The sequence below is a fragment of the Pituophis catenifer genome, unplaced genomic scaffold (genome assembly GCF_029215685.1).
Source record: "Pituophis catenifer annectens isolate HBS135680 unplaced genomic scaffold, rPitCat1.0.hap2 SCAF_7, whole genome shotgun sequence".
Classification (NCBI taxonomy): domain Eukaryota; kingdom Metazoa; phylum Chordata; class Lepidosauria; order Squamata; family Colubridae; genus Pituophis; species Pituophis catenifer.
Genome location: NW_027256887.1, coordinates 60,031,537 through 60,316,652, shown reverse-complemented (window position 1 = coordinate 60,316,652; position 285,116 = coordinate 60,031,537). Strand labels below are relative to the sequence as shown.

The 285,116-nt window shown below is 39.7% G+C and overlaps 4 protein-coding genes across 5 annotated transcripts; 2 read left to right on the top strand and 2 right to left on the bottom strand.

The window, feature by feature from the left end:
- The first annotated feature begins 97,303 nt into the window (after positions 1–97,303).
- On the top strand, positions 97,304–180,029 carry EP300 (E1A binding protein p300). Its single transcript, XM_070947817.1, has 31 exons — positions 97,304–98,360; positions 104,419–105,071; positions 119,004–119,180; positions 135,467–135,722; positions 136,727–136,840; positions 139,275–139,511; positions 140,013–140,106; positions 142,082–142,219; positions 146,632–146,749; positions 147,405–147,576; positions 149,698–149,775; positions 150,804–150,913; positions 151,233–151,388; positions 151,773–152,297; positions 152,729–152,935; positions 153,533–153,689; positions 154,050–154,168; positions 157,456–157,695; positions 158,215–158,303; positions 160,003–160,083; positions 162,011–162,067; positions 162,970–163,047; positions 164,858–164,925; positions 167,250–167,400; positions 168,013–168,159; positions 170,220–170,333; positions 171,930–172,095; positions 173,873–174,037; positions 174,417–174,578; positions 175,497–175,778; positions 176,616–180,029. Exons 1-31 carry the CDS (start codon positions 98,267–98,269, stop codon positions 178,887–178,889), a joined length of 7,479 nt encoding a protein of 2,492 aa, XP_070803918.1. The 5' UTR covers positions 97,304–98,266; the 3' UTR covers positions 178,890–180,029.
- An 8,474-nt stretch (positions 180,030–188,503) lies between these two features.
- On the top strand, positions 188,504–238,144 carry L3MBTL2 (L3MBTL histone methyl-lysine binding protein 2). Its single transcript, XM_070947049.1, has 17 exons — positions 188,504–188,610; positions 198,112–198,364; positions 206,373–206,506; positions 208,008–208,131; positions 208,958–209,037; positions 209,406–209,523; positions 212,189–212,323; positions 214,295–214,383; positions 216,560–216,791; positions 221,906–221,982; positions 225,228–225,332; positions 226,801–226,948; positions 228,506–228,588; positions 229,092–229,326; positions 232,345–232,410; positions 235,269–235,460; positions 236,421–238,144. The coding sequence occupies exons 1-17, from the start codon at positions 188,590–188,592 to the stop codon at positions 236,798–236,800; spliced, it is 2,472 nt and encodes an 823-aa protein (XP_070803150.1). The 5' UTR covers positions 188,504–188,589; the 3' UTR covers positions 236,801–238,144.
- Positions 238,145–239,141: 997 nt separating this feature from the next.
- CHADL (chondroadherin like) lies at positions 239,142–248,194 on the bottom strand. The gene is made up of 4 exons (XM_070947890.1): positions 248,039–248,194; positions 245,196–246,854; positions 240,620–240,786; positions 239,142–239,400 (listed from the first exon to the last, which is right to left on the bottom strand). The coding sequence occupies exons 1-4, from the start codon at positions 248,192–248,194 to the stop codon at positions 239,262–239,264; spliced, it is 2,121 nt and encodes a 706-aa protein (XP_070803991.1). The 3' UTR covers positions 239,142–239,261.
- Positions 248,195–256,826: 8,632 nt separating this feature from the next.
- On the bottom strand, positions 256,827–277,076 carry RANGAP1 (Ran GTPase activating protein 1). Of its 2 annotated transcripts, none has more exons than XM_070946979.1 (16): positions 276,964–277,076; positions 274,508–274,663; positions 273,278–273,405; positions 272,359–272,418; positions 270,951–271,130; positions 270,360–270,494; positions 268,529–268,687; positions 267,913–268,026; positions 266,002–266,101; positions 265,312–265,396; positions 264,109–264,277; positions 262,887–263,006; positions 262,612–262,714; positions 262,009–262,097; positions 258,830–258,951; positions 256,827–257,572 (listed from the first exon to the last, which is right to left on the bottom strand). In XM_070946979.1, the coding sequence occupies exons 2-16, from the start codon at positions 274,617–274,619 to the stop codon at positions 257,503–257,505; spliced, it is 1,746 nt and encodes a 581-aa protein (XP_070803080.1). In that variant the 5' UTR covers positions 274,620–274,663; positions 276,964–277,076; the 3' UTR covers positions 256,827–257,502. The 2 variants fall into 2 exon arrangements, with proteins under 2 accessions (XP_070803080.1, XP_070803082.1); XM_070946981.1 differs by lacking the exon at positions 276,964–277,076 and adding an exon at positions 276,130–276,197.
- Positions 277,077–285,116: the final 8,040 nt, after the last annotated feature.

Genomic DNA, 285,116 nt, shown 5'->3' with positions numbered 1-285,116 from the left:
ATCACATGATGTATCGATGTTTTTCCCCTTTGCGGAGCTGGGGTGGACGTGGCATGTGCGTGATGCATCCGGCCCGCAGGCCACCAGTTTGATAGCCCTGCTTTACATAGTTCTTTTTAAAAGGAGACATTCTATAGCTGGTGCCACATTAAAAATACCCTCTTGTTAATATTCATGCAAATGAACTGGATATCTAAAATTGTGAGGCTTGAATGGGTAGCTATGGTAGAGGAAGACCTGTGAGGTAAGCTGATCCCAGGTTTTAAATACAAGTAGAAGCATTTTAAATTGAGTCTACAAATAGATTGGAGTCCTATAAATTAATGAAATACTACAATAATGTTCAAGCTTTGTTTTTAACAAGCTGCAATTTATGAACTATTTTTAAAGACAATTCAGAGCACATCTTGTAATAGTTTAAATGGAAGATTATTAGAGTTACAAATATATTAGGCTCTAATTATGTTACATTCAAAAGGATGTGAAATCCTTAGTGCTTCCTGAGCTTGCTTGTAGATGTTTCATTACCCAAATAAGTAACTATTGATTTATTGATTTGATTTGATTTGATTTGATTTTTATACCGCCCTTCTCCAGCAGGACTCAAGGTGGTGAAGATAAAACATAGCATACAAAATTTAAAACAATTTAAAAAGATATTAAATAATTTTGGCCCACAATTTAAAAACACCCCAATAAAATCAATTACAAATTAAAACCGAAAGATGGGATCAAACCAGCCCGGCTAGATTAAATAAGTGAGTTTAAAGGCCCGACGAAAAGTCTGGAGGTCCGGGATCATACGTATCTCTGGGGGTAGGTCGTTCCCTCTGGGGGTCGCCAGCCGACATTGTCTGGCCGACGGCACCCTGAAGAGCCCCTCTCTGTGCGAGCGTACTGGCCGATGGGAGGCTATTGGCGGCAGAAGGCGGTCTCGTAGATACCCAGGCCCTAAACCATGGAGCGCTTTAAAGGTAGTCACCAACACCTTGAAACACACCCGGAAGACTACCAGAAGCCAGTGCAGCTCGCGCAGGAGGGGTGTCACATGGGAGCGCCCTATTGCTCCCATAATCCCCCGCGCGGCTGCATTCTGGACCAGTTAGAGCCTCCGGGTGCACCTCAAGGGGAGCCCCATGTAGAGAGCATTGCAGTAGTCCAGGTGGGACATCATCAGTGCTAGTGAGTGTGGGATTTACTCCCTGTTCATATACGGTATCTTACCCTGCCAGTGTTGGTTAGGGTGATGATGTTTTTTCTTAGTGGCGCCTATCTCAGTTTTGGCTGCTGGAGGGGGTTTTCTAGTTTTCTTTTTAGCTTTTTATTGTCTTTTGAATGGTGTATAAATGTGGTTTATTACTCTGTGTCAGTGGTGAAATCTAAAATTTGTTACTACCGGTTCTGTGGGCGTGGCTTGGTGGAGGGGGTAATGTGACTGGGTAGGCGTGGCCTTTTTTAAAAAAACTTTTAAAACCATTTTTTCTACAACCTCTTCGGCGAAGAGGTTGTAAAAAAATGCTTTCAAAAGGCTCTGACAATCCCAGCTGAGTTGCCTGATCATCAGAGGCTTTTTTTTTCTTTTAAATGCCTCTGCCGATCAGGCAACTCAGCTTGGATCATCAGAGGTTTTTAAAAGAAAAAAAGCCTCTGACGATTAGGCAACTCAGCTTGGATCGTCAAGGACCATCTTGGACCGTCAGCTTGGATTGTCAAACTCAGCTTGACGATCCAAGCTGAGTTGCCTGATTGGCAGAGGCTTTTTTAAAAAGCCTCTGCTGATCAGGCAACCCAGCTTGGATTGTCAGAGGCATTTAAAAGAAAAAAAGCCTCTGATGATTGCGCGGCTCAGCTGGGCATGGGGGGGCAGGGATTTTTGCTACCGGTTCTCCGAACCACCCGCCTCCATTGCTACCAGATCAGGCAATCCGGTCCGAACCGGGAGCATTTCACCCCTGCTCTGTGTCTGCTGAGGGCTGATTAATCTGAATGTCAAGCTTCCAGCCTTTTTGGATTTGGCTTGGTATAGGATGCTTTCAGTTTATTATCTGAAATTGTGGTTGAGTCTATATGTTATGAGATTAAGAAGATTTCATTGTGTCTTCTTACTGCTGGTTGGTATTCATGGATGTGCTTTGCTAGTCTTCTGCCTATTTGTCCTACCGGGCAGCTGTTACGGTCCTTACACTGCACAGTATCTTGTAGATGACTCCCGTTTTTTGTTCTTGGGCTTCTGGGTCTTGGTTTATTTTGGAGATCTTTAATTGGTTTGTGCACTATGGTGAAGCTGCATGGTTGTAGTAGTCTCTTGATTGTTTCTGAGATGTTTTTGATGTATCCCAGTGGTGCCATTTTCATAGCTTTTGCTGGTTGTACTTGTAGTGAGTTGTGATCAGGCACTTTTTGATCAAGTTAAACCTGTCTTTCTCATACTGTACTAACTTTCAGGTATGGGACAGAATTCTTGAGGGTTTTTTAAAAAATTAAGTTGTAAATGGCAACAACCAATCACATTAAGACACTGGCTAAGCTTGACTCATCACTTTAAAATTTTTCATTCACAAAACTGTTTCCTGTGTCCTAATATAATCAATAATTGATCATTTTTCATAAAATTAAATCAATTTTATGAATACATTATTCGCCTGCACAGTCTAACATTTGCAGTACATAATAGAAGGTGCATTTGTGGGGTTAGGGTGGGGTGGAATTATTGCAATTGAAGATCCCTTCATAGGATCTCCACCCTCTTAATCTCTACTTCATTCCTAGGGTGTTTAAGTTTAGTAATATCTAAGTAATAAAGCTCCACCTAGCCGGATAGTTTTTGTTTAGAAATGAAATATGCCTCATCTGGAATTTGGATGGAGTGCAATAGCAGATTCCCCAGTTTGATGATGCATAAACATAACTGGCTTAGACTTTTTTGGAGTGTTTGATTATTGCTAAAGCAAATGTAACAATGGGATAACAAAAATGAAATGTTTTTATTTTATTAAAAAATAAACTACGTAAGGCATGGATATGTAGACCAAAACTAATAAACAAGCAGTTGTAAACAGATATAAAAGTAAAAATACCTACAGCTGAGCAAAATAGCACCAAAAAGAAATAAAATAACCCTGACATTTTTTCTGTCCCCTTTACCTTATCGGTTCCATTTCTGTCATGGCTTTTAAAAGCCTGTATCTTAGGTCCAATAAGGAAAAATGTGTTTACACATCCTTTGAGACATGCCACATACTTTGAATTGCTTTCAAGAATTTAATAAAACACCTGTTAAAAATACTATAAAACATAAAGTGCAGTAAAGAAACAATACCAACCATCTTTTCAATAATATTTGTTTGTACTTCTATTTACTATTTATATTATTACTTGTGTCTCACTTTGAAATATGGTTATCATAAAAAGTGAGGGAAATAATTGTAATAAAAGAATATATTTTAAAACTGTTTGCTAAAAAACCCCATCTGTTTTGTGTAGAATTAAATGGTTAACTAATCCAACAAAAACATTAAATATAAATGGATTGAATAATATCACTGTTTCCCATTTTTAATCCCAAACTGATTAACAATTTTGGAGTTGCTGGCCTTGGATGGTTGCCAGATTATGGCCATTCTTCCTCATGGGCTGGGAACCTTCTATTCAGGTAACAGTCTCTCAGCAGGTAATGGGCCTTTCCTTCAGTACCTCTGTGCTTCTAATGATCTTTCTGTTCTTTCTCTTCTACACATGCAAAGGAATGAAGAAATTGGCCTTCAACAGAAGAGAATGTTTGTAGCTCAGGTTTGAACTGTGGGGTCCTTGGTGCTGTCATAGCGTGATTGTTTTCTTGAGATGCTTCATTACCAAACCAGATAAGTTGTTACCTAGTTTGGTAATGAAACATCTGCAAGAAAACAACCTCAGAGAGTATCAAGGACCCCACTGATTGGTCTTTGTTCAGCAGTCATCTTTGAAGACCTTGTATGGATGTGTTCACATGGTACACTTTACCTAGTTAATTATCTTTTACTAATAATTTTCTGAATTAGCATGATACACTGAACCATATTATTTAGCAGAGTGACTTAAAAAAAGGCTAGTTTTTGCTAGTTCAGTGTGCTACATAAATAGCATACCTGCATAATTCATCAAGCCGAAAGAAAGTGGTGTTTCCTTCTACCTCTCATTACCCAAATGTTTAGATCAAATTTTTAGACTGTCATCCAACTACAAAATGTCATCATCTTCCATTTACAGAAGTAGAATTAGTACCGTATATCAAATCTTGATTTCAAATTGATTTTCCAAAGAAATAACTATTGCCGATTTTGTGAAAGTAGTAAACCTAATGATTTTCTGCATTTATTGGGGGAAATAAGATGGCGGGAGGTACATATTCCTTAGCCAGACTATTTGAATTGACATGTCATGCACCCACAGCAGATATGTTCAAACAACATATTGAGCCACATTTCAGCCAAACATGTTGCATGAGCACAGGCAGTACCGTATTGCTTCTGCATGGTTCAGTGTGCCAAGCAAACCCAGACAATTGGAATAACCAATCAAGCTAAATTTATATTAACCAGAGGTAAGCATTCCATGAGAATTAATCATATAGAAATTCCTATTTAGCATTAACTTAATCATCCATCTGTCTTTTAGTAAGGGTTATTTTTTAAGCAGCATTCACACAACTTGCAATATCATCAATCACTGTTAACAAACAATCTGTTCTAGGATATAGTGTGAATGGGGTTATCAAGCTAAAGCATAATATTATATATTTTTAACATAGCTATTACAAAAATTAAATGTGATTTTGGTTTTTGGCACTTGAATAAGCTTTATAGGTAAAGCCTTGATTAGCCAAATTCAAAAGGAGGGAGTCATCAGTTAGATAAATACACACAACTTTCAGAAATCTTGATTTTACATTTACATTAAAGTGCAACAATACTGACATCAGTAGATGATTTTGTAACATTCCATGATTGTTACTGCTCTAACTCTTGCAACTAATTTGCTCTGTTGCTATGGAGTAAAGGATATTTATTCAGTCTATCCCTGTCTGCATTGCTGCAACATTTTATTACTTGCTGGTTCTTTCTTTACAAAAGTAGATGGTTTATTCCGTCTCCACAGGCTTAAAAATTAACTCATGCTGATAAATATATATTGGCTTCCATACACATATGGGTGTACACATTTAACATTTCACTTTTCTATTTTTTATATATAAAATAAAATATAATGGGACAAAGGAGGGGAAAAAATTACGATCCAAATTAAATTACAGTTTTTAAAGAAAATAACTATATGTATGATAACATAAATGAAAATTACAAACATTAAATAAAATTCCTCACACAATTTCAAATTGTGAAATATGGAAACAATGGGGGGAAAAGCTAGGTTAACCTTTTTAAAAGAGGGTTTGACCAGAAAATTCTAAAGCTTGAGAACCGTCCACCTGCCCAGACAAGAGACATACTTTACACTGTGACATGGTTTGCTTACCTATGGTTTATTGAACAAGTTGATTTGGCTGTGTATTAGCCAAAGAAAGGAATAGATCATGCCCTGACACATAAGAAGGCCATACCAAATAATATAAAGTAGTGTGTAAACCTATATCAGTACATTTGAAACCAACACTAGCCTAACTTTCTATTTCCTGTTTCAGCAAATTAGAGAGGTAGCAGCTTGCGTGTACACAATAAGGGAGGTTTCATGTAAGATTTGAGCCTTAATTAACAAGTTATATGACATAGAATAAGATTTACACTTCTTTATTCTAATTACTGTAACCCTTTTCTTTGGTTTTGAGTATTGTGTGAATACAGCCAAATAGTAAAAGCCCTTTGTTCCAGTTATGGTGTTTTATCATTTGTAGCATATTCTGAGTCCTATTGTATTCAGTGGAGTTTATTGCCAGGTAAATAAACCTCAACTGAATTGGGGAAAAGGGACAAAATTGAAACTACACAAGAGTTTTTCTCTTAAATCAGGATTCTGTCAACTAAACAATCGCTTGTCAATTGATAACATAGTTCATATTGATAATATATTTCAAAATAGGAAAAGCTGTGTGTTTATAAAAATATGAATATGAAATATGAATAGAATATGAACATTTTTGGAGACAAATCTATACTTAACCAACATATTGGAATATGTAGTGCTCTTTTTAAATATTACATCATTTATTCTAGATACATACCCACTGATGGATATTTGATGCTTCTCTATGTACAGTATATGAATTTTGTATATTTTAGTGTGCTTCAAAACCAAAAATAATACAGAACAAATAACCCAAGAGTTCTTATTAAATGTATTCAGTTTTGGGGTTTTGTTTCCAGGGATTTTGTTATTTTTGTTGTTTTATGTGGTGAGAAATAAATAAAATATAGTCAGCACTCATTTCAGAAAGTAATATGGCTAAATAACCAAAGAAAATGTTCTCGGCATGAAGTACCACATTGTTTTGACAACTACTAACACAGTGTTCCTCAAACATGGCAACTGGGATTTGAAGTCCCCACATCTTAAAGATGCCAAATTTGAGAAACATTGTACTAGCCATTAACAAGGTTTCCTATGAGAGTTGGTATTGCAGAACTTAATCTGATTGGCTCAGATAGCCCTTGTCAGCATTTAGTCCATCTGGCTAAAATGTGACAGTAGCTTGATTGGCTACTGTCAGAAATTGAAAATTGCATCATTTCTTTCTTCAGAAAAAAAGTCACTACTAACTGAATGGTAATCATATCTGATTCCCTATTGTAGCCTGTAAAAGCTAAAGAAAGATAGGGATATAACAATCTGTTTCACTTTCTGACCTTACCCCAGCCTTTAATTATTACATACTGTGCTATAATTTTTTTTTTTTATTTAGTAAAAAGCATTAGGAGCCGTGGTGGTGCAGTGGTGCAGTACTGCAGGCTACTTCTGCTGATCACTGGCTGCCAGCAGTTTGGCAGATCGAATCTTACCAGGCTCAAGGTTGACTCAGCCTTCCATCCTTCCGAGGTTGGTAAAATGAGGACCCAGATTGTTGGAGGCAATATGCTGACTCTGTAAAACCGCTTAGAGAAGGCTGTAAAGCACTATGAAGCAGTATACAAGTCTTAGCGCTATTGCTATTGCTATTGCTATTGCTATTGCTATTGCTATTGCTATTGCTATTGCTATTGCTATTACAGTGGTACCTCGGTACTCAATGTTACTTGGTTCTGGGAGAGACAATGAGGACCAAAAATGATGAGTACCAAACAAATTTTTCCCATAAGGAATAATCTAGTGAGTCACAAGGCAGCTGACTCTGCCAAACAAAGGATAAGTACCAGGACAAAATTTTCACATCAAAATGTGTTGAGTACCAAATTTGATGCTTTCCAAAGCAGTTGAGTGCCAAGGTACCACTATGCCCACTATTCAAAATACACACACTGAACACAAAAAGTAGTTTTCCTGCTTTAAAATAGTCTGCACGAAGATCAAGAGATTTAAGTTTTATTGTCAGTGTGCTGAAACAAGTAACAGAACAACTGATGGGAAAATGTTTAGAAAATGAAGCTGCATACAAAATGGATAACTATAAAATATATCCATATTCTCCATTCTCCATAACCCATATCCATATTCTCTGTTCTAAATAAAACCAGATTATTAAGAAATGCAGCTATTTTTTAATATCTAAAAAATAAGGGTTAGAAGGCAACCCATGCTGGATTTATTATTTGCCCTGCCTTAAACCAGCAGGCTTGATGGGTTGGTGGTAGTTTGCTCAAAAGCGAGAAAATGCATTTTGTTTATGCTTATGCTTGTAGAAGCATATGCTTATAAAATCTGCTTACATGCTTATAAACTATACGCTTATAAAATGATCCATTATTACTTCACTTGTCTCCTGGTTGTGATTTGCTAATGAATAGGCTTAAAGACTCAACCTATTAAACTTTGGCCCATGTTCTTCCACAACATGGAGCCCTTGAAATAAGTTGGACTACAACACTTAGAATTCTCTTCTAAGAATTGTCCAACACATCTTGAAGGCACCATTAGAATAAAAAGTATGTGGTGCTGGTGAGAACAGTAGTATAATTGCAAAACAATACAAAAAGCATTAGATTTAAGATGCAGGTTTTGGAGGATGTTTTCCTACCTCTTGGGTATTCGCTATCTATTTTCTTTTGTAAAAAAAACAAAACTAGATAATTTTGCTGCTTGGCCTGTATGGTTGTACCATGCTGTGTACTGCTACAGTTAGGATGCAAATCACAAATGTAGGAATAAACATCATTTAATTGAAGGGGAAGATAGTACAATTAAAAATATTAATAAAATTAGTATCAATAAATATTGATGTGGCATTGTATATTTTAAAAAGCTATAGCTCAGGTATTAATACTAGCCATGTTTGCTGCTGCTGCATTTTTGCTGTTCTCTAATTATTTGATAATTTTTAGACCCTGGCCCTTTGTTTTAGCTCTAGCTAGACCAGGGGTCTGCAACCTTAAACACTCAAAGAGCCATTTGGACCTGTTTCCCACAGAAAAGAAAACACCAGGAGCCACAAAACCCTTCCCATGCCTGACTATTTCCTGAGCAGCCATAAAACTAGCATATGTAGTTGAATTAAACATTCTGTTTTCTTCTGAAACTTTTCTTTTCTTGGATTTATCCATGGTTGGCTTATTGGGGGTTGAAAAGCTCAATAATTCTCATGCCGCACATTGGCAGTTGTGACGCATATTTTGAGTGACAGGGAGCCACAGCAGAGGGGTGAAAGAGCCACATGCAGCTCCAGAGCCGCAGGTTGCTGACCTCTGAGCTAGACATTAGGTACCTTGCCATGTTTAATTTTTTTAAGAGCTCCAGTGTCCCCTGGACAGCATTTAGAAACTTTAGCTTATACCTAAATGGGCAAAAGGGCCAATGCACTGTTTATTTATTTTTTCTTCCATTTAATCATGTCCAATTATTGGCGATTGCATGGACAAGTCCTTGCAATTTTCTTGGCAAGGTTTTTCAGAACTAGGTTGACATTGCCTCCTTCCTAGGGCTGAGAAAAAGTTACTGGCCTAAAGTCTCACAGCTGGCTTTATTCCAGGATTTAGGATCTTTAATTATAGCCAAATTGGTTAAAGGACCAATGTACTGCTTATACAGCATACTAATAATACCTTTCTTTCTCATGTGATTTAAGGTTGGCTTTGTTATAACCCTGGTGACCAGCTATCATATTCATATTTATTAAGTCATAAATCCTACTATGTTCTCTAGCACTTATTCCTAAGTAAATAAATATAAGATTGTTGACTAAGTGGTGCCCATCAACTGTATCTCTGATTCAGTAACAATGTATCAAATTTATTTAATTATTTTAAACTGTTTTTAAATTTTGTATCTTCTGTTTTTTACTTTAGCTGTTCACCGCCCTGAGTCCTATTTGGAGAAGGGTGGTATAGAAATGGAAACAAACAAATAAATAAATAAATAAAATAACACTGTCATGGCTTGTTTAACTATGATTTATTCATAATTCATAATGACAAGATATACAAAACAGCCAATTGTGGCTTATTCATAGACCACAGTTGGCAAGGTTGGCTTCATGTTATAAACCTCAACAGCAGCATTCATGCATCATGCTAAATCAAAATCAAATAAGTAGAGAACATATAATAGCTGATCACAGAATATGCTGTGCTAATGTGCTATAGAACGAAGTATTTTAATCTCCCTTGCTCATCAGGACAACATTCTTGTTCATCAGAATATAAACAAGAATTGGTTTCAAATTCTGGTTTCTTCATGTCTAAAATATGATTTGGGCAATATGCTAAACCAATCAAATTTGTAAATGCTGTATGCACAAAAGGGTAAGATAACTTTTATTTTCTAGTGCCTGCAGCCTCAGCCATTCTGCATCAGTGCTGTTTCTCTCTAGTTTCTCCCTACTTTATTCATTCTAAAACAGTGACAGAGAACTGCCAAAGATAACATACCACAATATTTTGGATGGCAAGCCAGTATTCACCAAAAACCAAAAACCATGCTCAAGGTTGACTCAGCCTTCCATCCTTCCGAGGTAGGTAAAATGAGGACCCAGATTGTGGGGGCAATAAGCTGACTTTGTATAAAAAAGAACATCGCTTGGGGGGGGGGCAAAAGCCCTACTAAGCAGGTATATACAAAAGTATGAAGGCTATTGCTTAAAAGCATTGTAAGCCGCCCTGAGTCTCCGGAGAAGGGCGGCATATAAATCGAACCAATAAAAGCATGCCCTATTCTTGCACAATTTTTGAAGGCAACAAAGACCACATGGTATGCTCTTGCAAAGTCTTCCAAAGTCTCTGGAGCATTCGAAATTATGCAAGAATGGGATGTGCTTTTGCATGTTTTGGGGAGAATGCAGAGGCCACAGAAAAGTATTCTCCAAAGCAGTTTAAAGAATGAAGGCTTTATGTGACCCGGAGCTCCCTCAAGTAGACCGCAGGGGCCTGGCAAAGAGAGGTCATAGCCTGAAGGTAAGCAGTGAGTGGTAGATTCTGAGGATCATGCATATGATTGCACTATTTTTTCTAAAATAAATGAATATGTAAAGAATTGCTTCTCTTTTGTTTGGTAAAGGGTGATGACAGCAAAGTCAGGTTAGGCATTTTCCAAATTTTTGACACACAAGCCCAAAAGCTTCACCACTACTGCCCTAAAATCAGGGAGAAATGAAGACTCTTCCTAAGGTCTGGTCTTCATGCAGGGCAAAATTAAAGAAGAAACTCATCTGGATAATACTGATTATTAGGGCCCATATTAATTTGCTTTCCAGTATCATATCATAATTGCTTGATTATCTTGACGATTTTCATGCCAGAAATTAGAAGTAGGGAGTATGGCTTCCCTCATTCTCCTGAACCTCTCAGGAGGTTCTGTACCCTTGACAACAGCATAATTCTCATTTAACTAGCAGGGCTGGGCTTTGAAGTTATGGTTCTTGTTCTGGGATTATATCTAAAAGGTGGTACTGTTTAATATCTACATTAAATTGCAAAGGGAGGTGATTGTGACTTGGAAGTGGATACCATCATTAAATTGATGACATCTAGCTCTACTGCTCCTTCCCATTTAATTTAAAAAAAATAATAATTACCTTAAATGTTGCCTATTAATTAACTTTGTGTTCTCTGGTTCTCTAAAATATCTGCATGAAGCAATGGCGGAGGTGATAGCTGGATAGCTGAGTTGGATATCCAAATATGAGGCCACTGCCATACCATACCCCCATAGAAATTTTACTTACAGTACAATCACTTGGATTGTGCATACATGTTTACTTCTCTTCTGTCAAGTTCTCATCATATGCTCAATAATAATAATTATCTTTAAATTACTAATGATTCTTAAAATTAATTAACTTATTTTTTAATTATTTTTGTACTCTACATTTAGTCATTATTAGCCACCCTGAATACATGTTAAATGGAAAGGCTGGTTATAGATCAAACAATTATGTTAAAAGAGAAGGCAGCTTCAAAATTTGTATGATTTTCTTCCTTGTGCTTAAGCATAATCTATGCTTCACATGGATATGCTCACTTTATGCTAATTATGCTAATTCACTATTATGCAAATGATAGTTTTAGTCCAAGAATTTGTTTCATGCAAAAAAAAGAAGTGACTATTGTTCTAACTGTGCCAGCATAGTTAATTTGGGCCAACAATCTAAGCATATGACAAAACTTCCTCCTACCAAAACACATTTCTGCACTCACTCGTGCATTTACAGTAGTATAATATTGAGCAGTTGTTTTAGTTACATTTTTACAGTACATCAAGTGCAACTTCCGGGTACTTTTCAAGGGTAGGGTAGCCCTATTCAGAATGCATTGCAAGAATCAAGTTGGATGTCAACAAGGGGTTACACTATATCTGAATGGTTAAGGAAGTGACACAACTGATGTAAATATAATTGTATAAAGACAATTCTCATAGTAGCTGCCATTTGCAAATCAAAGTACAACTGAGGACTAAAAAGCTGTGCCAGAGTGAAAAATTACTTTTCCAGGAGGAGCCAAACAGGCTGAACTTCAATCTCCAAGTCCAGTTTCCTATTTATTTATAACACTTTCATCTTGTCTGGATGTTATTTCAGCATTTTCTGTCATCCAGCCCGTTATTAAATTAAATTGAGGTACCATGCTCAAGGTTTACAAGTGAGTTTTGTAAAGAAAGAATAAATGAGAGTGTCTAACTAAGTGAATAAGTGCACCATGCATGAAGCATTCCTCTCTATGTGCATTATTTATATCCTGTATATAGTATTCAAAACATGGCTGAAATGTCATATCATTAGGGCAAAGTGGATGTTGCTGAGACTATGGATCGTACATAAATTTCTTTCCTTGCTCCTTCAGAGAGGAAAACATACATTTGTCCCCATTTAGGGCTCTCCCCAGGTAACATGTCCACTGGGACGCTGATCTATTTAATTCCTTTTCTTCAGCTGCTGGTACTCAGAATTACAGTATGATGAAATTTATCACCAGTCCTTTAGAAAGGAATTGGGAATCATGCTTAACATTTACATGGTAATGCAGTAAACCTCACTGAATGTATTCACTTTTCCATAGATACAACATAGCTGTCTTGCTCCAGCCAGATTCACGGTTTAAACTGATGATTACCCAAATACTCCAATTTCAGTTTTGGACTGACTGCTGTTGATGGCTGCAAATTCAGACAATGCAGTTCTCTTTTCTGCAGCGAGAAAACTCCCCACTAGGCTGGCTTGCTTTCCCTCTGACTTTGTCATATATACTTAGCAATGCTGTTTGATGCTATTTCTTCATTGCATCACTTTGGAAGTCTGGTTGCTATGGCAACTGAGCATAGCCTTAATAATCTGTAGTCCCCCTTTTACATGTAGATGTTATTCTGGATAACTCATATGTCCATTGTGATATTCATTTCATTAATTAGCATAAAATATTTATTAAAAAATATTGATTTGGAGTGGCCATCTAATTCAGGAAAGTATCTGATAGTACTAGCTTAACATAAAAGGGCTCATAATTAGTTATTAAATTAGAAATGAATGAAAACAGTTTAACATTGGTCTAACCCTGGGTCCAGCCCTGGATCTATTTAGCAGATCATGGTTAAGCAAACCATGTACATGTGTACATATATGTGCAATTGTGTTGTATGTTTGGATTTACACATATTACTTTAAATAATATTCCTGTCCACTGCAGGAATCCAAGTTAAAATAATCCTGGTAGATGGCTACAATAGTGTATGCTTGAAAAAGAGTCTATGATCCACCAATGAATCATTCTGTGAGGATTTTTCACAGCATTCACACTGCATTTCATGCATTGCATTCAGTTTAAATTTGCTGCCCTATAAGTTAGGTTCACAATTCCATAAAATGCACTCTTGAACGAAGGGGGTGGTGGGGGTGGAAATCTTAACCTTTTTTTGTCTATCATCATTTCAGATATTTGAAATGTACTATTATAATCTCTTTTTTTCTGTCTGATCACGCCTGTTGTTCTTCAGCAAATCTGTTTCACAGTTTAAGAAAGATTGGTTCTTAAAATGTGTTTCCCAAAAGTGAATTTTACACTTAAGGTGGAATATAATCAATTCAAAATAATTTGATTATATTATTTCCCATTCTTTAAAACAGTATTTCTGTTGATGCAAGCTAGAACTATTATTTTCTGTTTCTACTATTACATCACCACTGCTGATTGATACTCATTTTGTAATAAATTACTGTATTTATTATCAAGCCAGGGCTTCCCTATCCTACACCTGTGCATTTAATTAACATTTTTAAAATCTCTGTACATTTAGCTGTAATTTTCAGCCCATAACATAATTCAATAAGATTATTTTGCATTTTATTTCTCTTTTAAGTATTAACCATCTCACCCAATCTGTGGCACCTATATATTTGATTAACATTCCTTCTTCATTCAATTCATTATCTAAAGTGTTGATAGTACAGGACCCAGAACTGAACTTTGTGGCACCCTACAAATAATTCAGCCCAGTTTAATGAGTTCTACTAATGAGCATTAGTTATGATTTTTGAGCCAAATTTTTACCTATCCTGCCACCCCTTAACCAGCTTGCTTAAGTAGATGTGTCAAATGTTATGCTGAAATCAAACTATATTATGTCTGCTAAAGAAGTTACTACATTTAAAAATCAGATTAGTCTGACAAAACTTTTTGACAAATCCATGCCATGCCAATCTGTGATCATTACTGCATTGTAATTAAAATGCTTACAGATCAATCTCTCATTCTCCTTGTCTGGTACTTAATCGATGTATTTTCAAAGATAATTCATAAGTTTTTTCTTTGATCTTCTATTTATTTTAAATGCTCTTGACAGTATCATCAAATTTATTCTCTTATTCTCTTGGCTTTCTCAGCATTATGGGGATACTTTCAACATATTTCTCCCCCCCCTTATGGTTTTTGTTAATGTTGAGCAAACTCAGGGGTGAAATGCTACCAGTTCAGACTGGTTCAGGTGAACCAGTAGTAATAAAAGCTACTGGTTCGGGTGAACCAATAGTAAAAAAAATGCTACTGGTTCAGATGAACCAGTATTTCTGACGATCAGCTGCGCCGTGCAATTTATATTCGCTAGAAAACAGGAAATCCTGCTTTCTAGTGAATCTAAATTGCGCGGCACAACTGTTTCCCCCCCCCCCCGCTGTTCTACTTACCTTAGAAAAGGCTTCTTAATCCTCCTTTTTCAGCACTGCGCAGTAGCACCTGCGGTGTGCATGTGTGTGAAGCGCACGTTTTGCACGCACTGCACATGTGCGCACACAGCAAACCGGTAGCAAAGCGAACTGATAGCAGACTTCAGAGCATTTCACCGCTGAGCAAACTATATACTGTAGTTCAAGTGTAGTTCAAGTAGTTCAAATACCAATACTTTCTCTTTCTCCTACAATGTACGAGATTTCATTTTAGGTCCTTATTTCCTTTTTTTGCTCTAGATCTTACAGGATTTTGTTTAAAACGTTCCTAATCAATATCTTGCTTCAGCCAAACATATTTTTAACCAGTCCTTTTGAGGTGCAACCTATTTTCTTCCTGTGACCTATCATCCAGATAATTCACAACATAGTCCCTTGAATGAAATCCCTGTCATTCTGCCCATTTGTATAGCCAGTCATTCAGAGGGAGTAGATTTAAGGGTCCAGTTGCCATACATTTATCTCAGATCCTTGTAGCAGGAAAGTCACTAATTAATTATCAAGCCCTTTTTCTCTTGTAGGGTCCAGCACCATGTCCTTTACCATTCTGGAATCAGTTTGCCCATTTTTTGTTTTCAGTACCTTCCCTTCCTAGAAGGCACTGGGCTTGTTTCTATGAGGGCCAGAATATTCTTGTGTTCCTTATAGAGGCTGTTTTTGTTCATCGTGTTAGCACCTTTCTTTGAGTGTCTTCCTTAAATAGACTAACTTCCTCTAGTCTTCTCACTGTTGAGTTAAACTGCTACCACCATCTTTTGATCACTAGAAAAGTATTCTGGCCTAAAATAGCAAATCCCCATTCTGCCTCTATTGTGTATGTTCTTATTCCCTGCCAAATGGTATCCTGATTTTGCATGTGCAATGTGTGACAAATACAATGCTTTGTTTTGTTGTCTTACACTTTCCTATGTCACCAGCCAACAGGAGAAGCCTTCACCCAAGCAGTGCAGTACAGAGGTGGGTTTCAGCAGGCTCTGACCAGTTCTGGAAAACCAGTAGTGGAAATTTTGAGTAGTTCGGAGAACCGGTAAATACCACCTCTGACTGGCCCCATCCCCATCTATTCTATGCCTCCCAAGTCCCAGCTGATGGGGAGGAAATGGGGATTTTGCAGTAACCTTCCCCTGGAGTGTGGGGGGGGGGAAATGGAGATTTTACAGTATCCTTCCCCTGCCATGCCCACCAAGCCACACCCAGCAAGCCACACTCACAGAACCGTTAGTAAAAAAAATTGAAACCCACCACTGGTGCAGTAGGAATGGGGAGGGTTCAGCTGAGAGATTCCACTTTCACTTTTAGGCTGTTATTTGTACTCCTCCTTTGCTCCATTCGGTTACAACCTACACTGAATTTAAAAAAAAAAATCCAAGTCACAAAAGGAGCTAAGTCACAAAAAGCAATTTTAGAATTTCTTTCCCATTCTTTTCCTTTCTTCATACAACAAATGCTGGCTACTAGAGTCCTCTATGTTCTGTTTGAGAGGCAATGTGCTAGTTAGCCCTGTCATTTCACTATTTTGCTATTTTAGCTTTGTGCTAATCTGGTAAGGACCAAAGCATTAAAGTACCTGGAGTAGTGTTGACAGACCAGTCTGTTATTATTGTGCAATTTTGCTGTGTCTCCTTTTGTACGGAGGAAAAAAACAACAAAATTTTAGCAGGTGAAAAGTCTGACCAGGGATCAGAAGACGGGAAATGTGCCTATAACAGCCTCTAACAGTCAGTAGGTACTGCTCTGATTCCACTGGCTGCCTGACTTTTCCTAAAATGTTATGGCCAGGGAAGTATGACTAAGTTTACCAGTCTCTAGACAAAGGCATCTTAAGGGGGATACAAATACTTTAACATTGATATACCTAAGGACAGCTTAAGGCTGACACAGTCATCAGCTGCTGGGGACAAAGATAAAGCCAGTATCTTGCATAGCCATCAGAAAGAAAAACTTGCCAGATATGTTTATACTATGGTTAAATATGGGTGGAGAAAAATCCAGAGCTCCTCTTGTAGTGCCTTGTTTAATCTGTTAAACCTGCACCTTTTCTCATCAGTTGAAGCATGCCATTCACTGTTCCAGTCCTTTAGCTTTTTGTTTAAGAACCACACGTTGGCACTTCCTGCAAATATATCTGAGTTTGTTCTCATGCAAAAACACAAATCTGCATAAACATTGCAAGTCACAATTGCGGAGTCCATTCTTTATGTTCAATGCCCCAGCAGTAAAAATACTTTTAATGGTTATTCCAATCGTCCCAGTTTTCTGAATTCATAAAGTGCTCTAGCTGCATTTAAAGAACACATATAACCTTTTCTTTATTCATTTATTGTACTTATTTACATTTCACATTTCTGAACCGCCCATCTCCCTCAAAGAGGGCTCTTTTACTGAATCAACCCATCTCTTAGGTTTGTACATAGCATATTGAATTCAAGTGAGCTTTTTAGAACTATTATTCTAGTTTTATATATAACTCATCTCGCCATTTACAACCAGGTATACTGACTTTTACAAAATACACTAAAGTAGAAAAAAAAATCTGAGATGAAAACTCAGTATGATATACAAATGCAGTTGATAGTTTAGTTTAGTATATGGGGTTTTTATATGTGATTCCAAAAGTATTTTCATATATGTTTTTAATCATGAATTCCCCTGTCTAATTCATAGCATTTTATAGAGAATCCAAATATAGCTTTTCCTTCCTGTGTTGTGCCATTGGTTCTGATTTATTTTTCATAGTGGGAAAAATGGCTAAGGGGCATTTCTACACTGCTTATTTAAAACAAACCTCTCCCCTCTTTGTGTCCCACAAAAACTTGCCATCACGAATTTGCTTGGCTCATCCATTCAGGCTCAATACTTTCTGTAGAGGATCAGTGTGGAAATGTGTTGTCCTCTGTTGCAATATTTTCAGGATCAGACTCAATAAAGATAATAGAAGTTAGAGATTTAAATATATCTCTCTTTAATCATAATAGGCATTCTATATTCGCTGAATATTCAAGATAGAAGCAAGGAAAATGGGGAGGATGGCTCCTTATATATACAAGGGGTAGAGCCAGGAATGGGAGTGGTAAATTATGAATACATTAAAGTCCAAAGAATAAGTTAACCCCTGATGTTCCATATATACATTATTTACACATTAGAGAATAAGGCATTTACATCTGACAAATCCCCCTCTAAATGCCGGTTCGTTATACAACACCAGTTACATTCAGATTCAGGACAATATAATACATATAATTTAGAAGTTAAATATTTGTGTTGTTTAGAAGGTAAGGGTTTTGTTAATATATCAGCTAATTGTTCAGAAGTATCACAATGTATTGCTTTGATGAATCCGTCTTGAGATAGTTGTCTCACGTGCTTAAATTTTATATCAATATGCCTGGACCTTTGTCCAATTGCATCGGATCTAGATATTTCAATGGCCGCTTTATTGTCTTCATGCATAATAAATGGTAAAGTAGGTTTCTTCCAAACATCTGTGATCAAATCATTGAACCATACAAGGTTATTTGCAGCTTTAGACAAGCAAACATATTCCGCTTCTGTGGTAGAAGTGGCTACCAGTTCTTGTTTACCAGTATACCAGTAAACTGGACAATCGTTCAATAGAAAAACATAACCAGAGGTACTCTTTCTGCATGATGTATCACCAGCCCAATCAGCATCAGCATAACAAGTAATTTTTGGTTCTTTGTCATTATTTGGTTCCAATATTAAACAAAAATCTAATGTACTTTTCAGATATCTTAAAATTCTTTTGACAGCTTCCCAATGATACAAGGTTGGTTTGCTAACATATCTTGACAATAAATTGAGAGGTAATGCAATATCTGGTCTAGTCCAATTAGATATATAAAGGAGTGAACCTATAACTGATCTGTAAAATGTGTTGTCTTTAAACTCAGGGGAAGATTCATCAATGTTTCTAAGAAAATCAGTTTGCATAGGTGTGTCACATGTTTTGGCATTATTTAAGTTACATTTGTTTAGGAGTTCAATAATTTTATCTTTCTGAGTAAGTTTGAATCCCCTTTTAGTTTTGTTAATTTGTACACCAAGGTATTTATTCACTCTACCTAGTGATTTCAATGAGAAATGTTCGTTTAACTTATTTACAAAGATTTCCCTGCTCTCTTTATGCTTTCCAATATATAAAATATCATCCACATAAATTAATACAAATTCAATATGATCATTACTCTTTTTTACAAAGAAACAGTTATCAGCAGTGGTGGCGTTGAAATCCATGGTCTTAAGTACTTTTACCAAACAATCGTACCATCTTTTGCCAGATTGCTTCAATCCGTACAGACTCTTATTTAATAACCAAATTTCGTTCTTATTAGTGTATTGACTGTGTGGTGCTCTTACATATATTTCCTTATCTAATTTTGCGTGTAAGTATGCAGTCTGTATGTCATATTGAAACACGTCCAGATTGAGTGCAGATGCTACTACAAGAGCTGTTTTGACACTCTCTGTTCTCACTGTTGGTGAATAAGTGTCAGTATAGTCTTCTGGATATTTTTGTGCATAACCTTGTGCAACTAGTCTGGCCTTGTATAAGATATTACCTCCTTCCAAATTCTTAATTTTATAAATCCACCTGGTACCTATAATTGTTTTATCCTTAGGTGCGATCGCAGGTGTGAATACATTTAATTCTTGTAAACTTTCCATCTCTTTTTCCATAGCTAGTTCCCATTTTTCTCTTTCTTCACGGGGAAGTTTCAATACTTCCTCATATGTATTAGGTGTTATTTGTTCTCCATCCATATGCATTATGTAATCTTTGTATTTATTTGGTATTTGGTTTCTATTGTTTCTAATATTTCTTTCAGGTTTGCTATGGTTGTCATGCAAATATCTGGCTTCCTTTTTTGTTAATGTGTCTGTCTTTATTTTATGCTGACTATTTGTCCAAGTTTTGGTTTTGTTCTTACTTTTGTTAATATTTTGATTTTTTGTTGTTCCTTCCTCGCAAGATATATTATCTTTGCTTTTATTAGGAAATATTTCATTAAGGTGCAATTTAGACCAATTGGCCTGCTCATGGAACACAGCTGTTCTGGATACTATAAATTTGTTATTATTATCAATGAATCTGTACCCTTTGGTTCCAGTTTCGTATCCCATGAATCTTAATCTCCTGGATACGTTTTCTCCCTTTCTTCTCAATTGTTTAGGTATGTGTACGTCTGCAGTAACTCCAAATATGTGCATGTGTGCTAATTTGGGTTTTCTATTGTACATCACCTCATATGGTGTCTTATTCACAATACTGGACCATGTTCTATTTTGAGTGTAATTTGAATAATGTAAGGCTTCTGACCAAAATTGTTTGCCTAAACCAGCATCCTCTAATGTGCATCTAATCATGGTTTGTAGTGTGGAATTCTTTCTCTCTGCAATCCCATTTTGAAATGCAGAAAATGGATTGGACGTGAAATGTAGCATCCCTCTATCCTTTAACCATTGGGAGAATTCTTTAGACATGAATTCACATCCCCTATCTGTCATAATTTGTTTTATTCTGATATTATGCTGTGTTTCTATGCGTTTGTAGAATTCCTTAAATTTCTGAAAGGTTTCATCCTTGTGCTTTAATGTGTAAACAAAACCATAGCGACTGTAATCATCCACTATAGTTAGGAAGTAACGTTTTCTATAGGTAATTGATGGAGTTAATGGACCAACTAAGTCCATATGTACCAAATCAAAAATATTGTTAGTTGATCTGTTAGATTTTTTTGGTCTGGGACTGGTTTTTAGTTTGGTGGATTTACATACTGAGCATTCCAAATAATTTTCACAATTTTTTATTTTGACACCTTCTGCGTGTTCAGTCATTTTTTGTACTACGGGAAAGCTTGCATGTCCTAACTTCCTATGTAAGATGTGAGCACACTCATCATGAATTGGTTTACCTATTTTTGGTTTCTTCTCATTGTGTGTATTTTTGTTATCATGAGTTATTTTACATTCATCATTGTCACTGTTACTGACATTTTCATCATCTGCTTCAATACAATCTTCCATATTTGAATCAATGTTATGTAACCATCTTTCTTTGGTTATCAGATAGGGTAGACCCCCTTTTATCATCACAGTACCTACATTTGTTTTGTTCTTTTCTATAGTTGCTTTCCCCTTTGAGAAAACTATATTGATGTCAGATTCTCTGCTTAGTTTTATAGCACTCAGTATGTTGTGAGGTATTTCTGGGATTAATAATACCCCCTCTATTTTCCCTAAACCAGGCAAGGTCACATTTCCTCTGCCTAATACTTGAACCTTTTCTTGATTAGCTACCTTTATCACAAACTTATCTTCTGTAAATGAGGTTAATATACTTTTGTTGTTAGTGGTGTGATTTGTTGCACCAGAATCAATAAGCCAATTATTGTTCTCATCTTGTTGTGTTCTGGTGCTGTCTTGTTTATTTAGCCCATTTAGTGACCCAGATTTTCTCTCTTTTGAATTTTCTCTACCCCCTCTACTTTCTCTGTAATTTGGTGGACTTCTATATTTGTGTCTATCTGTGGAAGATTGTCTGTAATTGTATTTGCTCCTATATTCTGGCCTATGTCTCTCCCTTGGGACTTTGGGACAGTCTCTTCTACTGTGTTCCCTGGATCCACAATTGTGGCATCTAAAGGCCTCATTATATTTATCTTGAAAGACTACTTTCCTAAAAGATTTGTGTTCTGTTTGGTTACTGGAACGATTTTTTCTTGAATTGTCTTCTGCTATCAATTTGTTAGATAGACTTTCTATTGATAAATATCCCAAATTAATGGTATCTAAGTGTGACATAAAGCTATCCCATGATGGATCAAGTGAATTGATAATAACACTTTTCATTGTTTGATCTGAAATCACTTCCCCCCTCAATTGCAGCTCAGCTCTTATTTTGTTTAGATTTATCAAATGCTCACTTATAGAAACCCCTGGTTTCACTCTAGAAGAAAAGAAATCCTTAGACATTCTTGTGGTTGTGGCTACGCTATCGCTGTGAAATAGATTAAACATGCATTGAATTATTTCTGATACAGTTAGGTTTGGTTTGATGCTATGATACATTGCAGGAGACACGCTAGAAATTATTATGAAAAATGCTCTATGATGTAAACAATCTATTTTTAAAGTCCAAGGTCTTCTTGGAGGACTAGTTATAAAGAATAGTAAATTTTCTTTCATGAAAATAACCTGAAGCTGTTGGTACCACTCTTGTAAATTAATGCCATCAACTCTAAGTTTTGGGAAGTCACTGGGTAAGTTCCCCACATTATTTTGTCCATTACTTACAACCTGAGGCAGTCCGTGGTCTCTCAAGTGCAGGAAATTACAGAACGGCATTGGGATGCTTGTAACGAGTCTGCGCGGTTCTCTGGCCAGTTCAAGTCTTTCGGGGCCGTCTACGTAGTTTTGCACATGCGCGTTGCTCATTTCTTCTTTGGCGTCGTTGTGGAAGGTTCTCTCCATTTCAGCTCTCTCGATCCGCTCCTCTTCAGATGAGTCGGTCTCTGGCTCGGTTTTTGGGGCTTTGGTGATGGCGACGGTTCTTCTCTTTCTCTTGTGTGCGCTGGCACTCGATTCTGTCTGCGGTGTAGGACGGAATCGGCATGGCTCTCTGGGCTCGGGTGTCGTCGTTTTCGAAATCAGGATGGGAGCGTGCAGGTCTTGAGTTGTCGGTTTGATTTCTTGCTTCTTCGTTGATGTCTTGGAGATTTTCAATCTTGGCCCAAAAGCAGCAAAAAGCGTTTTCATTGCTGACTTTACTTGAGACTTTGTTAAATCGTCTTCACTTTCTGATTTTGGTTCATCTGAAGAGTTTGAGACTTCTTTTTCACTTTCTTCGTCTGATAGCGTTTTTCGCGCCAGAAATTTTGAACTGAGCGTTTTGATTGGCTCTGCTTCACTCTCTTTTGAAGTTCGTTGAAACCAAGATGGCTGCCATTCAAAATTTCGCGCGAGGTCACATCTTTTCTTTTTTACAACTATTTTCTCAGTAGTCATTTCACTCACAGTTTTTTGATCTTTGGGTTTTTCTTTAATGACGTTTTTCTCTCTCGCTGCTCCGCTGTTCCTCAGCATCTCCTGGAGGTCCGCGATGAGGCTTTCATCATTCTTTTGGCTTTTTAGTATCTTTAATATCTCTGACCTGAGTTCGTTATTTTCTATCTCAATTTCTTCCTGGTCGTTGTTTTCACTCATCAGTTCTTCTTCTTCAGTGGTGTATTCTTCGGATTCTCTCGAAATCGCATTAGTGGATTCGTTGATCATCTCTTGATCAGTTTCTATTTCTTTGCTGTAGGCCCTGGTGTTGGGCCTATCTTTCTTGGACATTTTTAATTACTTATTGAGTCAATTAACCATCCTCTGCTACCAGCTTGTTGCAATATTTTCAGGATCAGACTCAATAAAGATAATAGAAGTTAGAGATTTAAATATATCTCTCTTTAATCATAATAGGCATTCTATATTCTCTGAATATTCAAGATAGAAGCAAGGAAAATGGGGAGGATGGCTCCTTATATATACAAGGGGTGGAGCCAGGAATGGGAGTGGTAAATTATGAATACATTAAAGTCCAAAGAATAAGTTAACCCCTGATGTTCCATATATACATTATTTACACATTAGAGAATAAGGCATTTACATCTGACATCCTCACTGGTGGCTGTGTTGGTATCATTACTACCCCATTCTTGCCTATTTCTGGTGTTGTCAGCCTTCTCATTTGTCAGTTTAACTTCCTGGCATGCACAAATCAAGGATATGTAACAAGAAAGAGAATGGCTGCTGTCTTTATCCTAAAATCATTTCAGTTTTATTTTTGGTGCATCTAGTACCAGTTGTTTATGAGCAACCAGAAAATTTGAACATCTGTCTGGAAGGTAAAAGTGATTAGAGCTTGTTAACAATAATCATACTAGTGGACAGGAATCTTTAGGCATTTAAAAATATTTCACTTCCCGAACACTATTGCTCCTCATTCTGTAAAACCATTTCTTTTCTGAGGTGTGTTTCAATACAATGATGGGTTTGAGAAAGAAAGGTGTTTCTGCAGAAAGAAAGGGGTTTATGTACTCCATATCTGATTTAAAAGGAAACAGAATTCTACTTGAGAAGGAAAAAGAGAAATGCACTGAAGGAATGGATGATGACTAGATATATGGATCATGAGAGTGGGCAAATTCTGCTTTGGGGAGATCCCTCTTGTGGACTGGCTGGTATAGGATCCTGTTCCTCTGGTGGAGTCCAGCATGGAGCTGGAAATGACAACGAGAAGCAACAGAAAACTTTTGTGAGTGTGATCAGAGTCCTGACCTTGAAGGCATGCTGGACTTGGTGGACTGGCATAGGCATAACATTTTTCCATACTTGGCTGGGGTCTTGGGACTTGGGCCTCCTTTGCAGACTATAATAGCCATGAGCTTAGCGTACCAGAAACATATCAACAGGATCAGGGAGCTACTGTATTTTTCAGAGTATAAGACGCACCTTCTCCCCCCCTAAAAGGGGGTTAAAATTTAGGTGTGTCTTATACACTGAATGTAGCCCCACCCACCCACTGGCCTCTGCTTCGCAGCAGTTACTTCCTTGCAAGCAAACAGCAAGAAAAAACAGCTCCGCTCAGCTTCAGCACAGCCTAATTAGCACAAGTTGATTAGATCGGCCTCCTGACTCTCAGCTGATTTGCTCTCAGCTGTTTTGCGCAGGGCTCTGCTGCTTGCTGCAAAGAGGTAAATTGCTGGAGCAGATTTTTTTTCCCTTGTACTAATCAAGCTATGCTGAAAACAAAAATGAAAGTAAAGCAGTCTGTTTACTGTTTGCTGCAACAAGGCAAAATTGCTCAGAGGCAGAGACAGAGGCAGATTTCTTTTTCTTCTTTTCCTCACCAAAAAAGGTAGGTGCGTTTTATACTCTGAAAAATACGGTATTTTAGCACAGCCCAGGCTCTGCCATTACATTATTATTCAGCATCTGGCTTGATCTCAGTTTGGATGTGATTTTCCTGCTGGCCTTTTTAAGCTAATGTAGATGAATTCCTGGCTGGTCAGTTGGCCTGATATTGAACTGGCTGTACCCAGACTACAGGTATTCCTCGATTTATAGCAGTTCATACATATACAGAAGCACTGAAAAAAGTTACTTATGACAGTTTTTCACTTACAACTATTGTGGCATCCCCATGGTCATGTGATCAAAATTCAGATGCTTGCATCTGTCTCATATTTATGACGGTTGCAGTGTCCTGGGGTCATGTCTTGTGAGAAGGTCGTTTGTGACCTTCTGACAAGCAAAATCAATGCAGAAGCCAGATTCACTTAAACACTATGTTACTAACTTAACAACTGCAGTGATTCGCTTAACAAATGTGGCAAGAAAGGTTATAAAATGGGGAAAATTTCACTTAACAAATGTCTCACTTAGGAACAGAAATGTTGGGCTCAATCGTGGTTATAAATTGAGAATTACCTGTATATAAAGGCCTGGGAGACTACCAGCAGGGTGAAATGATTGAGATCTTCTTCACCTGGTATCATAGTTGCTACTGGCAAGGACAGTAACAGTTGAGGATCTTGTGGATTTGAAGAGAATCACAGAAGTATAGGTAGGATTGGCTATCTTCTAGCATCCTAAAAATGTTTCTAGCATTTTTTGCAGACCTTGGATTAGATAGATGAATGGATTCCAGGAGTTGTGAAGAATTGGACAGGGAGTTTCCTTCCCTGAATGGATGGTGTTTTTATCATTGGAATCATTTTATATTTATTACTGTTTTAATTTTATAAACCCACCCAGAGTCACCTGGACTGAGGCAGCTTACAAATTGAATAAGCAAGTAAACAAATACCTGTGGCAACACTCTAAGACTATTCACCCAGTTTGGTTAACCTGAAAAAAGGCTGCATATATTCTACACAACAGTGCAATCCTGATGATTTAATCAAGAAAGCTGACTTTTAGCCTGAGATGCAAAATCTAGTTAAATTCTATCCGAAAACCAGACAGAAATATTGAGGGGGACTATTGGAGTCACAAATACATCTAGTACTGATATTTATGTTGCAATATAAATTGTTTATTATATTAAAGATATAACAAATATATAATACATTAATTACAACATAATGGCCAGAGTTGTTCAGTGAGGGAGATGAGCCTCTAAATATTTATATGTATGGCTAGGAGGGATGTAAGGAGTATACCTAATGAGGCACTGTTGAGGCAGCATCCTAGATCCTAATTGGGTGCTGCCCAGAGTTGGTTGCAGCTCTGCTACATAAATGCTTTAATAAATGAACAAACAAATGCTTGATTCCTGGGATAGAGAAAATTATTTTGTAACCGAAGTTAAATTTCTCCCAATATCATCAAGAGAAAAGCCAAGCATTTATGAAAAGGCGAAAGAGAAACACTAGAATGTAAATTCTGGAGCACAGATTTATATAAATCTGGGCTTGTTTGCATTGCAGAGGGAAAATTGTTTATTTTGTTTAGGGCTTCATTGTTTGCAATAAAGACTCTAATATACCATTTCTGATAATCTTCTGCCATACTAAACCAATTGCTGAATAGGGCTTAAATGTTTGGAGAGCTGATATTTACTTCTATGTCCCCATGTGAAACTTGATAATGCATCTTCAAAGGTCTTCTCTTGCTGGCTAAATATTGCATGTTCATTATGGGAAAAACCAGTCCCTTAGAAAATCTGGACATAAACCACGTAGATCAGCACCAAAACATTAAAACTATTCTTAGCAGACAACCGGCAACAGTGCAGATCTTTCAATACAATCATCATGTAATTTCTGTTCCTTGTAACCTACCTATCTTACTTATTGCAAGTTCTAGACATTTTTCAAGCATAGCTCCATATGATAAAGATCTGAGTAGTCAAGACAGAATGCTACAAGGAGTTAAACAGCTGGTGCTGTGTCTATTCCTAGGCTTAGGAAAGATCATAGCTGCCACACTAGTAGCAACTGTGCCAAATTTTACATTTCTTATGTCATGTTTATATTTTAACTCTTTTACTGTAAGAAGGGAATGTAACTTGTTAAGAGTCCTATTGGACTGGAATGACATATGCATGGAAGGAAGGAAGGGGAAGGCAGGAAAGCAGGAAGGAAGGAAGGAAGGAGGGAGGGAGGGAGGGAGGGAGGGAGGGAGGGAGGGAGGAAGGAAGGAAGAAAGGGATCATCGTCACTACTACCTGTCAATCAACTTATAGCTGAAGTCCATTCCTCTTTTGTAGACCTGCTCTTTCATGATGGGTGCAGTCTTACCAAAACCAACTTTCTCATTGACTTCCCATATTTAGCCCATTATTGGAGTTAAATGGTAAAGAGCAGTAGAGTTGTATGTTATCAGTGCACAGGTGGCACCCAGGATCTCGCTTAGTAGCATGTAAACCTAAGAATAAAGAAAGTCTTCACTGTGAGATTTCATAGGTCACTGGTGTAAGTGCTGAACAGTATTCTCTTAGTACTAAATTGTGATTGCAGCTCAGCAATGAAGATGAGACCTACTGCAAAATGCTGCCCCCAAAATCCAAACCCATCAGACAGCTCAGGAGGGCCCTATGGTCAATGGTATTGAAAGCTGTCAGAGTTTTGCAGAGTGACTAGTATTATTAGATAAACCCAGGAGCAAAACACAGCACACAGTACACAGAGACTTTAGATAATTAACAGTGGTTTTATATACAACTAAATATATACAGATACAGTCAGGTCCAGAAATATTGGGACATCGACACAATTCTAACATCTTTGGCTCTATACACCACCACAATGGAGTTGGAATGAAACAAACACAATGTGCGTTAACTGCAGACTGTCAGCTTTAATTTGAGGGTATGTACATCCAACTCAGGTGAATGGTGTAGGACTTACAGCAGTTTGCATATGTGCCTCCCACTTGTTAAGGGACCAAAAGTAATGGGACAGAATAATAATCATAAATCAAACTTTCCCTTCTTAATACTTGGTTGCAAATCCTTTGCAGTCAATCACAGCCTGAAGTCTGGAATGCATAGACATCACCAGACGCTGGGTTCCATCCCTGGTGATGCTCTGCCAGGCCTCTACTGCAACTGTCTTCAGTTCCTGCTTGTTCTTGGGGCATTTTCCCTTCAGTTTTGTCTTCAGCAAGTGAAATGCATGTTCAATGGGATTCAGGTCAGGTGATTGACTTGGCCATTGCATAACATTCCACTTCTGTCCCTTCAAAAACTCTTTGGTTGCTTTTGCAGTATGCTTTGGGTCATTGTCCATCTGCACTGTGAAGTGCCGTCCAATGAGTCCTGCAGCATTTGGCTGAATGTGAGCCGATAATATTGCCCAAAACACTTCAGAATTCATCCTGCTGCTTTTGTCAGCAGTCACATCATCAATAAATACAAGAGAACCAGTTCCATTAGCAGCCATACATGCCCACGCCATGACACTACCACCACCATGCTTCACTGATGTGGTGGTATGCTTAGGATCATGAGCAATTCCTTTCCTTCTCCATACTCTTCTCTTCCCATCACTCTGGTACAAGTTGATCTTGGTCTCATCTGTCCATAAGATCTTGTTCCAGAACTGTGAAGGCTTTGTTAGATGTTGTTTGGCAAACTCTAATCTGGCCTTCCTGTTTTTGAAGCTCACCAATGGTTTACATCTTGTGGTGAACCCTCTGTATTCACTCTGGTGAAGTCTTCTCTTGATTGTTGACTTTGACACACATACACCTACCTCCTGGAGAGTGTTCTTGATCTGGCCAACTGTTGTGAAGGGTGTTTTCTTCACCAGGGAAAGAATTCTTCGGTCATCCACCACACTTGTTTATCATGGTCTCCCAGGTCTTTTGGTGTTGCTGAGCTCACCAGTGCATTCCTTCTTTTTGAGAATGTTTCAAACAGTTGTTTTGGCCATGCCTAATGTTCTTGCTATCTCTCTGATGGGTTTGTTTTGTTTCTTCAGCCTAATGATGGCTTGCTTCACTGATAGTGACAGCTCTTTGGATCTCATCATGAGAGTTGACAGCAACAGATTCCAAATGCAAATAGCACACTTGAAATGAACTCTGGGCCTTTTATCTGCACATTGTAATTGGGGTAATGAGGGAATATCACACACCTGGCCATGGAACAGCTGAGAAGCCAATTGTCCCATTACTTTTGGTCCCTTAACAAGTGGGAGGCACATATACAAACTGCTGTAAGTCCTACACCGTTCACCTGAGTTGGATGTACATACCCTCAAATTAAAGCTGACAGTCTGCAGTTAACGCACATTGTGTTTGTTTCATTCCAACTCCATTGTGGTGGTGTATAGAGCCAAAGATGTTAGAATTGTGTCGATGTCCCAATATTTCTGGACCTGACTGTATATACGTGGTAGATACCTTATCATACAGTTAAAGCCACAAAGAGAGCAATGAGATACACGATGAGAGAGGGATACGCCCTTTATTGGTCACCTATATAAAGACACCTCTTAAAGGGTAGCAGCCTTTTGTGGACCCCACCAGAGTCTTAACCCATTGATGCCAGATGCTGAATCATTCCCATTGCATCAGCTTTCAGTTTCCTCTACTTATAACCTTCTATCAGCTTACAGCAGTGATGGGTTGCCCCCGGTTCACACCGGTTCTATAGAACCAGCAGTAATACCGGTGGGAGGCTCCGCCCACTGACCCTGATGTCATCAAAATGTTTTTGCACGTGTGCAAGCAAAGTGTGTGCATGCGCATGCGTGGCCCCGTTGCAAACCAGTAGTAAAGGTAAGTAGAACCCACCCCTGGCTTACACCTATTAAATCTACATTCCCTGAAAAAAGCCAGTCGGATATGTTGTAGATTTAGCAGGATTACATTCCTTTAGCTTAATTTCCAGCAAAAATTATCTATCAAGGCAATGAAAGCAATTACATTAGAATAATCCATCCCTGACCAAAATAGGTCCAGAAAATCTGTTTCACCTCAGAACCTCTGGAACTGTTTCTTTTACAACTGCAGGGATGATGTTATCTCCTGGAGAGTGGCTTCATAGATCCAGGAGAAATTTAGGCAGTCTGCAAAAAGGCTATGTTACCCAAGCAGCGGTTGGTAAAGAGACTCTCAGGTAGTTATATTATAAAACCTCTTCATTCTGTCTCATGATGCCTGCCTAGCATTTTCTCCCATAGCTTCTTTTATAGTGAACACTGTAAATCCCAGAAGACTATTATGCTTTAAGGCAGTGTTTCTCTGTTGCAATATTTTCAGGATCAGACTCAATAAAGATAATAGAAGTTATAGGTTTAAATATAATTCTCTTTAATCATAATAGGCATTCTATATTCTCTGAATATTCAAGATAGAAGCAAGGAAAATGGGGAGGATGGCTCCTTTTATATACAAGGGGCGGAGCCAGGAATGGGAGTGGTAAAATATGAATACATTGAAGCTCAAGTAATAAGTTAACCCCTGATGTTCCATATATACATTATTTACACATTAGAGAATAAGGCATTTACATCTGACAAATCCCCCTCTAAATGCCGGTTCGTTATACAACACCAGTTACATTCAGATTCAGGACAATATAATACATATAATTTAGAAGTTAAATATTTGTGTTGTTTAGAAGGTAAGGGTTTTGTTAATATGTCAGCTAATTGTTCAGAAGTATCACAATGTATTGCTTTGATGAATCCGTCTTGAGATAGTTGTCTCACGTGCTTAAATTTTATATCAATATGCCTGGACCTTTGTCCAATTGCATCGGATCTAGAAATTTCAATGGCCGCTTTATTATCTTCATGCATAATAAATGGTAAAGTAGGTTTCTTCCAAACATCTGTGATCAAATCATTGAACCATACAAGGTTATTTGCAGCTTTAGACAAGCAAACATATTCTGCTTCTGTGGTAGAGGTGGCTACCAGTTCTTGTTTACCAGTATACCAGTAAACTGGACAATCGTTCAATAGAAAAACATAACCAGAGGTACTCTTTCTGCATGATGTATCACCAGCCCAATCTGCATCAGCATAACAAGTAATTTTTGGTTCTTTGTCATTATTGGGTTCCAATATTAAACAAAAATCTAATGTACTTTTCAGATATCTTAAAATTCTTTTGACAGCTTCCCAATGATACAAGGTTGGTTTGCTAACATATCTTGACAATAAATTGAGAGGTAATGCAATATCTGGCCTAGTCCAATTAGATATATAAAGGAGTGAACCTATAACTGATCTGTAAAATGTGTTGTCTTTAAACTCAGGGGAAGATTCATCATTGTTTCTAAGAAAATCAGTTTGCATAGGTGTGTCACATGTTTTGGCATTATTTAAGTTACATTTGTTTAGGAGTTCAATGATTTTATCTTTTTGAGTAAGTTTGAATCCCCTTTTTGTTTTGTTAATTTGTACACCAAGGTATTTATTCACTCTACCTAGTGATTTCAATGAGAAGTGTTCGTTTAACTTATTTACAAAGATTTCCCTGCTCTCTTTATGCTTTCCAATATATAAAATATCATCCACATAAATTAATACAAATTCAATATGATCATTACTCTTTTTTACAAAGAAACAGTTATCAGCAGTGGTGGCGTTGAAATCCATGGTCTTTAGTACTTTTACCAAACAATCGTACCATCTTTTGCCAGATTGCTTCAATCCGTACAGACTCTTATTTAGTAACCAAATTTCGTTCTTATTAGTGTATTGACTGTGTGGTGCTCTTACATATATTTCCTTATCTAATTTTGCATGTAAGTATGCAGTCTGTATGTCATATTGAAACACGTCTAGATTGAGTGCAGATGCTACTACAAGAGCTGTTTTGACACTCTCTGTTCTCACTGTGGGTGAATATGTGTCAGTATAGTCTTCTGGATATTTTTGTGCATAACCTTGTGCAACTAGTCTGGCCTTGTATAAGGTATTACCTCCTTCTAAATTCTTAATTTTATAAATCCACCTGGTACCTATAATTGTTTTATCCTTAGGTGCGATCGCAGGTGTGAATACATTTAATCCTTGTAAACTTTTCATTTCTTTTTCCATAGCTAGTTCCCATTTTTCTCTTTCTTCACGGGGAAGTTTCAATACTTCCTCATATGTATTAGGTGTTATTTGTTCTCCATCCATATGCATAATATAATCTTTGTATTTATTTGGTATTTGGTTTCTATTATTTCTAATATTTCTTTCAGGTTTGCTATGGTTGTCATGCAAATATCTGGCTTCCTTTTTTGTTAATGTGTCTGTCTTTATTTTATGCTGACTATTTGTCCAAGTTTTGGTTTTGTTCTTACTTTTGTTAATATTTTGATTTTCTGTTGTTCCTTCCTCGCAAGATATATTATCTTTGCTTTTATTAGGAAAAATTTCATTAAGGTGCAACTTAGACCAATTGGCCTGCTCATGAAACACAGCTGTTCTGGATACTATAAATTTGTTATTATTATCGATGAATCTGTACCCTTTGGTTCCAGTTTCGTATCCCATGAATCTTAATCTCCTGGATACGTTTTCTCCCTTTCTCCTCAATTGTTTAGGTATGTGCACGTCTGCAGTAACTCCAAATATGTGCATGTGTGCTAATTTAGGTTTTCTATTGTACATCACCTCATATGGTGTCTTATTCACAATACTGGACCATGTTCTATTTTGAGTGTAATTTGAATAATGTAAGGCTTCTGACCAAAATTGTTTGCCTAAACCAGCATCCTCTAATGTGCATCTAATCATGGTTTGTAGTGTGGAGTTCTTTCTCTCTGCAATCCCATTTTGAAAGGCAGAAAATGGATTGGACGTGAAATGTAGCATCCCTCTATCCTTTAACCATTGGGAGAATTCTTTAGACATGAATTCACATCCCCTATCTGTCATAATTTGTTTTATTCTGATATTATGTTGTGTTTCTATGCGTTTGTAGAATTCCTTAAATTTCTGAAAGGTTTCATCCTTGTGCTTTAATGTGTAAACAAAACCATAGCGACTGTAATCATCCACTATTGTTAGGAAGTAACGTTTTCTATAGGTAATTGATGGAGTTAATGGACCAACTAAGTCCATATGTACCAAATCAAAAATATTGTTAGTTGATCTGTTAGATTTTTTTGGTCTAGGACTGGTTTTTAGTTTGGTGGATTTACATACTGAGCATTCTAAATAATTTTCACAATTTTTTATTTTTACACCTTCTGCGTGTTCAGTCATTTTTTGTACTACAGGAAAGCTTGCATGTCCTAACTTCCTATGTAATATATGAGCACACTCATCATGAATTGGTTTACCTATTTTTGGTTTCTTCTCATTGTGTGTATTTTTGTTATCATGAGTTATTTTACATTCATCATTGTCACTGTTACTGACATTTTCATCATCTGCTTCAATACAATCTTCCATATTTGAATCAATGTTATGTAACCATCTTTCTTTGGTTATCAGATAGGGTAGACCCCCTTTTATCATCACGGTGCCTACATTTGTTTTGTTCTTTTCTATAGTTGCTTTCCCCTTTGAGAAAACTATATTGATGTCAGATTCTCTGCTTAGTTTTATAGCACTTAGTATGTTGTGAGGTATTTCTGGGATTAATAATACCCCCTCTATTTTCCCTAAACCAGGCAAGGTCACATTTCCTCTGCCTAATACTTGAACCTTTTCTTGATTAGCTACCTTTATCACAAACTTATCTTCTGTAAATGAAGATAATATACTTTTGTTATTAGTGGTGTGATTTGTTGCACCAGAATCAATAAGCCAATTATTGTTCTCATCTTGTTGTGTTTTGGTGCTGTCTTGTTTATTTAGCCCATTTAGTGACCCAGATTTTCTCTCTTTTGAATTTTCTCTACCCCCTCTACTTTCTCTGTAGTTTGGTGGACTTCTATATTTGTGTCTATCTGTGGAAGATTGTCTGTAATTGTATTTGCTCCTATATTCTGGCCTATGTCTCTCCCTTGGGACTTTGGGACAGTCTCTTCTACTGTGTTCCCTGGATCCACAATTGTGGCATCTAAAGGCTTCATTATATTTATCTTGAAAGACTACTTTCCTAAAAGATTTGTGTTCTGTTTGGTTACTGGAACGATTTTTTCTTGAATTGTCTTCTGCTATCAATTTGTTAGATAGACTTTCTATTGATAAATATCCCAAATTAATGGTATCTAAGTGTGACATAAAGCTATCCCATGATGGATCAAGTGAATTGATAATAACACTTTTCATAGTTTGATCTGAAATCACTTCCCCCCTCAATTGCAGCTCAGCTCTTATTTTGTTTAGATTTATCAAATGTTCACTTATAGAAACCCCTGGTTTCACTCTAGAAGAAAAGAAATCCTTAGACATTCTTGTGGTTGTGGCTACGCTATCGCTGTGAAATAGATTAAACATGCATTGAATTATTTCTGATACAGTTAGGTTTGGTTTGATGCTATGATACATTGCAGGAGACACGCTAGAAATTATTATGAAAAATGCTCTATGATGTAAACAGTCTATTTTTAAAGTCCAAGGTCTTCTTGGAGGACTAGTTATAAAGAATAGTAAATTTTCTTTCATAAAAATAACCTGAAGCTGTTGGTACCACTCTTGTAAATTAATGCCATCAACTCTAAGTTTTGGGAAGTCACTGGGTAAGTTCCCCACATTATTTTGTCCATTACTTACAACCTGAGGCAGTCCGTGGTCTCTCAAGTGCAGGAAATTACAGAACGGCATTGGGATGCTTGTAACGAGTCTGCGCGGTTCTCTGGCCAGTTCAAGTCTTTCGGGGCCGTCTACGTAGTTTTGCACATGCGCGTTGCTCATTTCTTCTTTGGCGCCGTTGTGGAAGGTTCTCTCCATTTCAGCTCTCTCGATCCGCTCCTCTTCAGATGAGTCGGTCTCTGGCTCGGTTTTTGGGGCTTTGGTGATGGCGGCGGTTCTTCTCTTTCTCTTGTGTGTGCTGGCACTCGATTCTGTCTGCGGTGTAGGACGGAATCGGCATGGCTCTCTGGGCTCGGGTGTCGTCGTTTTCGAAGTCAGGATGGGAGCGTGCAGGTCTTGAGTTGTCGGTTTGATTGCTTGCTTCTTCGTTGATGTCTTAGAAATTTTCAATCTTGGCCCAAAAGCAGCAAAAAGTGTTTTCATTGCTGACTCTACTTGAGACTTTGTTAAATCGTCTTCACTTTCTGATTTTGGTTCATCTGAAGAGTTTGAGACTTCTTTTTCACTTTCTTCGTCTGATAGCGTTTTTCGCGCCAGAAATTTTGAACTGAGCGTTTTGATTGGCTCTGCTTCACTCTCTTTTGAAGTTCGTTGAAACCAAGATGGCTGCCGTTCAAAATTTCGCGCGGGGTCACATCTTTTCTTTTTTACAACTATTTTCTCAGTAGTCATTTCACTCACAGTTTTTTGATCTTTGGGTTTTTCTTTAATGATGTTTTTCTCTCTCGCTGCTCCGCTGTTCCTCAGCATCTCCTGGAGGTCCGCGATGAGGCTTTCATCATTCTTTTGGCTTTTTAGTATTTTTAATATTTCTGACCTGAGTTCGTTATTTTCTATCTCGATTTCTTCCTGGTCGTTATTTTCACTCATCAGTTCTTCTTCTTCAGTGGTGTATTCTTCGGATTCTCTCGAAATCGCATTAGTGGATTCGTTGATCATCTCTTGATCAGTTTCTATTTCTTTGCTGTAGGCCCTGGTGTTGGGCCTATCTTTCTTGGACATTTTTAATTACTTATTGAGTCAATTAACCATCCTCTGCTACCAGCTTGTTGCAATATTTTCAGGATCAGACTCAATAAAGATAATAGAAGTTATAGGTTTAAATATAATTCTCTTTAATCATAATAGGCATTCTATATTCTCTGAATATTCAAGATAGAAGCAAGGAAAATGGGGAGGATGGCTCCTTTTATATACAAGGGGCGGAGCCAGGAATGGGAGTGGTAAAATATGAATACATTGAAGCTCAAGTAATAAGTTAACCCCTGATGTTCCATATATACATTATTTACACATTAGAGAATAAGGCATTTACATCTGACATTCTCAACCTTAGCAACTCTAAAATGTGTGGACATTCTCCCAGAATTCCCCGGGCAATATTTTGAGAATTCTGAGAGTTAAAATCCACATATCTTAGCGTTGCTAAGGTTGATAGAAATATTGCTTTAAGAGATAAACTTAGCTGGCTTTATTTTTTAAAAAAACTACATATAAGAAACACAATACTTTTAATTCTTTTGCTTACTTCTTTGTCTTTTTTGTTTCATATGTGACAAACACTTGCCTTTCATTTCTACAAAACTATTTACAACATCTAGAAAAAAGGCAATACAAATGATATAATTAAAAACAAAATAAAACTGAAAAATTAATATTGACTCATTTCCTATATGTAGCTCAGTGGTCCCAACTCTTCTGACACTAGGGACCGGTTTCGGAAGAAAAATTGTCTTCCGTAGACGGGAGGGAATGGTTTCGTACACCAGCTAGATCCCATATATGTGCAGTTGAAGCTTCGCTCACTTGCCCGCCACTTACAAGGTCACGTTCCAGAAGTTGGGGATTCCTGCTGTAGTTAGATGTAAGTTTTGCTATAAGTAACTGAATAACATCTCCTACTGATTCCACAGTTTTTGAAATGTAGGAAATTGCTTTGGTTAAAAAATGCAAAAATAAAATTTTTAAAAACTTACAACAAAGGATACAGTACATTCATTTAAATCTGGTCATTATTCATTAGCTTTATTAACAAAAAAATTTCCTATAGTATTACTCTTGGCTGAACTTGTTATTTTGAACATAATTATTAAATGTAGATTTTAATGCTCCTATTTTTTTAAGAACACCTATTTATTTATGTATTTGAGTTCTATAGCCGCCCATCTCAACAAGTGATTCTGGGCAGCGTACATTGCAAAATTTAAAAACAATTAAAATAACATGTATTTAAATGAAAATATACTGTTAATTTTAATTCTCTTTTTCCATTGCCATTGATTCATTTCCTTTAACTCTCAGATTTCTTTTCCCTTCTGTTTTGTTTTTCTTCTTCAATAATATTAATATAATGTAATGTAATATGACATAATGTAGTATAAAATAACACAATAAAATATAATGTATAATATAAAGAAGAAGAATATAAGGAATAATAGAAGGATAATTTCTTATTTGAAATGCTGTTATAACTTACTCTAATTTGCTCAACATTGTTCAGATTATACTGAATCCACTCTATTACATAATAAAGTAAATCTTGTAGGAAGAAAATCTACAAGAAGGTCAATGACTTCCTTCCTTTTTTAAAATTAAAATGGTATTACATGTATATCACTTTGTGTATGTATTTGTAGACATTCCAATTTGTAGAGAAAACTGATGCAATGTTTATTTATCAAAAAGAACACATCCATCACTTAAGCTTACTGCTTTCTGCTAACTGAAGAACATAATTGCTTGAATATAAACACAATGGACAAGGATGACATGTGGAAAAAATAAGCACCTCTAATATTGACGGAGTGGTAAAGGCTTAGATGAGAAGAACTAGCCGAATAAAGAAAAGTAATTAGTATGGAAAATTAACTGTTAATGCTATTACTTGTTCAAAGTACCCTGTTCAAATTACTTGTTACCCTGTTCAAAAACACTGGGCTTTGGGAATAGGTTAATTATTGACTTTTGTTTGTGCAAATACTGAGCAGTTATGAAGGCATGTGATTCTCTTCTTAACAAGGTAAAGAGATGAAACAAGCATGAGCAACTTCAGATAGCTGGAAAAGCAGAAGGGCAGGCCAGCCTATAGAGAATTTTCTTTTGCTTTGAGTGAATCACAGCCTGCTATACAACACCTTTGCTTTGCTTTGCTTTACTTTACTGCTGTGTTGCCCCATATATAGGAGGATCGATTTGTTTTTTCAGATAAATAATTGTCAGGCACCAGACTATGTAAACACTGTGAATTATTTTCTTAGGAAGTGGCAGCATGCAAGCTATGTGGTATTAGGTATGAGCAATTAACAATTAAATGGTTTGCTTAAATGGTGATTAAAAATATTGATTAGGAGTATAATTGCTATTACAGGCTTAAAGACTGAGTTAACATAGTTTAGGGACAAAACTTTACTTGAGGTCATGTTTGTAATGGAATACAAAACAACTACTGTACTAGTGTAAGTTTGTAGAAACAGAGTTTGAAACCTGTAAGTGATTTGAAATGCTTATTTCTGAAAATCTACAGTAATAAAAAAATTCATACATTTAGGCAATGCATTCATTTCTGTAAGCTTAACATGTTGTTATTGAGTTTATTAAGCAGAATTTTCTATGGGGAGGAAAAGGGGAGACAAATCATAAACATAGCATTGTGTCCTCATGATACAAGTTTGCCCCTTTTGTGCACACACACACGCGCATACTGTATGCACACACATATACATATACTCATGCATTCAGTGCATACAGACAACAGGATCGAGCTAGCATTGTAATGGCACAACACTGCTTTCCCCATTCTGACAAAATCTTGCAATCTTGGAAACATTTTTTTTTTTAATTTGATTTATATGCCGCCCTTCTCTGGAGACTCAGGGCGGCTTACAATGCGTTAAGCAATAGCCTTCATACTTTTGTATATTTATACAAAGTCAGCTTATTGCCCCCACAAACTGGGTCCTCATTTTACCTACCTTAGAAAGGATGGAAGGCTGAGTCAACCTTGAGCCTGGTGAGATTCGAACTTACAGTAATTGCAGACAGCTGGTGTTAATCATAATGCTCTTTTAGTCTGCTAGGCCACCAGGCCTTTTGTTCTCAAAAGCCACCAGGCCTTTTGTTCTCAATAATAATTTAGTTGTGGCTATTTCTACTTCCATACTCTAATGCAGGGGTGTCAAACTCTATTTCATTGAGGGACGCATCAGGGTTGTGTTTGATCTCGGGGGACTGGGGTGGGTGCGGCGAGGATGGGCATGGCTAGCTCGACGTCACTTGTGTTAGGGGGTACCTGTAGTGGCCTGAGGGCTCTATGAGCAAAAATGGGCTCCCGAGCTCCGTTTTCGGCTGCAATGTCCTCCTGCAACCCTCTGCCAGTGAAAATAGAGCTTGGGAGGGCCGTGCAGGCCAATCCTATGCTGTTTCCAGGTCGGCCCCATGGGCCAGATCTAAGCACCCTGTGGGCCGGATCCACCCCCCGGGCCTTGAGTTTGACATCCCTGCTCTAATGTCTATGGCTCACATTTATTCTGAATTGCTATTGGATTGTATGCGATTCAGCCATATCAGTGGTGTATCTTCAGTAGGCCAGATAGTGTGTTAATGGAAGAGCTACATATTTTGTTATGATTTACTTTTAAAGTTAGCATTATTAATATGTAGGGTGAATTTACAAGGAAACAGTTATCCCACCTCTTCTAATAAGTTATCAATCAATTTTTAGAGACAGTCCTACTAATATGAACTGTGGTGTCAAAAACGCACCTACAAAACCAGTCAGTTTTCATCCAGCCATCAAATCTACTTCTTGATTTTTGAGGAGATAGTTCAGTATAAGTTCCAAAGGATCCTGGAGTCATTGGAAATAGGCAGCATGCAAATTTTAACAAAAATAACAACAATTATAAATCACGTTGACCTCTCCTAGGTAGCTTTCAGACCAAGATAGATTTGCTTTTGCTTGAAAAGGACCTGTTGCAGGCACAGTGCATCTAACCTGATCTTCCTTGATCTTTCAGAAGCATTTAGTATTGATCACAATATCCTTTTGGGAGGTTTAAGAGTGGAAGGCATTGTTTTGCATTTTTCCCTTCCTGTAGGGTCAATTCCAATTAGAGATGATGATGGGTTAGCGGTCTAGTCCTAGACCCCTGCTTTACAGAGTACCTTAGTGTTCTTCACTCTTTCCTTTCTTTTTTACATCTAAATTGTTTTTATTCAATGTTTACATACTTAAATCTTAGTTACACTTTTACAGCTTTCCAATACCGGCATTTTTAGTAATATCCAATTTATCGTTCAACCAACTATATACATATACATTTTGTTTGTTACATACTTAATTCATATAATCAATACATTTTATATACATACCTACTACACATTAAATATAACATTCCATTATAATATCTTCTCTTTTGCTAAACATTATCCATTAATTTTAGATTCCTTTTCCAGCCAATTATACCATCTGTTCCATGTTTCATAATTCGTTTCCTCTCTGTCCTTAAATTCCATCATTAACTTATCTGATTCTGCACACTCCAGCACCTTTTTTATAATCATCGTGTTTGTTGGAGCATGTTGTTGTTTCCAGTTTTGGGCAAATGAGATTCTGGCAGCTATAATTATGTGGGGCATGAGGTATTGAATTTCTTTACTCAGTTTTTCTTTTATAATCCCTAACAAAAATAGTTCAGATTTCATATCAATTTTTTTCCCAGTCATTTCCTCCAACCATTTTTTAATTTTTAACCAATAGTCTCTTGCTTTGGGACATGTCCACCACATGTAGTAGTATGTCCCTTGTGAATGATTACATTTCCAACAGTGGTGGATTGTTTGGAGACATCTTGGCCAATCTCACCGGGGATAAATGCCACCTATAAAACATTTTATAAATATTTTCTTTTTAGGCAGCCGACAACGTCATTTTATAATTTGTTCCCCATATTTTTTCCCAATGCTCCAATTCTATGTTGTATCCAAAATTTTTCATCCAAATTATAATTGTTTCCTTCACCGTTTCCTCTTCCATTTTAAATTTGAGGAGACAAATTTATATGTTTTGGTAATTATCTTTTCATCTGTCCCTGTTAATATTTTATCCATTTCTTGTTGTCCATTTTGAAATCCATATAATTCTAAGTCTTTTTTTTATTTTGTTTAGATCTGTAAATAAGGCCACCAATCTATTTTAATTCCTTCTTCTTCTTCTTTTTTAATTTTTTTATTAAACATTTTTTTAAAACAAAAAGAAAGCTTTAACACTTTTTCTGTTTCAACAGTTTCGCATCAGTTAAAAATTTCATACTTATACATTTTTTCCTCCCTTATTTCTACTATATCTTTTATACATACACTTCTAATATTTATTTATTTATTTACATCTATACATAAAAATATCCTTACACACTTTCATTTCTACAAGTTTTGTTTCCTCATATTTACAATTATACTTCTACTTTATTTCGACCATTATTTAATTTTTCCTTGCCTTTTATCTCTCTCCTCCAACCATTCATACCATTTCTCCCCCACTAAGTAATATTCTGTTTCCTCATTTTCTTGTATCTCCTTTGTTAATTTGTCCATCTCCGCACATTCTAAAATTTTTCTAATCAGATTATCTTCGGATGGTATTGTTATGTATTGATACATTTCAGCAGGAGTTTCAAACCTGCCTTAGTTGCTGATTGGCTGACAGCCTCTCCAGGATTGTATATAAGGAGGGCTGCAGCCTCAGAGTTTTTGCTGAAGTCTCACTGTATATTAAAGAGCTGTTGTCACTTGCTTGCTTGTGCCTCTCGTTATTCCCGAACCACTTCATTGGCGACGAAAGTGGGATCGAGGCCACAAGAAGCGAACCAGTGAGACCCGAGCTTCAGCTAGGCGACGAGGCGAACTACAGGAGGCATACCGAACATGTCTGCCTACGTTCCGCCCAAGCCTTTTGATCCGGCCCGCGAAAAATGGGTCTCGTACCTAATGAGGTTTGAGTGCTCAGTTGAAGCCAGCGTCATGCAGGGACTCTCCGCTAATCGAAAGAGAGCCCTCTTCCTAAGCCACTGCGGACCGGACGTGTTCGAGATGGCGGAGTCACTTTGTGAGCCAACACCGGTCCAGACTGTTTCCTGGGATACCCTGATGGCAACTCTTCGGGCTCACTACGCTCCCGTGCCCTCCAAATTCGTGCAACGATACCAACTAAGACAACGCGTGCAACGAGAGGGAGAGCCGGTCAGCGCTTACATGGCGAGCCTGCGTAAAGCCGCAACACATTGCGACTATAGAGACTTGGATGATGCGCTGCTTGAGCAGCTAATCTGTGGCGTTTGAGATATAAGACTGCAAAGGCGACTACTCGCTAAGCCTGATCTAACACTTGCTGGAGCCCTAGACGAGGCCAGGGCTCACGAAGCCTCCACAAAAGCCGCAGAAACGCTGCAGCGCCCACTGACCAGCAAGGACAACCCCAAGTCTATACCAGTGCACAGGGAAGACGCTGGATCCAGCTCGGAGTCCGAGTCTGATGAGGATGTTTTCCGCACCGAGCACCAAAGAAAAGACGCAGGCAGCCCCCGGCGTAATTGCCCCAGCTGTGGCGGGAATCATGATAGACTGTCCTGCAAATACAGAGAGGCTATTTGCAGGCGCTGCGAGAAAAAAGGGCACTTGGCGCGAATCTGCAGAGCCATACTGCCCAGAAAACACCAACCACGTGAGCGCCGCAGCCAACCAGAATCAACGCGCCAGAAGCACCCAATGAGAGAAGTCGGTGCTAGAAAACGGCGCGAATTTGAACCACGAGATGGCCGCAGCATACACATCGACCAGGCCAGCACGGCAATCGAAGACAAGGTCAGCACGGTGGTCGAAATCAACGGCAAACCATGCACGATGGAGATCGACACCGGATCAGCTCTCTCCATAATGTCGTGGACGACCCTGAAGACCATCCTGCCGTCATTCCGGAAGGACCAGCTATCCAAACAGAGACTGCACATCCTAGACTACCAGGGGAACCGGGTCCCCCTCGAAGGAATAGGCACATTCCAAATCACCTACGGAGACTTCGAAAAAGACCTGCCGCTAACAATCATCACAAAGCAGCTGCCCAGCCTTCTGGGCATGGGATGGTTCCAAGCCCTTGGCATGGGTTTCATCGGCGTCCACCAAATGTCCGAGCCGTCACTGAAGGACAGCCTCCTGACCGAGTTCCAGGACGTCTTCGGGGACACGTTGGGCAAGTATGTGGGGACCCCTATCTCCCTAAACTTAGACCCCAACGTAGCCCAAATAAGACTTAAAGCCAGACGGGTGCCTTTCGCATTGAAACCAAAGATCGATGCAGAACTGGACAAATTAATTAAACAAGGGGTGTTGATCCCCGTTGACCATGCGAAATGAGAGACCCCCATAGTGACCCCAGTTAAATCTGATGGCTCAATCAGAATTTGTGCCGACTACAAGTGCACGATCAACAAGGCTTTGCAGCCGAGCGCCTATCCGGTGCCGATCGTGCATCATCTACTACACTCCCTGGGGCCAGGAAAATTTTTTGCCAAATTAGACCTAGCACAGGCCTATCAACAATTACCCGTTGACTACGCCACGGCAGAGGCGCAAACAATTGTGACTCACAGGGGTGCATTCAAATGCACCAGGCTCCAGTTTGGGGTGAGTGTCGCACCTGGCCTATTTCAAAGCACCATGGAGCGCCTTTTGCAAGGTCTCCCGGGGGTGGTGCCCTATTTTGACGACGTTTTAATCAGCGCCCAGGATGAACGTCAATTAGGGGACAGAGTGAGGAACGTCCTAACCAGATTTAGGGAAGCGGGACTCAAAACTTAAAAAGAACAAGTGCATGATCGCTGTCCCCTCTGTCGATTTTTTGGGGTACAGGGTGGATGGCACAGGCATCCACCCCACCGAAAGCAAGGTTAGAGCTATCAAGAGCACACCTGCCCCCAAATCCAAATCGGAGCTCCAAGCCTTCTTTGGACTGCTCAACTTTTACTCAATGTTCCTAAAAAACAAGGCTACCGTCGCAGATCCCCTGCACACACTGTTAGGGAAGAATGTTCTGTGGGTTTGGGGCAAAGCAGAGGCAGCCGCATTTGAAGCTGTAAAGAAACTTTTATCTGAGGACAGCTTCCTCATTCAATACAACTCAGTGCTACCGCTTGTATTGGTTTGTGACGCCTCCCCCTTTGGAGTTGGTGCCGTCCTAGGCCATAGACTGCCAAACGGCCTAGAGGCGCCTATTGCGTTTTACTCTCGCACTCTGTCCAGCGCAGAGCACAACTATAGTCAATTGGACAGAGAGGCTCTGGCTGCAATTGCGGGGGTTAAAAAATTCCATGAATATCTCTATGGCCATCAATTCAAACTTGTGACAGACCACTGGCCCTTGCTAGGACTTTTGGCTGATGACAAGCCCACCCACACTGCCCTGTCCCCACGTTTGACCAGGTGGGCCATCTTCCTGTCGGCCTATTCGTACCAGCTCGTCCATCGACCCGGACGGACTTTGGGCCACACGGACGCCCTCAGCTGCTGCCCCCTTCCTGAACTGCTTGTCAACCCCACGCTGGAAACCCCCGTCCTGTTGATCGACGCTATGACTTTGGGACCTATCTCCTCTTGCGAGGTGGCTAAAGCCTCTGCTAGGGACCCTGTAATTCGCACTGTGATGGGGTGGGTCCTTAAGGGATGGCCTGTCAAGGCGGACAGTGGGGAATACCAGGGTTATGTTAACAAACGTAACGAATTGTTTATGCAAGGGGGTTGCTTGTTGTGGGGTGATAGGGTGGTGGTACCGACAAAACTGCTAACAAGGGTCTTGGAGTTACTGCACGAAGGGCACCCAGGAATAGTCCGAATGAAAAGTTTAGCCCACAGTTAAGTTTGGTGGCCCAACATGGACCAAGTCATCTCCAAGTGGGTGGGGAAGTGCAGGCTCTGCCAGGAATCTCGCCCCGATCCCCCGATAGTGCCTATCCAAGAGTGGGAGAAACCAAAGGGGCCATGGGGGAGGATCCACATTGATTTTGCCGGGCCCTTCCACGGGCAAACATTTTTAATCGTAGTCGATGCCTTTTCAAAATGGCTCGAAATCATACTCATGTCTTCAACCACAGCCGAAGCAGTCATTAAGACTCTTCGGAAACTATTCGCCACCCACGGCCTACCGGATACCCTTGTATCTGATAACAGGCCTCAATTTACAGCGACTGTTTGAGAGCTACCTGGCCGGACTGGGCATTCGCCATGCCCTGTCGGCCCCGTTCCATCCGGCTTCTAATGGCTTGGCTGAACATTTCGTAAGAACGGCCAAAGAAGCATTGTCCAGGCTAGACGACGGGGACTGGCAGGCCAGGATTGACCAATTTTTAGCAGTCCAGCATGCCACACCATGCACGGCCACAGGGAGAAGCCCAGCCGAACTCCTCATGGGCAGGAAGCTTCGGTGCATGTTAGACAGGCTTCACCCTAACTATTCACATGAGAATTTTAAGGGGGAGACCACCGGACTAAGGCAGTTCCAGGTTGGGTCCCCAGTGTTCGCTCGCAATTATGCTAGCGAACCTCTATGGGTTGCAGGAACCATAGTGGGCATAACGGGCCCAAAATCTTACATGGTAGACGTAGGGGTAGACAGAATCTGGAAACGCCACATAGACCAACTAAGAAAGAGAATAGTCAGCGAGGCAAACATCAACTTAGAAATCTCCGAACCTAACTACAACAACTTTCCCAAAACAGCTAACTCAAGCCCGGGTTCGAGGGAATACTTAGCTGACAAGCCCTGGTTCCAGCGCTGCCCCAGCGAGTTGCCACTTCCAGCCGGGGATAACCACACCCCGGATAAAATCAAGGAGGTTCCATTGGCAGAGCTGGGAGAGACAGAGAGTCCCTCCGACCAGCTCGATGCCCCACCAAACACTGAACTGCGCAGGTCAACCAGAACGAGAACTCGCCCAGGTCACCTGCGAGATTTTGTGTGTACTTATGTAAATTTTTGAATGTTAGTGCCTTCTGGGAAGGGAGGGGTGTTATGTATTGATACATTTCAGCGGGAGTTTCAAACCTGCCTTAGTTGCTGATTGGCTGACAGCCTCTCCAGGATTGTATATAAGGAGGGCTGCAGCCTCAGAGTTTTTGCTGAAGTCTCACTGTATATTAAAGAGCTGTTGTCACTTGCTTGCTTGTGCCTCTCGTTATTCCCGAACCACTTCAGGTATATTATCATTTTTCCAATTCTGAGAGTAGATTATTCTTGCTGCTGTGGTAATTAAATAAATGGATAATTAAATATTGTATTTCTTTTTCGTATGACCCTGGGAGTATTCCTAATAAAAATGTTTCTGGCCTCATCTCTATCTGTTGTTTGGTTATTTTTTCTAATTGTGATCTGATTCTACTCCAATATTGTTTCGCTTTGTGGCAGGACCACCACATGTGGTAATACGTTCCCTTTTGCAGTTTGCATTTCCAACACGTTGGTGAAGTATTGGGAAACATCCTTGCCAATCTGGCTGGTGGCAAGTGCCACCTGTAAAACATTTTATACAGATTTTCTTTAAAGGATACAGACATTATCAGTTTATAATTTTTGTTCCATAATTTCTCCCATTTATCTAATTCAATGTTGCATCAGAACTTTTTCACCCAAATTATCATATTTTCTTTAACTACTTCCTCTTCCAATTTGCATCTTAATAAATAATTGTAAATTCTTTTGATCAATTTATCTTCTGTACCTTGGAGGATTTTGTTTAATTCATACACTTCTCTTTGGAATCCATATTGTGTGTCAGGTATGCTTCCTTCAGTATCCAGGAAAGAAAACCCCAAACTCAAGCATTTTGAAGAATTTGGTACTTTTACTGAATATGAAAAGATTAACATCCCAGTGAAAAGCTGGAAGTGACCAAAACGCGCGAAATGCATCTACTAAGCTTCTTCCCCCCGTCATGTTTATATTTTCTCAGCCAATCTAAAGGTCTTCCAAAGGTCAGGTGGCAACACGTCTGGCAGCGTCATCCATCAGGAATGTCGAGACAGTTGGTCGCTCATCCCCTTCTGAAATCCAGTTTCGATTCCCACGAAGTTCCCTCCTACAAAGACAAACCCCCTCCTGCTCTCTTCCCCCCCTTTGCTCCATACCTAATCCCTCCCCGTTTCTTATGGCAGCTAAAGCAGGAAAGCTGATGCTGACATTCGGCCCCTCTTGCAGAAGAGACGTTAGTCCTAATTAAAAGGAAAAAGAGAAAGAGAAACAGAATATATACAATGATCAAGGTTTATCAGGGTATTTGGCATAGAACTGTTGTACTTTCTTGGGAGCTCGGACATCTCGTTTATTCACCCATTCAGCCTGAGATAGTGGAAAATGTTTCCAGGCAATCAGATATTGGACTTTACCATGGTGTTTTCTAGAGTCCAAGATTTCCTTAACCTCAAAATGTTGCTCCCCTTCTATGAGGATGGGAATTGGGGGTTTGCTATGATCAACCCTTAGGGGAGATGAGTGTTCAGGTTTCAATAAACTAACATGAAATACAGGATGTATCCGTCTCAAGGTTTTTGGTAATTCTAATTCAACTGTCACTGGATTTATCAGTCTAATCACCCGGAATGGTCCTACATACTTAGGCCCCAGCTTTTTTGACTTCTGAGTGGTTTGTAAGTATTTGGTAGACAAATAGACTTTATCCCCCACTTTGTAAATGTGAGTTGGGGACCTTTTCTTATCGGCTTGTGCCTTATGGGCTCGGTGTGCCTCATCTAATGCCTTCCGAGTCACTGTCCAGGTGCTCCTTAATTGTTCCATCCAATCTATCAAAGAGGGATTTTGGGGATCATCTTGAGGTAACTCGGGAATGGGTACAAAATCCTGGCCCGATGCAACCTTAAAAGGGGTGAATCCGGTGCTACTATGCACAGAATTGTTATACGCCACTTCTGCAAATGGCAACAAGTCTACCCAATTGTCCTGCTGGTAATTCACGTAACACCTAAGGTATTGTTCGAGCACCCCATTGGTTCTTTCACAAGCACCATTTGTCTGAGGGTGGTGACTGGAACTCAACCCCTGTGCGGAGCCTATCAATCTTAAAAATTCTCTCCAGAACCTGGAAGTAAATTGCACACCCCTATCAGAAATTATTCTTTTCGGAGACCCATGTAGTCGGTAAATCTGCCGAATAAATAATTTTGCGAGGGTTTTTGCTGAAGGGATCTTTGAGCAAGGTATGAAATGTGCTTGTTTGGAAAACAAATCAGTTACTACCCAAATGACAGTGCAGCCCTCACTGTCGGGCAAGTCCACCACAAAATCCATAGATATTTCCTTCCATGGGGCGTTCGGTCTAGCCACACTTTGCAGTAATCCAGGGGATTTTCCTGGAGGTCTTTTAGCCGAGGCACATACTGGACAGCTAGCCACATATGCCTGTATGTCCTTTTTTAGTGCAGGCCACCAAAACTGTCTCTTAACAAGATGTAAAGTTTTGACAAACGCAAAGTGTCCTGCGGCTTTGGCATCATGCGCATATTGCAATACGGTTGGTCTTAATGTGGCCGGAACATACAATTTTGATCCAACCCAAGCTAGTTCATCGCGAAGTGTGCATTCATTCGAGTGGATTTTAAACCACTCGTCAGCTTTTAGTGCTTCTCGTAACTTTTTGAGTAAATCCCCTGAGAGTTCTGGATCGGTTTTACTCTGCGCTCTGGTAGTGACAGGTGTTGCCAATTGCGTTAAGGGGAGCATTGGTTGAACCAGTTCCTTCTTTATGCTGTTGTACTGTGGTAATCTGGAAAGTGCGTCTGCCATGAAATTTTTTCCCCCAGGAAGGTAATGTAAAGTGAAATTGAAACACTTGAAATGTTGGGCCCAGCGTGCCTGTTTGGGTGACAATTTGCGTGGTGTTTTTAATGCTTCTAGATTCTTATGGTCAGTCCACACCTCGAAAGGATGTTTTGCCCCTTCTAAAAATTGTCTCCATGTTAACAGCGCCCATCTAACTGCAAACGCTTCCTTCTCCCATATGGCCCATCTCCTTTCTGTTTCAGATAGTTTACGGGATGTGTAAGCACAAGGTTGTAATATTCCATTCTCATTCTTTTGCAAGAGTATCGCTCCTACGGCAACGTCGCTAGCATCCGCTTGTATTACAAAAGGTTGTTCTATGTCGGGGTGTTTGAGCACAGGTTCAGCTGCAAACAACCGTTTCAGTTTTTCGAAAGCGGCCTGACAGTCCATAGTCCATTCTAGTGGTTTCGAGGGTTTGGGTTTTATTTCCCCTTTGGTTTTGAGCAAGTTTGTAATTGGCAGTGCGATTTTTGCGAAAGAGGGGATAAATTGTCTATAAAAGTTAGCAAACCCTAAGAAACTCTGTAACTGTTTACGGGTGCGTGGTGCGGCCCATTCCATTACTGCCCGGACCTTTTCCGGGTCCATCTCTATTCCCTCATGCGATATACGATATCCAAGATAGTCGATTTTGTCTTGATGGAATTCACATTTAGAAAGTTTAGCATAGAGTTCAGCTGCTCTGAGTTTATTCAAGACCGCTCGAACCAATCTTATATGGTCGGCCATGTTGTCAGAATAAATTAGAATATCGTCCAAATAGACCAACACCCCCTTATATAGATGCTCATGCAACACTTCGTTGATCAACTGCATGAATACGGCCGGGGCCCCCTGTAGTCCAAAAGGGAGTACTCTAAATTGGAAACACCCCAGTGGGCAATTAAATGCTGTCTTCCATTCATCTCCCTCTTTTATTCTCACTCGGTAGTATGCCTCTCTTAAATCAAGTTTGGTAAAAAATTTTCCCTTTCCTAAATGGGCCAACATGTCCTTCATAAGTGGGAGGGGATAGACATTTTCCACGCAAATGGCGTTCATGTTTCTATAATCAACAACTAATCTGAAGGATCCATCTTTCTTTTCGCGGAACATTACTGGCGCTGCTACCTTGGGTTTGGCTCGTTCGATAAATCCCCGTTCTAAGTTTTTGTCAATAAAATTCCGCAATTCCTCCAATTCTCGAGGTGTCATGGGGTATATTTTTGGTTTGGGAAGCTTCACCCCTGGGAGTATTTCAATGGTGCAGTCAGTGGCCCTGTGGGGAGGCAGATTATCAGACGCTTTTTCACTAAACACTTCCTTGAGGTCCCAATATTCCTTTGGAATTTTCTCTTCTCCCTCAATATAGTTAATGGCTACTGCGGCCCCTTCTGGTCTTACGTCGTCCCTTAGGGAGGGGCCTTCCTTTTCCGGAGGTGGTTCTGCCGTACGGATGCGCAGGACCCCCGTTTTCCAATTTACTCGTGGGTTCCATTTACGAAGCCAAGGCAGTCCTAGAATTAGGGGCCTTTCCATGCCAGGTGCTACGATAAAGCTGAGCTTTTCTATATGATTCCCCAACTGTAGTTCAAGGGGTTCGGTCATAAAACTAGCTGGGCCCCCCCCCTGCAATCGACCCATCTAATTGACAAAATGCAATGGGTCTTTTTAAAGTTTTCAGTCTCAGTCCCATTTCCTCCACTACTTTGGGGCTAATTATGCACCTAGTGCATCCCGAGTCCAACAGGGCTAACAATTGCGCTTGAGTTCCTGTGGAGGGCACCCTTACTTCTACGGGGATGAGTAAGGGTTCTTCCGTGTGACTCACCCGTTCATCGGTGTCCGAATCGGAGTCTGTTTCGCTGTCGTCATCGTTGGTCGGAGTTCCCAACTCACGCTGGTTCCGGGGAGTGAACTCAACGACTTCTCCTTTCAGGGCGGTGCCGCGGGTTTTGGCGGGTATTTTATCGCTTTTCTTTTGGCTGGCCCCAGTGGCTTTTGGCGGTGGTTTGGAGAAACATTCAGCCGCCCGGTGACCCTCCTTCCCACATTTGAAACAGGTGAAGGGCTTTGACTTGGGTTTGAATTCGGTCTTCCCGCCAGTCATCTTGGCCGCCCCCTTACGGTAGAGAGAGGATGACTGGTCCCCCATCCGCCTTCCTCGGAGTTCGCTCCGTTTCAGCTCGATCTCCACATCCTCAGCTACTATGTACCATCTATCCAAATCATCGGGGTCCCCCATGCTCCTGCAATCTCGATATATCTCATCATTCAATCCATCCTTGAAACTCTCCAAAAGCGCCATTTCTGACCAGCCTGTCATATAAGGTGCCAGTTCACGAAACTCTTGGATATACTCTGCCACCGGCCTCCGGCCCTGCTGAATGCTCTTCATTCTGAGTCTCGCCTTTCGTTCAGCTAAATGGTCTTCAAAACGTCTTCTAAGGGCCCTCATGAACTGGTTGTAATTTCTCAGCAGGAGGGAGTTGTTATTGTGGAGAACTACCATCCACTCAGCCGCCACTCCCTCTAGGGCATTCGCAACGCTTCTGACTTTAGCCGCATCTGTTTCGTAGTCCTCCCCCCAATCCTGCATGTGGTTCCACACTTGGGTCAGGAAAAATCCTAAGGTTTTAGGATTTCCATCAAATTTTCCAGGAAGGGGGGGGATTTTTGGCTTTTTACGTCTGCGGGGGGGGGCCTGCAGGGCTGGGGTTCTCTGGCCGGCTGCATCTCTTCCTCGAGCTGCCGAAGCCTGGGATGTTCCCTCCTCAAACTCTTCCTCTCCCCCGCAGGCTGTCTCTTCGGCCTCCCCCCTGGGGTCTGCTTCCCCCTTCTCCACAGGAGTTTCAAAAGACTCACGGTTTTTTCTGCTTTCTTCCACATCACGGATAAGCTGCAAGGCTTGATCTATCATGAGACGTTCCTTCTGCTGTTGCATCCACACTGCCTCCCTTTTTCGGGGTCTGGAAGTCGTCACTCCCCGGGGATTCTCCCCCCAGTCCGGCAGTCTGCCCACACCTTTGGACCATCTAGCTTCCTCTGGTTCCAAACGGAGTTTTTCCAGCCATTCTGTAGTTTCTCTTTCCGACTGGAGGGCGGTTGAACTCGCTGCCCCCATCTTCCCTTCGTCATCACTCCCTCGATCTGACATACTTTGGATTTTCAGTCCCCTCGGGTTTTGTCCGGGATGACTGAGATGACTTCCAGCTTAATGTCAGGTATGCTTCCTTCAGTATCCAGGAAAGAAAACCCCAAACTCAAGCATTTTGAAGAATTTGGTACTTTTACTGAATATGAAAAGATTAACATCCCAGTGAAAAGCTGGAAGTGACCAAAATGCGCGAAATGCATCTACTAAGCTTCTTCCCCCCGTCATGTTTATATTTTCTCAGCCAATCTAAAGGTCTTCCAAAGGTCAGGTGGCAACACGTCTGGCAGCGTCATCCATCAGGAATGTCGAGACAGTTGGTCGCTCATCCCCTTCTGAAATCCAGTTTCGATTCCCACGAAGTTCCCTCCTACAAAGACAAACCCCCTCCTGCTCTCTTCCCCCCCTTTGCTCCATACCTAATCCCTCCCCGTTTCTTATGGCAGCTAAAGCAGGAAAGCTGATGCTGACATTGTGTCAAATCTGTCTTATATCTAGATTTTATTTGCATGTAAGGCCACAAATCAATGTCTGTACCCTGTTCTTTTAATTCCTGCCTTGTTTTCAGTTTCCCCTTGATTATTTAAGAAATCTTTATATCTTTTCATTTTGTCAATGTCTAATGCATTTGGGTAGATTTGGCCTCCATTGAGGATAACCATTCTGGAATTTTATCATAATGATTCTTTTTTATCCCTTGTCATGTTTGTAGTAGTGCATCTCTGATTAAGTGTCGTTGAAAATAGTTATGTTGTCTATTTTTTCCTTCCCATAAAAAGGCGTGCCACCCTCTCTGCAAATCCTCTAATGTTAAAATTCTTTTATTTCATAATTCTATCCAGTCTTTGATCCATATAAGTGATGGATGGATTTATACTATGTTTCCCAATCTTGGGGTCCAAAATCTTTCTCTTGCAATGGTTGTATTTTAATTCTTGATCTTTTTCCCTCCCAGATATAGTTTGCTATTAATTTATTTAGATCTTTAAAAAAGTTTTTTCCTAATTTTATGGGAATTACTTGAAATAAAAATAGTAATTGTGGTAGCACGTTCATTTAAATTGAAGCAATTTTTCCTAAAAAGGATAATTGTAATTTGCTCCAAATCTCCAAGTCTTTCTTTATCTGTAATATTAATTTATTATAATTGTCTTCTTTGATCGATGAACCTTTATTTGTTAACCATATTCCTAATTTTTTTTTGTCATTTGGATACCCATTTTGTCTTCTAATTCTTTCTCCTGCTGCTTGGTAAGGTTTTTTGTTAGTGCCTTTGTTTTGAGTTTATTAATTTTAAGTCCTGCTACTTTTCCATATTCCTCTATTTGCATAATTAATTTGGGTCCTGACAGTATTGGTTGTTTTAAGATGAAGACCAGGTCATCAGCAAAGGCTTGGACTTTACATTCCTCTTTTTTTATTTTCAATTTTTTTATTTCATTTTCACTTTTAATTTTGTTTAACAGTCTCTCTAGTGTTAAGATAAATAGTAATGGGGATAGAGGACAACCCGGTCTCACTTCTTTTGCTATTGTGAATTGTTCAGTAATGTCTCCATTTATTGCTATCCTTGCCGTTTGAGTTGAATATATTTTTTCTACCTGTCAGATGTAAATGCCTTATTCTATAATGTGTAAATAATATATGAACGGGGTATCAGGGGTTAACTTATTCTTCACTTCTTAATGTATTCATGATTCACCACTCCCACATCTAGCTCCACCCATTGTATATATAAGGAGCTGTTTGCCCCCATTTACTAGCTTCTACCTATGAATATTCAGTGAATATAGAATGCCTATTGTAAATAAAAGGAGATATATTTAAACCTTTAACTCTTACTAAATTTATTGAGTCTGATCCTGAAAAATATTGCAACAAGCTGGTAGCAGAGGATGGTTAATTGACTCAATAAATATTAAAAATGTCTAAGAAAGATAGGCCCAACACCAGGGCATACAGCAAAGAAATAGAAACAGAACAAGAAATAATCAACGAATCCACAAATGCGATTTCGAGAGAATCTGAAGAATACACCACTGAAGACGAAGAAATAATAGATGAAAATGATGATGAGGAGGAAATCGAAATAGAGAATAACGAACTCAGGTCAGAAATATTAAAACTATTGAAAAGCCAGAAGAATGATGAAAGCCTCATCGCGAACCTCCAAGATATGCTGAAGAACAGCGGAGCAGCGAGAGAGAAGCACATCACTAATGAAAAATCAAAAGACACCAAAATAGTGAGTGATATGACTACAGAAAATATTGTCGTGAAGAAGAAAACCGGTGATCCCGCGCGAAATTTTGAATGGCAGCCATCTTGGTTTCAACAGACCTCCAGGGTGAGCGAAGCAGAGCCAATCAGAAAGCTCAATTCAAAATTTCTGGCGCGAAAAACATCAGACAACGAAAATGAAAAAGAAGACTCTAACACCTCTGAAGAATCAGAATCGGAAAGTGAAGAGGATTCAACAAACAATCAAATAAAATCAGCAATGAAAACGCTTTTTGCTGCCTTTGGACCAAAACTAAAAATAACAAAAAAACTAACGAAGAAGCAAGCGGGCAAGCCAATGCCTCAAGACCTGCCTGCTCCCATTCTGACTACGAGAGCGACGACGCCCGAACCCAGAGAGCCCTGCCGATACCGCCCCACGCCACAGACCGAAGCAAGCACCAACGCCGTCAAAGGAAGAAGAAGAGCAGCCGCCATCGTCAAGACTCCCAAAATCGAGCCAGAGACCAATTCGTCTGAGGAGGAGCAGAACGAGCGAGCCGCAACGAGGAGAACCTCTCACGACGACTCCGTGGAAGAAATGAACAACGCGCATGCGCAAGACTACGCAGATGGTCCGGGAAGACATGAACTGGCGAGGAGACCGTGCAGGCTCGTTGCGAGCATCCCCACGCCGTTTTGTAACTTTCTGCATTTGCGAGACCACGGACTACCTCAGGTTGTAAGTAATGGACCTAATAATGTCGGAAATTTACCCAGTGACTTCCCAAAGCTAAGGGTAGATGGCATTAATTTGCAAGAATGGTATCAGCAGCTCCAGGTTGTCTTTATGAAGGAAAACTTACTGTTTTTTATCACTAGTCCCCCAAAAAGACCTTGGACTCTAAAAATAGACTGCTTACACCATAGAGCATTTTTCTTATTAATATCTAGCGTGTCTCCTGCAATGTATCATAGCATTAAGCAAAATATGACCGTGTCAGAAATTATTCAATGCATGTTCAATTTGTTTTACAGTGACAGTGTAGCTACCACCACAAGGATGTCTAAAGATTTCTTTTCATCTAGGATAAAACCAGGGGTTTCCATAAGTGAGCATTTAATATCTTTAAACAAAATAAGAGCTGAGCTGCATTTAAGGGGGGAGGTGATTTCAGATCAAACAATGAAAAGTGTTATTATCAACTCACTTGATCCATCATGGGACAATTATATGTCACATTTAGACACAATCAATCTAGGATACTTATCCATAGAAAGTCTATCCAATAAATTAATAGCAGAAGACAATTCAAGAAGGAATCGTTCTAACAATCACATAGAACACAAAACATATAGGAAAGTAGCTTTCCAAGAAAAATATAATGAAACATTTAAATGTCATAACTGTGGATCCAGGGAACACAATAGAAGGGATTGCCCCAAAATTTCAAAAGAAAGACATAGGTCAGAATATAGAAACAAATACAATTATAGACAGTCTTCCATGGATAGACATAGATACAGAAGCCCACCAAATTACAAGGACAATAGAGGGGGCAGAGATAATTCAAAGGATAGAAAATCTGGTTCATTGAATGGATTAAATAAACAAGACAACACTAACACACAGCAGAATGAAAATAGTAATTGGCTTATTGATTCTGGAGCAACTAATCACACCACTAATAACAAAGATATATTGTCTTCATTTGTAGAAGATAAATTTGTAATAAAGGTAGCTAACCAAGAAAAGGTTCAAGTATTAGGCAGAGGGAATGTAATACTGCCAGGTCTAGGAAAAATAGAGGGGGTATTGCTAATACCTGAAATACCTCATAACATACTAAGTGCCATAAAACTAAGTAGAGATTCTGATATTAACATAGTTTTTTCTAAAGGAAAGGCGACTTTAGAGAAAAATAAAATAGATATAGGCACTGTAATAATTAAAGGAGGCCTACCTTATCTGATAACAAAGGAAAAATGGTTACACAACATTGATTCAAATATGGAAGATTGTATTGAAGTAGATGATGAAAACATTAGCAACAGTGACAATGATGAATGTAAAATATCTCATGATCACAAAGATGTACACAATGAAAAAAAACCAAAAATAGGTAAGCCAATTCATGATGAGTGTGCTCACATCTTACATAGGAAGTTAGGACATGCCAGTTTTCCTGTAGTACAAAAAATGACTGAACACGCAGAAGGTGTCAAAATAAAAAATTGTGAAAACTATTTGGAATGCTCAGTATGTAAATCTACAAAACTAAAGACTAGCCCCAGACCAAGAAAATCCACCAGATCAACCAACCAAATTTTTGATTTAGTACACATGGACTTAGTTGGTCCACTAACTCAATCAATCACTTATAGAAAACGTTACTTCTTAACCATAGTAGACGATTATAGCCGTTATGGATTTGTCTATACATTAAAACACAAAGACGAAACCTTCCAAAAATTTAAAGAATTTTATAAACGCATAGAAACACAACACAATATCAGAATAAAACAAATTATGACAGATAGGGGATGTGAATTCATGTCTAAAGAATTCTCCCAATGGTTAAAGGACAGAGGAATGCTACATTACACGTCTAGTCCATTTTCTGCGTTCCAGAACGGGATTGCAGAGAGGAAGAACTCAACATTACAAACCATGATTAGATGCACATTGGAAGATGCTGGCTTAAGCAAACAATTCTGGTCAGAAGCCTTACATTATTCCAATTACACACAGAATAGAACCTGGTCCAGCATTGTAAATAAGACACCATATGAAGTAATGTATAATAGAAAACCAAAATTGGCACACATGCACATATTTGGGGTCACTGCAGACGTACACATACCTAAGCAACTGAGAAGAAAGGGAGAAAACGTGTCCAGAAGACTCAGATTTATGGGATATGAGACAGGTACTAAAGGGTACAGATTCATTGATAGTAATAACAAATTTATAGTCTCCAGAACAGCTGTATTCCATGAACAGGCCAACTGGTCTAAAATACATCTTAATGAAATATTTCCAAGTGACAACAAAGATACAAAATCTCAAGAGAAAGGGACCATAGAAAAGCAAAACATCAACAAATATAAAAACAAAACCAAAACATGGACAAATAGCCAACATAAAATAAAGACAGACACACTAACTAAAAAGGAAGCAAGATATTTACATGATAACAATAGTAAACCTGAAAAAACAATTAGAAACACCAGAAATCAGATGCCAAATAAATATAAAGACTATATAATGCATATGGATGATGAGCCAAAGACACCTAATACATATGAGGAAGTGTTAAAACTCCCTCGTGAAGAAAAAGAAAAATGGGAATTAGCAATGGAAAAAGAAATGGAAAGCTTACAAGGACTAAATGTATTTACACCTGCAATCGCACCAAAGGATAAAACAATTATTGGTACCAGGTGGATATATAAAATTAAGAACTTAGAGGGAGGCAATACCCTATACAAAGCTAGACTAGTTGCACAAGGTTATGCACAGAAATATCTGGAGGATTACACTGACACGTATTCCCCCACAGTAAGAACCGAGAGTGTCAAAACAGCTCTAGTGGTAGCATCAGCACTTAATCTCGATGTATTCCAATATGACATACAGACAGCGTACCTACACGCAAAACTAGATAAGGAAATATATGTAAGAGCACCCCACAGTCAATACACAAACAGAAATGAGACTTGGTTGTTAAACAAGAGTTTATACGGGTTAAAACAATCTGGTAAACGATGGTATGATTGCTTAGTAAAAGTACTTAAAACCATGGACTTCAATGCCACCACTGCTGATAACTGTTTTTTCGTTAAAAAGGGTGATGATTACATGGAATTTGTATTGATCTATGTGGATGACATTTTATACATAGGAAAACATAAAGAGAGAAGAGAAACCTTTGTAACTAAGCTAAATGAACATTTCTCATTGAAATCTTTAGGCAAAGTAAACAAATATCTTGGTGTTCAAATTAATAAAACAAAAAGAGGATTCAAACTTACTCAGAGAGATAAGATCATAGAGCTTTTAAATAAATGCAATCTAAGTAATGCCAAATCTTGTGATACTCCTATGCAAACTGACTTTCTAAGAAATACTGATAAATCATCCCCTGAATTCAAAGATAACACATTTTATAGATCAGTCATAGGTTCACTTCTTTATATATCTAATTGGACAAGACCAGATATCGCTTTACCCCTCAATTTATTATCCAGACATGTCAGCAAACCAACAATGTACCACTGGGAAGCTGTTAAAAGAATATTAAGATATCTGAAAAGTACACTAGACTTTTGTTTAATGTTGGAACCTAACGATAATAAAGAACCAAAGCTTACATGTTATGCAGATGCAGACTGGGCTGGAGACACATCATGGAGAAAAAGTACATCTGGTTATATATTCCTCTTAAATGACTGTCCAGTTTACTGGTACACTGGTAAACAAGAATTAGTGGCCACTTCAACGACAGAAGCAGAATATGTTTGTTTATCTAAAGCTGCAAATAACCTTGTATGGTTTAATGATTTGATTTCAGATGTTTGGAAAAAACCTGCTTTACCTTTTATTATGCATGAAGATAATAAAGCAGCTATTGAAATATCCAGATCTGACGCCATTGGACAAAGGTCCAGACACATAGATATAAAATTTAAACATGTGAGACAATTATCTCAGGATGGATTTATTAAAGCTATGCATTGTGAAACTTCAGAACAATTAGCTGACATATTGACAAAGCCTTTACCTGCCAAGCAGCATAAATACTTAACTTCTAAATTGTATGTTTTGTACTGCCCTGAATCTGAATGTAATTGGTGTTGTGTAACGAATCGGCATTTAGAGGGGGATTTGTCAGATGTAAATGCCTTATTCTATAATGTGTAAATAATATATGAACGGGGTATCAGGGGTTAACTTATTCTTCACTTCTTAATGTATTCATGATTCACCACTCCCACATCTAGCTCCACCCATTGTATATATAAGGAGCTGTTTGCCCCCATTTACTAGCTTCTACCTATGAATATTCAGTGAATATAGAATGCCTATTGTAAATAAAAGGAGATATATTTAAACCTTTAACTCTTACTAAATTTATTGAGTCTGATCCTGAAAAATATTGCAACACTACCATCTTTACAAATTTATCTCCGGATTTCATATTTTCTAATTGTAAAATAAGGAATCTCCAATTTAAGTTACCGAAGGCTTTTTGTGCATCCAAAAATATTAATGCCAATTGTTTATCTGGATTTGTTTCATAATATTCTAATATATCAATTATAATTCTCATATTGTTTTTTATTTGCCTTTTTGGCATAAAGCTGTTTTGATCAGGATGGATGTATTTAAATCCTTCCAAAATTATCAATGTAAATAGTTTGTAGTCTGTGTTTAAGAATGAAATGGGTCTATAGTTTTTGATTTGTTGTTTGTCTGTATCTTCTTTTGGGATAAGCGTTATGGTGGCTTCCATCCATGAGTTAGGTATTCTAGCCTTCAAGAACACTTCATTAAAAGTTTCTAGCAGTATTTCATCTAATGGTTGTTGACATGTCTTACATAATTCTGCTGGAAGTCCGTCTAGACCTGGAGTTTTGTTGTTCTTCTATTTTTTCTTGTCTCCATTAATTCTGTCATACTAATTGTCCCGTTTAATATCTCCCTTTGTGTCTCCTCCAATTTGACTAAATTCATCTTTTCTAAATATTGTTTAATATCTTCTTCTAAAATATTCTCTTGTGTATAAAGGTTTTGAAAATAGTTTTTCGCTATAATTTCCCCCCCTCTTTTTTGAAGTGTATCTCCCCTTTCTCATCCTGTAACTGGTGTATCGTTTTTTTCTCTTTCTCTTTTTTCAATTTGTATGCAAGCCATCGTCCTATTTTATTAGCATGTTCAAAGTAATTTTGTTTTGCTGATTTAATTTTCCGTGTCATCTCTGATTGTGTAGTCAAATTAATCTTATGTTTTATCAAATCTATTTTTCTTTAGTTCTTTTGTTCTGGGGTTCCTTCTGTAAATCTAGCTCCCATTTTTTAAGTTCTTTTAACAAATTATCTCATTCTTGTTTTTTGTTTTTGTTTTTCTTCGCTGTATAGGCAATTATTAGGCCTCTTATATATGCTTTTGCAATATCCCACAGGTTTTGAAGAGATGTTTCTTCTTTTGTATTTATCCTAAAAAATATGTTCATTTGTTTTTCAATCATTTGAATATATTCTTTATCTTTTAATATTTCTGTTATGTATGTATCTATTTTGTGCAGGAAATTCAAATGTTCTGTGAATTGTGATTGGTTAACGGTTGCTCCTGAAAAGTATATAAAGAGGGCTGTTGCCTGTGTTCCTTGCTGAAGTCTCACCCTGAATTAAAGAGCTGTTGTCACTAGCTTGCTTGTGCGTCTTGTTATTCCCGCACTACAACATTGGCGACGAAGGTGGGATTGAGGCCACAAGAAGCAAATCAAAAAGAGCTCTGAGTTTCAGCCAGGGTGATGAGCGAACACGGAGACACGGCAATGTCTGCGTACGTTCCGTCAAAACCCTTCGACCCGACCCGAGAGAAGTGGGGATCGTATCTAACCAGGTTTGAGTGTTCCCTGGAAGCAAGCAAGATGCAAGGGCTCTCCGCGAACCGGAAAAGAGCCCTATTCTTAAGCCACTGCGGGCCAGACGTCTTCGAGATGGCCGAGTCCCTCTGCAAGCCAACCCCAGTCCAGACGGTCACGTCCTTCAAGCAAACCTGAGAGCCCACTACGCTCCAGTTCCTTCGAAATTTGTACAGCGCTACGAGCTCCGCCAACGTGTACAAAGAGAAGGAGAACCGGCCAGCGCATATGTGGCCGCACTTCGAAAAGCCGCAACACATTGCGACTACCGAGATCTTGATGATGCGTTACTTGAGCAATTGATTTGTGGCGTTAGAGACTCTCGTCTACAGAGGGGCCTTCTGGCGAAGCCAGATTTAACGTTAGCCGGCGCGCTCAATGAAGCCAGAGCACATGAAGCATCCACGAAGGCTTCTGAAGCACTACAACGGCCACTACCAAGCAAAGACAGTCCGAAACAGCCCCCGTTCACAGAGAGGAGGCGCGAACCAGCACGGAGGAAGAGTCGGACGAGGACATCTTCCACATGGAAAAGAAAAAGAGTGAGCAAAGCTGCCGCTACGAGAACTGTTCTAGCTGTGGCGGGGATCACGAGAGACAATCTTGCAAATACAGAGACGCCATTTGCAGGTGTTGCGAGAAGAAAGGCCACCTAGCACGAGTTTGTAGAGCTCAATTTCCGCGTAGTCGCAAGCCACGTGACTACCGCGACCAACCAGAACCGGCACGTTCAAAACAGCCAATCAAAGACGACGGCGCAAGAAAACGGCACGAGATTCAAAAGCGGGAGACCTACAGCATGAGAATTGGCCAAGCCAGCTCAACCGACGACGAGAAAGTCTACACGAAAGTAGAAATCGAAGGGAGACCATGCGAAATGGAAATTGACACCGGGTCTACCCTGTCCATCATGTCCTGCACTACACTCAAAGCGCTCCTGCCAAAGATACAGAAAATCCAGCTTTCACGACAAAGAGTTCGCCTCCTCGACTACCAAGGAAACCGAGTTCCTGTGGAAGGCGTGGGCACGTTCTGGGTCACCTACGGCGAGTTCCAGAAAGAGCTTCCCCTGACCATCGTCAGCAAGCCGCTACCAAGTCTCCTGGGCATGGTGTGGTTCCGAGCCCTTGGCATGGACTTCACGGGCATCCACAGCATCGGTGGGCCATCGCTCAAAGGAACTATCCTACACGAATTCTGGGACGTTTTTGAGGAGACTCTAAGCAAGTACGTGGGGACCCCTATCTCTTTTAATTTAGACCCCAACGTGGCCCAAATCAGACTAAAAGCAAGACGGGTTCCATTTGCTTTAAAGCCCAAAATTGACGCAGAGCTCGACAAGCTAATCAAACAAGGGGTGTTAGTTCCCGTAGATCATGCTAAGTGGGAAACCCCAATAGTCACGCCAGTTAAATCGGATGGATCAATTAGAATCTGCGCTGACTATAAATGTATGATCAATAAGGCGTTGCAGCAGAGCGCCTATCCTATTCCAATCGTCCACCATCTACTACACTCCCTGGGGCCTGGCAAGCTATTCGCCAAATTAGACCTTGCGCAGGCGTACCAGCAGCTGCCAGTAGATGACGCTACGGCAGAATTGCAGACCATAGTAACTCACAGAGGTGCGTTTAAATGCACTAGACTACAGTTTGGGGTTAGCATCGCCCCAGGGCTCTTCCAGAGCACCATGGAGCGCCTTCTACAAGACCTCCCAGGAGTCGTCCCTTATTTTGACGACGTCCTCATTAGTGGCCAGGACGAAACACAGCTTGGGGATAGAGTTAGACAAGTCCTAACCAGATTCAGAGAAGCGGGACTTAAACTTAAAAAGTCCAAATGCAAAATAGCGGTTCCTTCCGTGGAATTCTTAGGCTACCGAATCGACGGCACAGGCATTCACCCCACGGAAACCAAAGTCAGGGCCATTCAGAATGCGCCCACCCCTAAATCAAAGCCCGAACTGCAGGCTTTCTTGGGGCTTCTTAACTTCTACACCATGTTTTTAAAAGACAAAGCCACCATTGCGGAGCCATTGCACAGGCTCCTAGGAAAAAACGTTCCCTGGGTGTGGGGCAAACCAGAAGCGGCTGCATTTAAAGCAGTAAAAAAACTTTTGTCCGAGGACAGTTTCCTCATATAATACAACTCAGAACTGCCTCTAGTACTTGTGTGTGATGCTTCCCCCTTTGGCGTAGGTGTTGTGTTGAGCCATAGACTGCCGAATGGGTTAGAGGCGCCCATCGCCTATTACTCTCGCACTTTATCTAGTGCCGAAAGAAACTACAGCCAGCTGGACAGGGAGGCATTAGCGGCTGTAGCTGGGGTCAAAAAATTTCACGAGTATTTGTTTGGCCGAACTTTTGAACTTGTCACGGACCACCAGCCTCTTTTGGGACTTTTGGCTGGAGACAAACCGACCCCTGCTGCTCTCTCCCCCTGGATGACCAGATGGTCCATTTTCTTGGCTGCCTATTCCTACAGACTGCTCCACCAGCCGGGCAGAACTCTGGGCCATGCTGACGCCCTCAGCCGATGCCCCTTGCCCGAATTGTTAGAAAACCCGACTCCGGAAGCCCCTGTATTACTCATTGACGTTGTGTCCCTGGGCCCCATTTCTTCCAGCGAGGTGGCGAAGGCTTCTGCCAGGGACTCTGTTTTGCGCACTGTAATGGGCTGGGTAATGCGGGGTTGGCCTACCAAGGTGGACAGTGGGGATTTCCAATTGTATTTCAACAAAAAAAATTAACTGTTGATGTTGGTGGGTTGCTTGTTGTGGGGAGACAGGGTGGTCATTCCTTCTCGGTTAAGGCATAGAGTTTTGGAAATGCTGCATGAGGGACACCTTGGTATTGTTCGCATGAAAGGCCTAGCTCGAAGCTATGTATGGTGGCCACACCTCGACCAAGACGTCACTGAGTGGGTGGGGAAGTGCAGGCCCTGCCAGGAATCCCACCCAGATTCCCCTATAGCTCCCGTTAGGGAATGAGAAAAACCAAAGGGACCGTGAGGGAGGATTCACATCGATTTCGCTGGCCCGTTCCACGGCCAGAATTTTCTTATCATTGTAGATGCCTTTTCTAAATGGCTAGAGATTGCCTTGATGCCATCGACAACTTCTGAGGCTGTAATTAAAGTCCTCAGGAAACTTTTTGTAACTCACGGGTTGCCGGACACCTTGGTATCTGACAATGGGCCCCAATTCACGGCAACTCAATTCGAGGGCTACTTGGCCGAGTTAGGCATATGACATGCATTATCTGCCCCTTTTCATCCGGCTTCGAATGGCCTTGCAGAGAGATTTGTAAGAACGGCCAAGGAAGCACTATCCTGGCTCGATGCAGGGGATTGGCAAGCTAGGATAGACCAATTCTTAGCAATTCAGCATGCAACCCCGTGCCCCACCTCGGGCCGCAGCCCAGCTGAGCTCTTAATGGGCCGAAAGCTAAGGTGCATTCTCGATCGCTTACACCCCAATTACTCCTCCGATAACTTCAAGGGGGAAGGGGGAGGATTAAGACAATTCCAAATCGGAACCCCAGTATTCGCCAGAAACTATACCAACGGGCCATTGTGGGTAGAGGGAACCATCGTAGGAATCACCGGTCCAAAATCATACACGGTCGATATAGGGTATGGTAAAATTTGGAGGAGACACATAGACCAATTGCGTAGACGTTTACAGCACGAAAACTCAAACATAGTGAGTCCTAACTTCCAAAGTTTTCCTGACACAGCTACCTCAAGCCCGAGTAAGCCGGAATACTTATCTGGCAAAAAAGAGTTCCAGCGCCGCCCCAGCGAGTCGACACTCCCAGCCGGGGATAACCACGCCTCTGGAGAAATCCAGGAGGTTCCATTGGCGGAGCCAGGAGAGACGGGAGGTCCCTCTGACCGGCTCGATGCCTCGCCAACAACTGAACTGCGCAGGTCAACCAGAATTAAGACACGCCCTGGTCACCTACGTGATTTTGTATGTAAATATGTAAATAGATAGGATAAGTGCCTTCTGGGAGTGGAGGGGTGTTATGTATGTATCTATTTTGTGCGGGAAATTCAAATGTTCTGTGAATTGTGATTGGTTAACGGTTGCTCCTGAAAAGTATATAAAGAGGGCTGTTGCCTGTGTTCCTTGCTGAAGTCTCACCCTGAATTAAAGAGCTGTTGTCACTAGCTTGCTTGTGCCTCTTGTTATTCCCACGCTACAACAATTTCTTTGTTCAACATCCATCTTTTTCTTTTCTTCTGGCCTTTCCAAATTAATCTTACTGGATTATGATCCGCCCACATATTGGTCATTATTTCCACTTCTATTTCCTTTCTAAATTCTGTCATCATCCATACCATATCTATCCTAGACCACAATTGACGTGGACTAGAATAGAATGTATATTGTTTTTTTTTTCTTTATTTATTTCCCTCCAAGTGTCTTGTGGACATAGTTCGTGCATCATCTCGTGAAATGTGTCCGGTAATGTCTTTTTCTTTGTTTTATTTTTCTTATTGCTTCAATAATCTTTTTTCACATCTATAATCGCGTTAAAGTCTCCAATTAGGCAAATATGTTCATATTCTAATTCTTTTACTTTATTGTGTATCTTTCTATAGTATTCATTTTGGTTGTTATTTGGTGCATAGATTGAAATCAATAATATTATTTTTTGTTCTGTTTTTATTTCAATCATTAAAATTCTTCCCTCCTCATCTGTGTATATTTGATTTTATTCTAATTGTTTTTTAATGTACATTGCTACTCCTTGTTTTTTTTTTGTTCTGCTAATGATATTTATAGTTCACCTAATCTTGGATATTCTAGTAGGTTTCTGTGCTTTTTCTTAATATGTACTTCCTGCAAATTTATAATATCCATATCTAATCTTTGTAGCTTCGTGAATATCTGCGTTCTTTTAGCTGGTAAGTTTAGACCATTTATATTTATTGAGATCATTTTTATTTCTTCCTCCATATCCGTTCTTATTTATTAATTGTTCTTAATCTTCTTGTATTTCTTGTTTCTCTTTGTGTTTTTTTCCCTTGCTCCTTCTCTCTCTGTTTGTTCCCTTTCCAATCTTCTTTTTTCTTCTTGTTTTTCTTCGTTTTCTTCCATTAGATATTCTTTCTGACTTTTACTCTCGGCTTCCTCCCTACTTTCTTGATCTTCCTCTAGGGCAAAATGGTGTTCAAAAAACTCCTGCGCCTTATCCAGTGTGTCTATCTTAAATTTTTTTCTCTTGCCAGGAGATTAAGATGCCTTCCGGTATCAACCATCGGAACATGACTTTGTATTTATTTAATTGTGATGTAAGGAAGTTATAATTTCTTCTCTGGTCTCTTACTCATCTTGGGATTTGTTTGAGGGTTATTATTTCTTTTCCTTTATATAGTATTGATCAGGGGTAAAATCTAAATTTTTTTGCTACCGGTTCTGTGGGTGTGGTTGGGTGTGGTATGGCATGGTGGTCATGTGACTGGGTAGCCTTGGCCAGTTTGACGTCATTCATGTCACTCTGCTTTGCATGGGGCGCTTGGAGAGAGAGAGAGCAAGACAGCTTTCCAACCTCTGTTTGTGTGTGTGTGTGTGTGTGTGAGAGAGAGAGAGAGAGAGAGAGAGAGGGAGGGAGCGATCTGAAGCTGAGGCACCCAAATTTCTGGCAGCAGCAGGGCAATTTCTGAGCAGCCAGCTCCACCTGACCTACTCCCTGAGTCTCGCCATTCTCCTGCCCCACCCCAGCTCAAGCAGCAGCTTCCCTGCTCAGCCCCAACAAGCTATGCATCCATGGTGCCCACACCAGCATCCCGAGAGAAGCAGAGAAGATCATTGCTTGCAAGCAGACAAGCAGAGGTAGCAAGCATACGCCGTGCTGTGGGGAAAATGAGAGGTCCTGTTGTCCCGCAGAGCCTGCCGCTGGTTGAGCTGGGGGAAGGCAGGAGAAAGGCGAGACTCAGGGAGTAGGTCAGGTGGAGCTGGCTGCTCAGAAGCTGCCCCGCCACTGCCAGAAGTTTGGATGCCTCAGCTTCAGATCGCTCCCTCCCTCACACACACACACACAAAAACAGAGGTTGGAGAGCTCTCTTGCTCGCTCGCTCACTCTCCGAGTGCCCCATGCACAGCCCATTTGAGGAAAGGGCACGGACGGCTAGGCGCGTTTGGCTGCAGAAGGAGGCACAGCGCAATGGGATTGTTTTGTTCACTGAGGTGGTACTTTGGGAGGGCAGACGGATGTCTGCAGCTGACAACTATAATGAATATGTCCACCTGCCCTCCCGAAGCACCACCGCGGCGAACAAAACAACCCCATTGCTATGGATGCATAGCTTGTCGGGGCTGAGCAGGGAAGCCACTGCTTGAGTGGGGGGGGCAGTAAGCTGCTAGCTCCTTCCCTGCAGCCCTACCATGCTTGCCTGCCTTCCATGTGGACTTCTGCTTGCCTGCCTTCGCAAGCTGGCCACCGGGACACCAGGAAGACAGCATGGAAGGCAGGCAAGCATGGCAGGACTGCGGGCCGTGAATCGGTTCGGGGGCGTGGCCAGCCAGCCATTGCTCCCGGTTCAGCGAATTAGCCTCAATCTCCACTACCTACTCGCCCGAGCCAGTCCAAACCGAGAGCATTTCACCCCTGGTATTGATTCATCTCTCATCTTTTTATAGATTTCATCATTTTTTTGGTGAATCTAACATGAACTTCCTTTGGCAATTAGTGCCTGCGGGCATAGTTCATGTGAACTCTGTAGACCTCATCCATATCTCTTCGTATATCATCTTTATCTCTTTATTTCTTTATTTATTTATTGGTTCGATTTATAAGCCACCCTTCTCTGGAGACTCAGGGCGGCTTACAATGCGTTAAGCAATAGCCTTCATACTTTTGTATATATCTGCTTAATAGGGCTTTTGGCCCCCCCAAGTGGTGTTCTTTTTTATACAAAGTCAGTTTATTGCCCCCACAATCCAGGTCCTCATTTTACCTACCTCGAAAGGATGGAAGGTTGAGTCAACCTTGAGCCTGGTGAGATTTGAACTTGCAGTAATTGCAGGCAGCTGGTGCTACTTAACAGCACTTTAGTCTGCTACGCCATCAAGGCTTTTGGTTTGCCTCTGCTAAAATTTCCACCATTAGATAAGGACCATTAGATAAGGTCCTAGGTCTTCATCTTTATTTTCTATGATATTCTGGAACCTAAGATAGAATGATGCTTTTTCCATTTCCAAATACACAATTGATTCTTCTAATTTCCTATTGATTTACACCTTTTTTGTTCCATTGTCTCTATTTTCTTATATGTTTGTTCCATTTTTGATTCCACTGTTTGGATCCTTTGTTCGTTTCTGGAAATATTCTGTTGGATTTTTTCTATTTTATCATCCATTTTTTAAATATTTTCCTTCATTTCTCCCATATCAGATTTGAAATCATCATGGTTTCTTTTTGTTTCCTCGTGATTGTTTGCAATGGCTTCTTGTGTCTTAGTCATTGCCTCCTGAATAATTAACAACGTTGATTGAATACTTTGTATATTGGACATAGAACCTGCTTTATCTGCTTCCCGCAAAAACATACAATAAATAGAAAACAATAGAAAACATACTTTCTATTGATCACTGCTGTGCTGGTGAAGATGTATGGGATGCAGGGTTTGAAGCTGTTTACTTATTTTAGTTATCATTGTTGTACCTGTACTTGTCATTTTTCCTATCTGCTGTAGAGTCTTCCAAATTTTCATACAATAGATTAATTCTAGTGATCTTAAACATGTTAACTATAAGAGTGGTCTATTCTCTTCCCTTATATAGTTTCTAAATTTGTTCTAAACAATCTAGTTCCTTAGATATAGATATAAATATAAATATATAAAACTATCACTACAATTATATTAATAAGTTTAGAGGTACAAATATATATATTTTACTATATTTCTCAAATCCTTATTTTCTGTATTCTATATACTTCTATATACTTATTTAAGACTATGTAAATTTTTACTTATATATGGAATTATAAGAAAAATATAAATTTTAACACTTATTAATAATAAAGCTACATATATATATACATTTATAAAGATAAGCAGATATAAATATAGATTACTCAAAATTAATTGAGTAATTCTATCTAATAAAATTAACATATCAATAATTAATTAACAATTATTAATAATTAATTTTCTAATAACAATAATCAGGTGTTTATCAATAATCACTTAATATTCCAAAGGGTGGTAGTCCCTTTTGTGTGTGTGTGTGTGTGTGTGTGTGTGTGTGTGTGTGTATTCCTTAATTCCATATGGTCTTTTCCCAGTCTTGCATCATTCTCTGTCCAGTCCCTTTTTTTCCTTGTCTGTCCTTTATCCTCCAACTGAGTTCTCTTCAATTGTAAAGTTTATTGTCAATCTCTAAAAGTGTCCAAAATATCCAATTTCAACAATCTTAATTAGAAATCCCCGACCATATTGTTTTAATAATAATTAATAATAATAATAATTTTATTTCTATACCGCCCTTCTCCCGAAGGACTCAGGGCGGTGTACAGCCTATTTAAAAACACAAACAAAACAATGATATAAAATTTAAAATAATTAAATAAATGGCTCAAATTTAAAACCCCAATAAATTTAAATACCCCAATTTAAAACTATTGTATTGATAGTCCGGCCTGGCGGAACAACAGGGTCTTCAATGCGCAGCGAAACACCCGGAGGTCAGATATCTTACGAATTTCCGGGGGCAGTTCATTCCACAGGGCTGGGGCTCCCACAGAGAAGGCCCTCCCCCTGGGCGTCGCCAGCCGACATAACTTGGCTGACGGCACCCTGAGGAGACCCTCTCTGTGGGAACGAACTGGTCGGTGGGAGGCTATTGGTGGCAGAAGACGGTCTCGGAGGTAGACCGTCTCCAGATCTATTCCATCCAAGCCTCTATTAAATCCACAATGTCTCGAAATGCCACTCCAGTTCCGCCTTTAATTAAGTCTTTTTCGTTCTTTAAAGCCTTCCATAGATTTCACAGTCCTAATAACATGCACAATATTGGAATAAATATATTTAGTTTATAATCACCACCTCACTCAATCCTCAAGATAAATCCAGCCGGAGTTTTCTTTCCTCTTATCACCTGATGTCTCGCCTTTTGCGTAGTCAATGCTTGTCAAATTGTTTCTTCTGCTCCTCTTCCTCTTAGTCGCCGCGTTTATTTGGCAGTATTTTTGCCTCACATTTTGGCGTCTCGGTACGCTGTTCTCCTGTTCAACAATATAATTGTACCTCCTTTTTGGGATCTTTTCTCCTACCGATGCGTTTCTGTTGATTTCGATCTTTGCTTCCTACTCCTCGGCTGTCAGGAGTTAACTATATGTTACCATCAGGAGTTGATGGTAACATATAGTTGAAAAAGTAATAAAAATTAGAAGGTTAAAATATTATGGAGTTTCAAAATACAAACTGAAAAAATCTTGGCACATAAACACCAGTTTTAACTGTTGTTCAAAAAAAGAAAGTGTGGATAATTTAGGAGGAAATACCAGGAGTTAGTAGAATAGGGTAGTCCTTGACCACAACTAGGGCTGGAATTTCGGTTTGCTAAGCAATGTCATAAAATGAGACTTTGTGTAACCATGTTGCTTAGTGAGAGCAATACCACAATCCCTGTTGCAATTGTTAAGCAAATTTAAAAGTTGTTAGCCATGAATCCACCCTAATCCAAGCCATTCTGGGATTGTTTTCTCCCATCCTCAAGTCTCAGTAAGGAAAGGGACTGTCTCCAAATCACCCTATCCACCTATTGTTATGTATTGAATACATATAGTTGCATTAAGCCCTGCTAAAGTGAAACTAACCTTTAGATGACTCTAACTGTTAACATCAACTGTTTTAGAGGGAAACTTAGAATATTCATATTTGGGTGGGCTTTTTCAAGTATTATGATTGGTTGGGGCCCAGAGTATAAATTATAGGAATTTGCCTGTTGTCAGCAGTAGTTCTAGTTGAGTCAATAAATGCTGTTGTATCTACGCTGTCTGTTTTTGCCTACCGCAGCCCACAACATAATAGTGGTGACGAAGATGGGCTGCAGAGGAGAGAGCTGCTGCTAACCAAGAGACTGAACAGACCGGGTAAACAGCCCTGGTGGGACTACGCTCCCCACCCTGCCTGCCAATAAGACACACTGGAGGCAGAGACGTACCTGAGGGATCCATCTCCAGGACTCCTAAGTGCAGCTCAGTTCCAACTGCAGTAGTATAGGCCCATGATGGCGAACCTATGGCACACGTGCCACAGGTGGCACATGGAGCCACCCGCGGTTCCCCCGCTTTTGGCACATGATGGCTAAAAGGTTAGCCATCACTGGTATAGGCATTACCAGAACCACAGGGGACTTCTCAAAATGGCTAAACTGGGAAGACTCAACGAGTTTAATATTACTCACCTGGAACAGTAGAGCTCATATGTCTCCCGAGTAGACAACTATCTCAGGGCTAACCAGGTCACGGACGATGGCCTGAAGGTGGTAACCCTACTATGTGTCTGTGGACAAGCCACATTTGATTTAGCTAAAAATGTGATAGCATGGGCAAGCATAGAGACAGTGGCCTATGCAGACCTCAAGAAAAAGTTAAGTTAACATTTTGAGCCTAAACTCTCGGTCATCGCCCGGCGCCATTCATTCGAGCAACATGAACAGAGATCTAGAGAATCTGTAGAAGAGTTTGTGGCATCCCTTCGCCAAGCGTCGTGCCAATGTGAGTTTCCTGATCTGGAAGACCGTCTCAGAAACAGGCTTGTTTGTGCCTGCATAATAGTGAATTACAGCACGCCTATTCACCAAGGAGAAACTGACCTTCCAAAACACAAAGTGATGGTGAATGAGGCTGCCGGAGGGGCCATGAAGACTCTCCGGCCACAAAAGACACATACCTGCCCCCCCAGCAATTGACCAAGAGACCACCAAAGGCTCAGAAAAGGTCAGTGAGATCAAAGAAATTGATAGATTGCGGAGAGAGCCACCCAGAAGGCCACACTCCACAGAACAAGCAACTCCCCCACAGAGCTGCGCAAGCTGCGGGGGACAGCATGAAAGAGCAGAGTGTAGATTCTGCACAGCAGTATGCTGTGCCTGTAAAAAGCAAGGGCACATTGCTAGAGTTTGCAGAGGTCATCAGTGGGAAACAAAACTGTGACACAGCAGCACAATGGGAAAAGGCCCACAGGACAGAACAGCTTTGAATACTGTTCGCATCCAACACACAGGGGCCCAACGCTCCATCAAAGAAAAGACTCCAACTAAAACTTCAAGGGGTCCCATGCTCCATGGAGCTAGATACTGGATCGGTTCTGTCCATTATCTCCTCCACGACTTTCAACCACATTTGCAAACATAGCCGACAGCAGATCCCGCTCAAATCATTGATCTTAGTGCTAACAGATTTCCAGAATCGTGTTCCCATAAGGGGCAAAGCTATCATTAGGATACAATTCAGAGAGCCTGAGGGTTCCCTCAGCACAGTGGTCATAGAGGGGCCATGCACCAGCCTCATAGGAATGGAGTGGTTCAAGGCCCTGGGCATCAGGGTAACGGGTGTCATGGTCTGCCAGCAGCCTGCAGAGCTGGCAGCGGACAGTGATGAGGCTGAGGAAGAACATGGACCAGTTCTGGAGGCTGAGGAAGGCCTGGATTAGGGCTCTGCATCAGAAGCAGAGATGGGGCCAGGGCCATCAGGGAGTGATGTACGGACTTTGGAGCCTCCAGAGGCTGACAGTAGAGAGGCAGAGGAACAGGAGGAACCTATTCCTAGAGCACGTATGAGAAGAGCTGCTAGAAGGCAGGAGCAGCTAAAGCAGAGAGGACGACTCAGGAGTAGGGTCAAGAGATGATTGGCCCCTCCCATAACACTTAAAATTGCTTAGCGCATTGTAAGCCGCCCTGAGTCTCCGGAGAAGGGCGGCATATAAATCAAATAAAAAAAATAAAAAATAAAAAAGACCAGCAACGGCTCTTGGCCTCTTTGCCGGAAAACAACCATTGAGAGAATTGCTTCTTGTTTGGCTGTAGTTATTTCTTCAGTTCCTGAACTGTTGCCAAGAAAAGCCTTTGGTAGTTTGCCTAATTATCCCAAGGTCAGACATAAACTAAAGACTGGTGTTTTGAGGACTTTGCTTTCATTTAATTTAGAATACGGTGAGAATGAGTTAATTCTCAGCTGTTTTAATAAAATCTGTTTGGTTTTTGAAACTGTATTGCATTTAATATCAACTACATGGGCCTAGGTCACTACAACGGGCATCCATCGAACCCAAATAGCCAATCTAGAAGCGACATGCCAACAATATGCTGATGTATTCAGCACTGAACTGGGACAATACAATGGGGCACCCGTTGCACTCAACCTTGATCCAGCAGTAATCCCAATCCGATTAAAACTGTGCAGGGTTCCCTTTGCATTGAAGCCTAAAATTGATGCAGAACTGGACAAGCTAGTACAGCAGGGAGTACTCCAACCCATGGACTGTAGCCATTGGGAGACTCCCATAGTGACCCTAGTTAAACCTAACGGGGACATTCACATTTGCACAGACTACAAGTGTGCCATAAATAAGGCACTACAGCAGCATGCTTACCCTGTACCAGTGATCAGCCTTCCTCACCTCGCTCCAGGAAGGCAGAATTTTCACTAAGCTAGACCTCACCCAGGCCTATCAGCAGCTACCAGTAGATGATGCTACCACAGAAGCACAAACAATAGTCACACACAGAGGTTCATTCCAAGTGCGCCGATTGCAGTTTGGGGTAAGTGTAGCACCAGGGTTGTTCCAAAATATTATGGAATGAACACTGAAGAACATTCCCGGTGTCTGCCCATACTTTGATGACATCCTGATCGTGGGGAAATCAGCAGCAGTCCTGGTAGAACATCTCCGCGCAGCACTCCAATGCTTCCGCGAGGCAGGCCTAAAACTCAAGAGGGAAAAGTGCTAGATCAGTGTGGAATCCACAGAATTCCTGGGTTTCCGCATTGACACTGCCAGAATCCACCCATCTGAAGCAAAGCTAAAGGCAATTCAGCAAGCCCCCACTCCAAAATCCAAGGGGCAGCTCCAAGCATTCCTGGGCTTGCTTTTTACCACTCCTTCTTACCGCATAAGGCTCCCTTGGCAGAACCGCTATACCACCTACTGGACAAACAAGCACTCTGGGTCTGGTCAAGCACTCAAGACAAAGTGTTCAAGGCGGTAAAATAATTGCTACCCTCGGACTCTGTCCTAGCTCATTTCAACGAGATCCACCAGTAACACTAGCTTGTGAGGCTTCGCCATACGGCATTGGGGCAGTACTAAGCCACAGGATGCCAGATTGTAGAGAGGCTCCCATCGCATACTATTCTAGAATGTTATCACCAGCTGAAAGGAACTATAGACAAGGATATAGACAAGGAAGCTGTCGCCATAGCAGCTGGCATTAAGAAGTTCCACAACTTTTTACATGGACGAACCTTCACCATCTTTACAGACCATAAACCTCTGATTGCTCTCTTCACAGCTGAGAAACAGACACTGCAGATCCTGTTGCCACGAATGCTACAATGGTCCATTTTCATGGCCGCATACTCGTACTGACTAGTCCACAAGCTGGGCAAGGAAATGGGCCACACCGACGCTCTCAGCTGAATGCCTCTACCACAGACTAAGTTGGATCTGGCCCCAGCTTGTTGTATTCTGGTGATCCAGGACCTGCCTGATGCACCCCGACAACAGGGGACTTCATACAGCAGGAACCACCACGGACAAAACGCTTAGCTGCGTTCTCAACTGGGTGTTAAGGGGATGGCCAGAAGTTCTGCCAGGTTCTGAGTTCCAACACTATGCTTCTCGAAAAAATGAACTGTCAGCTCATCATTCCACCCAGTCTTCGCTCCAAGGTGCTGGATTCCCTACATTAGGAGCATTCATATGAATGTTCTAGCCAGGAGCTACTTGTAGTGGCCAGGCCTGGACAAAGACATAGAGAAGCAAGTAAGGAGTTGCCAGGTCTGCCAAGAAACCTGACCGGAGATGCCACAAGCACCAGTGCACCGCTGGGAGACCACGCACACCCTATGGTCTCATGTGCACATTGACTTTGTGGGCCCCTTCCAGGGGCAGGTGTTCCTGATAGTAGTGGACAGTTATTCCAAGTGGTTGGAAGTGGTACCGGTCTCATCGATGACAACGACCAGGGTCATCCGAGAGTTGCGCCAGCTGTTTGCCACAGTCTGCTAGATGTAATCATGTCTGACAATGGGGCAGAATTCACAGCAGCAGAGTTTCAGTCATTCCTCAATGCCAACATGATTCGGCACATAACATCCGTTCCATTCCACCTCGCAACTAACTGTCAGGCCAAATGAATGATCAGGACCACAAAGGAGGCACTCAAGTGGATAACGAATGAGGACTGGAGTCACTGGCTGGCAAACTTCCTCCTATGTTAACACACAACACCCAGTACAGCAACAGGTCGCAGCCAGCGGAACTGAGGTGGGGCCTCCACCTCACAACAAAGCTCAAGCGACTTCACCCAGACTGAATAGCGGCAGAGACGGCTCAGCCAACCCCACCCCCCAGGAATTTACAGCCAGGTGAATTGGTCTGAGCAAGGAACTATGGAAGTGGGGCACTTTAGGTGGCAGCCAGGATAACTAAGGTAACAGGCCCTTTATCACATGAGAGTACTCTGGGGGATGATTGTACAATCAGATGTCACATTGATAAGTTACAGTGTCGGCAGGCTGGGCCAGTGCCAGTTGAGGATACCAAGGCTTTATCAGACCCACTAGAGAACTGTTTTCCTCCATGTTTGCCTACACCACCTGTGGCCACCTCAGGAGAAACGGAGGTACCAAGGGCCATAGGGCCACTGCCACTCAAGGGTGACCAAAATGGCCATCAAGAGTCTGTCCAAATGAAGATGGACAATATTCCACTTAAACAGGCTCTTCAGTAACCTTACGGCGGTCCACCAGAATCCGTAGGCCCCTAGCCTATCTTAAACATTATGAATATTGAACAGACTGAGGGTAAGAACTACCATAGGGGGAGGGGTGTTATGTATTGAATACATATAGTTGCGTTAAGCCCTGCTAAAGTGAAACTAACCTTTAGGTGACCCTAACTGTTAACGTCAATTGTTTTGGAGGAAAACTTAGAACATTCATATTTGGCCGGGCTTTTTCAAGTATTGTGATTGGTTGAGACCCTGTGGGCCCAGAGTATAAATTACAGGAATTTGCCTGTTGTTCAGCAGTAGTTCTAGTTGAGTCAATAAATGCTGTTGTATATATGCTGTCTGTTCTTGCCTACTGCAGCCCAAAGCATTCTTATCGCTCCCTATCTTTGGCCTTTTGGTCTCCCAGTACCCTGCCTTGTGGGTGCAGCCCCAAAACCATGCAGCTCTGGGACTGTTTGCCATATCTCAGAAGTTGAAACTACCCAGCCCAGTCCCAGTCACCCTCGCCACTCAGAAACTCACCACTGCCCCAAAGTGTCATTTGTCACCATCTTCTTGCTCCAGCTATTGACAAGGTAAGGTATCTGTTAAGGAATTTACAGAGCAACCCTTAAGTAGCAAGATTGTGCACATGAAAAGTGATTGAGAGTAGTTAGAAAATAACACAGCCAACACACAGATACACTGAGTTGTGTTTACTTTCAAGAAATAGTAATAAGGCACAGTCCAAATAACAGTCCAGGTCATACACATATAAAGCAGTAGATGGTTAAACAATAGTCCAGGGATAATCCAATAACAAAGTCTTCTTACCAGTTGTTGTAACAGTTCTTCTGGATTGGCAAACAGTAGCAAACAGAGATATCAGAGAGCACAAACAGCAAAGATATCAGCAAAAAGAAGCAAAGAGATCAAACCAGGTTTCTAGCTCCCGTTTAAGGATATTGGCTAAAGAGCTAACCAATTAGGACACAGTATGATGCAATACAGCAGTCTTATGGTTTATATATTGCCAACCCAACAAGTTAGGTAAAATAATTTCCTAACAGTATCAGCAAAAAAAGGGGGGAAAAGCATGCAGCTTAAAGAGGATGGCATGCACTACAACATCACTTTACACTTTGCTCCTAGGGCATTGGTAATTGATTTGCACTACAAAAAAGGAGGAAAAGTACAAAGCAGCCGATCTCTGAGTCAAGGTATGCCAAAACACCCCTTTTTGTCATACCTGTGGGTCAGATAGGCTGTCTATGTGCTGTAAAAAAAATGGGAGGGGTAGCCAAAAGCAACCCTTCCCTGAGCCAGACTGTGCCCAAACACCTTTTTCTCATTGTGTTCCTGGGCCATAGAAGGCTGGCTTTGTGCTGTGAAAAATGGGGGGGAAAGCAAAAAGCAGTCTTTCTTCTCTTTTTCACAGAGCAAAGCCAGAGCTGTTCCTGTTCAGGAGCTCTTTGCAAACTTTGGCCATGACTTGCAGGCTCTCAAGACCTTTTTATCCCATCAGGCTGGCCTGGCCTAACTGTTTCCCTTTTTTCCCTTTTTAAAACGTAAATTTTAATTTGTTTTTAATTTATTGGGGTGTTTTAAATCTGTCTTCGGCCAAATTGTTTAATTCGATTTTATTCAGTTTTAAATTTTGTATTTATGTTTTTTATCCTGTGGCTGTTCACCGCCCTGAGTCCTTCGGGAGTAGGGCGGTATACAAATCAAATAAAACTAAACTAAACTAAACTTTACAACAGTGGTTAAACTTGTCATTTTTCCTGGACATTTATAAATAGTTATCTTTTAGTCTTGGTTGTCATTTGTTTTAGTTTGCTTTAGTAGTGTATGTCATTCTTCTTGTGTATTTTTGTTTAATGATTTTTGTACACTGCCCAATGCAGCATAGTTTGAGTTGGATGGCCAAATAAATGTTCTAAATAAATAAATGAAGAAATAACTATTTCTGCCGGGAAATGTTTCTCTTTTATAAGGTCAACAAGACCTTTCAAACTTTTTCTATTTCTCCTGTAATTACAAAACCATGTGTGTATTTGTTGGTGCAATGCTTCAAGCCATTTTGTAAAGAATTATTAAGCATGCATATGCTGCCATCTTACTCTTTCTGTCATACATGCTAAGAAGGGGCAAATCAGGTATATTAGGCAACTCAGATCATATGCAGAGATTGCTTTAGAAATGGACAAACGTCTTTTGCCCAGGGTCCCATACCGGATAGTGCCTCCAATTTTGGCACACTATCAGCAAATGAAAAAAGGCAGTTGAAGGATCCTCTTCCCCTTAGCTAGGCAGCCAGCTGCACCAATATATTTGCATGATAACAGTATGTACAACCTATTTTTAGTAAGTAAATTTTCAATCAGTAGACTAGTGATGATCTCAATTGATAATAAAATTGAAAAAGACCAACATTATGATGGTTTTATTGAGGACTTTTCATCCAAAAGGTTTAACTTCAATAAATTCTAGCTATGTCATGAAGTCACCAATTTGTATTTCTGATATCAGAGGAAGGTATATGAAGATAGAATGAATTCATCATATATACATACAGGTAATCCTTGACTTACAACTATTCGTTAAGTGACCATGTGAAGTTATGACAGCATTGAAAAGAGTGTTCTCCGCATAGGAGGGAAACGGCAGTCAGATTGGGGAATGACACCTCAATGCAGCATAGGACCGAGTCTGCTAAATTTGCCTGGCTCCGCCCTCTTGGCCCAGTGTTTCGACTCGGTCTATGCTGGACAGATGTGTCTTCCCAGCTTAGCCGTGTCAATCTCGGAATTTTCTGGCTTAACTAGAAAGTTCTCTGCTCTTAGGAGTTTTTTTGCTTTGAATCTATTTTTGCTGACAGCTGAATTTTACGAGCTGCGAGCTCTGCCATCTGTGCTCCCCGACCATTGGGGGAGCCGAGCTGCGTTTTGACGGCCTTGTCCTAGAAGCTTTACAGACCTGCAGTCAGATTGCCAGGTCCCAGTGATCGCATTCACAGCTGACGGCTGGCGATCCAGTGCCTTTGCGGACAGGACTGGTGGCGTATTTTTCTGCAGTCCTTGTTGCCGCAGTAACAGCTGAATGGCTGGCGGCTTGATTCTTTGCTTGGGAGGTGGCTCAGCTGTCAACGGCTCTCCCGTCAGCGGCGATCGCAGTAATAGTCCCTTGGCTAGCGATCTGAGCTCTCCTGCACTCGCCCGTCGTCACAATCCTTGGAGCGGCGCCTTCTGGGCGATTTGTCTGGCTGCAGCAATCCTGTGAGGTGAGCCTCCTCCGATCCCTTTCATGCCCTTTTTCGTGCTCCGGGTGGCCATTTTACGCTCCAACGAGCCTATCCAAAATGGCGGACGCCAGGCAGCCCAAAGCCTCATCCAGCGCTGGCTCCTCTGGGAAGCAGCAAGCACGGGATGATCCAATGGAGGATTCCTCTGGCCTTCAACCACGACCTAAACGCACCAAGACTACTAAGGCTTCCTCATCCTCGTTAGCTTTTTCCTCCAAGGTGGATCAGCGATGCCATAAGGCTTTAGAAAAGGCCTTTAGCAGGGCCCAATCCCAGGTGGCTCTTGTCATTCCATCCACACCTCAGGATGTTCCTCCCAGGGCCAGGTCTCCTGTTCAATCCCAGGCTGGCAGCTCAGCTAGGGAGCACTCTCCTGATGTACCGGCAGCCAATGGCCCTAACCCTTGCCCAGGGATGGAGCCCCTTTTTCAAACCTTGCCTGCTCCTGAGGGGCCTCACGGAGTACAGGGGGAGGCCCTGGCTCCTGCACCTGCTCCACCTGTTCCTCAACCTCAGCTACCTGAGGCCTTTGAGATCATCCTGGATAGGGCCATCAGACTAGACCTGGCCCAATGCAAGCAGCAGGGCAATTTGCTGACTGACTCAACAGCTGTCTCTCATACACAGCAACCTGCACAAATAGAGGATTCCATATCTGAGCAGGACCTTGCGGATTCCCCAGTTTCTGCTGATCAGGCCTCTGTTTCCAAGGCTGATGATGTGCCAGACTCTGCTCTCTCTGACGATCTGGTCCCTGACCAACCTCCATTTATTGGCCTTTTTCGGCCTCAAATCTTTTGTTCCTTACTGCATAAAGCTATAGCTACTACTCGTTTAGGAACTGTTGCCACTGATCCTGCATTGACTACCTCTTTGAATCTTGCTTCTGCCATGTTTGCAGAGCCCACTGTTGACCCAGAGACCATTCCTGCTCCAAAGCTATTTCTGGATGTGCTTCACCGTCAGTGGGCTATCCTGGGGGCAGGTCCCAGCCCCAACAGGCTTGACAAACGCCTTTACAATTCCGCACATGCTCTTTCAGACATCTTCCAACCTCCATCTGTGGATCCTCCCATTGTGGCCCTTTGCAACGCTCCCCATCCTACTGGTCCTCCGGAGGACTCTCTCTGCCTGGAGGATAGACGAGCTGAGAAAGTGTTGCTCAAGGGTCATCAAGCGGCTGTGTGGGCCATCAGGTCATCGACTTCGGCCTCCTTCTTCAATAGGGCCGCTCTCCTCTGGATCAAATAACTTCAGGACTGTATCTATCCTTCTGATTCTCGATCTCGTCAGGACTTGAACAAAATTTCTGCAGCCCTTGAATACTCGGCGGACGCGACATTGAATGCCACTAGGTTTGCAGCTAAGGCCCTTGGATCCAGTGTGACCTCTCGCCACCTCCTCTGGCTCAGGAACTGGAATGCTGATCTGCGCAGCAAATGGCAACTGGCATCTACTCCTTATACCTCCGGACGTCTCTTTGGTCCTTCCCTGGAACCTCTACTCGTTGAGATGAGAGACCGTCGCAAGGTTCTTCCCTCCGTCACCAGGCAATCCAATTCCCGCTTTTCCGCTCTTCCTCGGTTCCAGTCCTTTCGAGCTCCCAAGCCTGGTACTTACCAGCCACGATACCAACGTCCCTTTCCATCCAGGCCCCAGCAACCGGATTCCCAGGTCAGACAGGGGGGCAAGTTCCTCTCCAAATGCTCCTTCTGGGGAGGGAGGGGTCATTTCCCAAGGAGATCCCGCTAGTCCCCACATGGACCCTCCCATTGGGGCCACCTTTCCCTCTTCTTCCACCAGTGGGAGGCATCTAATTCTGATGCCTGGGTTTTGTCCACCATCAAATCAGGGCTTTACTTAGAATTCCACTCCCTCCCCCCACCCATTTTCCTCGCTTGTCCGGTCTCCCGGGACAGGGTCAAGAGGGAACTGATAGTTTCGGCCATCTCTCACCTGTTGGATATCAGGGCAATCCAACGGGTGCCTCAGGGGCAATGGGGCCTGGGGTTCTATTCCTGTCTATTCGTTGTCAGGAAAGCCTCGGGGGGATGGCGGGCCATTCTTGACTTAAAAGCCTTGAACCATTACATAACATATTGACGGTTCAAGATGCACACTCTGTTCACCATCCTCGAGTGTGTCCATCCGGGGGATTTTCTATCCTCCATAGATCTAACAGAGGCTTATCTCCACATTCCCATAGCCCGCCCCCACCGCCAGTACCTCTGATTTAGTTTCCTAGGCGAGCATTACCAATACCGGGCTTTGCCCTTCGGCCTCTCCTCAGCCCCTAGGGTATTTACCAAGGTTATGGCCACCCTAATTGGACGTATCCGGACTCTTCCCGTCCGTCTACAATTCTATTTAGATTATATTTTGGTCCTCTCACCTTCCCTCCCGGATGCTCACTGGGACTTGTCTACAGTTCTCTCCCTTTTGCAGAGTCGTGGTTTTTCTATAAATAGGGCTAAGAACCACCTTGCCCCGGCTCCCTGCATTGTGCATTTGGGGGCAGCCATTGACACTATCTCTTCGATGGTATCCCTCTCTCTTGATCGTCAGGATAGCATTAGGGTTCTGGCCTCTCAGTATAGGTCAGAAGGTTCAGTCTCTACCCTGAAATTATCCCGTCTGTTGGGGAAGATGGTGTCCACTTTCGGCATAGTACCTTGGTGTTGCTTGCATAGCAGGCAGCTCCAGTGGTTTCTGCTCCTGCATCAGCAGGCTGGTCAGGGTTCATCGCTGGTTCACCTTCGGCTGACGCCCCAAGTCCTTTCGTCTCTCCAGTGGTGGACATCGCATGCCATAACTCAGGGCACCTGTTTTTGGCAGCCTCCCCGCCTGTTCCTGGTCACAGATGCCAGCCTGTCCGACTGGGGGGCACACCTCAACCATCATATGGCTCAGGGCCTGTGGTCGACTCAGGAACGTCAGAACAACATCAATTTCCTGGAGCTGCAAGCCGTCAGGTTGGCCCTCCTTCAGTTCCAGGCTCTGGTGGAGGGGAAGGATATCCTTGTCCTCACGGACGTGTCCATAAAGGCCCACATCAACAAATTCGGGGGTACCCACTCGCGGCTGCTTCTCTCGGAGTCACTGCATCTGGGCCTATGAGCCGAGCAACATCTGCACTCCATCAAAGCGGACTACATTTCCGGGGCCTCGAACATCCAGGCGGATGCCCCCAGCTGTCACTGGGTGGACCAAGGCTAATGGAGCATCCACCAGCCTCTCTTTCAGGCAATTGCGGAACGCTTCAGGACTCCCTTGGTCGACTTATTCGCCTCTTCGTCCAATCACCGTGTACCCTGGTACTTCTCCAGGTACCCAGATCCCAGGGCAGAAGCCACGAATTCCTTGCGCAGCCCCTGGCCCCTGGCCTCCTCTACGCCTTCCCTCACCTTCCTCTGATTGCCAAATGCATTCGGAAGATGCTGGACGAGAGGGCGGAACTAATTCTTCTGGCCCCTCACTGGCCCCGGCAGCCATGGTACGCGGACCTGAAGATCCTGTCAGTGGCAGCCCATTGGCACATTCCGCTCTCCAACCTGGTTCTTACTCAGGGCGCCCTTCGCCATCCAGACCCCTCAAGCCTCCAATTAACCACTTGGAGGCTGAGCGGACCCTCCTAACAGCGGCCTGTATCCCAGCCCGGGTCCTTTCAACTATGCAAGCGGCTCGCTGTCCCTCGATTCGATGGATCTACAAGGCCACTTGGGCTTCCTTCTCAGCCTGGTGCAGCTGGGCCAATATTGATCCGGTCGCTGCTTCGGTAGCTAATGTACTTACCTTCCTTCAGGAAGGTTTTGATGCGGGCCTGGCCCCTAACACTCTGCATCGCCAGTTGGCAGCTATCTCAATGGTCTTGTCCTGCGGCTCCATGGACTCGCTCGCCCGACATCCCTTCCTCTGCAATTTCCTGCGAGGGGCGACAAATCTGAGACCGCTGGTTGTACACCGGTTTCCAACTTGGAACTTGAACAAAGTCCTACGGGCCCTTACAGCGGCACCTTTCGAACCTCTTCGCCAGGTTTCCCTGTGCTTCATGTCCTTCAAGATGTCTTTCCTAATCACAATCACCTCGGCTCGTCGTATATCGGAGTTGGTGGCTCTCTCCATCCGCCAGGATCTGTGTATCTTCCATACTGACAGGGTCGTCCTCTGCCTCGATCTGGCCTTTTTACCTAAGGTGAACTCGATCTTCCACCGGGCGCAGGAGCTGGTTCTTCTGAATTTTTGCCCTCGCCCCATTCATAGACTGGAGCGCTCCTGGCACACTCTCGATGTACGTAGAGCCATTAGGATTTACATTTCCAGGACGAGTCCCTTCTGTAAAATGGAAGCTCTCTTTGTATCTTTCCAAGTGGATTCTATCGGCACACGGGTCACAGGCCCTACCCTGGGACACTGGGTTAGGGCCACTATTGCTACAGCGTACCAACAACTTTGTCTCCCGATGCCTCCACAAATAACGGTGCACTCAACTCGGAGTGCAGCCACGTCTGCGGCCTGGGCCACTCGGCCTCCCTTGGAAGAGGTCTGCCGGGTGGCCACTTGGACGACCCTCACTCCCTTCATCCGCCACTACCGGGTGGACTCATTCGCATCGGCGGATGCGGCCTTCGGCCATCGAGTTTTGCAGGTGGTACACCAACCTTGACTATTCCGGGCCGGAGCTCTCCCGCCCTGGTATGTCCCCAATCTGACTGCCGTTTCCCTCCTATGTGGAGAATGGACATTGGTCTTACCTGATACATCCGTTCTCGCTATGGAGGAAATGGCAGTCAGCCCCACCCTTCTGGGTCCGGCCCGGATGGGTCGACGGGGTAGGTGGCTATTAATTCTCTCTTGTTACAGGAAGACACGTCGGTCTGCGACAGCGCCCTCGCCAAAACACTGGGCCAGGAGGGCGGAACCAGGCAAATTTAGCAGATTCAGTCCTATGCTGTATAGAGGTGTCATTCCCCAATCTGACTGCCGTTTCTTCCATAGCGAGAACGGATGTATCAGGTAAGACCAACGTCCAATTTAAGATTATTTTTCACATTTATGACCATCGCAGCATGGTCAAATGATCAAAATTTGGACACTTGGCAACTGGCATGTATTTATGATGGCTACAATGTCCCAGGATCATGTGATCCTTTTGTGACCTTCTAACAAGCAAAGTCAATGGGGAAGCCAGATACACTTAACAATCGTGTTAGTAATTTAACAACTGCAGTGATTCACAGTTGTTACTGTGGCAAGAAAGGTCATAAAATGGAACAGAATTCACTTAGCATTTGTCTTGCTTAGCAGTGAAATTTTGGGCTCAATTGTATTCATAAGTCAAGGACTACCTGTAATAAAGAACATAATTTAGGTGGTTTGGTTAATTTATGAATTTGTTTGGTTAATTTATGAATTAAAATAACTATATTTTTACAGTTTCATCAAAGTTGATAAAACACCATTGATAAGCTGTTGAAGTGTTATAGAAACCATTGGGGAGTTGGAAGGAGTTACATTCTCAGCTAGAATTCCAGAAATTCAATGGCCATCACTGAGTACGTACAGTTTTGAATTGGTGGAAATGAAACTTAAATTGTATTTGGCATAGCACAATTTGTAGAAATATATGTGATATAGAAATCTTAGAGAAATCTTAGAGAAACTTGTTTTGAAAGTAAAAATAGAAATTGTGCTAATAGTAAATACTAAAAGATAATGTTAATCTATATGTCAACAAACATACAAATGAAATTCAAGAAAGCACAGGCAGTAGATAGTTCCATTTTCTTTGGCTTGAGAGCAAATCTCTTATATCTCTTATATTTAGTATTAGACATATTGGCCTTGTCAATTGCTTTCATGTCATATAAGCAGTTGGAAGCTGAACACAAATTGCAATTAATATAGCTACCTTATTGATAAATTATGAACATTTACATAAAAATATGTATTGTATTATCAATACAAAAGTTTAATAAATTGTCAGCTTATTCAACTAACTGTGGTAAACTTCATAGGCTTCTTATAGGCTCTAATGTTTCTTTGGATATCTGTAAAATGTAAGACTTGGTGTTTGAATTCTTTTGGCTTGGAAAAATGATCCCAAGAATAACTTCTTTATTTTTAAGTGTAAATATTTTAAATTATTTACCTCAGATTAATATTGCTATAAATATATGATGATTAACATGTCTAGGAAAACAAAATTTTTGAAAAATGAATATTACTTCATGTCTGTGTATACATAGATGAAGGACAGACCGACCGACCGACCGACAGACAGACAGACAATTTATGGGAGGGATTCCTATGCTAATGCCTTTAAGGCATTTTTTAAATTATTAAAATCAATGGGAATAGTTCAGTGGTGAAATCTAAAATTTGTTACTACCGGTTCTGTGGGCGTGGCTTGGTGGGGAGGGATAATGTGACTGGGTGGGCGTGGCCATTTTTTTTTTTACTTTTAAAACCATTTTTTCTACAACTTCTTCGGCGAAGAGGTTGTAAAAAAAATGCTTTCAAAAGGCTCTGACGATCCCAGCTGAGTTGCCTGATCATCAGAGGCTTTTTAAAAAACCTCTGCGGATCGGGCAACTCAGCTTTGATTGTCAGAGGCATTTAAAAGAAAAAAAGGGTTTTTTTCTTTTAAAAGCCTTTGATGATCCCAGCTGAGGCACGCAATCATCAGAGCCTTTTTTTTTTTTACCTTTAAAAGCATATTTTGGCCGAAGAAGTTGTAGAAAAAATGCTTTTAAAAGTAAAAAAAAAAAGCCTCTGATGATTGTGCGGCTCAGCTGGGCATGGTGGTGGGGGGGGGGGGCAGGGATTTTTGCTACCGGTTCTCCGAACCACCAGCCTCCATCACTACTGGATTGGGTGATCCGGTCCGAACCGAGAGCATTTCACCCCTGGAATAGTTACCATACACTCACAGGATTTTAAATCTTTCCTGACTCACCTGCATGTAGACTTTATTTCTACAGTATATAATTCTAAATAATCAAACCCTATTATGCATACAGTTTACAATTATTATGTGATCTCTCTGTTATCATGGCAGGGGCATAGTTGTTTTTTCAGACATAATTTCACATATTTCTAGAATTAAAGGTTGCAAGATATATTTGAAAGATTTTAAAAGGAAATGAAATTTTAATCCTTATTTATATGATAAATTTAGACATTATTTCAATTTGAAAATAATATGTAAAACATTTGGTTTTTTTTTAAATTTGGGGCTAATAGGATATTAATATTTTAAATCAACCAATTGCCAATCAAGTTTTTGAAACATATTGGGATTTTGGATTGTCTAAAACTGTGGAATGGCAGTATTATACGTCCAAGTAAAACATATTTTCATTTTAGAATCTGGCCTAGACCCATCTAAATTAAAGAAAGGCCTGTTGGGCTTTAGAATCCCACTTAAAGGGAATCACAATGTAACCAATGCAATTAAATTAGGAATATATGACACAGCTTCCAAACCTTTGGGAGTAGTATCGGGACTTCCAGGTCAGTTTATAGTCCACTTTAGCTGGATCCATCTGAAATTCTTTTAAGGAAATATGATACCTAATTAGTCCAACCCAAGTAGGTCAAAATCACCATTTTCTAGCCTATCTTGATGAAGAATTGATTGAATCTAATAGTCATGAAGAACAGGATCACTACAAGAAATCAGTATCAAGAAATCATCTTTCAGGTATCAAAAACCTGTTCAGAACATTATGAAAATATTATTCAAAATCTTTTTAAAAGTCACGGGGCTGTTCTCAAATACAAGTAGTACCAGACTTTCCATAGAGAGAATCAAAGCAATTAAACATTCATGTCCTTCTGTCCATCAGTGTTCTCACCAAGCATAGCAATAAACTCAGCCCTCCAGATATTTAACTTTGTATTTAAGAACTTGCTTACAAAAGAAGCTTACAGACTTTACATGGCTAGATTAGTTATTTTTTGCAGATGAGAAGGAAGCGATAGACCACTTTTTCATAGTTTTGATATTGGAAGACACACCTGATCATTGTTTATACCCTGTTTCTGTTTTGTCTGGGAAATTTAACATCCAGCTGCCTGCAATTACTGCGAGTTCAATTCTCACCAGGCTCAAGGTCGACTCAGCCTTCCATCCTTTCTAAGGTGGGTAAATTGAGGACCCAGTTTGTGGGGGCAATAAGCTGACTTTGTATAAATATACAAAAGTATGAAGGCTATTGCTTAACGCATTGTAAGCCGCCCTGAGTCTCCGGAGAAGGGCGGCATATAAATCAAAATTAAAAAAAAAATGCTAGTTACTGTCTTGCCATATTAATTCCTTAAATGGTACCTCTAGTCAGGGATGGGATTCTGCCGGTTTGGACTGGTTCGGGCGTACCGGTAGTTCCGACGATCAGCTGAGAGACGATCAGCTGAGCCCGCCTGCCCACCCCTGCACTATACCTGTCTTTATTTCCTTTGTTTGAAGCCCAGCTGATCGGTGTGGCAGCGCAGATTGCTGCGCCTCAGCTGTTTTATTCACCGGAGCTGCAGTAGAAGGTGCTGTTTTCAAATTGTACTGCGTGCACACAGATTGCTCGTTTAGCGTTCATGAACCGTACGCGAAGCGAACCGGTTGTTACACTGGTTGAATCCCACCACTGTCTCTAGCAGATATCATGTTCCTCCATTTTAAACCTTCAACATTAGTTACCACTTGCTTTCCAAGTCCAATTCAAAATGTTCACTTTGGTATATAAAACTTTACATGGCTTAGGTACAATTTACGGTACTTGAATCCAGCAGAGCTGTCTCACATTGTTAGGTCCTGAATGGGGTACCTTTTCTAGGTTCATTGATAGAATAATTGGCTTAGGAAGCATAACAATGTATAAATAAATAAACAAGTGGAAAGAAAAGAAAACAGGTAAGTTGAATATCTCTGTTATTCAGAGAAAAGGGAAGAATCTAATAGAACTACAAATAGATCTACTATTTGCTTCTTCCGGCTTGTCCCAAGATGGCGGCGGTCGGCTGAGCTCCGCGAGGAGATGGAGAGGTCGCTGGTGTCAGGGGTCTTCGGGAGCCGCTTTAACAATCTCCGGCTCCAGTCCCAATGAGGAGAATGCCCACCCTGCCTGCTGAGGGCTTTTTCGCCCTCCGGAATATCAGGGCAGGGCGGGACGCGCTGTTTGAAGCCGCCGCGGGAGACGGGGCGGCGGCCTGCTAAAAACAGCTGTTTCCGGCTTGTCAGTGCCGGGAGGAGTGGAAGCCGGAGCGTTTCGGCGGCGGGCGGCGTTACTATGCGGCGGCGGCGGCTTGGAGGTGCCCTTTATCCCCTCGCCCCTCACGGATCTCTGGGACACTCTTTGGACGTTTTTCGGGGGTCCTGGAGGCGCCATGGGGAGCTCAGGGTGCCGGTTACGAGCCGGCCGCGGCGGTGGTGGCGGCGGCGCCGGCGGAAGGCAATGGCAGCCACGGATCATCCAGCTGTGGAAAGAACTTGTAGCAGGTGGATGGGGGAATACGGACAGCCTTGCCTTGCCCTCAGGATTACCATCTGCTCTTTTTTGAGCCTTGACCCCTGTTATCCGGGGTTTGTTTGTCATCAGAGCTGAGACTGGGGATTTGGGGAGTTTTGGGACAGGAGAGGCGGGAGGCTGACCAGGGCTCTATTGGTCGCCTCGGGTGGCTTCTCTCCCCCCCCTTCTTCCCTCAGGTATGTGTGGGTGTTGGCCTTTGATGGCCACCCACCCTGGACTTGGACTGGGTTTTTTTGTCTGCTATCCCTACTTTCGCCCCAGAGAAGAACTTGTGCCTGTGGGATTATCATCATTGTTTTTAATAACTTTACAAATTGCTGGCTTCTTGTGCGACCCCAAACTGGAGGAGAACTGGGCAAAATGGTGTGCAGGTGCTGAGGGGGCTGTTTGTCATCCGCCAGATGAAAGGATGGACTATTGTGACTTTATTGTCGGTGTCATCTGCCCCAGTCACTGTGAGAGGGTGACTGGGATAATTATCCTCCAGACGTTGGGGGATGTCACTGGCCCCTTTCACTGTCGTGAGAGGGCAGTGAACCAGCTCCTGATATGAAGATCTACTTTGACCCAGTATTATTGGACGATCTGGTGAAGCCCTGACCAGTTGACTCTCCATCTCTGTTTTTGTGCGATGTTTACGGCTGCTGACCTGCTTGCGCTGCGAGACTCCCCCCTCTCGCAGGTTTGGCCCTCCTCACTATCGAGGGCCTACCTTGATGACGGATTTTGGAATCCCGAGAGGTGGCATGCGGCGAGGAGGGGGTTGTGGGGTTTTTTGGGGAAATTTTTAGATAAGGTTTGAAAGGTTTCTGAGAGGGGGGTGGGTTCGGTGGGTTTGGGGGAGAACCTGTCGGGGAGGAGGCCAGAGCCGGCTGAAGAGCACGGCACTAGAGATGCGGGAACCGGGGTCAAGGTGGGGGTTAGAGCTTGTGTTATGGATGGTCATTACATCAGTACTGTGGGTGGGAGGGGCAGATATGGCGGGAGCAGGGGGCCACATCAGGTTGTGGGAGCACGCGCCCGCTGGCTCCAAGCGGTGGCGCGCTCCGGCCTCCAATGCTCCTCTCGTTCCCCAGGTTGCACAGACCCTCAGGCCCTGGGCCTTCGGCTGATGCTGTGCAACGCCCGGTCCGTGGTAAATAAAGCCCCCCTCATTTGTGATCTTGTTCAGGAGGGGGGAGCGGACCTGGCGGGTATTACGGAGACCTGGTTGGGCCAGGAGGGGGGGGGTTCCCCTCGTTGAGATGTGCCCACCCAGTTTCTGCGCATTCCATCAGCCGAGGACACAGGGGAGGGGCGGGGGGGTGGCGGTTGTCATTAGAGAAGGTCTTGGTCCGAGGGAGGTCACTGTTCCTCAGACGGCTGGTTGTGAGTCCCTCCTTGTGAAGTGGGGTCATGGGGTGCAGATGGGTGTGCTGGTTACGTACCTGGCTCCCTGCCACATGACGGCAGCCCTGCCCGAGCTGCTCAACGTTATAGCCGCGGTGGCGGTTGACACCCCCAGGCTTATGGTCATGGGGGATTTTAACCTGCCATCCGTCGGTGAGGCGTCTGAGGTGGCTCGGGAGTTCATGGCTTCCATGACGGCCATGGACCTGACCCAGTTAGTTCATGGCCCTACTCACACGGGGGGAAACACGCTAGACCTGGTTTTTGTCTCTGGTCAATGGTTGAGTGATCTTGAGATAGGGGATATAGTGATCGAGCCCTTGTCATGGTCAGATCACTCCCTCCTTCGCTTTGACCTTCGAACCGCCGCACCCCGCCGCAGGGAGGCGGAACCATTGAGGTGGTACCGCCCCAGATGCCTGATGGATCCTGATAGGTTCCAGACGGAGCTTGGGCAATTTCCTGAGGCTCTGGCACACGACTCGACTGAGGAGCTGGTGGCCGCCTGGGATAGGGTGGCCGCTGGAGCTTTGGATCGGGTCGTGCCTTTGCGGCCTCTGACCCGGCGTCGATCTCGCCTGGCTCCTTGGTTCACCGAGGAGCTGAGGGAGATGAAGCGCCGGAAAAGACGCCTGGAGAGTGGTTGGAGGGCCAGCCATTCTGAATCTGACTGAACACTGGTAAGGTCTCATATTAGGACCTACCTGGTGGCGATAAAAGTGGCGAAGTATAACTATTTTGCCACTCTTATTGCGTCATCAGATAATTGCCCGGCTGCCCTGTTTAGGGTGACCCACTCCCTGCTCCACCAGGAAGCGCGGGAGGACCCCTTGGAGGGTAGAGCCGAGGATTTTGTACAGTATCTGTATGACAAAATCGCTCAGATTCGGGAACATCTGGACTCTGACTGGGTAGATTCAGCGGGGAGGACAGAGGCAGGTCTTGTGAGTATTATCTGGGAAGAGTTTGATTCTGTGACGCCCGAAGACGTGGACAGGATACTGGGCAGACTGAGCGCAGCCACATGTTTACTGGACCCGTGTCCCTCCTGGTTGGTGCTGGCCTCTCAGGAGGTTACACGAGGCTGGCTCCAGGGGATTATAAATGCTTCCTTGAGTGAGGGTGTCTTCCCTGCCGCCTTGAAAGAGGCGGTGGTGAGGCCTCTCCTCAAGAAACCTTCCCTGGACCCGGCAGTGTTGGCAAATTATCGTCCAGTCTCCAACCTTCGCTTCATTGCGAAGGTTGTTGAGAGTGTGGTAGCGCGACAGCTCCCCCAGTACCTGGATGAATCGTCGTATCTGGATCCGTTCCAGTCGGGCTTCAGGCCTGGGTACAGCACGGAAACGGCATTGGTCGCGTTGGTTGATGATCTCTGGAGGGCTCGGGACAGGGGTTGTTCCTCTGTCCTGGTCCTATTAGACCTCTCAGCGGCTTTTGATACCATCGACCATGGTATCATGCTGCACCGGCTAGAGGAGTTAGGGGTGGGGGGCACCGTCCTACGGTGGTTCTCCTCCTTTCTCTCTGACCGGTCGCAGTCTGTGTTGACAGGGGGGCAGAGGTCGACCCCGAGGCCCCTTGTATGTGGGGTGCCACAAGGGTCGGTCCTCTCGCCCCTTCTGTTCAACATTTATGTGAAGCCGCTGGGTGAGATCATCCGTGGTTTCGGGGTGAAGTACCACCAGTACGCTGACGATACTCAGCTGTACATCTCCACCCCGGACCACCCCAATGATGCCCTTGAAGTGATGTCCCAGTGCCTGGAGGCCGTGCGGATCTGGATGGGGAGAAACAGACTCAGACTCAACCCATCCAAGACCGAGTGGCTGTGGTTTCCGACATCCCGATATAGTCAGTTGGCGCCATCACTGACTATTGGGGGCGAGTCATTGGCCCCCACGGAGAGGGTTCGCAACTTGGGTGTCCTCCTGGACTCACGGCTGTCTTTAGAAGAGCACATGACGGCCGTGGCCAGGGGGACTTTTTATCAGGTCCGCCTGATTCGCCAGTTGCGTCCCTTTCTGGATCGGGACTCGTTAAATACGGTCACTCATGCTCTTGTTACTTCCCGCTTGGACTACTGCAATGCTCTCTACATGGGGCTCCCCTTGAGGAGCACCCGGAGGCTCCAGCTGGTCCAGAATGCGGCCGCGCGGGTGGTTATGGGAGCGACGTGGCGCTCCCATGTGACCCCCCTCCTGCGCGAGCTGCACTGGCTCCCGGTGGTCTTCCGGGTGCGCTTCAAGGTTTTGGTTACCACCTTTAGAGCGCTCCATGGCATCGGACCGGGGTATCTACGAGACCGCCTTCTGCTACCAATAGCCTCTCACCGACCAGTACGCTCCCATAGAGAGGGGCTCCTCAGGGTGCTGTCGGCCAAACAGTGTCGACTGGTGGCCCCCAGGGGGAGAGCCTTCTCTGTGGGGGCACCTACCATCTGGAACGAGCTCCCCCCAGAGATACGGAAGATCCCGGACCTGCGCACGTTTCGCCGTGCTCTCAAAACTTTTCTATTTCAGCAAGCTGGCCTGGCCTAACTCCCCTCTTTTAAATTCTTAAATTTTAAATTTTTTAATTCGTGATTTTATAAATTGGGTGTTTTAATCTGTGTTTCGGCCAAAATATTTAATAATTTTAAGGGATTTTTAATATTTGTATTGTCTGTATTTTATCTTGGCTGTTCACCGCCCTGAGTCCTTCGGGAGTAGGGCGGTATAGAAATTTGATTAATAAATAAATAAATAAATAAATAAACTGAATTAAGGTTGTGTGGGTTTTCTGAAGAAACAGTGATAAATATAAGCATGGCACTAAAAGTATGTGTTTTGCTATGAATTAAATGGTAAAATGTATATCAGAAAGTGTTGTCTTCTGAATTGTGGTAGATGCATATGAACATGAGAATTTTAGGTTAGTGATAGTTAGATATGATGCTCTAGCAAATGATGATAATGAAAGACCATGGTTTAGGGGAAATTATGTAACATTCTAAATGAATTTGACCTGGGGGAAAATAGTTTGTTAGGTGGCATGAATATGGGAACAAAGAGACCCAAGGATGAATGAAAATGGTTATTTGATCAATATCTGATTAGAAAAATGATGGTTTGTTTTTGAACCTGAGATTTAAAAATAAGGCTATCCATATTTACAAAGACAAAGTAATTAAAAGCATAACTGTTTTGATTATAAGTGATGAAAGACTAACAAAAGATACAAGTGTGAGGAACAGACCGTTACTTGACCATTAAGTATAAATCATGGGGGGAAAGAACTTGAAAATAGCAAAAATAGAACAACTGCAGAAATAAAAAATATTAATCTATACAAAAAAAAACATGTCATCTCACCACAGAATGACTAGAAAGTGGACATAAGAAAGCAGATATGGAACCATCCTGGATCAGAGTAACAACAATTATTTTTCAGTATGTGAAATAGAAATGTGTGAAGTTATACTACTGTAGTGGAAAGTATGAAAAATAATACTAGGCAGAATTAAGTGAAAAAAGTTATGGGTTAGAAAACAACCTGTACACACAAAACAATGGTTTATGGAAAAAATGTGGACAAGAGAAATATATTGTATAACTTTAGAGAAAAAAGAGTTGAATGTATTCCAAAGCAGTAATTAAGATTAGGTAGAGGCAGAGAAATGGCAGAATGTTGATGGAAATATAATAAAATAAATGCCTTTGGAAGTGTGCAAAACCTGCTGAAGAAGGGCCTCCAACAGAATGAATGGAATTAAAAATAATCAAATTATTTGTGATGAGAGAATACTGGAAGGAATATTTTAAAGGTTTGTATGGGAATCATAGGGGTTTATTGAAGAGAGGAACTGAAATTAATGAAAGCTATAAACATCAATGTCTAGGAAAAGAAAGGATGAAAACGTTAATACTATGAGCAGATCAAAATGGTTAGCCTGAAAGCATGCATGTGATGAGATATATGTTAATATATAGATATGAAATAATTTAACATGTGCTTTGAGATGGAGATGGGTGGTTTCTAATTTGATAAATAAATGTGCATAAAGACTATAAAGATGATTAAGAATGACTTACAAAGGAAAAAATAAGGAAGATGAATGCAAACATTACAGTGAAAATTTGTTGAAAACCCTTGAGATAGTATTCTGCAGAATTCTGACTCAAAGGGTAAAAGAGGTAGTAATAAATAAAACTTAGGATATGTGGTGCAGCATTATCCTGAATAACAAATTGTGTATATTTTTGTTTTTAGTAGGTTATTGAAAAAGTTATGTGTGAGAAAGCAAAGTATTTTATATTGTTGATTTAGATAAGGCACATAATAAAATAAATTGACCAATTATGGAAAATGTTGCACAAACATGGAAGTTGGTTACAGAGTATGATAAGGGAGATATATGATGTAAATACAGCATGAAAGAGAAAATGGAATACTTGGCAAATAATCATTAAGCAGGGAGGAAGCTGAAGATGTATCACCCCTCTATGATTACTTCCTGATTATGTTACAGATTTATACGATCTGAAGAGAAACCCAAATCATACAAATCTATAACATCTCAACCTTTTGCCTAAGATCAAGTGCAGATATTATGAATATTTTGACTGGAGATATGAATGTGTATATTTTTATATGCAGCAAACTCATTTTATTGGTTGAGAAGCCAAATATTTTATACTGAATGTTAAATATAATTTATGATATAAAAAGGTAGGTAAATTAATATATTGATAATCAATATAACTTAGTTGGACAGAGAAGATAGAGAAAACAATTGTAAACTGTACATAAATTATGAAACACTAGAGCATATAGATGAATTTGTCTAGCGTAGTGGAATGTGTATTAAAAATAAAAAATGGAGAAATGTTAAAACAATCAAATACTCTTCAAAAGTTGGAAGGTTTGCAAAATAAGACTATGTTGAGAGAAATACAAATGGCTAAACAGAAATGTGCTTCTGCTCATTTTGTTACCTGGATGTGAGAACTAGATATGCCAGGAGAAATATAAGAGTAAGCTGGATTTAGAGGGAATAATCTTTAGAAGAGTACATGGTAAAACTAAAATAGGATAAAAATGAGTAGGTGCTGAATGAATGTGAGTTGAAATCAGATTTGAATGAATAGTATGAAAGTAAATTGAGGTAGTTTGGTGACAGAAAGAATCAAATTGTAAAAATATATATGAAGGAATGCTGAGTAGGAGAAGAAAAAAAAGAGTGAAAACAAAGACTGAGAAAATTGGAATTGGGTGGAATTCATGAGATCTTCCAAAAGAGAATTTAAAGAACAAAAGGCAATGTATGAAGTAATAAATTGTCCTAATGAAAGGAAGGATTGACAAATATGAAGATGTATAGTGTTGGCCTAAACTACATTTAGCTTTCATTTTCTGGTTTAATCTCAGGCTTTTAATTTATTTTGCATTAAAGTGCTTACCCTGAAAGGGAATAATAACATGATGTTAGAATGTAAAATTAATACAGTAATGTATCTGGATACCCTGTATCCATTGTATGATGTACAAGTCAAAACATTGTAATGCAACCAGAAAAGTATTCTTAAAAGGTGTTTGGTTAAAAACAAGAATATGAAAAAGTAATAAATGCCAAATGAATGTGAACACAATGAGTGAATGAGCAACGAGAAAGACTTTTATATAGTTTAGTCATAGAGAATGAGAAACAAATCACAAAATGAAAATATGTAGGAAGAATGGAGAAGACTGAGAAAACTGTGATTGGATGGAGTTGAAAAGATCCTCAAAAGAAAGAAATGAGAAGTTTAAAGAACAAAAGGTAATGAAGAATCAGTGAATAATATACGTAATGGAAGCAAGGATGATTGGAAAAGGAAATTTACATAAATATTATTTACACAAATTACTAGATGTCTCTGTACAGGAGAGATATATTGAATTTCATTTGTACAAACTAGTTTTTTGTAGATTTCTTTTATTCCCTTTTATTTCTTTTATTTATTCTCCTCAGCATTTTATACCTTTTCTAGTCTTTGCCCAACTTTGCTTAGCCTGAAAGTGAATATCAATGAAGGGTAATAGGTACGTTCAAATGACCAGGCAGTTTTAATTACTGACTAGAAAGAGGCCACGTAGCCTATAGTTTAATGAACTGGTTCCTCATCTCCCATGATAAGGATCTAGGAGAGAAAGAGTGGAATCCTCACGTTTCACAAATACAAATATACGACAGGAGAAAGGGCTGTTATTTATGCTTAGGGGCTTCTCAAGAGAATGATCCGTTCACAGAGAACCGAAGGGCAAGTGGCAAGCATGGTTATCTATATACATCCCGCCAATCCGCGTTCCTTTAACCTCCACAGAGCCCGATTTTTGTAGGAAGTCGCGGGCACCGAGAGCAGTTCGGCTCGCGGTACTACACATCAATCCAGGCACAACCAAGTCCCCACGTCCTCCTGCGTAATAAAAACCTCTTCTTCGCTCAGCTGAGTTTCCTTTTCCTTTGGGAGCGTCAGACATTGATTCTGACAGGAAAGCGACAATTCCGTGTTGGGCAACACGGATTGTTCGATAAAAGTCCTTCCCAACCCCGCCTTGTGCCTGTATTTTAATTGGGGTCTCTCGGCCATACTATCATACGGAACGGCTAACAGTCATGATTTATACGTTGGTGGACACAGGCGCACAGCGTCGTCGTCCTCTTTACATTTGTGTATACGTGAGAAAGTGTTTCGCTGACCAAATCTTTTGGCCGCTACGTCTAGGCTGAGGTGTTAAGGCAAGTGGGTAAAGGAGAGAAGGAGGCCCCGCTTCACACAAATAGCTTCTGATGCGCATTTCGGCCACGGTCGGTTCCAGGATTCACAACCTCTCCCCCCCACCTCTGGGTTATAATAGGACCGGCCTAAGGAAAAACCTCGCGGCACATTTCGGCCGACTGAAAAACAGTAAGGAGAGGAGGAAAAAAAAAAAGATAAGTTATCCTGCCCCTTTAAGAAATTTAGGCGAGAGAGTTTGCGGAAGGGATCACTTAAGGATCGCAAGCCGAATGGGTGAACTAGTCTCGTGACCGGAGCTGGCCCCGCCCCGGGATCTCCCCCCTCCTAGCCCTCCGCGTTCCATTGTGTGTGCGAGCTGCGTGCGTCCCCGCCTCTCCTTTTCTGGACACGCCCTTTTTTCTCTTGGCTCATTTCCGGCGCGGCCGCTCGCTTCCCTCTGAGGAATCGGGAGAGTGAAGAAACAACAGCCGCCATTTTGTTGGTGTGTGAGCGATTGAGGGGAGGGAGAGAACGAAAAGCACCGAGCTAGGCGGGTACAGCCTTGGAGGTGGAAAACAGCGGCAGAGACCTTCGGCAACTCAGGGCCCCCGGCCGGCCAGACCCGAGACAACCTGAAACCTCCGTGATATACCCACTGTACTAGCCTCGTAGCCAGTAGGGGAGTACGCACTCCCGGTTTCGGCTAGAAACTCGGGACCCCGGGTGGACTCCACCCCAATTCCTTCTGGCAATTGAGCACGTTCGCGGGTCTAGGAGACCGCTTCGCCTCGATTTGGAGAGCTGCTTCTTCTTCTTCTCTGAACATCTCCTTTCCTGTGGTTCTATATGGTGGAGAGGAGACGGGGCCGCTGCTGAAACGCCTGAGGCACGGCGTCTCCAGTGCCGAGGAGAGCCTTATCCTTTCCATAGATCAAGCGCTCGTAGCCATCCGTATCCTCCGGGGAGGGGGAAGAGGCTGAGAGAAGGGGGGAGGGGCCGCTCCTGCCGCCGCTTCCTCCTCCTCCTCCTCCTCTCCTTGCTTTGGGATCGATCCCGTCGTCTCACCAGAAAGGGGTACCCTGCCGGAGAGAGAGAAAGAAAGGAAAGAAAAGGAGGGGTGGCAGGCGCGCGTCCTGAAGCCCACCCTCTCCAGCTCCCATCCCGGGATCTCTGCTGCCTCCATCGGGACAACAAATCTCTCCTCCGCCTCCTTGTTCCTGCACAACAAGATGTGAAGCGGAGACTCCTGGGACTTAGCTTCATCCTCCTCCTCCTCCTCCTCACGGCTCCCTTTTCTGCAGCCATTAGTGATTAGCAGGGACGGCGCAGGGGGAGTTGGGGGGACCCTCGGTACGTTCCGTCTGCGATCCCCTTCCCCAGCCCCCTTGTTCACCAGCGTAGGCATTTTCCTCCGTTGCAGGCTGGGTTTGGAAGGAGTAGGAAAGAACTGCAAGCAAAGAAAAACGATTCTTTCTCTCTTCGCCTCTCCTCCTTCGCCCGCCTCCTTGTGGCGATGAGGAGGAGGAGGACGACGCCGAGGAGGAAGAGGTTGATGGCGGCGAAGAGGCAGCAGCAGGAGGAAAAGACGACGACCCCCCGGAGGATGAAGATGGTGGTATTGGCGGCGGTGGCGAGGAAGCACCAACTGTTCTACGGCCGGATTTAATTCGATTTGTACATTTACCGAGCCCTTTTAATTGATTTTAGGAAGGGCTTGTTCTGTTCTTTTCATCCTTGTTTTTCTCTGTGGCCCGGAGAAAAGACTGCTTCCACACCCTGTTTCCCATCTCTGTTCCCCCTTACTCACTGCTATCCAACAGAAATCGATCTCGAGGAGCGGAAAAAGAGGAACTTTGTCTATTTCTTCAGTCCATTTCCATACTGCTCTTCGGTTGATTTTGGATCACAGAAAACGGCTGAAGGCATTGGGGATCCCCATCTTCAATTTGGGCTCTGTTTGTCTAAAAAGAATTAAAAATGGCCGAGAATGTGGTGGAGTCGGGCCCGCCTTCAGCCAAGAGGCCTAAACTCTCTTCACCGGCGCTCTCTGTCTCTGCAAGCGATGGCACAGGTCAGTCTTGGGCATAGATCCCTTAATTTTACCTTATCACAAATGGACTCTCTTTTTGGACAGTCTTTTTGCCAGTCGGATATATTTCTTTCCTCTGTCTATCTACTTGTTTTAGCCTATATTTTGAAATATTACTTTGGATATTTAATTGACATTAAGCTTTATTTCTTTTGAAGAGGCTGTAAATGAGTTGATGCTTACCTCTGAGTGCTTGCAGCGCTTGAAATCTTGTGAAAAGTGTTCTTTATTGCATAGTTATTATCTGTGTGTTGATATAGTGTTTTTTCTTCAAATCTTAAACTCATTTAATCTGAAGAGTAGTTATTTTTCATCTTTCCACTGTTCTGATGGCTAAGTTTTAATTGCCTTTGTTTCCATCAATTATTTAGTACTAATATTGTTTCATAAAGAAGTGATTACAGTTGCTGATAGAATTCATTTTGATGCTTTTGTTAAGACAGCTTCATTAGATCAATACTGAATATAGACTTGGTCATCTGCTTTTGTTCAGAGACTAAAATGTCTGAATTTCCCCTGAAGTCATGCCTTATTTGTAAAGATGAGTACAGTAACACTTGTTTACATATTTATTTATTTATTGAACAAATCGACTAGATCAGTGGTTCTCAACCTGTGGGTCGGGACCCCTTTGGGGGTCGAATGACCCTTTCACAGGGGTCGCCTAACACCATCGGAAAACACATATTTTCAATGGTTTTAGGAATAATTTTATGGTTGGGGGTCACCACAACATGAGGAACTGTATTAAAGGGTCGCAGCATTAGGAAGGTTGAGAACCACTGAACTAGATAGAAATACTACAACTCTTTTGAAATTAGTGATGCATGTTACAGGTGTTCATTTGGTAACAACTGTTTTTATAGGTTCTCTTGGAAGTTCAGGCAACTATACCCCCTGTAAAGAATAAATTCGCTGCAAAAGAAAAAATGTGTTTCCTGAGATTTCTGACTAGCATAGGATTAGTCTGTGCAATAGTTATTTTAATTCATTTTATTAGAAGAAATTAACTGGAATCCTTCAGCAAAAATGTAGACATTCTGAATATTAATGGTAGCCAGACTTGTTCATTGAATTTGTTTCGCACTGCATATATAAATGCAAGGGAAAATGGCTGATTGTATTTGATAGGCTGTATGTGTGTGTGTTTGTCTGAATAGTGACTGGTTGGATACATTAGGTAATATGGAATGTTGCTTGTGTTTAGTATTTACTTCCAAACAATGTTTCTATTTGAATCTGCAGTCTTTCTTGGTATCTCCTGCAACTTCAAAGATATGTAGGTTATTTTGCTACCAAGAGCATTAGTTTCACTATTTGCAGGCCTAATATAATGCTTACCTGAAAATCAACAAGTTCCATTTTGCTAATAGGAAAGCAAGATTGGAATCTGCCTTCAGAATTCTTTGGGGTATATAATACTTACCTTTTCAGATTTATGCTACAGAATAATCCTTATTAACATTGTACCCGTTTCCTATGCAGACAATTGAAAATAGCCATCCTGATTTAAAATTGCAAGTCTGTGCACTTTTCTGAGACTATAGTCCATTGAATGAATTCATAATCATATAAGTATAGTGTGAATGAATACAACCCAATGTGTATATACTCAGATATAAATCTTACTGGATTCAATGAACTTTTTCAATGAATGCTTCTTTTGCCAATGAAAATGGTATACTTTATTTTCCTCAAAAAGCCATAGTTTTTGCCTTTATAAACCATTACATCTTTCCAATTTGTTTTAGAAATATAAATCAAATTAAGTTTGTTGTATTGACTGTTTTAATTTGTTACCATCATATCCAAATAGTTGCTACATGTTTCTGTCTTTTCATTAATCATTATGAATACAAATTTTATTTTTGTTGGTTGAATCCTCTTTGAAATAATAGATATTTTCAAATATAGTAAGCTTATACATATTAAGTTCTTTAAATATATTGCAACTAGTGAATTGCTAGTTTGACTTTGTTTTAATATTCAGTTTTCTAAAGGTGTGAAGATATCTGTGATTTAGTGTGTTCTGATAAAAGCTATGCAGAAAAATGTTACATATGTAAGAATAGTAAACCTCATAGTTGCCACAAATTACTAACATATTTCCCATAATGCTGCGTCACAGTGCTGCATCTTTTTTCTAGCTATTACATGCTCTAGATTCATTTTGTTCTGTTGTTTTTTTGTTTACTCTAGTTCTCTAGAACATGCACAGGTGTAAATGCTAAATTTATTTGGGAGCTATGGGAAAAGAGCCAGGAATCCATATCTGTTGGCAAATTGGAAATGCATCTACATTATGTAATTACAATAAAAATTATTATTCAGTCACTAAGTCATGCCCGACTCTTCGGGACCCCATGGACCACAGCATGCCAATTCCCCTTTCCTTCACTCCTCCACTGTCACCTGGAGTTCCCCCAAATTCATGTTCATTGTGTTGATGACACTATCTAACCATCTCATCCTCTGTCATACCATTTTCCTTTTGCCTTCAATACCAGAAAAATAAGGAAGATTAATAGATATAATTCTATCTTTATCCCCAAAAGTAGCTTTATTCCTTAGAATTTCTACATATGATTAATACAGTTCTCCCTGAAACATTTTGCCATAGTTATCAGGAATACCTTGTATACTCAGCATTTTTCATGTAGGATTTTAATGTTTTATTGTTTGAAGATAACCAAACCCACTCCAAATGAACTAAAGGAGAGGCAAAAAAAAAAAAAAAAAACCTGCTTAACAATATAAGCATGAAGTGAATCAAAGAACACAGCTATAGTTATTTACTGAGGTAGTGTTTTTTGCTTATAATCCTGCTCACAATATTTTGCATCTGTTTTTTCACATAGATTTTTGATTAAAGTCATCTTAGAATGCATTTCATTTTAGTTGTATTTCTGCAGTTAAGGTATGCAAGTCCTATTATGCCTGCTAGCAAACTCTAGTTGTTCTTCACTTTAATGATACTACATGTACAAGTTCTTTTTTTTCCTTTCCAGAAATGAGTTGTTTCTGTCATCTTGCTTATTTTGTGATTACAGAAAAACCTGTAAATAAGTGCAGTGTATGCTAAACAGCTTGGCAGGTACCAAATTATTTGGACTCAGTAAGTTAGGTTTAGGAATTCTGAAAGGAGTATTCAACTGTATCCTCTATCCTTCAGGCATATGTTTTAAAGTCATCACAGTTTTGAATCGTTTTGTGCTTGTTTCAGAATTTTGAGATTCCTCTATTTTTGACAAAAATTATTCCAAATGTCTGAAGAATTATAACAATATTTGATACTTATATATAAAGTCTGAAATAGACTTTCTGTAAAAATGAGAATATTACATTAATAGTTTAGCATTTTGTATAGGCATTTATAAAAAATAATGATGTGAGTAGAACTTACCATCTTTTGGTATAAGTAAGGAAAAAGGTAGTTGAAGTGAGAAACTCTTACAATGTTCCTTGTTTCTGGTTTGTCATTTCATGGCAGAAGTGATTATCACTTTCCTAGGATTCAGGAACACTAAGGAAGTGGTAGCAGGTGTTTTTGCTTTGATGTACTATAGGATCCTGTGGATCTCAGATCCCAAAGGGAGTTCTGGCAAAGAAGCATGCCATTTCAGTTTCCATCTGTGTTATATGTGGTTGCCATTGGCTCTTTAAGGAGCCCTAAGATAAATTTCTGAGAGTGTGTAGAATATATAGTCTCTTGTTTTTTCCTTCCTTAGAGAAGAGGTTTATTCAAATTCTCACTTAAAGCAGCTTTTACTTATAGCAGTTATGTCATCTGCTGTAATTGTATTTCAGGCAAGTTTCAATAAGTGCTACTAAACTAAACATATAATATATTGGTAGGTGGTTGCTTTTCTGCAATCTGTATCATAAAATGCTTTCTCCATCAACCAATGCCAATAGCTTCTGATTTTTAAAATAGAAATTGCTTACTTACTGAAAAATATATTTCTTAAAAGATCATTAAATGAAGTTTGTTTTGTATGTCAGAATTTAATTTCCAATGAACATGCAAACTAAATTTCAAAATTTATTTTTGAAATGGAAATATACTACTGCTTTAATAGTTGTAGATAAATTACATGGCCTTAAAATTGGAAAAGTGAAAGTTCTGAAAAGTATTCAGTTACATATGTTTACATGGTATCTCTGAATACCAGCCAATGTGATGTAGTTGTTAAACAATATGCAATAATATTAATGTTAGTTCCAAAGGTGTGCTCTGTACAACTCTGAATTGAATAATCCATGAATGGAGAAGGGGATGATTATGTTGATTCATCTTTCTGTAATACGGCTGGTTATATTCCCCCAAATGTGCTCTGTTAATGAGCTGTGTGAGGAGGTAGCAATAAATTGATTCCCTGCCTCCTTTCTCTAAGAGGAAGACATGTTGAATTTTTGTAGCCTTCAACAATACAGAGTACAAGTTGATACACCTCTGGAACCATTATGAAGGCTTTACTTGCAAGTAAATATGATTATAATACCAAATAATAACTGAATTTAAGAACTTAACTGTCAAATTTAGCTCCTGTTTAAGGGGTAAATCATAAAATTAGAGTAAAAACTACATTAATAACCTATTAATATTTATGCTTATCATTAATATTTGCACCATCAGAATATTTTCTTCAAATAAGTTGAAAATTGTTCATTTATATTAGTTCAGTGTACAAAGTCAACCGTGTGGCATCATGCACTTTTTTTGCACATATAAATAGTGGCAAAGAATATCACTATTTAAATAGGTATACTTCTTGATTGCCACGTTGTTTTATCAGCTGTCCTAGAAATATTTTAGTTTTGAAAAATGGCACATATCTGATTTAAAAATAGCAACAAACATTGAATGTCTTGGATATTTTGCTAAAACCCACCGTTTTGTCTGATCTGCCTTGTCACTAGAAGAAGCTGCTACATTTGTTTGCAAATGTTACATTTTCAGAACTACCGTTGAGGTATATTAACACACTTTAAAGTAGTATGGTAAACTGTTAAAACTTGTTGGGTAGGAGAATTTGTGCCTCTTGGAGCGATTTTTATTAATAATTTTATAAATAAAGTCACCCTAGAATTTGCCATACTTCCAAAACTAATTTTAAGAGAAAGTGTTTGTAGGCATTGGTAGTCTTCCTTTAGGTTTTTCCTTCAGCAGATCTTAAAGCTGTCTTGGGGGGATTCTGGAATTTTAGAAAGCTGTTAAAGCAGTTCAAGATTTAATTGCAGGAAGCTTCTGAAAGGCAAATATTATAAAATCCAAAGGACTTGGCTCAGTTTTGTATTTCTTTTAAGATTTTTACCTATTGAATATCTTGAAATAAAGACTGTAGAATTAGAAAAGTTCATCCTTCTAGCATATTGTGTCTGGGCTATATTATGTTCACACATTGAATAATTTTGGCAATAGAACCAAAATGAGATTGCAGTTGACTTTTTTTTGATCATTCAGAAACATGGAATAAGTTGATCTCATGTTTCTGTATCTTCTAATTACACAATCTTTAAACGTGTAAATTTTGTAGGTCAGTTTCAGCAAAATAGAACAATTTGTCTATTCAGTTTTCACCTGGTAAACTTTCCTACTAGATGTGATGGATCATGTTAGCTGACAAGTTATAGAACTAAAAATTAGGCAAGTAAAGAATGGAATTGCTGAATTGTGTTTAATGCTATCTATTTCCCAGCAAAGTCTTGCTGAAACAATGGTGTATAGGCATGTGCACTGATTTGCTGCTCTTAGTTTTTAAGCACTGAGGTTAGTAGCAACTGTAAGATGTCACATTTAACATTTGAGAGATATTTAGCTTATAAACCTGGAACCAATGTGAGTTAATTGATAGTGTTGCACAGCTGAACTGGGTATATTAAAAAATATTATTCAATGAAATTTGAGAGGGTTGTTGAGGTGACATTTTATTTAAAAAAGTTAGTCTAAAGCAAATTAGATCAATACTGAAGAAAAACCATTCAGCTGAAATATTTGCTGAAGTGCTCTAAATCATTTTTTTTTAACTTTTCTCTCCAGATTTTGGATCTCTTTTTGATTTGGAACATGACCTACCAGATGAACTTATCAGCTCTACGGAACTGGGACTTACTAATGGTGGTGACATTAATCAACTGCAGACTAGCCTTGGTATGGCACAAGATGCTGCTTCTAAACACAAACAGTTGTCAGAACTGCTACGAGCTGGCAGCTCACCAAACCTTAATATGGGAGTTGCTGGGCCACCACAAAATATGGCCAGTCAGCCACAACAGAACAATCCTGGAATGGGAATCTTAAACAGTATGGTCAAAAGTCCCATGGCTCCACTGACATCTCCAAATTTGGGGATGGGTACAGGTGGGCCAAATCAAGGTCCATCAACTCAGTCCACTGCAGGAATGATGCCAACAGTAAATAGTCCAGTAAATCAGCCCGGAATGGGAATGAATGCAGGAATAAATGCTGGCATGAATCCTGGTATGTTGTCTGCAGGAAATGGGCAAGGAATGATGCAAGGACAAGTTATGAACGGTTCAATTGGAGCTGGAAGAGGACGTTCCAATATGTCATATTCAAACCCAGGAATGGGAAATGCTGGTACTCTAATTGCAGAGACATTACAGCAAGGTTCTCCTCAAATGGGAGGGCAGGCAAGCCTGAGAGGTCCACAGCCTGGAGCAATGAACAAGGTATGTCAAAGATTTTATTTTGAATATTGACAATGAAAAATACAGTTTCAAAGTACCATCCTTTAGGGATATTTTGGGTGTCTTGCCAGATGCCTCCAACATGTTTGCAGATGAAACATATAATACATATAACACAAACATATACATAATCTTATCAATGTATATTAATTTGTCTAATTGCAAGTCTTAAAAACTACTCCAAAAATGAATAATTACTGTTCTTAAGAATAGCATTAATAATAGAATATGTGAGAGAAAATTATATTGGCTTTGTGTCTTGAATCTTGCGTTTTGCAAAATGTCAGAGATGCAAAATAACATGAATTTGAAATGCTACTTTTCAAGACCCAAATGATCGCATTGAATGCAAGATATTTATTTTGCAGATTAAAATGAAGTTTTCAATCATTTTGAAAGTATTTTGAATCAAAAGAGCAATTTTGAACTTGAAATGGCATTTTGAATTCAAACTAGTTCAAATTCAAAACATTTTGCATGCCACTACTTCAAGGGGTATGTTATTGTATGTTCGTTCCTTTGTTGAAAAGTGGTCAGAAAAACAAAATTTTCAATTATTTTTCTGACCACGTTTCCTGTGAATGCTGGCTTTCATACATTGCTTATACAATCCTTGTGGGAACATTCATGAACTATTTCTAGAAAGTAGAAATGTCTGAGGTTAAATTTGAATTTATAGATTAATTGAATAAACTGTTAATATAAAATAAGCAATAAAATGATTGAGTTTAAACTTGTTAAGTCAGAAATTATTTAAATCCAGTTTGATGGATAAACCATAGTAGACCAGTTATTACTATAGAAACCAGTTTCCAAATCACAGTGGCTGAGTTTACACATCACATAACTTTGATACAAAGCATATTATATTGTCCTCTGTCTCTCCGATGAAACACAGGATGGATGGGCTTTGCTAAAGCATAGTGATATGTTTAATTTTGATTTTTCAGACAATTCTAATGTGGTATATTCAATGAACCATGGTAACTCTGTTTTAGTAATTTGACATGCTCATTTTTTCATTGGTGAAATCAGAGAAAGAGCGGACAAATATTGAATAAAATTTATATTGATAATGCTAGCTTACCACTCTAATTGGGAATGGCAACACCAAGTGACTGGTCATTAAGCAAATCAGCCATGATTGTTAATAAAGATATCACATGACCAAAACATAACTTCCTGGGATTCCCCATTGACTTTGCTTTTCAGAAGCCCTCTGGGATGGTTGCAAATGGTGGTCATGTGATCATTGTAAATACACAATGGTTATCAAACATCTGAATTGCAATCATGTGGCCGCAGGAATGATCTTAAATGTGTACTTTTTCTCATTATTCTGTATATCTGCTATTGACAGCTATTCTAGCAGGTAGAACATACTATGGGAACAGTGCAATAAAAAGAATCTGGAATATGAACAGTGGGAGCTGAGTAACTTGGTTTTTTTGTGGAATTCAGCTGTTTGTGGATGCATTTTAGCAGAAAAACAAAATACTAATTTAAATTCTTAATATGTTTGGTATATTTAAAATACATTTAAAATGCTTTCAGATTGCTTTTTAGTGTTTAACCGAAACCATCTCAAAAATAACAGTATCAAAAGCCTATTAAACAAAACAGATAGCATATTCCAGAACATATTACAACTTTAAAAAGTTTCAAAAATCATTGGTAATACATAAGCTGGTTTATATAGTGCACTACACCAAAACTGGTTTCTGACTTAATGTCTTCTATAAACACAATTTATAGAACAACAATTCTATAGTAAATAATGTTTAAAAGCTATGTTATAGCACTTACAAAGCCTATAGGTGGCTTGATTTCCATTAATTCTTAGATAATATTAAATTCGGTAAAATATTAGATATGAAATTATGTATTAGGCTATTTTATTCTGTAAAATGGAGGAAAAGATTACAGTAGATAGGGTTTAATGTGGGTATGGATGAACATTAATTTAATTTTTTTCTCTATTCAAAGATAGTACTAATTTAACCTGATTTATTAAGCACCAGAAAGACCTTGGGATCATTTTTATTTTGAGTAGGTGTTTAATTGTAACATTTCTGATTTTGGTTAACTTGAATTTGAGTATGTGTGTAATGTACTTTTTGTTATCGTATTGCTTTAATTGCTCTGACCACAGGTATCTTCCCAAATCCTAGCTCTTTTACAAAAAATAAGTCGAGAATTTTTAAATGAAAGTGCAATATTATTGTATAAATTTTGTTGGTTTTACCTCTACTATCAGAGCTTTTAAAGAACATGGCTCTGATATGGAAACATACTCCTGAATTCAACCATTATATTGTGAGGTTGTGTTACGAATTATACAGTTTACTGGTTTAGAGTAATGTTATTTGCCTTATGATTCCAGTTTTTTTGAACCAAGAAAAATAATTTTGTAATGAAGATTTGCTCTATAATTTTTTCAGATGTTGCTTTTATATTTCTAAGTATCACGATTGCAGATACAGTATGTTAGTTATCTGTATGGCAAAGAAGATTGCTACAGAATGCTACAAAATTGAATAATTCAAACCTGCAATTTCAGAAATATTACCTAAATTACCAGAATTGTTAGACATAACTTGGATCACATATTCTAGTAAAATTAATTTTCCTTTGTAAATCTAGAAGATTACAGGGGGAAAACCCCTTAATTATCACTGCTTTCAAATAAATTATGATATGAGTGTAATTTGTTACAGATTAATTTGGAAGATTTATTTAATAAAGTTATTTCTCAAATATATCAGCAAAAATTGTATTATTTACTCAGTTTTGTAAATTTCTGAATTGTCTTATTAGCTTAAGATGAGGATTTTTGCTAACATTGGTGGCAATGTCTTAAATTGTATTATCAAAGGTACTTTTGAAAAAATAATCAGTGTTCTATCAGTTATATAAATCTCATTGTCTAATTAATCTATGAATAAGAATCTCTGATTCATCAGAATCTGGCATCCTTGTAGGCTTTATTTTGTAAGAATAATATGGGCACCACTCTTACTATAGTTGCTGGAAGTGGATGATATGTGATAAACATCCCCCCCCACTCCAAAAAAAGGCCACATCGCTATTCTTATATAAAGTTTCTGCTTTCTTCTCAGAGAATGAAAAGAAGCGACTAAACAACCAAGCAGTGTTTGGATTCTGAAAAAGTGGCATAAGATAAATTCAGACTAAGTTGAAATTCAGACTAAGCTACCATGAAAAATGGCATTGTGTAAAAAATTATCCTAGATCATAAGGGTGAATCTAGGAAGATTCTTGAAGAAAGAAAGAAAATTATTTTTTGTTTGAGATTACAAAGTTAAGGATATTGTAGAATTCGTTTATGATGGAATTATGAGCTTAATTTATACTGAAATTAGTGTAGTGAAATATTTATTTCACTATACCTAGATCAGTTTGGGGACGAGTGGCTGTTACTCTAATGTCCAATAAATATAAATAATGACATTTTCCATGATTTACTTTATTTGCTTAATACGTTCATGATGCTGTTAATGTCATAATTCTTATTTTTATCATTTGTATATAATATGAATTTAACTACTTTGTAATATAAGTTATTTGTGGGAGAGACTAAGTTCAAGTATTATTGTACTTGGATGAATTTGACACAATTGTGTATCTAATCATACTTGGGCAAATTAAGTATTCAATTCAGTTCAATTGCACTTTTCAATTCCAAGGTATTGGTTAGTCTGGGCCAAAAAAATCTCAAAAGGGCATACCGAACCTTTCCATAATAATTCTAAGAAAACTGTATGAGCATATAGTTGCCAAAAATTAATTTAGACTAGTCACTTTAAAAGGATTTGACAGGTGGTGGCATCTTGCCATTTGACTGATTTGGAAAATTAAGCATTGTGTTTATTCCAGAGCTATATGTCAAAAAATTTCCTGCAAGAAGCTAAAGGCAAGCCTCTGTAAGGCTGCTGAAAAATTGTATAGGAATGGTCCAAGAGTGACTTTTATTTTTGCTGTGATGCCATCTCTGTTTATGTTGGCTAGGCTATGTTTTGGAAATGGTTGCAAATTACATTTGATTGAATTGGATAGACCTTTTGCAAAGAACTTAACATTTGAAAATTACCATGTTTTCCCAAAAATAGGACATGTCCTGAAAATAAGGCCAAGCCTGATTTTTGGAGTGGGCGTAAATATACGCCCTCCCTCGAAAATAAGCCCTAGTGAAGTGGTGGGCGTGGCCAGCACAGGAGGCAGCCCTTCCCTTCCCCAGTCAGCTAATGGCAGCTGGGCCCCTTAATTGCGACCCGCGGATCAGATGAGCTGATCGGGAGCTGCCTCTCATTCTCTTTCCCCCCAGTGTTCTTGGTGCTTGCCCGCCTCCCATCCATTCAACCATCCATCCCCCTCACCTGCAAACTCCTGCCCCGCTCGCAAGAGAGCAGCCTCCCAGCTCTTCTTGCCAAGTTGTGTCCACCTAGCATTGAGGATGGCTTCCCCTGTGGCTTCTAAAAGCCGGCTGGAAGCCGAGAAGAGGCCGATTGGGCCAGCTGCCTGCTGTCAAGTCTTCCGGGAGCTGGGGCAACCGCATGGAGTTGGAACCATAGAGCAGGCCATATTTGGGGGTTCAAAAGAAAATAAGACCCTGTCTTATTTTTGGGGAAACACAGTAGATGTAAATTTGCAGTTGGAAGTAAGGGAAACGATGGTTACAAAGTTTCATCAGTAATAGTTCAGTAAGAGTTTACTAAATATCATTGGGAAACTATATCATATTAATGAATCGGAAAACAAATCTTTCATGGGTCAAAAAAGCACCGTCCCTTGAAGGCCTCTTTTAAATGAGAATGGATTAATTAATGCAATAATGAATAGTGGTTATACTATCATTTTTTATCTTCACTATACTGCCAAAATGTAAACTTGTTAGTATGTTTCTGGCTAAAGGATGGTAGTCTTTTGCTTGGCAGATTCCCCCAGTGCATTTATGCACCAGATAATCCATAGATGTTCTCTGTTCTTCAGCTTCTGAAAATCCTGAGTTTTACTATTAAATTAGTTAACATAGCTAGTGTAGCAGTCCAATACATTGCCCATTCTTTCTGATTGCTATTGCTTAAAGACATCCTGATTGCCTCCATATTGTAATGTCCAGAAAAAGAATTAAGAGAATTGTTGGTCTGGTGTCTTGGCTAAAGAGCTACCAGACTTCTGGCAATTTACAATCATTCTTCGAATTGGACAGGTGGATGTTTTGAACAGCTTCAGAGTGATGAGAAAGTCCTCCTTATTAACAAACAGAACTGTGAAATATGGTAGCAATATTTGGGAAGAGTTCTAAAGGCAAATTCCTAGAAGCTTGCAATCTAAGAATCTCATGTTCATCTCTCTTCCCAGCTTTGGTATTTCTGACTTCCTATTTTCCCATTTGGAAGTAATTTATAAAAATTTGCATTTTCAGCAGCATAAGGGAAATACTTTATGAAAAATTTATAGCTTCACAACAATGCATTAATGTAATTTGGGCATTCAACTGCAAATGCATAGGTTCTTTTTTTATATATAGTTACTTGAATATTTTTTTTTTTTTTTTTGGTATTCTCTTTAGGAGATGAGCAAAGCCTGGAGTTTTATAATTTAAGTAAATATGTGCCCTAATATTTAGAGCCAACTTTTTGGGAGGGTTAGGTTAGGTTCATTTGGAGTTTCATGAAAATCGGGCTTATTTTAATTCAGAAATAGGTTAATACAGGCAAAAATTACTAGTTGTATAAATTATCTGATTTTTTAACATCTCACTGAGTTGTAAAAGTAATGAATACTTAAGTATAGATAGTCCTTGACTTACACCCACAATTGGGACTGGATTTTCCATCTTAAGTCATTGCAGTCATATCAGATTTTATGACAGTTGTTATGACAGTCATTAAGCAAATCACTGCAGTTAAAAAGGATCCAGTTTCCCTAATTGGTGGGGCTTTTTTTGCCAGAAATTGGAAAAAAAGGTTGCAAAGCATCATCACATGACGAACCATAAGACCCTGCAATTTGTCAAAAATTTAAATCAGTTTCCAATTGCCAAAATTGTAATCCCGTGACTGCAGGGCTCTAAATGTGAGTACAGGTCGTAAGTCACTTTTTCCAAGGTTGTAACTTTGAGCCATTGTTAAACAAATGATCATAAATTGTGGACTAGCTCTATATATTCTGATGGAAATTAGTGAAATGAGTAAATCTTATCTAGTTTAACTTGAACATGCTGGATACAAATAGGTTTTTTATATATATTTCACTATGTAAAATGTAGTAACCAATGATATTTTGAATTGTAAACCAAGAGTAGTAAATGAATAAAACAACCTGAATTTAAGCATTTGATGAAACATAGTTCAGACTTCATTTCAGGATCCGAGCAAATTATTTTGAAAGTTTATTATCTTGAAGTACTGTATTAGGTAGATACAGAAAGCTTACTGTTCTGATGACAAACATAATCTGGCCCAAACTCTTGGTTCATCTTGAACCAACATACCTGGAATAACACAAGCTCTGCTTTCAGCTTCAATAAAGTAACTTCCAGAAAATTAATTAGATTATCCCAGATGATTTTGTAATAGTGTATTATATATACCAGCATGGTCTGGAGAATAGTCTCCAGAACATTACAGATTAAGCTTCCTTGTCAAGAGTAAGCAATTAGCATTTCTGAGATTGCACCAAGTAAAAAAGATGTATAAAGAGACTCAAATGAGTTCTAGTTCTGTTTTTTTTTTTTAGATGAATTAATATGGTTTTGCTTTTTACTCAAAATTTCCATTGAACAAAGTAGAATATACTGCTTGTTTTTATAATTACAGTGTGTATTATTTTTGACATTTTTTAAATAGTCAAGGATGCTTATTTTGGAGTAAAAGTAATTTATTAGGATTCTTTCTAGTTTTTATGTTGCATGCAAAAAAAGAAAAGACTTGTGGATTTTCCCTTATGTCACTTAGATAAACATCAATCCTTTACATTAACTATATGTGAGACTGCACGTTTAGGCCTGCCTTAGGTATGAACGCTACACATTTTGTTTCATATTTCTAAGTAGCCCTTTAACCTGTAAAATGTTTAGAAATTTGAAATAAAATGTGTTTAAAAGCTATTCCAATCAAAATATTCTATTGAGTGGCTTTCAATTCCCCAATCTATGAGTTAAAATAAAAATAAAATAACTAAAGAATCCAATTTTGGTCGCCATGATATAAAAAAGATGTGGCGACTCTAGAAAGAGTGCAGAGAAGAGCAACAAAGATGATTAGGGGACTGGAGGCTAAAACATATGAAGAATGGTTGCAGGAACTGGGTATGTCTAGTTTAATGAAAAGAAGGAATAGGGGTGACATGATAGCAGTGTTCCAATATCTCAGGGGCTTCCACAAAGAAGAGGGAGTCCAGCTATTCTCCAAAGCACCTGAGGGCAGGACAAGAAGCAATGGGTGGAAATTAATCAAGGAGAGAAGCAACCTAAAACTAAGGAGAAATTTCCTGACAGTTAGAACAATTAATCAATGGAACAACTTGCCTTAAGAAGTTGTGAATGTTCCAACACTAGAAGTTTTTAAGAAGATATTGGATAACCATTTGTCTGAGATGGAGTCGGTTTTCCTGCTTAAGCTGGGGGTTGGACTAAAAGACCTCCAACGTCCCTTCCAACTCTGTTATTCTGTAAATATTTCAAAGATTAAAATCAAGTTCATATATTATAAAACGTCAATATACAGTGAATAATGACTTATTCAGCCATTACATACCGTATTTTTCGGTCTATAAGACACTTTCCCACCTCAAAAGTGGGTGGAAATGTCTGTGTGTCTTATAGAGCGAATGTTGCTGAAACCCCGCCCACCCACCTGCCCCCACCCTTCAGCTGTTTTCGGCCTCTCTGCTCCCTGTTTTCAGCCCATTCCAGGCAGCAGGGATCAGCAGCGGTGGCAATCTGCAATGAGCCAAAAACAGGATGCGTAGAGGCCAAAAATGGGATGCGTAGAGGCGGCGATAGGCGGCAGCAATCCCTGCAGCCTGGAACAGCTGATCGGTGGTATTCCAGGAGGCAGATCCAACCTCCAATCAGGTGTTCGTGCTAAATCAGGCTGGGATAACATGCTGAAGCTGATCAGACTGTTTGCTGTTTGCTGCAAGGACGCTAGCCAGATGAATACCGATGGATGCTGGGAGGCAGAGGCAGAGATTTTTTTCATGTTTTCCTCTCCAGAAGCTAGTAGCCTCTTACAGTGCAAAAAATATGGTAATTGATGGAGAATTAGTGTCCTTCTAACTTCATATGTTTTTTAAATCATAAAAGTAAACAATACCATTTTTGTTGGCAGTTTTAATTTTGTTTATAATTAAAAGATACATCTATTCATTGCAAAACAAAATATGTGAAATAACTTGTATCCAAATGATTGCCAGCCAATAAGGCAAAAGGAAAGGCCATATAAACAAATGTTACAATGTTATAAGCTTTGTATCACCAGTAATTACAGGTAGTCCTCGACTTACAACTACAATTGAGCCCAAAATTATGTTGTTAAATGAGACATTCATCAAGTGAATTTTGCTCCATTATTTTTATGACCTTTCTTGTCATAGCTGTTAAGTGAATCACCGCAGTTGATTAGTAACACGGTTGTTAAGTGAATCTGGCTTCCCCATTGATTTTGCTTGTCAAAAGGTTGCAAAAGGTGATGACATGATCTTGAGACACAGCAACGGTCATAAGTATGAGTCAGTTGCCAAGCATCTGAATTTTGATCACATGATCATGGGGATGCTACAAGGGTTGTAACTGAAAAATGGTCATAAGTCACTTTTTTCATTACCATTGTTACTTTGAACAGTCACTAAATGCATTGTTGTAAGTCGAAGACTACCTGTATATATTCTCACTGAAAAACTAGGTAAATATTCAATAGGTATCAAATAATCTGTCCAAGTGCTCTCCTTTAGGTCTGGATAGGAAGAACAGGCTAAGATTGAATCCTAGCAAATGAAGCAGCTCTTGGTTCAAAAGCCTGTGGTTTCCAGAGATGCATGTTTAGTTCTGAAAGGAGTTGCACTTCTCTATTTACAGGGGGTCCTCTTGGACTCACAATTCTTGTTCAAGGAGCAGGTAGCTGTGGCCAAGAGGCCTTTGCACAGCCCCATATTGAGTGCCACTCGCAACATTTTTTGAAATATAACAACAGAATAACAACAGCAACAGAGTTGTAAAGGACTTTGGAGGTCATCTAGTCCAACCCCCTGCTCATGCAGGAGACCTATACTAGGGATTCGAACTGCCAACCTTTCTGATCAACAAGCTCAGCGCCTTAGCCACTGAGCCATCTAGCTAGGCCATATGAAAATATGAAGCTTTACTTGCGGCCATTCATACATTAGCCACTTTTTGATGGCCTACTCCAATATGCTTTACATGGGATGGCCATGAAAAGCACTTGGAAACTATAGCTGGTCAAGAATGCAGTAGCTCAAGTGTTATATGGGGTGTCCATATAACACTTCTTCTTGAAGTTCTGCATTAGTTGCTGTTGGCTTCCAGGTGCAAATCAAGGTGCTGATTACTAGTTGTCTGTTGGATTGCCTTCTTTCAAAAACATCTTGCTACTTGGTAAGATCTAGTAGGGTGGATTCTTTATGTATTCTCTCAGAGATTGCCAGCTAAAGGGGCCTGAAACATATATTTTCAGTTGTTGTCTCCATCCTCTGGAATGCTGTAGCCCAGCCATTTAGATAAGCCCCTTCCTCCTGACCTTCAAAATGTCAGTAAAGATTTGACTAAACATTAAACACAGGTTTATTATAACTCTCTCTCTCTCTCTCTCTAGATAAGTAATTATTTTTAATTGTGTTAAAAGGATTATTGATTCCCAATATAAATTGATATAATATATGGACTTAATTTTAATATTTGGTTATTTTATTTTTATTTTAACTCATAGATTGGGGAATTGTATGCCACTCAATAGAATATTTTGAGTGGAGTAGCCTGTAAACTCAGTAAAGTAAATGGACACATGTTGAATTGATCTTAAACTTTAAATCTCTAAAAATGTTATACAGCTGTCAAAGTGATCTGTGTTTATCTGCATGCTTGACTATCTAATGTAGCCTATTATAAAAAACAGTTTATAAACAGTTTTAAATGCCTTATACCATAAAGTTATATGTAAAATTAATGCTTCTTAAATCATTAACTGTATTTCTTAGATTCAGCTTGTACTTTATTATTTAGTTTATTTATATTTAGTAAATTGTCAATCTCTGAGAAATTTAACATTTTTACTGAATTTGAATGAAATAGTAATTCTGAAGGGTCCTGAGGCACCAGTAGGTAAACAAACTGTTGAAGTGAAAAAACTTGCCAAAAAAACTCTATAAAACCTGGGCAGAGTGAGTCCAAATGTCAACACATTTACTTGGTTCCAGCACAATAAAATAACAGTTACACAAAAGACAAACTGAAAAAGTATAGATATGTGATGCACAGAAAACTGCAGATGAGTGCATACAGAGGAAGAAATTGAAAAATATCTGGAAGTTCTATTTTCAGCTGCTTCTGCCTTTCAGAAGGCAGGCAAAATTGGAGCTAACTTAAGTTCAGCAGAAAACCATTCCAATGGACTGGGAATACTACAAAAAGCAGTGCCTCTGTCCCTCAGCCTCCCACACTAGTAAAAGTGGGAAGCTATTAACTGCTTCCTCCCAGCAAGATTGAATATGTTGGGCCAATTCTAATGGGTGAATGAATGCAGTCCTGAATACCAAACCATAAAGAGCTTTGTAGGTTAACACTACTAGGACTAAGTATTACTAGGAAGTATTGTAGGTTAAATACTACTAGGGTCCATAACACAGGTGTAATGTGCTGCCCCTGACAAGATACTAATCAGGCTGCTCTATTTTCGACTAACTGAGACTTCCAAGTGGTCTTGGAAGTGATAGCAAAAGACTTATTAACATGGATTAACATGCAGTTATGCTTGAACATACCAAACATACAATTTGATCTTCACAAAAGGGAAGCAATTATGGTTAATCTTACAATCAGGCATCAAGTTATATAATATGTGCATGCTTGAGAAGTGTTCATAAAAGTGCATTTGTGCACATTGTACTGTCTTTGCTGTCGGGGAATACTTTTTTCAGTTTGATTACATTGGAATAGTGAAGGAAATAAAATTTTATATAAACTTTGCTTCATGTGATTGTAATATTAAAAAATAGAGGAGTCCACAATCCATAAATTGTCTACATTTTCATGTTTTAAGAATCACGTAATAATGTAGTTGGCTGCCTTCTAAAACATTTGAATTCTAGAAATCTTAAACGAAATGAAATCTCAAAAGTAAATTTATAAATTATCTATTATGCAGAACCTCTCATAATTTATGATGAAATATTGGATAACAAGACTGCTTTATTTTCGGGATTTGGGGTATAATTAATTTCTATTGTAATAGTGAAATTATCCTTGCCACTCAATAGCATCTGTTGCTGCACCTGCCCTCTTTCATGAGTTGATTATTCCTTGTAATCTTCTATTGCATCTGTAACAGCAGCCTATCTCTATAATATCAAGGATAAAAAAATGCCAAAGAGCTCCTTAATCTATTACACTAGAAACTGTAAAGTATGTTTTACGGATCATAATTTGGTCTGTAAAAATAATTGTTTGGGCAAATAGGGATAAGATCTAAAGGATTGTGCATTATATTCCATTTATATACTGGGGCTTTCCTGGTCTTCTTCATGCTACTCTGCTGCTGCAGATGTTCATGCTTCTTCCATTTGCTTCTCAAAGTGGATGGCAGGATTGAGCATGATGCCAAAAGTTGTAGAGAAAGTTAACTTGACAATCTTTTCCTATTTATTCATGCAGTTATCTACTTGCTCTGGTTGTGAACAGAGCTACGGTTTTTTAGCTATTTTGCCTTCATTCATGAGAGCTATTGTAGCCCCATCTATTATCAAATAATATTTTATCTTATTTAATTTATTTAAGAAATTTATTAGGTCACACAATTCACTTTCACTGATTCTGGATGGCTTACAAAGATAAAAATCTCATATAAAAACAATAAAAAGTGATACCCCACCCCTGTGATGACATAAGCAGTCATACAAGCCACTTGATAGGTTCCTCAGACCTGCTAGCAAAACGCAAGTCTTCAGGGCCTTGCAGAAGAGTGTCAAAATGGGGGACAGTCTTATTTCTGTGGGGATGATGTTCCACAGAGAGGAAATTACCACAGAGAAAGCCATTCTTGGTCTCACTAGATGTACTCTTTATGAGAGGAGACCCACAATCCTTGCCTCCTCTCTCTGATAGGCCTTCAAATAACCTGGTGCCAAGCCATGTAGGACTTTAAAGGTGCCAAATAGCACCTTGAATTGGACCTGGAAGAAAATCAACAGCCAATGCACTGGGCACATTTGTCATCTCTCCTTCAGGAGCTGCATTGGTTGTTGATTTACTTCCAGGCATAATTCAGGGTGTTAGTTATCACCTTTAAAAGTCCTAAAGTTTACACATTCGTTAAATTATTAAATTATAGGAACTAGAAAGTATAAATCAATTTATTAATTTAATTTAATTTAATTTATAAGCTGCCCATCTTGCTATCCCAAGTGATTCCATGCAATCCAAATGTTTAAAAACTGGCTTTAAGTCATTTTTTTAATTTCTGGTGACTGCTCCCTTCAGTTTCCTTGATAGTGGTTTTATAAATGGCTTGTTAGTTCCTTTTCTATTAGGGCAGAGAGAAGTGACTGGCCCAAGGCCTGCCAGCTATCTCTGTGTCTAAGATGGAACTACAATTCACTATCTTCTGAAGACTTGGCCTCTATACCAAATTACCTCTATGTATATGCCCAAAAGAAGTTATAATATAAACTTGCTAGTCACTGTTAACAGATAATCGCAAACACTCTTTTCTAAGCGTTTACTTTGAGGGAGAGGGGAGGATTTGATACTGTAATGAACTGTGAACATAATGAAAGTTATAGGATGTCTTAATGTGTAATCAGATTAAACATTTTATGGAGTCTGAGGTAGATACTGAAATCTGAAAGCTATGAAATCTGAAAGCTATATTCAATTAATAGAATCTGACTTTAGTTAGAGTATAACAAACTGAAGCACATTCAAATACATGTTCAGTTATGAACTCTTTAAATTCAGTGTGAATAGTACCAATTAAAATTATATTTAATAAGTTTAATTATCTGGGGGAAAACTTGTCAGAATGAACTAGAAATGAACTATATTACCATTAATAGTAATGAATGGTTTTGCTTTTTTTTTTTTTTTTTTTAAAGAATTCCTTATTAGAATATCATTCATGAAAAGTTGGGAAGGAGATAGAGATACGGCTATTCTAAGTATATTGCACTACATCAGGGGTGTCAAACTCAATTTCATTGAGGGGGCACATCAGGGTTGTGTTTGATCTCGGGGGGGCCAGGGTAGGTGTGGCCATCTCGATGTCACTTGTGTCTGGGGCACCTATGGTGGCCTGAGTACTCTGCCAGTGAAAATGGGCTCCTGAGCTCCGTTTTTGGCTGCGATGGCCTCCTGCAACCTTCTGCCAGCAAAAATGGCATCCTGCAACCCTCTACCAGTGAAGATGGAGCACGGGAGATCCGCCTCCATTTGCACTGGCAGAGGCACTGCGGGCCAGTCCTTTGTGGTTTCCAGTGTGGCCCTGCGGGCCAGATCCAAGTACCCCGTGGGCTGGATCTGGCCCCCGGGCCTTGGGTTTGACACACCTGCACTACATCAAGATAGTTTTTGACATTAAAATATTCATGCTTGCTTTATATTCCATGAAAGTAAAAATTAAAAATCCTTACCTGATCTATCACTTTTTACTTAATTTTTAGATGGGAATGATGAACAACCCTAGTCCTTATGTCCCGCCATATAGCCAAAACACTGGGCAGCCAATTGGAGCCAGTGGACTTGGTCCCCAGATGCAAAGTAAGCCGGTATTACCTAACAGTTTGCCACAGTTTCCAATGGACAAGAAACCAGTGCCTGCTCCTGTTATGCCTAACATGGTAAGTAGTAATTTTAGTAGAAAATTATTTTACAATTAATTCAGAATATTGCAGTAGTTCTGTGCTAATGGTTTACATACTGTTTCATCGCTTAATTGTCTCTGAAACTACAGTGGGAAAAGCTGGCTTGGAGTGGGGGAGTATATTATCCTTGAAGTCTAACTAGAAATAAGTTACTGGATCTAGAAGAAGGAATGTTTCAACTGAATTATCATTTCTTCTGAGCTGTTTTCTCTGATCTATCTATCTTTTGCCATATTTTTGTCATACAATTTTATTGCACCATTGAATCACAGGTGAGACTGCTGGAAGGTATCATTAAATATCATTGGAAGTCACAATTTTGATTTAAAGCACAGAGTTAGTTTTCTTTTTCTGGTTGACATTCTGGAAGCTCAGAGAAGAAAAAAAATCTGTTATTGTTTTGAAGTAGTGGCCATATAGTTAAAGTAGTAATGATTTAGGAATATATAAATGATGTGAAAAACTTTATATTATTAAAACTATGGTTACTATTACACAGATTACTATGCTGAAAATTAGTTTAAAATGTACACAATTGTTGTAGAACAATATAACATGCATCTCTTTATCTTCAAGTAGAAAAGATGCTGGATTAATATGCATACATACCACTTGCCATAAGTTTCATTGTTAATTGGAACTGGCTCTGGAGATGGTGCTATATACTGTGAGAAGATGTTTATAGAGTGATGTGATTCTTAAAATATAAGGAATAGAAACTTTTCCAGGATAGCAGAAACTGAAAGAGAACTGAGTGACCTTCACTGGAGAAAATGAACAGAGGAAAGATTTATAGTTGGAGAAATATAGTATGTATGGTATTTTTAGAATAAAATTGAGGCAGTAAACTATTAGGAAGTTTGAAGAACCTGATAGCAACAACAGAGTAGACTGGGAGAAAAGGGAAAAAATGATAGCGACCATAAGAACAATGTGTTGAGTGAATATGAAAGGCCATTAATGGTGATAAAGTGAATATGAAGGACTAGTTGTGAAAAATTGCTATAGGGACCCTATAATAAAAGCCCTTTTAATTTAAAAAATCATGCTTCCCCATAAAATAAATCATTGCAAGCTTTATATATTTTGGGATAGGAGGGAAAAGGTACCAGTTCTGGCAATATGTTTTTGTGTACAGCTTGTAATTCTCTACTATTTTAGAATTGTTTTAAATTCCAGTGCAACATCTAAATCAAAATTGATATAAGGCTTTTAATATTATTTGAGATTATCAACCACATTGGTTTTATTTTTTTAAAAAAATATTTTGTCTTCTATGCTTAGTGAAATTTCATGGAATAGCGCTTTTTTACTTTAGCTTTAGGTTCATAATATAAAGGAGATGGTTCCTATTCTCCAGTATGCTGAGTTGAGAATCCAAGGAATGGGTTAACTCTGCTCTTCTGCTTGGAGACTGAGTCATTCAATCTTTTGGTCACGCCTCCTTTGCCTGCGCATGCCCAGTTTTGACTCAGTCTTGGCTCAGAAGAGAAACTTGGAAGATAGCTTCTCAGGAGACTCAAAACTTAGAGCAAAAGGATAAGAGATTCATTCCTTGGATTCTTGACTTCTCATGGTAAGGTCTTGTGGCACTGTGTAAGCCTTTGCAATTCAGTGAACGGCTCGGCTGGCTCCCCCGGTCTGTCCAGCATAGCCACCTTGTTCCGGCTTAAGTGGAGAAAGCTGAGGTCCCTCATTTCTACCCGCAAAAGAGCGGAGGGGACTGGAGTCACTGCCCTGTCAATTCCAGGTGCATACTCTGCACGGCTTGGTGGGAAAAGCTGCGGCAGCAAGGTTCCCAGCTGGAATAAGTCTGCCTTGTCCAGGAGGCCCAAAAAGACTTGAGATGGCTGACCCTGTAGTCTCAGGAATGCCAGAAACAAGTGGGGAGGACCAGGTCTCCCCAGTCCAGCCCCAGATTCTCCTAAAGGCTTCTCAACACCGAAGTTGGCAGTTAAAGGAGCGCCTGCCAAAATAAGAGCAAAAGCCATTTCCTCCCAAAAAGTTTCTAAAGCTGAGGAGAAGGACGCCAAAAGGCGTCAAAAGGCCATGGACAAAAGATTTGCCCAGACTGAGAGGGAAGCTGAACAAAGGAGAGGAGAAAATCCCCCTAGGGGGGAAAGACTTGTCATTTCCCGTGTTTTACCAGCTCAGCCATTAAATCATTTAAATGATGCAAGGCAACAGATGGCACTGTGCTCTCAGACATGGTCACCAGATGGCATCACAGAGAAATCCTCTTAGCCACCTCTTACATCAGGCTGCAATCAGCCCACTTGAGAGCTGACCCAACTAAACCGGAGTTAGCATTGGGCCTAATGGGCCCGAGTGAGTTGCTCTTTTCAGAGCCAACCACAGAGTGAAAAAATTCCCTCACCTAAATTATTCCTGGATGTAATCCAGCGGCAATGGGCCCAACCAGGGACATACCCACCCCCAAGTGGGAATGACAAAAAATTTTATAATGTGGCCCCGGACCTCACTGAGGTACTACAACCGCCAATGATAGACAGCCCAGTAGTGGCTTTAACATCCTCCATCATCTTATCTAATGACACGGAGGACGACCTGAAGACGGAGTATAGGAAGACAGAGCTCACCCTCCGCAAGGCACATCAGGCGGCTGTCTGGGTGATCAAGGCAGCAACAGACACTTCTTTTGTAATAGAACCTCCTTGCTCTGGCTCCGACAGATGCAAGAGAGAGTTCCATCTGATGACCTTTGCATATACCAGGACATTAATAAGCTGGTAGCGGCAACAGAATCCTTGGCTGATGCCATCTTGAATGCCGCCAAATTTGCTTCCAGGGCCATCGCCTCCTCGGTGACAGCCTGCTGCCTGTTGTGACTTCGTCACTGGAATATAAATGGAAGCTAGCCTCTGCTCCCTTCAAGGGTAACAAGCTTTTTGGAAAGACCCTAGAGCCCATCCTGATGAAAACTAGAGACAGGAGAAAGGTACTGCGTTCTCTATACAAGCGAGCTGACAGCTGTCCCTCGCCTAATTTTTGTAGGCCTCCATTCCGGCCTACAGAGACCGACTTTGACACTCCTCACCTCCAGACGGCATACTTCTACAGACAGGACCGCCAACCGGATAGATCCCGATTTAGGGATTAGGAGCAGGCAACAATTCTAGGCCAAACAGCCATTTCGTGGCTCAGGAAGTCACCCATTTTGTCGCTCCAGATGACTGCAAAACCCACCCACCCAATAGACTAAGTCTATTTGCGAACCAATGGGAGGCAACCACAACAGATACTTGGGTCCTGAACAAGGTGAGACTAGGCCTCACCCTCGAATTTCACCCTAACCCTGAAGAGATTAAACATCCACTTGGTTTACAGGAGATTCAAGATGCAGTCCCTCCAGTCCATACTGGACAGCATCTGAGAGGGCGACTTCCTAATCTCCATAGACCTGATGGAGGCATACCTCCACATACCTATCCTACCATCCCACCGGCAGTTCCTGAGGTTCTATTATATGGGCTGACACTATGAATACAACGCCCTACTATTTGGCCTGTCCTCAGTATCCAGGACTTTCACCAAATTAGTGGCGGCACTGGCGGCACATCTCAGGGCGATCCCTGTGCGTGTCCAATGTTACCTGGACAATATATTGATACAGTCCTCCTCTCACCTCCGGGTGCAAGTCACGATCCGGGTCCTCCAGGATCATGGATTTTCCATCAATTTCGAGAAGAGCCACCTGGCTCTTACCAACTGACTGCTACACCGGGGTGTGGTCATAGATACCAGGTCGTGCAAGACCTCCCTCTCCCAGGAGCGTCAGGTCAGTATAAAGGCCTTGGCAAGTCGGATCCAAGCGGACTGAACAGTGTCCCTGACCGTCCTCTCACAACTCCTGGGCAAGATGGTATCCTGCATATCAATCATCCCTTGGGCACGCCTGCATGCCAGAACCTTACAGTGGTTTCTGTTGCCCTACCAAGACCTGTCAGAAGTAACTCAAATGCCAGAGTTCAGGTTCCACCAAAGGTACTTCAATCCTTCCAATGGTGGATGTCCCAGGCCATAATCAAAGGATGTGCTTTCAAGGAACCCAGCCGCTTGAACATCACCACAGGCGCCAGCCTCTTTGGCTGGGGCCCCCAATTCCAGTCCCAGATGGCACAAAGACAGTGGACTCAGGAAGACCTGAGGAACAATATTGACTGGCTGCAGCTCAAGGCAGCCCTCTTGGCCCTCAGACGGTTCCAGAACACGATCTCTGGACACCACATACTCATTCTGATGGGCAATGTGGCCACCAAGGCCCATATCAACTGCCAAGGGGACACCCACTCCAGATCCCTCATGCGAGAGGCCGAACAATTGGGCCTCTGGGCAGAGAGACACTTCTCTCCATCAGAGCGGAGCACAACTCGGGGACATTGAATGCACAGGCAGACTGGTTCAGCAGAACCACGGTCAACCACTCAGAGTGACACCTACACCCAAACCTATTCAGGGATCTGTCAGAAAGGTTTGCCCCCACCCCCACCCCCCCGATCCTGGATCTGTTTGCCTCTCCATCAAACACCCATCTGCCCAGGTTTTATTTATTTATTTATTTATTTTGTCACATTTCTATGCCGCCCAAGGTTTGCAACATTGGGGGCGGAACGGACCAATGCACTCAGCAGTCCGTGGCCCCAAGGGCTACTATATGCCTTTCATTCTCTGCCCTGGAATGAGCCAGGGATAATCAAGAAGGTGCTGGCGGAGAAAGCAGAGATCCTACTTTTAGATCCCCACTGGCCCAGATGTCGGTGGTATGCAGATCTGGTCAGCCTGTCGGTATCCAAGCCCTGGAGGAACCCTCAGGACAGAATCTCCCTCAGTCATCCCTTAGTTCATCCAGAACCACAATGGCTCCAACTGATGGTCTGGCATTTGAGCAGAGAGTTCTGAGGCAGATCAGTTTCTCCAACAAAGTCATACAAACGATGCAGGCCTTTAGGAGACCTTCGACCAACAGAATCTATGACTCAACTTGGAGGGCCTTTTGTGGCTGGTGCTTCAAGGGTCACATTGATCCCACCTCTGTATCAATGGCCCAGATCCTGGAACTCCTTCAGGAGGAGCTGGACAAGGGCCTGTCCCCTAATACCATATGCAGGCAAGCAGTAGCTCTGGCCTTGGTGTTATCCTGCAGGGTTAACTCTAACCGTAACTCTAACCATTCAGAGTTACAATAGCACTGAAAAAGGGTAACATGACCATTTTTCATACTTATGATGGTTGCACCATCCCCATGGTCACATTATCAAAATTTGGATTCTTTGCAATGTCCTGGTCATGTGATCACTTTTTGCAACCTTCTGATAAGCAAAGTCAGTGGAGGAAGCCAGATTCACTTAACAACTGCAGTGAGTTACTTAACAACTGTGGCAAGAAAGTCGTGAAGTTGGACAAAATGTACTTAACAGTCTCACTTAGCAACTGAAATTTTGGGCTCAATTATGGTCATGAGTCAAGGACTGTATCATTTTGATATTTTTAGCTTCAAATAAACTCAAGTAGAAGTGCACAGAATCTCTCCCCAGAATAATAATCTGAAGTCACCCACATAAATCTTTCAAATAAATTTATCTTTTGAAGTAAGCTGCATCAAAGAAGGAAGTTGTATACTTTCTCTACAGAATGTCCTTCACAGGGAGTCTCATTTGCCACCTTCTCTATTTCAATATTTAAGGATCCCTGGGAGTTGAGTGACATATACATTTAATAAATAAATATCTTATTTTAATTCTTGAATTTCTTTTGTCGTCTTTGTTATTGTAATTTGTGCTGGCTTGATATAGTTAAGTCTCATCTCAGATTTGGTGTTGAAGTATCCCAGAATGCCCATGCAGGGATTTGGGGCTACTTGGGGCTGCCATAACAACCATGGATCTGTTTCATTGTATTTCTGGCTAGCACACATTGCATATCATTTCATTCATTCGCTCACTTGCTCACTCACTCACTCATTGATTCATTCATTGTACTTTGGCAAGTGGAAGGTGGTCTGAAAGGAAGGGATTTTATAGCCGTTCCCCTCTCCTGATGAATCTACTTTCTATTTAGATTAGGCTTGTAGCAGCTATCCCTCTCTGCAAAAAAGAAAAAAAAAGGCATGACTTTTTTAAGGAGGCACAGAGAGCATTCCCACCTGATATCAAGCATTTTTCCCACTTTGGATCTGAACAGCTGCATTCTGTCCACAAATATTCGTGATGTCTGTTTCAGAACACTTGCAATTATCTTTAGTAGGGATTTTTCTTTTCTAAAATTCTAACAATTTCAGCCTGCATTGATTCACTTAACACTTATATTTCATAAATATGAGTTACATAAATCAGGGGTCTTGAACCTTGGTCATTTTAAGATTTGTGGACTTCAACTTGGCTGGGGAATTCTGGGAGTTGAACTCCACAAATCTCAAAGTGGTCAAGGTTGGAGACCCCTGATCTAAATTAGTCACATGTTGAACTGTATGGAAATTGAAAAGACTAGTGATACCACCTATATAGTGTGTGCAGTTCAACTTTTTTATTTCAGATTCCATGGTATTTTTGTCAAGTAATTATTTTTATTTTGGAGATAGTGTAGCAGTTCAGCTGCCATGCTAGAAACCAGGAGACTGTGAATTCTAGTCCTGCCTTAAGTATAAAGGTGACCTTGGGCTAGTCACTCTCCCTTAGTCCTAGGACCGTGATGGCGAACCTGTGGCATGCGTGCCACAGGAGGCACACGTAGCCATATCAGTGGACATGCAAGCTCAATTCCGATGTGCATGCGCGCACCAGCCAGCTGATTTTCGGGGATTCTGGGCCCACGAGAACTAGGGAAACAAGCTGTTTCCTGCCTCCAGATGGCCTCGGGGGGAGGGGGCAGTTCTGTTTTTCGCTGTCCCCAGCCTCCAGAGCCTCTCTAGGAGTCTGGGGAGGGCGAAAACGGCCTTCCCCACCCCATCCCTGGAGGCCCTCCGGAGGCTGAAAACAGCCTGTTTGCCAACTTCCCGGAATGGGCCGTTTCTGGCCTCGGTGATGGGGGAGGCTGTTTTCGCCCTCCCTAGACTCCTAGAAAGGCTTTGGACCCAGATGAGAGAGAAAAACAGGCCTACCGGGCTATCGCATGCCAGGAGTAGGGGGTGGAGGTTGTCCATGCATGTGCGGGGGCGGGGCGCAGAGAATTATGGGTGTAGGCCATAATTCTTTATATTAATGATAGGATATAAGGTAGAAAGCTATATTTGAAAATTAACTTAGTAATCATGCTTCTTAATAATATCTAAGATTACGTTTGAAACAAAATATAGGAGTAGCTTTACTCTAATAACATCAGTATACCGTATTTTCCGGCGTATAAGCAACTTTTTAACACATGAAAATCTTCTCAAAAGTCGGGGATCGTCTTATACGCCAGGTGTCGTTCTCCTGTAACCAGGCAGACCAGCCCGAAAGGCTCTGATGAGCCTTAAATGGCTCTGACGATCCAAGCTCTGATGATCTGCTAATCAGGCAACTCAGTTGGGATCGCCAAAGCCATGGAGAAGGAAAAAACTTTTCTCCTTTCACATGGCTCTGACGATCCAAGCCCTGACGATCTGCTAATCAGGTAACTCAGCTGGGATCGCCAGAGCCATGGAGAAGAAAAAAAGTTTTCCCCCTCCAGCTTGCTTACCTTAGCTGCTTGCCTTGCCTTGCTTCGCTTGCCTGAATCCATTCCATCAGCAAGCCACTCCCTGCCTGCAATCAAACAGGCAGGGAGTTGTGGACTTCAACTCCCAGAATTCCTCAGCCAGCAAAACAAAGCTGGCTGAGGAATTCTGGGAGTTGAAGTCTACAAGTCTTAAAGTTGCCAAGGTTGGAGACCCCTGTTCTATTGGGTAAGTTTTTTTCCCCTTTGGGATCTTTAAAAAAAATAGTTAATTGGGTTTTTTTTTTAAGTTGTTCTTTTTTAGACCTAGCCATTTAAAGTTTAGAAAGTTTTAAATTTAGCTTTCATATAAAAATAAAAATAAAATAAAATAAAATAAAATAATATTTGTGCAGCTTTCTGAGATTTAGTATGTTTTTGTAGTGTTTCACTCTAACTACACAAACACACAAAATCTCACAAAGCTGTATGTGGAATTTTGTGTGTGTAAAGTATGAAAGTTGTTTTTCTCCAACGCGCAGCTTGGAGAATCCAAAGCTTCGGGTAATTCAATAGTTGAGTAGCCTACACTGAGTGTGTTCCTTTAAATTCTTTTCATCAGACACGCCCACTCGCTCAGCAGAGTCTCAGTTTAGTTCACTCAGTTGAACCTGTGACACTGTCTGAAATTTTCTCTGGAATTCTACTAAACTATTGTTCCTGAAGCTTGGATTCTTCTTAGTTCTCCCTTTTTTTCCTTTTATTGTGGATTTTCCCTCTTTGTTTGATTACCAGGGTTGAGTTTTGACTGCTGCCTCAGGCAAGCCGTCCGTGGCAGTTTCCTGCCCTACGGGAAGCCCGGCCACTTCTTTGAATCTCCCACCCCACTTAACAGCCGCCGGCGTGTGGGTAGGTTCCCCGGCCTGCCGGCAACACCGCCCCCGCCTCTTTCGAACTTTATTATTTACTCTGGGCGGCTTGAGATCGTTGCCCTGCTCTCAGCGGCACTTTCTCATTGATTTGGACTGGACTTCGGCGTTTGGATCACTTCTGAGTGATCGCACGCCTGAGAAGTGCTGGGACAACGCTGCGGCCTATTTTGATTGAGCCCTCGATCGCCGGACCGCCCTCGTCATCACAGCGGTCTCTCTCCCTGCTCCGATCTTTTTACGCAGCGCTGGGGGTGCTTTTGAGGCTTCTGCTGCGTGCCTTGCATTATCGCCTCAGCTAATTGCCTTAATTGTCTTGACGGTGGCGCTTGGAGACTCCGGCTTGTTCGCGCCATTTTCGCCCGCCTCAGCGCTGGGAGCTGAAAGTTTGACAGCTCGCGCCGCCTTGCCTGCTCTCCTAATGAGCCTCGTTAACTTCCCTCCCGAGCCTGATCGTTTGCCCTTCTGCAGTGGAGTGGGAAAGCAGGAGATCCGCTTTCAAGTCCCTCTACAGTTTCTCTGCAGCCCTCGCCCTGTGCCATTTCTTCGTTCTCTGGGCAAGTGGATTTAACGGCTGCCATTTTCTGCCTAGTAACTGCTTCGCGCATGTGCAAATAACTGTTGGGTGCCGATTACCACCTTTGCTGACAAAGTCAGGCAATAATTTCTGCTTTTTCCCCTGTTCTTTCTGGACTTACCTGCTGTACTGACCTCAGCTCCTCTGTTACCTGAGCCTCAGTTCATACCTGTTGTTTTTTTTTAAAAAAAAAGCCCAAGCCCAGCCTCCAGGAACTTCTTCAGTTGCCAACTGTGGACACCCCTGTGGCCAATCTGACTGCTTCCTCGGTAATTTCCAATGACGTCGCCGACGGGCTGCGATCGGAGGATCGGAAGGCTGAGTTTACTTTTCGCCATATGCATAATGCGGCCGCCTGGGCTGTTAGGGCGGCCACCTCGGCTTCCTTCTTCAGCCGGGCGTCCCTGATCTGGCTCCGCCAACTTCAGGAGCGCCTCCCTCCTGACGATTCACAACTCCGCCAAGATGTTAACAAACTGGTGGCGGCTACAGAATATACGACGGACGCTTCGCTCAATGCCGCGAAGTTTGCTTCGCGCGCCCTGGTGTCATCCGTTACTTCTCGCCGTTTATTATGGCTGAAAAATTGGAAAGCTGATGCAAAGTCCAGATGGCGCCTCACCTCAACTCTGTACAAGGGTTCCCGACTATTTGGAGAAGCGCTAGATCCCATCCTGGTCGAGGACAAGGATAAGCGGAAGGTCATGCCATCTTCCTTCCGAAGGGCAGAACGTAAGCCTTCATCTTACTCCAACAGGCAGCCCTTTCGGACGAACGCCGGACCTTCAGGGTCCTTTTCTTCAAGGTCCTACTCGCAAGGGTTCGATCGTTCTTTCAACAGGCCTTCCTTCAGGGACCGTGGTCGCAAAATTCCAGCTCCCAAGCGACCCTTCCGAGGCACAGGCCCCCGTGCCTTCAGAAGAGGAAAATGACTACACCCGCCTTCCCATCGGCGGCCGTCTGACTCATTTTCTGTCTCAGTGGGAGGTCTCGACGACAGACGCCTGGGTTCTCCAGACAATCCGTTTGGGTCTTACCCTGGAGTTCCGTTCCCGTCCTCCCTCTCACTTTATCCATTGTCCCCTCTCGCCCAATTTGGACAAGCGTCAAGTAATGGAAGCAGAGATCCATCACCTGCTCCAAATCCAGGCTATAGAACCGGTCCCCCCCCCCAACATCGCGGGACCGGCTTCTACTCAATATTTTTCCTGGTTCCCAAGGCATCGGGGGGTTACAGGGGCATATTAGACCTCAAGAGACTGAACAAGTTTATCATCTACCATCAGTTCAAAATGGAGTCTCTCCGCTGAATTCTGGCTTCCATTCGACCATTGGACTGGATGACTTCTATCGATTTAAAGGAAGCCTACCTCCACGTGCCCATTCGACCATCTCATCGTCATTACCTCCGTTTTGCCTACAACAGCCGGCATTTCTAATACAGGGCAATGCCCTTCGGCCTCTCTTCCACCCCCAGAACCTTTATGAAGCTCCTGGCAGCAGTGGCAGCCCTCCTACGTCAACAGCCGGTCCGGCTCCACTGCTACCTGGATGACATTTTGGTGCTCTCCCCTTCTCCGATCCGGGCCTCTCAAGACCTGGAAATAGTGTGTCGCTGTCTTCGTCAACATGGCTTCTCCCTCAACATCCCAAAGAGCCAATTGCAGCCCACTACGCGAATACTTCACCTAGGGACGGTAATCGATTCAGTGAAGGGCCAGGTGTTCCTGTCAGCGGATCGGTGCTCCAGTCTCCAGTCATTGACATCCCAAGTCCTCTCCTCCAGGAAGGTGGCATTGCTGCTCCTGTCCCGCCTGCTCGGCAAAATGATATCCTGCCTTTCAGTCGTCCCTTGGGCGGGGTTTCATTCCCGACAGCTGCAATGGTTCCTCCTCCCCTTTCAGAGGGCCAGACGGAGCAACTCTTCCACTCGAGTAACCGTTTCGTGGGAGGTCTCACGATCCCTCCTTTGGTGGTCTTCTCCGAGCCTGCAGCAGGGCTGCTACTTCCAGAATCTGCAGCGCCTAATAGTGACAACGGACGCCAGCTTGTCGGGATGGGGAGGTCATCTTCTCTCTCACGTCGCCCAGGGTACTTGGTCGCCGGAGGATCGCAGCAAAGGGATCAACTGGCTGGAGCTCCGCGCAATCCGCCTCTCTCTCCAGCAATTCGTGTCGGGGCGTCATGTCCTGATACGCACGGACAATGTAACAGCAAAGGCACATGTGAACCACCAAGGGAGGACCCGCTCGGGGCCACTCATGGAAGAGACGACACTGCTTCTGACCTGGGCGGAAAAGCACGTCCTATCACTTGCGGCGGAACACATCGCCGGGACCACGAACATCAGAGCGGACTGGCTCAGCAGGCAACACCTGGACCACGCAGAGTGTCATCTTCACCCAAATCTGTTTGCCGAAATTGTTCGGAGATTCGGCATGCCTCTGGTCGACCTATTCGCCAGCCGCGACAACACTCACCTTCCCAGGTTCTTTGCTTGGTACCCGTGTCCCCGGGCGGAAGGAGTCGATGCGCTCGCCTCTCCCTGGCCCAGAGGTCTCCTCTATGCCTTTCCCCCTCTGCCACTCCTTCCTCGTCTGATTCGCAGGATAATAGCAGAAGAGGCCGACGTTATTCTTGTCGCACCCCACTGGCCTCGGAGGTCCTGGTTTGTGGATTTGATGGACCTGTCGGTAGTAAGTCCATGGCGGATACCAGGGGACAGGATCGTTCTCAGACAGGGGGTCATACTGCACCCAGAACCCCAGTGGTTGCAGTTGACCGCCTGGCGCTTGAGAGGATCCTGCTAAGGAGAGTCAACGTGCCCAACAATGCGATCCCTACTATTCAGGCGTCCAGACGACCGTCTACGTGTCGCATTTATAATGTTACCTGGTCTACTTTTTGTTCCTGGTGCGTCAAATCTCACCTGGACCCAACGTCTGCCTCCGTTCTCGAAGTTCTGGGTTTCCTCCAGGAAGGCATGGACAAGCACCTACCTCCAAACACTCTTCGTCACCAGGTTGCGGCACTAAGTACTGTTCTCTCTACTTCCGCAAATCTTCCTATCTCACAGGATCCTACGATTCGCGCTTTCCTACGAGGAGCAGCCAACCTGCATCCACCAGTCATCCATCGCTACCCGTCCTGGGACCTGACCTTGGTCCTGCAGGCGCTCATGCACCCTCCGTTTGAGCCTCTCGCTTCCATCAGTCTCCGATTTCTGACACTCAAGGTGGCTTTCCTAGTCGCAATTACTTCGGCTCGCCGTATATCTGAACTTGCGGCCTTGTCAGTGAGAAGCGACCTCTGCATTTTTCACACGAATCGTGTCATCCTGAGGCTAGACCCCTCATTTTTGCCTAAAGTAAATTCCTCCTTCCATCAAGCCCAGGAATTGATCCTTCCTGACTTCTGCCCGGAACCTCGGCATCCACGGGAAGCAAACTGGCACCTCTTACATGTCCGCCGGGCCCTACGCAGATATATTAAACGAACGGAGCATTTCCGCAAATCTGAATCACTCTTCATTTCCTTTCTGCCCGCCTCCATGGGCCGGAAGGTTTCCTCTACGACAATTGGGAGATGGATCAAATCCTGCATCTTATTCAGCTCGGAACAGGCCGGTTCCGCAGAGAATCCTTCCTCACTCCACCAGGAGCGCCGCCACCACGGCCGCCTGGGCCACTAATGCGTCCGTCTCCGACATCTGCAGGGCGGCTACCTGGTCATCCTTAAATCCCTTCGTCCGGCATTACAAGGTGGACGCCTTTGCCTTGGCGGAGGCGTCCTTCGGTCGCCGTGTGCTCCAAGCTGTATGTAATTCTTCAGACTACGTGCAGCAGCCAGTCTCCCCCCCTGTCTGAACTTGCTTGGGTATATCCCGAAGCTTTGGATTCTCCAAGCTGCGCATTGGAGAACGGACGTTGCTTACCTGAACGTCCCTTCTCGACGCGCAGCTGGAGAATCCAACCCACCCAACTGGGCTGCTGAAGTTCCATCCTTACGCTCTACTGCTCCTTACTTCGTGAACAAAACTGAGACTCTGCTGAGCAAGTGGGCGTGTCTGAAGAAAAGAATTTAAAGGAACACACTCAGTGTAGGCTACTCAACTATTGAATTACCCGAAGCTTTGGATTCTCCAGTTGCGCGTCGAGAAGGGACGTTCAGGTAAGCAACGTCCGTTTTGGGCTTTTTGTGGCTGTGTGAGGTTCCTGCTTGTTTCAGGGGCCATTTTGGGTCTAGCACAGCTGCTTTTACATTGTGGGTGAGCCAGTTGTGTTGTGTTGTGTTGTGTTGTGTTGTGTTGTGTTGTGTGTGTGTGTGTAAAGTGTGAAAGTTGTTTTTTTGGGCTTTTTGTGGCTGTGTGAGGTTCTTGCTTGTTTCAGGGGCCATTTTGGGTCTAGCACAGCTGCTTTTACATTGTGGGTGAGCCAGTTGATGTTTTTTAATTTTTATTTGGTGTGCGTTGGAAGAGGGGTAGTCTTATACGGCGAGTATAGCCCAAACCCTGTATTTTAACAGGAAAATTCGGGGGTCGTCTTATACGCCCAGTTGTCTTATACGCCGGAAAATACAGTAGTTACAAAACTTTAAAATAAAATATGGTAATCATATATTCTAAACAGTTCTATTCTCTCAAAAGATTAAATACAGGTATTAGCAGCATTCTAAGTAACTTTTATTAAGCTGGAATGAGCATTGTATAATCAGTTTACCAGTTATCCATGCAGTGTAAGGGTGGACAAAGAAACAAAAAAGCTTAATCTTTCTTAGAAAGCAGTAGCATTTCCCTCACCCCAATTTGACCTTTTACTGTCTGAATAAGTAATGGCAGTTTGTTCATATATCTAAAAAATATAATTACTAGGTATGATGAGGCAATAGAATTCCAGAAAGTAATCAAATATTGATTGCAGTCTGTTTTACATTGAGTACCTCTTATTAATTTGGAAGTATGGTTGAATACATACCAGAAATCAGGAAACCATGAATTCTAGTCCTGCTAGAGCACAAAGCCAACATTGTGATATTTGAACACTGACATACTCTCAGCCCTAGGAAGCAGGCAATGGCAAACCCTTCCAAAATCTTGCTAAGAAAACTGCAGGGACTTGTTTGGGCAATTGCTAGGAGTTAACACTGACTTGAAGGTACACATATGCAAAAAAACCCCATAGCAATTCTCTGCTATGAGAATTTATGCAGCGCTCTTTTAAATAAATTAACTGAACCTACAAGATATTAAAAAATAATCACATTTACCCCCCCCCCCAATTGTTCATCCATGAATTTGAAAGTGGGAAGATATATTTACTGAGAATAGAAGGAGATGCTAATGGTTGCAGATACCTAAAAGTTAAATTTCTGTTTACATAATAATTTTTAATTCTTTCTGTAACTTTTGAATAGCGTATACAATTTCTTCATTGCAGGTACTCATTCTGTATTCATAGGAGTAAAAGAATAAAGAAAGAAATACTTCAGTACCCCAAATATTTAGTTCAACTTACATTAAGTAACTTGAAATAAATAGATTCATCCCCATTAGAGCAGCAGGTATTATACTTATCTGGGAGTAAGAGCCATTGAATTCATTAATTTTATTTATAGAGTCTATAAAGATGGTTTATACACAGAGTAATTATGCCTTTTGTTTAGAGCAGTGTTTCTTAGCCTTGGCAGCTTTCAAATGTTGCCTCCAACTCCCAGAAATCTTTAGCCAGCCTCAGTACTATAAGGCTATAAGATATAAATATATACAAAGCCAAGGGTAATCCACTATTGATTTTGATGGGTATGTGTGAGCAAGCTTGATTGTCAGGATCAGGGAAGGAAGCAAAGCAGGGTACTGTAGAGTACATCTCTATTTTTTTTTCTTTTGTCTTGTGGAAATTGTTTCCTTTCAGGTAACTCTGAATAGGCATCAGAGTTAATATCTTTGGGGTGTGTGTGTGTGTGTGTAAATAGGTTGTTTTGACTTCACTAAGTTACCAATTTAGCTTAAAAGGAAAGGCTACTTGACTTCATTTCCTAAAGTTCAGTCGACATTTATCTATTTGACTAACCAAATTGATTTCAACTGAAAGATTTTTTAGAATAACTTACAAGAGTGAAGATGAAGACAAAAGCAATAGAATTACATTACATTAAATCATATAAATACAGTTTATAGAATTGTTCCATGTATTAATGTCAGCTCTTTGAGATACGTTGGTTCAAAGAGAACCAAGATGGGGCAATCTTGAGTTTCTGTCTCAGTCCTCCTCTCTTTTTAAGACTAAACTATTGCTTACATAACTGAATTTCTTCTTCAAGCTTTTTTTTGTTGTTGTTCTCCACAGTTTTTAACAGTTTTCCTCTTTTATCTCATATGAAAACTCCACTGTGGTTGTAGTGCTTGAAGAAATCATGTGTAGTGATTTCAAGAGTTGGTATTGCACTATGACCACTTTTTACTCCTCTGGTTTATTTTGTATACTTCAGATAGTTCAGGATGAACTTTGAAAAAAATCCCCTATTTATGTTCTGAACTCAAGGAAAAAATGTCATTAATTCTTACTGATCTGTGCTTAAGGGAGATGCTTAAGATTGGTAGTAAAAGTTGGACAAAAATTATACAAGTTAGTGCTGAACTGATGTTTTCTATAGTCAGTTGTATATCTAGTATCTCAGTAGAGGTTTTAAGCTGAAAAGACCCTCTTTCATTTATCTATTTTCAGTGATACTATAATTCAGTATGTGACAGTGATAGAGTATGTATTTGTGTTACTCCATATGAAGGGATGATACATTTCTATGTTGGTTATCAAAGACTGCAACTAATTCTAGTAATGAGATTAATCTAGTAATGAAATCATTTCACATGAAGTATTGTTTTGTGGGGGTGATAATAAATTGGGATTGTGAGCTTTATCTATCTAAGGGATTATATGTAGTGGGGAATTTAAAACAAAATAGTTTCGATCTTGTAGAACCAACTTCTTGAGAAACTTAACTTCTTTCTAGCTTGCGTTTAAAATAATAGTTATGGTTCCTCCAAGCTAAGCCCCAGGAAGAGGCTTAAAAAAAATCACTTTTCTAATTTTTGCTGAACTCAAAAATGCTTTGTCTCCTTCTGATAGTGTCAGCAGCAGCAGACTCCTTCAGTTCAGCAGGCTAGTATGGTATCAACTGCTATGGGATCAGGAGCACCTACAGCAGACCCAGAAAAACGCAAGCTTATACAGCAGCAACTTGTTCTCCTCTTGCATGCTCACAAATGTCAAAGGCGGGAGCAAGCAAATGGAGAAGTACGACAGTGTAACCTCCCTCACTGTCGAACCATGAAGAATGTCCTCAACCACATGACACATTGCCAGGCTGGAAAATCCTGTCAAGGTAAGTACAACTTCTGATTTTCTATATACTTGTGATCATGTTCTGTACAGCAGAGATTGGCAAAAATTAAATCTTAATCTAATGTTAGTACTTTGGATGATTTGTTGGAAGTTAACAAGAATTTATGTTAAACTTACTTAACATGAGCAACAATAAAACTACTTGCTTTTGCTTAGACTATATTATACTGCTGAAATGAAAACTGGTTTGTAGTTCTAGTATTTAATAGAATGATGAATTTGAGATCGGATTTATTGATTTATTTAGCATATGGTGTTTGTACATTGAGAGCCAGTGAGTCTAAAATGTTAGTACAAAATAGTTTGGCTGCCTAAGATTGCTAGTTTCATCCAGGGTACACCGTAGGGGTGAATTAGCTCCACCCACAGAGTGTCTAACAGTGTTCTGTGCAAACATCATCTGGAGCTTTTCTACACTGAATTTGCCTCGCATTCAGGCAGGTCCAGGGTTAATTGGTTTCTTGCTATTTCACAAAGCGCCGTTAGCTTCCCATCAGAGTGGTACCTATTTATCTACTTGTATTTTGCATGATTTTGAACTGCTATGTTGATAGAAGCTGAGGCAAATGACAAGGGCTCACTCGATCACACAATGCTAGGGCTCAAACTGCTGGAGGACAGAGAGAGACGACCTTTTCCACCCGGCAAATCCAGCGTCTTTAAGCCACTGAGCCACAGTGCCTCGTGAGATCAGAGTTATAAATGCACTGAAAGTTTAGTAAGCATCTTGGTTTCTACTATGTAAGAAAAAAGAATGGTCTAAATGATTTATTACAATATGTCCAGAAACTATAACCTGTGCTTGGCTGGAATGAATCCACAAATATTTTAATGGTCACAACAGGGGTAGGCTTTCTAATTCTAGGAGCCTACGTGTTTTAAAAGTTGAAATTATATTGTACCAGCAGATTTCAGTTTGTATAGATAGTTTAAGAAATGTTCAGGGTTGTGTGAGTCACAAAATGTTTTTTTACTTTCTTTTAGTGGCTCATTGTGCATCTTCACGACAAATCATATCTCACTGGAAGAATTGTACCCGGCATGATTGTCCTGTGTGTCTTCCTCTTAAAAATGCTGGGGATAAAAGAAATCAACAATGTAAGAAGTTCTTTACACCCTTTATATTTACTGTTATAATATCATTGTTAGGTTATTAACAAAATCAGAATCTTATACTTATGTATACTGTAATTTCATAGGTTTTTTTTTTTCAATGTTATGCAAGGTAAAATGCCTGAGACTGAAAATCCTTTATAGCAGAGGTGTCAAATTCAAGGCCTGAGGGCTGGCCGGCCTGGAAATAGCAAAGGACCGGCCTGGGTGCCTCTGGCAGCCGAAACAGGGCACTGTTTGGTAGGCAGGATGCTACAGGAGGCAACATCCTGTCTCCCCCCTCCTGGCTGGCCCACGGAGGAGAACTACAATGCTGATCCGGCCCTTGAAGAAATCCAGTTTGACACCCCTGTTTTGTAGGACAAACAGTGCATCAAAAGATGTATTTCTGTTTATTGCATTAATTTATGTGCTGCCTCCTGGGACACTAAGCACTTAGAATGTAATAAAGATGCCTGTTCATTTTTTAGTTTTCTTCCTTTACTTTCATCCAAGGGTGAAATGCTCCCGTTCTGGACCGGATGACTCGATCCGGTAGCGATGGCAGCAGGTGGTTCGGAGAACCGGTAGCAAAAATCCCTTTCCCCCCATGCCCCGCTGAGCCGCGCGATCATCAGAGGCTTTTTTTTTAACTTTTAAAAGCATTTTTTCTACAAACTCTTCGGCCAATAAAATGCTTTTAAAAGTAAAAAAAAAAAGCCTCTGAAGATCGCGCGGCTCAGCTGGGATGGTCAGAGGCTTTTAAAAGCATTTTTTCTACAACCTCTTCAGCCGAAGAGGTTGTAGAAAAAAATGCTTTTAAAAGCCTCTGACCATCCCAGCTGAGTTGCCTGATGGTCAGAGGCTTTTAAAAGAATTTTTTTCTGCAACCTCTTAAGGTTGTAGAAAAAATGCTTTTAAAAGTAAAAAAAAAAAAAAGTTGGCCACGCCCATGCAGTCACATTACACCCCCACCACCACCAAGCCACACCCACAGAACTGGTAGTAACAAATTTTACATTTCATCACTGCTTTCATCCATGTATTGCAGCCTTTGCTATCCTGCATTTATAGAAGTTATAACACATAAAAAAGTCCACAAAAGCTTTCAGAACAAAAATCTCTTAAAATGAGTTCCTCAATTACAATTGCAGTAGTTTAATTAATAAAACTTTACTTGGATGAGAACAATCAGTATACCAGGTTTTGTTAGGTCAGGTTAAGAAAGTAACATATTTAACCTTTTCAATGCCTGTAGGAGTGACATTTTAGTAAATCAATATTTCTTCATTGATGAAAGGTATATACCATTCTTCCCCCATAGTTGTGCTTTTATTTTTCATTTTTTTCCTTGCCTCTCCTCTACACAACTCTTGATCAAGCTGAATAATCGGCAGAAATGACCAAGACGTATGTAATAATAATTTTAAAATAATAAGAATGCAAAATGTTTATAAAATGAGCACAAAATTATTTTATGAAAACTTAATTCTGATGAGTTTAACACTTAGACATTAATGTTGTTAAATGGGCTCAAGTTTTGCTTCAAAAATGGCATTCATTGGGGGGGGGGAAGCTTTTAACAGCTACAATGACTAGCATTTCCTGATTCCATGGTTATTTTGGGGGGCACTGCTGTTCCATCTTTTCACTTGCCATGTCAGCAGGTCTAATGAATCCTATTACAGAGAGCAAAATTTCTGTCATATGAATGGGCTTTTTAGAGAGCTCTTTTGACTAGGCTTGTCTCCAATTCTGTAATTTGATCAATGTAATAAAATAAGGGGAAAAATTCTCACTTGAGTCTGAAATCCTGATTAATGACAAAAAAAAAAATCCAAAAAAATATGTTTCTCATCAAGAACTTTAAATGGAGTATTTATCTCAACAATTTTTTGATGTCCTGATTCTGCCCAAACTACAGGTAGACCTTGACTTACAACAGTTCATTTAGTGACCGTTTAAAGTTACATCATCACTGAAAAAAATGTGACATGACCATTTTTCACACTTACGACCGTTGTAGCATCCCCGTGGTCACATGATTTACACTCAGATTCTTGACAACTGACTCACATTTATGACAGTTGCAGTGTCCTGGAGTCGTGTGATCCCCTTTTGCAACCTTCTGCAAAGTCAATAGGGAAACCAGATTCACTTAACAACCATGTTATTAATTTAAGAATTGCAGTGATTCACTTAACAAATGTGGTGAGAAAAGTCGTAAAATGGAGCAAACTCACTTAATTTTCTTACTTAACAACATAAATTTTGGGCTTAATTGTGGTCATAAATTGATTATCTGTATAATGTGGCATATTTGATTTTGATATAATATGCTATATGGTTTTTGATGTTTATTTAAAAATATGGATTACTATCAGTCCAGCTGGGTTTTTTTTTAATCACTTCTCCATCTTTGTGTTTTCATTGCTTCTAGCATTGTTAGGTGGTGCTGCAGTAGGAATTGGAAATTCTGGTTCTGTGGGAGTTGGGCAGCAGACAACACCCAACATAAATGCTACTAACCAGATTGACCCCAGCTCTATTGAAAGGGCTTATGCAGCTCTGGGGCTGACATATCAAGGGAATCAGATGCCAACGCAGACACAGGCTCAAGTGAAAAGTCAGCAGCAAGGACAGTCACCACAGGGGCTTCGTCCCATGAATCCCACAAGTAAGTTCACAGAAGACAAAATATATGTCTCCTATTGTTGTCTTTATCTTATTGATGAGTATTTCTCTCTGAAGTGTCAAAAGAAATTTAAATTATTAGAAAATTATTACAAAAATTGAAATTTTTGATAAAAAAATTGATATCTTTTTAAAAAAAACTTAATTATTTGGTACATATTCCTACGAGGGGGAGGGGGAAGTATCTTGGAAGTGTGGCTGTAATTTTTGCTTGATGTGCCTGTGGTCTCAGCAATTAACTAGGTCTCCCTTAAGAATCCTACTGTATTTCTCATGAAGGAGATTTCTCTAGTAATGGTAATTATTTGATGCAAATGTTTCAAACTTTGAATATGTTTAAGTTATAAAAATCAGGGATGGAGTGCATTCTTACACTGTACAGGTATAATACAAACTAATACACATTAAGGCTTTGCATTTTGTAAAACAACATAGTAAAGATTTAATTAGGATGTTTGGGCTTTGTTTTGTTTTTCCTATATAGGTGCTAATCCTATGGGAGTGAATGGAGGAGTTGGAGTTCAAGGCCAGAATCTGCTACCAGATGCAATGTTACATTCAGCTGTAAATTCTCAAAAGTAAGATTACTTTCATTTAAATCATAACCTATAAAATTAGTAAAGATGGGTGGTTGCTATAGTTGAAAGATTTTCAGGTAATTTAGCACCAATAAGAAACTTTACAGATTGATTCCAGCATCCTAACCTGGGCCTGGAAATGCATTGATTAGTGCTGCCCATCCACTACTTATTAAATTACCCAAACCATTTAAAAATCACTAAGACTGGAAACAGCATTTTGTACCAGCTGAATTTCCATTACTACATTACACTACATTACCCTGTGAGGTAGTAATTCAGACTGGATATTACTATTACTGAGATTGAAGGCTTTTTTTTTCTTTTTCTGGTAAAGCTACAGCTGGTATACATTCTAAATCGGTTAATTCCTAAATATAGCATGATCTGTTTTGGATGATGCCAAGTAAAGGAAAACATCCAAGTAGTGCATCTGAAATGCAGTCATATATAAGACCAGATACAATCCTCATTCAAGGCAGTTGCTTAGTTTTTTACAATAGCTCCATCTTGTCAGGTGAGATTAGATCTGCATTAGATCTTCTCAAGGAAATGGAGTAAAATCTTGTAAACACAAAAATATTGAAATTTATTTTATTTTGAATGTTCTCATGTGAAGGTTATCATAACATCTAGAAATTCTAGAAAATTTCATTTTTAAAAAGAACAGCAGGATTCCATTTTTCTTTTCTCAGTAAAAAATAATTGTATTGGAGTATTGAAAAAAGTTTGACCATAGTCACTAAAAAGATCAGAGTATTGGATGTAAAAGTAGATATGATTGAGCTGAATGAAGTAGATACCTCCACTAGAAGTTAATATAAAGTATGAATAAATACTTACACTTATTTTTCTGCATTTTTTCCTAATATACTTAGTAATTCATTGCATTTTAGGACAAGTGGAAATCAAATGTATTTCATTTTACTCTTTATCAGGCAATCCTCGATATACAACCACAATTGAGCTCAAAATTTCCATTGCTAAACAGCACAGTTGTTTTCCCCCATTTTATGATCTTTCTTGCCACAGTTGTTAAGTAAATATAAATTACTAATAAAAAAAAATTTAAAAAATAATTGATCAAGTATTGTAGTTGGAAATGCATATGTTTTCTGAAGAAACATATTTTCAGAAGTACAGCATTGACAGAAGACTTAGTGACTATGATGACTTGCTGGATTTTTATTCCCAATATCAAACCCATAACATAATTCTTAAATGCTTCCTTATTTCTCCAAATAAAACTTTCAGAGGTATATAAGAATATTATGAGTTCTTTTTCTAATTTTTGTTTGATTTTAATCTTGATAATTTGACAAGAGATATTGAAGCTCACATTTAGGAAATAAAAATCATTTTGGGGGAAACACAAAGGTTTATCTGCCTAAGATGACATACAACACACCTGATCATGCAGAACAGGAAACTTTTTATAAATATAAGAGGGCTACACCAATAAAATAAACTATCTTGTCTTCTATATAGGGCAGTGATGGCTAACCTTTTTGCTGTCGCGTGCCAAAAGCGTGGGGAGGATGGGGTTGCACGCGTGCGTGCCCACACCCATAATTCAATGCGCCCTGCCCCCCATGCATGCATGCACGACGCCCCCCACGTTCCCCCCGCTTTTGGCATGTAATGGCACAGTGGGACCAGTAGGCCCATTTTTTGCCTTCCCAGGCTCCAGAGGCTTTCTTGGAGCCTGGGGAGGGCAAAAACAGCCTTCCCCAACCCACCGGGAGGCCCTCCGGAGGCTGGAAACAGCCCATTTCCCGACTTCCAGTGGGCCTGGAAGGCCCGAAAATCAGCTGGTCGATGCACGCTGGAGCTGAGCTAGGGCAACGCTCACGTGCCCACACATATGGCTCCATGTGCCACCTGTGGCACGCGTGCCATAGGTTCACCATCACGGATATAGGGTATCACTCAAGTTTGTTTTATGGTGCCTCATAAGTTTCTACTTTGTTTTCAGTCCTATGTTGAATGAAAATGCAAATGTTGCTGGTCTGGGAACTATGCCAACTGCAACACATCCTTCTGGTATTGGAATTCGGAAACCATGGCATGAAGATATTACTCAGGATCTCAGAAACCACCTTGTTCATAAACTGTATGTACTGATGAAATATTCAGACTTCTAAACAAATCTTATAAATAAAACAATATAATGAGAATGGTAAACATAATATAACAAAATATAAATCCGTAATGTTTTTTCACAATATGTAATGGTAATTATTGATTTCTTCTTTACTTATGTAACTGTGGAAACTGTCTTTATAGCATGTTGAACTAGATATAGGGTGAGAATCTAAAGTTAAGGCCATAACGTTTCTAATGAAAAGAGAAATTGATATGTCCAAATAGTGTTAAGAAATACTCATAATTGCTGCTTTGATGGGGCAATAAATTCTATTGATAAGGAAGCAAGATATCTTCATTATTTCCAGGACTAAAACATTAGTGCACAGCAACATTGTATAGTTGAAAAATTGTATCATTTTATAGTCATGCATACCCATCAAGCTGTTTTCTTTCAATATAAGCAGTATTATGCAAAGCAAAGAAAAAAGTGAAATAAATAAATGGCAGAAGATAGAAAAGGAACTTCAAAACCATTTTTTAAAAAAACCATTCACTATACCCCCCCAGGATTTTCTTTCCTTTCATGCTGGCTTTGCTTCCACCATAGCAATACACTATACCTTGACTTTTGTTCTTTAAAGTATTCACCTGACTTTTTTTTGAGACCTTATCAACTTCAACTAACTACAGTTTTCTTGATTTTCCCTTTCCTCTTAACTAATTTTGTCTTCCTATATGACCAATCCATTTCAGTATATTGTTTTTGTATAACTTCCTTTTGTATTCAGTCCATTTTATTTTCAAATGTATAGTGCTTTTTTCTCTCAGAGTTGTACATTTGGACTGTATACAGTCATTTTTGGCATTAAACCATGTCACACTTCCCAAATTTTGCTCATTTTCACTTCCCTCTCAATCATAATTTTACCCAACACAGTCTCACACTTTATAATAAATCTCGCTGTAGATTTTGCATTCATTGTTATATCTTCCCTTTGTATAAAGGAACTATAATACTATTATTCCAATTGCCATAGATAGATATAGTCTTTGCACACATACTAAAAAGGTTACATAGCCAACCTGTCACAATCCTATAAATTCCTACTTTCATATATACCAACATTAGAGGCAGATCATCATAAAGAAAATATACAGTATCTAGTAGTTGAGCGCTGACCTGAACTAGATGGCACCTGATCAATCAATCTAAATTAAACCAATTTCTACCCTCTTTATGTCATATGTTTTAACTTTTCCATTCATAATTTAAACTATGTATTCATCAAGGTCTTAGATAATTAACATGCCAAGTTTAGAGTTGTAATCCTGGAAAAAATGGACAGGATCCTCAGATCTGCTAACTTGGCTACCTGTCTATTTGATCGTTACACCTTGTGGCTCATGAAGACTGCTTGGAGGGGATATAAAATTGCACCCTTGCAGCAGTTTTTGTTTTGTTGAAGGAGTGGGTAGTTTTGGCTATCATTGGAGTCAGTGGTTCTGGACAATTTTTGTCCAGGTTCCATGGTATCCCCCAACCATGTTTTATGAGCTGCATTGGTTAACAGCAGGAGTCTGGATGCAATTCAAGGCACCTGTTATTACCTCTAAAGCCATTTATGGTATAGGGCCTGGTTATCTGAAGGGCCATCTGTCCTTCATAATTTCTGCTATCCTGTATGATCAGGCAGAGTCAGCACACTTCAAGTGCCATCCATTGAATAGTGTTATCTGACGGGGCCTAGGAAGCATGCCTTTCTATAACCTATGCCTGCTATCTGGAACAGCCCCTTAGCGATTATTCAGAGCACTTTGGGCTATAGTGGGTGCAGTTTTGTTGTGTTATATGGCTCTTTTTTAAAGCTTGGGGCGGGTGTTGTTTGTTTTATGGATGTCTGATCTTCTGTATGTATTTCTAAATTATTTTAATATTGCATGTGGCCCACAATGGCAGTAGAATTGAATGGCCTTATAAATATAATTATAAAATTCCCTCTATTCCGTATGTTCAGACAATTTTAATTTCAATATAGTATATCCTTTCCTTTTCTCCTAGTCTATCATATACCATGGTTGTCAACTTTTGGGGTTATGGATACATGGCCCAGATATTATGTTTTAAGTGTCTGTTGACTAAAATAAAATACATTGATAAAAAGCTATTATAACCAGTAATAATTAGTAATGTGTTTATTATTTTATTTATTATTCAGAATGTCTACAAATAGTTAACAATATATTGCAATATTTGCAATATATTATTCTACCTGTAGAAAGTTATCTTAATTTTCCTTTGCAGAAGAACAGCATTTCCTTTTTATAAGGGAGCTAAAAATAAACCAAGTATATTTTTTTAATGGGACACCCATTGGTCCCCAGGATTTAGATTCTGTAGGGCCTATTTGATCTACATGGATGTGTGTCAAATAGCAGCTACTTACAAGGCATGAGTATATCAGTGGCAAGAAAAAAGTGCCTTATCACTAGAGAAACTGGCAAGAAAGAAAAGTTTAATATGGTTCAGTAGTGAAATCCAAATTTTTTTTACTACCGGTTCTGTGGGCGTGGCTTGGTGGGCGTGGCAGGGGAAGGATATTGCAAAATCTCCATTCCCACCCCACTCGGGGGCCAGCCAGAGGTGGTATTTGCTGGTTCTCCGAACTACTCAAAATTTCCACTACTGGTTTTACGAACTGCTCAAAATGTCCGCTACCGGTTCTCCAGAACCTGTCAGAACCTGCTGGATTTCACCCCTGGTAGGGTACCATTGGATTGGAGTTAACCAAGAAAAGAACTTGATTCTTCCTTTCTATATTAGTTGGGAAACAAAGTTGCTAGTTTTATGCCTAAATTTGAAAATCAAATAATGATCTTAAGTTACAGGAATACAGATTTCTCTTTAGTGTTAAGACATTTAAAACAATTAAGGGAAGTAGAGAGTTTACTTTCACTGTATGTTTGTGAGTAGAGGTTGGAAATCCCTTTGTCGATAGTGCTTTAATTTGGATTCCTGCATTAACCACGGTTACAGAATTGATTTTGAAAAACCATCAAGCAAAAAAAAAAAGCATGCACAGAGATATCTCGGAACAGCTTACAAAGTAACAAAGCAAGCTGGTTAAAGACATGGCTGTTGTAATGATGAAAAGAAAAGTACTTTGTCCATGCTTCTGCACGTTGTCAGTCATCTTTTTCAAACAGTTTCCATACCTCTAATTGCTAAACATCCTTTGGGCCTAGACTTCAGCAGCTATGATCTACTGGCTCTTGTGGTAAACCACTGGAAGAGTCAGCTATAATTTTCTATCATAGCTACAGTATGAAAGCTACAAAGTAATTCCAGAAACCCAAGTAATCCAGTGCTTTCTGTTGATCTGATAGGGCTGAAAAAGGTTGCATTGACTGTGCAGCAGTCAACGCAATCTTTTGTGCCTGGCTGTATTCTGTTGTATTGAATTACCATTCCTGTTACTTCCAGGTAGCAAGGGCAATGAAAGCTTTGGTCTGGCACATTTTGGAGGGGTCCTGAGTCAAGGAAGGCTGTTCTGTTAGATATCCGTTATTTCCATATTACAAGAAGTTGTGCTGCTGTGATTTGGCAAGACTATTTTGTATTAAACTTAAATAAGGCTGGGTGTACAAGCTTTCAGTAAGTTTTTTTTTTATTGTTTGAGTGCCAACATAACTGCAGAGTTCCTATATGTTTCTCACCTATAGCAGCATTGATAAGAATATCACAAGAAAGATAAAATACTTGTGGGCTAAATAAATCCCTTCTCTTCCCTATTTTGATATGGCTAAATTAAAATTACTTGAATTGCTTCTCTCCCTTCTTGGCACTGATAATTTAGTTCATAATGATAACATTTTCTGGATTTCTAAACATACCGGGAAGTGTGAGATCGAATTTGGGTCAGTCACCTGGACCAGAGATTTACTCTTCCCAAATTTTGGACTCATGCTGGAACCCATCTTCAGGGAACTTCTCTCTACTGGAATACGTGCTTTGGGCTGTTCTATGAGTTGTGTTTATGTGGTGCCTTCCTATTGGTGGCTGTTGTTTCCTTGTGCTGCCAAGCCCTCAGCTGCTAAGCCAATAGAGAGAAGCTCCCTGAAGATGGGCTCCAACATGAGTCCAAAAGCTCAGAAGGGTAAATCTCTAGCCCTGTTGACTGCAAATTCGACCTCACATATTATCCTGGGAAACGTATATTTGCCTTCATACTGGGAAGTGTTGAGGATTGTTTTGATTTATCAGCCAACCAACTACTTTTTATTCCTAAAGGAAATATGAATGCCATATTGAAGTGAAACATGGTGGTATTATGTAATACAAAGCTTCAAAAAAATTTGTTTGCTTGCTTATGAAACAGTAGGTAGTTATTTGATTTGAGGGTCCAGATTTAATATTTTTTTCCCCTTATATTCCTCTAGAGTACAAGCCATATTTCCAACTCCTGACCCTGCAGCACTGAAAGATAGGCGTATGGCGAATCTTGTCTCCTATGCTCGGAAAGTTGAAGGGGACATGTATGAATCTGCAAATAGCAGGGTATGCTATTTTCTGGAGTCCTATTTCTCTCACACATTTCTAAACAGCTGATCCTTATAGTTGGATTACAAAGTCAATTACAGTCATTTAAACTCATTTGTTGTGTTCAAAGAACAAAATTCAGACCAAACCAATGTAGGTGAATGTAATTTTCGTGGTGCTCTTAACATAATTGGATAGATCCTAACAGTAAAGAGCAGTCTGCTACTCATTCTTGTGGTAAGATATTGCATTAGATGTGCAGATTTGCCTTAGAATGAAGATTAAAATCAAATGAATTTTGTGTATGATATGTTTTATATGGCCTTGAGATTACATGTAATATCAAACTTCATATTACACTCCTGACGGTACTACAGTCTAGTTTGTAATGCAGACTTCTGATGGCAGTAGAGAGAAACCTGATTATCTTGGCGCTTACTATAGTCTAACTTCTAGGTATTCTTAGCTCCCACCTACCTGTCCAACCAGTCCACATTACTACATTGTTTAGTTTTCTACATGCAGAACATGAATTACAGTGATAGCTCTTTTACTAGTGTTGAATAAACATCAAATTCTAAAGAGTAAAATCCATATTGTACACCTGGAAGTTTAAAATTAGCAAATACATATCATTAATCTTTATTTAATATACATATCTTTCCCATTATAGGCAGAGTACTATCACTTATTAGCAGAAAAAATTTATAAAATCCAGAAGGAATTGGAGGAAAAGAGAAGGACCAGATTGCAGAGACAAAATATGATACCAAATGCCCCAGTCATGCCACCAGCTCCTATGAGTCAAGGACCCATGGGGCAGCCACAGCCTGGAATGACAGCAAGTAAGTGTTTACATTAACCTGTGTAATTAATATTTGAAAATTTTAATCCTTAGCCAGCGAAGAATCAAAATTATAATTGTGATATCTTAGAAATGGGCTCATCAGTTTATTTAGAATTTATAAATCTCATAGTTATTCTAACAAAATGGATATAGTGGTGCCATGGTAGGAGAGGCAAGTAAGAAAATATCTTATGGTAAATGTCTGAAGAAATTCCCAAATTCCCCATCTTCTTAAGCCTAGCTTTTCTTTCTTTCTTTTAAAGAAGATGGGCAAGCTCAAGTATTATGCTACAAAATTCACTAAATATGCTGACATAATTAATTTTGTCCCATCAGCCAGTTTCATTTGCTTTGTTACCAAGGCTTACTTACTTACTTACTTTATTTGATTTATATGCCGCCCTACTCCCGAAGGACTCAGGGCGGTGAACAGCCAAACAGTAAAAATACATAGATACAAAATTTAAAAACAAAAGTAACAAAATTTAAAAACAAAGGCTAGCAAGTAATGCTCTCTTGACAATTTCCATGTGGAACAAGTTGGCAAAAATGATTGTTCAATTTCCTACCAATAGGAAAAAATTCACCAACTGCTCTCCAGAATGGGCTAGCACTGGGGGGATGGGGAAATCAGATTTTGAAGATGTTTAGGTTTAGTAATCTATCAGAATTTGATTTGTGAGACAGATGGGGATTTTCCATCTTTTCTGCTTTACATTCCTATTGTTTCCTTTCTATTGCTCACACTAGCACTTTCTTACTTATTCAGTCTTGCTTGTTTTTCTCATCTGGTAAACACTGAGCAAAAATTACACACTGGTACCTGGTTTCTCCTTTCTAAGCCAAGATGGCCATACAGGGAAATCACCAGTATTAGAAGGGAAAAGGTATGCCCACAATAGCCAGAAGCAGCCAATAGCCCCTGCTATATCATCAGCATGGTTGTTACCAAGCATCATAAACACTGCATAGAGTAAGGCTTGTGATAGAACTACTGGACTACTGCAATGCTTTCTACATGGGGCTCCCCTTGAGGAGCACCCGAAGGCTCCAACTGGTGCAGAATGCAGCCGCGCGGGGGATTATGGGAGCGATGGGCCGCTCCCATGTGACACCCCTCCTACGCGAGCTGCATTGGCTCCCAGTGGTCTTCTGGGTGTGCTTCAAGGTGTTGGTTACCACCTTTAAAGCGCTCCATGACACAGGGCCCGGGTACTTATGGGACCGCCTTCTGCCACCGATAGCCTCCCACCGGCCAGTTCGCTCCCACAGAGAGGGACTCCTCAGGTTGCCGTCAACCAGGCAGTGTCGGCTGGCGACCCCCAGGGGGAGGCCCTTCTCTGTGGCAGCACCTGCCCTCTGGAACGACCTGCCCCCGGAGATACGTAGGATACCAGATCTCCGTGCTTTTCGCCGTGCCCTCAAAACTTTTCTATTTCACCAAGCTGGGCTAGTGTAAACCCCCCCACCCCCCCAGATATTTTAATTGTAACGGATTTTAGTTGGGATGTTTTAAATCTGGGCCAAAATTTGTTTAATTCTTTTAATAATTTTAAATTTTGTATTGGATGTTTTTTATTCTTGGCTGTTCACCGCCCTGAGTCCAGCAGGAGAAGGGCGGTATAAAAATTTAATATAATAAAATAAACTAAATAAAATGAAGAACAATAATTGGATCAGATCAATATCCCCAGCTTTGGGTTGGGGATCAAACAAAGGCTGCATTATTTATTTATTTATTTGTTAAATTTATTTGCCACCCATCTTGTCGTGGGACTACTCTGGGTGGCTTACAACAATAAAATGAAAAGAAATTAAAAAAAATGTGAACATAACAATAGCAAAGGAATAAAACAATATACAATAATATGAAATTTTTAAAAATGGACTGAGGGGGACCATGAAGCCGGGGGAGAGGGAGAGGGTCGCCATTTAATTAATCCAATAGCTGCCTCCAGTGATGTTCTCCCCAGTCGGATCCCAAACATGAGAACATGTATATAAAGAATCATTTACCAATTAGCATAATTGGAGGGATATGTGAATGAGCCCTTATAAAGTGCCTAGGATTTGTGAAAAAATATTAATTTAATTTTTGGGATTTTTATCTACATTACAGATGGTCCTCTTCCTGACCCAAACATGATTCGTTCCAATGTGCCAAACCAAATGGTAAATCGCATGCAGACACCACCAGGTGAGACTTTAGAGACCTCTCATATGACATTTATCGTTAGATTCAAGAAATTTTGTATTTAGGTTGTATACTCATTCTGCCCTAACAATTTCTTACTACTATGACTGGCTTTCCACATTCAGTATTTTAGTTCTAGAATATATCTGCTCTTGTTTTGCCACTTTATATTTTTTTCTTAATAGATAGAGGTCATGTATCTCTGTCATATTATTGCTTTTTCTTATGTGACACAATCCACCGGCATTATACTTTCAGTGTAACTAAGCAGAGCAAGTTTTCCTTGTCCTTCAGTTGAATGCTTTCTGTTCTAGGCAAAATAGTTTCCTTTATCTCAAAGGGGCATATACTATATATCTTTTTTTTAAAAAAATAATTTTGATTTATATGCCGCCCTTCTCCGGAGACTCGGGGCAGCTAACAATGTGCTAATTTTCCTTTTTATCAAACAATTGTCAACATTTTTGCAAATTTTTAATTTTTAACCCATCTTTTTCTATTAGTTGGATTTTCAGGTCTTGCTAATGGAAACAATATATGGCTTTATCTAGGCCACATAATTACACATAGGCTCTTGCTTTGTTCTTTTTATCTTTGTATTTTTATATTAGCCTCTAGCTGTGTTACAAAATACCTATACTAAATGGCTTTTCAAATAACACAATAAAGCCTTTGCTTCAGTTTAACTTAAAGCTTTATACATATAGCATTTTAAAAATCATTGCTTTTCCATTGTTTCCTTCAAATGTTGTCAGGTCAAAGCTTTTTCTAAATGATTGTTTATTAATTGCTGATGTTTGTTGTTTATTTGTTTGTTTATTTGTTTGTTTGTTTATTTATTTATCCATCCATCCATCCATTCATTCATTCATTCATCCATCCATCCATCCATCCATTGTTTTCTCCTTATTTTCTCACTAGTATTGAGTTGCTCCAACAGCTCTTTCTTTTTTGTACCTTTAAAAAAAAGTGTAACACATCAATATTCTAGTGAACACTGTAAATTTTTATTTAACCATGAACATTCACAGGAATGAATCAGTTTGGCCCAATAACCATGTCGATGCCATCAGTTGGACCCCGACAAACCCCTCCCCTTCCACACCCCGGACAGCTAAACCAGACTGGGAATATAAATCAGGTTGGTTGATTCTTCTATCTGTTATTAGTTGTGATTTCTATGTTTTCTAATAAATTAGCTGGTAAAATTAAGTCTTCTGTCTAAGTGTGGTGTTTTGTCCATATTTTAATTAGTTATGTCTTGAATTTGTTTAAGTCATATATGCATTCTTCGGAGAATTGATTTATTGAGCAATTGATGGAAAATCTATAGATAGTCAAATAAATATTTCTTACAATTTAGAAGGGAATATTTTAAAACACCTGTTTTATTGGAATTTAGGTAATATGAAAATTAATGGCATTATACAATATTTCTATTCATTGATGTTTTCTTATAGATTGGATTTTCCCCACGTATGCAACCTCAAGGGGTTGGTCAGTCTTCTGGTCAAAGTCAATTTGTACCACAAAACCAATTTCCTGCATTGTCCCCTGGAATGAATCCAGCTAGCACACCTATGACTCAACCTGCCAATCAGACTCCAGCTTCTCAAGTATGTGTTGAGAAGATATTTTAATCTCTGATTACAGATATGTCTATAGCTAATGTAGATAAATGAAATGTACAAAATTGAAAGAAGGTTCTTCATATAAGCTTGCCAGTGACATCGTCAGTTTTCTTTTTATTTGTAACTTTTATCTTTGCTGAATTCTTTTTTTCCTTTTCAGCTTAATTAATTGACTGTAGCCAGGGCTATGCTCATTTCCCAGAAGGGATTACTGGAAAGTCCAATTGCTATTGCTTTCTCAGCATGTCTTGTTTTTGTGATAATAGCTGAAGGAGGGATGGGAAGCTTTTAGTCCTTATGGAGTGAATTTGGACCCCAAATCTATAAATACAGTATATTCAGAACCTTTTTTTTTTTTTAAATTTGCAGGCACAAATGACCAACTCTTCATGTCCTGTAACATCTCCAGCAGTGGCTCCTGGCTCTCAAGGGGTTCATATTCATTGTCCCCCCATTCCACAGTCTGCATTGCATCGTAACTCTCCTTCTCCAGTACCAAGTCGTACTCCTACACCTCATCATACGCCCCCAGGATTGGTTTCCCAGCAGCAGCAGCAGCAGCAGCAGCAGCAGCAGCAGCAGCAGCAGCAACAGCAGCAGCAGCAACAACAACAACAGCAGCCAACTGCACCGCAACAGGCAACTATTGCCTCTGCCCCTGCTGCTGTTTCTCAAATACCACCTTCTGGGCCCCAGTCACAAACTATGCACCCCTCTCAGAGGCAGACTCCAACACCCCCACAGGCTCAGTTGACTCCTCAAGTGCAGCCTCCAGTTTCTGTTACCCCTTCTGCAGAGCAGCAGTTGCCACAGCAACCTCTTTCACAACAGAGCACAACTGCATCTGTACCTACCCCAACAGCGACACTGCAACCTCAACACCCTACAACACCTGTAAGAAAACTTTTTACTCTTCTAATACTATTATTTTTCAAAACTGCAAATTTTTGCAGAGCAAAAATCTCTTTGAGTGTATGTATCATGAGGGAATAGAACTTGAACTGTGGTAAATTTTGAAACTTGCCCTTTCTTCTCCTCAGTGGTGTTTTAATGGAATTTAATAATATGAAAAACAATTGTCATCAGTTTAATTTTAATGACCTCTGTTTGGAGAAACAAATAGCTGTAAAAAAAAATGGGATGCTTCCATGGTGGACAAGTATAAGCTAATGTTAAATTTATTGTGCAACATCTCTTTTGTGCAGGTAGAAAGCGATGCCGGAGCTAATATAATTTACAAACAGAAAAGGAAGCAAAAAATAAATTTGGTAAAATCATATGGCTTCACTTTTTATATTCTGGATTTATTGTGTTTTTTTTTCTAGCTTTCACAGCCAGGTGCAAATATTGATGGGCAGGTATCAAATCCACCATCCACCAACAGTGCAGATGTAAACATTCAGCAAGCTGCCCCTGAGCAGCAGCAGCAGCAGCAGCAGCAGCAACAAACTTTACCTGAAATTAAAATGGAGGTTAAAATGGAAGAGGAGGACTCTGAACACACAGATCATCAAATAGATGAGAAACCAGAGGTGACTAAAGGGTGATAGGCATATCTGAAAATCAGTAGTTTGGGAGAGGATGCTTTACTCATTCACCATTCTGACCAGTTGGCTAATAAGTAAAACTAAAATGCTAAACTGAAAGACTCGATGGGCAGGTTTTCTTTATTACAGGTTTTCTTTGTGTCTCTTGCTGATGTTAGGTCCAGTATCAGCAATAGGATCATGAGTAGTTATGTAGATACATTGAAATGAAAACATGCCATCATGCAGGAAAATGATTTTCTCCTTTTAATATAAACTAATTCTGTATTCAGAATATGAGTGTCTTGGAAAAAGTACTTTAGTCAAGGAGAACAAATGAAAAATAATGATGAGATAATGGTGATCTAACTGAATTTAGATTATCTACAATATTGGGTAGAGCAAAAGGTTATATCTCCAGATACTTTGGATTTCATGTTTCATCACCCATAGTCACCATAGCCAATGGCAAAGTATTGTAATCCAGAATACATGGGAGCCACAATGCTGCACATCCACATATATATATACAGGAGAGAAGTAATCTCTTAAACTGCTAAAGATAGAAAACATGTAATGTTAAATTTACAAACTGTTTTCCAGATTAAAGTAGAACCCCTAGCGGATGAATGTAAATCTGAACCAATGCAACAGGAGGAAAAGAAACCAGAAATGAAGCAAGAACTAAAGGAAGAAGAGGAAAGGCCTAGTACTCCAGGTACCCAGTCTTCACCAGCTTCTGGGCAGTCAAAGAGAAAAAGTAAGTCTTTTTTTTTTTTTTTTTTTTTTGGGCCATCATCATATGGAGGCAAAGTCATTTTCTTCAACTGAGATTTGAATTTATGTTTTAACATTTTGGTACCAGAAATACTTTTCCAGAAATGTCTTATCTGTTAGAAGAAATACCTATGAAATATAGCTGTTTAATATTAGAAAAACAGAATACATTGCAGATTATTTACAATAATCCTAGTCTTAATATCAAAGTCTAGATCAATAAATTCTGTCCAGCATTGGACACTGAATACTGACACTGCACTTAAAGCATTGCTTGGATGTTAAAATAGGTAACTAATTTGGTTGGTATGTCGCCTTCAATCTTCCATAACTTTTTTCAAAGTTTTCAAGCCGGAAGAGTTGAGACAGGCACTTATGCCAACTTTGGAGGCACTGTATCGCCAGGACCCAGAGTCCCTTCCTTTCCGGCAGCCTGTGGATCCTCAACTACTAGGAATTCCTGTAAGTGCATTTTAAAAAAATTCTTTTTGTATTAACATATCATTATGTTGCCAAACCTTACATATAGGTAGTCCTTGCTTAATCCTAACTGGGACCGGAATTTCCATCACTAAGCAATGCATTCATTAGGCAAAACATTGCTTAGCAGTGGCAGTTTTGGTAGTCACAGTTGCAGTTTTAAGCCCCATGCTTCTCCTGCCCTGTCAGTCTGACCTCTTCAACTTCCTACACTCATCTATTACCTCTGATCTGTGTCCTTTTGACCACCTTGCACTCCACCACTGCCCACTGCCTTCATGAGGCAGCTGGTGGTTATATGCAGCCTTCCTGAAGCCTCATGTGGCCAGCAGCTGTCTTGCAAAGGACCTGGCTGGTCTTCCTCATCAACAGCAAGAGGAAGAAGACTGTAAAGGTCAGCTGGGGTGATGAGATGCAGGACAGCAGGGACAGTGGAGGGCAAGTGGCCAAAAGGGCAGAGATTATGCAGGCTGAGATAGGTGGGTGGGGGAACTTGAAGCACAGCCTATGGTCATTAGATCATTCTGTGGTAATAAAGGTAGGTAGGCTGCCAAGTGCCCAAATTTTGAACACGTTACCATGAGGATACTACATTGGCTGTAACTTTGATGACTGATTGCCAATATCATTGTGAGCCCAAATAGAATATGCAATGCTGGTAGTAAAAAGGAGTTCATCAGCTGTTATGATTTTCTCCCCTCACAGATAGGGGAGTGAAGAGGTACCACCTGCCATTATATTATGTCAGGCAAAATCAGCAGTGCAGGCAGTTTTTGTTGTTCCTTTTTAATATCTATATCCAGCACACTACAAATTGCACTGACTCGCAGGAAACTTTAGGTGCAATTCAAGGTGCTGGTTATCTTCTACAAATTTCTCTATGGCATTTGTACAGGTGCATGTAGATATTATACATATGTACCTTAATGGTTATGCTTATTGTCTTTGATAGATTAGTGTAATTGGTAATAATTGATTTACTATTTTTCTCTTTTAATATTACAAAGCGTTCAGTTTGGGCAATAAAAGTATAATCTGTGAAGTTTTCCATAGGGTGGTGTAGTTTATAATTTAGGATAAATTATAGAAGTCTCTTACAGAATAAGATTGTTGCCTTTCAGTTAATAAAGTGGTGATTTGAAATAAGAACTTTGCATTATTTTGTTGGAAACAAACTAGTACCTCCTGAGAAGGACAAGCAATTCCTTGAGGTTTGAGGATAGGTTTGTTTGGCTGAGGAATGAAGTATTGATATTTATTTTATTCAATTTATATTGCCATCCACTTGATAAGTGATTGGACAGGTAATAAAGGATTAAAAAGATTAAAATACATAAAAAATGATTAAAAGCTCAGGCACGGCACGAAAGACTCACATACTTCACACTAAAGCAAGTTCACATAGCAACCTGGCCCAGCAAGAAGAACCAAATCTTCAGGGCCTTCAAAATTAGTAGGGTTAGGAGCATCCGGATTTTAGATGTAGGTGAAGCTGCTGCTCCAAGAGAAGGCATACCTCCTGGATCCCATTATGTGACACTGTAGAGTAGTAAACTTGCTTCATGCCAACCTTATCTGATCTTGTTGAAAGAGCAGAGATACAGGTAGTCCTTGACTTACGATCACAATTGAGCCCAAAATTTCTGTTGTTACGTGAGACATTTGTTAAGTGAGTTTTGTCCCATTTTACAACCTTTCTTGCCACAGTTGTTAAGTGAATCACTGCAGTTGGTAATTTAGTAATCTGGTTGTTAAATGAGTCACATTTTTAAGTGCCCTTGTTTTGTTTTGTTTTGTTTTGTTTTGTTTTGTTTTGTTTTGTTTTGTTTTGTTTTGTTTTGTTTTGTTTTGTTTTGTTTTGTTTTGTTTTGTTTTGTTTTGTTATTAGATTTATATACTGCCCTACTCCCGAAGGACTCAGGGCGGTGAACAGGCACAAAATAAAATACATAGATACAAAAGTTAAAAAACATAATTAAAACCAGATTAAATAATTTAGCCCAAGACAATTAAATATCCCAATAATTTAAAACAGATTAAAATTACGATTTAAAAGAATTTTAAAACAGGGGAGAAAATTAGGCCAGGCCGGCTTGCTGGAATAGGAGAGTCTTAAGAGCACGGCGGAAAGTGCGCAGATCCGGGATCCTCCGTATCTCTGGGGGGAGCTCGTTCCAGATAGTGGGTGCCCCCACAGAGAAGGCCCTCCCCTGGGGGCCGCCAGTCGACATTGTTTAGCTGACGGCACCCGGAGGAGCCCCTCTCTATGAGAGCGTACCGGCCGGTGGGAGGCTGCTTGTGGTAGTAGGCGGTCCTGTAAATAACCAGGTCCTAAGCCATGGAGCGCTCTAAAGGTGGTGACCAAAACCTTGAAGCGCACCCGGAAGACCACCGGGAGCCAGTGCAGCTCGCGCAGGAGAGGTGTCACACGGGAGCGCCATGTTGCTCCCATAACCACCCGCGCGGCCGCACTCTGCGCCAGTTGGAGCCTCCGGGTGCTCCTCAAGGGGAGCCCCATGTAGAGAGCGTTACAGTAGTCCAGGCGGGAAGTGACGAGGGCATGAGTTACTGTGTGTAGGGAGTCCCGATCCAGAAAGGGATGCAACTGGCGAATCAGGTGAACCTGATGAAAAATCCTCCCGGTCACTGCCGTCAAGTGCTCTTCTAAAGACAGCCGTGAATCCAGGAGGACACGCAAGTTGCGAGCCCTCTCCGTGGGGGCCAGCGATTCGCCCCCAATAGTCAGCGATGGCGTCAACTGACTATATCAGGATGTCGGAAACCACAGCCACTCGATCTTGGATGGGTTGAGCCTGAGCCTGTTCCTCCCCATCATCCGCATGGCCTCCAGACACCGAGACATCACTTCAAGGGCCTCGTTGGGGTGGTCTGGGGTGGAGATGTACAGCTGGGTGTCATCAGCGTACTGGTGGTACTTCACCCCGAAACCACGGATGATCTCGCCCAGCGGCTTTACATAAATGTAAAGCCTTGTAACTTTGAACAGTCACTAAATGAACTGTTGTTCAGGACTACCTGTAATTTGAGAGAGACAGTCCCACAAATATTCAGGCCCTGTGTCATGTAGAGCTTTATGGTAATTATTTATGCTGCTTGATCTGGACTAGCTGTAGCTTCTCAAAGGACCTCAACAACAACCCAGTATACAGTGCTTTGAATTGTCAAATGAGAAGTTAAAGGGGGAAATGAAGTCCAATATTAGGATTGAAGATTCAGAAGCATAATTTATCAATGTCTTGTCTTGGCAGGACTACTTTGATATAGTAAAGAACCCCATGGATCTTTCTACTATCAAGAGAAAGCTTGATACAGGACAGTACCAGGAACCTTGGCAATATGTGGATGATATTTGGCTTATGTTCAATAATGCCTGGCTTTACAATCGTAAAACATCTAGAGTATACAAGTACTGTTCCAAGTTGGCAGAGGTTTTTGAGCAGGAAATTGATCCAGTTATGCAGAGCCTTGGCTACTGCTGTGGACGAAAGGTAAGGAAGAAGCTAATAGGTGAGAAAATGTAACAGTTATTAAGATAACTGAATACCTGGTTTTAAGAATGGTGCTTATATTGATTGTAAATATAAATATCCAGTCATGTGAAATTGCATTCTGCAAATGTCTCTTCCCTATAACTTTTTTATCTTCAGCTTTTAATCTACAATTTTAAAAAGTGAATTTTAAAATGTTTATCTTATAACTTATAATAACAATTATAACTTGAATATTGTTCAGTAACCACAAGATTAAATTATTGTAAAATAGTAATTAAATATGGTTATGGACAATACTCAAGTTCATATACTCGGTACACAAAACAAAATTTAAGTAAAATTGGGTAACATAATAAGTAAACAAAAGAATATTTTAAAGGTAATTTAAATTGTATTCTGTACCAGAGAATTGATTTACCTGGAAATGAATATCCCATATGTTCGTGTAATGGGACAAGATTTCTAGGTGAAAAAATAACGGATTTCTACTCAATAAATATCCTCCTCTCTTTGCAGTTGGAATTTTCACCACAAACTTTATGTTGTTATGGCAAACAATTATGCACAATTCCACGAGATGCTACATATTACAGTTATCAAAACAGGTAAGAAAATAATAGTGCGCCTACTCACTGTTTTTTGCTTTTCTGTTTAAATCAGTGTTGTCACATTAACAACAGCTAAAATGAATCTGTGTGGTTTAAAAAATAAATTGAAAGTAGATGCTTATTATTTCACAGTTCAGTTTTCATAACTTAAGATAATTAAGACATAATTAATGTATGTCAAATACTGTTGCTTAACAACTGGATTAGTTCAAGGTCCACCTGGTTTGGAGTTCCAGCAACTACAGGATGTTGTATACTCTACTGTTGCGCCTTCAGTAATATGTGTGTGTGAATGAGTATGTGTATGTGTATATGTCTGTTGTTGCGATGATTTAATCTTTTTGGAAATGCAAGAGATAAAGATTTTCTCTTCCGTTAAACTGAAGGATTGTCATCTGTTTTGGGTTTCTTAGAGAGATGAAGAATTTTTGTTTCAAACACAAAAAATATTTAATGTATTTTTGCAGCTATATACTTTCAGTTAATAGGTCATTTTGTTACTTCAAGGAAAAGTTATTTTTTAATTTTTAATCTACATGCCATATTCAGACTGTTACTTGTAATAAAGAGTTGCTGTTCAAAGCCAAAATCTTTTTAGTAAATGGCACTTCATGTCCTGATTTTCTGAATGTCCAAACTGATAATTTAGCATTACCAATGTATATGATTTCCTTTTATTACACACTAGAAAAAAAGCATTGGGGAAGTAACTTGTCTGATTCATTCCTTAGCAATTACAGATCTGATAGTGTTGTTTTTGTTTTGCTTTAAAATGTTGTCACAATTTGGGGGGGGTTTGTGTAGTTGTTTTGGTTTTGGTTTTCCTTTGTGTTTGTGCGCCCTTCCTGAAGCAATAGAGAGACAGCAGTTTCTATACACTCTTGAACGTAGTTCAAACCCAAATCAAATGAAGATGGAATCCTCTTAATACAACAGCTATTCCAGACATCCAAATTTATGGACTTCACCTGCTAAGAATGTACAATATGCAGCTGCTTGTTATTGCATCTAACATTTCAACAAATCATGAATAATTGGATAAAAATTATTCAAATAACTCCTATAAAGAGTTATTGCAAACAAATATTTAAGTATATGCTCCATAAACATTAAAGCATTTGCAGGATCATTTATTTTCATGCCTATCCTGCTCTTTCATATTAGATGTGAAGAAAGTTGCTAACTTAATGCAGCTGCAGAGCAGCAGTTGCACTTCTTTTTTCTTCATTTTGATTGGTAATTGAGCATGGGTATACTTAACCAAATACATTTTGTTTGCTATAATTTGCTGCTTGTAATCCCATTTGAGAGATTTAATGCTAATCTGTGCTTTGCCTTGGCTTTCTGCTTTGTGTTGTCCTGTCTTGCTTCTGTGTTTTTGTTTTTTGTCCTGAAAACCCCATTTCTTTGTTTGTATGTATATTTTTATTTCTCCTTCATGCTTGTCGTTGTCTGCACTTGGCTTTGATTGCAAAAAAACAACCCAAAACAAAAACAAAAACAAAAAACAAAACAACCAATATCAAAATCTGGGTCCCATAAATCTTCATCATTGAATGTCCCTGTCGTCGTTGATGACCTGCTCTCTGCTCCCGCCCCCCTCCTTGGCCTGCTGTGATTGGTGACTTCGTTGCTTGGCTTGGGCTGTGTTGTGTGGACGGAACAGTTCACCCAAATATGGCCTTCTTGCCGACAGGTATCATTTCTGTGAGAAGTGCTTCAACGAAATCCAAGGGGAAAGCGTTTCTTTGGGGGATGATCCATCACAACCACAAACGTGAGTAATTGTGTCCTCTTTAATAATATTTAACTTTCAGAAGCTATAATTATGTTATTAGCAAACCTATCATGATGTACATTCTATATCAGGGGTGTCAAACTCACAGCCCACAGGCTAGATGCATCACACACTGGCCACGCCCACCCCTGGTTTAGTGAAGTGGGGGAAAGTTGTGATACGTCATGTCATGACAACGTGACACCGCGAGTTTGACACCCCTGTTCTATTTTTTTTTTTTGAAAAAGCCATGTTTTAGTAAAAAGTTTTACTTAAGAAAATAAACCTCCAAGTGAGGGATTTGAAAACAAATTATTATTTTAAAATTTCAGAACAAGGTAGAATAATAAGAATTTTTCATTAAGTATATATGGAAAGTGCATAAATGCGTCCAATACTGAAGTTTTTAATTCTATAAGTGTAAAATGATTTTGCTCTACAAAAAAGGATCATATTAAAGTCACAAAGTTCAAGGAAAAGCTTAGATCTGGAATAATTATATAATTATATTTTGTTTAAATTATCTCATTTTTTAAAAATATTGATCTACAAGTTCTAAAGTTAGGGCATCATTCTTATAGTTTCAAGTGCTATATTTCTACTCGTTTTGTCATAATAAATTTCTTCGTTACTGAGCAATGATGCAAAGCAGTAGTGTCAAGATTTCTAGTGTACGATGAATTTTCCATAGGTGGTGTCTTGAAATAAATAAAATATCTTTTGCAGTATTATATTTATAAAAAAACAAAATTAAAATGTAATGATATAATAAACTTTAAATGTTAAGAAATAGACGGGATTGTAAATTCTTTAATCCTTTTTTATTTTACTGGAGAAAATGAAAACAGCTGCAATAAATATTTAGCAAGGTGTACATTTCTCTTCCGACAAACGAATTATTCCTTTATATAATTTTTCAGTTCATAGAAGTGCTAAACTCTTATCGCTGTGTTGCCTAAAAGCTATTTTATTATATTTTTGTAACTATACCAAATTTAGGAGACATAATTGTAAAATAGGTTGAATTCTGAAATGGTAAATATTTTCCAGAAAATGAGTTTACCAATGTCAAAAGGTGATAGGAAACTAACCAGACAATCCTGCTGAGGCAACAATTGTGTAATCTGAGTTTTACTGCCTGCTAGAAGTCCTGATTTTGGAGGAACTAATTTGTTAGAAAGAACTTGCAACATTTTTTCAGATAGCTTTTATTTTAGGCTATAGAAGTTAAGCCACTGGTTCAAATTGTGCTTGTTACTAGTTAGCTCTCTAGTCTTACAGTTATAATTATTTCTATGTGACATTAATCATGAGAAATTCCGGATCGACTGGAATTTCTGAACCTTACCTTGTACTAATGTTATGTAAAAAAAAAAATGTAAAAGTATAAATTATGGCATTTCTGGCTTAGGTTGTTTATATAAGAAATTAACTTGAGTTGTGTATAGATAACTGTGTCCTGACCTCTCTGTCAAGAAATGAGAAGTAATAAAGAATTCTGATTGATGTAACCAATAGGTTGTGTTAAGCAACTAAACATGTTTGAAAATGAATGTGCTCTATACCTCCTCTATGACCCTCTCCCAGCCATGAGATAGGTAGTTTACAAACATAGGTGGTTTTTATGCCTCATTAGGAAGAAATCTTCAGGAGCTTCTTGCCAGATTGTTAAATGATGTGAGTACCTTCTCAGGTCTGAACCATAGAGCTTCCAGTGTCTAAATCCAAACTTTGAAAGTATTAGCTTGGGATACTATATCATCTTGTTAAATAAATAAACCTTTCCTTTATTCCCAAAACATTCTTAAAAAGCAGTATGTTTAGAAGACCCTGCTTAAATGTAGATGTGTCTGCTGCCGATCTAAAATTGTTTTATTATGCTAATGTCCATCTTCGTACAACTAAAATTGCCCATTTCTCTCCTCAGCACAATAAATAAAGATCAGTTTTCAAAAAGAAAAAATGATACACTGGATCCAGAACAGTAAGTGATACTTGAGCAGCTAAATTTATATTTTTAGAACAAAACAAATGTGTTATCATTTTGTTGCTGGTTTATTTTTGCTTTGGGATTGAAAACTATTGATTGCCTTAGTCATATTTGATAATACAGGTAGTCCTCAGTTAATGACTGGCCTATTTAGTAACTGATCATAATTACAGCAGTTTGAATACTCAGTCTTCAAACTCAAAGCCATTGCAGTGTCCTGCACTTATATGATCGCCATTTGGACACTTTGTAGTCGGTACAAGTTTATAACCCATTTTCACCATCCTATGTGAACTTCATAGCTGGCTTGTGACAAGCAATAAATGGAGAAATCAGCATTACAGTCACAAGTTGTGATCACATGTCTCACCAACCATGGGTGATTGCTTACAAAGGAACTGATATAAATCTGGCATGGTGATGTTTTCTTAATATCTTTTAGCAATGGCGTTTCCAGTCCTTATTCTGGTTGTTAAGGGAGGATCCATTTTTGAAACTTTTCTTTCATCTTAAACATTTAATTAGTTGTTTTTTAAAAAATACTGATTCACCTGTTCCTCTCCTGTTATATATTTAAGTAGGTAGATACTGTATGTATATTTGTAAACATACTGTATAAAAGGTATGTTGGAGCTTGAGATACATTTTTTAATGGCACAGTAGAATTCAAATCTCAAATCTCTGTTAGTATGTGTGAGATAGCAATTCAGTTTTAAATGATATTTTGTACTTCAAGGTACATTTTATATATTTCTGATTAAAGATACGTATACAGAACTCTATAAGCTTAAAGAATAAATAGATTTTGCCACATTGCATAATTTCTTTATCTCTGAAACATTTTTTTAAATAATGATAGTTATTTCTTGAGTGCTTATGGCTCTTTTCTGTTCTAGATTTGTTGAATGTATCGAATGTGGAAGAAAGATGCATCAGATTTGTGTACTTCACAATGAAATAATCTGGCCATCTGGGTATGCTGCTTTTCCTTTTCTGTTTATTTACAATTGTAAAAATTACAAATGATATTTGGAAAAGATGCTAATGGTAAAATTTATTGTAGTTCCATGTAATCTTTGATTACCATCTAAATAGATTAACAAAGTTGTAATGTAATTTTATTTATTTAAAACTTTTATATAGCTGCCATCTTAAATCAAACTCTGGGCAGCTCCCAACCAAAAATTAAAACAACATCAATAATAAAACCACATAATGCATGTCTCTATTAAAGCCATAAGCAAAAAATCTGGTACCAAAATTAAGCTTCTCCATCAGGTTCATTATTAAATCCTCTTATGTACTTCACCCTGTCCCAGAATCTGGGTGAATAGTCAGGTTTTAAGTGGTTTTTGGAAGGGAGGGAGTGCCTGCCAAACTTCAAGGGAAAGTTTTCCATAGGGCAGGGAGTGCCATTGAAAAGACACACTTCCTAGATCCCATAAAATGCCATTGTTTAAGGGAAGGGGCTAGAAGTGTGCGCACACTATTTGATCTGATAGAATGGGTAGATGTCCTTAGGGAGAGACAGTCGCACTGATAACCTGGTCCTATGCCATATAGAATAGAATTCTTTACTGGCCAAGTGTGATTGGACACACAAGGAATTTGGTGCATATGCTCTCAGTGTACATAAAAAGACAATATACACTCGTCAAAAATCACAAGGCACAACACCCAGTGACAGTCGTATAGTACAATAAGCAATCAAATCATACTAGGAAACAATATCAATATAAATCACAAGGATACAAGCAACAAAGTTACAGTCATACAGTCACAAGTGGGAGGAGATGGGCAACAGGAATAATGAGAAGACCAATAGCAATAGCAATGCAGCCTAATGTGAATAGCCTGACTTTAAATGGGACTTTAAAGATAATAGCCAGCACCTTGAATTGTATTCAGAGGGAAACCAGGAGCCAGTGCAGCTTGCACAGCAAAGGGGCACCTATCATTATGTGTGTAGCCACATTCTGGACCAGTTGTAACTTTCAATTGATCTTCAAACTGCAATCCTAAGTAGAGTACATTGCAATAATCCAAACAGGAACTGACCAAGGCATGAGTGAGTGACCATGAGCAAGATATTAGTATGGCTATTTAATTTAGTTTCAGTTTCCATGCACAATTTTTAAAAAATTCCAGTGTGGACAAGGTGTGCCCGGCCTGGCATTTCATGAGGCAGTTGCTGTCCCTGTGAGAACATCTACACCAGGTATTGCAAGGAAATCCCCATGCACAATCTGGGGAAGAAAGCCCTATAGGGTCAGCAGCTGCTTTGCAAAGGGCCAGGCCAGACAAGCTTAGTCAATAGCAGAGACAAGAAGTCAGCAAAGACCAGCTAAGGCAGCAAGGACCTTGGTGTGCAAGGGGCCACAAGGACATAAATGGGAAGGTGGTGTGGTGGGAGAGTTGAAGTGCCCCTGTGGTAAGTGCAGGTGGGATGTAACAATTTTTGATCAAGTGACCGCTGGGGCACTGCAGTGATTGTAACTTCAGGGACTAGTTGTAAGATACTTTTGTTTAGCACCACTGTGACTTCAAAGAGTCATTGAACGAATAGTCGTTATGTCAATGACAACCTGTAGTGATGTTATATATTATTACATCAGGTGAAATAGGGTGTTCTGCTCAGACTGTGATATACAAGTCTAATTTAGGCTGTTCAGTAACAGTTTGCAATCCATGTTTAATCGTATATTAGAAAATGCAGGGGAGATGTTTTTATAGAAATATTTTAATAATTATGTTAGGAATTTTAATTATTTTCTTCTGTTGTAGCTTTGTTTGTGATGGCTGCCTAAAAAAATCAGGACGAACTCGAAGAGAGAACAAATTTTCTGCCAGAAGTAAGTAGAGATTGGTGCATTTCTCATATTTATTTCTATTTGCTTTTTTAAATGGATGTATTTATTTAAAATGTTTTTATTCCTTCAATTAATGCCAAAGCAGTTTAAGGATAAGATAAAAACAACGATAATAAAACCAATATAAAAAAATCAAAGTAGAAAAATAGAATAAAAACAACATTCTGGAGGAGCCAAATAAAACTAATTCTAACAAGCCTGAAGTAGTATTTCCCTAAGCTTTTTGTTTCACTCAGGAGAGGGTTCTGTGATCTGGCAGAGACTTCAGATGTTTGACATACAGAAGGATATCCACTGTTCTAAATAGATAGCTAGATTTTCAGAAGTTGCAGGCAGTCCTTAATGTACGACCATAATTGAGCCTGGAATTATGGTCATAAATCATTGTGGTCATAAATCAAGGTACCCACAGGGCCAGCAGTAATTTTTCATCCTTTTTCTGTGATGGTTGTTAAGTGAGGTGGTTCATTTCAGTGGGGTGGTTTTTGCCAGGCAAAAACTATCACAAATGTGGGTCATGTGGTTTTGGAATGCCATGAATGACCCCACCTGTGGGGTCTGTGGGGGAAGAGCAGCATGACTAATTTATAACAGCCAGCGGTGCTTTACCAGCATAAAGCACCATTCTGTGGTCCTTGTAACTTCAAATAATTGTAAAATGAACAGTCATTAAGTAAGAATAGCTTGTACTGTTTGGGGAGTTAGTACCATTGTTTTCAATGAATTCCATTAACAAATTATGTTTTAGGGCTTTCATCCGTACTAACATTGTATGGCATAAGCATTATCCATCCTTTTTATAACATATACTGAAGAAAAAGAATTGCAGTATGTTCATCTGATCAACAATTCCAATACTGAATACCAGCAGTATTTCTCTTTGAGGAACATATGTCTTTAATAAATTGATTTATTGTCGATCATTTTATAATTAAAAAACCTGACAAACATAAAAATCTTTGATTTTTTATTACCTGCCATGACAAGATATATTTGGAAACTTAGTTCTTGAAAAATGGAAAATATGAACTTCAAGATAACAATCCAGGGAAGTTTATTTTTCAATTCCATTTTTCTCCATTCAGATGACTCCCGCTCACTGACCCCAATCTGATTGTTCTGGTTTCAACATCTTCCTGAATTTGGGCTAGAACAAACTCATTGTCTTGCTATATATTCTAGATCAGCGGTCACCAACTGGTGGTCCGTGGACCACTGGTGGTCTGTGAGAAAATGTTGGTGGTCCACAGAAAAATTATTTGCATTTTTTATATTGCACTAAATCAGGGTCCTCTAACTACGGCCCCTGGGCCGGGTACATGCAATGAACGTTTGTGTTGCTGTAGAGAGTCTCCCCCTTCGGGGTCTTTTTGTGCGGGTCGGAGGAGGGCAGAAATTCCAACTTGGGGTCTGCTTCAGCCTCCTGGTATGGGGCTTTGGGCGAAGACTGGAGGGAAGCGCCGCTGATGGCGAAGAGCCGGAGGGCCTTGTTCCAGTGGGACTGCCTCATGGCCTGGAACTGGCTGACCATCTCAGCCCACTGAGCCTCCAGGTGCCGGTACCTGGCCTTGCACTCTCACAGGTCTTCCCTCTGCTTGGAAAGCCTATGCTCCTAGTCCTCAGTGAGGTGCTTCTGCTGAGCTTCCTCGGTCAGATCCAATTTGAACTGAGTCAACTGTTTTGCCAACTCTTTCTCGTGGTGGCTGCTTAGCTCCAACAACTGCTTCCTGTTGGGGCCCTAAGGAGCCCGGGCGGGCAGGCGAGGAGTGGCTGGGAGTGGAGGGGAGAGTAGAGGACGACGAGGTGCCTCTTGACGTGAGTGACATTGAGTTGACCATGCCCACCCAGTCACATGGCCACCTAGCCACGCCCACCCAGCCGGTCATTAGGCAAATCATATTAGTGGTCCAAGGAATTTAAAATAATGAATTTAGTGGTCCCTGAGGTCCGAAAGGTTGGGGACCCCTGTTCTAGATGAGTTTCCTTTCTTTGCTTAGGAAGTAAAGTATGTCAGATCTCCTTTGGCAACAGATTGGACAAGCCTTATCTTTGATTTTTTATTATTATTACCTGGACTTCATCCCTACGGTTTTCTGGTGCAGCATTTTCCTAGCTAAGTGAAGAATGACCCAGTTTAGCTTTTTAAAGATGAGGCTGTATTATCTTAATTGAAACCCTACTACTGGTGTAATTTCAGTGTGTACTTCTAAAGTTGTGAATTAATACAAAATGTAAATTTTATTTGCTTTATACGCTACTTTGTTGTTAGAGTAATAATAAACAATTAAGTAATCTTCATTTTGTAGGATTACCAACCACTAGACTTGGTTCCTTCTTGGAAAACAGAGTGAATGAGTTCCTGAGACGGCAGAATCATCCTGAGTCGGGTGAAGTCATTGTTAGGGTGGTTCATACCTCAGAGAAAACTGTAGAAGTTAAGCCTGGAATGAAAGCAAGGTAATTTTCCTTAAACCTTTGAATGACATATTTTTTTTCTTTTTGAATATTAAGTTGTGTTATTGGTACATTTGTTAAACAATAACATGTTATTTTGTTAGTCAAAAGAACTTTCAACATAACATTTGATAGTTTCATTTTTAAACATTTTGAGTGATTAGCGCAACTTTTGCAATTTATTGCATATTTTGAGCTGTTTTCATACAGAATATTATTGATTTAAAAGAAGATATTTGGAAGGAGATGGCAAAAATTAGGCTTTGGAGGATTGAATAACAAGTTTATTTAAAAAGTGGACCAATAAGCAATTTTACTTACTTGTTTGTTTGTTTGTTTGTTTGATTGATTGATTTATATCCTGCCATGCTACGATGCTCTGTACTTTTGAATGGCTTTAGTTAGGTTTGATTTATTTATATGTTGTTTTACTATAAATGATTCCCATAGAGAAAGTTAAAATATAGCAGAGCAAAATAGATAAAAGTGAATAAATTATTAAAATAAAATGTTAAAATAATATGTTTGGGCAGCTTCCATATTATAGCATCCTATAATGCATGATAGTATTACATTTGCTAGCATTGTTTTATATTATACCTTTTAATTTTGCAGATTTGTAGATAGTGGAGAGATGGCAGAACAATTCCCTTACCGAACAAAAGCACTCTTTGCTTTTGAGGAGATCGATGGTGTAGATTTATGTTTTTTTGGCATGCATGTTCAGGAGTATGGGTCTGATTGTCCTCAACCCAACCAGAGGTATTAAAAATTCATTTTTTAAATAATTATTAAAATTAGATTATTGCTACATAAATGCCTAAGAAATTGATCTTTTTGTAACTGGATCAGATATATACCCTTTACTACATCTTCCCTCTCCCTCTCTTGCCTGTATTAATTGTCTTTTTCCAAGATTGAATCATTCCCACATCCTTAACAGGAAGATTTGATTTAACACTATTTACTTTATGGAATTATTTAGGAGCATTTGCTTTTTTAAACACAGCTTTAATAAGCTATTTCTCTCCTTCAAAAAATCATTGGAGATAAATGCTTTTGCTAAACAGAGAAAATCCACCTTTTTGAAGTAAAAGAAAGTAAAAGAATTGACTTCTAATTTGAGTTAATGCTTGATAAAGAAGCTCAGAAAGAAGTTGAAGAATTTCTATCCTTGGTCTCTACTTCTTTTTGCAGAAGATAAAGATAAAGATGGAAGAATACTGATAATGAGCTGTGACCTGCACAGTACCACTGCTTAGCAACTATGTAAAATAATCAGAACAAGAAAAAAATGATTCAAGTTTCTTTATATATGGGAAAATGCTAGGAGAATGTGTAATTTACACTTTTTAGAAAGCCCAACATACTAGAACATATTAAATAACAGAGTTGGAAGGGACCTTGGAAGTCTTCTAGTTCAACCCCCTGCTTAGGCAGGAAACCCTACACCACATATTTACATTAGTTTTCCATCTGTATGGAAATAGTTTTTGGGTACTTTTAACCAAGCAATAGCAAGTATGACGGTATGATCAAGTTATGGGAAAATGCATATTGGTGATATTTTAATGGACAAGTGATCTAAATTTTCAATATATGCCCATTTTTATGTCTTATTTCCCAAATTCTACCTGATAATGTAAGTTATAGTAAAGTTAAACACTGGAGTATTTAAAAAATATGTATTGCTACTGTAATAGTGACTGCATCTTATTAAGCATGTCAACAGCTATGGTTGGCTGCTTGGTTATTAAAGAGTTTCATATTTCAGCAATTTTTGGAGCTGTGTAAACACAAACTATCTATCACAGTTTGCTGCTAGAACAGCACATTTTGAATAAACTGGAGTTGAAATTGTTCTTCTCCAGTTATCCATATCGGTTCTTTCCTGGTTGAAGTCAAACTATCATTTGCTGTTTTGGCCCATGGGAAACTGGTTTGATTTAGGTTGAAAAACAAGATTGGTAACCAATTTGTAAACTAAGTGGAAACCACAGTCTTCTAATGATAGATAAAATGATAAACTGGCTTAGTTCAAGTACAAAATATATCACAATATGTAGTCTCTAATTCCTTGAAAGTTCATTCTTTTAGGGCCAAACATAATTTGAACTCTTCAGAATTACACCTGTATTTATCTGATTGATTGATTGATTGATATGCCATCCAAATTCCAGCTGCTCTGGCAGTTTACAGTTGTGAAAAACATTTAAAAATAAAGAACATTATAAAAACAAAAACAAAAAAATGACTCTGGAGGGAATTAAGGAAAAGGAAAAAAGAGGTGTTAATCATCCTCGCCAAAGCACTGGGCAAAGAGCTAAATCATGAGTAGAGTGCAGGCTGTTAAAATTTTGGGGAATTGGGGGGGGGGGATCTCATTCCAGAGATCAAGCACATTTCCAAGGTTCCAATAGGTGGCATTGTTTAAACAATGGAACTTATGCCAACCACAAATCGAACCACTTGACAGATACTCTGAGAGATAGGTGGTCCTTCAAGTAACCCAACCCAGTGCCAGTCCCAAGCTTTATAAGTCATGACCAGCAACTTGAATTACTCCAGAAGCAAACTGGCAGCTATTGCAGCTTGCATGGCAGTCCGTACCACGGGAATTACATTATTCCAGAGTTGAGTGTGTTAATAGCTTAAAAATCTTATATGAGAAATAAGTAAACATAGTTAGATTAAGGCACTAGTTTTAAAAAGAGGCTATGAAAGGTGAAGTTAAGGCAAATTTCTTAATGGAAGAAAAAGGAAATAATTGAATACTGCAAAATGCTTCTGGTTATAGCTAATGAACTTTCTCTCTTCTTTAGGCGAGTATACATATCTTACCTTGACAGTGTTCATTTCTTCCGCCCTAAATGCCTGAGGACTGCTGTCTATCATGAAATTCTGATAGGTTATCTAGAGTATGTTAAGAAGTTAGGGTAAGTTTCCTATTTTATTATATTGTATGCTATTGTGTATTGCAACTTATAAAAGAAACATGGAATCTTTTAGGGTTAGATTTAAAATTGTAAAGTCAATTATATTGAGGTCAAGTGGACAGAAAGTTTGTTGAACACCAAATAAGATGTTTCTAGACCATGTTGCCAATCCCTTCTCTGTAGCAGCCAGAAGATAAGTATGTTTTCAGCATGTATTGTAAAATCTTGGGCATAGATATGCTTTGATTAGTACACTACTAGTAGCAAATAAGAATGTATTTTTTGTTTCGTCACTGAAGAATGCGTATATGAAAGTTCCAAGTGAGGATTGTGTGTTAGAAAAGAATAAAATGAAAGAATTCCTGAAATACTGTCATGAAGACAGTTAATTTATGTTAATATTATAAAGATCAACTGTAACTTAGATGGATCACCTGAGAGTAGTGTGTGGCTCTTAATTTACATTATAATACTGGTAGCATTTTATTAAAGGCTTCATTAATGCTTTAATTGTTTTGGAAGAGAAATTTTAGGCTAAAATGTGTGATATGTTATTAGGCTAGTTTTAATCTAAGTTTAAAATTAGGAAAGGAAAATCATTTAAAGAAAAGACAGCATATAAAAAAGTGTTATTCTTATAAAAGGAAATCCTGATTATGTTTGCATCATTATGGTGTTTTTCTATGCACCTGTGAGCAGACAGACATGCAGTTAATTGTATTCATTGCTTTGTTTCTTAGTTTATCTCAATCAACTTTGATTTTGGAAAAATAACTTTTCAGTGGCAAGTTAAGCGTGTCTTGTGTTGAGTGTGTCTATGTATTTATGAACAAGGTTTTTATATGATTCTAAAAATAGAAGATGTGGAAGATGTACTTCAAATGTTCATAATCGTCAATATAAATTAAAGCAGAAATTATTTGGTAAACATGCAGAAAAGAATAATTTCCAAGGGAAGAGAATATATTTGTCTTATTACTAGTTCTATCTGCTCATCAGGCTATAGAATCCTATATGATTACAGGTAGTCCTCAAATACAATCATAATTGAGTCCAAAATTACAATCATAAGTCATTAAGCGAGTCTGCATGTGACCATACTCAACGTTATAATTTTCTTTGCAGCAATCATTATGTAATGCCATTTTCAGGATTGGACATTTTTTGCTAGAAACTGGAAGTAAACCCTGGAAGTTGCCCCCCCCCCAAAAAAAAAAAAAGCATGAAAATTGCAGTCACGAGACATTGCAAATGGGCATACATGGAACTCAGTTGCCAAGTGCCCAAAATGCAATAACATGAGAGGGAATGAGAGAGAAAGCAAGTGCAGCTGTCAGAAATTTGAAAACAGGTCATAAGTAGCTCTAGGGAGGTCCTCAGATTCATTTCTACATCAGAAAGTATTTTTGTCTATAAAGCTTCTGAACCCCTTTTTATTTATTACTTCTGAGTTTTTCAGATATGACATAGTTAGAATATTTCAGAGTCAGCTATCTTGTGGAGTACATTCTTGGTTTGAAAAGGTAACAAATGATTTAAAAAAGTATATTTGAAATAATGTATAATAGAACTAATAACTTATTTCTTCCCTATTAGCTATACAACTGGACATATCTGGGCCTGCCCACCTAGTGAAGGAGATGATTATATTTTCCATTGCCATCCTCCTGATCAAAAAATTCCCAAACCAAAACGACTGCAAGAATGGTATAAAAAGATGTTGGATAAATCCGTGACAGAGCGCATTGTCCATGATTATAAGGTTGGTTGTGCATTAGTTGAAGTATCGTATTTGTTTATTCCTAAATCATAGTATTTCAAAAAAGAATAAAAATATCTTTGAAAAGCAATTTTGCATATCTAGTTTTGATATTTATGAAGCCTATTTGAGATTGTCAAATAGGGGTGGTAGAAATAATATTTCATCTTTCTGCATCTCCAAGTGTGCATTAAATAAGGGGGGGAAATCTACAAGATACGTGATATAGATTGAGAAGATTTAAGAAACTGAACCTTCTAAAGTATAATATATCATTACAACAGTAAATACCTACTGTTTTATATTTATCTAATGCAAATATGCAAGCATATATATTTATATAGCTATTATGTATTTTTTAAAACTACTGTATTTTTTATAAATGAAACCATATTTAATTATATTTGTCTATATAAAGTCTCTGCCTATAATCTTCACATAGATTGCAAGTGTAATCAGGTCTTTAATCCAGTGATCCCCAACCTTTCTGGCTTTGTGGGCCAGTGGGAAAGGGAGAGAGGAGATGGTTCTACATGAGTAGCGGGCATGCACATGTGCATACAACTCCATTTGCATGAGTAGTGGGTATGCACACTTGCAGCTCGCACAATTGGAGCTGCACACGTGCCTGCTGCTCACAGGAGTGACACTGCGCACGCACTCACCCACTGCTTCCACAGCCCAGTTCCAAATGGGCCACAGTAGTGGGTCATGGCTTAGGGGTTGAGGGCCTCTGCTTCAATCCATTGAGAGAATGGGAACATACAAGCATCTTTCTAATGCTGCATGTTCGTTTTTTAGCCATAATAAGGGCAGAGAGAATCCTTTTACACTGTCCAGTTGTCAAATTCCATGTAATAGATATGTAGTTTAAAAGAATATTATCCTTTGAAAATTTTAGCTTTTTCCGCACTATCACATTTATATGGTCCATTACTTTCTCCAAAAATTTTAGTAATTATAGAACATTATAAAACATGTATTTTAAAGAATTGTTGTCCTTACTATATCTTCAACAAAATGCTTTCTAAGATAGTCCCTATCTATACAATTATAATGGAGTTGAATAAATTCTAAATATTATTCAGAATTATAAGTCATAGTTCAAGGTACATCAACACTCTTAATATAGAAATGAAGACACTCTTCCATTGTCTAGGCCAGGGATCCCCAACCCCGGGGTCACAGACTAGTACCAGACCATGGTCCACTAGGAACCAGTCCACACAAGTGAGCAAAGCTTCATATGTGCATGTGTGGGATCTAGGTGACACGGTCTGTGGAAATTTTTTCCCCCCACAGAACTGATCCCTGACATCCAAAACGTTAAGGGGCCACTGGACGAGGCAATGTAGGGATCTCTAATTCTATATTCAACTCATTTCTTAATGTCTGCATATCAGATAGACTTATTGATAATTATCAATAAAAACCAGTAATAGGATTTTTTCAAAATTTTAAAAGATTTAACAAGTTGTTCTGGTATCTCAAGTTTCAGTATTTCAGAAGCTGAAAATGCTGCAGGTGCAAACAGTTTGTGTCTATGTGTATGTGAGAGGGAGGGGTGTTTTTTTTTCCCATTTTATTTTTCTGTTGTATTTTTTCATTTATTTTTAAGGACTTGTTATGCATTTATTTTACAATGTCTATATCTTTTTGTTTTGTTCCTTTTTGTTTTTGCTTTTTCTATTATTTTAAAAGTAACAAAAATTAAAAATTGATAACTATTTTACTGTTTTCACATTGTTAAATGTGTGCTGAAAAATATTTTGTGTTGCAGGATATTTTTAAGCAAGCAACAGAAGACCGTCTAACAAGTGCAAAAGAACTGCCCTACTTTGAAGGAGATTTCTGGCCAAATGTTCTAGAAGAGAGCATTAAGGAATTAGAGCAAGAGGAAGAAGAGAGGAAAAGGGAAGAGAACACTAGCAATGAGAGCACTGATGTAAGAAAATGGCTTCTATCAAAAATTCATCTCTGACATTTTAAAATGTAGTAGAGAAAATAAATGATATATTTTGCTCCAGAAATGTTGATAAATCAATTGATGCAGAGGAGCAAGTGACTCAGGCCCAACCAGAGGCACTTTGTTTTAATTCGGGAATAACATTAAAATGACTAAAAGGATGTTCCATGTGCTACTGTTCCCAATCCTGTTGTAGTGAGATTAAGACAGGACTATAAATCTTGTTTGGCTCTTTCGGAAGGGCTGGGCTGAATTAATGAAGGTTTTCTTGAACTGATTCTTCAGTTCTTCTGGGAAGGATAAGACCTTAAATAAAATTTAGTTTGCCACTCTCAAACTTCACTATGTTCATTTTCAGGTAAGCAAAGGAGATAGTAAAAATGCCAAAAAGAAAAACAACAAGAAGACCAGTAAAAATAAAAGCAGTTTAAGCCGTGGTAACAAAAAGAAGCCAGGCATGCCCAATGTCTCCAATGATCTTTCCCAGAAACTCTATGCCACTATGGAAAAGCACAAAGAGGTAAGAGTGAAGTAAACACTTCCAGGGCCTCCTAAAATGAGTTTGGAAGGGAGCGGTTGGTGAAGCAAATGTAAGACAAAGTTGACAAGTGAGACTAAAAAGACAATGAAACATGCTCTTGAGCTTGCGAATGACAAAGCAAGAAGACTATCATTGGCTTTTTAGAAACTAATAACTGCGTGGCTTTTTAAAGCACTGCTATTATGTTTATCTAAGATACTGACCATTTTTGTCAAATTGTAGGATGGGAGTGCAGTATAAAATATATTCATGGGCTTACAGTCTAAAGCACATACAAGAAAAAAGTGTGTGAGATATATAATGGAGGAAAACAGTCTATCCCACAATTCATTCAATCAGATTAAAATAACCCGTTAATAAAGTCACCAAAGTAGCCTAATGGTTGTGAATTGATTATGTTCAGAAAATAAAATTATCTGTTTTATGTAGATAACAGATATTGTTTGACACTTCCTTCCCTCTTAACTGTAATGAAATGTTCCATGGATTCACACAGTGTAAAGTTGTAAAATGACATTTTTTTGGCTCTGACTTACTCTATACAAATTCAACCAATAATTTACCATTTCCAGGTAAGATGAAATAAAATCACGTTTTAGCTAAGCCCTCATTCACTTGTACTACCACCTACTTGCCATTGATTATAACTGGATCACTAAAGAAAACTAAATGACTGCATTTCAGTGTTTAGTTAGTACATGGTAGAAGGATTGCTACAAATTATATTACTACTCTAATAAGCACTTGATGAAAGTGAAAAAAATTAAAGCTTCTGTCTGATACCTGTAACCTATACAAACATTTAACACTGACATTAAAAGCATAAACTATGAAACATTCTATATTCAAAGAATGTGACTTAGACGAGAACCTAAAATAGGCCTGTCTCTTTTACAGGTATTCTTTGTGATCCGTCTCATTGCTGGTCCTCAAGCCAACTCTCTGCCTCCCATCACTGAACCTGACCCACTTATTCCATGTGACTTAATGGATGGGCGTGATGCCTTCCTTACCCTTGCTAGAGACAAGCATCTTGAGTTTTCTTCACTACGAAGAGCAATGTGGTCAACTATGTGTATGCTAGTAGAGCTGCATACACAGAGCCAGGACCGTTTTGTGTACACCTGCAATGAGTGCAAGCACCATGTGGAGACAAGATGGCATTGCACTGTTTGTGAGGTATGCCTAACCTATAGTGAAGCAGCTGGTTAAACTTGCATTTCAGGAATTTCTGTTTCCTGCTAGTTTCCCTTGTACGTGTTTAATCATTGGATAATAAATATATAGGTACCTCTGTCATTTCAACATAGGTCCCCTCTACTTACTAGTTACTTAATAACTTTATAATATAACAGAGATCCATGAAATGATAGGAATCCCTGCTAAAGAGAGTACATTACCTACCTAACCATGGTGGCGTAGTGGTTAGAGTGCAGTACTGCAGGCTATTTCTGCTGACCGCCTGCAGACTGCAATTTGGCAGTTCAAATCTCACCAGACTCGAGGTTGACTCATCCTTCTGAGATGGGTAAAATGAGGACCCACATTGTTGGGGGCAGTATGCTGACTCTGTAAACCACTTAGAGAGGGCTGTAAAGCACTGTAAAGTGGTATATAAGTCTAAGTGCTATTGCTATTGCTATTATTTACCTAAGAATTCCATGGGTTTATGCATATAAGACTACATCAATATGAAATATTGATTTGTGATTCTTTGTATATTAGTACCCATGCATTATTACTTTCTGTGATCTTCACTGTATAGTTTTGATATTCTATTAACTCTCTGGTAAGCATTTGGTTAACTTGCCCAGCTTTTTACTTTTTCCTATTTTAATAAGTTTTTCTGTTAGGGTTAGGATGCAAAGATGCTTATGTGCATAAAATATAAGATTTTTTTCTTAGATAACTTTACTATTACCATATTGAAATTGTTAGAAGATAAATAATGTAGTCTAATTAACTTCTGTTGGTCTAAAGTTCCACGTAACTGACTATAATAATTTCTGTGTTTAGGATTATGACTTGTGCATTACCTGCTATAACACTAAAAACCATGAGCACAAGATGGAGAAACTGGGCCTTGGTATTGATGATGAGAGCAACAACCAACAGACAGCCACCACTCAGAGTCCTGGTGATTCACGTCGCCTGAGTATCCAGCGCTGCATCCAGTCTTTAGTTCATGCCTGCCAGTGTCGCAATGCCAACTGTTCACTGCCATCTTGTCAAAAGATGAAGAGAGTTGTCCAGCACACCAAAGGTTGCAAACGCAAAACCAATGGAGGGTGCCCAATTTGCAAACAACTCATTGCTCTTTGCTGCTACCATGCTAAGCACTGCCAGGAGAACAAGTGCCCAGTGCCATTTTGCCTAAATATCAAACATAAACTTCGTCAGCAACAGCTTCAGCATCGCCTACAACAGGCCCAGATGCTCCGGAGGAGGATGGCAAGCATGCAGAGGACAGGCATAGTAGGACAACAGCAAGGGTTGCCTTCACCTACACCAGCCACACCAACTACTCCAACAGGCCAGCAGCCACCAACTCCTCAAACACCACAGCCTCAGCCTCCACCACAGCCTGCTTCGCAACCACAATCTGCACCTCCTAATAACATGCCTCCATATAGCATTGCAAGAACTCAACCTCCTGGTGCTGTGTCTCAAGGCAAGGCAGGTGGCCAGGTAACTCCTCCAACAACTCCTCAGACTGTTCAGCCACCTATCCAAGGTCCTCCTGCAGCTGCCGTGGAAATAGCCATGCAGATACAACGAGTAGCAGATCACCAGCGGCAGATGGCCCATGTTCCAATCTTCCAGAGGCCTATTCAACACCAGATGCCTCAAATGAATCCAATACAGCCTATGAGTGTAACGCCACCTCAGATGGCCAGAGGTCCTGGTGGGCACATAGACCAAGGGATGGGATCAACAGGAATACAGCAGCAGCCAGCATGGGCCCAAGGTGGGTTGCCACAACCTCAGCAACTGCAGCCAGGAATGCAAAGACCGACTATGATGTCAATGGCCCAATCTGGACAGCCAATGAATATGTCACCGCAACCAGGAATGGGTCAGGTACCTGGTACAGCTCCATCAAAACCAGGCTCTCTGCCTCAGGCAGCCTTACAAAACCTGCTGCGGACTCTCAGGTCTCCCAGCTCTCCCATGCAGCAGCAGCAGGTGCTTAACATCTTGCATTCAAACCCTCAGTTGTTAGCTGCTTTCATTAAGCAGCGAGCTGCCAAGTATGCGGGTAACCCGAATCCGCAAGGCATGCCGGGACAGCCTGGAATGCCTCAGGGCCAGCCAGGTCTTCAGCAGCAGCAACAGCAACAGCAGCAAGTCATGCCAGGACAACAAGGTGTTCACTCAAATCCAGCCATGCAGAACATGAATCCAATGCAAGCAGGTGTTCAGAGGCCTAGCATGCCTCAGCAGTCACCGCCTCAGCAGCCTCCACCCCAACAAGCCATGGGTGGGATGAATCCTCAGGCACAGCCAATGAACATGAATCATTCGGGGATATCTCCCCAGTTCCGGGATCTCCTGCTAAGACGACAGATGATTGAACAACAGCGGCAGCAGCAGCAGCAGCAGCAGCAACAACAACAACAAGGAACAGGACCTAATTTAGGTCCTGGCATGGCCAATCATAACCAGTTCCAACAGCCTCAAGGAGTTGGGTATCAGCAGCAGCAGCAACAGCAGCAGCGAATGCAGCATCATATGCAGCAGTTGCAGCAAGGAAATATGGGACAGATGGGCCAGCTTCCTCAGGCCATGAGTGCAGACACAGGATCAAATTTGCAGCAGGCTTACCAACAGCGATTACTCCAACAGCAAATTGGATCCCCAGCGCAGCCGAATCCTATGAGCCCTCAGCAACACATGCTTCCTAATCAGGCCCAGTCCCCACACTTACAAGGTCAACAAATTCCATCATCGCTTACCAATCAAGTTCGTTCTCCACAGCCTGTCCCTTCACCACGCCCCCAATCCCAGCCACCCCACTCCAGCCCTTCCCCTAGGATGCAGCCTCAACCTTCTCCACATCACGTCTCCCCACAGACCAGCTCCCCACATCCAGGACTGGTAGCTGCCCAGGCTAACCCCATGGATCAAGGGCACTTTGCCAGCTCGGACCAGAGTGCAATGCTTTCTCAGCTTGCTAGTAATCCAGGCATGGCAGGGCTCCATGGTGCAGGTGCCACAGATCTGGGACTCAGCTCAGATAATTCAGACTTAAATTCAAATCTTTCACAGAGTACACTAGACATACGCTAAGATTCATTGTAGCATTTTGGGAGCAAAAAAAAAAAAAAAAAAACTTATTTTCGCAAGACGTTTTGTACTGAAGACAATTTTTTGAATCTTTCTTAGCAGAACATTTTCCCTGGAATACACCTGAAATCTGCAACAGTAGTTTGTGGTTTTAAAAACAAACAAAAAAACCCCCCTCCAACTGAAATGGGGGACAATGGAATACAAAGAAAATATATTTTTGTTATGGCTGGGACTGTAACCAGTCCTTTTTTTTTTTGTTTTTGTTTTCCCTTCGCGTGCGTTGGGGAGGTGCTTGGGAGCGGATAGTTGTTTGGCTGCTGACCAAATGACTTCCTTCACTAGCCTCCAATAGGTTTTATTTTTTTTAAATTAATGAAAATATGTAATATTGATAGTTATAATTTACTGAGGCAAATGGTTAACTTTTCCCTATTCTGGTTTTCCTCTTGTCTACTGCAAAAACAACAACAAAAACAAAACAAAAAAAAGAACATTACCTAAACTGGAGGACAAAAAGGTGAATGTTGCTTTAAAATTACAGTGCATATATATATATAAATATATATATAAATATATATTAAAGATAAATACCAATTTTCTTCCTCGGTTGGAAAGATGTCAAATCTTTTAAAAACTGTAAAAAAATATTAAGAAATCCAGTCTCCCCTCCGAAGTCTACTTTTGTCCTCCAAGAATTTTCTATACCAGAGTCTGAGCTTAAACTTCAAGTATTAAAATTTGTACATGTAGAAAAGAAAACTTTTTTGCAAATATATGGGGGCAGCTGCCAAATGGATGTAGTATATATATTGTGGTTTGTTTTCCTGAAAGATTTTTTGTTATTTTTACATCTAACAAAGGAAAAAACTAAAGAGGGTAAGAAACTATTCCAAGGGTAAAATTTTAACCTGAGTGAAAATCCCTGGGGTTTCTTCTTTATGCTTGCTTTCTCTTTCCCTTCCTTCCCTTTTTCTCCTCTTCCATTTTCTGTAAAACTTGAAAATAGAAAGCAAAAAACCCTCAAATGTTGTAAATCATGCAATTAAAGTTGATTACTTATAAATATGAACTTTCGATCACTGTATAGACTGTTAATTGATTTCTTATTACCTATTGTTAAATAAACTGTGTGAGACAGACTGGTTTTTTTATGCTTCCCTTCTTCTTTTCCCTACGTTTGGTGCTTATTTTACAGTGGGGAAAGAAGATGGTATGCTTTTACAGACAACTTATGGAAATCCAATCCGTGTAAATATACTTGTGTTTGGTCTTTTTTAAAGGTGGGTATTTTAGACTGTAATGAAGATGATGAATGTCCATTTTGGTGTGCCTTTGTATGTGCTTTTATTTGTGCTTTGAAAAGTACAGAGAGTTTTAATATCCAGGTGAGATGCTGATTGCATATTTGACTTGGTTGCACTTCAATCTCAAGCAAACATGTTCAGTGTGCAGATTTTTGAGCTGTGCAGGCTTACTCTTCTGTGATTCAGGAAGTTGCTTTGCACTCTGATTCAATAGTATTGAAAATAATGAAAACTTCAGGCACATTTTGACCACTCCAGCAGTTACAGATTTTAATTATAAAAATGCTTTGATACATCCTTCACCAAGGACAGCAGTTTTGTATTTTGAAGATTTTCATGCCCCCTCACTTAAACGGAGTAAATAATTCTTAGCTAAACATCTGTTATACAAGGAATCTAAAGATACACCTTGATTTCGTCTGATGTAGACGGACCTGAGAATCTGAGGAAGTTTTAAGTTTTTGCATTGTCATGTATTAACATATGGAAACTCTGTCATCTTGATGTCAACATGTGCTGGTAAAGATAAGGTCTTCTAAATTATATATGGTGTCTTGTATCCATTTTTAGATTGGCTCAAAACCATGGTCAGGCTCTTATTTTGGGTACCCCTAGGAATGAGCAGTGTCGTCTTAGATTAGCAAATTATAGCATTAGCGGTTGAATATTAAGTAAAGATAAAAGGATACAGATAAGTTTAATATGGAAATACTAGCAGAAAAGAGAAAAACAGGAATATACAATTCCTAGTACAAATATAATTAACACAGGATATGTTAAATTGTACACCTGCAATGATCTGTAATATCAAAATTCAATTTAAGTTGAAATGGTGCTCAGTATAACTTGGATGAATAACTATTTTGCCAAATTTATATTTTATATTTGTTAGAATAGATTTCTATTCATTAAGTATTATAGCCCCCACCCCCACCCCAAGGTACTTATGACCTGAATTTGAAGTTCTGTTGGTCAGTCCCAGTCCCCTTGCAATCAGGTGATGTTCGCATTTTTGGTACTCTGCAGCCAGCCCACATTAACAGCTGTCTGCAGCATCCTGTAGTCATGTGACTGACTTTCTACATTTTTTTGCCAGAAATCGGCATTTGTTTCTGCCAAAAAAAAATGTCCATTGTGGAAAATGGGTTCTCTTAACAATTGCTACAAAAAAATGTAAAATCAAGGTCGATCATATGGGTGCAAGAGTTTATAGTGATCTTAATCTGTTCCTTCAATGGGTGTAAGTTTTATATCATGCTACTTTTTAGGGTTTAATTACAATTAGCAATGAGAAATGTTCCCCTAGAAGAATTAAATATGTGGCACTTACTAGTTCAATTTTAATTATGTTTTTGGCTAGTGTAGAAAAATGGAGATATTCCTCTCTGAAGACCCCATTCTCTTTCATGGTAACATCTAAACTCAGAAGCTTACTTCATAGACATCTTTAGGTTGAATTATTCTTTTGTCTTGTAGAAGCATTATAGACATGTATTTTTTACAAAAATGTTTACATTTCCTTCAAAAATATTTAGCATATCATTGTAAAGTAATTTGTACATTTCCCAGCTAAGAGCTATACAAAAAATTACATCTATTTTGTTATGATACACAAGATCAGAGATTTTTCTTTGTTATGAAATCATAGCACATGCAGAGCTATCTCTAAATCAAGATTAGTGATAGTATTAAATCAATAATTAACTTAATAGGTGCCTAGGATGCATTGTTGAATTGAGAAACAAGATACATGTGAATTACATGCCTTTGAGGTATTGGATAATACCTCATCAAATGTCAATCTGTGTTGGGATTATCAAAAAATGATTTCCAAATACACTTCATATATTTAGGAAGATAGATTCTTACAGAAGATGTAACTGCAGCTGCCCCATTTACTAACATCTACCATTAAATATTTTGATCAATATCTCTAGGAATTACTCATATTGATACTAATTTTTTATTTTATTTTAATTTATTGGCTGCCCAACTCTAATGAACCATAAACCATGAACGAAATGAATTTACAAAATAATGAAGCTTTCCCTTTATCTGTGGAACTTAGCTCTAAAATTCAATAAAAGATAGTGAAAGTAGAAGACAAAAATAAAGAGTATCGAATACTGCAATTGCAAATCTACACAAATATCATGCCTGGATTGGTACCTATTCTAACACCTTTGTTTTCCCAGCATCCTGAGATAATCCAAGTAAAGTATGAGTAGATATTTCCGAATTATATAAAAGATTATACCTGACTCCAGGAAAAAAAATAGCACAACTTTGAGGACTCTTGCCTCTGTCTGTGCACGGGAGCATTCATGACCTTCTTTAATTGCTCTGACACATTGAGGTAGAAATAGAATATATCCACTACTGGAAGGAAGAGTTGAAAATAACCTGCTAGTATGGAATTTGGACTCTGTTGGTATCAGTAAAAATTAACACTGCCAAATAACTAGATGTGATTTCTTGGGAGCATACGCTGAAAGAACATATTTTAATTCCTAAAGGTTTATTACTCAGTGAAAACAACTGAGTCAGCTGAGTTCTGATTTGCATATCAGATTTTATCCAGACAATGTATATCTAATGAAGTTCCTAAAGAACTAATTGTTTCTAAAGATAGGGGAACTACTGTATTCTCCCACTCTTCTACAAAATCAATGATAGTATTACCACCATATTTGTAAAGCATTTTTGGCATTTTGGCATCTGACAAGCTAACTTGGTAGGCAAATGGTAGGTTATTATGAAGATTTAAACTTGGATGCCACCAGATTCTCAATAACTGAGCAACTTGTCATAACCAAACTAAAATTTACAAAAAAAAAAAAAAAAGATGGCAAGTGCAATGAAGTGAAAGATCTGCCAAAAGCCTTGGTGAAGTGCTGGGTCTTCATTAGTTTTCTAAACAACAGTGGAATGAGAATGGAGATGATAACAGAATGTATCAAGTCAGATGAGTGTTATTTTTCCCCCTACAAAAATGTTAAAGTACTTAAGAGTCCTCCATATGTCATATGGCAACTAGTTTGAATATTTAATGTAATATAATAAATTGTCTATGGGCCTGATTTTTGGATCGTCCTTTATATGTACTGGTAGATCATTGAGGGACTTGCTATGACTAACATTTCATATTCCCAATTACAGCAGCAATAGATTGATATCCCTGGGCTTGTGATGCAGCCAGAGGTGGGTTTCAGCAGGTTCTGACCAGTTCTGGAGAACTGGTAGTGGAAATTTTGAGTAGTTCGGAGAACCGGTAGTAAAAATTCTGACTAGCCCCACCCCCATCTATTCTCTGCCTCCCAAGTCCCAGCTGACCGGGAGGAAATGGGGATTTTGCAGTAACCTTCCCCTGGATTGGGGAGGGAATGGAGATTTTACAGTATCCTTCCTCTGGAGTTGGGTGGGAATGGAGATTTTACAGTATCCTTCCCCTGCCACATCCACCAAGCCATGCCACGCCCACCAAGCACACCCAGAGAACCGGTAGCAAAATTTTTGGAAACCCACTACTGGATGCAGCCAACATTTAAAGTTTTGTATGAAAAGACTGATTCTTTTTGGCTACTCAAAATTTATTCCAAATAGGAAACATTTAAATAATTTCAACAGAACACTTCATTTGGTGGATCTTGGCTAATAGCTCCTATTATATTTAAAACTGCTGCCTCTTTATTTGAATTTTAAAATGAGGCACGATGATAATCTTTTTAGCTTTGTTTTTATATATAATCTGCTATACTTTGTATTTAAATTATTTTCAGAGAAAAATTGAATTGAATTGAAAAGACCTAATATATTAATCATAACTTCCATGACAATTTAGAATTAAACATCCCTTTGGTAGGTTTTGGCTGTCTCTTCAAAAGTATATTATCCTGCACTTCAGTAATGCAATCATTTTATATAGTGCATAAGGAGGAGAAATCAGGATTTCTTACTGGAGTAGTAATTTGGATAACATTTAGGTTAAGTGACTCCTGAAAGAAAGAAAAAAAGAAAGAACAGGCTAAATAGTAGCAAAAAATGTCTTTATTCTGTTTTGGTGCTCTTGTAGTGCTGAAAAAAAGTTACAATTATACTCATATTTTAATATTGTTGCATATTGTAGCATATACTTTTCATAATATGTGTGACTATGTTCCTATTCTATATTCCCTATTACAAGATAGATTAGGGATTAGGTCAAAGCAATGTGAAGGCAATGTTATATCTTCCAGCAGCCCAGAATTCTTTTTAAATTACCTTTCAGTGTCTGAAAATATAACACAGGAGAATGTTAAAATTCCATGAGGTTGCTGCCATGTTCTTTCTGTCTCCAACTATCCCCTTGCCTTGAGCCTTAAAATAGCCTACCAAGTGTATAACCTGTCCTAATATTTTTAACAACAGCATCATTGGTAAAAGCTATGTATCTAAAATTTTCCTGCTTTAGGGATGGAAGTGTCAGCAAGTCCATTGTAAAGATCACAAGTTTTTCCTTACTTAATTGTGAAAAACCATTTCTAATGTTTTACCTAAAACTGTTTTTGAAGTAGTTTGAAAATTACTATTATTTGCAGAAAACACTTAATAGAAATAAAGATGCCAAATATTAAATATTAAACTATCCCCTTGCAGAGAGATGAGCAGTAAATAAATTCAATAGTCATTTAGTTGAAGATAATATATCTTTTATAACATGTACAGCTTCACCTAATAATTCCACTTTACAAGCTTCAATTAAAGCCTAGATAATCTTGCAAAGTAGATGATACTTGTGCATTTCTTCCTTTACAGTTATATGATTACAGCAAATATTTACTGCCAAGTGAAATTAGTCATAAGAAATCAGAGATCTGAATTAAGACAATATTGCATTTATCTTCAAAATGTAGAGTTGTATCTCTTAATGGAGCCTCTCATATTAGTATCTCTAGTGCCTTTTTTCTTTTATTATATATATTGATGTTTTTATTTCCATTATACCATACCATTCCCTTCTCATGTTTACTTTTCTACTACAGTTTTCCTCTACATCCTATTAGCTGTAGTGTTGTTTATTTTTTATATGATGCTATCAATAATGTAATGGTTACCTTAAGAGGATAGTTTTCTGCCCTGAATAACTTAAAATTAGAAATCAGAACAGCCTTTGTACTTTTGGTAGGAGAGTTCTCTACATAGGTGAATTTAACAAGGCAGAATAGTGAAAGATGAGAAAGGACACTGCTATATTCAAAGCAAGTGATCAGCCATGTAAGAAAAAAATAGAAAAAGATTTGCAATGTTTATCATACAGATGTCACATGATTTGATAATTGGGGCAAAGGAGTACAAGATAAAGATTATTCAGTGTAATGGATAGTGATATTATGTAATGAGTGAATGAGGTTTGGAAGGAATACTGTAGTTTGGCCTCAGACATATCAGCCCATGGTATCCTTCAGCATCTGGCAAGATCTGGCCTTGAAAATGTTTCATAGTGATTCCAATCTGCCTGTCAGGTGATGTTAATGTCAAGTGATTTCAGTTTGAACCCTTAGGCCATTGATCTGTGATGTCCTACAAGATTCCATCTTGTTTCCCATGCTTTTAACAAATCTGTGAAGCTTATGGTAGAGTTTTGAGATGGTATGCAATATGTTCTCTTAAATTCAACTGTTTCACATCTTGTTACATACTATTTTGATTCCTACAATATATCCAGAAGTTGCAATTGGTGTGAACAGCAGCTAGTTTGCTACTATACAGGGAACAAAAATAATAGGATATAGCAATAATCTGTATTAATCCTTTTTTTCCAGGCACAATTTAGTGAACTGATATTGACCTTTAAATCCTAAATTATTTTGGCCCGTCTAAAGGATTCTCCCAGTATAATTCTGTCTGGGCTGTTAAGATAGAGGTTGTTAAAACGCATTTGTTTTGCCACATTTGTGTTTTGTTTTTTTAATGAAATGATTACCTACCTGGAATGCTTGCCAAAATAAATAGGCAAGGAGGCAAAGTTTTCAAGTTAGTTTGTCAAAAGAACATATAGAAATGCTGCACTACATGGATTGAAAATTTACTTCTAGAGTAGAGAAAGATGTCCTTGGTGCAAAGGTAATACAAAAAGTTGTTATATGTCAGGTGAAGAACATTTGTAGGGTCTTTCTATATGCATCATGTATATACAGCAGAAATTGCAATTGTGCTGCTATGTTCCCATAGTCCTGGGATTCTGCTGTTGTTGAGTTGATTAACTTCTAGTTAATGCAATGCAGGAGGAACCAGCAAAAACAATTCCAGAGCTAATGTTGGAACAAAAAAAATTGGCAGAATTACTAACAGGAATTCTTGCTTTGTTCTTATTTAGTTAGTTAGGGTAATGCAAGAAAACAAGCAAGCTACAAATATTCTCCTTTATTGTCCTTATTTATTTAAATATTTATGTGGCCACCATAAATATTTAAATAAATATTTATGTGGCAACCAACTCCATCTAAGTAACTCTGGGCAATTTACAGAAATTTACACAAATCTAATAGAAAATATACAAAACCACAGAACAATGACCAGAAAATAATAAAATGGCAATCCAAGGAGAAATGACACCTTTATCCAGTTGGGGATTTTTAAGGTCTGAGGAAAGGCTTTCTCCATTTGCCTTGCCATCATTTTGTAGCACTTTTTAAATTGAGGGACAGTTCCCTCTCTACTAGGGAAGAAGTGCTAATAAACACCTGGAAACTTTTTTGCATCTTCCGGTGATTATCTAGAAGACATTAGAACAATAGTGAGAACATAGCTCAAGTGGTGTAAAAATGTTTCTGAAGTTTTGGGTGTGAAGCTGGTGACTATTGAAATGCCCCAAGAATCGGTAGGAAAAAGAGAAAAATTAGACTTGAAGGATTCCAACCAAAAAAAAAGTCTCACACAATGAAAAAATTAGCTATTGGAGCAGGGGTGAAATCCAGCAGGTTCTGACAGGTTCTGGAGAACTGGTAGTGGAAATTTTGAGTAATTCAGAGAACTGGCAAATACCACCTCTGGCTGGTCCCAGAGTGGGGTGGGAATGGGGATTTTGCAGTATCCTTCTCTTAGAGTGGGGTGGGAATGGAGATTTTGCAGTATCCTTCCCCTGCCATGCCCACAAAGCCACACCCACAGAACCAGTAGTAAAAAAAATTTGGATTTCACCACTGTATTGGAGAACAAAAGATTAAGAAAGACAAAAATCTAAGCCAAAGAGAAAGATTACAAAAATCTTAGCCAAAGAAAATCAAGAAAAAAGAAATACTGAGGTAAATCAAAAGGAGCAGTGATTTTGAACATTACAGATGTTCCTCTTATTGTCTAATCCTTGAAATAGCTGCACTTCTAATGGGTTCCTAATCCTAATAAATTGGATTTGTTCTTTGTCAGAATGGAGAATATTATAATCCAACAGATCTATCTGCAGGGCAAAATTTAGGGCAGGACATCAGGACAGAAATTGAGGGTTCAAATACACTACAGTAGGATCTTGAAATATTGAATACAGTAGGATCTTCAATATTGAAATTCCCCATTTTGAAATATGAAACCATCTAAAAGGAAGCTAATATTCTTACATTTCAATCTATAGAATTGCTGGTAAAAGTAACTGCAAAATGGTTAAGACTTATGTATAAACGTCCTATTCTAATTAGTGCAATTTACCGTTATTTCTGAGCAAATGTTCAAAAGGAGCAATAGATGGCACCTTAAGCAGTGATTAGCCACATCCAATGATACTTGAGGAAAGGATGAGGAAAGAGCTATGCCCTCTTAATGCTCAAAGATGAATGATAGCAAATGGGAAATATGGCTGCCGGTGCCGAGGCGCGATTAGAATTGGCAGATGGCTGGCGAAAAGAGACGTTTTGTTTCGTGTACAGTTTCGGAGCTCCGTTTAAGACATTTTTTAGACATTTGGGCTGAAGCGCTGACACAGTGTCACCCGCTCTTTTCCTCCTGGGAGGAAACAGAGCACTTCCCCAATTCGGAAACTCTTTTTGAACTATTAATCCTACAGTGCAATAATAAGCACCCTCCCCAGCGGCGATATGGAATAGAAGAATGGGAGTAGCAGTCCACAATTCTCCACCGAGAACTGACACTTTAAGGACTTTCCTTCCCAGTGTTCCCTGGGGCAGAAGGAAGGTTGCGATTGGTAGTCGTCTTTAAGCTTGTCTTCCTGTCGCTGTCGATCCTTTCTCTTCATTGGTGCCCCTGCAAACGCGTGCAAGCTTCTGTGCGCTCGAGGCGCGTAAAGGACCGGGAGGTTGATCTGCCGTTTGGTGGCTGACGTGCGCCTGAAGGGAAAAGTGGTGCGCGCTCGGCAGCCTCTTGCTCCGGATAGCGGCGTGCGTTAAATTGGCGTGCGGCTAAGAGCCATGGACCGGGAGGAAGGCGAGGTAAAATATATTTAGCCCACTTGTGTGCTCGGAGAGACTTTCGGCGCTAAAAGTTACAGGGAATCTTTGCTTTGGATAATTACGAGCGGGAAGAAAGAGCGTCTTACCTGAATGATCTCTTTACTACCTCTGTGGTTCCCGTGCTTTATTTCTTTTACCTGACAGTAGAAAGTAGGTCCCTCAAAGTAGAGATTCGTGGGTCCCTTTTCCCGCAATAATCCTCGGGAGCTTCTTGAAACTTGCTTATTGTTAAATATTTTCATTCGTCTTCCCTCAATCTGTCGCAAGTAATCTGACATTTATCTACAAGATATTTATCTCAGGATTATCAATTGTCCATCATGCAATATACACTGAAGATTGGAATGTACTTTTGCTTTACTTGGTGACCGGAGGTGCCAGCAATTGCCACTCTCCTGCCTGTCTCTTGCTTGCTGGGGCATTTATAAAATTTATAGGCTACTGCAATCTGCCTCACAAAAAGCAAAGCATCACACAAGTAATCGATCACCCACCTGGGGTGTGTGGGGGAGGCAGCCTTGAGAGCTCATTGAAATAAGGTCAGGATGGAGCCCTATGAATTTAGTATTATCAGTTGAATTCTAGAACAGTGTTTTTCAAACTTCACAACTTTTAAGATATGTGGACTTCAACTTTCAAAATTCTCCAGCTACCCTGCTAGCTGGGGAATTCTGAGAGTTGGAGTCCACACATCTTAAGATGAGATAGAATCAATGGCCCACATGTAATGATATTGCCAGTCTCATAGCGAATCTCTACTTCATTTTAATGCCATATTGCTGCTACTGAAGGAGAAAAGTTGCAGCACTCTAATTGCAAATATTCCTGTTTGTGTAGCTGGTGGGATAGAATCAATGAACTATGTATAATAATATTACCTGCCTCACAGGGAGCCCCACCTTACTAAAATAATGCCTTCAATAGTTCAGTGTTCAATGGAGTGGGGGTGGAGAGTAAAAAAGGTAGAGTCCCTGCAGATTTAGTCTGCTAGTAGTCATAGACAGCGTTAGGGGTGGTGCTTATCTCCATTTCAAAGACATTGAGCCAGTGCTACCTGAAGAAGTTTCCATAGTGATGGAACAAAGCACTGTTATCTTCCCATTTAAGTGGAACCTGTTTACCTACTCATATTTGCATGCTTTTGAACTGCTTTGTTGACAGGAGGTGGGGCAAGAATGGCACATGGCATTCAGGTCTCGAACCTGGGATATCAACTCTCCAGCTAACAAGCCCAGCATCTTAACCATTGAGCCATTGCACCATCCTGAGAATGGAGAAGCTCACGTTTATTATCGAACTAATAAGATTGACTTCTAATGTCACCAATTTTGCAGAATTTGTGTCACTTCATCAGCAGTTACTCACAGAACACTTACTATATATATTATTTTGTTTACATTTAAATTTTAATCTGGGTTACACATTTTTACTTTAGCTGGTTGTTGACCATAAGAGCTGACTATAATGACATAAACCTATTATAGTACATATAGCATCCTTCTTCATCCTAAAATATAAACTCTCTTGTTTATGACTTCTGTGCTTCTAGAATTTGTTACATAATCTCACATTCATAACAAGTAAGAAACTCAATTTTGTTGTAAGGATACATTAAATGTTAAGAAGAAAATGGTTTCATTCTGACCAATTGATAAATTCATATTCTAGGAGCCAGTTACAAAGTAGCTACTATTTTCAAAAAACTCTGCTAGAAATTGAAAATATGTATTGAAAGATACAGTTGCCCATCACCTATCTATGAGACTCCAATAGCAACATTTTGTTGAAAAAATTAAAAGCATTTAACTGATTGCTATACAGTATAGCTGTATATTTTTTATTGGTACTCTGAAAATTTCAGTAAATGTTATTGATGTCCATGCCTATTTGATATCCTAATATTCTGAAACTATAGAATTGATAGTTCTGGGTAGTCCAATAATAAGAACAGAAACAACTTATATCACCTGCTGTTTAGAAATTTAAATTGCATTTACTTATACAAACCAACTAAGCACACTTGGGACTATGACTAGGTTCAAGTATGGTTTTCTTAGTCTGATTTAATCATGCTTATTCTTGGAATACACCATAATTGGTTAAGTTCATAAAATACACAAAGTCATACCTTGTGATTTACAAGTCATGGCAAACTAAATAAATCATACTATGACTTAGAAAAATATAACAATCCTGTTAGTATATTCATTCTTGCTTTGAAGAAACAAAGTTCTGTAATATCCTTACTGAATCTATCCCAAGATTAACCATTGTGACCAGCATGCAAACTATGATTGAACTTATTTCTGGTTTTCTGTGTTGTGTTGATGACTTATTAAGTAGGTACAGTTCTAAAAAGACTAGCAAAAGAAAAGTCACATAATGAAAAGAGTAGAGTAGAGGAGAGGAGAGGAGAGGAGAGGAGTGGAGTGGAGTGGAGTGGAGTGGAGTGGAGTGGAGTGGAATGGAATGGAATGGAATGGAATGGAATGGAATGGAATAGCAGAGTTGGAAGGGACCTTCCAACTCTGTTCCAACCCCCTGCCCAGGCAGGAAACCCTACACCAGACAAATGGTTATCTAACACCTTCTTAAAAATTTCCAGTGTTGGGGCATTCACAACTTCTGCAGGCAAGTTGTTCCACTTATTAATTGTTCTAACTGTCAGGAAATTTCTCTTTAGTTCTAAATTGCTTCTCTCCTTGATTAGTTTCCACCCATTGCTTCTTGTTCTACCCTCAGGTGCTTTGAAGAATAGTTTGACTCCCTCTTCTTTGTGGCAACCCCTGAGATATTGGAACACTGCTATCATGTCTCCCCTAGTCCTTCTCTTCATTAAACTAGACATACCCAGTTCCTGCAACCATTCTTCATATGTTTTAGCTTCCAGTCCCCTAATCATCTTTGTTGCTCTTCTCTGCACTCTTTCTAGAGTCTCATCATCTTTTTTACATCATGGCGACCAAAACTGGATGCAATATTCCAAGTGTGGCCTTACTAAGGCATTATAGAGTGGTGTTAACACTTCATGTGATCTTGATTCTATCCCTCTGTTTATGTAACCCATAACTGTGTTGGCTTTTTTGGCAGCTGCTTCACATTGCTGGCTCATATCTAAATGGTTGTCCACTAGGACTCCAAGATCCTTCTCACAGTTACTACTATTGAGCAAAGTACCACATATAAGGTACCTGTGCATTTTGTTTTTCTTCCCTAAATGTAGCACCTTGCTTTTTTCACTGTTGAATTTCATTTTGTTAGATAGCACCAAATGTTCAAGTCTGTCAAGATCCTTCTGTATCTTGAGCCTATCTTCTGGAGTGTTGGCTATTCCTGCCAGCTTGGTGTCATCTGCAAATTTCATGAGTTCCCCATCTATCCCCTCGTCCAAGTCATTGATGAAGATGTTGAAGAGCACTGGGCCTAAAACAGAGCTTTTCCAAACAGATCCAAACATTGCACAATTTTACTAGCTAATTTGCCCCTGGAAATGTGGGGGTATCTTCTGGAGGCCTCTCAGTAGAAATGCTGATCATATAATTTTTTTAAAAGGAAAATTGGTATTAAATATTTTATAGATGGTATATAAATCATTACTAAGATCAAATAACAATAAATGTTAGAAATGCTGCAAGGAGAAAGGAACATTCTATCACATATGGTGCTCTTTTAAGAACTAAATATTACTGGAAAGTAATACATCAAAATATTGAGAAAATTCTATAAAATAAAATTTGGACTGAAACTGCAAATATTTTATGGTACATTTATTCATGTGAATCTTTCTTAATTTCTTATAAAATCAATGTGATAATAGAAATTACAAATTACAAATTTTATTAAAAATTAAAGTGACAAAAATATACATCAAACAAATATATAACATGAGTGTGCTCTGTTTTTTAGTATAGAGATTAATATAACAACCATTCTCTGAGTTTATATGAGTAATACCAATATTTAAAATATAAAATACTAACACTCAGCATTCTAAACAGCCTATATTCATAATGTACTCACTTAATTTTAATTGAACATATAATAAATAGTTAAATATGAATACATATAATTACAGTATAGGGTCTCCTGCTTGTGCAGGGGATGGGACTAGAAGATCTTAAAGGCCCCTTCCAACTCTATTCTGTTCTGTTCTAAAGGTTATTTGTTAGATTGCCCTTATGGGTGTCATCCATAATGTCTATGGAGATTCTCAATCATCCAGGTCATAGTTGTCTCAAAGGTGCTTTTTAAAAAAGGCAACTGGGCTGTTTTTTTCCTTGAGGAAGAAGAAGAAGGCATTTCGCTTCTCATCCAAGAAGCTTCATCAATTGTGATGGTGAGAGGATGGAAGGATAGTCTGACATTTTGTTTCAATCTTTAAACATTTTATTAGATTATAGAATAAAATTCAAAAGCAAAAGGAGGACAAGGTGAGGAGGAGAAGGGAAAAGAAAAGGGGGGAGGGAGAAAAGAAAAAAAGTGTTGATTTCTGACTCCTTCTGTTGCAGTAGAATAAAGCATAAATATTGAACCTCACTTTTTATTTTTCCATAATAATATAAACTAGTCATTTCTATAAGAACAAATCAATCTAATCAGTAAAACCCCAAATCAAAGTTTCATTTTTTTCCAACTCAAGCACAAAGTTCAGAAGCCATTTCCTGTTGTGGCCCGCCAACAGCCAGCAGAGCTGGCAGCAGATTTAGACAGTGAGGAGGTTGTGGAGGAACGTGGACCAGTCCTGGAGTCTGGGGAATGCTCAGAAGAGGGCTCTGCATCAAAGGCAGAGAGGAGGCCAGGGCCATCTGGTAGTTATGTGCTGCCTCTGGAGCCTCTGGAATCTGACATCAGTGAGGCAGAAGAACAGTGTGAGCCTGTTCCCAGTGTGCGCATGCATAGAGCTGCCAGAAGGCAAGAACAATTAAGAAAAAAAAGGGTGACTCAGGAGTAAGGCTTGGAGATGATTGGCCCCTCCCATAAGACATAAAAGAGGAGCAAACGGACATGAGCCTTTGCAGGAAGCAATTAGTTCATATAGTAATTTCAAACTCTGACAAGTCAGTTTGACTCTGTGTTCCGTTTGCTCCATTCGCAGGCAGCTCACTGCCAGCTACGATCCCTTTCTTGTCAGCTCAGGAAGGAGGAGAACGGGGAGGAACAGCTGCTGCCACCAGATGCAGGGAGGGAAAAGCTCTGGCTCTCCTGCGCAGCGCGGCCGGCTACTCACCTGAAAGTGCAGTAGTGACAGCAGGAGGAGGAGTCGCCGTCACCACTGTGATCATGGCCCAGGAGGATATCCCGCTTGTGTGCGCGCATGAGATAGAGAGAGAGAAAAGGGGAGAAAAAGAGAGAGAGAAATGAGAAAATGATGGAGGCAGAGAATGAGAGAGAGGAAAGAGAAAATGAGAGAGAGAGAAAGAAAAAGAAAGAAAGAAAAGAGAAAAATAAATGAGAGGGAGATAAATGAGAGCTGGAGGGAAAAAGAGGGAAAAGAGGGAAACAAATGAGAGAAGGGGGAGTGAAAGGGAGAAAGAAAGGAAGGAGAGGGAGAGGAAAAAGAGAAAAAAACAAATGAGAGGGAGGGAGGGGGGAGAGAGAGAGAGAGAGACCTATTTCCCACAGATAACACTGGAGCCACAAAACCTGGGTAGGTGTGGCTGGGGTGGATCATGTGACTGGGTGGGTGTGACGAGTTGGCCATGCCCACCCAGGTTTTGTGGCTGCCAGTGTTTTGTTTTCTGTGAGAAACGGGTCCAAATGGCTCTTTGAATGTTTAAGATTGCAGACCCCTGCCATAGGACATCCTGACTCCTTCAGTTTTAACTATTTTTCTATAGTTAAAACTATTGATGGTGAGGATGGCACATTTGTCCAGTCCAAACTCCATTGCAGTATCTCGGTTGTATTTATGGTTGAGCAGTGATTATATTTCAGATGGTGTTTTTTCATACAGCTTCAGGTCATCCAGGCAGGGGTGGCTTCTAAAATATTTTACTACCGGTTCTGTGGGCGTGGCTTATTTTGTGGGCATGTCTTGGAGGTCATGTGGCTGGGTGGGCATGGCTAGCTGGTCATCTGACCGGGTGGCCATGGCTATGTGTATAGGGACTACTCAGAGGGCTGAAAAAAGTCATTTCTGACAGGTCCTCGCACTTTTGACTGGTCCTCACACTTATGACCATCCTCACATTTATGCCCGTGCAGCATTCTTAACAACCATGTCACTCATTTCACAACTGCTTCTCTTCACCATGGTGACAAGATAGGGCAAAAACGTAAAATGTGAGGACAGTCGTAAGTTCGAGGACTGGTCAAAAGTGCGAGGACCAGTCAAAAATAACTTTTTCAGCCCTCTGAGTAGTCCATATGCACAAAAGGATACAGCAACAGAGAGGGATGAAGGAAGGAGAAGAGAGATGGAAGAAGGAAGGAGAGAGAGGGAAGGAAGGGAAGGGAAATTAGAGTAGGAGTGAGGGTAAGAGAGGGAGGAAGAGAGAAGGAGAAAGAGAAAGGAAGAGGAAGTAGGAAGGAGAAAAAGTGGGGGAAGAGAAAGTAAGAAAGAAAAGAGATGGTAGGTTTGAGGAGAAAGATTGCTGTATAATAAAAAAGATGAAAGGGAAGAAAGCCAACCCCAAACAAATATAAAGATATTAAGATAAAGAATGAATTGTTAAACTTTAAAGAATAAAAGAGAACAAATATGAATAAATAGCAATAATTAGAAACACACATACAAATATACAATGTATTTTCTTTGAACAGAGTATTTGGCCAGTTCACAAATTTAAACAGTGTTTAGTCATTTCAATTAAATTTACAATTTCTATATTTCCTTTTTGCCATATTTATTCCTCATCTATTTTTTAAAAAACCAATATTACCCTTCATCCTCATCTCTAATCTTAATCAAATTCAATTTTTCCCTTCTATTTTATACCCCTTCCCATATCTATTTTTATATCCATCCTTACATTGGTTAATTATGTAATATTACAGATGTTTAATACAAATTCAACATTTTAATATAAATCAATTAGTTATATAACTATCTTTTTGTATATTAATCAATATGAATATGAATATTCCAATTATTTCCATGCAGTCCAATTTCTTACAAATCAATTAATTATATTTACCAATAATAATAAACCAAATAATTTCCCCCATATATTCCTCCAAACCACAACTTAGCCATTTCTGCTTTCAGAAATATACAATTAATAGTATCTCAATTATTACAATTCCCTAGTTAAATAGAGCTTTTTTTCTTTTGTGTTTTAAAATCTTGAACTCTCCTCTTTTGCCCTAAATTTCCCATTGCTTGCACCTACCTTTTTTGGTGAGGAAAAAGAAAAAGAAATCTCTCTCTGCCTCATTTTGTCAGGTTGCAGAAGCTGCAATCTGTAAAGAATCTGCTTTACTTTCAGTTTTGTTTTTCAGCATAGCTAGGAAAAAAAAATCTGTTCCAGCACTCTTTGCAGCTAGCAACAGAGCCCGGCTGAGAGCAAATCAGCTGAGTGTCGGGAGGCCGATCTAATCAACTTGTGCTAATTAACGTATGCTGAAGCTGAAAGGGGCTGTTTTTTCTATTTTTGCAGGTACCGCTCTATTCATTTGTTTTAACACTGATCAGCTGTAGGGCGGCCCTTTGAAGCCCCACGGCAAGAGTTTAAACAGTTTTTTTCCCTCTAGCCATCAACTGGGACTCAGATTGGGAGTGGGCGGGGTAAGCGAATGGCGACCGGGCCGGGAACCGGTTCGGGGGCGTGGCCAGCTAATTTTATTACCGGTTCTCTGAACTATTAAAAATTTTTACCACCAGTTCTTGCGAACCAATGTGAACCGGGAGCAACCCACCACTGCATCCAGGTATAGGAGATATGATAGCTTGACAGAGATTTTTGATGTTTGATAGCCATGGTCTGACTAATTCGGTACTATTGCACTGATTCCTCTTCAACAACAGACAGTAGTGGTGATAGTGAGTCTTCTTGAAAGATTCTTCTTTTCATACTAACCTCTCCTGGTCTATAACCATTGATTAGAAATTGTGTCTTCCTTTGTGCCATCGATCTTTGCACAAGGCTTCTGAAGTTTCCTCTGACTTCTGTTATTTTTAGGCCCATGATTGTCTAATTATATAATAATAATAATAATAATAATAATAATAATAATAATAATAATAATAATAATAATAATAATAATAATTTTATTTCTATACCGCCCTTCTCCCGAAGGACTCAGGGCGGTGTACAGCCTATTAAAAACACAAAGACAAACAACAATTAAAATAATTTAAAATTATTAAATAATTTTGGCTCAATATTAAAAGCCCCCAAAATTTAAAACATCCAATTTAAAATCATTACACTGATAGCCCGGCCTGGCGGAACAGCAGGGTCTTAAGGGCACAGTGAAATACCCTGAGGTCAGAGATCTTACGCATTTCCGGGGGCAGTTCATTCCACAGGGCTGGGGCTCCCACAGAGAAGGCCCTCCCCCTGGGTATCGCCAGCCGACATAACTTGGCCGATGGCACCCTGAGGAGACCCTCTCTGTGGGAGCGAATTGGCTGGTGGGAGGCTACTGGTGGCAGAAGTCGGTCTCGAAGGTACCTGGGTCCTATGCCATGGAGTGCTTTAAAGGTGGTAACCAACATAATTGATAATGATAATTAATCATAATTATCTAACCTAATCATTATCAACTGATTTCAGGTAGTCAAATGCTTTCTTGTAATCCAATGATGCTACATTCAAGTTGGTCTTTCTTCTCTTGCAGTTTTCCAAAATCATCTTGTCAATTAGGAGCTGATATTTTGTTCCTTTGATGTTTGGGCAATTTCCTTTCTGCTCAGGTGGAAAGAGCTTGTTTACAACTAGATGCTATTGGACTGTATCACCAGTTAGCTGAAAATTGTTAATAAGCAGGTAATTGGTCTGTAGCTGCCCAGTGTTGCCTCTTTTGTTTGATCTTTCATTATCAGTTAAATTTTGCCAGATATTAACCAATTTCAGTGTCATCTCTTTGCAATGTGTTGTTAAACTACTTGGCAATATTTTCACTGTCTACTTTTCTTTTCTGTTCATTATTTTTCTTTATTTCATGTCATGATTATAATCTGAAAGTAATTTTGTAATATGGTATGTGTATTTATGTGTTTATGTGTGAGTGAGTGAATGAAAGAATGATCCACTTGGAGTTTCAAATCTATTAGGTGCACTACTGAAATATATTAATTTCTCCCTTTCCTCATCCAATGTTAGTTAGAAAATATCCATTTGGGATATATATCATATCTAGCTGGTTAGTGAAGAGTGAATACCCAACACTGGAAACTCATCTTGAGACTGGACTGTTCTTCTACAATCAGCAATGACTAGTAGAGTAAAATCCACAGGGATTCCTGTAACCTTTACTGTTCTTCTATCTGTCCCACCATGTGAATTATTTGTGATACTATTGTTTGTTTTGTGCTAGTTGGAATCTCCAATCCACTGCAAGTCTTCATCTTTGGAGCAGATGGCTGAGGAGGAAGATGACTTTGATCTCTATGGGGATTATGATAGCTTTCCTCAATATAGCAGCAGTGAGGAAAGTAGCAGCACTTCCTATCTAGACGATTCTAGTGAAAATGAAGTAGCAGATCATGAGGTTGGGGAAGTGCCTCTATCCTCTTCACCGATCCAGACCCCCAGCATCCACTTGCCAGATGATAATGGGTCTGAGCCAGGTACCACAATTCTCTTCTGTGCCTATGGAAGGGCTCGTCTCATGGGACTTGAAGCGGCTCTCTTGTTGAATGCAGATGAGAACTTATCATAGAGAATGAGTTAAAAATATTTTTGCATTAAGGGGAAAAAGAGGAAAGAGTCCCACATTCCTATAAAAATGATTTTACCAAGGCTGATGCATTTCAGAAATGAATTCTTTTCCCAAAAGAACAACACAGAAAAAAAGCAGTTTGTTAAAAATGTTTTAAAACAGACAAAAAACTAATATTACTAAAAATGGCTATTTTGCTTATGTATATTTTATTTCAATAGTGAGTATCCGATATATGTATATATATCCTGGAAATCAACAGTGAACCAAATATATTTATTAAAAACCATTTTTTATCTGTTCAGCTTAATTACCACAAACAAGAATGCAAGAGGCACAAAATCAAGTATCTGTAAGGAACGTGAACAGTCCTAAAACATATTGCATGAATTTATTTCCAATGTACGTAGATAGAGTGAAAAGGCTTCTACAAAGTCAAAATGAGGCACAAAAAATGTTTTACCTTCTAAAATGTCTGTAAACTGATCATCTACTATACTGTACAAAACTAAATGAGATTGAGAACAGCTATTGTAATTTATAGTGGAAAAGAATTTGAAGGGCAACGTTCTTAAAGGGAAAGATCCATTCTAAATGTAAACAAAAGTAGACACTGAAAGTTTCCATTAAGTATGAAAGTATTCAGAAACAAACACTTTTTAAATAATAAAAAATTCTCATTTTCACCTGATTGGTGTTCTATGAGTCCCTTGGGAGTTGGGCAGAATAGAAATGTGATAAATGTGAATGTGATATGACCTACACAAACAAATTTGAGATGCAGCGTTTCTTACTCAAATGTGTTTCTTTAAAGGGGCTCTTATTCTTTCTTATATTGCCTAAGTCAGGGGACCCTAACCCACAGGCCTTGGCCCATTACCAGGCTGTGGCCTATTTGGAACAGGGCTGCGTGAGTGGCTGGCTGGCACACACACACATGTGCATAGCTCAATTTGCACATGTGGCGGGCCAGTTCCTCTCTTCTCACTCCCGCCAGACAGCCAAGCTGTAAAGGTTGGTGACCACTGGCCTAAGAATGTTCTAATTCCAATCCTAAGAACTCTTAATAGTTGTCCCTATATATATTTTAGGATAGAGATCCTGTATGGCATATACAATATGAATGCTAGTAGAAGTAGTGAACATTTGCAGGCATTATCTCTGTGTCAGGCCTGGAAGATCCTGTCAGGCCTGGAAGCCATCTTTGCATTGGATCTTCACGCCTGCCACATTTAGTGCTGTGGGAAACTGGGAGGGGGGATTATATGGAGCAGGGGAGATATATAGTCATAATAACATTATTTTCTTTGAGAGTCAAGGACATCTTGCCCTGCACCTGGAGGGGTGTAACTGGGAGGCATCTCCAGTTGGGACGGTGCATTGATTGGGCCATGTGATGGACATGTGGGTGCTGGACAGGGACATGGGTGGGGAAAATCTGGAAGCTTCCAGATTCAGGTTTTCCCAGATGTGCCAATATGACATCTCTAATAAAATGGAACTTTGAGGAACTTCTAGCCTTGGAGACTTCTTTCAATGGGGGTGTTACTTGGAACCCTGACACTCTGTCCATTTGCAGGATTGGTGATAAAAGTCATTTTATGTATATATTTACAGTAAATCCAATGGCCACAGTCAAGCCATAGCTGTTTCAAACAGTTAATGAATCAGGATATTGAAACAGTTTAATAAAAATGATAAGATAGATATTAGATAGATATATCCATAGATATTATATGTCATTCTATATACTAATATTTGTAGTCCTTAAAGTGTCCTTGAAATAATAATTCATTTCCAAAATGTTCAGTTTCAGGAACAGCTCCAATAAAATTATTTTACTTGTACTTGGGATACCTTACTCTTTCCTTTGCCATTATTTTCTGCTTAGGAAAATACCTTCTGTGCCAAAAGAGGAAGGAGGGGTAGCGATAAGAGAATATGGCTGCCTAGTTTTCCATTGCGCTGCTTAGTCAATTCATGTGTGGGATTTCCTCGCTTGCTTGTCAGGGACTGAGCATAACATTTCTTTAAATTTGCATAGGCCACGCCTCCTCTGCCTCCTAGATCCTCAGTTGTTTTCGCTCAGTCTTCTTGTAGGGACCTTATTCAAACTGCTCTGGCAGTTAGTTACATAGGTATTTAGAGAGGCTTTATTATTATTTTGTGAGTTTATTTCTTTTGTTATTTTATTTGTGGGAGCTGAAGAGAGCAAGTTTCTGGCCGAAATAGCAGCCGGAGCTGCTTAACACTGCTCGTGGAGGGTGAGTGGCTTTGGGGCTCCAGATCACCACCTCCACCCCTCAATTTAGCAGCAGGAGGAGTTTTATCCCGGCTGGGATACTCCGAACGGCATGGAGCCATAGAATTAGCCGCCAGCGAGCTCGCTGGTCACCCGGTAAGCCGGATTAACCGCAGCCACCATTTTGAGCTCCCTTTAGGGTAGGGCAGCTCCAGAGTCACTGCTCGGGGCTCCGAGGCAAACTCAGGTGATTTCTGCTAGCTAGTGCTCGAAGAGCAATTAGCTCTAGCGTATTGAAAGCCTTGGGACCTTGCCACGCTGAAGATTGAAGTTTGGTTAAAGAGGCTGGCCGCGGAGAAGCGCAATAAGCCTGAGGACTGATTCACGCCATTTTGATGCCAGGTTTGGAGGTCTCAGCAGCGTGAGGAGATTGGTAACATCTCTACCGCTAATTATTGACTGCGCAGAGAGGCTGTGATCGGAGGGCTTAACCCACGCCAGAATTTGAAGGCTGCTGGAGTGGCTTGATTGGAAGGAGGTTTATTTCAGTGTTTTCCAGCAGAGCAGACAGAGTGTTGGGGGAGCTTTCGCGCCATTTTGTATCCTTCTCAGAGGGAGCTAGCAGTTGATTTAGGCGCCAATTCTGCTTTTTCTTCAGAGACACAAGTGACTCTTATAATGGCTGACCCAGAGTTCTCCTCAGACATCAAACAGCCTCAGACTCCCCCCAGAGCAAAAAAAACCTCTAAGTCCAGGTCTAAGAGCTCTTCCTCTATTTCCAATAGGAGAGAACCTGACCAAGGGGCTCCTAGGTCTACCATGGAGGACAGAGATGCCCAGAGACGGCATAATGCCCTGGAGAGGCAGTTTGAATGGGCCAAGAAGCAGGTCCAGCCAATTACTGTGCCATCTTCTTCTCAGGAGAAGGGGAAGTTGTATTTCAGCCTGTGGCTGTCAGGGCTCCTTCTGTTTCAGCTTTAGAGCTTCAGGGGTGTCAGGAGAAAGATTCTGGACCTGTCCTGGAGACCCTGAGGGGGTCACAAGCAGTACAGCCAGGGGCCAGATTGGCACCAGAGGCCACATTCACCCCGACCGCAGGGGGCTCTGCGCGGGGGAGGGGCAGGGACAAAGCCAGTCCTTTGATTTTCAGACTTTACTGAAAATTCATTAGCCCAGGCTTTGGCCTCGGGACTTAATCCGCAAGGTTCTATGCCACCCAACTTGGCAGGTTCTCAGTCTCATGTCTCCATACAATCTAGGCATCAACCTTTACTTGTCGCCCAACAAGAATTGGTCAGTAGGAAGGATTAATGGCAGGCAGAAGGGGACCCAGGGGACCAGGAATTTTTGGAGGATGAGGGAGCGCTGCCAGATAAACCGGCCTTTGCAACTCTTTTTCGCCCATCTGTTTTCAAGACATTGTTATGCAAGGCAAAATTAGCAACTAACATGGGGTCAGGTAGAGGGGTCGCAGGTGCCTCAGAATGAATTCTTTGCTGTTCCCGCCCCTGACCAGGAGTTTATTCCATACCCGGAATTATTTTCCGAGGTCATTAAGAGGCAGTGGGATCACCCTGGGGCCTTTTCTGCTCCCACGGGACATGACAAGAGGACTTATTGTGTAGACCCAGTATTAGACAGGTTGTTAGCTATTCCCACGGTGGACCCACCTGTGGTGAGTTTGACTTCCTCTACTGTTTTGTCTAATGATGCTGCGGAAGTGTTAAAGACGGAGGATAGACGGGTGGAGGTTTCGTTTAGAAAGACACACCAAGCAGCTGCAGCAATTTCTGCCTCCTTTTTTAATAGGGCTAATTTAATCTGGCTGAGACAGCTGCGTGACCATCGTCCTCCAGACGATTTACGTATCCAGCAGGATATCAATAAAATGGTGGCTGCGGCCGAGTACTCGGCAGATGCTTCCCTAGATGCCGCAAAATTTGCGGCAAGGGTGATAGCTTCTAACGTAACATCTAGGAGGCTCTTCTGGTTACACCCTTGGAGAGCAGATTTAAAATCAAAATGGAAATTGGCCTCTGCTCCCTATAAGGGAACGGATCTGTTTGGGGCAGCATTGGAGCCTATTCTTGTAGAGGGGAAGGATAAACGGAAGGTTCTTCCAGTATCCTATCGGAGACCAGAACGCAGGTTTACCCCGTACCCATAGAGACAGCCCTTTCGCCAGGACTCAGGACCCTGTGGGTCCTACTTCACTAGGCCTTACCCCCAGGGGTTTGACAGGAATGCAGATAGGCAGTCCTTTCGGGACAGAGGTAGATATCACCCTGTCTCAAGGAGACCCTATAGAGGAGCAGGAACCTGACCCGTTAGGTGAGGCAAGTGACTCGCAATCCCTTCTTCCCATTGGTGGACGCCTCAGTCATTTTATCCATCAATGGGAAACAACTACGTCCGAAGATTGGATACTTCGGACGGTGAGGCTAGGCCTCACTTTAGAATTCAGGACAACACCTCCCGACCACTTCCTTTCCTGTCCAATTGCAGGACAGTAAGAAAAAAATCAGCAACTGTCCAAGGAAATACAACATTTGTTAGAAATAGGAGCAATCGAACCAGTTCCAGCAGGACAGGAAGGGACGGGGGTGTATTCGATTCTGTTTCTGGTCACCAAGTCATCAGGGGGGCTGGAGGGGCATCTTGAACCTAAAGTTCATCAACAAATACATTCTGTACAAGAGGTTCAAGATGCAATCTCTCCGGACAATATTGGCCTGTGTGAGACAGGGAGATGTAATGACATCTCTAGATTTGCAGGAAGCATATCTACATGTGCCCACACATCTGCAGCACCGCAGGTTTCTGAGATTTGCCTTTGCCGGTAAGCATTATCAATATCGGGCCATGCCGTTCGACCTGTCATCGGCCCCATGTACTTTCACAAAGTTGCTGGCAGCGGTGGCGGCTACGATTTGTCTTGTTCCGATTCGACTGTTGTGTTACCTGGACGATATATTGCTCCTGTCTCCCTCACATCAGCAGGCCTTATGAGATCTACAGACTGTAGGCCGCATTCTCACTCTTCACGGTTTCTCCATCAACCGGAAGAAGAGTCACCTGCAGCCCACGACGTGTATTACTCACCTTGGGGCTTTGATCGATTCCATACAAGGCCAGGTCTTTCTGTCACCCAAAAGGCAACAGGACATCAGGGCTCTGGTGGACCATGTTTTAGCCAAGAGGCAGGTAACGTTGCACACCTTATCGCAACTGCTCGGCAAATTTATTTCCTGTATTGCAATAGTGCCCTGGGCGGGCAGACACACCCGCCAGCTACAGTAGTTCCTGCTACCAGCACAGAGAGCCGGCCACAGTGCATCAAATGCCAAGGTGAGATTACCAGACAAGGTATGTGCTTCCCTCCAATGGTGGGCGTCAGGGGCCATCCAGAAGGGGTGCCTTTTCCAGGAGCCCAGTCAGTTAGTGGTAACATCAGACGCGAGCCTGACCGGCTGGGGTGCTCATCTGGGGGACCAGGTGGTCCAGGGACAGTGGTCACAGGTGAAGGCCAAGTTCAGTATCAATTGGCTGGAGCTGAGGGCTGTCCATCTTGCCCTCCGTCATTTCCAGGACATTCTATTACATCAACATGTTCTGGTCTTAACGGACAATGTGGCCACAAAGGCCCATATAAATCAAGAGGGGGGCACTCACTCCCGGTCCCTAATGAAGGAGACGGACAATCTGTTGAGCTGGGCAAAGAACCACTTACAATCTGTTCAAGCAGAGCATATTTCAGGGGCCTCAAACGTTTGGGCTGACTGGTTGAGCCGGACACAGCTGGACCCATCAGAGTGGATGCTTCATCCAGACCTGTTCCAGGAACTGGTGAGGAGGTTCGGCCAGCCCTCTGTCGACCTGTTTGCCCGACTGGACAACGCACAGCTCCTGAAATTCATCTCCCGATTTCCGAGCCCAGGGGCAATGGACTACAATGCTCTGTGTTGCCTGTGGCCACAGGGCTTGCTATACGCTTTCCCTCCGATCCCCCTCCTTCCGAGGGTAATTCGGAGATTGGTGACCGAGAGGGAGGAGATTTGACTAATCGCTCCTCATTGGCCGAGACGTCCATGGTTTGCCGACCTGGTGGGCCTGTCCATGTCACAGCCCTGGCGAATTCCTCAGGACAGGATCTCTCTCAGCCAGGGGGTGGTATTACACCCAGACCCCCAGTGGCTGCAATTAACCATGTGGCATTTGAGAGGATCCTCCTGAGGAAAGACAATTTGTCAGGGAAGGTGATTCGCACCATCCAGGCTGCCAGGCGGCCTTCCACCACAAGAATCTATGAGGCATTTTGTTTTTGGTGTTCGCATAACCATGTGGACCCTACTTCAGCTTCTGTGTCTGACGTTTTAAATTTTTTGCAGGAGGGCCTAGACAAGGGACTGGCTCCAGCAACCCTGAGGCAGCAGGTGGCAGGCTTGTCAACCGTCTTGTCCCGGGACGGTTCCCACTCTTTGACTCAGGACCCAAGGATTCGGGGGTTTCTGCGGGGGGCCGCTAATATCAGGCCTCCAGCAGTCCACAGGTTTCCCACATGGGATTTATCATTAGTCATGCAGGCCCTTATGGCTTCCCCATTCGAACCTCTGGTGTCAGTTAGTCTTAGGCTTCTATCACTTAAAGTGGCATTTCTCCTGGCAGTTACATCGGCCAGGAGAGTTTCTGAACTGGCTGCCTTGTCGGTCAGGAAGGATTTGTGTATTTTCAGGCCCAATACGGTTGTTCGTAGGCTAGACCCTTTGTTCATGCCAAAAGTGAATTCCAGCTTCCATTGTGCCCAGGAGATAGTATTACCGGACTTTTGTCCCTCCCCCAGGCATCAGTTAGAGGTCCAATGGCACATGCTGGATTAGGAGAGGGCTCTTGCGATATATAGCTAGAACGGCCTCCTTTCATAAAACAGAGGCTCTCTTAGTGTCTTTTAATCCTGCCTCAATGGGACAGAAGGTTTCTTCTAGAACAGTTGCACGCTGGATTAAGGCTTGCATATCATTGGCTTATAGTTCCAAAAGCAGACCAGTCCCAGGTAGGGTGTGGGCTCACTCTACGAGAAAAGTGCGGCTACCTTGTCAGCCTGGGCTACGCAGGCATCGGTCCTGGACATTTGCAGAGCTGCTACATGGACAACGTTGACTCAGTTCGTCAGACATTATAAATTAGACAGTTATGCATCAGCTGAAGCGTCCTTTGGGCGTAGAGTCTTGCAGCGAGTCCATTCGGATGCAGCCATGGGGTGCAGTCAGCCTCCCACCCCATAAAGTGTGTTGCTTGGGTATATCCCACACATGAATTGACTAAGCAGCGCAACGTCCTTTTTCGTTGCGCTGCATCTCAATTCATCCCGTACTTCCGGCTGACTGAGCTTGGGGCTGGGGAGTGTTCTTCTATTTCTTCTTCATAGGTCACGTTGGTGGACGAAGCCTTCGCGAAACAACTGAGGATCTAGGAGGCAGAGGAGGCGTGGCCTATGCAAATTTAAAGAAATATTACGCTCAGTCCCTGACAAGCAAGCGAGGAAATCCTACACATGAATTGAGACACAGCGCAACGAAAAAGGATGTTCAGGTAAGCCAATGTCCATTCTATTGTAATCATTCTTGATTAAATTAATTTCCTGCCATTGCATCTTACTGTATTTCTGTTTTCTCAGCTGTCTGTGAGATGTGTGGTATTGTGGGCACAAAAGATGCCTTCTTCTCCAAGACCAAACGTTTCTGCAGCGTCTCCTGCTCCAGGAGTTACTCCTCAAATTCCAAGAAGGCTAGCATTCTGGCAAGGCTGCAGGTGATCAATATCCTCTTAATAGGACTTTTTGTTAAATTAAATACTGCTAAATATAAGGAAAATATTGGAAAGTGCTTTTTTCTGCAAACACTAACTTTATTTGGATCGTTTATTTGGATAGTTTAATGCCACCAATTTGGGGGGCACTAAAGGAGATTCAATAAATTCATGGAGGATAAGGCTACCAATGGTTACTAGTTGTAATAGCTATTTATAACTTCTGAAACATTGACAATATTTCTCTGTGAGAAATTCCAGGAGTGTATGAGTGGAAACTATTATGATCATGTCCTATTGGCCTCTGATTGGCCACTAAGAGGACAAAATGCTAGGGCTGGATCTGAAACAAAATAACTATTATTCTAAGCAGTGTTCTCCTTCAAATGCCAGCAAATGCACAATAAAAGGCCACACTTGATTCTTATAAATAACTGAGAGTATATATCATATGGAACTTGGTTTTTTGTTGTTGTTGTTGTTCATGCTTTGATTGAGAAATTTACTCTACAAAATCTGCTTTCTGTGATCTGAGTAGCATTAGGGAAACTAGGAGTAATCCCTATACCAATTTGACTAAACAGATATAGGGGCATAACAGAATTTCCATAATCAATCCATATTTGTTTGTTTCATTCATACCCATGTTAAAAATAATACATATGCAGTCCCATTTGTTTTATTTTAAAATTAGAATAGAGAAAGGATGTAATGTATACATTTCACTTACATTAGGAACATTTGAAAGAGATGATAAAGTTAGTAGGAAAAGAATGAATCCATAATTTATAATAGGACAGTTTTAATTTCATTGTATAATCCAAGAATTGAAATACAGACATGAGAATAAAGCATTTTCCCTTGCTAGAAGGACGATATAAAAACATCATTATTAATAATTTTTCTACTGTTATTGATACAGTTCTTTTCTGTGTAATGTTCATACATGAGTTGTTTAAGAGGATTCAACTTTTTTTTCTCTTGCCATCCTTTCTGAACTCATGACTAGGAAAAATAAGTACTGTTCTTCCTGACTCTTGTAAATGTAATAAGACTTGTATTGTATACATTTTATTGCCTAAGAGCTCCCGGGAGCTTTACATGATTTGCAGTTATTGTAATATTAACTTTTCATGGCCAGATATGACATTACCAGATCTATCAAAGTCTTAACTCATATGAATTCCACCTCTCTTGTTCATCTTATCAAATACTTCTAGTAAAATGACTTATAACTATAGAAACCTATAACAAGACTGAATCCACATATTGGCCTAAACCATTGTTTGCTAACCCTGTTTTATTAAATGAATATAACAAGTGACTAAGCCAAAACCAAACATAGTGTTCATGATGAGATATTTACAACATAGCAAAGAATTACTCTTTAAGAAATGGCTCTTTTGATTTGATATCTTTACTGGATAAAGTCCCATGGAAGAGCTGGAAATCTACATGTTCTTTTTTATGTTTGTGTGTGTCTTGTTTTGATACATTTTCACAGGGTAAACCACCAACAAAAAAAGCTAAAGTCCTGCACAAGGCAGCCTGGTCTGCTAAAATTGGAGCATTTCTCCACATTCAGGGGACAGGGCAACTGGCAGATGGAACATCAACTGGTCAAGATGGTAAGTGAAATCAGCAGTTGGAGGAACTAAAGTTGTAATTACTACGAAATAAAGCATTCATCAGAGTTCTTGCAAAATACTCATGGATAAGGAGTATGGGCTAACTAAAGAAGAAGCATGGATATGTCATCAAAATTTAATGCAATATGAAATGAATGACTGGATAGAAGGATCACCAACTCCTTTTTGTTTTTAGTGTTTTTGTATTTCAAACTGAATATAGTTAACAAACTTTCTAATGTGTTGGCCTCTACCTTCTCTCCTCCTCTCAGCCTATATCCTATTTCAGTATTTCAAGATAAGTTTATATAGGGAAGACATTCATCTTACAGGATTGGACTTAAAAAACTTTGAATTACATTGCAGGTTTGGTTGACATTTATTTCAGTATTATTGATCTTCCCCTGCATGAGAGAGATTACCTTGGTTTACTGATCTCATGTTTGTATGTTCTTTGAGAGCAGAGCACAAATGGATGCATAGTATATTGTAGATTTGCTGTGTAGGTCTATTTTTGGAGCAATGAAGTTGGAGTAGAGAACACTTGTGAATCTCTTTGAAATAGTTTGCTTATATATGTGTGATTGCTTAATGAGAGAAACAGACCCAGCAGTTTTCCTTTTTAAAATCTTTTTAAACATTTGAAAATAGTTAGGATTGGAGTTAGTTTATGTAATGTGACAACCTGCTTACTTTTATGAAGCATAAAGCTGTGTCTATGAACTTTATTGACAAACCTGTTTATTTATCTGTTGCACTGCATCTGTTTTCTATCCTTAGGTTTCTATACTTAGAGGACTTTATATCTCTTATTTTGCATTCCTAGCTCTCATTGTAGGCTTTGACTGGGGAGCATATCTTCAGGACCATGAATACAAGGCTGCATCTGTTAGCAGTTTCAAACATGTGAGTACTCTGTTTTTTCAACAAGTGTGTTACAATGTGGGAAGTTATGGGAGATAGTACATTCCTTTAGAGCAAGGGTGTCAAACTCGCAATGACATGTTGTCACCTGACGTATCACAACTTTTCCCCCTTTGCTAAACCAGAGGTGGGCGTGGCCAGCGTGTCACGCATCTGGCCCGCAGGCTGCAAGTTTGACACCCCTGCTCTAGAGCAAGGATGGGAAAATGAAGGATACATGACATGAGATGACATTAATTGTGCATGCACAAACATACATACAAACACAATTGAACATATATACATACAGCCAATATTTTTTTCTTTTCCCTGCTTTACCCTCAGTTATCTTGCTTCCATTCTTCTTGCAGGTTCCCCTTTATGATCAATGGGAAGATGTGATAAAAGGACTGAAGGTTGAAGTATTGAACAGCGATGCTGTGCTTCCCAGTCGTGTGTATTGGATTGCTTCTGTTGTTAAGATTGCAGGTAGATTCTTTGAGGAGGAGCATAGAAAAGACTATGAATTTTCTTTAATTTTTTAAAATGTGTACTACTTCTGTCTGAAAAGTTGATATAAACAAGATAAAGTGTTAAACTAGTTACCCAGAAGTGGTGCCTTGCCTTCATTAGATATATTCAAGTGGAAGTTGGAAACAAAACGTGTTGCAAATTCTTTGTTTTAGCTTCCTACACTTGACAGGTAATTAGACATCATAGCCTAAATGGCTTTCTTCAGTTGTATGTTTTCCTGACACTAACCAACACATTTAATGATATCTGCCTGATCATCAGGTTAGACAAGTCAACATTCCAGAGTTGATTATAAGATGGGCAGCTATATAAAATAAATAAATAAATAAATAACCCATTTATACTTCTACCACAAACACAGTCTTTCATTCATTCATTCATTCATTCATTCATTCATTCATTCATTCATTCATTCATTCTCACAGCTTGGTTTAAAAATAGATCCTTTCCAAAGAATATTTCCCTTTTTCTTGGAATGCTAACTTGCTAAATGAAAATGTAGCAGTAGCTTTTCTAAAACTGGGATGCTGCCATCAGAAGCTCAGTCTTCCATCAATGACTTTTCTGTGTGTGCTGTCTTGGTTTCAAGATGGAAGTCAGAAATCTGTGCATCCACAATTTTTATCCAGTCATACTAGATCTGGTCTAAGCATTAGCTTAGCCTCTACCTTCATATCCCTATCCCCTCCCCCCCACAAAAAAATTCAGGACTTCTAAGAAATTCCTAATTAACCTGTGATGATCTTGACAAAGAAACAATTCACATAATTTTGAGGCAACCCCTCAGCCAGAACCTTTGTACATTCTCTGGTATGTATTATGTATCTACCTTACACCATTCTTTGTAAATCTTCAACCAAGGAGTATATTTTGAACCATCAAAATGGTTCATTAAAAAAATTTTTTATTAACTTGCCCATGTTTCTAACCTCAAGCTTTTAGCAGGAGATAGTTAACTAAGAACTGAAAAACAGTACTGAACTGTCATCTCATTATCTGTACCTATTAGAATTTCAGATTGAATAGTGAAGTTAGCACTGGTGATTGGATGCAAGAAAACTGTAAAAATTGTCAGGCATCATTTTATGAAACTGTTTCAAAAGACAAACTTCATTATATATAGAATTGTTTCCATAACTAGTGGGAGCTCTGTGATCTAATGTATGTACAACTGAATGAATGGAGGTGATCTATAGGAACTACTACAGGAACTACTGGTGGAACTGTTAAGACAAATTATCATTGTTTAAGACTTAATGATAGCTAGATTGATAGGACAATATCTATAGGCCCCAAAATGCCCTCAGCAAAGTACTCTCAAAACTTTACCTTCCACCTTACTTCTGACAGGATGTAATTGCAACAATTCTGCAATTGTATTTGCTCTTTTAAATTATATTTTATTTTGGTCCATTATTGCCACTAATTAAATGTTCCTAAGGCAGCAGCTGACTATTTTATCAGGGAAAAAATTATACTTAAAATCTGCTTTGTGGCTTGACATTTCAATGGATCTCTAGCCTATCTGAAGAAGGAAGTAGAGGGAGATCAAAGTAATGAAGACATGAAAGAACTACAGTTATTCTGCTTTACTGTTTCTAGGAGCGAAAAAATAAATAATTTTATTATTTTGGGGGCAGGGGAAAAGAAAGGAAAAGAGGTTTAAAAAATCCTTGGTTCTGCTATCATTGATGAATGTGGAACATTTTGGGACAGTGAGATAAATATATATATATAAAGGCATGCCTACACATATGTATGGAAAGATTTTCATATGATAGAGTAGATTTGGGAAAATATTAATATAGGTAGTACTTGACTTACAACCACAGTTGAGTCCAAAATTTCTGTTGCTAAGCGAGACACTTGTTAAGTGAATTTTGCCCCATTGTATGACCTTTCTTGCCACAGTTGTTAAGTGGATCACTACAATTGTTAAGCTAGTGACATGGTTGTTAAGTGAATCTGGCTTCCCCATTGACTTTGTTTGTCAGAAGATCACAAAAGGTATTGCATGACCCCAGGACACTGCAATCATCATAAATATAAACCTTTGCCAAGCATCCTAATTTTGATCATATGACCATGGGCCTGCTGCAGGGCTTGTAAGTGCGAAAGACAGTCATAAGTGATGTTTTCAGTGCTATTGTATCCTCAGATGGTCACTAAATGAACTGTTGTCAGTTGAAGACTAGCTGTAATTTCTGGACCAACCCGTTTGTCAGTTATTTTAATGTGAATATTTAGATTTTTATAATACACATTTTGACATGTTGTTCCTCATAAGCAGTATTAATCTTCAAGGTTTAGTGATTGTGGTCTAGAAAATAAATTTCCTGACTTTTTGCCGTGGCTGACATTTTTAGAGCCAAAGTGGTTTGCATAACCAGCCACATTTGCCAGCAAAACATCAGAAATGTCTGTTCTCTAGATCATGGTCACTAAATCCTGAAGCCCAACACTATCCAACAGATACTAGCCATGAAAGCCTACATCAGTATTTTATTCCTAGTAATTCCTCAAAATCCCAGATATGCCCAGGAATCTTCAAAAACAATAATCTGTATTTTTAGGGATGGGGATTGATCTGTTCCTGTCTTCAAAACTTCAATTTTGGCAGGTTACAAGGCACTGCTGCGTTATGAAGGCTTTGAAAATGATTCCAGTCATGACTTCTGGGTCAACTTAGGTACTATGGAAGTGCATCCAGTTGGTTGGTGTGCCATTAACAGCAAAATTCTGGTGCCACCCCAGAGTAAGTATCTTAAGTCTTGGTCAGTTATAGAACTTTACAACTCATAATTTCCTTTTCTTCTCATCTAAGAAAGATACTTTATATGTATTTATGCTAGTGATTATACTGCTGTGGAAATATAAATTAGGCAAATCGAAAGCATCACTGTAGAATATTTAAGTTGCATGTTATCTGGAAAATTTAAGTGAAAGACAAGAAATGGGTATGGAGGCTGTGTAGATAGCATAGACATTTTCTTGGCCAGTATACTTACTGAAATCTGTTCAATGCCATTTTTTCATCCACATTTTTTGCAATACTTCTTTCATAGCTATTGTTTTAACTAACAATTTCTATTTTTACAATATTGTTGCATTTTCATTTTTAGAGTCATTTAAGGGTGCTTTTTTAATATGTTGAACAACAATTGTGCCTGGATATTACAGGAGTTGTAATTCAGCACATCTGGAAAGCAGTGACTTTAAGAAGATTGATTTATATGGTGATTTGATCATCAGACAATATAGTAATACTGCTAACATTTGTCTTGATAGTTTAATCCAGGGGTGTCAAACTCACATCGTCACATTGTCATCACGTGACGTATCGTGACTTCCCCCCCCCTTTGGTAAAACGGGGGTGGGCGTGGCCAGCACATGATACATCCAGCCTGTGAGCCATGAGTTTGACACCCCTGCTTTAATCGCTCATATGATTTGTGAATATTCTACCAAATAAATATAAAATTTTTGGAGCACCTCCTTGCATTAGATCAGACTTGGTCTGCTTTTCTGCTTAACTAGCACAATGGGGGAAAAGTGACAGTATATAATACTTTGCAATACAGTATATACAGTAGTGGCCAAAATTGTGGAAACCTTTTGGGAAAAGAGCCTTGGTAGTACAGTGGTTTAATGCACCCTGTAATTAACACAGCTGCCTGCAATTTCTGCAGGTTCGAATCTTACCAGGCTCAAGGTTGACTCAGCCTTCCATCCTTTCTAAGGTAGGTTAAATGAGGACCCAGTTTGTGGGGGCAATAAGCTGACTTTGTATAAATATACAAAAGTATGAAGGCTATTGCTTAACGCATTGTAAGCCGCCCTGAGTCTCCGGAGAAGGGCCGCATATAAATCAAATTTAAAAAAAAAAGTGTGTTTTCTAAAACTAGCTAATAACACCACTTTTTTTGGAGTAGTACCATAAAATTATATATCAATGGAAAGATAATTTAATCAAGAATGTAATGCAATAACTTTTATGAAGGATTTGCTATTAGAATAGCAGTTACAGGATAAAGAAGAAAAGTGTAACAGAAAAAGCAAGATATACAAAAATTATCACCATAGAAAAAACGAAATATACAAAAATTATCACGTCAGTTAAAGTTGGGTAACCTTTAGCATGAATTACGGCCTTACAATGTCTTCCCATGGAGTGAACCAAGTCTTTTAGTTCTACAGCTGTTATAATATGAAACCAAGATTGAATGATTGCTTCTATTAACTGGGTTTTATTGCTGGGTCGCTTCTGACTCCAAGTTTCTTTAATTAGCTCCATAGATTTTTCAATTGGGTTAAGGTCTGGGCTATTCCCAGGCCATTCCAGCAATGGAATATGATTATCTTGAAACTCCAAAAAAAGTGGTGTTATTAGCCAACAAACCTCAAAAATACACTTTTCCCAAAACATTTCCACAATTTTGGCCATTACTGTATGAAGATTGTACTTCACTGAAACAGCTACCTATTTAGAGAGATAATACCATTGTTGGAAAATTGAGTACATACTATATTCACTGCAGCAAGATGTTGATGCTTAATCATTATTTAGACCCTCTATTCAAAGGTCTCTGTACTGATTCCAGAAAAATGTTCAGCAGGGCAAATATAACCAAAAAGAATCTAACTAGAAGGAGTTTGATTCAGTTCTGTATACTTCCACAGATACAAAAGACATATTACACTGACTTTCTTAAATCTTTCTATACAGCTATCCATTCAAAGTTTACAAACTGGAGAGGGTACCTTATGAAAAAATTGGTGGGGGCTCGGACAATCCCAGTTGATTTCCATTTAAAGGTGAGGATGGGAACTCTAGCAAAATTATTCAGACTAATCTAGTTTTCCAGTAGCTCATTCAAATCAGGTATAAGTGGCAAGTAAATTAATTCCCAGAGTTAATGCTGCATAGAATACTTGGAGAGGGGATTTATAACCAACATAATGGTGAAAGAAGGTCATTCTAATTTAGTATTTATTTTAACACTGTTTAGAAATAGCATATCGTAATAAAAAAATTTATGAATACCTTATGCATCTAGTAGTTAAAACATATCCTTTATCTCTGAAGTTCATGCACTCTCTGAATATAGATAATCCTTGATTTATAACTATTCGTTCATGAACTGTTGAAATTATGAAATTATGAAATTAACTGTTGAATTATGACCAAAAAATGAACTTATGGACCGGACCCAGAGTTATAGCAGTTACAGTGCAACACAGTGACATGACCAAAATTTGAAGGCTTGGCAGCTCACCTCAAAAAAACCAAGAAATCACATAGTGATTCTTCCAAACTGATTTCTTTATTGTTCTACACCTGTAGACAGAATCTTGCCTAACTGAAGCAGACTACTACTTACATGAAACAGATACTGAGAGGGTCTGTCTTCACTCTCTTTCTCTCACACAAGGTATTTGAACTGAGGAGTCTTTTACTCCTCTGGAATGCACCCCTTCCTCTTGTGAATCCAGCCCACTGCATTCCATCACACTGGTTGCACTTATGACCTTAGGAGTGCTGCAACTGCCCCCACCTGCCTATTTCCCCCCATTTTTGGCCAATCTGCATCCTGCTTTACAGGGTGGCAAGCCTCAACAAGCGGCAGCATTTGCTCAAGCTCCAGCCTTCAAACAAGGACACTTATTCTAATAAAACATATTTAAAATCAAACAGTATGGGTAAATTTATTTTAAAAAGACAATTCAGTTTCCATATTTTTCACATCAGTGTAAAAGATGATGCATTAAGTTGTACTATTTGTACAGTGAAAGTTAATGATCAAAAAAAGGATAAAAGTGAGTTTTTGAAAAAATAAACCTAAAGACCCAATTTCTGAAATAAAGGATTATCCTTTGTAATAAAGGATATATGGTCACTATAACAAAACCTCTATTTGTCATTTTGCTATCCTTGTGAAAGTATATTTTATCCCCCCAAAAAGGTATTTCTTTGTAATCAATATGAAGTAATGAAATGCTGAATTTAAGGAAGAATTTTTGTGTGTTTAAGTTTCTCAATGAAAATAAGATATTGATCATTTTAAGGACTTACTGCTCAAAAAGTTTCATTTCAATATAGTATAGCTATCCATTAAATCAATGTATGTGCTCTGATGATATTAAATAATGTTATTATTCATTAAGAAGAAATAGGAGATAAACAATTTTTCTTTTTCTTTGTGTTATTTCTCTTAGGGATTAAGATAACTATACTTTCACAGCTCTATTACTAGTTGAGAAATTCTAGAATAAAATCAAGCAGAATCGGTCTTAAAGCTGGGGGGGGGAACAGTAAATCCTGCCCCTGCCTATGAAGGATTTTTAAAAACTTTAATTAAGTCATTATTATCCCATCATCTCAATTCAGTGCAGAGATGGCGAAACCAGCTTGCAATAAACCACTTAAGGAGCTCGTGATCGTTGTTGCAGCACTTCCTGATTTGCAGATTACTAAAGAACCCAATACATAAAATAACAATAAGACTGCTACCCAATTGTGTTTACTTTTTCAGATTACACTGTGATCTGATCCTGAATGTGACTATTATAGGCATGAAGGGGAAACTTTAATTCCATTTTCATTCGCATTATTTAATAACATTTTTTTTTCTTCTGCTATTTTTTTTAAATAATTACAGCTGAAAAAGAATGGCTAACCCATAGGGCTAAGGGAAAGATTTAAGTTTTCTACTTTTCTCATACAGTGGTTCTATTCCAAATCGCTTCCCTGTGTGTTTGAAGAAATATAAGATGGAGGGATAGCTTCACAATATGTACTTTTTGTAAATGATTAGATTAGATCTTGGTTTTAGGATATAGTAATGTGCCCATGTTTCTGTTTTGCAGAGTTGTGGGGCTTTAACTCCTTTAATGGAAATTAATTTTGAAAACTCTGATTTTGGCTCTGGAGTTGTGGGGTTTCCCAAAGAATTTATCATCCACCTTCATGTGCACTTTCTGGTTTACTTAGATGACTGAGAGCATGAAGTATCCTTTCCGCCAAGGCATGAGGGTAGAAGTAGTGAACAAGGCCTGCATATCCCAAACACGAATGGCCATTGTGGATACTGTAATTGGTGGCCGGCTGAGGCTTCTCTATGAGGATGGAGACAGTGATGATGATTTCTGGTGCCATATGTGGAGCCCTCTAATCCATCCTGTAGGCTGGTCCAGAAGGGTTGGCCATAACATGAAAAAAACAGGTGAGTTTTCATATTGGATGCAAACAGCAATCACTCAGGATTTTCAGGGATTGAGGCCAGACATTTATATTTACCCATTGGATAGCAGTGGCAGTCCCTTCTTAATATTTGTGAGTACACCAGGCAATTCGTATCTACTTTGGTTCACTGGATATTATCCTAAAACAATAGTTTTTAACCTTTTCAGATAGACAGACAGATGAACTACCAAAGTACTCTCACAGATCAGCAATAGTTAGGAGAAATTGCATTAGAATACATTCAACCTGATTTTCTCTCTTTCCTTTTTTATAAATGTTATTTTGTTAGGTAATGTAGATTTAATAGCTGTAAGCTGATGTAAGGTTGTAAGTGGAGACAACTGAAAGCTGATGTAATGAGAATGATTCAGCCATTGGAATCGCTGGTTTAAGACTCTGGGGGCCCCCACATAAGACTGGTACCATTTTAAGAGGTGTCTATATATAGGTGACCATTAAAGGGCGTATCTCTCTCTCATCATGTATCTCATTGCTCTCCTTGTGTCTGTAGCTGCATGATAAGGCATCTACCATGTATAAGTCAGAGGTGGGTTTCAGCAGGTTCTGACCAGTTTTGGAGAACCGGTAGCGGAAATTTTGAGTAGTTAGGAGAACCGGTAGTAAAAATTCTGACTCGCTCCGCACCCATCTATTCTCTGCCTCCCAAGTCCCAGCTGATTGGGAGGAAATGGGGATTTTGCAGTAACCTTCCCTTGGATTGGGATGGGAATGGAGATTTTACACGCCTACCAAGCCATGCCCACCAACCCACACCCACAGAACCGGTAGTAAAAAAATTTGAAACCCACCACTGGTATAAGTATGTATATATTTAGTTGTATATAAACCACTATAAATTATCTAAAAGACTATGTGATGTGTGATGTGTTTTTGCTCCTGGGTTTATCTCATAATACTAGTCATTCTGCAAAACTCTGACAGATTATGGGCCCAGTCCACAGTGAAGGCCAGAGCGGCTAGTGACTAGTGAGCCTAGAGGAAAGAGAATCGCAGTGTGAGCTTGCACCAGAGTAAGTGGTTTAAATCGTGGTTAGCAGGCAGCATGGCCTCCATCGGTGTAATGGGAGGAGGTTTCCTGGTAGTCTCGGCTGAATGAGATTAATTACCTTTCCTGGAATGTGAAGATGGAGATGTACCTGCGGAGGGAGGAGTTGTGGACGATTGTTACTAATCCACCAGCAGTCCTGGATGATGGGGATCAGAGAAAAAACCAAAAGGCATTAGTCAGCATAATCCTTGCCTCGGAAGATAGTCAGCTAATACACGTGAGGGATCTCCAGTCTGTGAAAGAGTGCTGGGAGGCGTTGTGCAGCGTATATGTGAGAGAGACTGCAGGCAGTAAAGTGTTGCTGACTAGGAGGCTGTATAAGGCACAGCTGAAGCGAGGAGAGTGTGTGTCCACAATTTACAGAACATGAGAGGGACATTCCTCGAGTTGGAAGAAAGGGGAATGAAATATACGGAGGCATACAAGGTGTATGTGGTACTTTGTTCCTTGGACAGTTCATGGGACATTCTTGTGAACAGTCTTAAGTCCATGCAAGAACAGGACTTAACGATGGCGTACTTGACTAGTTGGTTGTTGGAGGAGGAACAGAAACAGCTGGAGAGGAGACCAGGAAAGGGAGGAGAGAGCATTCAGCACAAACCAGCATCTGCAACAGTCCAGGATGCCGGCAGAGCAGCTGAAAGAGTTAACTTTGCGATGAGATGCTACAAGTGTGGTTCTACTGAACATCTCTAGAGACGCTGTCCTGAGAAGAGGAACAAAGGGGCAGCGAGACAAGGGAGCAGAATTAATCAGCTAACGTGGAGCAATTCTCCAGCGTTGTTTTCCCTGGCAGCATCAACAAATGAACACAACAGGAATATGTGGTTGTTGGACAGTGGGGCAAGCCAACATATTGTTAATGATCCACATGTGTTTTCTGGTTTGAAACCAGCAAGGAAAACGTGGGTTAGTCTGGCCGATGGACAGAAAGCTGCTGTAAAAGGGGAGAGTAAAGTGTATGTACCAGAAATAGATGCTACATTGTACAACATGTTATATGTACCTGCTTTAGAGCATAATTTATTAAGTATATCCATGTTAGACAGGCAGGAAATAATATTTGCTGAGGGACTATATACAATTAAGAATGAACAGGTATGTGCACAAGGTGTTAAAAAGGATGGTCTGTATGTTCTTGGAATGCAAGAACATAATTGTGCACGAGTTCTTAAAAATGTTTCTACACATGACAACTGTATACACCTGTTACATAGAAAATTAGGGAATGTAAGTTTTAACGTGTTGAGGAAAATGCCGGACATAGCTGAGGGACTGAACTTAAAGAAATGTAATGCATATTTGGATTGTTCTGTATGTAAAGACTCAAAAGCTAAACTGTATCCTGTAAGTAAGAAAAGTGCTAGAACTACAAACAGGGTATTACAATTAGTTTATGTTGATCTGGTTGGTCCTATAACACCAGGGGTGAAATGCTCCCAGTTCAGACCGGATTGCCCTATCTGGTAGTGATGGCGACGGGTGGTTCAGAGAAACGGTAGCAAAAATCCCTGTGCGCGCCCCCCCACCACCACCATGCCCAGCTGAGCTGCACGATCATCAGAGGCTTTTTTAAAAAACTTTTAAAAGCATTTTTTCTACAACCTCTTCCAACGAAAAAATGCTTTTAAAAGTAAAAAAAAAAAGCCTCTAATGATTGCATGGCTCAGCTGGGATTGTCAGAGCCTTTTCAAAGCATTTTTGTCTGCAACCACTTGGCCGAAGAGGTGGTAAAAAAAATGATTTGAAAAGTCTCTGATGATCCCAGCTGAGTTGCCTGATTGGCAGAGGCTTTTCAAAGCATTAGAAAAAATGCTTTAAAAAGTTTTTTTTAAAAAAAGTTGGCCATGCCCACCCCAGTCACATTAACACCCTCCCTCAAGCCATGCCCACAGAACCGATAGTAATAAATTTTACATTTCACCCCTGTATGACATCCTCTTTAGGAGGTGCAAGATATACATTAGTCATAGTTGACGATTACAATAGATACTGATATTGTTATTTACTGAAAAATAAGACTGAGGTATTGCAACAGTTCAGGGAAGGAGTAGCATTCGTAGAACGACAGCATGGATATAATGTATGTCAGCTTCAAACAGACAAGGAGACAGAGTTTATGTCTGAGAACTTTCAAAGGTGGTTAAGCTGTCTAGGCATAAGGCATAGAAAAACAAACCCATATTCACGTTCTGAAGGTGTGGTTGAGAGAAGAAATGGTGTGCTTCAGACAATGAAAGATGCTTTGCTTGCTGGTGCAAGCATAAGTAAGACATTCTGGGGAGAAGCCATAACAGCGAATTATATCGTTAATAGGTTATGGAGCGAGGCAGTACAAGAAACACCATGTTTCCTGATACATGGTAGGAAACCAACTTTAGGTCATGTAAGAACATTCAGTAGTCTGGATGCATATTCCAAAAGCTATTAGGAGGAAAGGTCAGACAAAGGCCAGAAAGCTTCGATTCGAGCCAGGAATGAAGGGGTACAGATTCACAGATAGTACTAAATGAGTTGTAATCTCAAGGTCTGCTAGTTTTGCAGAGCAGAACTGGAACAAGATACATGCTAATCATGAGATGTTCATGCCAATACAGAGTCTATCGGAAGCTGAGACCGAGTCAGATAAAGATTTAGAAGAGGATAGAATTATGATAAAACGTGAAAGTACAGATGACATAGATATAGAAGAGGAGAGGCCTGAAACAGTAACACAGGAACACGTAATTCCAAGGAGATCAGAGAGGAGTAACAAAGGTGTAGCTCCTGAACGGTTCACGGCAAGTGAGGTCAGAGCATACAGTGTTAAATATCAACCTCAAAGTTACCATGAAATTGTCGAAGCGTGAATTAGCCTCGTTCTCCCCATGGGGAAATTGTAATTAATTAGAGGTGAATGGATGTTGTTTTCCATACTGTATACTTTCAAAGAAAGAAAACCCGAAGTATATATTCTAATAAGGATTTTATTATAAAAACAAACAAAACTAGATAACTACATCTTTACCGGCAGCTCATCTCAGAGACGAACAAAAGAAGTATAAATCAGGAAGTTAGAAAAGAAAGAATGTAGACATGCGCAGTAGTCCAATGTCTCACAAGACCAGACTTATCTCTATTGCTATAGATAAGTTCTCTGGCAGACTACCGTACTGCTCAGAATGGACACTCAGCTGGCAAACACATAACACAGTGACAGAAATGTTGTTATTGAAAGGTGTATAACAATGGTGACAGGAGATCGCATTAGGAGTAGAAGTAAACATGTATTCATTAAATATTGTAATGTTAGAGAAGCTGTGAAGGAGAAACCGATCAAATTACAGCATTGTTCCAGTGATTGTAACTTAGCTGATATGTTATCTAAACTTGTATCTGTAGAAAAATATAAGAACTATGTTAAAGAGTTCGGATTATCAGCTGTACAACTTTAAATGGGAGGAGTGTCAGGTAATGTAGATTTAATAGCTGTAAGCTGATGTAAGGTTGTAAGCGGACGCAACTGAAAGCTGATGCAATGAGAATGATTCAGCCATTGGAATTACCGGTTTAAGACTCTGGTGGGGCCCACACAAGACCGGTACTGTTTTAAGAGGTGTCTATATATAGGTGACCATTAGAGGGCGTATCTTTCTGTCATTGTGTATCTCATTGCTCTCGTTGTGTCTGTAGCTGTATGACAAGGTATCTACCACTATAAGTATGTATATATTTAGTTGTATATAAACCACTGTTAATTATCTAAAAGGCTCTGTGTGCTGTGTTTTTGCTCCTGGGTTTATCTCATAATACTAATCACTCTGCAAAACTCTGACATATTTCTTATTGTAAATACATTAAATTTATATTATACGCAACTAAGATATATATACATATATCGCATTACTTTGGAAATTAGAAATAATTTGAGATTGCTAATGTCCCATTGTACTGTACTATTTTTCCTTTTTAAAGATTATGAATAGCTAGAAATCCCCTCTCCCCTAATTCTAACTGCTGTCTTTATATGTCTTTCCTGATGGAAGAAAAGAATAATGATATGGCAAACCATCCTACCTTCCGGAAAATCTACTGTGATGCTGTTCCATATCTCTTCAAAAAGGTAGGAATGAGTTTGGTTCATAGTGCTGTCCTGCAGGATAGAGTTAGCTAAAATGAGTAAAACAAAAAGTAATTTGGATATATTCTGTGAAACTATTGAAATCTTTCTTATGCAGTACAGTGAGGTGGATTTGGTGATGTCCAAGAAACACAGTATAAGAATTTGACTGATGTAGGGAAGAAATGAATCTCTGGGAGCTAAAGGGAAGATGAAGATGTGTCTCTGGAAACTTTTTCCAGAGACACAGAACTGGCTTTTAGTGATTAAAAAAAAAAGAATAATTATAAGACTAAACCAGCCTTCCTCTGCTTTCCCCAGATCTGAGGATGGCTGGCTAAGTCAAATGCAACCCTCAACACCCTTCTGCCCAGCTGATTATTTTCCCATCATCATCAAATTTTCATACCATCATGTTTCTTTCCACTTTCCCCATATCTGAGGAGAGAGAGGGGTGGGAGGGAAGGAAAGGGAAAGAGAGAGGGGGAGGGAAGGCAGAGAGGGAGAGGGAGACAGAGAGGGAGAGGGAGGGAGGGAGAGAGAGAGAGAGAGAGAGAGGGAGAGAGAGAGAGAGTGTGTGTGTTTTAAATATCTGGGAAATAATTGAGATATAAGTAGCTGTGATCATAGAGTGGTATGGTGCCCTAATGCTGAAGATACTCACCTCCCATGTGGAAGGTTGAGAGTTCAATCCTAGGTAGTGCTAGATATTTCTCTCCTAGGGTGCAAAGAAAAAATATCTGCTGCAAACTCCATGTGGTGTCAGGAAGGGCATCCAGCCAGTAAATACTTAGCTCCATCCAGTCGCCCTGACTGTACCCTGAATTAAGGGATTACAGGGTTGTAAAAAGAGAGTATAAGGAGATGAGATCAGGCGTGGGCTGCAGCCGGTTTGCACCAATTCGGGCAAACCAGTTGTTAAATTTTTTACCAGTTCAGAGAACTGGCTAATCCCACCTCTGGCTGGCCCCTCCCCTCTCCTCCCAGGATTCCCCCTACATGCCCTATGTTGGCTTTCAGGGTGGTGCAGGAGGCCTTCCAGCCCAAAATGGGGCACGGGGGACATCGTAGCCCAAAATGGGGCCCAGAAGGCTTTGCACGCCACCCCAGGCCCCATTTTGGCTTCCATGGTGGTGCGGGAAAATAGTTGGGATTTTTGCATGCACATTACTGTGGGGCGAGTTTGAAATGGGGATTTTGCATGATCATTACTGGGGGGTGATTTTGTGTTATGATTGCTCATAAGTAAGTAGGAACCAGTAAAAGAGGAATGGAAAAATCCCTATCTGTAGATCAGCGTTTTTCAGGCTTGGCAAGTTTAAAATGGGTGAATTTCATGCTGCCTGGGGAATTCTGGGAATTGAAGTCCATGCACCTTAAAGTTGCCAAAGTTGAGAAGCATGGGTCTACACTAGAGTTTAGGATTTTCCATTCCTGTTTTATTTAGAATTTGGTGCAATTAAATCAGTTGTGGTTTCATTAACAAATAGTGATTAAAGCAATAAGAACCATCACTGGACTTTTTGTGAGAAACTGAAATTAAAAGTTGATCTGGGCTTTGATGATTAAATAAGGGATTATGGAAATAATGTAGACAAATGTTAATCTTAGAGTAAGAGTTTGATATATTTTTTTACTTATATCTGTACCAAAGAAAATTGGAAGTCATTCTTTTTCAGTGTTCCTTCTTTTCCTCTTTCTTTCTTATACTTTCACTCTTTTTCTTTCCTGAGCCTTTTCTTTTTTCAAATCTGTTTTTTATTTGTTTATCCCTTAGCTTTGTATTTTTTTGATGTATTTGAGGATCAAATATAATACTACATTCCTTATTTACAGAAATCATATCAAAATTTAGAATGAAATCCACTGGGAGCCATCTCATATGAGGCAGGCTCTGAGTCCCTCTAACCAAAATGTTTATCAATAGAAGAGAATATTTGTAGCTCAGGGTTGAACTGCGGGGTCCTTGGTGCTCTCTGAGCTTGATGGTTTTCTTGTAGATGTTTCATTACCAAACTAGGTAACATCATCAGTACTAGAAGGGAGTGGAGTTTGCTCTTATTTTCATATACTAGTGGTTTACCCTCTCAGTTGCTTCACAAAAAGTGTTGTGATTGGTGCCAGGTCTCTACAGTCTCAGGCAGAGAAGGGCTATTCTGCACCTCTCCCTCAAATGTTCTTTAAAATAAAAAGTTTCCCAGCATTCCTTTAGGTACCTCCAACATGCAAACTGTGGTTACTCATCCTAAAATGAATCCTCTTTACCTGGAGCTTCAAAATTTGTTGTTTGCTGGGGAGGTGTGTAGCTAAAAGTCAGTCTACATTTAGTGTACATCTGACTTTGGGGATATTTCTTCATAACCAAACAAAAGTGTATTTTCTCTGCAGTTCACACCACTTGCTCGCTGGATTTGGATGTCACAAAGCAAAGCCCACATTTTGTAATTAACCTCTGCGCCCCGTTTTGGCTGGCAGAGTGCTGCAGGAGGCTGAGTGCTGTCAAGCCCCCCTGGCCACGCCCATCCCGGCCACACTCACCCAACCAATCATTAGGGTAGAGAACTGGTTGTTAAATTATTTGCACCACACCACTAGATGAGATCATATTGTGTATTAAATGTTTACGTTAATTGTAATAAAGAATATTTCACTGATATTTCATTTTCATCCCCACCCATTTTTAAAACTTTATATAATTCTACTCCACTTTTGCAGTTCCTGGCATACTATTTAGGGTATGAACAAACCATCTTGACTTGTTGTTGAAATTCTCATTAGCCACAGCCAGAATAATCCAACAAGGCTTGGGATATCAGAAGAAAATGTGGTTAGAATAACATCTCAGGAACAGAGCCAATATTCCATCCTCAGTAAGAGCCCTTCCTTTTTATGTGCCGACTTCAGATCCAAATAGAAATATGATGAGTGATAGAAAATGTGAACTAGATGTGTGTTTTTATATATATTTGCAGCTTAAATTATTCAACTTTTTGCATGTTTATCCTGTAGGCTCTTGCACTGTATTGTGATATTAAAGTGATAGCTCTCCTCTAATATCTAAGAAGTCAGAATGATAAGGGAGCAGCTTGATCAAAACTAATCAATAAGCTTTATTTGAAAAGCAATTAAAACTTAAGGCTCTGCCCCATTAGATTGAGTTGTTGATCAGTCCACTAATCTCAGCATCTTCCTATAGATATTCACATGTTTGATTCCCATTTGTCACTTTCTCCTATCATCTATTATAGGTACGTGCTGTCTATCCAGCAGGCGGCTGGTTTGAAGAAGGCATGAAATTGGAAGCTATTGATCCTCTGAATCCTGGCAACATTTGTGTGGCTACCATCTGTAAGGTATTGTGAAGAAGCAAAAGTGACTGTAGTAATACAAATATTACTCTTGCTATCCTTGGTCCTGATGGAATTGGGAATTATGTGCTTGCTGATAACGCTTTTATTAGCTAATCAGCCTTATTCAGACATGGGTCATCCTTATATTGGACCTGGGAGAGAAAGAAATACTCCCCTTCCTCCTATGTTGTCATATAGATTTTTCTGCTTTTTTCATTTCTGGGAAAAAAAGTATACCTTAATGAATTAAAAAATGGATTAGCTCCACTATGACTTTTTATTGATAGCTCTTGAGCCTTCTTTCTGGTTGCATTATTAGACTTTCAATTTATTTATTTATTTTATTTATTTTATTTTATTTCAAATTTATATACTGCGCCTTCTCCTGAGGGACTCAGGGCAGTGTACAGCCAGATAAAAACATACAATACAAACATTAAAAACAATTAAAAGAATATATATTAATTTGGCCCCAGTTTAAAATGACAAACCAATTAAAAATATTTAAAAATATGTTAAGCCAGCCCGGCTTGCTGAAAAAAGAAAGTTTTAAGGGCACGGCGGAAGGCACCGAGGTCTTGGATTCTCCTTATCTCTGGGGGCAGCTGGTTCCATAGGGTAGGTGCCCCCACAGAGAAGGCCCTCCTCCTGGGGGTCACCAGCCTACATTGTTTGGCTGATGGCACCCCGAGGAGGCCCTCTCTGTGGGAGCGCACGGGTCGATGGGAGGTTGTCGGTAGCAGCAGGCGGTCTCGAAGATAACTAGGTCCTATGCCATGGAGCGCTTTAAAGGTGGTAACCAACACCTTGAAGTGCACCCGGAAGACTGGGAGCCAGTGCAGCTCGCGCAGGAGCGGTGTTATGTGGGAGCGCCATGCAGCTCCTGTAATTACCTGCGTGGCTGCATTCTGGACCAGTTGGAGCCCCTCCGGGTGCTCTTCAAGGGGAGCCCCAGAATTTATAACTTCTATAGAAGGAATGGAATATAACTGGTTTTTTAAACTTTAGGGTGCACCAGACTTTGCTCCTTGACATGTGTAAGTAACTAAAATGTAACTGCAGTCAGTAAACTAACAAAACTGAGTTAGGAATCTTTGGGGGATATAAAAAGGGGTGCTGAGATTGTTGAACTCACCCCAGGAGAACTTGTCTTAGTGTGAATTTGTAGACATATTTTTTCTTTTAATAGGTATTTAGGAGCCCAGTTTTTCTTTTTTTGTGTGAACTAGGGAACCACTATTTTTAAAGTAGGTTTTTAAAAAGTAGATGCTTAGGCTTCATAAGGTCTTTGGAAGAAAAGTTCTCCATGGAAGAAAACTGAAGAATAAATTTCTATAAAATAAATGGGATAACATGGCAAGCCACCTAGCTTTGGCCTTTCCAATTATATATCTGCTTCAGATTTCTTCATTTGACTTTGGTGAAGTTGGGAATTGCTACCATAAAATATGTCTTTATCTAATATGTTTAGGTCCTTTTAGATGGTTATCTTATGCTTGGCATTGATGGCACAACTTCCGAAAGTGATTCTGAATGGTTCTGCTATCATGGGTCCCTGCATTCCATTTTCCCTGCTGGCTTCTGTAAGAATAACAATATAGAGCTGATTCCACCAAAAGGTGAGATTCCCAATTTGCTTTTTCTTGGTTTGCTTTTATGGTAAAATTGGCACAGTTCCTTTTTATAAGATAGTTTGGGGAAAAAAACCTTGTCACATTGGACCAGCCTGCCTTAACCTAGTGCTTTTTATGGCAGAGTTAGAGTCCCAACTTATTTGAACAGTGGAAGACTGGACAAGGCTGTTTCATACTGTATTTGTGGGTTTTTCCTTTTGGCATTAAAGACAGAATATGATCAGCTGCTCCTGTACTTTTCTCTTGGAAGGGCAGGTTTGGTTGGAATCCTCTTGCTGTCCTCTGGTTGTTCTGAAGAAGAATCTCTCTTTTTTTTTTCACCGCTTTTTTATTGGAGATGGTTATGCAAATGTTTTTGTTCATACTAATATTTCTCTTTGCTCTTTTAAATAATTACTTTATTTTTAAAATTTAATTAAATTTATTGACTACCCATCCTAGCACAAGGTAACTCTGAGCGGTTTACAATATTAAAAAGAGAAAATAATACAAAACCTACAGTATACACAATAAAAAGATAAACACTGAATCCTACCTAAAGGATGGGGAAGGAGGGAGTCAGATGAGTGGATGGGGTGGGGGCGTGATCTATTATTAATCTGTCCCCATCCCTCCATTGGAGCCCTAAGCCAAGTGGCACAGCCAGATCTTTAAACTCTTGCAGAAAGTCAGGAGGATTGGCGCCGACCTCATTCCAGGGAGTAAGATATTCCAAAGGGCAGGCACAATGGCACAGAAGGCTCTTCTCCTGGACACCATCTACCAGAATACGCTGTCCAATGGGGCCCACAGCATGCCTCCTCTTCTGGCATAGGTGGGATGGGCTAAACCCATTGGGATGAGATGTTCCTGCAAGTAGCCTCAACCAATGCTATGAAGGGCTTTAAAGGTGATTACCAACATCTTGAATTGTACCCAGAAACAAACCAGCAGTCAGTGTAGCTTGTGGAGGAAGGATATTAAATGAGTCATTCTTGGGGCCTCCAAAATTGCCCACACCATCACACTCTGCACTAGCTGCAGCTTCTGAATGTTCTTCAAGGATAGCCCCATGTAGTGAGCATTGCAATAGTTGAAATGTGAGATGACTAGGGATTGAATAACTGAGTGCAGGGTTTCCTGATGCAGGTGAGGCAGCAACAGGTGCACAATCTGAAGTTGTACAGTCACAGTTCTAGCTGTGACTGCCACTTGCTCTTTGAACAGGATTTGCAAGTCCAGAAGAACCATCAAGTTGTGGCCCGATCCATCTGGGGCAGTGCCACCCCATCCAGAGCTAAAAATATCAAAGTACTGGATCTTGGGGCTCCATATAATAAATTCCGCAATTATTAATGCTAATCTGTATTTTATAAAAATAGTTTTGGTCTGTATTCCGATAGATTATGTCTTTCTTTTTGTCAGTTATACCTATGAGGATGAAGCATTTATCTTAAAGGTTGCCACTATGTCTTCTGATAATGTCCATCTTTTTCTGATTTTGGTGTGTTAGTTTTTCCTTCCTCTTTCTCATGTCAGAAAACTCCCAATTTCATATTTTAGGATATGATGCTAAGATCTTCAGTTGGACAAGCTATTTAGACAAGACTAGGTCAAAATCTGCACCAGCACGTCTTTTCAATGTGGTGAGTACTGTATTCACAGGCAAGATGATAAAAAAAGTCTCTGTCCTGATAAATAGCAGATAATATTTAATGGAAGCATTTGTGTAACATTCCATTCCCTCATCCCCTTCTTCCTTTTCTTCATGCTGGCTTCCATTTTTATTCACAGTACCAGTCCTTGTGAAAAAAATGTGAATTCAATAGTAACCAATTAAAAATAATATTCTAATTTAATTCATATTCTACTACAAATGAGCCTCTACAGGATCTAGATAGATAGAACCTCTTCATGTTCAAAATGTTTTCTGTTTTAACTTGAGCTCTGGAATTAGTGCATGCCTATTTGCATTTTAGTTCTTTCTTTGATTCATTGAATATTTTGTGTCTAGACCATTTTATACTTTCGAAACCTGTTGATAAATTTTCACAATAAAATTTAATGTAGAAACATTTTTGCAAAGATTTAGATTGCCGGATTTAAAGAATGTGTAACATGTATTATGTATTTGCTTTTATCTTTTTAGGATTGTCCAAATCATGGCTTCAAAGTGGGTGCTAAAATAGAAGCAGTAGACCTGATGGAGCCAAGACTTATCTGTGTGGCAACAGTAAAAAGGATAGTCCATCGGCTCCTCAGAATTCACTTTGATGGTTGGGACAGTGAATATGACCAGTGGGTAGACTGTGAATCACCAGATATCTATCCTGTGGGTTGGTGTGAATTGATAGGTTACCAGCTGCAGCCACCAGTGAGTCCAGGTGAGAAAAATAAACAGTTGCATTACTGGATATGAGAGAGAAGCTTCAGCCCAACCCAAACCATATTCTTACTCTACGTAAAAGCTTTGAACCATAGCGAGGGCTAAAGAGGTCGTTTTAAGAGGAGCTAGTGTTGGCAGTCATTTTAATAGGAGCTTCCTTTGGAGTGTGATGGATCCCTAACGTATGCCATTTTAATCCATAAACTGTGCTGCACAATCCCTTTTGTGCCATGTATGCCAGTGCTTTGAATCCAGTGTCATTTCCCAAACAATAAAAATGGTAGTGTGCTCTCTCTCCCCAGTGGAGCTACATTTAGTAGGGCCAGGAGGCTATCCAGACAACCTGCTAAAGGGAGGGTGCCTGTTTCACCTTTAGTCATTTGTGTCCGCTCAACTAGGTAGACCAGATCAAGAAATCAACTCCAAGGAGGCTAAAACTAGTTTTACTATGATTGACAATATTAATAGAATATTGGAATTCTGGGCTCTACCAGACTAAATTTTTTTCTTTACTTTGGTATGCCATTAGTTGCCATTGTGCATTCAAGTAGGATGGTGTCATGTCCTACAGGTAGAGTGGTAGACACTCGTGGTTCTTGGGCTTCCGGGTAACAGTTCAAAGTGGTGCTCTCCTGTAAAATCTGCAGGGATTAATCCTGCTGAATCTTACATTTCTCTTTGATTCCATGCAAGCTGTTTACTTGGACATCAGTTTTCATGAATTATTAACTTTCCAGTCTATAAAATAAGCTAGATGCGAGTAAGTACCTGATAAAGAAATTGGCATTCTCCACACATTCCAGAACGTGGAATTATTTTGTGCATAATTTTTTAAATTTAAGCAGTGTTTGTAAAAAAGTACAATGGACTATGGTTGGACTACAAGAAGAGTTGAGAGCGATATGTGCTCCTGCATCCTGATGCTCAAATGGTAATTTAATGGAAACTGCTGACTTTTTCCTTAGACTGTTCACTATTTTCTATAAATACTTCTCCACCGAAGAAGTATTATTACATCCACAGAAGTATTATTACATCCACAGAATACTGCCCAGTGGTCCTGTTTAGGGTCACCCGGACTCTCCTTGGGAAGGGAAGTCCAGAGGCCCATCTACAGGACCATGTGGAGGAATTTTCCATGTATCTGGAGGATAAAATCAGTCAGATTTGTTCCCAATTGGATACCAAGCATTGTGCAAGTCCTGTAGAGATGCCAGGGGAGTGGAATTACCCAGTTATCTGGGAATGGCTTGATTTTGTTGGATCTGAGAAAGTAGATAGGCTCCCAAAAGAATGCAAATGCCACCACCTGTGTATTAGATCCATGCCCCTCTTGGCTGGTTAAGCTTTCCCAGTGTGTGGGTGGGTCATTCGGGTGGAGCCAAGCAATGGTGAATTCATCCTTGTTTGGGTGTGTGTTTCAGGTTCCTTTTAAAGAGGTACTGAAGAAGCCATCATTGAACTCTACCATTCTGAACAACTTTCCTCAGTCTCCCACTTCCCCTTTTTAGGGAAGGTAGTTGAGAAAATGGTGGCATTGCAACTCCAGAGGATCATAGAGGAAATTAATAGATTAACTGGACCCTTTTCAGTCAGGTTTGATTGTGAATATAGGGCCAAAACAGCATTGAGTTCCACTCATGAATGATCTCTGGTAGGAGTAGGATGGAAGTGGTGCATTCATCCTTGCTCTTCTTGACCTCTTAGCAGCTTTTGAATCCATTGACCAGAGCTCAGTGCTATCTTTGCTCTTTTTTAACATCTACATGAAACCGCTTGGTGAGATCATCCCTTGCCACAGAATGAGGTATCACTAGTATACTGATGATACCCACTTATACATCTCCATCTGGATGAAGTAAGTGAAGCTGTGCCTGGAAACTGTGGGGGCATGGATGGGGAACAGTAGATTTCAGCTGAATCCTAGTATGACAGAGTAGCTGTAGGTGGGCCCCTCTGTATCCAGGAGTTTATAATCTTTGATCTTGAATGAGGTTGTACTATCCCAGGCAGACCAGGTGAGTAACTTGGTGCTCTTCTTGACTCATGGCTCTTGTTCAAGTTGTGGCAAGGAGGGCCTTTGCTCAATTTCATGTTATGCACCACTTATGCCCTTTCCTGGATAGGGAAATTCTCTATTCAGTCACGCATGACCCGGTCAATTCCTGTCTGGACTATTGCAATGCACTCTACAGGAGGCTATCCTTGAAAAATATCCAGTCACATGAGCAATTTTAGGTATTCAAAGAAGGTAACACCTTTGCCCTGCAAACTGTATTGGGTGCCAGTTTGCTTCCTGGTCCAATTCAAGGTAGTGGTTGTGACATATAAAGCTCTACATGACATGTACATGACTTGGAGCCAGACTACCTATGGAATTGTCTTAATTCCATTACATCGGCCCATTCTACTCAGTCAGAGAGGAAAGATATGTTATAGATCCTGTCAATTAAAGAATTCCAACTAGCAGAATATCACCCTGAGGAATATGCTACCTCTGGAGGTGAGGCAGGCCCCCACTCTCCTAGCCTTCCAAAAATAAAATATGGCTCTGGAACCTTGCATGGGGAGCCCAGAGGAATATGTAGCCATGGGGCTGGTTGCACCGTGAGAGCTCTCCTTTCACCTTTTAAACTAATTTTTAACAGGGTTTAATCATCCTTGCCTCCTTCCAAATTCTATTTTTTTAAACTTTTATATGCTGTTTTTACATTTTAGCATTGCATATTGCTCAGAATAGAGAGAGAGAGAGAGAGAGATTCAGATCAAATTTAGTATACCAGATTTCAGAATGAAAATACACAAAGACAAAAAAACTGGGCCGTGACACAAAAAGCCTGTTCCTATTCTTCTGCTTCAGGCTATGAAATTCTTACACAACAAGTTCCAAACCCATTAAGTTAGTACCTGATCCTGGAAACAAGTGGTAGCTATGTCTGTATATTTAGTTGCTGCTTATTGCTTCTTGCATCCTGTACAACATACCATTCTAGACTACTTCTTCTCTTGATAATAGAACCTGAGTCACCTGCATTTCCCAAGGAGGTTTCAAAGAGGAAGCGAAAACCATATGGAAAGAAAAGTAAGAAGCGCTTTCACTAAGTATCTCTGTTTCATTTTAATCACAAGGCAAAACTTATTAATTTGTTATGCTGAATAGAGCAGGGTCTGAAAGCAAAAACAAGAATCTACCTCAAAATAAATAAGATGGAATGTTTCCCTGGGTCAATTTCTCTCTGTGTGATATTCATTGCAACATCAGTCAGTCAGGGACTATTCAGCAGGATCTGGAATGCAATCAGGGCCATCTTAACAGCATTATGGGCCCCGGGCAAAGCAGTGTACTGGGACCCCTATGACAACTACTCACAGGAATAAAAATGTAAACGGTTGATAAAATTAAATATATATTTGCATGTTAGTATTAATAAAAAATGCAGTAAAATGTAATACATATGTTGCTGTATTTATATCATACAAGGTGCATTGAAGGGTTAACATACACAGATTAGTATGGGGCCCCTATGCTCGTGGAGCCCACTGGAAAGTGCTCCTGCGTTAAGACAGCCCTGAATGCAATGCCTTGTAATTATAGTAGACCCTTGATTTAATAAATTAAAGAGGAAAAGAGGTATACATTAAAGTCCAGTGTTCATTAAAAGGCAAAAAAGATTTTCAAGCCCAGAAATACTCATACATGAGAAGAAAAGAAATTTGAACTGCTGTGGAACAATAGGCAGTGCAAGCTACGGAAGCACTATGCTGAAATTGATGGCAAATTCAGCAACTGCAAGCAAGGCAAGTCAAAGCACTTAAAAAGCCAAAGCTAAAAGGCCACATGGGGATTTAGGATCAAAGTCTGGGGGGTACCAGTACCAGAAAGATCCCCTAGTTATATGGACTCATACAGTCCAGGACTCAGAGGAACTGGTGAGCAGTGGACTGGACACCAGGGAGTTGTGCCACCCAGTGCCTAGTTTGCTGCTTGAATCCACATTCTGGATCCAGGAGATTTGTCCATCAAATCTGAAGTTAGATAAACCAAGTTCTATTAGATCAAAGGTTTATTTTATCCAGGCTAATCATTTAACTAAGCCACAAACATGCCCTTTTTTCTGCCATGTCCTCATGATGTTGCTTTTATCTCATCCCCCGTCTATACCTATTACAGCTAAAAGCTACCAATCCCTATATTTAACTTACCCAGTAAATCACAAGTATGGACATTCCCACTTGCTGTTATTATTCCTGTGGCAGGTTAAGGTTTGCAAGTGGAGGCAATAAATTGATTTTAAGGGATTGAAGGACTGATCGATATCACTAACTCAGCTATGAGGAACAGTCTTTATATGTTTTTGTGAACCTTCTTAATGGTTTTCTGAGTCAAATTCCGAATTGGAAGAATTGTGTGTGTAAAGGTTTTACATTTTCCCCATTCATAAGGAGGCAGTGAAGGATGTATATGTTTTGCAGGCAAAGACTTCATGTTGAAACTTTGATAGGAAAATTTTTGTAAGAAATTCTGGAAAGGAACTTCAGGATACCTGAACCATACCTGTTCTCATGCAGGTATTGCTGAACCACAATTCTTAACTTACCATGAACAGTGGAGAGAGATGCTGAAAACTATTAAGTACCATTGAAATGCAATGCTGATTCTGAACTAAATGTCAGACTTAGTGTGAAGCATTTTCTTATGCTGTTCATCAGGATTCTTTTTGTAATTAGATTGAGAAATGTTTAAGCCACAAATTGCCTGTTTTCCTTTTTTGGGAGAATCTGCAATCTCCCCGTCATATAATAATTTATCCCTTCCACTACAGTTGTTGTAGCAGCTTTGCTATTTGATAGACGAATTACATACTAATTGAGATCTGCTAAAACCTTGCTGCTAAATTGATACTATGTGTAGCTTGGTTAGGTGAGAAATATGCATTCAAGATTGTGGAAGCATCTTTGTTCTATAAGAGCCTGCTAATTGCTTAACAACCACATATCAATGAGTATAAAATTTTGAGCTTTTCTCTGCAGTCTGATAACATTTACAGGACATCACAGGATGCTTTACTATGAGTTTCATGCCTTAATTTTCTGATGGTCTTTGTTTGCACCTTGTGGCATCTGTATCCTATGTCATGACTAACTAATTAATTTGTCTCTATCCCTCCTCGTCAGCATTCAAAATGTAGGCTGGGAATGATATCTAGAAGAAAGAACTTTTTTCTTATAGCTATAGATGCCACAAATTAACTCCGGGCCCTTATAGGTGCAAATGATAACTACTGTTTTACTATTATAATGGACACTAGTTTTACATGCTTAAAGCCTCAGCTTGCTCCCACTGAAGAAGTATTTTCAACTAAGCCACACAGAGTCACCTTGTTGTAAGGGAGATGGATGTATAGAAATTAATGAATGAACAAACAAACAAACAAGTTGGAGGGACCGGCTACCCAAATGTTCATAGATGTCTCCAAGGCATTTAATAATATTTATGCTGTTGAGTTACCCAAGCAGATATATTAAATATGTGTGTCAGTTTCTAGTAATTATAATTTTAAAATGACCTTCAGTAAGATTTGTATCAATGTGATTAGTTTAGACGTATGATAGCTTAGTACACCTGCTTCATTTGTCTCATAGCCGAGTTTAGATTATTAATCCTTATTGAGGTAATCAACCAGGATCTCATCTGTATCATTTCAGCTGCATTTTGGGAATCACTTCACATTATTTGCTTTATATTTTCCCCCAGAATTGTAGATTAGTTAACCATGAAAAACAATCATGTTTTATGTGCGGATATTTTACAGAAAAAAAATTGATATAAGTATCCCCTCCCTGTATACAATTGTATAGCCCTGATACAACTGAGCTGCTATGAAGTCTTTGACAGAATTGTGAGGTGGATGTATGATTGTTTTTATTCAATTTGCTAAGGAAAAAAGATGACTGCTAAAGCCCGTTCCATCAAAGAGGCAGCTAAGAAAGTGATCATTCCAAAAACAAAGGAAGAAACAAAAGTTACCAAAAAGCTGCCTACTTCAAAATCAAAGGAGGGAACACCAACTGTTTCAAAAATTGAAGCAACACAAGCTAAATCCAAGACTTCTTCAAAACTACTGCCTAAAAGTAAGGAAAAGGATATAGTGCTTCATTTCTCCAATTCATAAACATGAACAGGAAGAGCGTAGTCTTAAGAAAATTGCTAACATGCACATTTCAACTTGCTTAACTGCAGGCAGTTTGGGAAAGTTTTCATGGACAGGTTTGCAATGTAACTTGTCAGAGCTACCGTGGTATAGATAGTTCTCCACTTACGATTGGTCACTTAGTGACTGTTCAAAATTACTACAGACTTGGATAATGGGACTTATGACCCAGATTCAAAGTTATGATATCCACCCTGCTCAGTGATCATGTGACTGCATTTTGGGTGCTCAGCAACCAACCCACATTTATGGCCATTTGCAGCACTGTGGTCACATGACCGTGATTTACAACATTTTTGCCAGAAACTGGTGTTTACTTCCAGTTTCCTACAAAAAATGTCCCATAGCAAAGAATGGGCTTACTTAACAATTGCAATATTAGCTTAATGACTACGGCATTCACTTAACAACCACCACAAAAGAGGTCATAAAATCAGGTGCAGTCAATGGTGACTTGTTTTATGACTGTCAATAATAACTCCAAAATGTCTTCACCTTAAAGATTTATTTTGATTTTCCTTATATGTGGACAATTTTGAAACCGGCACAGTTGCAAAAATACAATTGCAAAAAATAATTTTCAATGTAGAATTTGAAAATAGACACTTTTACTTTAAAACACTAGTTTGCTAAAACTTTATGAAGAAAATATTGAAATCTTGTGGGGAGTTATCTCATGGCTCATGTAATTTTGTTTCTCTGGATGAATTGATAATAACATGTGAATCTAGAAATATTTTTGCTTGATGTTTAGTTTTCCTTATCCATGTATGAATAGCGACAATTATTTTGAGGAATAAAGATTATCAATAGCATTTTGTTCATGTGTAAGACCTTTTAGATTTTTATTCTGTAATTGTAATTTTTCTGTGTTTCCTAGCCTTTGTTGCTGTGCAAGTGAAAGAAGAAATGCTTGAAGGCCCAAAGGTGAGGATTGAAACTCCACAACGTTCAGTGCCAGTGAAGGATGAGGACATGGATCAAGAAGCTCCAGCACATTTTATGACTAGCTGCCTAAAAGATGAAGGCATGGAACTAGAGTCCCCAGAAATCCCTAGAGCAGATGAGCAGGATGGCAACACGGACGTTGAAGCTGCAACAAGCCTTGATACACTTGGCTGCTTAAAGGATGGGGTTAAGGAACGAGTACCCCAAGCAAAGTCTACTGCAATTGCCTGCTTAAAAGATGGGGACATAAAAGCAGAAGCAACAGTGAGTCCAGTGCTCATTAGCTGCTTAAAAGATGAGGATGTAGACTAGAGGTTCAAGCAGTATAAATATCAATGGTTCTGCAGAGCAGTCCTTCACGAATCAAGGAAAGTGAATTGCTGACCTCTTTGGACTCTACTCTAGCTTTTTATGTGATACGATCAGCCTATGAAACAATTATTAGAACATATATTCTATCCCATCATGTAAAAATACAGGTCTACAGTGCTGCTCTGAATACTACTATGGATGAATTTCTGCATTATAAAACTCTGTGGAAAGGCAGGGATATGTTACAGGGCATTTGTAATTTGCCTGACCACTGTCATCAACACTATTTCGGTCAACAGTGGACTGCCTCCGAAGCAAGTTATTGGGCTGGTACTCAAGAAAAGTTTTCTGCTGAAATAAATGGTAGATCAGGAAAATGGGTAAAAAAACTGAGGAGCTCAGTGTCTTACTATGAAACGGCATTTTTCCAGCAATGCAAATTTAATATGAAAGGGGCCACATAATTCACAATGTCTATCTCTGAGGAAAAGATCCATTGATCCCATTCAGTGGCAGGCTTGTGTGGTGGAAAATTCCAAGAAGTATCAGGATTCAATAATTGATTTATTGTTTCAACAGTTGAAAAAGCAGCACACAGCATCAGTCTCTTATGACCAGATTAGCCATGGGCAAGAATGTCAAATTTACTTAGATCTTACACAGAAGACAGTTTAAGCATGCACATCTATAAGGACCCCAACTTATAAGAGGGAATTACTTTACATCTGATAAGGATGCTAGATAGGATGGATATCATTCAAAAGATGATGATACTATCAGTATTACAACCAGTAGTTGAAATGTAATATCTCAGCTTTTGCCAAGAAATTAATTGTTATTCTAACAAGCTGACCCTATGTTTAATTGTGGAAGGAGGAAAAATAAGTCAATCATTTTACATCCTTAAGCCTGAAATGTCAACAGCAGCATAAATTCTGAGAGTATTTGGGAACATGTATGAATCATTTAGAGAGCTACAAAGAATTTTAAAATCCTACAATCATTTATATAACTACAAAGGATTTTAAAATCCTAAAATCCATGAATATGAATCCATAGGCAGTATTTTCTATTTCCTGAATGGAGGAGAGTTTCCCAAGTCAAAATGGGGAGATCTTAGCTACTGTCAACAGAAGCTCTAGGAGGCCTCAAATTATTTGGAAGAGTTTTCATGAGGCCATAATTTTGGTTTCCCCATTCTATGATCTAGCTCTGTGATAGAGAACCTGTGGTATGCAGAGCCATCTCTCTGGGCACCCGAGCCATCGCTTGTTGCTCTTCCGGGTTGTGGCGCGTTGGCCAACTGGTCTTCACACATACGGGAGCACCAGAAACCGGAAGAGCAGCTGGCCGGTGAGCATGTGTGTGCCAGAAACCAGAATATCATCTTCCCAGGGTGCACATGCACCCTGGGCAGCTGCTCTTCCAGTTTCTGGCATGCACACGCGCTCCCGTTTTGGCACTTGATGCTGAAAAGGTTCCCCAACACTGCTCTAGCTCTTTGATAATGTTGTTTGCCTTTCCCTCTACTATTTCAGCTTTGCAATATGATTTTTGTAGTGTGACCAGAGCTATAGGTAGTTGTCCAAATTTGGTTACAGCATAGATTTATCCAAAACATCATTCTTCTACACCAGGAGTGTCAAATCCAGCCCACAGGGTGCTTTCATCTGATCCACGGAGCCGGCCTGTAAACAGCAAAGAATCAGCTTGCGGTGCCTCTGCCAGCAAAAATGGAGCTCGGGGAGGGGGCGAGTGACGTCAAGATGAATATGCCCACCCCTCAGCCACGCCCCCAGCCCTCTGCGGTCAAACACAACCCTGATTCAGCCCTCAATGAAATCAAGTTTGACACCCCTGTTCTATGCTTAAAAGAGTTTTTGTGCTTGCTAGGAATTTTAGGAGTTGTAGTCCCAGCATATCTAATAGCCACGCACTAGGAGAACAATATCCTAAGAAATGCATTTGAACTTGTGCAAATGGTTTATTTAGACACAATTCAGAAATAGTATAAATACAGCATAAACTTCATGACTTTATCAGTAAATCAGGTGGGTTTTTTTTAAAGCAAATGTGGAAAATATGTTTAAATCTTGTTTCCCTAATGGACTGGTCAATTTGTACTGCCCTACAATTACTAGCTGAATATATAATGCAAAATAAATGTGCATATTTTCCAAATAGTTTAGAGACTACAACTATACTGCACATAATTTTGAATGTACTTTGTTTTTCACATTGCTGGACTGATCATTGTAACTAGACAAATGTAGATCAAAAGATGATAGAAGCATATACCAAGGTCTTCCTTTTCAAATTCCTTATCATTATGAGAAACTGAAAGTATGTTTCCATCAAGAGACTTCTCATTCATGCTTCACTTTTCCTTTCCTTAAATTCCTGAGCTCCTCACCTGCATCCCTTATTTGGAGCAAGTTCCATCCCTGATTTTGGATACAATTTAGATGGTTTGTTTAGCCTTCTGGATATTCCAGCCTGGGCAACTTTGGAAAATAGTGACAAGCTTCACTTTTTGTCTATATAGATTTGGTGGAGAGCCACAAGTGGCCCCTACTCTCAGATTCAAGTTATCAAGCCACCTGGAAAATAGAGAAAAAGAAGAAACATTATGATTTTGCCAGATTTTACTGCATCTATTTAAGGATGGGTTTTTTGTTGGTTTGGAGTTTTGCGGGGGAAAGGGGTTGTGGACATTTTTTTGTATAGTTTCACATTTGAGATATTAAGTAATTGTTTGTGAAAACAGGGAAGCAGGAAAAAATGCTGCTTGTTTATAATGTTTTCAAGTATGTTCTCAGTACAGAATTACTATTTTCTAGGGAAATGTGAAACATAGTTGATCAGCTTTACAACAGAAGGTTCATCCATCAATTATATGAGCTTGTATAACCACTATTTGGCAATCAAAGTTTAACCTAGACTAACATTTTAGCATTTAAGATCTATAATTCCTTCACTGAGAAAAGTAAATCAGAAGTCAGTTGCTAAAAAGAAGTGATTGATGAATATCTGTAGTTCGATTTACTATTCCATTTCCTCTCCTGTGTGGTATATGGTGTGGTATATACCACACCATCCAGTTATATTTCTTCCAGCCATTCTACTTATACAAACATTTGAAACTATTTGCAACACAAAATTAAAGTACACATTTTAAAACAATTATTCATATCACTAAAATTCACTATTAGATTAATGAAATATATATACTTTTAGTATTTGGGGGGGCAAAATATGTTTCTTTGAAGGTACATTCTGTGGCCTGATAATTACACATAACAATCATTCTGTCTACCAGATAGATGAGACTCTGGCAGGAGAGGCATCTTCAGTAGTCTGTTGTTGAAATCAAGGTGGGACAACAGGCTCTAAGATGTTTTATTTCTAGCACCTGAATAAAATCAGGCCTTTATTACAGTCAAAGACCAGCATAAAGGTGGGATATAAAATATTTAAAAACATTAAAAAATTTAAAAAATTAAAAGGGAGATTTTTAAAAAATCTCAAATCATGTGCAGCTTTAATTGCACAATCCAATTCTTCCAAATTGTTTAGCCCCTCCCCATCTCTACTTTTAAAAAGTGATTGATTCTAGAAAAATAATCTATTTAACAGATCTGATCACCAGGCACTTGTATGATTTTGAGTCAATACAGTCTTTAATAATATATATTAATTACCATTAGCTGATTTTGTATGACACTATTAATAGGTGGTCCTTAATATCTTTTCTTCATTCCAGTGATAAGAAAAGGGACAAATTTTCTAGTTTAGGAGTACTGGGAATTAATGACTTACTTGCGTAATGGGAGAAGTCGACAATCACAAGAGAAAGGGATATCATTCAAGTTGATTATCTCCAGAGCAGTGAAGCCATATAAATTAGGTAAATTGTACATTCTATTTTTCTCCAGATACAGACTTTTAATATTTGGACCCAAGCCAGTGAAGGCCCCAAAAGAAACCTGCCAACACAAGTTAGTAATGATAAGTTCAAGAACTGCAGAAGGAATTTACAATTACCCCAATCCTCTATTTCCACTGACCCATTGTAGAGTATGTGTCTATGTCCAATAATTGTAAGAAAATTAATGTATTTATAATAAAATTAGTGTATTTATAATAAAAACAGTAAACAGTTTCTTGTTTAATAAAACAAAACTTACAGTTGAAGGAGAAAATATTTATCCGAGCTGACTATAATTAGCCTCTATCAAAAGTACAGCTCAAAATCTGCATGCACTCTCTAGATTCTTGAATGCAGCCACCTCAGCTTATCTAAATGTACTTGTAATGTTTCAGTTGTCACTTGTAATATGTTTTCAGAAGGAAATTATTAAATACCCAGAGTGATGATAATCATCTAATTAATTTACTTTATATCCTGGCCCTAGGACTCTTACCTCTCTCTTACCTCTCTCCAAGTGTAGCCAACAATCCAAAAAATCTGCAGGCTAATATTTGTGAGAATTGTGGAAGTCAGTAATTCACATTTTGATGAAATGTTTTTGGAATGAAAGAATTAATACTGTATTTCTCCTTTTCTCATTATTATTAAGGTGGCTGTACTTCTAGTTTAATTTTAATTTCCTCTCAGGTCCTGCTGTACTGCCTCATTGTGGTGGCTGTTCCTGGGAGGAAGGTGTGACAAATGTTGGGAACGTAGGCCAAGAGGATATATCTCCAGCAGGATTCTTCAAGGCATGAAGACCATCACTGTCTACAGTGAGCAGGCACCTGGAGCAGACAGCCCTTATATAGAAAAATGCTAGAGATGGATGATCACTTCAATGATAATGACAATTTATACTAAGCAGTAGTAAAGCATCCCTGTTTTACCAAGCAAAGCACATAGAAAACAATAGAAAGTGATTGATGGTATAATTTCAGATATAGGGCCCTCAGTTTAGATGATATTTACATGTTACTTTACTTATTTAGGAAGAGTTAATTATGTTTATTATATGTCTAGAGATCTAGTTATTGATCTCACTGATAAAGAACCAAAGGGAATGTTGAATGAAATTAAAAACATTTAAGTTGGCCAAGATGAAGAAACAGAAGAAAACAAACTATGTCAGTACAAACTGACAAGAAGAGAAACCAAAGCCAAGGAGACAAAGAAAAGAACTTAAGAGTTTCAAAGAAGTGTTGAAAGATCCAAGAAATAGTATTGCAACAATATGTATAAAGACATTGAAAATGGAAACAAGGAAATATTTCCAAAAAATCTCTAATGTCTATATCCAAGTTATTCTGGAAGGTATTTCCTACTACAGGAATCTTTAGTACTAGAAAATGAAGTTAGATCACACTCTGGTCATTATTAAGTCAGAACGATGTCTATTGAAATTTGGGAAGCTACAGAAAACCAATAAAGATACTAATGCCAGCAAATCTGGAGACTGATGCAATGGCCAACATATTGGAAAATCAAAGAAAGAAGAGATACCAGAGCATGCATACACACTATCCTTAATTCCATAAACTGGCAAACTGTACTTAGGATCATCCAATGGAAATTAGAATCTTACATCAAAAGGCTTTGGGAAAGATTGAGAAACAAGATATATTATTGCTGTTATATGCTGAATAACTAAGAAAGCCAAAAAATACCAAAAAATCTCTATGTACATTGATATTTTTGTTTGAAAAGTTGTCTTGTAAGTATCTTGTACTTTTTTAAGAATAATTTTATTGTATCTTTATTGTTTCTTTTGTTTTTTACCTTAGTTATTTTGTGAGCTGTTATAGAGAGCAGAGGGGATGGTTTTGAAAGATAGGAAAAAGATCTGTTACCAAGGCAACCCGTCAGATACAAGGGGCCTGACTTTCAGGTGGGGAAAATGGTGGATTGATGTGTCTCTGAAAGCACAAAGATAATGCTGAGACTGGAATTGGGATCAGGTTAGGCACCCAGTTTTGCAGAGCTTCTCCAGAAAAAGATAAACCAAAGAAATTGCCCTGGTTGCTCCAGATGGCTGTTCCTTATAAGGAAGCCTGCAGGACCCAAAAGATACCTCAGGAGTAAAAGTGCTGGGAACCAAGGAAAGAAGGTCAGGCTTGCAACCTCGGTGGAATCTTTTAAAGATACTGGGTCTGTCCAAAACCTACTTTCTAAATCATTTTGTATTAAATCAAATAAATGCCAAAAAGATCTTCAGAGCAGCACTTCAATTGGACCATCCAGTGAGTGTTCCTACAGTCCATGGAGTATTTAGCAGAAAAAGAACATAAAAATTATAAACATAAAAATTATAAAAATAAACTTGCAGTTAAAAAAAACAAAGAATTTCGCTTACAGAAGTTTTAAACAGATAAAGGGTCCAGAAGAATTTTTGGGACTTTATTTAAAGTTCCTGAGAAATAAATAGATAAATAGCACATTCTTTCATGGAAAACTCTTTTGTTTAGGTTCACCAAGGAAAATGACTGATGGATTTTTTTTAACAAAAAGGATAAGAGATCATTTTAAAAGTGCAGACACTTTATAAGAATAGAAGCACAAAGGCTTTAAGAGAGAATCATGAAATTTCAAGCTTCAAGAACCTTGAAAAAGGAAGAAAAATTGGTAAAAGTTTGGGGAGAGGGTGTTTTATTTATTTATTTATTTATTTATTTATTTATTTACTTATTTACTTATTTATTCATTTGTGGAAAGCAGCCCCACTCCTAGAGAATAAAATATTTTGGGGAATATTAAAAGAGTCAGAATATTATATTTCCCCAAAGGAGAAATGGAGAAACATGCTCTTAAAGACAGAAAGCAGCCCCATTTTCCTGCATAGTAAAACAGCCCCTGGCAGATGCCTGAAGTTTTTAGAGATGGCTATTTTATGCCCATTAAGAAAGAGTGGGCCAATCTATTCACAAACAAAACACCTTCAGCTCCAAATGATGGGATTAAAATGTGCATTTCCCCATCCAAATTCTAAGGACAGAACTTGACTTTAGGACATAATAGGATTAACCCACCACCATTAGAATAGCAAAAAATACCAGGCTCACTACATTGCACAACCCCCTGAGGCATTCCAAACATAAAACCCCAGAAACATATAAAGATCCATCCACTCATTCAGCCATTTTGTCAGCTGTCCCAGAACTGCATGCTGTGGTTCTTCTCATCAACAAACAGAACCCTTCTTTCCAATCAGCCTCCATTTTATTTCCAGCGCCTTTCTCACAGCTTGGAACCAAACCAGATGTATTTTTCTTCCAACATTATAAATCAAGACAGAGAAATATGGCCACTAGAAAAGCATGACATAAGAGTGAATCAAAGTTGTATACTCTCCCATTATTTTTTTGCAGGCTAGAAACTGAATCTATATCAAAATAAATTGGATTTGAAGAAGATGAGCATGATTTTAAAAATGGAGTAAGAAACCTCAACAATCGATACTATTCTGATAACATTACTCTGATAGCTGGAAATTCAAATAATCTGCAACCTCGAGTAATACAAGTCAAGGATCACAGTGAAAAATGGGACTAAGTTTAAATATAAAGATCAAACTAATGAAAACAGGTACAGCAAAGCAACTTTAGAATTCTAAATTACCTTTAAAATTAACAAATTAACACTTAAGGTGGTGGAAAGTATTTGCCTTTAAAATCAACTATTAATATAAAAGGAACCATCAATCAAGAAAAAACTACAGATTAGCAATTGGTGGAATAGTACTGAATTATTCCTTGGAAACGATACTTAGATGCCATTAAGGGTTTATAACTCCAAACATCAGACTCATGCAGGTAACGTTTTCTCCCTGTGATACGCAGAGAAAGCTAAAATGGGCTTTGAAAAAGCAAGTTAGAAAAAATATTTTTACTATAAAACTTCTGATAATACCATGAATAGCCAAGACAACAAACAAATCAATCCAGAGTTCTTAAGGCACAAATGACCAGGCTCAAATTACTGTATTCTGAATATATTATGCAGAGACCTAGTATTTTGAAAAGCCAATAATATTGGGAAACTGGAAGGAAAGAGCAGCTTTCAGGTTCCAGTGAAACAAATCCAGATAAGGGAAATACTTTAAACTGAAACTCCACAGAATATTGCCAATAACTGTAGGCTGATAATTTTACTTCCTGTATTCCTTTACTGGAAACTCTAATTAAATGTATCCATTTTTGCATTTTATTTCCATATTGGTGAGGTTGTACTTTGGGGAAACTGGAGTAACATGACTAATTACTATCTAGGTAATGACTAACTATCAATACCACATAAATCATTTTCATCATCTGGGTTTTTGAAATAAAATATAACACTAAACAAAACAAACTATAGCTGCACAGGCATATTTTTGTGATGATGATGGCAATGTCACTATAATTTGCAGCTGCCTAATTTCTAACTTACTTGTTCAAGGCCCATGTTATCCAGATACAAGTGCTTCAGAGATCTTGCAATTGGAAGGAAAGCACCGTTCCCAATGTATTTTATAGGATTCTTAGACAATTTCAATTCATTGAGTATAGGCAATCCTCTAAGGGCCTTGGTGGGAATTTCTTGCAAAGAATTCTCATCTAGATGAAGTTTCTCTAGCATCTTGGTCTGCTTCAGAGCCTTAGGAGACAAGTATGTAATATGATTTCCTGTTAAGTAAAGACAGCGTAGTTGTTTCATTCCAGCCACAGCATTATCAGACAGCTGACGGATTGAATTGTGTTGCAAGTGGAAAGCAAAGAGGTTGGGCAAGTACCTGAAGGCATCCTTGGGCATTTGAGTGAATTTGTTGTGATCTAGAAAAAGATAAGCAAGTTGGGTGGTGTCTCTGAAAATATCAGCATCAATGGAAGATATATCATTATTAGACAGATAAAGATAGATGAGTGTTCTTAGGTCCCAGAAAGCACCAGGCTGTAGTACTTTAATCTTACAGTTCTGCAGGTGAAGTGAGGTCAGGTTTTTTAAGCCAATGAAGGAACCATTTGGTATGGAATGGAATTCATTGTGTTGCAAGTCCAGAAGTTGAGTGTTGCTAGGAAATCCTTTGGGTATATGCAAGAGATTTTTGTTATCACACTTCCCATGCTGGTAATCTAATAAACAGGTACATTCTTTTGGACATTTTACAGTATCTTCCTCTGGCTTTCTGCTGATTGGAAGCAGCTCCTCTTCTAAAGTCTGATGTTTACACTTCATATCTTTTGCCTGCAAGGATTCCAAGTGCTTTCCCTTGAAGGCCGGAGGACCAGGACATACTATGTCAATGTGTATTTTTGCCTTGTCAGCCCACTCTTTGAGGGGACGCATGTGGCAGGTACAAAGCATAGGGTTGCCTGTTAAGTTTATTTTTTTAAGGTGGACCATTTCTACCAAGGGCTGCAATACCAACAGCTGGTTGTTGTTCAAGTTAAGAGTATGGAGTAAGGGGCTCCTGACAAAAGCTCTGTCTGAGACCTCTTGAAGGGCCATGTTATCCAAGTAAAGCTGTTTGAGATTAGTCATTTCAATGGCCTCCTCATCAATGTAAGTGATGGGGTTGTGCCCTAAATCCAGCCGATTTATGCCAGATAGTCTAGACAATGCCTCAGTAGGAAAGAACTGCAATTCATTATGGTGTAGACTTAGATTTCTGAGTGTTGGTAATCCACCAAAAGCTTCGTTGGCAAACACATTAAGTGAGTTGTAGGACAAATTGATCCACTTGATCATCTGAAGTCCCTGGAAAACCATATCTGGCAAGTATACCAATGAGTTTTTGGCCAGATTCAATAAACTAAGGAATCCAAGTTGCCCAAAAGCTCCTGGCTTTATTTCTTCAATCTGATTATTTTCTAAAATAAGTTGACGAAGGGAAGAGAGGCCATCTAAGGATTCTTGATAGATGAAGACTATATTGTTAGAAGCCAGATTGAGGTAAACTAACTGTCCTAATCCCCTGAAAGCTCCTTCCTCAATGCTTTTTATCGTGCATCTCTGAAGGTTCAAATGGGTGAGGTACGGAATGGACAAAAAGGTTCCTAAAGGAATCACTGTAATTTTGTTATCTTGAAGAGCCAACTTTTTAGTAATCTGCGGATTTAAGGAAACAAACATTAGTTTTATTCTCAATAGCTCCCTGTTCACTGGATTTTTGGCCCATCATAGTAGTTCCGCAAAGTTTTACTTTAAATGGAAAATCAGGAAATTATATGCTGTCACACATCGAGTGCAATGAAATAGACCATTTTTAAAATGGTTTATAATTAATCTTCATTGCCAGGTAGTTGCTGGATATTAGAATTAAAAATTGTTTAAATCTTAATAGATTTTGGAAGCAGACCAAACCAGCTTACACAAATCAGTTGCAAAATAGATTGAAGTAATTGTTCCTAGTCTGGTGCCTTCTTAAACTGGAGATTTTCCATCTCACCATGACTTTTGTATCAGGTAAAGAAAGGTAAGATTAGGGGAAACATGCCATAGAGACTTCTGTGGCTGCATGGAGATCTTAGCCAAAAGGAATCCATTCCAAGCTGGGAAGTGAAGGCAACAAGCATTGGAGCAAGTTGTTGGAGAGAGAAAATCAAAGAATGAAATGATTGGTACATCATTAAACAAAGACAAGCAACATGATACTCTAGACACCAGAATGTCTCAGAATAGCTCTTGGAACTACCAGGTTTCTTGCTCTTTGAAATTGTTTAGATTCTTTGAATAATAAATAAATGAGTGTTGGCTTGCTGCCAAAAAAACACTTTAGCATGGACATTATAATAACGTAAACAACATACAATGATTATTTTAATCTGTTTGAGGGGTGATTATTAATTGTTATTGTTATGTTAATTATATTATTAGCCACCCAGATATTAGATGAGCAGTCATAGAAATCCTTTAAATAAATAGCTCTAATAAAAAAAATCCATAGTTGTGTGTTCTTTTTGGAAATCTTCACCAAAGTTTTAAAAATAAGACAAAATTATAAAAACCAACCCAGAAGGCTAATGAGAATGATAAAAAACAATGGTACCTCTTTTTAAATTATTAGTTTCTGACTGGTTGTTTGTACAATGGCCAAAATATTGAGTGAGTACTATGGCATACAGTCAACATTTTAAATCTGCCCATTGGCCCCAAAACTTTACCTATTTTTTCTGTTTATGAATGGTGTATTGATTTTTTAAAATGTCATTTTCTAAAAAAAATGCTATGATTTTAATACATTGTGAACTACCCTGGGAAAATCCTGGATAAATGCCTTCCCATAGACTCACCTGAGGGATATTAACAGGCACCTTAGTCAGATTCCTGTTTGAGCAAGTGACTTGATGCTTGATGCTATCACAGGTACAGATTTGTGGGCAGTTTTCAGCAATCAGAATTTCTGTAATCATTGCTGTTACCAGGAGAAAGTTGGCAGAAGCCCACATCCTGGAAAACAACAGACTTGGGAAAAGAAAGGTTATTGGACTATACTCAGGTTTTTGCCTACATACAAGGTAGAGCAACAGCAAACTTAAATTTCTGCAGTGTTTTAACAGCTTTCAACACACAGAACAGCAGCTTGAAGAACTGTGAAAAAGGGAATACCTAAGCGATAGAAAAGAAGCAAAATCAGGTAACAAACAGCTTTTCTCACATCTGTATTAGTTGCTGTTTTAGTACCCTGTTTTCCCCAAAATAAGACATGCCCTGATAATAAGCCGAATCGGGCTTTTGAGCACATGGCAATAAGGCCAAGCACTTTTTTCATTGTTCAAAAAAAATATAAGACAGGTTCTTATTTTTGGGGAAATATGGTATCAATAGTTACTTTTTTGTTACCATGGCAAAAGTATTTTTCATATTTCCCATATTTTTGTCTTAATTTATAAGCAAAATTGGCAAACATAAAAGCAGTGATGATAATTAAAGGCCAATGGCCAAAAGAAAAAGGAAGGCAGAGATACATTCTAAATGACCATAATTTTTTTTTGCAAGCAATTTTTGGAGTTCTGTTTTTTTCCTATAAGTTCTATTAATTGTGTTTCAGTATAATATGTGTTGCTTGATTTTGGTTTGGAGTGTTTTAGGAATTTAGCCAATTGTAGTTTATTTAATAGACCAAGATTTAGCACAGGCATGGGTAAGCAGATAGTTTTGTGTGGATGTAGTCCCCACTACTAGCAATTAGGTGTTACAGTTTCCTGCCATTTAAAGTTAAGAAATGCTAAAACATTGAAAGAGAAACAGTAGTTCAAAATTAAAAACAACAGCAAAACAACAATAACCTCTTCCTTCCTTCACTGAAATCAAAGGGAAAATGCATATCAGGGGTCCTTAGTGTTCTCTGAGCTTGGTTTTTTTCTTGCAGATGTTTAATTACCCAAACTAGGTAACATCATCAGTGCTAGTCATGCATATCCTTGTTTGACCCATTCTGCATCATAAATTCAACTACTAGTAACCTGAAAGTATTGATGCCCTGGCCATCAAATAAGTTTCATATACAAGCTCAGCACAGTATATTTATTTACTCTATAACCACAGTATATTATATGCCAACATCCATCAACCAACCAACCAATATTTTGTCGACTGAGTTAGCCAGTAGTAATTGAATGGAAAGAATATCAGTCGATTGATCACTATTTGTTATTTCTGTTTCCAATTGGCCAGTACCGAAATTAACTCTCCTGGGCTTCTGAGATTCTATGAATCAACAGCAGCACTTACTCCTTTTTTCCAAACAAGAAAAATATGTTTCCAGAATCTCCTTTACTCTACCCTACAGGGGTGTTGGAATACAGGTGGATATTCTCTATATTCTTAATAAGCAACCCTTTAAATTGGACAATGGCAGTGCACTTTCTCAGATCTTGGATGGCAGGCCTACACGCAGGCATACAATCAATCCGCCCATTGATGCAGATTCTCACAAGGAACAGCAGGATCACTGCTAACATAGGAATCAGACGTTACAACAAACCCAACTGTCTTCTTTGCTCCCATCTATACCAATAGCACTCTTACAGTTCCCAACACAAAGTTATAGGTAACTTCCCATGGTGTTCCTTTGATGTGATATATGCCATTATCCACCAGGAATGTCCCTTTGAATGCTACGTAAGATAAGCAGGACAAACAAGATCAATGAACACAAGGTTGACATCAGGATTTAAAACACAGGCAAAGTAATATAAGAGCACTGCAACTTCCAAGACAATGCATAGAAGACATCAGAGTGTGAGTTTTGGAAAAACTGGACTTTAACAGCACTATTAATGAGGTGATTGCTGAACTCACATCAAAAAGGCACTCAGAAAATCTCAACAAATACAATGTTTTTGTTTTAAAAAATACAATTATTGAGTTACTTGTATATGTAAGCCACATAAGTACAAACAATCTATCTTCCCCCCAACTTCATCCTGATTTAAATCTTGCATCAATTTATGCACTTTATGCATCCGATGAAGTTTGTGCCTTTTAGTAATTTTAAATAACCCTAAACAGCATTTAATAGTTCTTCCTCCAAAGAGGTCAGTTTATTTACTTTTTCCTAGCTTACCTTTGTCCCACTAGGTTAAGGCCAGTAAAGATGAGGTTAAAATTAAGAAAATGTTCTTTCCTGCTATGGTAGCTAAAGTTATGTGAACTTTCCTGGAGCACTAGCAGAGCTGAATGAGCTCTTGTTCAGCAGCAGTTTTTTTTCTCCCTCCCTCCCTTTCTCCTCCTCCCTTCAACACACATCAACAGAATACTTTGATGTCTGTGCCATTATGAAAATGCCACAATTATGTTAGAATCTTTCAGGCTATCATTCATAGAAGCTAAATGGGAAGAGGCTGGAAACCTATTCAGGAAGTGCATATTATTGGTATTGATAAGTATGGGTTTGTTCCCTGCAGTTGTGGCAATGACTACCAATTTCAGCAGTTTTATTTTTTTATTATATACAAACACCAATATTTATAACCAGTTGCAAAAGAACAAATAATAAGACGTATAGAGCCTACTACAGATCAGAGTTTTATTTATTTGTTTGCTTATCATCTATGAGCAGCAAATAGCTACAAGACTAAAGCAACGTATAAAAGCAGATTCAAATATAGCATGAGCAATAAAATCACTGTCTAGATCTGCCAATTAAAATGTAATTGTATAAAAAGTAAGCAAAAGAATAAAATAAAATGAAGCAAAACAAAATGGATAAAATAAAGTTTAGATAAAAGGACTTCCTCATGATATTATTTCCAGATCAGATCACAGCTAAGAATCTGGCAGCTCTATTCAGACAGACATGCAATATCAGATTTTTTGGCAAATCTCAGCTTTTGTTTTCTCTAGGCATAGAGATAGCAAAGAGTGGACAGAAGGGCTGCAATAAACCGGCTCAGCTATGATTTTTACTTTCCATCTTGATGTGATGTCATCAAAGACAAAATAGCAAGGTCAATGGGTCAAAAAAGAAAAATAGAGATTTGAGCCAATAAAGGAGATGGCTAACATGAATTTTACCTCCAGTGGGATTATTCCAGTACCCATGCAAATTAGAGCCTTTGGAACACAGTATGAAATCTGGAAGAGAGTTCACCATAGCATCAGGGTTTGAGATACTTGTAGGTGCCGGTATATATCTGTGCACTGTATAGCATTTGGGATACAGGCTTAGCCTTAAGCAGCTTAATAGAAGGCAGTAGGTATCTATCCACTTTAGAGTGAAAAAAAGTCCAGGTTTGTCTTAGTACTATTTATTGGTTTTGGGGGAGATAATTCTACGTTGTTCCTGCTAGATTCAGAGGCTTGAAAAATTACTTCAAGATAGTTAAAAGCGGGAACTTGTTTTGTTAGTTCCTTCTGCCATTGGTGTTTATGGTTGCTGGGACTTCTTCAGAATCCAAAAGAATTCTGTAACGGCCACAAACTTTCCTAAGTCCCTCTGAGTAAGGGAGATAATTGCTAGGTTATTATAATATAGCATTGCCAAATGTCTGCCCTTGAGTATAGGGGTGAGGGTGATAACTTTTTCGGTAAAAACAACCACCATCAAGTTTACAGTGGTGCTTAAAAGTTTGTAAATCAGAAGTATTCAGAAGTCAATTTTACAAAAGTCAATTTGTAAAATTGACTTCTGAATGCTGCCCAGAAAATTACACAATTCCAGTTAGCAGTAAATGTTACTTTACACACATTGTAAATGTAATTATGAATTGTGTTTACACTGAAAGTAAATCAATCCATGCGAAGACTATAACTTCGCAGCATAATTCAAGTACGATGTGCTTTAATAAATATTCAGCAAGACAGAATTCCTTTTTATGTCCATAAAGAGTTTCTGAAATTGTGGACTGATTTTCATTTTAACAGCACCATTTATTTGGGAGGGGGGGGGAAGCAGTACTCATAGGCAAATCCTCCAATAGTATTTTTATTTGTGCGTTAGAAATGATTATTACACTAAACTAATAGAAATTGAACTAAATAAACGCGATCTGCTATTGCCATGCCTAGATTTTCTAGTTTCCAGTAAAAGAAATTGGCAGACGAAGCTCTTTTCTTGCAACCCTCCTCCCTTCCCCCAACCCGCCTCTAAACTACTTCCTGAGCTCTGAACATGCGTGCAGATCCTCGCTTCGGAGCTAAACAGAAGTATCACGTGACAGATGACCGTGTACGACGGAAATGTCCGAAAATTAGAAAAAGTGGGCTTAATTTGCATACCCCTCATACATTGCGCCAAAGTCCTTTTATGTTCGGATGTTTATTCTTAATTTTAAGGTTTAGATTGATAGAGTTTGCAGGGACAACTGTGAATTTTCACCTCTTCGTCATGATATTACATTTGGCATTTTAGTTTGATATTAAATTGATATTCACCATCAAAAAACGAGCTGTTGCCATGTGCCCCTGATAGTAAAGCCTCAGCCCATCCCTCATTGGATGCTAGCGAACCTTATGGGTTTCGCGAGGGTTGCGTCGTAGGGAATAGTCCTTTGTTTATGGCTACTTTTTTGAGGCTTTACTCTGGTAAAGCTACAATAGGCTGCTGGAAAACAGTTACTTCAGGACGTTATTTGGGTTTCAAGTATTGTTATGCTCTGTGTTCCTTATGTGGCTGTTACTTAATGGGTAAATGGTTTTTTAAGCTTCAGCAGAGGAATATTTTGGGGGGAAATGCAGTTGTTGGTCCTTATCTTAATCTTTTCAATTCAAGGTTGCATGAATATCTTCTGCTTGATAAAATTTATTTTTTATTTTGCCATTCTTATTTCCTTAACTAATTTATTTTTCCTATTTTTGTTTTACTATAAAAGACAGAATTCATCAGTTTTTCAAATCTTTGTTATATTCAATACAAGTAGTCCTCAACTTACGACAATTGAGCCCAAAATTGGTTACTAAGCAAGACAGTTAAGTAAATTTTGCCCCGTTTTATGACCTTTCTTGCCACAGTTGTTAAGTGAATCGCTGCAGTTGTTAAATTAGTAACACAGTTACCGTAAGTGAATCTGGCTTCCCCATTGACTTTCCTTGTCAGAAGGTCGCAAAAGGGGATCACGTGACTGAGAGAAACTGCAACCCTCATAAATATGAACCAGTTGCCAAGTGGCTGAATTTTGATCACATGACCATGGGGATGTTGCATCCCCATGAGGTGGTAAGTGTGAAAAAAGGTCATATGAGTCACTTTTTTCAGTGCCATTGTAACTTTGAATGGTCACTAAATAAACTGTTGCAAGTCAAGGACTATCTGTATATTTACTGTATTTAATTATCCAATTGAATACAAACTATAAGCAGCTACAATTCTACCATACACCAGGATTAAAACAATACAAATAATAAAAAATAATAATTTGATCAAGACCAAATAACAATGAACATCAGACAACAAAGATTTTGCTTCTTGAACATTTTTGGGTGTATTTTATAGATTTTTGGCTGTTAATCATTAAAATATCCTATAATTTTAACCTGTCACGTACCTTTTTATAGAAATCTGGTTTTGCAGTTTCTTACATTTTAAGTTTACTAATATTTGTTTGCATTATAAGCAGCTTTGTGTAGTTCATACATGTAGAGGCATGCATTCAGGGCATGTTGTATAAATTTATGGAACAGATAGGGTTTGGACAGACCTAGGCATGCTTGGGCTGGATGGATGCTGTCTGGGAAGCAGCTCACATGAACAGATGCTACTCATTTTGTTGATATCAGTTTCCATGTATTTTGGTATGATTGTTTCAAGGCATAGCATTGCCAATGTACATGAATTTAAATAACAAGTAACCCAGTTATAGACTTGCGGTAGGATGATTGGTGGCAGCAGAAATGTCTTGCAAATGTTGGAAGAGCCACGATAGGTTCTACTACATATGTGGCAAGTACATGGTTAATCCTCAAACATGCACCATGACTGGATGTAAGAAAGCATATGAAGTTGGGTTGTAAAATTGGTAATTAAGACAAGGTCTGGGCTCCTCTTATTTGTTGTGCAAGATTTGCTGTTCATATTTGAACTCAGCTTGAACTGGCTTAGAACTCAGAAGCCAATGCCTCTTTGCTGTCTTGATCTTATGGTGAGAACAAAATGATGATATCATAGACTTACTCCTAACTAATGTCACTGGTTTCTCTGCTAAAAATCAGAAATCAATTAAACATCCCAATCTGCCATGAGCCTTGATAGTACAGTGGTTTACGCACCCTGTTATTAACACAGCTGCCTGCAATTTACTACTGGTTCGAATCTCTCCAAGGCTCAAGGTTGACTCAGCCTTCCATCCTTTCTAAGGTAGGTGAAATGAGGACCCAGTTTGTGGGGGCAATAAGCTGACTTTGTATAAAATATACAAAAGTATGAAGGCTATTGCTTAACGCATTGTAAGCCGCCCTGAGTCTCCGGAGAAGGGCGGCATATAAATCAAATTAAAAAAAAAAAAAAAGATCAGTGCCACATGATGACAATTTGCCACTACTGAAGCCACCAGAGACAATGGAGCTTACATGAAACAGATGAAGATACTGCAATGCACCAGCCAGGCACAGACAGTTACAGTGATTTGGATTTTGAACTGGTGAGTCTCATAACACAGAATTAAATGACCTGGTCAGGGACCTGGATTTGTCACAATCTAAAGCAGAACTCCTGGGTTCAAAACTGCAAGGGTAGCGTTTGCTATCTACGAAATATCTGTCTTTCGAAACTGCCAAGATGATTTAAGAAATTTCTTTGCACAGGTTAACAACTTTGTTTTCCTTACTGACATTGTTTTTTCCACAGCTTTGCACTGTGAGCAAAACTCACTAGAACAGCATCTCCTTACTGATTCATCATTGTTAACCCTCAAGGCTGTCTCATTACACAATGGCAATATACAACGTTCAGTACCTGTTGACTATGTGGCACACATGGAAGAAGTATATGAAAACATGGAACTGTTGTTGAAGCAGATCCAGTACCGAGTAAAACTGGAATGTAGGTGGAGATCTAAAATGGCTCTGGCTGCTTGAAATGCAGCCCAGATATACCAAGTACAGTTAGTCTTCGACTTACAACCACAATTGAGCCCAAAATTTGTTGCTAAGTGAGACATTTGTTAAGAGACTTTTATTCCATTTTACATCCTTTCACAGTTGTTAAGTGAATCACTGCAATTGTTAAGTTAGTCATACGTTTAAGTGAATCTGGTTTCCCCATTGACTAACAGAATAACATGAGATAGAAGGGACCTTGGAGGTTGTTGGAGGTTAGTAAGAACCGTGTTATTTCTATTCATGAATTGCTTGTTTAGGATGGAAGGGGGAAAGAAGCTGTCATATTACTTGAATAGAATGAAGTTTATCGATTGTATGAAGTTTATCGATCAGTGAGTAGTTTAACATTTCCATCAAAAGCTAAGCTTATTGTAGGTAGGTAACAATAGAAAAAAAATGCCACTGCTTTTTTCTTTTCAATCTATTAGTCTAGAGCATAAACCTCTGGAATTATCCTGGTAGACTCCCATTTTAAGTACTCAGAATCTCACCTAAATTTTTTCAAGGTTGACTATAGTTGACTAGTAACTGCCATCTAGGTGGGGAACAAAATTTAAACACCAACAGGAAAACAACCATTTCCTCTAACGGAAGAAATTACAAATGGAAAAAAGAAAAATAGAGCTTTTGGAAAAGTTAACATTTGAAATCTATACATTAGTGAACACCATTTATGGAAGTACAATACCTTACTTCCAAAGACACTTATTCAGATAGCCTAGTCAGAATAGGACAATGTGCAAGTTTTCAAAAAACGACCAGTAGCTGACTAATTTTATTGTTTTTATGGAAATTTGCTTAGAGATTTGTCTTTTAATTTTAATAAGCAAATAAACACCCGTTAATCAAGAATAATTTGCAACATGTTCTTCTCTAGTTAGGCTTTGAAACAGCTCATAAAAGAATACAAGTGGAAAAATACTATGATTTTGAAATATAAAAAAGGAAATTAAATGGAGGATAATAGGAGCTTATTAGACTTACAGGTACAAGAAATCCTTGACTTACTACCACAATTTAGGCCTCAAATTTATGTTGCTAAGTGAGAAATTTGTTAAGTGAGTTTTGCCCCATTTTTGTCACATTTGTTAAGTGAATCACTGCACTTTTTTAATTAGTAACACAGTTAAGTGAACCTGGTATCCCCATTGACTGCTTGTCAAAAGTTTGCAAAAGGTGATCACATGACCCTAGGACACTGCAACCGTCATATACGTGAGTCAGTTGTCAAGCATCCGAATGTAAATCACATGACCATGGAAATGCTGCAATGGTCATAACTCTGAAAAATATTGATAAGTCACTTTTTTCTGTGCCATTGTAACTTCTAACAGTCACTAAATGAACTGATGTAAGTCGAGGACATGTATTAACTAGCACAGCAGAAAAGTAGACTTTTTGATAAAATCTCCTTTATCTTCACCATTTTTTCCCATTTGAAAAGGACCAGGAAGAAAAAGAGGGAGAAATAAAACCCAAGGCCAGTCAAAATTGATTACATTTATTCTGAACTACTATTTTAATTAGACAGATTTATATTTGTAAGGCAGTTATCACTAACAGTCATTTGCAGACCACCAGTAATTGTCTTATTAGTAAAAATGTCAATGATAATGGTGAAGGATTCCACATAAATATTCTTGGTCAAAAAAATATACCACATTGCCACAGAATAGCCTGAAACTAAAACAGCAAGAAATAATAATAACAGTAATATTGTTTTATGTCTTGAGCTGGCCTATATCTGGAGGAAAACAACCTCCCCACTAGGTTCATAGCATAATGCACTTGCAAGGAAGCTTCAGACCTTTGCTGTTACCTCCAAAGAATAGTCCAAGAAACATATCTGGAGATCTTAGGTAAGTTCTTAACCTTGAGAACAATGAATGAGAAAGAGAAGTCCCAGATTAAAAAAAAGTAATCTGAGACAAAACCAACAGAGAAAAACAAAAACAAAAATCTCAAAGAAAGAGAAAAAAGATTCCTGGGAAGGCAGAGTTCGTTTTGGAAACAGACAGTTTAAAAACAACAAACAGCAACATAAAAAGTACATGGCAAAGTTCTTCCAAGGTTGTAATAGTAGAAACGCAGCCAGACTTCCTATGCCTCAGTGACCAAGTAAGCACATTTTCCCCTGAAGGTTCTGACGCCTTTGATCTCCATCTCAATATGTTCTCCTGATAGTCTTTGGGTGAGAGAGAGTACCATGGCCTTTGTGTTACAGCTGGTGGAGGGTCTGTAATAGCAAGTGTCGAGCAAAAGAGCAGGGATCCAAAGCACGGTTAGGCCTATGGAGATAAAATGGAAATGATGAGGGAATAAACTTTTTCTGCAAAATTTCTTAAACTGCATTGATACTTAAAGAGGGAGTACAAACTGCCATTCTGCCCAAGAAGAATTCTGAAACTTTTCATAGACAATTATCAAATATTTTAAAGAAATATTGAAGATTTATATAACATCAAGGGAAACTGTACTTATTTTCTACTTTACATGAGAAGGCTGCTGTGGACAGGAAAAATTCTGAGAGTTTAAAATGTTGATATGAAGCACAATATCAAATTTGTGCAGCAAAAGCGAAAGGAAATCTCTCCAAAGGAGGCAATTCTCTCCATGACTTCAGCAACCTACATTCACTAACACAAAGGCCATGGATAAGCAAGACAATACACCATGCAAGTTATTAAAAAAAGTAGTAAGCCATTTAGACTTTCACAACTTTTTGTGTGTGATCTCAGCACCAGCTTTCACTATGAAATGCATTCAGATTTCATGTAGTATGTATTATACAAGCAGAGAGTAATAATATTGTTTGATTAATTTTACACTAGAAATAATCTACATTATAGATTATTAAGGAAAATAAAATTTTCAATATTTTTTTCTGCATCAACCAAGAAACTCTCCATAATATTTCACTGGAAGATTTTTCACTTTTTCTAACTGCTTTTGGATTGAAAGGAAAATCTAGGATCATAGAATATATATTCAGCACATAGTGGAAAAAAGAAACATACATAGTCCTTGACTTAAAGTGAATTAAGACTGTCATTTCATTAAAACTCAGTTGCTTGGCAACTAGCATGTACTAATGACAGTTGCAATGTACCAGGATCATGTGATCACCTTTTGCAGCTTTCTGACAAGCAGTGTTAATGGAGAAGCCAGGTTCACTTAACAATCGTCTTACTATCAACAGTGGCAAGAGAAGTCATAAAATGGGGCAAAAAAACAACTTTTGGCCTCAATTGTGGTCATAGATTGAGGACTATCTGTTAACATCTTAATGTAAAAATGCTATATTGTACCCAGTTTTATTTATTTATTATAGTTATTCTCTAAGTCATAGAGAATTTAACAAGTAATAACATTTAGACAAATGTTGGGAGCAAGTGCAGCTCCTATAAAAGAACAATTCTTTGACAGTGTCAATATTGTCCATTACCTTTTCTCAACAATAGGTTCAGGAACACTAATTCCTATGAACTATTAGATTCCCCCTCCCCATGTATTGCTAATGTTTCCACTGAGATCACAATACTCACTTTGTGAGAAAGGCCAAGAGAATTGGGACAAGGGACTTGGGAAAATAATCCTGCTGGACCATGTGGTTCAGCGTCATCAGAGGGCCATAAAGGCTCGGAACAGCCCTGATCTTCTCTTCACTCTGAATGGTAAAAGAAAAAAAGGAAGATTAAAAGGAGAGTTACTATATCTAGAAAGGCCAGCAAAATTTGCACAGTATTGTCCTCACCACCTCCCATAACCACACAGAATTCATTTTGTTCCATTCTGCAAACATTCCAGCAATCCTTCAGCAACCTTTCTAAATTCAGACACTGAACTGGGATAGCTCCATATTCATTTTTTTGTCTCCCAAAATAGTATGGTGTGATGCCATCATATTGATTCCATTTTCATAAAGATTGATAGAAGATAGAATTTTGCATTAAATTATTGCTTGAACATACCAAGACTTGATCTTTGCCTTTCCAAATATAAATACAGATAGACCTCAACATACAACTATTTGTTCAATGATCATTCAAAGTTATAAGGGCACTGAAAAAAGTTTAGTTTAGTTTAGTTTATTTGATTTATATACCGCCCTACTCCCGAAGGACTCAGGGCGGTGAACAGCCAAACAATAAAATACATAGATACAAAAAATTTAAAAACCAGATAAAATCGAATTAAACCATTTTGGCCCAGACAAATTAAAACGCCCCAATAATTTAAAAGCAGATTAAAATTTACATATTAAAAAGAGGGAAAAGATTAGGCCAAGCCCGCCTGGTGGAATAAAAAGGTCTTCACAGCTTGGCGGAAGGTGCGCAGATCCGGGATCCTCCGTATCTCCGGGGGGAGCTCATTCCAGACAGTAGGTGCCCCCACAGATAAGGTTCTCCCCCTAGGGGCCGCCAGTCGACATTGTTTGGCTGATGGCACCTGGAGGAGTCCCTCTCTATGAGAGCATACTGGCCGGTGGGAGGCTATTGGTGGTAGTAGGCAGTCCCGTAGGTAACCAGGTCCTAAGCCATGGAGCGCTCTAAAGGTGGTAACCAAAACCTTGAAGCGCACCCGGAAGACCACCGGGAGCCAGTGCAGCTCGCGCAGGAGAGGTGTTACATGGGAGCGCCATGTCGCTCCCATTACCACCTGCGCGGCCGCACTCTGAGCCAGTTGGAGCCTCCGGGTGCTCCTCAAGGGGAGCCCCATGTAGAGAGCATTGCAATAGTCCAGGTGGGAGGTGACGAGGGCATGAGTGACCGTGCGAGAGGAGTCCTGATCCAGAAAGGGACGCAACTGGCGAATCAGGCGGACCTGATGAAAAATCCTCTCGGTCACGGCCATCAAATGCTCTTCTAAAGACAGCCGTGAGTCCAGGAGGATGCCCAAGTTGCGAGCCCTCTCCGTGGGGGCCAATGATTCGCCCCCAATAGTCAGTGATGGCGCCAACTGACTATATCGGGACGTCGGAAACCACAGCCACTCGGTCTTGGATGGGTTGAGCCTGAGCCTGTTCCTCCCCATCCAGATCCATACGGCTTCCAGGCACCGGGACATCACTTCAAGGGCATCGTTGGAGTGATCCGGGGTGGAGATGTACAGCTGGGTGTCATCAACATACTGATGGTACTTCACCCCGAAATCACGGATGATCTCGCCCAGCGGCTTCACATAAATGTTGAACAGGAGAGGCAAGAGGACCGACCCTTGCGGCACCCCACATATGAGGGGCCTCAGGGTCGACCTCTGTCCCCGTCAACACAGACTGCGACCGGTCAGAGAGAAAGGAGGAGATCCACCGCAACACAGTGCCTCCCACCCCAACTCTTCCAACCGGTGCAGCATGATACCATGGTCGATGGTATCAAAAGCCGCTGAGAGATCTAACAGGACCAGGACAGAGGAGCACCCCCTGTCCCGAGCCCTCCAGAGATCATCTACCAACGCGACCAATGCCGTTTCTGTGCTGTACCCGGGCCTGAAGCCCGACTGGAACGGATCCAGATACGTCGTTTCATCCAGGTGCTGGGGGAACTGTTGCACAACCACACTCTCAACAACCTTCGCCACAAAACGAAGGTTGGAGACCGGACAATAATTAACCAACATTGCCGGGTCCAGGGAAGGCTTCTTGAGGAGAGGCCTCACCACCGTCTCTTTCAAGGCGGCAGGAAAGTCACCCTCACCCAACGAAGCATTTATAATCCCCTGGAGCCAGCCTCGTGTCACCTCCCGGGAAGCCAGCACTAACCAGGAGGGACACGGGTCCAATAAACAAGTGGTCGCGTTCAGTCTACCCAGAATCCTGTTCATGTCCTCAGGGGTCACAGGATCAAACTCATCCCAGATAACATTCTCAAGACCTGCCCCAGTCCCTCCCCCTGAGACTACCCAGTCGGAGTCCAGATCTTCCCGAATCTGAGTGATTTTGTCATACAGATATTGAACAAAATCCTCGGCTCTACCCTCCAAGGGGTCCTCCCGCACTTCCTGGTGGAGCAGGGAGCGGGTCACCCTAAACAGGGCGGCCGGGCGATTATCTGATGACGCAATAAGAGCAGCGAAATAGCTACATTTCGCTGCTTTTATCGCCACTAGGTAATTCCTAATATGAGATCTTACCAGTGTCCGGTCAGATTCAGAAAGGCTGGCCCTCCAACTACTCTCTAGGCGTCTTTTCCGGCACTTCAACTCCCTCAGCTCCTCAGTGAACCAAGGAGCTAAATGAGATCGGCGCCGGGTCAGAGGCCGCAAAGGCACAACCCGGTCCAGCGCTCCAGTGGCCGCCCTATCCCAGGCGGCCACTAGGTCTCCAGTCGAGGCGTGTGCCAGAGCCTCAGGAAATGGCCCAAGCTCCATCTGGAACCTGTCAGGTTCCATCAGGCATCAAATCCATCAAATCAGGCATCAGTTCCATCAAAAAGTGACATATGACCCATCCTTATACTTATGACGGTTGACTCAGTCACATGATCAAACTTTGGATACTTTTCAACTGGCATGTAATTACAAACGGTTGCAGGAAGTTGGACTAGAAGACTGGTTCCAACTAGAAGTTGGAAGACCTTGGGTCCCTTCCAACTCTATCATTCTGTAATTTATTACATGTGCCATCATACCTGGTTTGAGATCATCACCTACTGTGCTTTTTGGAATAGAAAATATACAATCAAACCTCACAGCTATCAAAAATCACCTGTCTCTGTCTACTTACTTTTAGCAATCCCATGTGAATCAAAAGACTTGTTATGAAAGCATCAGAATTGAAGTTGGCTGATGAAAAAGCTTCTCCCATCAAAGCATCTAAAAAGATCCAACTGTATTAGAAACATGGAAACTTCAGTCCTTAGGGAAATATCATTTGATTTTGGCCTACTGCCTATGTCCCATAGTCTAAGGAAAGACAACACGTTTAGCATCATCACAGTCGTCCTAACAATTTCAAATATTTAAAAATAAACCCAAAGGAAAAAATAAGTAGCTGCAACTCCCATTACTATGCACATTATTTCAGGATCCAAGAGCATGAATTAAGTTCCTATAGTGAAAGGCAGCATATTTTTATAGAAATAAGCAAAACTAATTTTAAATTGACCTGTTTTGTAAAATAGTGCATAAAAAGGAACATTCAAAAAGCTAGCATCTGTCCCAATCTCCATATATTTGATCTCCTGAGCTACAGGAGACTATAACTGAAATTGTCAAAAAGAGAGAGGTTATTAAGAATCTGATGGCAACTTTATCAAATAGGTTTTTATACACATGGATCTGCTTATATCATCATTGTACTGATTAAAGCCTTTAAAAAAAGTCATACCTGTTGTTTCACACACTGCTGTTTTTACTACGGTCTCATCTTTGAAGACAGAAGAGATCTTAAGGAAAACAGTAACAACTTTTTCTGTGTCAGATGTGTCTGTCTAGAAGAAATATAATATCAAAATTAAACGTGTTACAATAGTTTGGCACTAGAAAGAGAACAGGTGGCCAGTGCAATTACTTAACCTCATAAAAACTGAAGAACAGAACTACTGAGCAACTAGCCATGGTGCCCAGAAAAATGTGTTTTGTAAAATATTAACAATGGTTTACCTGCTGAATTATCAACGTCGAACACTTGGGGCCAAGTCGCAACAATTTCTCTGGTGATGGAAAAGCTAGAAAGGTGCCAACATCAACAGGAGGAAGAGGAGAGGATAATGGTGTAGAATCCTGGAAGAAATCCTGAAAATTAATCTTTTGCCAGAAAATACAGAAAAAGTAGAAGCTGTGTAGCAGATGAGAAATGAGGGAACAGGTAATGCAGTAACATGGATTAATTTTGGCAGAAGTAGTATAGCTTGTTCCAAGTTTATTGGAAGATAAATATCCTTTAAGATCTTGTCACCACTCCAAGATGATAGAGTTTTAATCTTGTGGTCTGATTTTATACTAATATTGTCATCTCTTTTATTCCTGCTAGCATAATAATATATTAGATGAGAAATATAATCTTTCTCTCATTCACTCATAGGACTAGTTTTATTTAACAGTAACTTTGTACAGCAAAGGATATGAAAAGCTTCCTCTTTTCTCTGCTTTTTTACAGAAAGGTTGTTCAGCTAATCACTTTCCTTTAGATTTTTATATAATTATCCTTGCTTTTCTTTTCCTGCTTTTATTCTGTTGAATTGTCAGTTGCTATTTTTTCTCTTCTTGTCGCCCATCTCTAAATTTTGTTTGCTTTTTTGTCTGTGTTCCTAAAACAGTAATAGTTTATTTGTATTGCTTAAAATATGTAGGCAGTTTTAAAACAAAACAGCCAGCTTGGCCTGGATATGAACTTAGGAATACACTCCAAGAACATCTGCAGAAATCTAGTCTATATGGCTACATTTACTAGGAAATTTAAATGTACATCATATTAATTTTACATACTTATAAAACACTGTAGCCAAGTGTCTTAACAGGAAAAAACATGAAATGTAATCAAGTAAATAAATTATTTGTAAATTTTATTTTTGGTTACAGTATTTTGAAAACATAATAATTTGGAAGTATACATTTTAGTATGTTAAGTTTCAAGGGGAAAAACAGCAAACCAATATTAAACGGGAGTAGGTGTATGCATTTGTAATTCCTCAAGGATAATTATTTGAAAAAGCCAGCAACTATATGATAAATTTGCCAGCAATGTATTACTTTAGTATGTTAAATAATTTTATACAAGCAAAAACGACAACAATGAATAAATAGCTTTCCAACTGATACCACCAGGCACATCAACTGCAGCAGTTGTTCTTGTTTAAAAGAGGAAAGGTGTGCTTATACCTACATGTTCCTCTAAGATTTTTTTAGGTGTAAGGGGTTCTTGTTCTCCCTGTCCCCTCTCCTGCACCTGAAGTGGTTCTTCTTCCTCTTCTTCCTCCTCTTCCTCTTCCTCCTCCTCCTCCTCTTCTTCTTCCTCTTCCTCCTCCTCTTCGTCATCTTCTCCATCATCCTCACTAAACAAATACAAGAATATAATTATACATAGTATTGGGAGACATATGCAGATATTTATTTCTAATCAGCTTGTATTCATCATTATAAAATTGAAAAGACACACAAATAAAGAAATGGATAGCCAAAACACAGTAAGTAACCATATTGTCCACAAGGTCACTTCCATATTCATAACATATTAAATCTAACCCAACTCCTTCTAGTGTGGGTAAGGGAAATACTAAGTCTGAGCTGCAAAAATCTAGCTGATCACTAGCTAGAAGCAATGAATTTGAATTTTCTGCATTTGTTGCCACCTAGTCCTCCAGGTTTTTGCAATACAAAATCTGATAGCCCTAGTTCATGAATGACAATAATTTACAGAAATAAATGGAAGAATCCAAGACAATAAATGCAACTTTTCAAATATCAAATCTTTGAAAAAGAGACAAGATTCTGATTGTTCCAACTCAATAATTTGGGGGAGGGGGGAAAGGTAGAATACAATAGGTTTTTTTTTTTAAATCTTCCCAATCTCAAATTTTCTTGCTGCAAATTGGAAAGAATTGTGGCAGCAGCTGGAACAAAATGATTTCCAACAGCCCTGGAGTGTAGCTCAGCTGCTTGCACCCTGAAGGGTGAAGAAAAAGCAGAACGAACAATTACAACAACATGTGTATGTGTATTTCTCCACTTCTGCCAAAGCCACAGTATAAATTAACCTTAAACCATATTACACACAGTACACTTTTGCTATTGAGGTTTTGCTGAAAGGCTCTTAAATGAGCCTTGCAGCCATGAATATCCATTATATTAAATAAATCATTTCACAGACTGTGTATATATAATACATGTATTTAAGAACCAAACATCCAGGGCAAATAAAAATACAATTTTCTGGCTTAATAAGGGTCCTGCAGTGAAATTTATCGAATTAACAAAAGTGTTAGTGTACACTGAAGTTAATTGTTGCTGAATAAGTGTCTATTTCACACATTAAAAATCTTTTAGAAATTGAAATAGCCAATTATTGGAGGCCCCATTAGTATCTTACCTCAGGGTGCCTAGGATCTTTCCCATATTGAAGCCTTCAAGGATTTCCTGGAGCTGTTCACATCCGCCTTCTCCAAAACAATTGCCTATGACAAGGATAAAAGCATATACAAAGAGAAGTATATATATTTTAAAGGATAGTTTGAAAAACTCTGTTTATATATGGAGAACTGGATAAAATCACAAGCTTTAGTACCCTGTTTCCCCCAAAATAAGACATCCCCTGATAATAAGCCCAATTGGGCTTTTGAGCGCATGGCAATAAGGCCAAGCACTTATTCCAGGGTTCAAAAAAAATATAAGACAGGGTCTTATTTTCGGGGAAACACGGTATCATATCTGAATGAAAAATGCTATACTGCAATTAAAGGGCCTTATTGCCATGTGCTCAAAACCCCGATTGGGCTTATTATCAGGGAATGTCTTATTTTGGGGGAAACAGGGTAGGAGACCAGGCATCCAGTGGCAATTGGTAAAAGGAAGATAGGGAACAGATCACGAACTGAAAATCTGTGGAAAGTTAAATGAAAGGGAATGAACTTGAGAAAGAGAAGGGAATTTAGATATAAATATAGATTTATAAATATAGATTTAGGTATACATTGGCTTGACGTAGCCAGTCAACAGTTTGGTTGAGGATTTTAGCTACTAAAAACAGCATTATTAACTATAGCACAATCACATACAGTACCATTGAGCTCTAACTTCTCCAGCTCTGACTTGTCCTCAATAGCCGCAACAACTTCAAGTCCAGCATCTAACTTGATCTCACAGAAGGATAAATTGAGTTCCTAGAAAGCAGAAAGTAAAGTTTCATATGAATACTTGGGTTAGGAAGAATGCAAGAAATATTTTTAAGTGGGCTCATGGCATCTATAATTCATATCATCCAGAGTCCTAAAAAACAATTCAGAAACAACAGGGACAGCGACAAGATGCTTGGATTACAAATAATCATTTCTGAAGACTGCTTTGATTGATTGACTGCTTGATTGATTTCATTTCTGATTCGCTGCTTTTTAAGTTCACGGATGAATAAATTATGTTCCTGGATGATATGTGACATATAAAATGTGGCTGCAGAGAACCCCATTCTTCTCACTAGCTTTCAGGAAATGTATTTTTTTCCCGATTTTCTTATGACAGAAAATTAAACAATCTTGTGTTTCACCACAATCCTTACTGTGAGATGCCAAGGCTCTGATATATGCATGTAAATACGCTACCTTGACCTGGCAAATTATTCAACTTTAGGATTTAAGAAGTTACCCATTCATATTTTAGAATAGCATGTTGGCCTTCATTTCAATTTAATATAAATAGAAACAAAATTTACATTTATCTTAAACCAAATATACACGATTCTCTAACTTCATCATGTAGCTTGAAATGTTCTTGGTGTTTTTAACTTGACTTCCAACTCATGACTGTATCTTTAGCTGTAAGATGGATGTAACATAATTTTAGGATTTAAAAACCAAAATTTTAGGATTTTGGACCAGTGTTCTCCAAATGGGTTTCTTAAAATACAAAAATGCACGTATTTCATATTTATATGATCTCTAATACCAAAACTTTTACTTACAGAAGCAGAAGTTATGCTCTAGTCCTGCCCTAGCCAAACAAATCTAGGACATTAACTGGCTCCACTGAGATAGTCTGCGTTGTGGCCCGCCAGCGGCCTGCACAGATTGTGGCTGATCCCGACGATGAGGAGGCTGGTGTGGTGTCGCGCCAGCAGCCTGTGCAGCCAGTGCTCAAGTCGGACAGTGAGGAGGCTGAAGAGGATGTGGTGCCAGAGGCAGAGACTCAGCCAGAGCCTTCAGAACCTCCAGAGGCTCCTTCAAGTGAAGAGAGTGAAGTGGAGGAGCCTCTTCTCAATGCTCAAGCACGCAGGGCTGCCAAAAGGCAGGAGTGGCTACTCAGGAGGAGGTCTCCTCAAGAGTAAGGCTTGAGGTTAATTGGCCACTCCCTTAGCCTATTTAAGTTCACACACAAATAGCAAATGTGAGTTTTTTGTTACAACTTGGTTTCTGGGCTGATTGCCAACCCTTGTCAGACTTTGTTTAATCTCTGTAATTCATAGCAGGCTGATAAGGACATTGGTGATTAAAGCCTGCATTTTGAAAGGGGTCTGTTTGTATTAAACAGAGTTTTTGGAGCTGTGTGTGTGTGCTACACTTCTTGGGACCTGTAGCTGGGGCAGAACAGTCTGGGCTATAGCTCCAGAGAAGGATTACTCTTTATTTTTCTTCACTGCCTGCTGGGCACAACTAAAAATCCCCAATAAGCATATTCATTTTTTTTCCTTTTAACAACCCCATTGGGGCAACTGAATGGAGCTGATTGTTTACTGGCTGGATGCCCTTCCTGTCGCCAAAGCAGTGATTTTGCTGCAGATATATTCTCTGTGCCCAGAGGGAGAAATATCTGCCTCTACCTAGGATCGAACTCACAGCCTCCTGATTGTGAGGCAAGAGCTCCACTTCTAGGCCACTGCACAACTCACCCAATAAGCATATTCATGTCAGACATAATTTAGTTTGTCTCATCGCATACATAGCAATATACAAAATAGGATTCAAGTATGGTGGGCCAATACCTTTAGTTTATGAAGGCCTTCACTAACAGCTTCAGCAATAGCACTAGCACCTTTTGAACGCACCAGGCAATCCCCAAAGTTGATTGTTTCCACTTGACGGAGCTTCTTGAGGGTCTGAATACAACAAAAAAAACAATGCAGACTTAATTCAACCCTGACAGAAGTGCTTCCTTTTAAAAATATAAGAGAGCTGTACTGAATCAGACCTGTTGCATCCAGCATTTCAGAGGAGGTCATAAACAATTCCCAAGTGCAAGTGCTTACCCGTCTGGGTTCTGCCAGAAATTTAGAGGCACACTGCTATTATAGATAAAATGGTACCCTTACTCTTCATGATTTTCTCTAATCCCGTTTTGAATTTTTCCCAGGGATGTTCAATTTTGTATTTTACATTAGCAAATTCAACAGTGTTTCCAAACTCCTCCCCCACAATTGCTATCTCACATGCATTAACATATAAGCAAACGTAATGTACATTGGCAAAAACTCAGATTGTTTTCTCTAAACAATTAATCCATTTTACTTCACAATTGCTGTTCTAGATTTAAATCCAAATCACTATTAATGTGGAAATCAATATTAATATAAAATGGTGACAAAATTGAAAAGTGCTTACTTCTGCCATAGCCATAGCTCCTTTCTCAGTAAAAGTGTTATCATTCAAATTAATCACTCTCAGCAAGGGATTGACAGCAAAGGCCTCAGCTAAGGCTGTAATTCCTGGATGATTGATTCCATTCTGTGGCATATGAACTTCTTCCACAGTACCAATAACCTGAGGATCAAGATAGCACAGAAGGCCATTGTTCAAACAGAGATAAAATCATTTTTCCTAATAAAAATGTATCTCTATACCCCCTTTTAAACTCTTCATAGGCAAATATTATTCTAATCTAAAATAGCAGAGTGTAGAAACTATTTCAAGCCCTAGAGTTTGCTTCTAGATATTCACCAATTGGAGTGCAATACATGTTAATTTTTAATAAAATTATTTTCAAAAACATTAAGTACAACATTTAGCTTCTTTTTCTCATGTACCTTGTATAACGTTATTTACACCAAAAATGATAGGTAGATATCTTTGTATACTCAGCCCTACTTAAATACACTAAGATTTATCAAATGAGGACCCTATTTGCCAAAAGTGATTTTAAACAGTTTCAAGGACCTTTTTGTTGTAAAGCTCAATTTGCCAATCTATTTCAAAAGTCCATGTGCCCATAAAATAAGAATCTAAAACAGTCTAAAGACCATATGTCCCAACAAAAGGTATTAAGACAACATATATTAGGATCACTTTTATCTTTCTATTACATTTCCCGTATAATTGCTTGAATACAACTGCTAGTAGGTTACAATGGCAATTGGGATCAGAATTTCTGCCCCTAAGTCAGTGATGGTTAACCTTTTCGGCACTGAATGCTGAAACTGGAGCGCGCGTGTGCCGGAGCACCAGAACCTGAAAGAGAGCCACTGGCGGGCGCACAAGCATGCAGCAGTCAACTGCTCTTCCGGGTTCCATTGTGCGCATATATGCCAGACAGATGGTCTGGCACGCATGCACATTGGCCAGCTGCTCTCTTCCGGGTTCCACCGCACCAGCTGGTCTTCGAGTAAAGACCAGCTGGCTGGTGCACATGTGCACAACGGAATCCGGAAGAGCAGCTGGTGATGGCATGCCTGCCCCCAGAGAGGGCTCTGCATGCCACCTCTGGAATGCGTGCCATAGTTTTGCCATCACGGCCCTAAGCAATGAAGTTGTAAAGTGTGACATCACATGACTACATTGCTTATCTACAGCAATTTGGACAGTCACAGTTGCCATCATAACCTGAGAACTATGCAGGTCATTAAATGAAGACCTCACATGATCACAACTTTGAATTTCCTGCCATCTTTCCCAATGACTTTGCTCATGAGAAGCTGGCAGGAAACATAAAAATTGCAATCAGGTGACTATGGAGATCCTACAATGGCCAGAACATTAGGATTGATCATATATACCATTTGTTAAATGCTGTCATATCTCTGAATAGTTGCTGAACAAATGATTGGAACCGAAAGACTATCAGTAAATTGAAATATGACACAGAACAACGGGTTTCTATTCAAGTAGGACAGCTGGGCCAAACGTGTTGCACTAAAATAATCAATCTATATTGCAATGATGGCACTTTTTTATTAATATAATGTTCCAATTTGTTGAATCCTCCAAATACATTCAGGAAGTGGCTGTTTCCCCAGAGAAATTGACCACCACTACAAAAGCCATCAGCAGTACCAACAGCCATCAGCTAGTAAGAACATAATGTACAACAAATCAGAGTTGGATAATAAAAATATTCATGTTTTTCAGAACATATCTGGCCAAGGCTTAGTTTTTCCCTTCTTATTTGTTAATTATACATAACTGTTTAATGGGATACGACTCTAATTCTTATACTCACTGTGAATGCCTCAGCAAGAGCAGTTGCACCATCATTTTCCAGGCGGTTCCTGCCAGCCATAAATACTTTCAGAGCCAACGGCTTGCCTTGAGCAGTTGATTTCCTGTGGCATTCTTTCAGAGCTCCTGCTAAAATCTTAAGAAAAAACAATGTTGACATTGCTAAGTGTCAATTCACCATGCCTAGAGAGAACAAATTATTTAAACTGCAGTTTTATATACATGATATGGACACTCTGCTAGTAACATTGTGCATTAGTAACATTCCCAATTGTAACATAAAAATGAGTAATTTTGGTCATGAAATTGGCATGAATGCATGTACTCAACTCAGATTTCTCTGTAGGATACAGATAGACAGATTCTTTATCTCTTAATTAGAGTTCCTTCTAAAACATTCTAGGACAGGCCAAGAATAAGGCAGTATACTTTTCATTAGAGTAAATGACGTTGACTTCCCCATCAATTTGGGAGGCTTTGTAAGACAACAATCTATAGCAATACATCATGTATGTAGAAACAAATCACAAGGGAAGCTGGAAGTCAAACATTCTACTTTCCACTTCATAAAGATCCAGGAAATGATTTTTACCTTGCCACCACCAATACCCATGCCACAGTTGTTTAGCTTGAGTTCTTGCAGAGTAAAACAGGTAGGGCTCTTCAGCAATGCCTCAAATCCACGGACTCCATCTGGTCCAAAGGCATTATCACTGAGATCCAACTCTACAAGTTGGCAGCCAGCAGAAATGAGGGCTTCTCCAAGAGAAATCTGACAAATGATAAAAGGTAGAACAAAATTCTCCTTTAACAAAGAGAAATGTTTGTTCAAAGCCGATACTATTTTTTTTTTGGTTCATGATATATCGTTTCAAGTTATGAAAAGTGGAACATACTTTGTACAGTATCCCTAAACTTTTCAAATAAGACTATACCTAAACTCTTATATAATATGTGATAAAAAGAAAAAAAACTGATAGGAAATTATCTTAGGTATCTTTATACAGGAATAAGCTCCAAATGAACATTCCTTTGAGTAAGCATTCCTAAAAATACTGGATTTTAATAGACTTCACTTATCAGCAGCTGAGCTGAATGCTCCTTCTCACTCACAAAATTTTAAAAATGTGGAATAACAAATCACATCTTACTATAATGCTAGATGTAAACTCAGCCTTTCTCTCACACACACATCCATGAGAAATTCAGTTTTAATTTAAAAACATATATTCATTTATTTCCTTAATCTGCTTAGAGAAAGAAGGCAATTCATTCAGTCTACAACAGGAATGTCAAACTCAAGACCCAGGGGCCGGATCTGGCCCATGGGGTGCTTAGATATGGCAGCCAGGGCCGCCCTGGAAACAAGGGCAAAGGACTAGCCCGTGGTGCCTCTGCCAGCGAAAACAGGGCTTGCAAGGGTGCCATGGGTGGTCCTCCTGAGCTCTGTTTTTGCTGGCAAAGGGTTGCAGGAAGCCGTTGCAGGTGAAAATGGAGCTCGGGAGCCCATTTTTGCTGGCAGAGCACTCAGGCCACCACAGATGCCCCCAACACGAATGACGTTGAGCTGGCCATGCCCCCCTGGCTATGCCCTCCCGAGGTCAAACACAACCCCAATGCAGCCTGATCTACAACGTTTCAGAAATATTTGACCCATGACACTGCCTTGAACTGAATTAGACTTTTGTTTACCTTAGCATGACCTACTCTGACTAGCAGCAGTGTCAGCCAACCATCTTTGCCTTTCTACTGAGAAATGTCTTAACTGGAAATAACAATAAAGAACTGAACCTGAGACTTTTTCACAGATTCTTATATATACTACATTACTGATTTGTCATTAGTCTCCAAATGTTCTTTTGGTTGGTCCTTGCTTCCAAACCTCTATAAAAAATCAGATACTGCTGTCATCTTGATCATTAATCTCAGATGATACTCCCACATTGCAGCATTAAAAAAATAGCATGCTAATAATATTAATAGTTACATATTTCACGTACCAAAGCAGAGGGAATCTCAGATCTCAGTCTCCCGGTGAACATATCACTCCAATGACACCTCTAGAATAATATATATATTATAAATATGGTAAAAATCATAGAAGATACATAACAAACTTTCTCTATGATGTCCTTGGTGAACAATATGCATAATTGCAAAAATGACTATATGTGAAAACTAAGAAGCTGGCATAATAACCAAGTTCCAAAGAGTGCATAAATTTATTTATCCTCTTTGTTCAAACATGGAATACTAGTTTACTTTATTTTAACAAGAGTCGAAGCTAGTCACAATTTCAGAGAAGGATTGAATGCCGCCCTCCAAAACATAAAACTTCTACCACACAAAGTGGTGGGTATGAGATATATGACAGAGTATGCAAGGTTGAGAGTTAATGTTATTCAGAATGTGAAAATAATTAAGACCCTATAAAATGTTTCTTATGCTTGTCATCCAAAATATTCTTCAAACACATCAAAATTATAATAAATCTAACAGGGTGGATTTGATTTAAATCGAGTCGATTTAAATCATAATTTTTAAAGAGCAACTGTCATCTCTGCTACTCCTTTGACCCGCTGTTGACTCACCGATAGTCCCAGTGTTGCAGAATATACAGCCTTGTGCTACACAACTAAGCTCCATTTCATGCTGAATAAACTAAATTATTTATGTATCTTAAATAGAAAACTATCTTACTATAGATTTTTACCCCAAAAGTTTTTTATTAAAATAAATTAAATAAAAATCAAAAAAATCTGATTTAAATAAAATCTGATTTAAATAAAAAAAATCCGATTTAAATTAAAAAAATCTGATTTTTTTGATTTTTTTTAAAAAATCATTGATTTTTATCCACCCTAAAATCTAAGGTACAATTTCATTATTATACAGAATAATCAGACATCAAAATCTCACCTTGAGCTGAGATTTCTTCTCCAGTGCCTTGGCAATGACTTTTGCTGCTTCAACTCCCACAGTATTTCCTTCCAAACACAGGGCTTCTAGCCCATCAAACTCCTCAATCTCTTTGATCACATCTTCAGCTGCAGAGATAGGCAGGATATTTCTGAACTCTAACCCAAACTGCATCTATCCTCATTATAATTCCACCTCAAATCCTATTGTCTCTTCACCAATCGTGCTTTCCTTTCTTTTTATTTAAAATTTTGCACTCTTTACCAAGATGTCTTAAAGCAAAATAACATGTGTGTGGGCTGGCACACACACATGCACACTCAACTCATCCAAGCAGTGAGCCAGTACATATGGGCTCGCAAGGCCCGGTTCTCCTCTCCCCACTCCCAGCCAGGCCTAGCCACAATGTTTGGAGACCGATGATTTAGGATTCAGTCTATTTGGTGGTATTATAATTTATGCTTTTATTTTATATATCGTATTTTTTGGACTATAAGATGCTCTGAAGTATAAGACGTACCTAGTTTTTGGGAAGGAAAACAAGGGGAAAAAATCTGCCTCTGCCTCCCAGCAATTAACCTCCTTGCAGCAAACAGCCTAGTCAGCTTGAGCACAACCTGATTTAGCATAAGCAGCTGACTGGCGGTTGGATCAGCCTCTTGGAATACCGCCTATTAGCTGTTCCTGGCTGCAGGGAACATCACCACCCATCGCCGCCCATTGCTGCCGCCTATCACCGCCTCTGCGCACCCCATTTTTGGCCTCCGTGCATCCGTTTTTGGCCCATTCCAGGCAGCAGGGATTTCCGCCACTGCCTGGAATGTGCCAAAAATGGGAGCACGGAGGCTGAAAATGGGGGTGCGCAAAGGCCAAAAATGGGGTGCTCGGCGGCAGCAATCCCTGCAGTCTGGAACAGTTGATAGGCAGTATTCCAGGAGGCTGATCCAACTGCCAATCAGCTGCTTGTGCTAAATCAGGCTGTGCTGAAGCTGACCAGGCTGCTTGCTGCAAGGAGGTAAATTGCTGGGAGGCAGAGGCCAAAGGGTGGGGGCCGGTGGGTGGGCAGGGCTTCAGCAACATTCGCTGTATAAGATGCACAGACATTTCCACCTACTTTTTTGGGGGGGAGTGTGTCTTATACACCTAAAAATACAGTAAATGAGCTCTGCAAAAGTAATACATCTACTCAATGAAGCACTCATAATTAACAGCAACAACATATCCTCTTACCATCTTCTGCAGTATTGAGTTTCAGACTTTTGCCTTTAAAGCTCAGCTGCCCTCCGCCCACTTGAGTTTTAGCAAGTGATTCTGCAAGCTTAGTTATATCTTCTGATGCCATTTTTTAACTGTGCCAACTGTTGCCAATATCAGATGGGAAAGATGCTGGAAAAGAAGAGAGAAATAACTAAGTGTGTGAGAGATACAAATTAGTCTCTTTCACTCCCCCTCCTTTTCTTTTGGTATAGAATAACAGGGGAAGCTAAAGATTGTTATTGTATTGGTTCTATGGCTTCATAGTTATTGAATTTTTTGCTACCTTAGAAAAAGAAAGTGAAGAAAAGAGAGCAACTGTCCATGTAGTAATCTATAAAACTTTCAACTGTAGTAATTTCTAATTATAAGGTAATTTCTAATTACCTTGCATAATAATATACCACTGAACTAAACTGAAAGTTTGCTTGAAGACAGCAATGTTTGCTCTGTTCAGACAAAACAGCCAGGCCATTTCGCCCAAATATTACTTGGCTTATCACAACATGTTACTTAGCATCATTTTATAGCAGATGTTACCACCCTGCTTCTGCTATTTTATGCATAAATTAGCTTTGGTATTAACACATTTCAAGCAAAGATGGATAGTGCAGGGTAGAGGTTGCACTAGGGCAAGGAAGGTTTTGAACAGATTAGTTGGATAGCCAAATTCACCATCCAGAGAAGCCCAGATCCACCTTTCTTAAAAAAGTAAATTGTGCTTTCATTCCATAAAAATTCTTTATTTCTAGTTTCTATCCATCCTATTTTGTATACAAACCTGAGCAAGAAACAATTCATGAGAATAAAAAGTAAACTTAACTGTCAATAGATTTCCTATCAGTCTTCTTTTTTCTTCAATAAAAAAACATTTCCCAGCCATATACTCTAATTCCCAAGTGTTCCGTTCCAGCCACAGATGAACCTCCAAAGAAACTGAACAAATAGCACTGACAGAGCCTACATTATAACCATTTATTTAATGACCGTTTGAAGTTACGGCACTGAAAAAGTGATTTATGAGCGTTTTTCACACTTATGACTGTTGCAGCATCCCCATGGTTACATGTTTAAAATTTAGATGTTTGGCACCTGACTCATATTATGATGGTTGCAGTGTCCCGGGGTCACATGATCCCCCTTTGTGACTTTTTGACAAGCACAATCAATTGGGAAGCCAGATTAAATTACTAACACCAATTTAACAACTGCAGTGATTCACTTAACTGTGGCAATATAGTTGTAAAATTGGGCAAATATCTCACTTAGCAACATAAATTTTGGCCTCAATTGAGGTCATTAAGTCTAGGGCTACCTGTATTTTATAACATGACCTTATTTGCCACTATATAAATATAAAAGAGTGGCTGAATAGTAACAAAGGAATAAACAACAGACATTGCAATGCTTTTATTATTTATTAGATTGTATCCCTTTATTACTTTATAAGTAACTGAATGCAGCAAACATACCTAATACTCCTTTCTGTTCTTATTTACTCCACAACAACTAAATAGTTATACTACTAAGGATTTTAATTTTCCTGTTACTTTGGGGAAAAAAATAGAAGTTATTTTCTATTTCTATATTTTCCTTACTAATGTCGTCTGTATCTTCTGACCAACACAAATCTTTTGGATTGTAGTAAACTGGCAGTATTAATCTGTATTTTAGAAAGCCTCCTTTTTTTGATGTTTTGCCATCATCTCCTCTCCATTTCTGGAACAAAATATTTTTTTAGAGGTCAGCTCAAGAATGTCAACTTTTTTATTAGGGAAAAAAATCCAAAAGGGCTAGAGAAATCTTAGTTGCTCTATCCTTATTATTTTTCACTATGACAGAACCGTTTCGTACCGGTACACGTTATAATTTTGCTTAAACCAGCTCAATTTCCACCAACCCCCCCCTCACCCTTCTATAAGCAAAATCCAACAACGTAAACGCAATAGCGACTGTAAGCGCACTCGGTTACCGAAGTCCTCCTTCTGACAGCCCCAGTTCAGACGTGCGCTCAGAATTTACATAACTCAGCCTAATCTGGCCTCACCCGTGAAGAGCAACGAGGGCATGACGTCACACAGGGGAGAGAACAAGCAGGTTTTGGCAGGAAAACCTATCGGTACGAAGGAGGTTTTAAAGACCGGCGTCACGTCCAATTGCCCGAGAATGTTTTCCGTTCGCAACCCCATCACCCGCGACACCTCTACACGTGTACATACCCCTAACACGTGCAGCCCAGGAAGCAAGACAGAAGCGCCTTCTTCCTCCCACACAATACGGCTCCTTCCGTGTCCCCGCAGGCGTAGTCAGAACCGCTGAGGAGGAGGAGGAGGAGGAGGAGCGAACCCACCCTCAATTTACCAACGACCCTCGAATAAATCAGGCTAATCAACTGTCCGCGCTTCGGCGGGCGAGTAGCCGCGTCTGCCTACCTGGCGCGTTGGTTCTCGCTGTCACGTTGAAGCCACTCCGGCCACCGCAGCCACCCAAGATGATGGCGTTGAGGGAGGCGGAGGATTTGAAAGCCGGCAGTTTCGTTTTCCGAGTTGTGATTCGCTCCGTGGCCGCTTGCGTTTGCTCGGGGCGGCTTACTTCGCCTCTTTACGCTCCTCCTTCCTTGCAAGGGGCTCTGAGGTAATTGTAGCGAAAGGGCGGTGACGATGAAAAGAGGTCATAATTTTGTGTTGCACAGTGCAGCTCGCCCACTCGCTCGGCAGCGCAGAGTATCCTGGGAGTTGTAGTTTTTTACATTAAGATGTACTGGGAAATGTTGGTATTTTTCTTTCATGGAGCGGTTTGTTGCTAGAAGCAGCGAGATAAATGTGTGTAGAAGAGAGTTGGATTAGCAAAGTAGTTTTTTGTCCAAAAAAAAAAGTTATCTCTTCTCTGGCATATTTCCATCTGTGTAATATGTAGAAATGTTACAGCCTGATTTCTATGTCTGCAAATTCATCACATTCTTAATGTTTATATGCAATCGTTAAAAATATTCGATGAATTGTGAAACGTGTTGTGAGAAAGTAAGTTTATTGGACATTCGTTGAAATTCCCTAAAGTGAATACTTTAAATTATGGATTATATTTAATGGAATGTGAAGAAAAAATAGAGTGATGAATAATGCAAGCTATACATAAATGGTGTGAAACTAGAGGAAGTAAAATGAATTTGCTTACCTTGATGCACAGCATTAGAAAGCAATGGATAAAATGTGGTCTATTTCAAGGAATGAAACCGAAATGTCTGTGTATAAGATTGCTTTGCCTATTTGTTTATTAGAGTTGGGTATGACAGGAGAAAGGAAGTTGAATACAATAGTTTTCTTTTCCCAAGCCATGGCTTCTTGTGCTCTGTTCTTTTACTCTTTTTACTCATTTAGGAAGGCAACTGTTTAATTTGTTGGTCAGTCACTGAAATAAATATCTATCTATCTAGAATGCAATACCAAAAGGCTATTTTAAAAGTTTTTAAAAAGGTTTAAAAAAAAAAAAAGCACAGACCGAGGCAGGTGAGGACATAAACATTTCATACATATGTCAGGAAAGATACAAAGATAGCTTCGTAAATTCAACCAGGAACTGTATAGAGTTTCAAGCCATTGTAAAATGCCATTTTCTGCCTGTCATCCCTTGCTCATTATTCTGCATTTTCTGCCTAAAAATACTACCCAAATGCTTACTCAGTGTGGAGGTGCATCTATTACAATTGTTCTGGAAGACAACTATATAGAGAGGAGTTTGTGAGATTCTACAAAACAAAATTTTCAGTGCATTCATATTATTTGCCAAGCATCCTTGAACATATATCTTGTTTTGTTGCATTATAGATATCCAAGTGCAGCATCATTGTTATTTAGCGTATAATATATGAGCTACATGGAGGCATGATGGTTCAATGGTTAAAGGTGCTGAGCTTGTCAGCTGAAAAACTGGCAGCCCAGGTTGGAAACCCCAGCACTGCACGACAGAGTAAGCTTCCAATACTTGCCCCATCAGCTCCTGCCAACCTAGAAGTTCAAAAGCATGTAAATGCAAGTAGATAAATAGGTACCACTTTGGTGAGTAGATTGCAGTATTCCATGCACCTCAGCATACAGTTATGCTGGTCACAAGGCCATGGCAGAGTCTTCAGACAACGCTGGCTCCTTCGAATGAAGATGAGCATCATCCTCTACAGTCAGACACAACTGGACAGGAGAAATTTACTTTTATATGAGTTGCAGAAATCCAAATAAGCATTAAACAACTGTAAAAACCTTTCTGTATCTCTTTGCCATCTTCTCGTTTTCATTACCCTGTTTCCCCCAAAATAAGACATCCCTTGATAATAAGCCCAATCGGGCTTTTGAGTGCATGGCCAAGCGCTTATTTCAGGGTTCAAAAAAATATAAGACAGGGTCTTATTTTCGGGGAAACACAGTACGTCAGCCAGTCTACAAATTCATCTTGGAGTATCCCACTGAATTTATTTTTCAGAGAAGTAATATATTTAATTTATAGACTTAAATTGCTTTCAGATCTTTCTGTAGAACAGGGTCCCCAATCTCAGTCTGCAGCCCAGTACTGGATAGCAGCCGTGCAGGTGGTGTGTGAGCAAGTGAAGCTACATTTGTGCAAGCAGTGAGTGTGCGAAACCATCCCTCTTCACCACTGCTGGCCTGGAGAGCTGGAAAGGTTGGAGACTACTGATATAGAAAATATCGTACTTCCTCAAGATACATGTCGCCACATGTTGTGTTTCGTTCTTTTGTTTTTTTCTTATGTTACTATTCTAAAAAATAGAAGAACATTTTGAAAAAGATATATCAAAAAATCATTTGGCTCAATTTATAAATATATTAAATATTGAGCATACAGAATAATACTGATCAATCTTTTCATTGCACTGATAAAGAGCTAGATTGTAAACAGAATGTAAACATATACTGTGACTAAAATAATCCATAGTCATTCTATCAGTGAAGATACTAGTATTTGTTGTCCCTGTAAGGATGAAGCCATTATTCCTGATAAAATGCTAAATCCCAGCTTTTACCCTCAATCATTCAAGAATACATTTACATCTCTAAATCATATTGATTTTTGCCACAAACCTATATATAACAATTCAGGAAATAGTGGAACAACCCTATATTTTATCAATAAATGTCTCCTCATCCATTTTACATTTCAAAATTGTGAAGATTTCATCCAGCTCTCTAAAAATATCCTCTGTCCAGTTAAGGATAAGAAAACCTTTTGTGAATTAGTTGCATCTTAATAACATAAAAATATAATTTGTATTATTTAAAATTCTTATCCACACATTTCTTAATTTAAAAAGAAATCGGATGCTGTTGTATATGGACAGAATTGGAACAGCTTACCTTCAGAAGTTGTGGATATTCCATCACTGCAGGCTTTTTAGAAGAGACTGGGTAGTGTCTCCTGCTTGACCAGCGGGTTGGACTAGAAAACCTCCCTTCCAGCTGTTACTCTGTTAATTATTAAATCCTATCATTTAGCAGCCATATTTTAGCTTAGATAAGCTTAGTGGGTTCTCCTCCCATAGAAAATTTCTTAATGCGTAGGAACCGGAAGCATCGCAGTGATACTGGCTGGGAAATAGCGAAACTCCGACGAGCTTCGCAAAAACCCAGCCAGACAAACCGCTGTTGGGGGGTCCTCAGACCAGAACCATCTTGGAGGGACGGGAGAGAGAGAGAGGCGCCTTGGAAGACCAAGAGGAACAGGCAAGTTCCTCGGAAGGTCGGAGGCAGCTCTTTGACCTGGCGTTGGGGGAGACGGCCATTACAACCACTACAAGCTGGGGCAACCGGACTAAGATCTGAACAGGAGCAGAAATTGAACAGAGTATTGTTACCGGGTGAGTGATTGACCAACTCACAGGTAAGAAGAAAAAATTTTTTTTAAAGCTTGAAAGAAGTCCCAACGCGTAATTAGCGGCTAATTGGCACTTGGGAATTCAAGTGGGAAAAAAAAGAGGAACTTTAAAACTAAATTTTTAACTTTGTGGGCCAAATTTAATATAGTCATTTTAAATTGTTTTTAAATTTTGTGAATTTAAGTGTGTTTTAACATGGCTGTACACTGCCCTGAGTCCTTCGGGAGAAGGGCGGTATAGAAATTTAATAAACTAAACTAACTAACTATCAGGTTCGCCTGATTCGCCAGTTGCAGCCCTTTCTGGATCAGGACGCCCTGCGCACGGTCACTCATGCCCTTGTTACTTCCCGGTTGGACTATTGTAATGCTCTCTACATGGGGCTCCCCTTGAAGAGCACTCAGAGGCTCCAACTGGTCCAGAATGCGGCCGCGCGGGTGGTTATGGGCGCAACCCGTTGTGCCCATGTGACACCCCTCCTGCGCGAGCTGCACTGGCTCCCAGTGGTCTTCCGGGTGCGATTCAAGGTGTTGGTTACCACCTTTAAAGCGCTCCATGGCATAGGACCCGGGTACCTTCGAGACCGTCTTCTGCCACCAATAGCCTCCCACCGACCAGTCCGTTCCCACAGAGAGGGTCTCCTCAGGGTGCCATCAGCCAAGTTATGTCGGCTGGTGACACCCAGGGGGAGGGCCTTCTCTGTGGGAGCCCCAGCCCTGTGGAACGAACTGCCCCTGGAAATTCGTAAGATCTCCGACCTCCGGGTGTTTCGCTGCGCATTGAAGACCCTGTTGTTCCGCCAGGCCGGACTATCAACACAATAGTTTTAAATTGGGGTATTTAAATTTTTTGGGGGTTTTAAATCTGAGCCAATTTATTTAATTATTTTAAATTTTATATTGTTGTTTTGTCTGTGTTTTTAAATAGGCTGTACACCGCCCTGAGTCCTTCAGGAGAAGGGCGGTATAGAAATAAAATTATTATTATTATTATTATTATTATTATTATTATTATTATTATTATTATTATTATTATTATTATTATTATTATTAACTAAAGCCCTAAAAGGAACCTTCCACCTGGATTTAAAACTGGACTTGGAAGAAATTAAAAATAAGATAAGAAAAAGAAAACAGAAGTATTCTTTAAACAACAAAAGGACTTAATTTAGAGAAGAGGTAATTATTTTTGTGGATTTACAATTGATACTTTGTTGTCCAGGGATTTGTGAATTGGAGAGAGACATCTACTGGTGAAAAAAAGCATTGCACTAAGTTTATTTAGACCACCATGGGAAAATACTGGAGGAGTGTTTGTTTAAACAGCTGGAGCACAATTTCAAAAGAAGCGGAAAGAACAAAGACTGAAACTGGAATGGTTTAAATTAATATTTGAATTGGACACTATTTGGAAAGAAAAAAGAGACATTATATGGAGCTGATTTTTTTTTAATTTTATTTATATGCCGCCCTTCTCCGGAGACTCAGGGCGGCTTACAATGCGTTAAGCAATAGCCTTCATGCTTTTTGTATATATTTATACAAAGTCATCTTATTGCCCCCACAATCTGGGTCCTCATTTTACCTACCTTTGAAAGGATGGAAGGCTGAGTCAACCTTGAGCCTGGTGAGATTTGAACTTGCAGTAATTGCAGGCAGCTGGTGTTAATAACAGTGCTTTAGTCTGCTGCACCACCAGGGCTCTTTGAATTTGAATTATATGCAAATGAAACTAACACATTTAAAAATCCTTTCCCTTTAAATTGATAAGATGGAGAATTGGGAGGATGAGTATGAGAAACTAAGGGAGATGTTTCAAAAGATAAGAGAAGCATTTAAGGGAAATAAAGAAGCGGAGGACTGGTTAGAATGCAAAAAAAGGAAAGAAAATATGAATGAGAAGCAAGAGAAGCAAGAAGACAATATTGAAAACGAAATAATTAAAAATAAAGATATAGATGATTACACTGGGATTAACAGTGAGAAAATAAGAATGGATGGGGGGAATATCTCTCAAAAAAGTAAAAATTAGAGAAAGGAGGCAGAAAGTGAGATATAAGAAAAAGAAGAAGAGAAGAGAATGGGAGAAAGGGAGGAAAATATCAAGAAATGGAATTGTGGAGAGATTAAAAGAAAATGGTTAAAAGGTGATAGCAGAAAGGAAATTAAAATATCAGTATGTTGATTTAAGAGAAGGATATTAGTAGTAGAAATTGTATGTAAAAAGTAATTTAGAAGAAATATTTAGATTATTGTAAAAGGGATATAACTAAAGATGAAATTAAACGTGGGTAAGAAGCAAAAAAGAAGAAATATGCTGTTTAATGTAAAATAGATCAGTAGATGCAATGTGAAAGACAAAATGGGTTAAAGTTGCTGTTTGAAGATGTACAGATTGGAGAGAAATAATAGTGGATGGTAAAGAAGTGTTTTAAAGATGGAGAAGAACAAATGGATTAATTGACATTAAGATGAAAAATTGAAATGTAAAATTGAACAAAATTGAAATGTTAGTAAATGATGTAAGTAAGAATGAAATGTAATATAAGTAAGAAGTAAAATAGAAGAAATATATTGTTAAAGGTAAAATAGATTAAGGGTTGGAAGGCTAACTTAACAAAGATTTTAAGGTAAAAATGGAATAAGTTGAAATACATTGTTAATAATTAAAAAGATGAGAGAAATTTTGAGAAATATATTTAATAAATGGAGGAAAAGTTGGGGTTGCCTGGACACCATAGTGGAAAATAGTAAATTGAAAATGAATACAGCAATAGAGAGAGATGAAAGGAGGAGTAGAGGGAGGGAAGGAAGGAAGGGAGAAGGAGAGAGAGGAATGGAAGAAAAGGAAAAGGGGAGGAAGGTAGGGAGGGGAAATATGACTAGGAGAGAGGTTAGATAAGGAGAAAGAGAGGAGGAGGGGGAGAAAGGAAAGGGAAGTAGAGAAGGAGTAGGAGAGGAAGAAAGAAGAAAGTAGTAGGAAGGATAAAAGAAAGGAAGGAGATGGAAGAGAATGAGAATTTATTTATTTATTTATTTATTTGATTTGATTTCTATACCGCCCTACTCCCGAAGGACTCAGGACGGTGCACAGCCAAACAATAAAACACATACATACAAAATTTAAAAGTAGAATAAAATTAAATTAAATAATTTTGGCCCCAACAAATTTAAAACCCCAAACTTTTTAAAACCAATTTTAAAATTGAATGTATAAAATACTAAAAGATATTTAAAAATTAAAAATCTTTTATAAAAGAGGGAGAAAATTAGGCCAGGCCCGCCTGGTGAAATAATAAGGTCTTTAAAGCGTGGCGGAAGGTGCGCAGATCCGGGATCCTCCGTATCTCTGGGGGGAGCTCATTCCAGATAGTAGGTGCCCCCACAGAGAAGGCTCTCCCCCTGGGGGCCGCCAGTCGGCATTGTTTGGCTGACGGCACCCGGAGGAGCCCCTCTCTATGGGAGCGTACCGGCCGGTGGGAGGCTATTGGTGGTAGTAGGCGGTCCCGCAAGTACCCAGGTCCTAAGCCATGGAGCGCTTTAAAGGTGGTAACCAAAACCTTGAAGCGCACCCGGAAGACCACCGGGAGCCAGTGCAGCTCGCGCAGGAGAGGTGTTACATGGGAACGCCATGTCGCTCCCATTACCACCCGCGCAGCCGCACTCTGCGCCAGTTGGAGCCTCCGGATGCTCCTCAAGAGGAGCCCCATGTAGAGAGCGTTGCAATAGTCCAGGCGGGAGGTGACAAGGGCATGAGTGACCGTGCGTAACGAGTCCTGATCCAGAAAGGGACGCAACTGGCGAATCAGGCGAACCTGATGAAAAATCCTTCCGGTCACAGCCATCAAGTGCTCTTCTAAAGACAGCCGTGAATCCAGGAGGACACCCAAGTTGCGCGCCCTCTCCGTGGGGGCCAATGATTCGCCCCCAATAGTTAGTGATGGCACCAACTGACTATATCGGGATGTCGGAAACCACAGCCACTCGGTCTTGGATGGGTTGAGCCTGAGCCTGTTCCTCCCCATCCAGATCCGCACGGCCTCCAGACACCGGGACATCACTTCAAGGGCATCATTGGGGTGGTCTGGGGTGGAGATGTACAGCTGGGTGTCGTCAGCGTACTGGTGGTACTTCACCCCAAAACCACGGATGATCTCGCCCAGCAGCTTCACATAAATGTTGAACAGGAGGGGCGAGAGGACCGACCCTTGCGGCACCCCGCATATGAGGGGCCTCGGGGTTGACCTCTGCCCCCCTGTCAACACAGACTGCGACAGGTCAGAGAGAAAGGAGGAGAACCACCGCAACACAGTGCCTCCCACCCCTAACTCTTCCAGCCGGTGCAGCATGATACCATGGTCGATGGTATCAAAAGCCGCTGAGAGATCTAACAGGATCAGGACAGAGGAGCATCCCCTGTCCCGAGCCCTCCAGAGATCATCTACCAACGCGACCAATGCCATTTCTGTGCTGTACCCGGGCCTGAAGCTCGACTGGAACGGATCTAGATACGTCGTTTCATCCAGGTGCTGGGGGAGCTGTTGCGCGACCACACTCTCAACAACCTTCGCCAAGAAAGATTGCTGTACAATAAAAAAGGTGAAATGGAAGAAAGGCAACCCCGAACATGTGTAAATGTATTAGGATAAAGAATGAATTATTAAAAAATAAAAGAGAATAAATATGAGTAAAAATAGAGAAATTA

Coding starts and splice junctions, on each gene's coding strand:
- RANGAP1 (XM_070946979.1), bottom strand. CDS start 274,619: ATGGCATCAGAAGATATAACTAAGCTTGCAGAATCACTTGCTAAAACT. Junction 265,397..266,001: donor GGAGAAGTTAGAGCTCAATG/GTACTGTATGTG, acceptor TCCTTGTCATAG/GCAATTGTTTTGGAGAAGGC. Junction 263,007..264,108: donor AAAAAATCTTAGAGGAACAT/GTAGGTATAAGC, acceptor GATTTCTTCCAG/GATTCTACACCATTATCCTC.
- EP300 (XM_070947817.1), top strand. CDS start 98,267: ATGGCCGAGAATGTGGTGGAGTCGGGCCCGCCTTCAGCCAAGAGGCCT. Junction 142,220..146,631: donor AACCACCTTGTTCATAAACT/GTATGTACTGAT, acceptor ATATTCCTCTAG/AGTACAAGCCATATTTCCAA. Junction 167,401..168,012: donor AAGCCTGGAATGAAAGCAAG/GTAATTTTCCTT, acceptor TTAATTTTGCAG/ATTTGTAGATAGTGGAGAGA.
- L3MBTL2 (XM_070947049.1), top strand. CDS start 188,590: ATGGACCGGGAGGAAGGCGAG. Junction 214,384..216,559: donor CAGTTGATTTCCATTTAAAG/GTGAGGATGGGA, acceptor TGGTTTACTTAG/ATGACTGAGAGCATGAAGTA. Junction 216,792..221,905: donor CCATAACATGAAAAAAACAG/GTGAGTTTTCAT, acceptor TCCTGATGGAAG/AAAAGAATAATGATATGGCA.
- CHADL (XM_070947890.1), bottom strand. CDS start 248,194: ATGTGGGCTTCTGCCAACTTTCTCCTGGTAACAGCAATGATTACAGAA. Junction 240,787..245,195: donor ATAACATGGGCCTTGAACAA/GTAAGTTAGAAA, acceptor TTGTGTTGGCAG/GTTTCTTTTGGGGCCTTCAC. Junction 239,401..240,619: donor CGACTTCTCCCATTACGCAA/GTAAGTCATTAA, acceptor TCTATTTTCCAG/GTGGCTTGATAACTTGAATC.